This window comes from Falco cherrug, chromosome 4, assembly GCF_023634085.1.
Source record: "Falco cherrug isolate bFalChe1 chromosome 4, bFalChe1.pri, whole genome shotgun sequence".
In the NCBI taxonomy this organism is placed as follows: domain Eukaryota; kingdom Metazoa; phylum Chordata; class Aves; order Falconiformes; family Falconidae; genus Falco; species Falco cherrug.
The window spans coordinates 11134603-11415401 of record NC_073700.1 but is presented as its reverse complement, the minus strand read 5'-3'; the positions used below and the strand labels follow the sequence as shown (position 1 = coordinate 11415401).

Genomic DNA, 280799 nt, shown 5'->3' with positions numbered 1-280799 from the left:
CCATGACCTTCAGGACAGGATAAAATTTTGCATTTCTTACCCATCTGGACTTAGGAGAGATTAATTTCATGCCTTATATAACTTGCAGGTTTCATCTTTTAGAATGCATCTCTTCAACTGGAAATCAGCTGGGCTAGAAAGAATGTACATTATTTTAAAGCCCCTTCTATTGAGGAATCGCAGGGTTTGATTGGCTAGAAAAAAATTAATTCACTCATTTCTTTGTTTCTATTAGACAGAAAGAACTTTTCATGCAGCATCTCCCATTGGCCTGTACCTTTCATTGCCCTGTAACAAAGTTCAAATCTGTGTATGAAAATTTTATCCCATGGTCCTTCAACCAGAAATGTGGCTCTCAACATCTCCCCATTACAGAAGATTCCTGTCTGCCTTTTCACAGAACCGTTTAGATTGGAAAAGACCTTTAAGATCATTGACTCCAACCAATAACCTCGCACTGCCAAGCCCTCCACTAACCATGTCCCCAGGTGCCACACCTACACGTCTTTTAAATACCTGCAGGGGTGGTGACTCCACCACCTCCCTGGGCAGCCTGTTCCAGTGCTTGACAGCCCTTTTGGTGAAGGAATCTTTCCTAATAGCCAATCTAAACCTCCCCTGGCACAACTTGAGGCCATTTCCTCTCATCCTGTCACTTGTTACCTGGGAGAAGAGACAGACCCCACCTCACCCCAGCCTCCTTTCAGGCAGTTGCAGAGAGCGATAAGGTCCCCCCGGAGCCTCCTTCTTCTCCTGGCTGAACAACCCCAGTTCCCCCAGCAGCTCCTCATACAACTGGTGCTCCAGCCCCTTCCCCAGCTCCGTTGCCCATCTCTGGGCCTCTGGTGCTCCAGCACCTCAGTGTCTGCCTTGTTGTGTGGGGCCCAGAACTGAGTGCAGCATTCGAGGTGCAGCCTCCCCAGCGCCGAGTGCAGGGGGACGGTCGCTGCCCTAGTTCTGTTGGCCACACTGTTTCTGATACAAGCCAGAATGCTGTTGGCCCTCTTGGCCACCTGGGCACACTGCTGGCTCATATCCAGTCTACCACTGACCAACATCCCCAGGTCCTTTTCTGCCAGACACTCTTTCACAAGCCTGTAGCACTGTGCAGGGTTGTCGTGCCCCCAGTGCAGGACCTGGCACTCAGCCTTGCTCAACCTCATACCATTGGCCTCAGCCCATCGGCCCAGCCTGCCCAGACCCCTCTGCAGAGCCTCCTGTCCTCCAGCAGATCAACACTCCCCCCCAGCTTGGTGTTGTCTGCAAACTTACTGAGGGTGCACTCGATCCCCTCGTCCAGGTCATTGACAAAGATATTAAACAGGACTGGCCCCAGCACTGAGCCCTGGTGAACACCACTTGTGACAGGCATGCTGGCACGCTACTTGAGGTTCCTCAGGCAAGCTGGGAGGTTATCTCCCGAGTACAGACTGAAAGGGAAACTTCAGCTCTGTTGAAATCAATGAAGTTTGGCTGTTGGCCTTAGCAGAGCAGTTAAGTCTTTTTTAGGTTAACAACATAGTAAACAATTTATTTTAGAAATGTTGTCTGCTCAGGGTTACCTGAAGGTCATCCTTATGTCCATGCTTACCTGCCATTGACCATGAGCATTCTCTTGTGACCTCAAATGTTTCATGCATGCTACCACCTCCAGAGCCCATCCCTCTGGGTAGATAAATTGGTAAGGACATCTGACAAACAACTGTCAAACTGCCTGACAGACAGCATGGGGGTGGCAGGCAAAGGGGAGGTAAAGCATGACAGAGTTGTGGTCGTTCCCTGGAATACAGGTACGGATGCTACAGCTGAGCATGACTGCAGGGAGCTCCCCACGGGCTGATCTTTTTGGGGAGCTACGCTGAAGCGAAAGAATACCTAACAGTATACCTATACTATGCAGAGAAAGAGATTATAGTGATTTCCTGAAGTATCGCAGACCTGAGCACTGTGGGGCACCGCACTGGGATCTATTTGCAGGAAGCTCCTTGCAGGGCTGTGGACTGTATCTATATTATATTTGGCACAAGGGCTTCTGGTCCTGAATGGGATCCTTGGGCAGTGATGCACTATAACAATTAAATAATGATAGTAATAAAACTTGCCTACCCAGTAGTGTACATTTCATGCAAGGTGAGATGGCATCATAAGTAAAGCAGTTCTTCCACCTTGTGGTGAGCCAAACCGCTGCTGGAGGAGTTTGTACATCAAAAATCAGACTGCATGCAAACACTATTAAACAGAGCCAGCACACAAAGGGCTATTGCTAGCACAGGACCTCTCTTGCAGACCGATGCTACAAATATTCACTAGCCCTGTTTTGTAAGGTCTTGTTTGTGTCAATGTTTGTGTGCATGTGTACACTTATACACGTGTGTATAAACGAATAGTTTTGTAATGCCCTCTAGCGATCCCAGCCCACAGATGCTAGGAGACGTGGTGTAACAACAGCTGGTGTGTCTCTTTTATCTTCCTTGGTTAAAAAAGGCCTTTATTCAATGCAACGTGCAAGCTTTGACACCCTGATAAAATGTACCGGTGTGGGAACAGAGTGTGAGCACATCACAGACATGGAAAATGTGATCTCTTTAAAAAGTGATTGCAGCCAGTTTCTGCAAGCAATGCCATAGAACTAGAACCATTTGGCGGCAGTGAAAAACTAATCTGTGCTTCTCTCCTCATTTCTACTCTCTGTCTCTATTTTCCGCTTTTTACCTCCGGCTATTGAGGCAATCATATAGTCTTTGTTGTGTGCATCGGGGCACAATTCAACACAACTGGGTCCAGCATCTACAGTCAGTTGCCACAGAGTAAAGCCCAATTTCAAAAGCAGTAATTAAATGTCAACTTTGTACTAATGCAATAGAGGTATATTGAGATATATAATTTTGTAGTACATGTTTTACATTTAGACAACCTTTAGTCTTTATGGGTGGAATTCATCTCTTCTAACATCAGATGTGTAAAATACAGGTATCTGGTCTGAAGTGGTCACCTTAGTTCCCTCTATAATCGATACAGATAGATACTTCTGGAGGATAATTCGTGTAATCTGAAAACAGATGTGTAAGATAGGTAGAGTGAGTATTTCTCCAGGTGTCTCCTTCTGCCTTCATTGATCACAGAGTCTAGACAACTACCTAGACTAAAAGCAGATGAGCCATTTAGAGATAGGTAAATCCATATTAATCTTTCTAACATACCAGTGATCTGGCATAGTGATGTTATCAGCACCTCTCACAATAGTTTGCCTTATTTTAATAAATCCAGCAGATTCTGGCATTTCATCAGAGGCTGCTGCCACCCCTCCCCTGGATCACTGCTGGCGGTCCCTTGCCCAGACTTCCACAAAACCACGGCGAGGCCTTCGCTCTTTTCCACCTGTTGGCGCAGGTAAGCCAGGCACAGCACCTACATTAGTAAGTCAAAAAGATCTTATCAACAAACCTCTGCAAGATAGCTTGGCAGCTGGGAAGCCGTTGCTTTATCTCTAATTAGAAATGGGTGGGTTAAAATCACTTTTGATAAACCAGATGTTTTGAAATAAGCTGCTCTGGACAAGAGCTATGCACAAGAATAACTAAAACATTCTCAGACCCATTGGCAGATGTCTTCAGTAATTCCTAGAGATTTCTCTAATTACATATTATTGCTATTTATATTATTAGAATATTATTATATTATATAATTATATTATATTATATTATAATAATATATAATAATATTTAAAATTATTTAATTATTTAATTGTTATAAATAATAATTCTCTAATACAGTAATTCCATAAGATCTCTACTAGCTAAAACATGCACCCCCTGACGTAACTCCCAACCTCACCGCCGCGGCCCTGCCCCGGGGCCGGGCCTACCCCTCATTAAGATGGCTGCCAGGGCGAGCAAGACTACAACTCCCAGAAATCCGTGCGCCACTCCGCCATCTGATTGGTTTCCTAGACCCTCGGGGAGCCAATAAGCGTCGGGGTCCCCCCGCCCTTCTTGGGGGTGCGCGTTGCTCTGGCAGTAATGCATGACGGGAGTTGTAGGCTCCTTGCCCTGGGGGCAGCGGAGGGCGGCGGTAGCCGGGGCGGCCTACAGCGCCTGCGCGGCGGCGGTGGGGCCCGGCGGGCCCGGCGCGTGGCAGGAAGCGGAAGGGGGCGGCCGGGCTCTATCCCTGACGTGTCTCTCCGAGGCAGCTGCCGCCGCCGCTCGCTCTTGCCTCCCGTCCGGCGGCCGCCATGGGCAGTGAGTACCGGGGCGCCTCGGCCGGGCGGCGGCGGGCGGGAGGGGACGGGAGCGGCGTCTTCGCGGAGTGCGCGACGGCCAAGGTGCCGCGGCTCGGCCACCGGCTCCTTTTTCGCAGGCGCCTGGGGATGGGCCCTCCTCAGGGGCGGCGCGGCGGCCCGTTCCCCGCGTTCCCCTCCCCCGCGCTCCCCTCCCGGGCGGCGGGGAGCCCCTCTGAGGCGCCGGGGCCCCATGGCCCTGGGGGCTGCCCGCCGGCGGCGGCACTCCCGCCGTGGTCAGTCCTGCGCCCATTTCCCTTCTCTTGTACAGCAGCTCCCTCTGGGTTATCCGCCCCCCCATCTCGCGGTGAAGGACCCGTGTCCTGGTGATGGCAGATGTCCCTAGGGAAGGGACCTGGCGCTGCCATGCCCGGCGGCCGGGCCGCTCGCTTGGCGGGCACAGCCAGCCCCAGGCCCGGGTGTGCTTATGCCGTGAGGAGACAGGGAGCGACGGGTAGTCAGGCTGGCGATTGCTCACAACGCTTCCAATTGCCAGAGTAAACTATAAACAGTGATCTGAAGTCTGGAGGTAACCTGGGTGAATGGCAGTCTTCAGTCTGCTACTTCGAGAAAGAGCTGCTTGAAAAATCATCTTAGTCAATTGGAATAGTATTGTAGATGTAGGGGAGAATCGCGATTTGCTTCAAGTTTAAAACCACAATCCAGTGTAACTTCAGACAATTAATCGTTTGAAATGAAGTAAATAATTTTTATGGGCTGGTTTTAAAGTGTTACAAAACTGCCACTGAAGTTGCTGCCTTCTACAGAAAAGTGGAAAGCCACCAGTAGTTTCAGGTCTTCTGCATCGTCATACACTTTTTAGTTCAGATCAGCCCAAAATATAGGTGCAGTCTGAGATTCATCTTAAGAAGTTAAGCATTAACTCTGTTCAAAATCAGATCTCTGCTCGTAGGAGAACTTGTGACTTTGCAGATACCCTCTTCTTTTGTATGCTTAAAGACTCAGACTTTTCAGATCAAAGGCTATGTCCTTTTGACTAGGAGGAGATCATTGCGTGAGGTGTTTTGTAAAGTAACTTGAATTGTTGCTTATGACAGCATGAAGGAATTCTTAAGCTGTATGGCCTAAAAGTATTGTATTTCAGGTGGTGTATTTCTCAAATACCAGGTTAGGGGTGAAGCTATTATTAAATAAAAGTTCAAAGGTATTGGTAAACTCATGCAAAACAATGGCAAGGCGTTTTTTGCACTGTCAGTGTACTTAGTAAAATGGGAAAACTCTTGACTTTTTTCTTTTTGTTTCCAGTCCATGCTGTACTTACACAGAGATTCAGCTAGTATGGTATATTTAGAACAGATAAGAACTTTTTAAAAAATCAAAACAATGATATACGTTTGTCCTTAACTGAGACTTTTAATATGTAAAGTACATGTCCAAATTCAGTTTTACTTGAGCTTTTCCCAGTGTTTGTTGTATTTGTGTGTTCACTTTGTCTTTTTAACTAATTTCCATACAGTAAAATTTCTTGAAGTAATCAAGCCCTTCTGTGTTATCTTACCTGAAATCCAAAAGCCAGAACGGAAGGTAAGTTAATACAATTTTATTCACAGGTTTGTATTTGTGTAATATAAAATGTTTACAGCTTAGTTTGCATTTGTGGGATTAGGATTTTATTTTTTTTCCTCTTCGGAGAATGGCAGCTTTAGGCAAAATTGTTTTTAGTGCAGGGCTTGTCTAGCACACCCTGTATTGTGGGTATTGTGGATACGGTTGTACAAGAATATATTTGCTGGTAAATGCAGTTGTGCAGTTGTGGTTATGCCACAGCAGTGAAATGTTGAAAGCAGTATATACCAGAGTGTAAACTATAATAGTTTAAAATAGCAACTTGAAAATCTTTGCTTCTTCAGTTCTAATCTGAGGTTATTTGCTAAGATACGCCTCTCTCTTTTTTTTTTTTTTTTTTTTTTTCTCACCACAGGCTCTTTCTTAGAAAGATACAAGACTCATTTCTGTGAAAATACTAGAATTACTTTCCATTGACATAAGCTTGTCTATTTGGGTTAAAGTTTCAATAAAGCTTTGACGTTTTCCTTGGCCTTACATAGTATAAAAGGGATGAACAGTGAGTTATTTTCTTTAGGATGTCCTGTACTTTGTCCCTCATGAGAAAATCAAGTGTGCTTTAGCTACTATGAAAGTTTGCCTGATTGACTAGATCTGGTTATCTTGACAGCTTTATCATCTTTGGTTGCTGGTTTTTGGTTTTGTTTTTTTCCTTTAGATTCAGTTTAAGGAAAAGGTACTATGGACAGCTATCACACTCTTCATCTTCTTAGTATGCTGCCAGGTATGTTTCTTTCTCTTCTTTTTAAGGAAGAGCTAAAATGTTTAAAGGATATTATGAAGTCTCTAATCCATTTTTCCTCTGTTGGTTGGAAATGCAGATTCCCTTGTTCGGTATCATGTCATCAGACTCTGCAGATCCTTTCTACTGGATGAGAGTGATTTTGGCGTCAAATAGAGGTATGGCCAGTCTTTCAGGAGGGTGGGGTTTTTATAGCTTGAATCAAAACATCTTTGGACGTGTTCTTACGTTGCACTCCAACAACGAAAATATCTGAAGTAGAGGGGGATAAGTCATTTTATGTATTATGTAAAATCATAATCCAGGGTGGCATTGGGAAAGGCATAACTTTGTGGACAAAATGAGTTTATGGTTGGCTGTGTGCAATGTTATATGTACAAAAATCAAGGAGCATTTTGGAGTGAAAAGGATTAGGGAAGAATTACCTGTATTGCTGCTGTTGCTGTCTTTTGTATATATTTCAGGTGGTTTATGTTTCAAACCATATTACATGAGTGTTGTTTTCTGGGTGACATCTTTGAGTCTGTCTCACAGAAGACTAAAATTCATGATAATTTATTTATAAAGTTTATAAAATAGTTTATGTTTTTATATATATGTAGGGTTTATATATATAGTTTATATAGTATATATAGTTTAGATTATAAAAATAGTTTATAAAAAAAGCCTCTACATTTTCTTGTAGAGGGAGTGGTGACAGTTTCTTGAATTCACTTTGTCATTATATATCATTTGAGCTATTTATTAGTTTATATCATAATGAGATGTGCCCATATGCATGCATGCAGCTTGGTGTACTCCTGAAAAAAGTTTGGGTTTTCCTGTTTAAAATTACAGATAATTAAGTGACTCATTGTCAAAGGCAGAAAGCAAATTCCTATCTTGTCCTGGTTTCAGCTGGGATAGAGCTAAGTTTCTTCTTAGTAGCTGATACTAAATCCAAAACACAGCATTGTATGAGAATAATGTTGATAACATACTGATGTTCTAGTTGTTGCTAAGTAGCGCTTATCCTAAATAACGGACTTTTCAAGTTTCCCATGCTCTGCCAATGAGTGGCTGCCTAAAAAACCAAGAGGGAGCATAGCCAGGACAGCTGACCCGAACTAGCCAAAGGGATATTCCAAACCATAGAACGTCATGCTCAGTATATAAACTGGGGGGAGTTGGCTGGGGGCCACCCATGGCTGCTCGGGAACTGGCTGGACATTGGTCAGCAAGTGGTGAGCAATTGTGTTGTGCATCACTTGGTTGGTTTTTTTTTTTTCTTTTTGGGTTTTATTCCTTTCTCTCCCTCTCTCTTCTTTTCATTACAGTTATTGTTATTGTTGCTATTGTAATATTGTGTGTTGAGGTAAGAACAAATTAATAATTGAAATACAAATTTTACCTTTTTCCCCCATTCTCCTCCTCATCCCACTGGGGGTGGGGGGAGTGAGCGAGTGGCTGTGTGGTACTTAGTTGCCAGCTGCGGTTAAACCACAACACTTGTTTGATGCGGAGTAAATCTGTTCTGGATAACAACAGTCTTTTTCAGTGAATGTGTTTTTTAAAAGGTACTAAGGAATATCACATTACTCATCAGACTGACTTTTAACAAGCTTCTGCTATTTAAACCTTTTACATTTGTGGAGGTTTGGAGTTTTATATTTTCTCCATCATGGCATAAAGGGTGGAAAAAAGCAGTTTTGAAGTTCAGAGGTGCCTGGGTATGGTACACCCCATTATTTTCTTTTGTTGCTCTTCCTGTGTCCGTCAGGTACATTGATGGAGCTGGGGATTTCACCTATTGTCACTTCTGGGCTCATCATGCAGCTCTTGGCAGGTGCTAAGATAATTGAAGTTGGTGACACCCCAAAGGACAGAGCTCTCTTCAATGGAGCACAGAAATGTGAGTAACAGCTGATATTCAAGGCTGATGTTCTAGAGTATCTAAACTTAACAAACAGAAAGTGTAAACTTACTGTGTGATGAATGTTCAAGTCGGGTACATGGGTTTCTCTCATGCTGTGTGTTCATGTTGTGCCACAGGTTTCTGTCTTTAATCAGCCTTTTACTGTCTGCTTTCTGGCTTGTTAGCTGTTTAGCTTCAGAAAGGTTTGAAAAGGAAAAATATCTGTGATTGGCACTGCTGCTGTAATCTCACCAGTTAAATTAAGTAATACGTAGACTGTGGGGACTGAACTTTTCAACTGTGTTGGACAGTGTTAACCTAGAAAAGTTACTATTAGGGTGTTTGTTCTAGTTGTTTCTACCTTGCAGTATCAAGCATGGCTTGTTCTCAGCAATAAGAGATCTCTGTGCTCAGTTGATAAATGGCTTTTAGAAAAATTTGAGTGTTCTTTAGCTATTTGATGCTGTATTGCACTATTTACTGATCTGTTCACTGGGAAAACAATTCATAAATTGCTACAGTAATATCATAACACCCTCAGTTTTCAATATCTAAAGCAACCTTCAGTGAAGTGTCTGTGTGTATTTGTATTTTTAGTGCCAGATTTCAGACAAACACCTTACCTTTGAATTTAAACATCCTGTGACAATGTATTCCTTCCCAGTTTTCTCTACAAAGAGAAAGTGGTTTGTATTTCTCTAATTGCCCACTGACCTAGATGTCCAGAACAAATATGTACTTTTTTCTTCTTATTCTACAGTGTTTGGAATGATCATTACCATTGGACAGTCTATTGTCTATGTAATGACTGGGATGTATGGAGACCCATCTGAGATGGGTGCTGGTATCTGCTTGCTTATCACGATTCAGGTGATTTCTAGTCCTCTCTTGCTTTCCCTCTGAAAGAGTCAAAAAGTCCACCTTACGGACTGCCTGCCCAACATGCAGAGATTGAAGTGTGCCTGCTTCCTCATTCATATATATATATATACACACACACACACCTTCCTTCTCTTTTAATACAAGTTACTTTTTTAACAAAATTTAAGAAAGGATGGGACTAATGCTGTATTTCTTTCTTTACTGTAGCTATTTGTTGCTGGATTGATAGTTCTGCTCTTGGATGAACTCCTGCAGAAAGGATATGGTCTCGGTTCTGGCATCTCTCTCTTCATTGCTACCAATATCTGTGAGACTATTGTGTGGAAAGCATTCAGCCCCACTACAGTGAACACAGGACGAGGTAATATGGCATAGTCTGTTTTCGTTACAAAATTTTTGTACAAAAAAGGCAAAATCTATTTTTTGCAGTATGTCAACTTAAATGGCAAACGCTGCTGCTAGCATCTTGGCTGTGTAATTGCCATGTAGTGAATCTTGTTAATACAGCAAGTGCTCCTACACAAGGTGCAACTACAAAGACATTTCTCTTTAATTTTGTAGTGTCTTTCAAGATATTTCCTGAACTTGAATTTCTTACGGTGCCTCCATTAAAACTCAATAATGGTAGACTGCCATTGTATTATGGTTGCTTCCCAGCTTACTGACAAATATCATCTGTTTCTTTCTGCACCTTGCATTTTTTTTTACTCTTTGCCCCAAAGACCTTATTCTCCGAATGTTACAGAAGGTGATTTTGTTTGGTGCTGTATAATAGAAAACATAACTGAGGTTATCGTATTTTCTGTAATGCAAACAATAACTTGTGTGTCACTGTGAATGATACTAGAAAGCATGCTGCCTCTCATCCAATTTTTTTGTTTGTTTATTTGGTGGGGAGGAGGAAAGGGGTAAAGACCTTAGTGAATGTCAGTATTTCTGGAGACCAATAAAATTATCTCATTTGATCATTGGGTTATGATTTAGTTTCTAGGCCACTACAGGGAGATTTAAAAAACAAATTTTGGACATACTGTAGCTGATATGAAGGATGGCAGTAGGAAAAGTCTGACAGCATGCTCTAGATGCAAGAGACTTGGAGATATATCCCATTCTGAATCCTCTAGTTCAGAAATATACCTAATGGGACAAAGCACTGAAGTTGGGAGATAATCACAGCACACCTAACTTGGTTTTTCTTTTCCTTTCCAAGGCATGGAATTTGAGGGAGCCATCATTGCTCTGTTCCATCTTCTGGCTACTCGTACAGACAAAGTCAGAGCTCTTCGTGAGGCTTTTTACCGTCAGAATCTCCCCAACCTTATGAACCTGATTGCCACCATCTTTGTCTTCGCTATTGTAATTTATTTCCAGGTCAGTTGGAATAACGAGGCCTGTGAAACTGTTGATATGGAAGTAGATCTGTAATCTGCTTCCTTCTATGAGAAATTGTATTTTCACTTTCTAGTGCCTTCAGAAGACTCATTTTTGTACCTGCAACGTTTGAATGTTCATTTAACACTAGCTTCTCTTAATCTTACTGTAGCCACATAATAGACTTCAGACCAACTTTGGTCACTGAAAAAAACCCCACATATGAACATGCATGTGCAGTATTGTCTAACCCAAATGCTCTTGCTTTTTACTGGAAAATACTCTGAAGTCTTCAAGCCTGTATGTCTCTTACTGTTTGTTGCAGCAAACTGCTGATGAATATAGAAGGTTTTAATGTTTCTTTTCCGGGACACTATGTTCAGTCTTCTTGAAACTTTAGATTTCTTCTGATGTCTGTGGCTTTCCATGCCTTCTTATATGTGTGTGTTTAGACAGCCCTGCCGGCTTCCAGGCCATTTGCAGAAGTGTTCACATGGATAGCCTTATGGGTAGAGTATGTGTAGTTGCACAAAATGATTGCAGGGGTTTTTTTCTGTTGCTGTCAAGGAATTGCAGTTGCATTTATGACCTGTGGTATGGGTTCATGCCAGTTGTAATGGGGGACTTTCTTTTGAAAACTTTTCAGGGCTTCAGAGTGGATCTTCCTATCAAATCTGCTCGCTACCGTGGCCAGTACAACACCTACCCTATCAAGCTGTTCTATACCTCCAACATTCCCATTATTCTTCAGTCTGCCCTGGTGTCAAACTTGTATGTCATCTCCCAGATGCTTTCTGCTCGCTTCAGTGGCAACTTACTGGTTAGCCTGCTGGGCACTTGGTCTGTGAGTATTCCTTCTAATCTTGCATACAGCTTTATAAGACCACCATTAAAATGCATGGTTAAAGAGATGGTCTCTAAATATTAAGGCACACTTCTACAGGTGGTCATGTACACTGAAATTAGCCATTTGTTTAATGGTAGAGTATGAGACCAGCTGTCTTGAGTGTAGATGTTAGGTCTCCATTTAACTTTTACCTTGGACTGTTCTTTGCTGTCCTAGGTATTTTTGCTCTTCATTATTGTATTCGATTTCCACTTTAGAAACTGCTTGTCATAGTAAAGTTGAATCTCTGTGTGCTGCTGTACTGGTAATGATACACAGTGATATGAAGGTGATATAAATCCAGACATAGCCTAATGGCTAAGAAATAGTGAGGTCACCTAAGTTACTAAAGAAAAGGTGACTTCTTTCTTCTAGGACACGTCATCTGGAGGCCCTGCTCGTGCTTACCCAGTTGGTGGACTTTGTTATTATCTGTCACCTCCAGAGTCCTTTTCTTCAGTGTTAGAAGACCCTGTACATGCAGTTGTTTATATTGTATTTATGCTGGGCTCCTGTGCTTTCTTCTCCAAGACATGGATTGAAGTCTCTGGCTCCTCTGCCAAAGATGTAAGTTTTAAAATGACAAATTGTGTAAGCTTACGTGATGAGAACAAATGGGCTGTTGTAGGAATAAGACTGACTGTCTTCTGAAATAGCTATTTTGCTGGTAATCTTGGTAATATTTATTGTTTGTATTGACAGTGACTGTGTCTTTTTTTGTAAGTGGGGAGGATGGGGGCAGAATGGGGGTAACTTTTTCCCCGTTTTCTTTACTGCTTTTTCAAGAACAGCGGCAACAAAATTGCTTTCATTGGCATTAGGAAACTTTCAGCATTCCTGTGTAACATCTCATCAGTGCGAGGGCAGGCGAGGTAACAGGAAAGGTAGAAACTTTCTGTGCCAAGTAACAGATGCACTGTGTACAAGGCAGCTGCCACTTAACTTCCAGGTAAAGCTTGAATACCCATGCCTGGCATAGAGAATTCTTAACTTCTTTTGGGGGAAGATTAACTAGAGGTTGTTATTTTTAATTTGAGAGCACTGATAACAGAGAATATAGTGCAGCGCATTAATGTACCTGAGCCTAGCTTCTCAAAATTTCCATTTGCTACAGGATATTTGATATTCAGCAACTGTATCATTCTGAAATTGGAATTGGAAAACAAGATGGAAAATAGTTGTCATCGTGGTATGTTTGTATTGTGTGGTTTTGGGTAGGAAATCAAGCTTGGCAGCCATATGGAATAGCTTAATCCATTCTTTAACAAATATGTAATAGTTGCACAGTTACTGTAACAGCGTGAGCACTCTCTCATTTTGGACTTGAATTTAGCTGCTTGTCAGGCATGCAGGGAGGCACTCACAGCCATGTATAGCCAGATTTTTATTTCAGTATAAACCAATGTACAGCTTTTAACACTTTAATATACTTTCCTTATACTGAATAAAATTATTTTAATTTCACGTAAACAAGGCCATATAAAAATTGGTGAATCATTACTTAAATGTTCACTATATGGTGGAGGACTGGTAGCTTAATCATCTGAAAGTGTGTTTTCTCAGTACATTAGATTCAGTGACAAGCACCTTTAGAAGGTCCCTTGCTAGAGTTTGTTACCCTTCGTTTTTAGTGAAATGTTTGCAGGGCTATATATTGTAACCCTGTGCAATTGCAGAAACCCAGTTTAAGAATAATGTCCCAAGAAGGCATTCTTTTAAATGTACGGTTTTTAATATGGCCCCACAAGCTGTTTCCCACATTCATTTGGACTAACTGAAACGGTGTGGATGCTTTATAGGATTGTTTTGCTAACATCTACTAAACACTAATCAGGAGAAGGGTAGGTGGCAGAACAGGAACTGAATGGTGTGTATGAAAGCCTACCAATTTCCAGAGTTTCCTTGTCTAGGTAGGACTAGAATTATCCAAAAAGCTTTGTGTAATTGAGAGTGTGGAAAAGTGCCTGTGACTGCAACCTATCTGAAGTTAAAATACTGGATATTTTAAACTCAGATGAATAATATAAAAACCAAAACAATACCAAAAAACACCTAAACACACCACCATTTACTGAAATGTCTTGCTTCCGTTTTCCTTCCCGTAGTACTGAGTTCCATGGCCTTGGCAAATAATGCTAAACTTACTTGCTCCATTCCTTGATTGAATACAGGTTGCCAAACAATTGAAAGAACAACAAATGGTAATGCGAGGCCACAGAGAAACTTCGATGGTACATGAACTAAACAGGTGAGCTACACATTTCACAGGCTGTTTATGCAAGGTGTTATGGGGGAAAACACATGGCAAACTTCTCTTTGACTTCCATTTTCTAGATTCTAGAACAACATTCTTTCAGCTTCATAACGTGCGTGAGACGCAGAATATTGTCTCGTTAATGGAAGGGTGGTACAGTACAGCATATTCTCGCCTTACAGCTAAGAGAATATGCCTTAAGTTCTGGGGGTTGTATTTTCCTGTTCTTACTTCTTTTATAGGATAGCTAATAATGAGCATTTGAATTTACTTCACTACTTCAACCTGATGCACAAGTTGGTTTTTTTTACTGTAATTTTTAATGTGTTACGTCTTGAGTACTGTTTTCATGCAGACCTTGCTTCTAAAACAAGTAGTTACTTAAATCTACAAGGTGCAGAGGTAGGCAGGGGTCAGCCTCTAGGTTTTCTAACTGCAGAGTAGGACCTATTCATCCTTCATGTTACAGAAAAGTTATCTTAACTTTAGATTTCAGTCGTCTGCAAATGAGTTGAAGAGCTAGTAACCATAAGCTTAATCTGTGTGCTTGATGGTAGACTGCAATACCTTCTCTTCTTAGCTTAGCATTTTTTTTCCCCTCAAATTGGGTTCAGCTTTTTATTTCCTTACCTGGTATACTGGCACTATTGCACACTTCTTACCTTGTATTGTGGACCCAGGAGAGAAGGGAGTATTCTGCTATTGACTCTTTTCCTTTCATCTAGTTTCATTCTTGGTTTTTTACCTACCTGGTTAGATTATCTCTGTAGTGTTCTTTCTGTTCTTGGTGGGATTGGTTTTCTACAAAAAAATCTGCCTCTTAATTTAGACACTTCCCTTAGATCCCATATGCCACTAACCCTAGAATATTTGTTAGTATCCTGAGCAAACCTGGCACCTTTTCTATTCTCATTTTGTGTTTTACAGGTACATCCCGACAGCTGCTGCGTTTGGTGGTCTCTGTATTGGCGCCCTCTCTGTGTTGGCAGACTTCCTTGGGGCAATTGGGTCTGGAACTGGAATTTTGCTTGCTGTCACTATCATTTATCAGTACTTTGAAATTTTTGTAAAGGAACAGAGTGAAGTTGGCAGTATGGGAGCTCTTCTTTTCTAAACCTAGCTTCTCATGGACCCAGGAAAGAGGGGAGGAACATTCTCAAATATAGCCAGTCAGGTGAAAAGAAGTAAAATAAACTTGATAATGCCATTCTATAGGAACACATATTTTAATAATGTTTCCAAAGCGCATTCCCTTATGTTCAAACTTTTCTAGCGTACTGTTTGCATTTTATAAATTGATGAGGAAATATGTACAAAATATTTTTTTTTTAAGAAAGTTGTTTGTTAATTATGTATTAGGAGAATCAGCTTTCTGATTTGGATTTAGTTCAATGACTCTTGAAATTTTTTTGGAGCCCCTTTCAAATTTAGTATACCTGAAGCTTTTACAGGTTTTAATAAATGTTTGTTAAATGAATGTTTGGAAGGGATTTTTTTCCATTTAACTTGTTTTTGCAGCTCCTTTGCAATGGTGGTCAGAAAAATCTCTCCCTCTGATGCTCAAGTTCCATAATTACAGTTACAAGCACAAACAGTGTTTAATATGTTCAGGTTTGTGTTTGGGGTTGTTTTTTCAGTATGGCAGATTTGGAAGGCAGTTGTTTCTTTTTACTAAATGATATCTCTAACTCCAAATGTTTTGTCTTGTAATCACTGCGCTAGACCTTGTCAGATGTTGAATATTGGCTTGAGACTGTTGTCAAGTTTCTGTATAAGGTGGGAATGTGTTCTTTCCCACCACCCCTCCTCTATAAGCAGAAAACTCAGGTCAATCTAGATTCTGCCAGAGTCTGTGCCTAAGAGTTGCAACTTCAAAACTTGGTCATACTGGCAGCTTTGTAAAACATTCTAATTAGTTTTCATTGCCATTAGTGGTAGTTCTGATGCTAGCTGAAAGAAATGGACGTTATGGCTGCTTAGATGCAAATCTGCTTGTGCTCTTTGCTAAAGCTAAGTTTCATTGATATAATTAATTCTGGTCTTGTAGCAATCGGGATGTTATCTGACTACTCATACCTAGTGAATTTTGAGTCTCATTGCCACAAAGGAGTGTGAAAAGAATGTGTGCTACTTGTCTATTTCTATAGGCCTAGATATGAGACCCTTGTCAGATAACTCTTGTAAGTTGCTTATGTGGAAGCCTTTTCCATCCTATAATGTCATTGATTCGAATGGTGCATAGAAAAGTACCTTTTCAGAAGGCATTGGGACTCCTGTTTTTGAAGATCACGCCTTCAAATTGGAGAAGTTACATTATTGGCTTTAATGGACCAGAATAATACTTAATTTTCCATTTTAATTTAGGTTGTCAGTACTAATCAGGTGCCTAGGACCAAATGCAAATATCTGTCTACGAGTCTTGTAAATACACTTTTCCTCAATCAGTATTGGACGACATGGAAACCAGAATGAGGAGTTATAATATTGGAATGTTTCTCTACACTGCATCAACATGCCTTCTGTGCATTTTGGCATGTTCGGCTAACAGTATATGAATTTCTGTTTCTGCTTGGCGTGTCGGGACTCTTACATACCCAAGGAGCACGGATGACATCCAGAAGCCCTTGTTAATGCACTGAGCTCAAATACCAAATGTGTGAGAAATCTGCAAATTCGGGATGAGATACACCTATCAATCAAAGCGAAACTCCTGGGGTGAGGATCACGATTGGGAAAGGGACAAAAAGTATTAGGATAAAGTACCCGTGAAATGCTCGCTACCAACCATTCACTATTACTTCACACTGTGTTCAATAATTTTCCTGTCTTTTATAGAAAGTACTAGCATGCCACAGCACCATTTTGATGTGAAATAAGGGACGGTTAATAAGTGACTTTCAAAAGAGAGGGAAGGAGCGTGGTATGGTTCTTCTGCTTTGGGGATTTTGTTGTTGCTGGTTTTTTTTCCAGGAAGCCCAATACAAATTTTATTTTGAAATAAAAAGGACTCCACTTTTGGGCCCACAGCTCTGGCTGGGCTGGAGCTGTACTTGTATTTTTGGTCATATCTGTTTGAACCGGTTGCAGTTTAGACCATTAGCTCTTCAGTGTCTAAGCAGCACTTGTTCTATGCATCTGTACTTTTGTTGTCTAGTGGTGAAGTCTTTGTTATCAAGCAGCTATGTCCTCAAAGCAGGACCTGCTGGTCATACAGTGGACGTTCACAAAAAAGAAATAATACCTAAACAATCTGCTTTATAAAGAAATAAAGTACATCTTTGGAGCTAATGTTTGGCTTTTGGTGCTTTGAATACTGTTAAGGTTCTAACACTTGTTAAGTAATGTTGCCTGCCTACAAGACTCTGAGTGATCCCTCTCAGAACAGCTTGTTTAAGAGTGTCAGTGTAAAATAAAGACTAATTGTGTGTACTCCAAGGTCTTCTCTCAACAATAGGTTGCCAAAATAACAGAACCTTACCCATTCCTCTGGGCTTTCCTGTTCCAGAAGAATTGTAATTCAGAAGGCATTTCACAGGCAAATAGTGGGAGAGTGAGGTAATGATGCATCAGTTTTAACAAAAACTGTGTTTCCACATGAAATGCGTGCCAGTCTTTTTGTAGCATGACTTTAGTAACAGGAATTAATTGAAACAACACAACTCAAAGCTCATGATACTCCTAGTATTGTTTTGCCCTCTGAGTTTTTAAACTTAACTTGGAGTAAGGAAAAAAAACAAATTTCCTCCTGACTAGAAATACCCTAGTACTTAAAAGCAAATTTATGTAAAATACTGGTACTGGGTGCAAGAACTTTGTCCAAGATGCTGGTTGTGTATGAACAGCATTAGTCGTTCTAAACAGCAGTGTGATTTCTCCCTTGCTCTTTTACGTTCCCTCGGGAAACTTGCCTTAATAACTGTGGTTGCTGTAGGAATATTGTGTTGTTGCACGTATGATCAGAGAAGTAATTGAAGTCACTGTAGATGAGTTATCAGCAAGACAGCTAGGTGAAATACCAACACCGAGGCAAAGTCTGAGATCCTCTTTCTGCTGGTAGCATTTCAGTGCAAAATTATTCACACAGCCTCTTACACGCTCTCGATTTCACGTGAAAGCTTGTGCCACAGCACTGAAGTGCCGAGTGTTTGATTTTGTCCCCATCACCATTATTCATGAGGCCTTAAAAATCATCTGGTTTATTTCTAGTTCACTAATTCCTAGGGCCTATCTCCATATAATTTTGAGATGGTAAACAGAGAGACTTTTTTTTTTTTTTCTTAATTCCTTGAACGTTTTGTTTGTTGTTGGATATTTTTTGTTGTTGTTTAAAAACAAATTCCCTTTGGCTGCAACTGTAAAGGTTGTTGCCTTACTCCAAAACATTTCATGGCTCTGCTCCATCGATTTCTTCTGGGGATAACCCTGTCCCTGTACCGTAAACAGTCTGTGATTTGTGAAATAGATTTCTCAGCCAGCTTTCAGTAAAGGAGGAAGCCGAGTGGCCTAGTAACTGCTTTTCCTAATTATTCTCTCTTACAGCGAGCTTTAGGCAGCCTTCAATTTGATCACCACTTTGGGGAGTTGTGTGCAGGCTTTTGTAAGCTGCTGTTTGCTTACCGACGTCCTCAATCAGCCCTCGCTGCCTGGAATACTAAAGCTGCCTCCTGATGCCCAGCCGGGTGCTGAGCGGCCGTTCGAGCCCTGGTTATCACGAGCAGAGTGCTTTCAGGGAAGGTGTGCAGGAGAGGGACACCGATGACATTTCTGAAACTCTGTTTTGCTCGGTACGCAGCCTCCGGCAGCTCTCCCGCACGGACCCCCAGCCTCCGCCCGGCGAGGTCAGGGTTTGCACTGCGGCCAGGGCCGGCGGCGCTGCTGGCTCCCTCCCAGCGGCACCGGGAGACGTGCAGGTGTTCAAACAATGCCTGCTTGTTGTGGGGGGCCTGGCTCTGGGAAACGCAGCCCCCCCCCAGCTTCGCCAGCCCTTCCCGAGGATGGCTGCTGGCACACGGAGGGGAGCGCTCGCCCGCCGGGTGGCAATGTTACGCTGCGATTCGAGGCACCGGGTTCAAGGCAACTTGGGTCGGTGAAGTGCTGTTAAACCTGCTCCCAGTGCACGTTCTTCCCTTTGCTGCGGTGCTGGTGGCTGTCACAACGTCAAAACTCGGGAACAGAGTTAGCCAGTACTTATTGCACGGTATCGTATTGTATTCTTAGAACTGGCACCAGCACTGAGGCTGTTTGAAGCCGAAATGCTGAAAATGATCGCCTTCTGTTGGAGAGTTTATAATAATTAGAGTATTTTCTAGTATTCTTCAAGCACGCTAGGTGTCAAGGGGCAGTTGCTGTTACAGCCACTTAGTCGTCTGCGTATGGCTACAGGATTTAAGCCTAGACTGAGGCAGTTTATGGGACTGGAAGGAAGACCAAAAAAAAGAAGCATTTAAAAACAAAATCAACATCCTAAGCCGGGGACCTAATTAGTCAGCTAGACTTTAAGCTGCCGTTTTATAATATGTGACTGGATGGATCGGCTAAAATGGGAGCTCTTCTGTGGGCCAGGTTCTAGCAATCCTCTGGCTATTGCTAAGGTGATGCTAGCCAAGCTGGCAGCGCTTGGCAGAAAGGAAATACCCTGACAATTGGCACCTCCTTTGGCAGTTGTATCAGAGGGGCCAGAGACTGAATGAGCACAGACATGATACGCTTTGTCATCGCAGAGTGGGCTGTCAAGGTCAGAGATGGGATGTCTGCTCTGAGACATTTTTTTTGTTGGAGAACAGGAAGACTGGGCCAGTCAATTTTCCAGCAATACGAATACCTGAGAGCTTGAAACAGAGGGAACAAATAGAACAGTTAGGATATACATTTTTAAAAAGCTGTTTCAGACATTTTTTCGTATTGCTTTGGAGAAAATCTGGATACATGGCACATATAAAATCCCAGATTCCCCTTCTTATATGTTAAGTCTAAAGAGGATGATTCTAAAAATGGTGTGAGCAGTGTTGGGGGAATATTAGCTATCTGAAATCTGAGATGAGTATTATCCACTTTAATCTTCAGCACGTCTTTAGCCATTTGATGTTCTTACAGCTCTGATGTGTCTCTTCCGCCTGCCTGTGGTGTGAAGCTTTAGAAAAGAAGGCAGCTGCAGACATAAGGGAGAAGGAAACAGTAAGCAGAACGTTTTGCGTGATTAACTTCACTATGGAAGTGTGAATTTTCTATTTGTTTAAATAGCTTTATCTTTTGGCAATGCAAGACCAAGGAATTGTTGCTGCTGCTGGATTCCCAAGGGCTGCAGAACTATGCCTAATGCATCTAGAGCAAGGGCTTGCCTGCCGTGACCACAACTGTAGTCATTTACACAACGATGTGGGATTGCAGCGCTCAGCTGCAGCCAGTAACCGGTGGGTGTGTGGTGAGAGGCCAGAGCTCCATGAAGGAATTCTGGGAAGAAGCAACCAAGGCGGTGAGGACACGTATCCTTTTGAAGCCAGGATGTACTCAACGTGAGTGTATCTAAGAATGCTCTTGAGCTCCAGGATTTTGATGATTGCTGGCAACAAATCGTGAGCGTGCTGTGCTGATGGGGGTGGTGATTAAATATTGCAAAGGGGTAGCTGCCTACTACATCTCCCCAGTAAAAGGAAAGCCCAGAATACCTGGGTACTATAGAAACTGATGTTTTGTTTAACCTTGGTATCCCAGCCTGACCTGGTGTTCCCTTTTCACTATACAAAGTTTTCTTAATATTGTACAGATGCAGAAGCTTGTAAGATAGGGAAGCGTGTTTGCTAAAAGTGCTTAGAAAAGGAACTAATTATCTCAGACGTTTGAGGATAGAGCTTGAACTGGTGATCTTTGTCATAAGAAGAGCTTTTTTTTAACCTGGCCCATCTTGCTTTGAGTAACTCTTGAAAGCAGGAGAGATTTACAAGGGGGCGGGGGGCTTTAACCTTTTTAGGTAGGTAGAAAAGAGCTGCCTCTTATCTCAGCACCTCCTATTTCTTAAGCAGTACAGGCTAGTGGAAGCCAGCCAACATTTGGGATAAGGCTTATCTAATTTAATGATGGGACACAGTAACAGAAGCTGGGGGTCTAACACAACTTTCTGCAACTGAGGAACATTGCTGTCATTTTTATTTAGCTTTCAACATTTGTATCTCCCTTTTTGCAGTGGATAGCTGGAAGCTTCCATGGCGTCTCTCATGTGTGAAAAGAAAAGAGCTCTAGCTCTAGGGCAAATAAACTTGAAGGGTTGCCATTTTTCTGAAGTCTATTCTTTGCTATTACTTGTATTGCCGAAGTTGCTTGTTTTGCATGAGAGTGCCCATTTTGGTGGGTATTGGCTGTAATTATGAGAGAGATATTTGGCTCCAAAGGTTGTACAGTCTGAATAAAAAACATTTAAGAAAAAAAACAACCCACTCAAAACCCAAAGGAAATGCTGTAGAGAAGGACAGGACTTGTCCTTGGTCATACAGCTGATCACTGCAAGAGTCCTGACTCAAATACAATGTCTCTACCACACCATCTCTGTACATACCTCTTCTGTTGATGTTGCCTGTTCTTGAAGCACCAGAAAGAAATGCTGACTCTGTAGAGTTTGAAATACAGATTCAAATTGCCCTTGTGTATGTATATAAAGTAGGTGTCTTTAGAACATAACCGTGAGCAGCTAATTAATGAAGTGGTACACTTCATTCTGTCCTTAATCACCAAATCAGTGTGTCAGCAGTGAGCTCATGCCTGCAGGAAAAAGAGGGTCAGAGAATCAAGTGGTCCATGTGCCAGCAGGGTCGTGTTTTTCTTTGTTCTTTCAGAACTGTTGAGACATCACAGCCTTGATGTTATTTCATCCTTATAGAATATCTCTACTTGTCCAGAGTGTTTCCTTTATGCATAGTCCATTAAGCGATGATCAGAGCTTTGAGCGCCTGCAATTCATCGAGTTTAACGCTTCACGTTTACTATAAGAGAAGGCAAAACCATTTCTCTGTGTTTTTGGTTGTTAAAAGTAATTGCTATAAAGTCTGGATCATCTACCCAAGCAGTGCAACAGACTGATGCTACCAGGGTTCTAGAAGGCTTTGCTGGAGAAATAATGAAATTGCCTGAAAGCTGTTACATTGCTACGGCCCAGAGAGCTTTGTTATGAGCATAATGAAGTAGAAGCACCCTCTAGATATCAGGAGAAAGGATCGTTATTTATCCTGGGCTCAAGCCCACAACTCGGAAGACCTGAATAAAAGCCTCTGTCCTGCTTTCTTGCGTTCCATGGGTGTGTCTGTGGTGGGAGGTTCTTGCATGAAACAGGTATTGCTCGTGTAGGAGCTTCAGTCCTTCTGTGGATGTGACCCTTCCACCATCCACACCTCACATTTCCCACTGATAATGTGCTGCAGCAGAGGTAAACACGTTGAAGGGCACTCTGTGTCCATGAGAATGGGGCAGTAGAGGAGGAAGGGAGGGACTGAACAGGACAGAATTTAATTTCTTCCTGTGGTTGTAGTTTACCAGGGCATCCCTGATGTGAGCTGAGGTGCTGCTAGCATCCTCCAACATTTAAATGGGAGACTGGGGTGGAGGGGAGGTAAGAAGGGAAACCCTGTCATCTGCATGTGGCCCACTGATGGGTTTATCTCTTGGCTCCTGAGGAGCTCTGCTGTGCTCTGGTTCCTGCTCAGGTCGGGGGAGCAGGGGGCTGATGGACTTTCAGCACCTGGCTGGATATCTAGGAAATTTCCATCTCTGTCCGATGTTCCCTGATAGCTGGAGAGGGAACTTGTTTGCTGTTTCTACAGTAACAGGAAGATTCTGTTATGAGGGGATTTGGCATGAGGAAAGTGTGAACAAGGACAGGTTCTGTCCCTGCTGCAGGGTCACTGTGTTACCTTATGGCTGGGTACCAGTGACCCTTTCTCAGATTGGGATTTGTTAAATGCCTTAAAGTATTTGTATGGGGAAAGCCATTCACGGAAGAGCAGCGCAGTCTGTAACGATTCACTGCTATGTGTTTTGCACCTTTTTCCATTGAGTGTTTCTGTTACTAGTAACAGTCCTTATGTTACTTGCTACCTTGAACGGTGGATAGCGTCCTGCTGGCCTGGTGGGTTTCCTGTGTAAGCTGTCTCACAAACACATCCTGAAGAACCAACCAGATCAAAACCGCCTGTCTAAGCACAGCCCTGAAGCACGTACAGCAGGCTAAGCTAGACCATGCAGCCTACTGCCCTGTTTTCAGGAAGTATGTGGGCATTGTACAGCCTGTAAGAGCCAAGCACAAGCATTGTCAGTTAGAGACCTCAAAAAGTCTCCTCTTCTCCCTGCCCACTGGCATTCACACATGAGACTGGTGCTTTCCGGCACGTGCAGGCGCTCCAAGTCAGCATCCCCCAGCCTGGAACCTTCCCAGCAGGTACCTCTGTCATCTGGAAGGTTGCTGCTTTGTTCCATTACCCAGCAGAGCTATTACTGCAGCAACAGAGTGCAGATCTGACCAGGCGGCAGCTTTGCCTTTCTCTTGTAAATCCTCTGGCAGGAGCCTGATGTGATTCTTGCCAAACACCTCTCTAAATGGTAGGAAGACCCAAGAGGTTTCATAAGCAGCATGAATGCCCGGAGATGTGGGCAGCAGAGGTCAGAAATGGCCTTTCTTCACCCTGTGTCAGAGCTTTGTGCTCACATAGATGTCTGCTGGAAGGCACGAGAGGCTGATGCCCATGGCTCCCAAGTCAGGTGGGGCACAGGAATTTTGCAAGCTTGTCGAACGTGACCTTTTAAAGGGCTTGAGATGAGCTTCACGCAATTTGTTTTCATCTTACAACAGCAAGAGCGCTTGATTTTCTGTAACACTGTTTTGCTTTATTTCTATCTAAAAGACTTAGCGATTCCTGGATGTACATTTGTAATTTTCTCACTTTCCCCTATGTACATGTTCCATGGGTCTATAATTGCCACTTGATGACTGCTTACCTCCTGTCCCAGCCTGAGTGGGATGGGGTTACCCTGCTCTGATTCTGAATGAGGGAGTGTGGCTGGTGTTTCTGAAGACAAGTGATGATATGTGTGGATCCTCCTGGCAAGATCCTGCTTTCTGGATGGGACAAAGCAAATTCATCCTCTGAAGAAATCTATCTGGAAGGACAGGACCCTTTAGGAATATATAGTTATCAGTCTCTCTAATCTTAGGTGCCCATCACCTGTATCCAAGTTGTACAATATAGATGTCCAGAGGGGCCAGAGCCATTCAATAAAGCTGCTGCTATAGTTCTCTACATTAATACTGAGCTTGAGTGCATCACTCCTGCGGTCAGTGGTCTGGAAAACTACGTGCAGCTCTCAGACCAGAGAGAGCAGTCGGGATAATAAAGGAAGGCACAGGCTGAAGCAGCACTGGGATCCTGACAGTCACAACTTGGAACCCAGGAAAGATGTTTTTCTGGTGCTGGGGGATTGTCTTTGGCCTCTGTGGCAGCACTTGGCTTGCTAGTTCCCAGTATTTCCCTAAATATATTTTGGATTTCTGCAGCTCCTATTGTTTGTGATAAAGGGTTGGACAAAAGGTCCATTGATCAGGCAGTTCTTGTGATCCATCTCTGTCTGCCTCTCAAGGCAGCAAGTTTGTGATTGCAGTGACGCTGCAAAGCCACTGCACTACATCAGGCGGGCATAACTGCTGGGAGGAAAAGAGGTGCAAGAGCAGCGGGTCCAGACCTGGGGGTCCTTTTTCCTTTCTCCCCCCACGAATATGCGAATCGCTGTGTGAATACGGTGCAATGTGCGACAGACTCGGCCAACTCGCTCCACAACGAATTCAAATCCAATGGTAAACTTTGTTCCCTGCTAAACTAGAAGATGGAAGCGTCTGCCAGGTTTGAATGTGTGTGGCATTTGAGCCCTGTGTGGAAGATTATTACTGATAAAGATGCTGAATTTTATAATTATTTTTTTACAAAAGAGGGCAACTAAAGAGTGGAGAGGATCTTGTTTCTGGAAGAAAGCCCCTGAGTTTCTTAGGAAAAGTGAAATATCTCCCATAGTTGTTGTTTGAGCTAAACGTCTGCTTTTCTAACAATGAAAAATGATGTTTGGTACAATTAGATAACATATGGAAAACAGCCATATTGATTCAATTCTTCCTGTTTCTTTTTACTGTGTCGTATTCAAAATACAGCCCACGTTGGAAATGAAATCGCATTGCATGCAAAGATTCTTGCAGTGACAGAGTAATTAAGTACTTTTATCCCTAAAATAGTAGGCAATAGGATATTGAAAATAAAAAGCATCAACATTGCTAATGTGTGTACAGAAAAGGAGGTGTTATCTTGTGGCTCTGAAGTAGAACTTAGATTCAGGCATAATAACGCAGATACACAAGAAACTTCTGTTTCAAAGAACTAGGTGGCGAAAAAAAGTGTGAGATTTCAATAAAGATTCATTAGAATGTGGTTAAGAGTGTGATATTAAGGACTGACAGTAAAATTGGTCAGAATTAGTTGCCTACTGTTCTAACTTATTTTGAGTTATTTTACTTACGTATTTTATAGAAGGCCTTTTTTTCCAAGTAATGGAACACAGAAGTAACATCGTGACTTTAAAACTTAACATGTAAAAGGATGTTGTTGTATTTTCGTAATTATTTTTTTTTACATTGGGCCCTGCCTGTTTCTGACACCTCCTGTTCCCAGTCCTGCTGCTGGGGAAGACGGGCATGGAGGTCACTCGGCCAGATCCAGGGACTCAGCCCTGCACTTGCTGGTGCAGAAGCTCCTGTTGTGCTGGGTCCAGGAAGCTTTGGAAACTGGGGTGCGAGGAGTGCGCATGGGCAGGCAGGAGCCGCTGGAGCTGGGGGCGATGCCAGGGAAGAGCTGCTGCGGGGTGCAGCCCCCAGTCTGGTCACAGATGGGACTGGAGTGGGAATGGGAGCCCGTGCCTCCCTGTGATCTCTGTAGGCTTTGGATGTGTCCACTTAAGCTTGTCTCGTCAGCTCATCCGTTAAGTGTGGAAGTCATTAATTTCACCCAGATGGAAAAACTGTCTTATGCTCCTGCTCCAAAGGGAGCCTGCGCTGGCTTCCTCCGCGTGATGAACGCACGCGGTGGTGGCCCTACCTGCTGCCGCTCGCCGACCTTCTGGCTCCTTCATCTCGCCTCTGCGCTGCCCCGCTCCGCTGGACTCTGCTGTCATCTCTCGTTTGCAAACCCTCACATCAGCGCAGCGCGGGGCCCGCTGACGGCTCTTGCCGAGGCGCTCTCCTCGTTGATGTGCGCGGCGGGAAGATGAAGGAGCGCTCTGACAATGGGGACATTGTAGCCGGGTTTCTGCACCCTGGCTGGGGAAATGAGCCGGGCTCCCCGGAGCCCCGCATCCCCGCTACCTGGCCGTCTGTCAGCCAGATGACGCGGGTCCGATGCCGCAGGCGTGCGGATGGGGTGTGGGAGAGAGGCTTTGGTGGGAGTGAATTGTGACGGCTTTTGGCTAGGAAGGTAATTGAGGGGAACAAAGCTGTTTGAGCAAACAATGCAATAAAAGGGGGTGCAGGATTTGAGGTCCCCCATGCATGCTGATTTGGAAAGCGTGTGGCCGTGGAGGTCTCTCTAATACAAATTGAATACATCATTTAATTCATAACTTGAAGTAAAACCTCTGCCTGGGGTTTTGGTGGATTTGCTTCTATACTCAAGCTCTTTTTTAATTCTTTCTTTTCTTTTACTGGCATCGGCTTCCTGGGAAGAGTGTTGCCAGGGAGCCCGCTGCGTCCTCTGGGGGTTTGTTCTTTCTTTTGCCTTTCTTCTCTTCCTCTGCCTCTTTCCCTTCTCTGTTCTCTTGTAATGCACAGCCTTTTTCAAACACTCCATCTCTCTTCTGCTTTTCCTCTTGCTTTCTCTGGGATTGCATCTGCTATACAGAGGGTTTATTCCTCCTCTACAGTTGTACTTTCTCTTGCCTTTAGTTAGCAGATTTCTGCCTTTCCCTTTTTCTTCCCCATTCCCTACATTTTCTTTCTTATTGCTCACGCTTTCTTCTCCTGTTTTGGGGAATTTTATTTTTCATTCTTTCCTTCCTCTTACCTTGCTGGCTTGCCATCCTCCCTTGCAATGTCTGCTCCTTGCTTATCAACCCCTTTCCTTCACTTCTGCCACCTCCTTATCCCCCCTGGTGCTGTACCTCTGAAGTGAGATGGTCCAGCTCGGGGGACAGCAAGCCGCCAACAGATTTGTTGCGTTGCTCCATTGCAGACCTCCTCTGCTTGGGCTCCTCCTCAGCAGCAGCAGAGCACCAGGCTCTGCTCAGTGGCTCAGCGACTCACCAGCACCACAGGTGGGCAGTGGTCCCTCGTGGAGGCGTCACCAGAGGCTGGAGAAGTTGGGTGTTGATTTCTCTCGGGGGCAGATCTCCTGGAAGCCAGTGCAAGAGTGAAGAACAGAGTTGGGGTACATGAGGTATCCCTCCTTCATTCACTTAAATAGCATCATCCTGCTGAGCTCGCCCAGCCGAAGTGTAAGGGTTCGCCTGCTGTTACCCTGTGCGATACTGGGTGGTTGGATTGCAGGATTCGGATGATGCTCAAACAAGTTCATGCGGGTGGCCTCTCGACAGGCAACAGAGGTAAACTGGAGTACAGTGGCCAGGCCAGAGGTGCTGCCCAGCATGATGGGCAAATTGTGTGGGTTTGGCTCTGGGCTCTGGGAGCTGGGCTGGCAACTTCATGTGCTCTAAACGACCAGATTTGACGTGTTGGTCTTTGCACCACCCCTACAAACGGACAGAAGTGTTACCTGCTTGAGGCCATTGGATGTTACGGGTACCTTGCCAGTTTTCTCCTCGTGCTGGCAGAGCTGAGATGGTCTCTGCCAACCAGCCTGACGGTCCATTTTGGAAGAAGCAATGCTGAGCCTTGCCCACACTGGCGTGGTGAAAGCAGGGATGTGGATTTATTTTGCTAGGCTGTCTGCACCTTCTCCCATGACCCGGTCAGACCTCGTCACCCAAGAAACATTGGGATTAATCAACTCGGATGGGAAACTTGTGGCGGATGCAGGATGTTGCAGTGAGTGATTTAGCTGAGGGCAGCCTCCATTCCTTCATTCGTGTTGGACGTGGCCAATGCTCTCATACAGCAGTAAGGGTCCTACACTGCCCCAGGTGCCGTGGGGCAGCCGGGATCCAACACCACGGTGCTCACAGCCCCACGTGTCCTGCTGTCACTTGTCGTAGGTTTGAGCCTGACGAAACCCCATTCCTGACTGTTCAAGCTCAGTCCCAGTGGTTTGGGAATGTTCCCTACTTTCTATTTTGGGCTGTATATTTTTCCAGACTTTTCCAGGGTGTGTGGCGTTTCTCTACTCCGTTGGCCAGTCGTGTTCCCCCCCCCCCCCGAGATGGCTGCCTCTCAGCAGCAGAAGGAGCAGCTGAAGCACCACTAGGCTGGGCCACTGTAAAAATATTCTTTATCAAAAATGAGCATTGCAAAGAGCACTGTAATTCTTTTGACCACCCCCCTTCCCCTTTTTTTTTTTTTTCCTGTAGGAATATTTCTGCTATTTAATTAATTATTTTTTTTGTTTTAATATCTCTCTTTCCAGACTTTTTATTCTAGCCCCACTGCCTGCGATCCCTGCAGGGTGGGGGAGGAGGGCTGAGTGACAGGCTAATAACCTGCTCCGGCTCTCGCTCCAAGCCCAGTGGCAGGTGTCCCAGCGCCCCTATTGAATGCCACCATCCAAAAAAAAAGAAAAAAAAATTATCAACAATCTTCCTTCAACAATGATTTATTATTGCCATAATTTGCCTTGGTACAATGAGCTGCGGAGCGTATTTCTGCACCCAGCTGACAGGTATTTGATGGCTCCAGGTTCCTATTTTATTTAGTCCTGAGCCTAATATGATTTGGTTACCCTCGCCCCCTCCTCCCCATCCCTCTCCTCCCTCCCCACCCAACCTTTTCTCATTTTGTTTTGTTTTCTACGAGTGTGTGTTTCGCATAACCCTGGGCCGGCTGACAGCGCTTGTAAAAACCAGAAGTCGATCTTGCAGTGGCTTTTCACCATTAATCAAGCTGCCTGGAATTGGAAAGTAACACTGACAGGCTTTTATCTTGGAGAGAAGGAGGATGGCAGATGTATTTTATGGTGGATGAGCCTTCACGGCTTCTATTAGACTGGGACTTCAGCGGTACAAGGTGGTGGTTTGGGGGAGGAGGGGAGCGAGGGGGAGGAGAAGCCGGGGAGCAGCCTATAGATAAATAGATCCGTCAGTCAGGCGATGTGGAGGTCTCCAGGCGGCCAGCCATTGTAGGTGACAGAAAAGGCAATCAAAGACAAAACAAATCAAAAGGTACATCTTATCAGCAGCAGGCCAGCTGGACTTCCACCGCACTCGGAGGCCCCGCCGAGGGCAGGAGAAATTAATCGTGCTGTCGAGGCCAGAGAAATTGTCGCCGCTGAAGGTCCAAGTTCAGGCGAGCGGAGGTGGCCAACATTAAAGGAGAGGGAGAGCGGGGGGTGGGAGGAGAGGAGCGAGGAAGCGAGTGCTGCCGTCCCGCCACCTCGCTCCCTCCCTCCCCCCGGCCGCCGCGGGCTCCTGACAAGTGCATTCATCGTGCGATGATAGCTCGGCACCTATGATTGGTACCTTTAATAATATAGCCCTCGCTCAGCTGTCACCCTGAAAGAACAATTTTTCCTCCCGCTTGCCTCGATGCAAAGATACATCTGTAATGAGAAGGGTGACAGAAAGTAGGAGTGCGGGGAGCCAAGGAAAGTTTGGAAGAACATTAATCAAAAAGTGAAGCTGGAGGTGATGCCGGCGACTCGACGCGCCCGTGCCTCCGGCAGGGAGCCAGTGTCGGGTTTGAAGCTCCTGTCGTGTTCCCTGGCCTGCGGCACCTCGGAGCACCCCCAGCGGGGGGAGAGGGATCCTTTGCCCACCCTTGGAGAGGAGCAGCTTTGAAAGCCACCGTCCTCCTGCCCACCGGAGCTGGTTGTGATAAGAGGGGCTGGGGAGTAGCCCTGTGCGCAGGGAGTCCTTGGTGTAAACCAACACGACTCTGGTGTGCAATGGATTTACGCTGGACAGGGATCTCTTTTTGCCTCTGCTGCCTGGAGAAAGAAATATGTGATTGCAAGTCCTGTGAGTTTCCCTGCAGCGGGGACCTACTTGTGTCCTGCTCTGGGTAACTGGGACTCCATCCTTTGGATCCCAGCCAGACCCAACCCCATCCTTAGCATGGCTGTGCAGAAGCTGCTGTTTCCCCAAAGGAGTTTTGCCTTCCAGGGCATGGTGCCCTTGTCTCCAGGCTGGCCCCTGTCCCACCACGCTCTTATGGCTCCTCCTGCATGCAAGATGCTTGTGTGTGGCCCAAAGCCTCCCCAAAGCCCTGAGCTATGGACCGAGTTGCAGCGCTGTGCTGCCCGGAGCTGCTGCCCAGGGGTGCACCGACACCTTGCCCTGCATCACGGTGACGGATGTCAAGGAGCTCCTGTCACAGTCACCCAGCACTGCACGCACCCGTCCACCCCTCGAGCAATGGTGCCTGTGTGGGATCCACTGGGGAAGACTGTGGGGGGTGAGTTCCACCCCTGGCGTAAAAGAGAGGCCAGCAGCCCCGTGCCGGCAGGCTGGGGAGAGCAGCAGGCATGTACATCTGCGGGAGGCATGGAGGGGGCTCGTGTTTGTTGTATTTAAGGAACATGCCTATTTTAATTTAAGGGATAAGAGCGATGTCTTCAGACGCAGTTACCTCCTGTGGTTTTTAGTAGCTTTCCAGGCTGCTGGCTCTGCTCTGTTGGTGGTTGTCAGTCCCTCCCTGGGACAAAGCCCTTGGGCTTGAATTCTTCAGCATTAGCATTTGGCAGTCAGTTCTTTCATTCTGGGTATTCACTCTCTTGTACCTACAACCGATTTGCTAATCTGCATCTGTTTTTGTTTTTATCCTAATAAAAGTGGGCATTATATGCAGATCTGGATCAAACAGGTTTGTCTGTAAAAGCTGGGGGTGCTGCCTCTGCGATCCATCCTCTCAAATCCCAGAGGATCAGTATGAAAGCAGGGAGGGTTAGGCAGCATCTCCAAAAGAAGTACTTTGTTCTATATGGTTTCCAAAAATTGGGTGGTGATTACTCTCTGCCTTCTCCATGAACGCAGGTAATGCCTGCAGACAGTAGTTGGTGGGTGCGTGAACCATATGGCTGGCGTAAACGTTGGTAATAGGTGGTGGTGAAAACAGTCCTTGAGGAGCATTTCCCTCATCCATACAGAAAAGTTGAATCCAGAGTGGGTAAGCACAGCTCGTGCAGGGAAGCAGAGCTCTGGTCTCCGTGTGGACCTCCTTAGCAAGAACACACAGAAGAGGAAACAGGTCCTGGACGCTTGGCTTGGTCTGTCCATCAGGGAGCTTTGGAGAACGCTTAAAGGATCAACTCTTTACCTATCCTCTCTAAAGATGATACAGATTCAGTTTGCTGGTGCTAAAATGAGGAAATAGTGCCTTTGCCTGGTAACGTTTTCTGTAGGCTGGTGTCTGCATGGTCTGGAGCTGTAAGAACAGGGACCTCTAACTCAAATGCCTGAGGTGATTTTGAAAACCGAACAACCAAAGCCTGAGCTTCACTGAGACTTGGGCTCCTTCTAGATAAGGAGGTGGTTTGGGAGAACGTGATCCCAACACCTACATTCCTGAATTTCCACTAATGCTATCAACCTTAGCATGAGACCATCCGTTCATCTGAAGCTTGGGTTTTGCAGAGGTACTGCGCGTTTTTAATTCTCATGTGCCTGTGATCTCTGAAACTTAAGCGCCCAAAGTAATGGATGCTGGAAAAGTGTTACCTAAGAGAATGACTCATAGAAGATTGCAGTGCAAATCAGGGATAGAGTTGGGCCTTGAGATACCAGGACATGACTTCTGAATTCATTTCAGCCGTTACTTCTCTAGTGGAAGGATGTACGGTACGTGCAACACAGGCTTGGCTTCACGCTTTCAGAGCTTATCATGACTAGTCAGCTGTATCTCCAGAGTTACTGCATCTACAGGGGCTCGCGAGGTGGGAGATGCAGAACCGGCAGCAAACCTCTGCCAGGTGATTGCTTCAAAATCGATGGGACCCTGGGAAGCGGGTTCTTTTCCAGTGCAGACAGTTATCGTGCTGACGTTACTCTCTGGGCTTGGCCGGAACAAAAAGCTTTCGGAGCTAAAACCCCAGGTCTGTTAGGGAATCCTGCATCAGCGTCCTAAGTGCTGTTGGGGAAACGGTGCCCCATCTCCTTTATGAATGAGTCTCAAAACTACAGTCCTAGGGTACGTGATGATACCGATATGCAAAACACACAGTGCAACCTGCACGCTGAGAAGCTGTTATTTAACGTTGTATTGCAATACTTGGGCAGGTACAGAGTGTAGGAGGCACAGCCACAACCAATGGCCTCAGCTAAAAATGTGCAAAATGACATTACACGAAATCCATCCTCCTAGTCTAGATCCCCAGTAGCCTCACTGCAGTCAGTGCAGGTTTGCAAGAATGTAAGTGGAGCCAGAGCTCCATTCGTAATGGAAACCTGGTGAATTATAAAACAAAGCAGGTTTCAAAGTGCTTTCTTGACATGCGTTAATCTCTTGCTAACTCTAAAGTATTGCACCAAAGAACTAGACACTGCATGAAATCTAACCAGAGAGGTTGTTACCTTGGGCAAGATGCATTTAAATGAGAGATGAGGTCATATTTGCATCATATTTATAGTTATGGCAGAGCACAGATATGTTGCAGTATTTTGATTGCTTTTGCAGATGGGATCAAATTGTCCCTTAATCGCATTAAAGAAATCAGGTTACGATCTGGCTGCTGTAGCACCATTCCACTAAGATGATTATCAATAACTTGGTCCTGTCTGCAAACACCTTAATGAAATGGGGAAACTACTCAACATAGTTGAATTTGCAGTGTAGAAATGACTCAGTCTTTGGTCTCCTGCTCTTACCACTAGACAATACTCTTCTTCTGGCTCATAACTTCTTAAAGCACGCACTGAAGGTCACAGGATAGCAAGCCAACCCCCGCCCTTGCCATGCCATGGTGAGTGTTCTTCCTCTGCTCCTCGGCAGCAAGCAGAGTCCTTGAGCCCTGCCATATCTCCTGGACATTGGTAGGGCTGAGAGACCCTGGAGTGATCGCCTCTGCTCCTCTCTGGCTCTTGACGTGGCAGGAGCTGAACTGTGCACAGCATGTTACTATGACTGCTGCGTTCACAGTTACCCCGTGGGGTGTTCTTGATCCCACCCGTGCTCGCTCCGTGCTGGAGAGGAGCAGTAATTCCCTCTGAGACAACGGGAAATAATTTCACTATGGTTGATTTTTTTTTTTTTTTCCTGGCCTAATCTGAAACACGTCAGCTGGCCAGAGCTCTCGCCTACTTTCCCTCCCCAGCAAAGGTCAGCACAGACCCTTCCAAGCTTTCACTGGAAGTAGCTCAGCAGCACCTCCCACACCTCCTTGCAGTCTGCATGCCATGGTCAGTGGAGGTCAGAACCAGGAGCCTATTGCAAAAGTCAGCATGACACCAGATCATGGAAACCACAGGTTTGTTTTAAAAAGGTACTTCAACCTACAAAGTATTGTTTTTTTCCTTCCCCCAAAGAGTGCAGTGTATTTTCTGATCTCAGAAGGTCCATTTCAGGAGGTGGGATGGCCAGTCCCCAGGAATGTCCCCTGCTAAGAGCTGCATTTGACACCAATATACTGCCCATCTTCACTGTAAAGATTGGAAGCTTTCCAGGACAGAAATCACCCCTTGCTGTGGGGGCACACAGCATCCCGGGCAACAGAGCCATGGCCCCGTCTGGGACCTCCAGCCATAACCAGGAAACAAACCAAGGAAATAGCATGTGCTTGGCAGACATCCGTTCTGGACCAGGAACAAAGTTCCTAGGCAGTTTTAAAAATCTCTTCTCATATGCATCATCTTTGTTACAATGCTCTGGGACTCAATTCAGTTGCCCGAATGTAGGTCGTGAGGTGAGGCACGTGCCACCCAGCCTCCCCAGCATCTGCAGGGGGTTGGCAGCTACGAGATGTGGAGCAGCACCTGCCGTGGCACCGTACGCCAGCCTGGGGGCTCGTAATTACATGTTGTGGTTTCATGTGTGGTTGCTGTCGCCCTTGGGCGATGTCTTCACTTTTGTGAGCGAGTCTGGAGTGCTTTGTGATCTGGCGACGCTGGTCTCGCTGTTCTTGAGGGCAGCGGTGGGTTCAATCGGGCTCCCTGGGAAGCCACAGATTTCGTTGGAAGTAAGATGAGGTTTTGTTATCTGCACCACTGCTGTGCTTGGTACCTGCTAGGTACCACCACTGCCTGTGAGGAGGTACAATAGCTCAGGTCAGAAAGCAGCGAGCCAGGCGCCAAGGGGATGAATAACCGACCCAGAAAAGGACTGTTACAGCCACAGGCGTGCTGAGCGCCCTGTCAGGCAGAGCTTGGTGGGGCTGGAGTCCAGTGTCGTGGGGAACTGGCAGCTGCAAGGACAGTGCCCGGGTCTAGGGAACCAGGGAATGGTGGGGATGCTCCTTTCGTCCTTGCTGAGGGTTGCTTGGCAAAGGTCCTTAACCAGTAAGTGGCCTTTGCTGTGGTGGGCACGGGGCTGCCCCCTCCCCCTGCTGGCCCCAGCAGCCGCCCCGGGCTGGCCATGAGCAGCTCTGCCTCGCTCTGCGCCCCCATTATCCCGTTATCCCGGGGCGAGGGGCGCAGCCTCGCTGGCTCTCTGCGGTGCTGCCCGCGCTTGGCCTGGGAACGGAGGCACGGACGTGTTACCCCACCTGCCTCCAACGGCCCCTGCAGCTCCCGCTCTCCCACGGGAGACAGGATCCGTGCGGGGCGGTGGGATCGAGGCCGTGGTGAGCGGGCATCAAAATCTCAGGTTGTGCCTTTTCCTGCTTTTCGTTGTAGACTCGGGAATGAGAGTTTTCTTTCTTTGGGAAAGAAAGAAAAAGCATCAGCTGCAGGTGTTGAGGCAGGTGCGAGCTGCTCTTCGCTTCCTTGCCATCCCTGCACTCCTTCCTCTCCCTGGCTTCTGATCTGAAATGTATTCAAGTCTCTTCTCTTTCTCCTTGTTTGCCTGGTTTTACATCGGAAAACTGTCACGGTGCTGTCAGCCAGTGGAGAGGGGCAGCAGCAGAGCCAGGGGCTGGTGCCTGGTTTGGGATGGGGGCTGGGAATGGGGGCTGGGACCCAACAGCGTCTACAAGGTCAAGTGAGCAGTGTTAGGTCCTCTCCTCTTTGGAAATCTTTAATTGGCACCCCCAAAAAAAAAACAAGTGAAGGTTGTTTAAATTGTTGTTTGTAATAAAAATAAATTGGTTCTTAATTTTTATTGTTTAAAGGAAAATAAGTCTGCTCTTTCCCTGGCCTGCTCACTTTATCACCATCTTGCCATTAAATAAATTCTGCGGTTGCAACCTTGCCCACTTCCAGGGTATCAGTGCTGTCTCTGCCTGCTGTTAATGACTTGCTTGGACGTGCACAATTAAAATATGTACACTGATGCACAGGCTCCAAGGCTATAAATCAGCATAGGAGATACTGATGGTGAACTAGGAGTCCAAAGCGTATCTATACGCAGCTCCCACAACTGACACAGAGCTGGGCACTTGCATTTCTTCCTTTTAAAGGTACTGAAATGTTAGGCAGGAAAAGCTCCTGTTTGCTTCTGGGTGCTCTGAGGCTGGACAAGGATAGTGGAGTTTAAAATAAATTCCTGCTGGTAATGACTCTTGATTACCAGGGTATCTGCTGCCAAAACGAGCAAAAGGCATCATCATCTTCACTCCTCTGGAGTGTTTCCCACCCTGAGGAATGCTGAGGGATCTCATGCTCCAAGCGTGTGTGCAGGCATCAGCACAGAGGAAGGGTCTCCTGAACAAGCATTTTGTTGGCCTGGCTACGGCGCTGAGGATGCAGGGTGTAAAACAGCTCACTGGCATAACACCCACACGTCCTCTGGCTGCCCTGCATCCCTAATCCCAAGGTTCTAAGCTTGCCTCGTGCCTGCTGTCCCCCAGCAAGGCCCTTACCCTGCTGTAAGCTGCTGCGCACGACCCAGTGCTGCTCTTCATTGGTACCCCAGTTTCAAACAGTAAAGGCCAATGCAAGAAGGGAATCACAAATTTTTTCCGTTGAGAGCATCTGGACCAATTTTTGAGATGGAATGTTTTCAGGATGTGAGTAGCCTTGAGTTTTCCTGACATCGGTGGTCTCCTAGGTGGGTCCGTTTTCAGAATGTCTCCCGTTTTTCTCATAAAGGTTAATGGCGTTTCAGATGCTTTTGGCCACACGACAACTAAGATGCAGCAATTTCTGCCCTCAGGATGTATAAAGGGGGGGAAGTCACCTCTCGGGTACTACCACACCGCGGCATGGGCTGAGGAGGCACAGACACTGGATTTATCTGTATCCACTGTCTCAGAGCAGGATCCAAGTGTGGCACCGCTCCATGTCGAAAGAAAATCACAGCTTATAATATTCAACTGGTCACTATAACCCCCACCCAACCCAGGTTTAATATTAGAACTATTTTTCACGTTGAAACCGAAATAGTACAAAATATGGGCTTGCTGTAATTGTTGTTAGATTATGTGTCACCCTGATAAGATGTAACAAATATTTTCCTACACAGCAGGGCCCGTTTCCCTGCAAGTAATGGATGGAGAAACTTCTCATAGTGTGTAGGCAATCGGTCGTAAAAACTTCCCTTTATAAGATTAATGCATTAAGTGCAACCTTTGTGGAAAGTAGGAAGAAAAGAATTAAAATAACCGTTTGTTCTTTCACATTTAATATTAATAACCAAGCTTATTTGGTGGGAATGTTCCTTGCCGCATGTGCGTTCCCCTTTCGAGGGGCAGCTTTGTGCCGAATAGGTATTTCTACGTTTTTTTGAAGATCCTTCAGCAGCAGCTGTTGTGTGTGGTGCAGTGATTCTTTCAACAGAACTATTTTTATCGGTAATATGAAAGACTATTTTCATGGGCAAAGCTTTGACACCAATAAGTCTGCTGGACGTCACTTAATAGGCTAGATAAACATTTGCTCACCATTTAGCGTAGAAGGATTTTCCCTTTATATCACAGCTTTACGTCTTTCGTAGACACTTAATGGCCATTAGAGAGATGGCACCCTCGGGAGAGCTCTCCGGAACCAGCGCTCGGTCAGGGATGAGGCCGGGGCTTATTTGCTGCTGTACAAACATTAACGTGCAGGAGGGAAAAGGGGGGCCCTTGCCACGAGCTGGTTTGCACCGACTCGGGTCCTTCAGCAGCAGAACGGTGTTTAGGAGGCACACGTCAGCAGGCAACAACCACCCCTCCCCAGCACGCCCTGCACCCAGTTCGGCTGCTGCCCGTAGAAAGAAGCAAGAGCCCTTCCGGGGGATGGTTTGGTACCAGCTGCCGCAGAGCAGCATCTAACTTGGCAGATGTAAGGATGGTCGTACATGATGAAGTAATGATTTATTTTCTTTTTAAATTGCTCAAGGTTTGGGAAGAATGCCGATTTAGATTGATGGCTGCTGCTCCCCCCCACCCCTTCCCTGTGTATTTTGAGATCTTGTTTTCTTCCTGAAGTACACTTCTGTACCTGCAGTCAGTCTCAAGTGACAGGTCCCATCAGTCATGCAGTCAGCTATGAAACTGAGGTCGGACGCGACCGCTTATTGTCAGTGTGTGGCACGCAGTTCACTTCTTCCTAGGTCTCTGCTCGATAACTGAGGTCTGGTAGGCTATCCAGCTTGTTTTACAGAGGATTGCTAGTTTTACTCCTTGTCAGAACAGGTATTTCTTCCCAGTTTTACAGAGCCTGAGTTTTTATAAAGAACATTTTGTAAGCAAGGAATTGGTTTGCCAAAGGAGAAGCAAGAGCTTCCACCCTCTCCTGACAATGGTAGGCAGTGGGAACAGTGGTCTTAAATTTCATTTTTCCAGGACACACCACCCGTCGCTGCCCCAGTAGGTCTTTTGCTGCTGTGCAAACAGAACTGAATTTATCAGTAAAAAGCCGATGCCGTCAAACGTTGATTGGGACTTTGAACAGCTCTAGCATTAAGCATTATTTAGAGCTCATTGAAACTTCTTTATAAATCGATCAGTTAGGTATTTCAGAAAAACTCAAGGAAAAATGGTACTTATATTCTTGAATAACTACATTCATCACTGCCAAGAAGGACTTTCAAATTGCAATAGCAAAAAAAGGTACAATTTTGACCCTTCAGCAGCTTAATTCGCTGGGTCTCTTCCCATCATGCCATAGCACTACCACAGAACGCGGCAACCCACCCCAGTAAAAAGATACTTTAGAAGCACTGGGAAAATTAGTCTGATGGTGTAATTGCAATCTGTATTCATTTGGAATCAATGAGAGAGAGATTTTTAGGTTTGAAAGCAGGATTACTCCTTGGCCAGAAATATTCAGAGATAAACCAAAAATCATTCATTAAATATCTCTGTCGCTACTGTTTAGGTGCAGACACAGAAAAAGGAGTAGATAGATTATTTAAAGTATGAAAGCTAATTAGGGTTGGCTGACAGATTACTGAATTTTACTTTGAAGAATGGGGCAGGTTTTTACATGACTGAGATGGTAGAATGTGATCAAAACATCATTAAATCCGAACTATCCACCCTCTTTCCAGCTCTGCTTTTTTTTCCCCAGCAGTCTCTGCTGTCCAGTCCATGTTTTTTGGAGCCGAAAAATCATTAGCAATTTCCACTAACAGCACTTCAGCACAAGGAAGAGATGCCTCCGGAGCATATGGGAGTGGGGACAGTGGGTTTTAGCAGCTGGACTCCTTCCCCAACAACATGATGACTGAGCTTGCAGGTTAGTTTTAGGAGTCGGAATTCTACAGTTTTAACAAGGAAGCTCTGTTACATTTGATGCACAGCAATTAAGCCACGTAAATGTATTTTATACAAACATGCATGCTATGGCTTTGTGATCATTTCAGCCTCTCTAACTACCAGGAACTCTTAAAAGAAAACCTCTTAGGAAAGCAAAATGAGTAACAGAGGTGCTTTTTACTTTAAAAAAAACAAAAAAGCAATTGCCAGTGTCTGCCTAATGTAATGGCACTGAGATTCTCCCAGTGTGAGGAGCCAATGACTTGCTATGAAGGATTTGTAGAAGCTTTAGTAGCTTTATGTTTGGTACTTGTCAGAAAGCTTCTCATTTAGGAACATGGATTAAAATTTTTTATGAGCTCAAAGTATTAATTGAAAAGTTAACTTCCCCACTTTGCAGCTGCTAAAAAGGGTACCTAAAACTATGACAAGTTATTATTTCTTCCCTTCCCACCCTACCTTAAGAGCTACATTTATTTAGGTAAGTGTACGTAAAGTGCTTTACATCACTAATGGTTCTAACAAAGAATGTGAGGTTAGACACTTTATAGGGCTTCTACATTTCTTCCCTACTTCATCTGTTTACATGGTTATACAGATTTGTACTTCAGTGTCACAAGGATCTTAAATCTTTAAATCATTTATCCTTAGAGTGCTGTGAAGCAATGAAGTACCCATGCTTTACAAACCAAGGAAGCATGCTTTGTGAACAAGAGACCAAGGCCAAGCTCCTACAAAGTCTTTGCAGAGCAGGATTTCAGGTTTTGCTTGTAAGTTTCTCCTGATCCTGGGTGTTAAAGAAAGTAGGGACAGAACATGGTGAAAAAAAAAAAATCGCCAACCATGATGGAAAGCAGTTTTTATTTAATCTGCTTAAAGAAAACCCAAAGAAAGGTAAAGTTACTCTGGTCTGGGAGAATGGCTTCAAGTAGGACCAAGGTAATCACTATTACTTATTTCTGCTTTCTCCAAAGAAGTCTTCAGAAAAAGGCCTACAAAAACGTAAACACTTTCAAAAGGTCCCATTGCTATTACTTTCCTTTGCTGCAGGTCTATTTTTGTGTTTCAGATCCATTTTGCTGATAATGGGCTTTGTTAATTCCAACTTGTTTTGACTGTTTCTCTAGGCAGGTCAACACCCATGGCAAACACATGCAAGCTTCCAATGTTCTAGAAATATTTTATTATAAAGCACTTCAGACAAACTGATTTAAAAAAAAAGTTCTCATCTGTAAAAGGAAACTATTTTAGAACAACATTCATAAAGAAAATAGACTGTTCTTAAGCATCAACTTCAGTTAGAGCTCTTCTGTAATGAAATCTAAAGACAAAACTGATGGGTCAAGAGCTATTAGTTTTATGCATACTCATAAAAGGGAGCCTAAGATGTTACACAGACATCATGGAGCATCTTACTGTTGATAACGAAATAGGAACATTTGATAGTTAATTCTGGCCTGACAAAGCAGTCCAACATTTAAATATTTTTCAGTCCCAAAAGAGACATACCATTAACAATTCTCATTCAATAATTAAGCCAGCCCTGGGTAAGGGTTCAAGCCACTTCAAAGCATCTAACATGATAAGCTCTTTATTTCATGTACTTCTCCTGTTGATCAGCCAAGATTTTTGCTGAGGATTTGGCATCATAGAAAAGTTCATTTATTTCTTCAATATGCTCTTTCTCGATGCTGTCTTTCCCATTAATCTTGGCAAGCAGGTTAGCTGGGGTCAATAACTGCACAGCATACCTGTGATCAAACAGAGATGGATACATCATTACAATTCCGTGTGAACTGAATATATGTAGGCGTGGGAGATTTGTTAGGAAACACACAGCTCTACCAGCACGTAAAAAGTCTGCAAGACTCTCCAGCACATACATTCTTTAAAGGATGTAAGAGGAGGATTACCACTCTTTTTAACGTCAGCACCGCCAATAGACTGCGTTATTGCAAGTGAGACAAACCTCTCCCATACAAGTGTGAGTTATCCTACAGAGTTCTTAGACCCAATCACACTTAAGAGAAAACCCAACTCTGCTCAACTTACCTTAAGGTTGTCTTGGTACCAATTTCCCCTAAATGGTTTAGAGCTTCTTCACTAATATTAATTCCTTCTGTCTGAGCACGAAGTTTTATGATCTGTTGGGACGAATGAGTAAGTGAGGTACCAGCCCAAACAATTAGTATGCTAAACTACTTAACTTAGTAGCTGGAAACTGTCAGCTCAGAGATGAGACATACTATAAAACAAGATGGTGTGGAGAGTTGTCCTACTGTAACTTACCACTGAACTAGAATCTGTAGAACATTTAAGTCTTAGAATAAGCAAATACGATGTTGAAAAACAATTATCACAAAAGGCAAGTGAAGTAACATCTGGACTACTAACCCTTCATGATAACTGCATGGTTAGCAAAGTATCTCCTAAAGAGCAGAATAAAAGAACTTATACACCAAAACAGAGAAAAGTATGCAGGAAGTAAATGCCAGCTGGAGTCCTGTGGACAGCTACACCAGTTACTAAATTGTACAGTGAATCACTGCTGCTATACAGCAGAGCCCTCCAAAAAGCCCTACAGAAAGCTACGCCCCTTCCTTAGCAGCTCACAACACACTTTTTATTCAATTGACAAGAAGATGATAGTAAAATAAATCAAAAAGTTACTTTCTATGATTCACCTATTCCTACAAGAAGAAAAAAAATCACTAAGAAGAATCTAATCTTTCAGGAACAGTCTCAGGCTCGTACCAGTTTGAAGATCTTTACAAAGTTGGAGAGCAAGATATCACCAATAAGCCTGAGCATATAAAGCTGTAACAAAAGTGGCACAAGTCTCTCGGTAGTCCGTATTACCAGCTGAGTGATAAGGGGCAGACTGGATAATGATGTTGTGTTGTAGTGCTGAGATAACTCGAACTGCAAGCCTCATATAATACAGGTATTTTTCACTTTGGCAGCTTTGTAAACAAGATATCAAGAAGCACTCGTTTAAATTAAGGCCATAAAAATGCGCTAGGGGAGTCAGGGAACAGAGTGGGGGAAAAAAAAAAAAAAAGGGGCTTGAAATGGCAGGAAGTTACGCTAAGATATTAATACCGAATATTGGCAATACTGCTGCAAATTGCAATTTCAGATTGAAATTCAGATTTTTGTCTATCTTTTAGATCACCTAAACATCACCTTCCTTTCATTCAAATACTGCTACAAACAAGGTATCTTGAATGCCACATCTTTAACAATGCTTTTTTCAGTAATTTTTTATCAAGCAACTTAGCTACAACTTACTGAAGAATTGGGGCCCAAGCCATTAACCCAGCAAATACATACACAAGCAAGCTGCTATGAAATAGGAAAACAAGTGTTTATCAGGTAAAATACACTAGGAACCAGAAAATCCCAGTTACAACCTCTAACATCTAACAGCAGACACACATGCAAAAGTTTGATTACAACAATACCTGACTAGCATATGCATAAAAGTGAATTTTCTCCCTATTCTGGTCGCACTAAGGTAACTTGTGGGTCTTGCTCTCACAGCAGCGCTACACAATGGGACTTCTACTTTACCAACACAAAGAGAAATATTTTGAACTGGTTTATGAACAAACTTTCAGTAGATACACAGACAATTCTTTTGCTGATAAAACAAATCAATTGTGAAAGGCCAAGGCAGTCTCACACAGAAACATGAGCAGTGAAAACTTCTTTCTAGCACGAAAGAAAAAAGGGAGCAAAAATAGAGAAATAAATTTATGAATGTCTTATTTTTACACACATACACACGCACCCCCAAACTATATGTAGTTAGAAACCAAAGTTAAGTGTAGTAGTTCCTCCTCTTCTCCCAAGAGAAGTAATCCAAAAGTCTTAATTTAAAGAGAAGGTGAGATTATCCGATTATGGGAACATAAAGTTTGGACTCTATTTTTAGCTTTAGGAAATGCTACTGTAAACACTTGCTTTCCCTCACCCCTGTGGAGGGTGGAAATCACAGCGCTTACCCAGCTCTTCTGAAAGTCAACAGTTCAGAAACTAGCTCTTTAACAGTGTATTATCTGTGTGATAATACAGCACACTAAGCAGGTATTATATATAGCGACCTTAACAAAAAGCAACTCAGAGCTCATACCCCTACTACCCTAACTACACAAAATTCACATACAGTACAGGGAAGTGCAGACAGCAGTCTTTTAACATCTCCAGGCTAAGTAAAAGTCACACTTTAAAATTTGTTTTGTACACAGACATAAAATAATTGTATTATTAAATCATTGGGGTGCTTCTACTGTAATCTATACCATAATGCTTTAAAGTGCCCTCCCAGGCACACAAAAAATCATCCTGAGAATGGCTCACAGCAGCCACATATGAAAAGCTCCTCAAACCAAGTGAAATGAAGCTTTGCCTCTACGTTTATATTCGATAAATGCCTCGGCTTCACCTTGGCACTTATCCAGCAGCAGGAGACTATTATCTTGTGACAACGCTCTCTTCCATTGACACTATCTCTTAAATAATACAAAGAATTGACATGATAAACCGTAATGTCTTTGCATTGTGTCACTTCACAGCATTGAGACGCTAATGAGGGAGGATCTTTGACACAATGCATCATAATGGCACCCAAGCATTATAATCGATACACACAATACATTGGGATGGCCCCACAGGAAAAGTTCCAGGCATTCAGAAGCCTATCTCTGCAACACTTGCTGTGCTTACATTTCCAAACTTGACCAGGAGCATGAAAAACCTCTCCGCTTCAGGCGACAGACCTAGGGGGTTACAGCTACAGTACAGGGCACAGAGGCAAACCCACAGTGGATGAAGCTGCGTTCCTCAGTCCCTCTCTTCCATGAAGGAACAGCCTGACGTCTGGGACCAAAGGTCCCAAGATGTGACACTTCATCTCATAGCAACTGGAAAAGCACTACCTGCTGGAACCTGCAAACTCTACGGGAAGCACATCTGTGCAAGAGATAAGCTCATCTAACAATTCATTGCTATTTCATGCAAGTGAGATGTCACTTTCAGCTCTAGATATGCTTACCAATACAACTCAGAGGGTGGGAATCAGGGAAATTGCATGCACATTTTAACCAGCTTACTGTAAATGGTTACCAAAGCAGCATGCATTTAGGAAGTGGTTAGCTTTCTGGCACAAACCCTGGTTACCACAGACAGCTCTATAGTAACAGAATATGCAGAAACACAGTAGTCAACCCGATAGACTAGAACTCTGGGGACTTTTTACAAGTTCTCTTAAAATGCTGTGCATACCTGCTTCATTTCTTGGGGTGTATACAACATGGTTCGGATAATCATTACTCTGTCCAGCAGGTCCAGCGGTATTCCATGAGGAGACACTACATCCTCTGTGCCTCTAAAGAGAAACCAAACAGAAAAGAGATCGAATACTATTCTGAGTTCTGTACATTAATTTGATTAAAATCAATAGTAAGTGACTACCCATCTACTACTCTACAATTCTTGTGTCTTCCTGCAGAGACACACTCCCCAAACAGAGACAGGAAAAATTGTAGTCTGAAGTTCATACTGGACAGCTCAAAGGAAACAAATACTATTTCTGGAGCTTTTAATATGCCACTCAAAAACAGATAAGAGGTGGTGCCTGTCTGCATTGTATCTTCCAATCGTCTTAACTAATATTCCAAGGCAATTTCTACCAAGGAACAAATCATTCCTATTATGTTGTTTAGCAGTATCAGTAGATATTATATACACTACCATCCATTTGGAGAACATCCCCTCTTGCTGAGCAAGCCTTTACTCTGTTCAATCCTTCTCCCAGTCCCTCCAGTGAATACTGGAGTGGTTCACATTCCATGCTTGCAACTCAGCAAATTGAGAAGTGGAGGTCTGCGCATGAAGGACAGAGCAGGATCCCCCCAACCATTTTATTTGTTTGACATGTAACACCCAACAGCAAAGGCTGCAGACACATCTACTTTTGGCTTTCCAAGATGACCATGATTTGCTGTGAAATCAAGAGTGAAGATATCCAGATTTCATGAGATCTACAGAGACTGCAGGTAAAAGCAGTAAAGTGGTGGTAGAGCACTACATTTCTGAGTTTAGTACTAGTATTTAAACACTGCAGCTTTGGCCATGGCTCTCCTTGGCAAAAGAATCAAAATGCCCTGCAATCATCCGCTGTACTCTTGAGCAGATGGCATCCTCTCCTCTGAAATGATTCCTTCTCTATGAGGTTACAGAATCAACTATACTGTCTATACAATTAGTATTCCTGCCTCCCAACCCCTTTAAGGGCTGTCAGCAGGCAAATCAAAGCATCACTAACTACTTGAGAGAGCAGTATACAGTTAAGAGCTTGCTTTTAAGGACTTAATTTAGCAATATTGGATCCAACTGTTACATGGAAAACTTCCTTTCTTAAATCACAGTTTTCAGATAACAAGATCTGCAGTGAATCCATGCTGAAAGATCTCCGTTTGCTCTACTTTTACAAGACAAGCCTTTTTATGCCTTTGCAAAGAGAGCATTGCAATGTCCACCTTGAACATTTTTGAACGGCTTATCACCTTCACTTCCAAGCAATGCAAACAGAGAAAGATTAATACCAGATGAGCCACTAAGAGGGAAAGAAATGGCTGGTTACACAGCTGAATTAAATCAATTTGAAGAGTAGCAATCATTGCTAATGACAGCTTGTTTAGACATAATTAGACCTAGACCACAAATTAGCAGTAGAACTTAAGAAAGAATGTGAAAGAGGAGAGCATTTTTACTGAACATGCGAAGAATGCATTGTGTGGGTGCAAAATACTGTAGTGGAGGCACGAACTTGATTGGAGATTAAAAACAAGTTAGTTGGCAAGACTGAAGAGTAACAGAAAGCCAGACCAACACAGCAGGAAAGAATGAAGAGTAGGGAGAGGCTGAATTGTAACATGGTTTAATAGTAAGAACAGTAAATTTAAGTCTGATGCAACGAGGAGAGCAAACAGCAAAATAATCCAGAAGAAGCAGGAAACTATGACATTAGAGGTTTGTAGTTCTTGTGTTTTCAATGTCCCTAATGTGCAAGCATCAGATGTGTAGAGGCATCCAATGAAAAAGGTAATTGTTATAGATCACCCAGGAAGTAAGACAATGCAGAAGCTGTTACGAGAGGGGTGTGTCAGTGGAGGTAAAAGGAGTAATTCCATCCTGCTTTAACTCAGTCAGCTCGGCATTAAGTGCTTGTCCCCTCCGGAAGCTCACATGTAGTTCTTGAGCTCTGATGCAGTTTGCAACCCATGTGTGGGATTATCACAGATGTCAAGAGACAAAAGCCTTCAAAATTGTCATTCTACTGCTTCAGCTAATTCCAAGATTTATGGACCAATGACAACCAGAAAATTCAAGTTTAGACATCATACCTGATAACACAGTTTCCTCGATTGGAAGCAAAGATGACTATGGGTGAAATGGAAGATTCCAGTGCTCGGTGCAGGTATGTGAAACATTCAATATCCAGCATGTGCACCTCATCTACAAAGAGTACACCTGGGACTAGCTCTGCGATGCCTTGATCAATGTATTTATTTACCACTTTATTTATCTCTCCTCGAAGTTTGTCTGAGAACAAAAGGAAACTGTTAGTTGTTGTACTGCTAGTGAACTATAGGTCTGTATGAAAGGCTTAAGGCAAGTAAAACGGTCCTTTTATTTTTTCATGCTTTGGTATCTTACTGCCACAAGGAAAATCTGTGACACTAAAAATTCTCTGGCATTCAGTCCTGTAACAGGGAGACATCTGTGCAACAAAATATTTCTAAACTGAACTTCTCACACTTCACTGGGGTAGTCTGTCCCCTCACATGGCTTATGAAAACCTATTATTTTTGTGGCTTTGGGGAGTTTGGTGGTGATGGCAGTCAGTCAAACTTCAGCTTAAAACATGAAATAAAGTTTCCAAGTATGGCTGAAAAGAACATAACTGAAAAAATAAAATATTGCTACTGTATTTCAGCAAAGATGTTGTTTAACGAAAAAAAAAAATAGGGCTATATAAATTCCTGTGAACATATGGATCTCAAAGCTATTCAAGATGTTACATCAATAAATCTGACATTAGAATAAGCAACATGACCTCTGGAACAGATGAAATACTTCAAAAGACCGCCATTCAAGTTAGGTATTGAAACAGTCTTTGATCTAAATTTAGATAGTCACTTACTGAAACATTTCTTTCAAAGCAAAAAGGAGAACAGATCTTTCTGTAGATATTTTTTTCTCCAATGATCTGTAGGTAGGAAGAGTAGCACTGCACTTCTGAGCATCAAGTCAATAGACAGCTGCTACAGACGTGTCTAAACCAAACCAAAGTTAAGAGTCTTTGGAAGCCATTTTTCTGCCCCACAGAAATTCAATACGTTTGCCTCACATAAGAATGCACGTTAATAACGTTTTTTAGATTTTGTTGTTGCTTTGCAGTTTTGCTCTTTGTCAAAACTGTGAGCCTTGCACTCTCTTGCAGGTATGTTTTGAGAAGGGGGATGGCACTAGCATTCTGACCTCTCTCTCTCCAGAAAGACTGGTATATATTTTATCACTGTATGTGTGAACCAATACCATTGTATTCTTTCCAGCCGTTGCAATTCTAGCAGCTATATCACTACTTTTCAAAATCTGAGTACTTATGAATAAATACCACACAGGCATTCACAGAGATGCTGTGTTAGTAACCCCATTTTTAATCATTTTCTAACTGGCAAATATATAGGTTATGTTGATCTAAAACCACTGTGCAGGATTCATACCAGTAATTTCGGTTTTCTTAGGCTTCATCAATTGTCCCATCATAGAAAGGATGTCTTGTCCACCCTAGGAAAATAAAGTTACAGATCAGCTATGAGGTCTCATAGTCAACACATACCTAGAGAATTTTATAAATCAGAAATTGGTTAAAGAAGTTGTTTCTTGCAGTTAACTTGATACTTTATATCAGCAGTGGTGGATAATCTGTCAAAGGTTAGGTCACTTCACCGCAGCAGTATTCTAAACATAACTATTTAGATACCTCCTCACCCCTTCTTTAGCCTTGTCATTTGGAGAACATAAAAACCCCCAAGGAGATACCCTCTTTTAAAAACACTGGCACGGAGAAGGACTGAAATTGTCCAGGAACAGAGACTTGGATTGCCTGCATGCACGGTAGGTGTTCAACCTGTCAACACAGGAACAATTATTCTGACTTTTGAATAGCATGATTTTTATCAGATAAATGATTTTGTTGGAAAAAAGGATGTTTACTTTGAAATTGAGTAGTTAAGGGATCGTAGTATCATACTGTAGGGATGCCAGCCTTTAAACAAAGATATTGTTAGTGGCTTTTGTCTATGACATACATGGAATCCCCTCAATACCGAGTTTATGTTAAGATACAGTGAGGAGCAATTTGCCTATTTCCCATTTTTTTGCTGCAGTATGTTCAGAGCTCTATGAAAGTCACAAGAAGTTTAACAAGAGGTCATGAAACATTTCTGAAGCAAGCAGGGCCATCAACAGAATCCACAGCAGTCAAAACACTTTCACCTCTTATGATAGTGCTTGCAGGTTCCATTTCATGGCCACAAAACCATAAACACAGAACAGAATATATTAATCCGCATTCAGAACTTTCAATAAATAGAATGATGCAGATCTAGCTGCTGCTACTTCACATCTGTAGACAACTTTCCTTCTGCAGAGAAAGTAATAATCTCTTTTCCTGGTCAAGAGGAGCAGCCCACACTGCTCTTTTTCTGCAAGGGATGGAGCAAAGAAGAGAGCTAGGTCTAGACCATGTATATACTGTGAAGGTAACAGATCCCAAATATCCTTGTGGAAGCTCTGGCTATAAGGCTGTTCTCTGAAGTGTTAGGAAATGTACTCTGCCAAATATTCCATGACCAGATGCACGAATCCTAATCTAGCAACTGCTTCTTTAAACTGTACAGCAGGGCCATGGAGGCAGTCAACTGCAGCATGACCTCCCTGAAGAGAGGAGAGGTAGACCAGCCTTCAAGATGTAACACCTACTCCTTTTCCTATAGTGGAATCTTTGGGGGTGATCTAGGACAGCTCAGCTTGCCACGTCTCCTTAATTACTGCAGTAACCACCACATCTATGTCAAATGATTTTTCTGTAAAGACTTCATCTGTGGAGTCAGATACCTGAGGTCGAGCATTGGCCACATCCAAGTCATGCAGGGTGACATCCTGAATAATTTCCTTTTTCTTGTGCACATCACCCTTTGGCAAGGGAACATACTCTTCAGCTTCAAGGTCAAATTCCGTAGCATAGATATCACACCTGCCTTGCCTCTGAGGAAAAGCAGAGAAACCCAGGTATAGAATTAGTTTCAGTGCCAAAACCTTGAGTGACACCAACTTGATAAAGGGCTTAGTTCACAATTCCAGTCCTGACAAGCTTCAGCTGACAACTCAGACATCCCACTCCCTGCTTAGCAACAGGCATGGCATACCCTATCTACTGATCAAAGCTCAAAAACTCTGTTGAAAAACACCTGATATTTTCAGTAGTAAGAATATTCCACTCCTCTCTCCCCTTCTTTTAACCGTATGCAATTCTTGCTAAGGACAAATCCAGCAGATTAACTAAAGATTGCGAGAACTGTTCAAGACTGCTTTGTAGGTGGGTGATTTATTATATGATAGAAAATATTATGCTCATCCATTAAACAGCAAGTATCGCTATACACTACTTTCTAAATCAGATATGAAAAGAATGCTAACTAATGCAGTATTCCCTTCTACATGTATATATCTTGTGGAGAAAATACCAGAGCGATAAAAGAAAGATTAAATACACTGCACGTGTCAGCCTGAAAATGACTAAAGTTGCTTGGTTTTTCCCCCTTCCCTTAAAGATGTCTTGATCTTACAGAAAAGAAAACTCATCCAGACAGCATCAGTGATAGCTTCCTTGCCAGATGACCTTAATTGTGAGCCAGATCACCATGTTCTTTCAGTGCAAGAGAGAATTTTCTCTCAAGATAAGGAAAACACTGGGCTCTCTTTAAAACTTCCATGTAACCATTTCATGTCAGTTAAGGTTAATAAATCGGAGAGCCTTCTGACAAAAGCAGAGAAAGGTCTGCAAGAATACATGCACCTGCATAAAAGTGCAGAACTTTTACCTTGACGGCTCCACTGTTTGCTTCAATATAAATAACATCGCCAGTTTCCACTCGCTCCTTCTGCAAGCTTTCAAATATGCTTGGGTCCAGCTGGAGGCAAGCAAACATTATAGTGGTCAAAACAGTTCCATTTTGTTATGGTAATCAAGGAAAAGAAGTTTCATCTAAAGCTCACTCCCACCAGACAAAATTAAACTCCAACTCCCCCCAACAGTACCTCTAGGATTTTATAAAGCTGTAACACCTGGAGTAGTGATAGAGAATAAATTTGGAAGAAGATGCACCCAACTTTCTTACCAAAAATATCTGCTGTCTGAAATGACGGTAAGTGCCAGAAACGTTATGATACCAGTTACTAACGCAGGATACGCCTTTGTGTAATGTGACAACATATTTATACCTAGGAAGCAGCAATTCTCTTCCTTTCTAGCAAAAATTCTATAAAAAATCTGGCTATAGCATTGAATTATGCTACTTGATTTCTTGAGTCTTTATCCTCTGTGCAGCTATGTGAGGAAGAGTGGACGTGGAATATGCTAGATGCTTTTGTTTCTCTCAGTACATGTTTATCCACTTTTGCTCTGCGTTTTCTTATTTTCAGGGTGAACAAATGCAAGACGATACTTAACAACAGAGACAGTTTTTCTGCTCTCTTGTACTCTGACAGGGGAATTGAACAACATGGACAGAGACTTGTACAAGAAAACAAAGGGAAGGTGGGTCTGAGCTGGCAAACTACCAGCTCAATTTCCAGTTCTCTATCAAATATTCACTAGAGCGTATCTCCCCATGTAGAAAGACAAGATGTGACACAAAGAACCATTTATACTAAGGTAAGCAAGATTCCCCAAAACCATCCTCAAAAATTCAGTTGAGAGTCAGGAAAACAAAAATAAACAAGACCTTTCTCATATGTTTGTTACCATCAACATGAATTTATAGCCAGGGTCAGAGTGAGCGTATCACGGATGACACAGATCATAGTTCAGATTCCCAACTCAGCCCATTTTTCTGTGGTATTAGTAATGCTGCAAAATTGCACCAGGGTCTCTTCCTGCCTAAACTCGCCTTTAACTCGTTGAAGATACAAGTGTGTGCTGCCACAAAGAAAAGTAACAGGAGCCCCTGAGCAGCGGGGATATCTCTAATTTCAATTAGTAGGAAACAAGACTAATAGCTCAATATTCTACATAAAGCAGAGAAACATCAGGAGTAGGATAAAGATATCCAGCAAAAGAAAACAGCCTCCTGGCGTCTCCATCTACAGAGATGGGGACCAAGAGCTTGAAATGGAAATAAGAAGTGCAAAATATAGAAGATGCAGACCCAAAATACTTAAGAAGACTTTTGAGACTACCATACATACCTTCAGCTGTTTGGTTCCCTTTGCAGTTTTGAGTCCTATAATTACATGGCTGATGGTTTTGCCATAGCCCCCCATAGGGTTTTCAGTCTCACATGGAGTTAGTTCTGTAACTTCTCCTTCATAAACCTCCTTGGTCTCTTTAATCCTCAACCCTGCAAGAAATTGTTTAGAATAGCTTCAATATATGAATCAATGGCTGTATACACTCAGGAGCCTGCTGCATTACTGCCAACAGAATGTAACATAGTATGAGGCTACATTACATTTACTGGTAATTTTTTACCTTTAACAATGGAAAGATTAATTATTGTTCTTCAATATTAAATGAGAATATTCACCCTGTGTCATCAGGATGAAAGTTCAGCCCAAGTTTTGATCTGCAAAGCAGTTTAGTAAACTCTTAAGAAATTATTTTCTTCCAATCATTATTACTAGTTCTTGAAGCAAATATCAGTATCTTCTCTCTTTTCACCCCCCCAAGAGTGGATTTGTTTGATCTGTTCCCCTACACTGAAGTCAGAGAAACACAACATCTTCTGAAACAAGTGGCACTAATATAACAGAGTTTTACATTATTTTTGGACCATCAGAAAACTCCTGCAAAGCAAAGAAAAAGACAGGAGAAAAAAGTAGCTTCATAAAAAACTTTACGTTTTAGCAGCTGAGCTAAAAATAACATAAATTGATTAACAGGTACTGTGTTAGAACCTCGTAAGATTGAGAAAAGGTTAATATATCATTTTAAATATTTTTCACGTTAATAGCAAAAGGAGAGCTAGATAAAATTCAGCAAAAACTGCTATAATGCAAATTTAAAACTATTTCAAAATAGCTGACAATGACATCCTTCATTTTCAGACAGCCGAGCAATCATCATAGTATCTGGGTATCTCCTATTCTAGTCAGAACCATTGTAATTAACTAAAGTTACTTTAAATTGATGAATAATACAGGGCTGAAGAGTTTTACAGTTAAGACTGTTCCAAAGAAAAAACACTATCATCACCACCACCACTACAATTATGCATACCTTCTAACTACATAAAAGTTCAAAGAACCCACATCTGAAGAGACTCTATAAAGTATTTTATGAGACACACATGCCATACCAAAAATAATGAATGGGCTGTAACAAGATATAAGGAAGTCATCCTGCCCAGTCTGAGGCTATTAGGACTTTATAAAACTTTCCTTGTTCCATAACTTTTCATTTAGCTTTGAAATAGATCAGACACTTCACCAGTAACCTTGAGCCGCTGATAGGGGAATATAGAACTGACAAACACGAGTCTGTCTCCCCCTACTGGGCCCAAATTAAGACTAGGATCTGAAATGCGAGAAACAGGTTAACGGCGGATAGCATGGCAACTTCTTGGTAAAAAATGTTTCCTTTCTTTTATTTAGCACCAAATAAAAAGTTCTATGGAAAGTTAATTTCAGTAGTTTTTAAAATTTTTTTTCAGGTATGTCAAAACATCAGACAAAAAATTAATGAACCTTTGAGTTACAAAACTGACCTCATCACATAGGCTACACGTGCAAGGAATGTGAAGCAATATGGGGATCTGTAAAGTAAAACTGCTGGTGCTGAAAACTGGACATTCACAGGTTTCTTTTTCCTTTTTGTTCTGCTTTTAAACTTCCAGCACAATCTCTATTCTGCTCTGAAAAACTGGAAGCCCATGTGTGTTTGGGATATATTTTTCTATGCCGCTAAAGCCCGTCTTCCTGTTTCATTTAATCTGAAAAGAATTCATTTCACATGCTCAGACTGTTCCACAACACAAACCAAACATGAGTCAGCAAGGACAACCTAGAGATCTGCTTCAAAAGCATCCCTCTAATGTGCTCACATAGATATGTCTATAGAAATATTTACAGGCAAGCATGACCTGAACAAAAGTAATTGATGCTTTGAGATTGCTGCTGATTATCCTTTGTTTTCAAATGAATTTGCATGTATCAACTACAAATTTCATTCTCAAAAGAGTTCTTAAACTGAGGTATCTCCTACTTACAAATCAGATGAGAGTCCAAGAAGGCAATAGTGGGCGATTTCATTTTTTGGTTCAACAGAGTTAAATATGGAGTTAAATAGCACTTGTTTGATTTACCAGCAGATACCATTTGGAGACTCAGGGAACAGATACGCTATTTAAGTGGCGATTCCAGCAGTTATTTTTTTACTGCAACTGAGCTCTAACATTAGCTACTGTCATACTTGCCAGCTGCTAATAAGCTCTATACAGGAGTAATTTCTCTCAAGTGAATTTTTTTAACCTGTACAATTCCATTTTCTCATCTCCCACTCCATCCCCTTCTGTTTCTTTTTATAAACTCTCTACTACATCCCAAACAGCACTTGGACATGAGACTATGTCAAGTCTGTTATTAAAAGAATCTCAACAATAATACAAGTTCTGTAAACTCAGAAACACACGTTTCCTTATACAGTGATGGGTCCAAACCAGTCGGATTCTGCTGTTTCCAAGAAGAAGAAGAAGAAAGAAAAAAAAAAAAAAAAAAGGTTAAACATTCACGTTAATATCTCTGATTATTTTTATAAATTGAGGTGGCTAAACCCCCTGAAAGTAAAATGCAAAATATGAGCAACAGATGATGTACACAGAACCTCCTAGCAAGGAATCATATGAAAAACCAAAAAACCTAAATGAATACTTTAGGTATTGATTGAAATGTGAGCTGAAGCTTCTTTTGCACCCAGTCACAGCTGATACTGCGCTGTGCATACAAAATCATTTTTTAAGAAATGCACTCTTGTAAATTATTTGTTTACCAGGTAGGGAAGCTAAAACATACCTGAGATTTAAACACAATTAGAAAGTGTTCCATTAAGAGAAATTGTGGTTACCAGTCCTTTAAAATATTTCAGTTGGGTTTTTTTATGCTGATAAAAATATTCAATAAAGGCTGTGTTATGGAAATGTGACATGGAATTCAACAGAAAGGAATAAAACAAGTTCCATCTTTCATTAACATTAATATTTGTTTAGAAGTGTCTCTGTATTGACATTCAGGGAATGCAGGGAACTAACAATGTAGCTGGCTGTTAAACCTCAGAGAGTTAAAATACTGCTATCTCTAGAAATGACAACACAGATGGCATAAGTTTCATCCGTTGGTTCAGGTTTCCAAATCTCTGACAGGGAACTTCATCACATCAAGGAAATTTTGCAGACTATTGAGTCTCTGGCTTCCCTCCCCCAGGTCCTGCCAGTTTCATGGTAACTAGAAGACCAGGGACTACTTAGAGCTGCCTTCTTACAAAAGTCAATGGAATACTTTTGTTTCATTGCAAAACTGAGAGACTTCTTCCTCACTGCCATGAAATACTTAAATGAAGTCCAAAGGAAAACATGGTACAGAAACCAGGAAAATTAACTGTTAATACGTCAATACCAAAATCAGCTAGGCTATCTTTAGCCAATCCTCATACAAACAAGGGCCACTTCTAACTGCATTTATCAGTTGTCAGCAGCAATCACCTAAGAGATTTTAGATACTCATTGAGGTAATGCTGCAAACTTAACCAACTTCCATCAAGCTTGCAAAAGCACTCTAAAACTGAGGAAGACATTAAGTTAAGACATTATTTGTTTTGTTAGCAGGGAACTTTCTTTGTGCTCACTGTAATACTAAGTCAGGCTAACACTGCACTTGGGAGTCCCTGACTATGATTGTTCACTTAGTAGGGTGAAATCACTAAAATAAAAACAGGCAAGAGCATTTTTCCATCTACAAGTATTTCTGCTAACGTAAGAAACTAAAAATATTTTTTCTTTTAGCTTTATTCAGTCAGAGGCAAAACTAGATGAACCTAGAGGATGAGAGGAGAATCTGGGGAAGTAGAATAAACTGTAATACAGCAATTAAACTGTGGTTTATAAACAGAAAACCTGACTCCACTAACTGTGGAAGAGATTCACTAAATTAACATCAGTACTGAAAGAAAGAACATACCATTATCTGAAAAACCACCATGGCCACTGAAAAGTTTTTCCTTTTTAGATGACTGAGAAAACCCAAAATAAGTATCATGCAAACACTTAATTCTTCTGTTTTTCTAGAGCTTACCAATTGCACGTCGGAAGTTTTCCATTAGAACTTCTGTTTTCTTGATCTCAGTAGAATAGACCTCACTTCCAACCATAGGACAAAAGGGAACTTTACTTCCCAGTTCCTGAGCAATAGCTAAAGCCAAAGCAGTCTTTAAAAAAAACAAACACAAAACCAACATGTTAATTTTTGTGAGAATTAACAAAGGATTCTTTCTGCACAGATGTAACTTTCCTCATCATATTACCTTCCACATTATCAACTATCAATTTAAGATTAAAAATGTTCTACCTGACATGTATTTCTCCATACAACCCTCCTCCTCCCAAACAAGTTAGGTGCACATAAAGTGACTTTTTTCAAAGACTAATAAAACATCTCTAAGGAACAATACTGGGATTTTGAATTTGACATCGAATACAAATGCAAAAAAACTTAAATATCACTGGAAAAAATAAACAAAGCAAAAAATATTTGGGCTTTTAATATAAAATTAACTTCTAAGACTCTTCTGCAGAGACCATATTACCTATTTGTTTGGTAACCTACAACAGGTGACTTGACATTAACGGTGCCTGAACACACCACCGGATTTTTGCCATGTTGATGACATGGCAAAAATCAAAATATAAAGCAGGAAGCCATCAATACATTGATTTTAAAAAAATTCCAGTAATTAAAACATTGCATAACTATTACCCTAAGCCGTTTTTTATAACAAATTACATTAGATACAGGAATAATTTCTTTCGTATAAAAGAAAAATAATAATACCTTGCCAGTTCCAGGAGGTCCAGCCAACAGCACAGCTCTGCCAGCCATTTTCTTGCTTTTGATTAGTTCCACTATAACCCCACAAGCCTGTAAGTTAAGTAAGTCTTTATACCAGTAACACAAGTATTTCTCTAATATCTTCTCTTCCAATACTACTAAAAGTGTTTAGAAATATTAGGTTTTGTGAGTCCGCTAAAAATAAAGAGGATTTCAGTTTCATGCACGCAAAAAGGGAGGCAAGTTCAGAAAAACCTACTTCCTACAATCATTTTATCTCACACAGACACTAAAAAACAGAAAAAAAAATCACAGATGACGAAACTCAACCTAAGAGCACAGACTCCTTTCCCCCTCCGGGAGTTGCATGCATATATAATGGTTTCAAAATACGGCAGGAGATGCACCTTTGGCTTTCTGAAGGGCAGAGCAGCTAAAGCACCTGCCCAGGCCAAACGCCGGACTGAAACAGAAGCTTCAACCCCTACTTGCACCAACTCTCTTCACTTTTGGTAGGTTTCATTGCTTTTTATACCTCGATTTCTACGTCTAAAACGCGGGAGGCAGCCACCAGCCCTTGCCACCAGCTAATGCGGAAAAGTAGTGGCATAAGGAACAGCCTCGATCCCCATCGCTTCTCACGCAGCAGAGGAATACACGGAGGATCCGAGACGAAGACTTTCACCCACTATCGGGACTTCTAAGAACACCCAGCACAGACCAGGGCCCCTGAGACTGCCACCTCGAGCCGGGTGGGGGCTGCTGGGCCCCACGGGGGCCCTGGCCAGGCCCCGCCGCCCCCCTCGCTCACCTCCCGCGCATTCTCCTGCCCCACGAGCCCGGCCCCCGCCGGCTTAGCGGTGCCGCTCTCATCCAGCCCCAGCCCCTTGACATGGCTGTGGGCAGCAATGCGCTGCGTCTTCGAGGTGCTCTTCACCTCCTCGATCTTCATAGCGGAGCAGCACCGTACCCAAACGCCCACACTCGCCACACGCGGCCCGCGCGTTACCAAGGCTCCCGGCGCGCGGCCGCCCCCGCCCGCCCCGCCGCGCCATTGGTCCTTGTGGCGGCGCTCTCGGTATTCATTGGGCGCGGTGCATGCCCGTCACTGGCAGGGAGTGCATTTCTTTAGGGTCCGTCCACCCGTTTCCGTGTGCGGCGTCTTCAGCGGGTCCGGCTGGGTGCGAGCGCTGCGGCGGCATTGGGCCGGGCCGGGGGGAGGAGGAGGAGGAAGAGGAAGAGGCTCCGGCCGTGCCCGGCCTGAGCGGGCTCCCTGTGGGGAAGCAAACGCAGGCCCTCGGTGGGGGCGCGGGGAGCAGCTAGTTTTTGCTCGGCAGTTTCTTGGCCTCACGTCTACATGAACACCTTCTGCCTTCATTGGACCTGACTGGCGCTGGAGCCAGCGCCTCCCACCGCGGCGGGGCAGGGTGAGCCCCGAGTGTCCCCTGGCTCGGCTCGGTGGTGGGCGCTGCCCACGGACGGTGGGCCAGGGCCTTTCTGGAAAACTCTGCTGGGTTTAGCTTACAAAAGTAAGCTGAGGCTTTTCAAGGGCACCTTCTGAATCCTTGTCAAAGACCAAGTAAGGCCAATCTCTTACCTGCTTGGTGTTGATCACTAACTTATATCTTTCACTGTAACTGCAAAATAATTCTATCCCATGTGCCCAAAACCTTTATGTAAGCACCTGAGGCTTTGACATATGCTGTATGTATGTAGCGTGTATGTTTCTCCTGAGCTTTGACCTATGGAAATGAGGAAAAATCCTCCACCTCCTCAGCAGGTAGTTTCGTGGCCTCACAGCCTTTACCCAACACTTCCTCAGGCCTGTGGCACTACAGCTTTCAGGGTCCTACAGCCTCTAACTGTGGGGCAGCTGTAGTTCTGCTGCACCTTCTATGTAGTGCTTAAAATGGAGGTCACTCACACTAAAAGCTTAGGTGAGATCTGGGAACCTACAGTTCCACTGGCTTCTTGTTTGTAGATATTGGGATCTGTCCCCCCTAAAAGAGGGGACTCTCTTCCTATGGATATATAGTGTTTTCTGTGTTTGCTCATGAAACTATAGCTGTGTGCAATGTTCAATGCCAATGGATTAACATGGTATGATGCAGGGATGGTGCCATCTCTGCTTTCCCGTGTGCTGCCAGGGAGAATTGCAACGGCAGTCCTGTGGTGGTGCAGGCAAGGAGAGCGGCTTTTAGGAAGGCTGGGAGTTACGGTTCAATTTTCAGAAGCCCGGTGAACAATATATATGCTATTCATTCCCTTTTTGTCTGAGAGCTTCCATTAGTTTTGTCATAAATGTCATTCAGCAAAGAAAAGGCTTTGCTATTTGTTGCTTCCTTTTTCCGTTCATTATTCTGTCAGTTTACATAATTAGTTTAAAATTGTAATTATAATTGCACACATATGTAGTTCAACACCTTTGTAAGGGTGTGCTATTATACAACTGTTTAAGAATTTTTTAATCTAACGAATATGAGCTCTCCTTTAAATAATTAAAGTGTGTATACTGTTGGACTCTATACATCCTCTCAGGGTCATATTAGTCACAGAATACAAATGTCTAATGCGTACTGAAGTGCAGACTTTTTTCTTTGTAAAAGAGCAAATATACAACTCTGATTTCTCTAGTGCATTAAACTGCCGCAAGTGCTGTGGGTAAGTGGTCAGAGTTCAAATTTCTGCCAGTTCTGGCAGAATAATTAGTAAAGTCTTCTAAGAGCTCTGAAAGCAGTGATACTGTTAACAAGAGGTCCAGGCTAGGTATGGCTCTCCTTTTAAGAAGAGCTGGCAATAGGTGAAATACATGGTAATTTGTTAACTTAGACTGAAATCTGTCCGTGTTATCTTGTTTGATATCGCAGCTAGGCCTATTTTTGAGTTCATGGCATTTCAAAGACTATTTAATAATGTTTGCTTATTTCTTTTTGGTGAAATTCAATATATAGGAATGTAGATGGCAGGAACTGAGAATTGCTGTTAATCTTCATTATAACTAGGAGGAAGGATAGAAATATTCCATGTATGTGAAAATCAGATATGCTAATAAGTTTCTTTAACTTTAGAAATACAAATTCAATTATATAATTTTCCTGATGAAAGGTAGTAGGAAGCGTTGTTTGTCTACAACAATACGATGCCTCAAGTATTGGAGCAGAGCCAAAAACTTTAGTCTGCTGGTGACCGTTGCTGTTCAGTAAATAAAATCTACTGCCATGATGAAAGTAAAATTCTAGTATTGACCTGCAGAAAATATTATGAAAATTATTTGGGTTTGTATTTGCAGTGGGAGAGGATATTTCAATATAAAAAAGAACCAGTAAATAATTTTTGCTTGATAGATGTGAAGCTGGCTTCTCCCTCTTATTTGCTCAAGTTAGTATTAATTAACAGGGCTTACAATCATCCATAAGCTATGCATGGTTTGGCATAGCTCATTGTATTGATTGCTTTACTCGTTCCATATGTTCTTTGAGCATCATACTGAAATTGCAGTTAAAGAGTGAGAGAAGAGTACATTTGGGTGAAGGAAAATAAACAATAATCCTTTAGACCACACAGGATTAATTGTTTATTCCCCAGAAAGAGGAGAGTACAAGTGGAACTACTGGAAAGTTTAGAGCTTAAGCTCTTTTATAATTGATGTCTGATGTATTGTTGTGCATCAGTAGGAGGAAATACTGAACCTCAACTTTAACAAGTTTTTTGTGATTTTGAATATTTATCACATTGGAGGGGGAGGGTAAAATAATTTCATTGCAAAGCATGAGTCATCTTTCTCTTTTGTCCATGCCACCAGATAGAAGGCAAGTAGGTTGTTTGACCATTCTGCCCATCTCATGTTATGGATGCTTTGAGTATAATTTAATATTTCACTAGCCAGTTAACCAGAAAAAATAATACCTGTCACTAACAGTCTGAACTGTTATTCCCCAGGTTTAATCAACTCATTTTACCAACGTTTCTTTTGCCCCCCTGTTTGAGGTCTCCTATTTGGCACAGACGTCATGCGATACCTGATGTGGGAGCTGGAGACTTGAGAGCTGTTTTCCTAGACTAAATGTTTGAGGTTACAGGACGTGGCCTAGTTTCACATAAGCTTTCAAATTTCAATGGGACATGCTGAATCCTGAAACTGTCAAATAGTGTATTATTTTTGGAGTGAGAGAGAGAGTGTGTGTGTGTGTGTAAATGACCTTTACATTTTTACCCTATCCCAAAAGTCTGACTTCCTGCCCTTTCTCCCATGAGTCCATAAACTTTAGCAATTAAAGTGAACACTTTTTAAGGAAAAAAAAAAATCAGTATAGGAGAGAATGACTGGGAAGGAGAATGGTGTATTGTATTATATTAAGGGGAAAAAAAAGGAAAACTGCTAAATGCTATAAATGACTTGTTTCATGAGAGGTGTAGAAAAATCTGGAGAAGCTGGGATTCTTCCATTTTGCCATGTTTCCTTCTCCATCTTAGTAATATCAAGACCGCTGTGGGTGTGTGGGGGGGTCTTCAGGTATTTTTCCTGCAATTCTTTTGCAGAAAGATTTTTCTTACTCTTCATCAAAGCAATAGGAGTGATGAGTCTTAACAAATGACATCTCTCAATTTCCAAATCTGTAATTAATTCTAAAACTTTGTGAGCTGAGTGGACCTCTCTAAACACTGAATCAAAGTGCTTATGTCTATCAAATTTCTGCTTGATATTGATGATGTAAGTGTATTCATTTCACAGGCTTCAAGTGGTATGTTGCAAAATCATACCCACAGACTAAAATCCTGGAGACAGAAATATGTTCTGAGTGGTAACAATAAAACTGTAAACATTTTAGCACTTTTTTTTTTCTTTTCCCTCTCCTTCCTTCCCACTGCCTTCCCTGTCTAGAGGGTGGCAAGTCTTTTCTGTAGCTGAAGGAAGAAAACTAAGAACAAGACTACAGTTCTACCTGACTCCCTTTCTTCTTGCAAGTCACTCATGAGTATAGGGTTATAAAAGAAGTGCCACCATTTTTATCTGAGCAGTGGAATTAAACCCATTTTCTTACAGATTTTTATCATCCTTCCTTAAATCCCTATAGCAAAAGGAATTATCTTTCTTTCTTTTTTTTTTTTTTTGTCCCATGAGTTCTATCCAGTATCCCTCTCATTGTCTGAGCAAAATACAGCTCTTCATTTCATTAGTAATTTGGCAGCCAAGAAAAATGGGTCACACCTGAGCTCTTGCTGGAGCCTTACACTATGGGCCATTGAAATGGGCACCTCCTTTACCTCACTGCTGGTTTTCACAAGAGTTACAGAAACATTTAAATCTGTACTTTGTCAAAGCTTGTTGAAAGTGGCAGTTATTTTAGATGTTCTGGATAATGCCTCATCTGGTAAGGAATCAGACCTTTTTCCATCTCTTCCTTCTGAACTCTTCTAATAATTAATGCCAAAAAAAAAGAATCAAATGGTAGGTAATATGATACTGGGATACCTATGTGGATTGTAACTGTGTCGGGCCTTTTCCTATGGGAATAGATTTGCAACACTTTGTCAATATGCATTGATGTAACAGATTGAGACGTTCAGGACAATGAAGTGTATGTGAGCCTTATGATTTGACAGGAAACTATTCCAAGTCTGGGAACTTGGTCTGAAAAGTGACATTATGCTTAATTTGGGTCCCATGACAGAGCTGCCATCAAGCTGAACTATTCTGCTCAAGAAGCCGATTAACTGGGCTAGCTCAGTGCATCGGCAGTACTCCTTGTGAGTTCATTTATTTCCTTTAGGGAGATAGCTGTCTCTCAAATAGCACTGAGTGCTAAGAGTGACTGATACTGGGATTTTCCCTGTCATGGAGTCATTGATTCTGTCACCTTGACTTCTGTGTGTTTGGGAAGGAGGGGTAATTTGTACCTAGCTGTAAAGCTCTGCAAACTCTTCTATATCGAAAGTGGTGTTATATGAAGTAACTTTCTTTGTAAGAAAAAGCCTGGAGTGTGGAGTTAAAGCCTACAAACTAAATCCATGATGCTGACGACAACCTTAGGCAAGTCATCTTGCGCTTCTGGCTCATTCATTAGTTACTCAGATGTGAATACTAAATACTGTTAGCGATATATATTACTGCATAGGGAGAGCAAAACAGCTCTTCTCTCAAAGAAAAAAATCTGTAGAATGCAGTGCAAGTCTAGTCTACTTGGACACCTGTGGGGGAGGTCCATCACACAGTATTGTTTTCTTGGCTTGTAAACAGCTGTTATCATTTGAAGTGGTACTCAGGACTACTTAGTGGTTGCTATTGAAAATGCAGAGCGTGTGTGTTAAGCTTTATCGTGTAATACATTTGGCCCTGTGTGCCTCCTGGGTTATCAGTAAAGCTAAGTGACTTAAACCAGTGAAACGTGCTCCTGCCCTTACCCTCTCAAAGACTCTCAGGCCTCTCCAGTGGTCATCTACTTGTTTGTTGGTTGGGGTTTTTTTTTATTGTTGTTTTGCAGGAGAGATGTTCATCCCTGTTGATAATCACGATTATTCTTAATCCCTTAAAGGTATGATTTTTAGGAAGCATCCTACACAGCATAAAAATGCTTTTACAGAAAAATAAATTATAGGAACCCAGAAATTGTTGATTTAAGTGTAAGGAGAACAAATTATTCAAATCTTGACCTGCTTTTTCAAGTGAGTTTGCAATGCCCAAGCAACTTTGAAGTCAAATCTGAGGACCACGCTTCCAGCAGTGGCAGGGTGGGGTTATCCTTGCAGGTGTGCAGTGACAGTGGGCTGAGCTAAGGCAGCCCTGAGTGACTAATTAGTGTGGGTATGATGAGAGCAAAGCGCCGGTGCCCCGGGGCAGCTGCAATAACCCCTTCCCCAGGGGCCCTGCGCAGCCTCTCGGCTCCATCCTCCTGCAATTAGCCCTGGCCTTGATGAGCCCCAGACCCGCACCTGGGGAGGGGGCGCCCGCCAGGTGTGTGGCCGCCGCTGTGTGTTGCTTTAATTGCCTCCCCCTGATGAGGCGGCCTCGGAGCCGAGGCCCGGGAGGGAGCCGGGAGGTCTCGCCCCAGCAGGTGCGGCCGCTGAGCACGCGAGTAGCGGCGGGTTTGGCCAGGCTGTGACACCGCCGGGACACCGCTCAGCGTGTGCGTGCCGGCTGGGGCCCGGCCGGGCTCTCCCGCCGCCCGGGGCTGTGGCTGCGGAACGGCGGCGGCGGGCCCGCGTTGCCGCAGGGGCGCTGTTGGGACGGACCGGCCGGGTGCAGCACCGTCATGGCCGCCGGGCCCGCGGCGCCCCGCGTCCTCAACGTGAACGTGGGCGTGCTGGGCCACATCGACAGCGGGAAGACGGCGCTGGCGCGGGCGCTGAGCACCACCGGCTCCACCGCCGCCTTCGACCGGGCGCCTCAGAGCCGGGCGCGGGGCATCACGCTGGACCTGGGCTTCTCCTGCCTGCGCACCGCCCTGCCGCCGCAGCTGGGCCCGGGGCCCGGCGAGCTCCAGTTCACGCTGGTCGACTGCCCGGGACACGCCTCCCTCATCCGCACCATCATCGGCGGTAAGGGGGGGAGCGGGGGTGGCCGCCCCTGCCCGCCCCGGGGCCCCGGTGGCGGAGAGGCCTCTGGGGGCGCCCCGACCCTCGGCGAGCTCCCCGCTTCCCCCGGTGAGGCGAGCGGGGCTGCCGCTCGCCGGAGCGTCGCGGTGCCGGGGGCTTGGCCTGAGTTAGCCGGGGCCCCGGGGGGATGCGGCTGTCCGACGCGGGGGGGAGGCCTGTGCGGGCCTCCGGTGGCTCACGGGCCTCATGACTTGGTTACACTTCGTGATTGCCCCACAAATGAAACGCCAGTGCTCTTCGAAAAGCAGCCTAAACGTGAAGCCTTTGAGTGCTCTTTGGACAGTCAGGCCTGCTTGGTTTTCTTATGCATGGGGAAAAAATAATATTGTGTATGGAGGCCTTCTTTGTGGTATTTAAGGGCAATATTAATTTCTAGGTTCTCACTTGTTAAAGCTGTCAGAGCTTGATATTCCCTGTGGTTGAGAGCTGTAGCGTGCTTGCTGGACATGCTTGTGCCAAACTCGAGAGGGGAGTTCTAATGTGATAATCTTATGCTTAGAAATAATTTTGTGGATTTTAGTAACTTTCTGGTTCGGTTTATGTAGGTGATATCGGAAGGTCAATCTGGTTTGCATTAGAGCACGTGTTAAATTAGCTCACCTTGTTCTGTGAGAAATAACACCTCCCCCTTCCACCTCTTGTAAAAAGCCTGAAGAGGCTTGGCTTGGCTAAGGAGGTGAAGGGGCTGCAGCTGCAGGCTACTGAAAGTGGTCACAGGTTGATAAACTGCAACTACAGGGACCTCTGGAAGCTAAGTTAGTTCCTAGCATGTCCTCTGCTGGTGTCTCTAGTGTCAACTAGTTGGTGGCTTCACAGGGCAGGCAGTGTATTTCTAGTCAGCTGGACTGAGGTTCAGACCTAGTTACTTTCTATGATGTGTGAATTAACCCTCTTTTGAGCAGACACGTTATTTGTAAATGTTGTTAGCAGTAACTGCATTGCATTTTTTAAATTTCTTTTGTATTGGATAACAAAGGTTTACTTGTTTCTCGGTTCCACCAGCAGCGAAGTGCTCTGTACCACTAATGCGTGCTCTGCAGCTGCAGGGGAGGAGTGACTGTGCTGAATCCCAGAAACCTGTGGTCTTCCAGTCTTTTGTACTTTACAATTAGCTATCATTCTTAAGTAATCGGAAGCACCTGCTTGTCTTCTGAGGAGCAAAGATTACTTTGGCAAACTTTTCTTGGAGGTACTGAATAGTGACTTGTAGTTAGACATTCCTTTTTGCCAGAAACTACTTCTCTCTCATGAAGAGGACATGGGGAAACTTGGAAAAATAGCTTTTTTTATCATTTTAACATTTATCTGGGTTGATTATTTGATACATAGACTTATTGTGGCTTCCTGTTGGTTTTATGAAGAAGCATTTAGTCACAGCTGTTTCCAGTGGTTGAATAAGTTACTCAGATTTCCTTATTGATGGGCCATGCTGGGAGAAGATGACTGTGGACAAGTGGACTAGGCTAGAAGGCATGATAAGAGTTTTCTTCGCAGCAAAAAAGATTCTTTACAGGTAGCAATTCAGACACATAAGTATATCAAACTTGCTTAGATCCAGTTATACCAGATTATGTGTCTTGGTGAAAACACTTGGTTAGTGTGACTTTTACTGCAATTGTATGTATTAAGAAAGAACGGTAGAGAAAAGGCAGTGTGTTAATACTTAGCTTATACAGTTAGAAATCTCAGTTTTCTGCTTGATAGCATATGTGTATCTTTGTTTTCTTTTTACTATCAGGTTTAAAAGGTGAAACCTTGATGATAAAACCTGATCTGTGCCTGTGAGACTACTTAGGTGCTTACGGTTTTAGTATGGTTTGGTGAAACTCAAACTGAAGTATAGCATATCTTGTGTAACAGGATACATCCTTCAGTGTTTAAGTGTCAATATTTCAATATTGCCAACTTTTCTTGCTCTTCAGAAATGGAAAGCCAGGCCTTCCAGATAATGATACTTCAAAAACACAGATTGTTTTCATCTGCTTTCTAATCATGAGTATTCAAGGTTCACAATTTCAAGCATTTTCTTTGTAACCAGATATGCTACTACTTTTTTTCTTTTTGATGGAATCTGAGATTTCACTGTTAGTACACATTTTCTATATATAAGGTTTTAAAATAAAACATTAAGTGCAAAGTACTTTATCTTCCTGTGTTTATTCTGCACCTCGGATTTCTCATGCCTGTACAATACTGCTTTTCTGAAATTAAGTCCTGTGATAGCTATAGATCTGAGTTACCCTACAGAAAAGATAGAGGCGGGAGGGATGAGGGAAGGGGAGCTAGATGTGAGGAACCTAAGGGTGGAATGATAACAGAGGGCTCTGAAGAAGCAGCCTTCTCATATGTGTTAATCATGTGCATGCAGTGGAAGCTGTAGGTGTGAAAATATGTTATTGCATGTTCTTATTGTTTGAAGCTCACTTTTCATTGATAGTGGTGTAAACTAGTTGGCTCACCCCGAGTTGACCCCATCTTTCGGAAATGCTGTCTGCTGTGGCTAGGTAGTGCCAGCATTATTCAGTCAGGTCTCCCATGAGGGAGAAGGGGTTCCTTCTGAAGAGCTCCTTTATTGGCTTCACAGGGGAAGCCAGTAGTGGTGTGGTGTGTGGGTTTTTTTTTTTTTGGGGGTGTGTGTTTGTGTGTGGTTTTTATCTCAGTTCTTTTCTTCTAGGGTGCCATTTTCATCAGTGGTGTCCCAGGCTATCTTCCAGTCCAGTGCCTTCCTCTGTCATCTGTGTTCCCAGAGTGCTCTAAGGGTTAATTTCTTTGCCGTGCAAAGCTGATAAATCTGCTTACAGATGAAATTATACTATTTACCATTCTTTAACATATTTCTGTATCTAGCTAATTCTTGAAGTGTTTTTTTTCATGGCTGAATCTAGTGTTGCATTTTTGTCATGCTGTGCCAGGTAGTGCTTGACCTTGCAAATACTTCTCACAGTCACAGATGTTTATTTAGAGACAATACCTTAGGATTAAATGAATGCAGAATATTTGAGCAGTAACCAAATGGAATGGAAAATGCAAGTCGTATTTCATTCTGTGTGGCTACATTTTTCTTGCAAAGCTTGTCCTTGAAAACAAAACATATCAAATGTTAAATCAAAAGATACTTTTTCTTTTTAACCTGCATGCAGGGAATTGGAAATGTTGCAGACAGTTCCACCGAAGGCTGTCTTAAAAAGTTTTAGCTGGAAGGTGATAGTGAAGGTTGAAATGGAATAAATGATAGGCACTTAACTTACTACATCGTGGCTTTCACTTGTATTTAAACCACACTGGTTTATTCTTCAACAGCAGACTCTTGTGTGTCGGATGTAGCAGGAAGGTATTAAGTTATTGGGGACAGCAGTGTGACTTGGACTGTGTCATGTATTTTTTTTTTGAACAGCAAGAACAGAACTCTGTTTTACAATAATTTGAAGACTTTCCCTGTGCTCTAGCAGGATTTTGTCTATCATGTATCAAGCAATGCAACAAGTACTTTGTTTACAGCTGTTCATAGTTGATTTACTAAACAGAGAGAACAAGCCTGAATAACTGAATTTTGAGAGTCAGGTCTTTAGCTTGTCCCTGTGTTTAGCAGTAAGAAGCACTCGCATCAGCCTTATGTTTGCATTCTGCATGGAGGGAATGACTGCAAAATGCATTACTGTTATTTTTCATTGATACCGCTTGATTCTATTGCTATAGAGATTTCGAATGGTATTTTGTTAAAATTTCACACAGAGGTGGGGCAGTTTCTGTCACAGTCCTATGGGTTTGTTTTTAAGCTTCTGTTCCTTTGTTAAATTTCAGCTCTCTGGTCTTCCGCAAAGCTGATGCTAATGTCATCAAAGTAAAAGAAGAGTTGCTTTTACATTTGTTTGTTGCAGACCTATGCATTCAGTAGGGTCTGGAATGGTTTCTCAAATGAGTTCAGCAGTAAAGGGATGCCTGCAGAGAGGTTATATGAGTTAATCTTCCAGAAGAAATTCAATCTCCATATTTCATTTTAAGACCACTTTGCGTAGCAAAGTAGTTTAACCAGTAGCAGATTTTTTACTTGCTGATGGTTAATTTCATGCCCTACAAAGGGTCAGCACACTAATACAGAAGAACATGATTACCTCATCCTCTCTTCCCCCCGCACACGCAGTGAAGGGATACCGCAGTGTTTGTTTTAGGTGAGCTCTTGTCAGATGCCCTTTATCTGTTTGATTTTGAGATGGGTCCTCAAAAGAACTTCTAAAAAAGAAAGTTGTCTTTTTTTGGTTTTTGTTTTTTTTTTTTTTCCTTTGTGAAGTTCAAAGGACAGAGTAGCCTTATAGCGTTTTAATTGGAAAGCTACTGCTTGACCTTGGTTGTCTAAACCTGGGGGGGGGGGGCGGGGGCGGGAAATTCTGACAAACTTGTAGTTTTGTAATCCTTATGCCTGCCTGAACCTTTGACCCTTTTACTTTATAACTAGAACTTCATTGTCACCATTTGTCCCTGCAGTTCCTTTCAAAGAAAACAGCCTTCCAAGTGTCTGTTTCCACTTTGCTGCTGTGTTCTGTTAAGGAAGGGTATTAATTCATACCTGATACATTGGAGGGGCCAAGACTTTTGAACTTGCACAAGAGCTTGGGGAGGGGGAAATGAGCATAGCAAAAGCATGTCTTGCTGATGCAAATGAGTACAATGAAAACAGTCTTGGGAGATCAAGGGAAATGTGGTCTTGCTACCAGCATTCAAATTCAGTCAGATGCAGATTATTTGTAAGATTAACATAGCACAAAAACCCTCCTCTTTTATCACAGATTAGTTGTTTTGCCAAGTTTGTTGTAAGCTTTTAAGAGGATTTGTAAACTCAGGGTTACCTTTGCATTACTGTCATGAAAATACACTTCCATTGGTGTGAACTTCTGCTGGTTGACACCTTTGTGAAGATAAGACAATTCTTGTTTTTTCTGTTCCAGGTGAGTGAACAAGTAGAGTTTTATAGTTGTAGAGTGTATATATGGATGATTTAAATTTTTGTGGAGGCCGCTTGCTATTGAGTGCACATGTAGAAGGGAAACCTGTTCTTCTCTGGAGCAAATTCCTGTGTTGTTCAATGGACACCATGCTGATCAGAGAGAAGTCACTGGAGAGTCTTGAGGAGTTTGGCTGCCAACTTGAAGTGAGAATAACATAATAATGAACCTTGTTCTGGCGGAAAAATATTAAAATACAACTCATGTTATATAATTTATATTCATGATCCTTGATGTAGTGGTAGATCTTGTGGAAGTACTCATGGGCCAAGAGAGTTCAACTAACACTAATGTGAATGTTTTCCAAAGCCTATTAAACTTGGGTTCATGGTGCTTGTAAATTGCTGACATTGCTTTGTATTAAAAATGCAAATAAATAAACTTTATTTCTGTAAATGAAACCACTTTTCTCTTGAAACTGAAACTGTCTTTAATTCACTTTAAGTAATTTGGCTGGTGCCTGATACTTGTCTGACAAATTAAAGGAGTATTTTTATTGACATTTTAAAATGAAAGCCACTTTTTAAATTAAGGACCTATGCATAAAGATAAGGCAGCTGGTATAAAAATATTGCTGCTCTCTCCCCAACCCCCAAAGTGCAACTTTGTCTACTGGATATTAAGAGTGCACAAGAGGGCAGTGTTTGCCTGCGATGTGGGATCCTCATGATAAGTGCATAGGGTAACAGGTCAGCATGGATGGAGTGACCGTACTGTGAATCGAAAAAGAATTAAGTAGAAGATTTGGAATGCAACTGTGGCTTAATTTTCCCATTCCTAAAGAAAATATCCTCTGTGCTTTAAAGGAAGGTTAGTTGTATTTCATCTGCAGTTCAGATAGTGCTTTTTATTGCTTATGCGATAAAAAAAGTGTAGTGTTGTCTTATGTGTTACATGAGATGCATATAACACAGGTGAGATGAAACAACTGGTTTTCACTGAGGCTGCATGTGAGCAGTATGACTCTTTATCCACATAAAGGGCTGGGTTTTTTTATTTTACAGTTACGGAAAGTTTATCTAGTTTACCCTGTAAAGCAATTAGTGATGTGGGAACCATGGAATTTAGCGTACCCAGTTCCCTCCCCCCCCCCCCCCCCCCCATTTCCCTGAGTCATTTAATAACTAAGCAAAAGTAAGGTAGTTGTACTAAATCTGTTTTGAACCACTTCTGTGCAGTGTGGGGTTTGTTGTATGAGATTGAGTAGAATGAAATTTGTGTGTGTGTACACCAGGGTACTTTCAAATAGTGGTCTTCCTGTGTAATTTCTATCTTACTTGTATCATAACTATAATGATTCTAACTTCCTTTTTATTATGCATCACTTCTCATTTCTGTCTGTGTTAATGTTTTTTTAGTGATGTGACAGTAGGACTAGTGTAATTGGCTGTTATGATTTCTATTCTATGTCCTCTTCTGCTTTTTTGACTTGAAGCTGATTTCTCTATTAAACTTACAAAGGTTCAACCAGCTCCTAAACTAAACATCAACTCTTAAGTAATATTAGAGAGCAAAGCGGGAAGTCCTCCTCTCCTTTTATGGGTTGAAAAGTTTAAAAGGAGTGAGAGAGCCATCGTCTTGCGATCTCAGAAGTTATAGTGAATGATCACGTTCTCTTTTATTTCTTGTTAGAATCCTGTCAGAAGTGTACAGTTTCCTGTGTTCAGTTAAAAAAAAAACCAACCTTAATTTTGCATATCTTGTTCTGAAGATGTGATTTGTAATTGAATTCTCAATCTTAAATGTAGACTGTATACAGGAGTGGCTTTATTGAACCTTGTTTGAATGATAGGTTGTCTCTTGCTAGTATAGGACAGTTTTTCTATAAAGCTTTTGAGTGGTTGTGTGCATACTTGCTTGTATACAACAAAATTGTGCTAATTCACACTTCATTATTTGACACAAAAAACTTGACAGCTTCTCAGGAAAACATAATAACCGAGCACTGTAATGGTGCTAAGTCTGTTTGATCATTCTTCCTATTGATTTAAAAACAGAATTTCTTTGTTCCATCATTCTGTGTGCAAGCATTCATCAAATAACCACATGTCCTTTCATTTCAATTTGCTTCATGTTTCTCCTTCTTGAAATTTTGTAAGCTGTTTGGGAGAGTGGTCAAGCTTTATTAATCCATGTTAGATGTTTTTAAATATCAGCTAATGTAGTGAAGTCTTATAAATACCTGCATAAAACTAGAACAACTCACTGTAAAATATGTAGCAAGTTTATAGTTAAAATTACCCTTGTCAAAATAAATTTAAAGCACATTTTTCTAAGTAGATTTGTAACTGATGATGGATATGTTTGGCTTGTTAAATAGTCCAATTCAGCAATTCAGTGGTCTGCTAATCAACAAACTGGCTTAGTAAGGTTCTACTGTATTTGTTCTACAGCTTGACTTAGCAGTTGTCTTCAATTAGTGGATGCTAGATAGCAGTTAAATGATACATTGCTTATGTATAGAACACACTTTTAATAGCTAGCTTAGCTTGATGGAGCCGTGAACTTAGCTTCCTTAATGTTCCCTGGTTGTTTGTTTTGTTTTTGTTGGTTTTTTTTTTTGTTTCTACTAGAAGTGATTATATATGTTCTTGGATGACTGTTATAAAGTGCTGTGTATCAAAACTCCTAAAAAACCAAAGCACAGATGGGAAAATCTAGGTTATAATAGTAAAGCAGACATACGACATCTAGCTAAGCGAACAAACCAACCCCCCACATTGTCATTGTTGAAGCCCGTTAAGTGGAGTAAAATTATTTCTCCATGTGACAGCTAGTTGTTTTCTGTCTGGGAACCCTAAGGTTGGCCTGGCAAGCTGAAGAGCAAGGACAGATGTTCTGTGGTGGTAGTTTCCAGCTGGATTCTTGAATGCATTGTGTTCTGTGGGTCACAGCTCATAACAAAGTAAAATTGAGTGAGAGCTCCAGCAAAGAAAGACTTGAACAACTTGTTTGATAGCTGTGATTGCAAAGATACTGTGCATACTGTGAGAAAATATTCTCTGTGCTATCTGTAAAATTCAGATTAAATAGCCATTCTGAAGTGCTTCCTTTAAACTGTTTGCTTCCAAAAAGCATTGCAGGCTAAGTAAATACCAATAATTCTCATTTCCCATCTCCTTATCAGTTATTCTACCAAAATGTTCTTGCACAGCCTATCTAATCTCTTCAAGTGAACATGAAATGGTTAGTGTTGGCTTCCAATTTGAATGACAATCTCTGTTTCAAATTTAAGCTGATGAATTTCTACATTAGATTGTAATTATCAGCATTACCAGCACTAGGGGTGGTTGTGACCAGACAAACAAATATATTTATATATATATATATGTGTATCTCTATGTTGAATGTAGCAGCAGAATGAGTTGGTGAATAGTGGAAGAAAAGGAAATGGAATTGAGAGGATAGCTTAAACAAAAACAATAAATTGCATTCAGGAGCATTGTGGGGGTAAAAGATGATAAGGGGGACTAAAAATCAAGGTTTAACTTTTGAGATTTATGAAAGTTGACCTGGGTAGGAATTCAGGCCCCTTACCCCAAGTTCCATAGAAGAGATGACTCATTTGGCTTGCAGGTTTTCTTTAAAAATGTATTATTTTCTTATGCCATGGAAGGATCATGAGCATTGTCGTGTCCATGGCAGATCTGCTTTTTCTGCAGTGCCAGGAAAGTGAATTTAATCCAATCCCCTGTAGCACTTTTTTGTCTCCTGTGCCAAAGTTTTGCTTTGTTTTGTGTCTTATTTGGGTTGCAGTGTAAGGGCTTGGGTGCTCTTTTTAATTGTGGAACTTTGCCTTGATTTGTTCGGCAAAGATTCACCTATTTCCATTAAATTTATTGTAGAGCAGGTAACTATATTTTAGAGACATTTGCTGTATATGTAAAACTTGAAATGGTCTTTAAGAACCTGTTGAGTAAGGAAAAGCTATAGAAGTGTTAGAGAATTGTTGATAGAACTATCCAATTGTATTAACCACGATAGGCAATGGGAAATGTCTTTTTGTCATAGATATTTATTGATGCTTAAATTTACTTCTCTTATATTAAAGACTTCCCTTCCAGCAGTATGGCTTTGGAGAGGAAAGTTTCTGAAGCATGCAAAAACTGTGTTTTGGAGAAAGAAACAAAATTATTGTAGTTTTCTTTTTTTAGGATCAAGAAGAGGGGGAGGGAAAATGGTTTCCTTGTATTTGACTGTGCCGTTGGAGAGAAGACAAAGCTCAGTCTCTTGCTGACTAATGTCATCATCGAGGCATTTTTTTTCTCCCACAGAGCAATTTTGTCTCCACTGAGACCCCCACAGCCATTGGCAAGACCATGGCCTGAGATTAAATCTCATGCTTGGGTGAAATTCTAATGACTGTAATTGTTTCCTCTTTTTAAGTCTGTGGTCCCTTCATCAAAGAGTGGTGCGGAAATTATGCATTTATGTTGTAAAAGGGAGGTCGTGATTACCTGAACCTGTGGTTGACTTCAGGGGATTCTGTGTTGTGTTCTGGCAGTGGTTATCCATGCTGACATTCTAGTATGTGAAATGATTTAAAGTGTGGCTTGGAGTATATATGTAAAGTAATAGTGGCACGCCTCAGTCCTCTCTGGGGTTTGTGCTGCTCTCGTTCGCAGTCACCCACTGTCGGGTGATTGCTGCCTCTCGGTCAGCGGAGTGCTAGCAGCTCGTGTGTTTTGGTTGTCTGTTGGCATAGGAGAGAAGGCAGAGTAGTAGATGTGGATCTAGGTAGGCTTCTGTGAATGATCTGTTCCAAAGGTAAGCGCCTAACTTGGTGCAGCCATGCAATAGTGCTGGAGTTGTCTCCCCCAAATTGCAGAGGGCTTAGGACCTCTCTGCAAGTGTTAGTGTTAACCCTCACTCTCCAGTGTTTATTGAAGGTGTTTGGCATCTTGAAGGGATCGCACCAGTATGGTAGTGCTGGTGTGGAAGAACCAAGCATGAGTATGTCTGTGAATGTGGATATGAAGAAAATTGCACACAATTTTATAGAGGTAGTTTGCCTGATCCTGCAAAATGGGAATATATGCGTGCATCAGTGTTGCTGTGTGATGGGAAAATTCACAGAATAATTTTGTGTTATTTGACTTTATTGTGCAGTTCTGTATGTACACAATTTTGGAACTAACTTATTTGGAGGTTTGCTGCTTTGAAACAGCAGGACTGCTTTTGTGGGGTTTAATGTTTTCTTTGTTGTAATTTAAAGCCAAACAAATCAAATGTGAAGATAAATTTGTTTTTTAAACACAAGCCCCACTGTCCATTTCCTAACTTCTTTGGAGGTTTATGAAAAAAACACAGTTTTAGGAGTTTCTGCTCTAATTTATGAATTGTCCTTTAAAGATGTCAGAAGAACTGACCAAGAGGTGTTTAAGCAGAGAATAAGGAAAATTATTCAAATGGTACTTAATTCTAAGTGCTTAGGCTGCATTTAGAGAGTAAAGAAACCCTAAATAGTGTCATTCTTAAAAGCACTCAGCATCAGAATCTTTCCCTGCTCTCAGTGAGGCGATGTTGTACTTTTCAATACTCCAAACTGAATACCGAACAAAAAAAAGAAACCCCAAGTGTCAACAGTGCTATTCACTTAAGGACGCAGCCTTGGGCATATAACATGGTTACGTTGGCCACTGTCTGGCAATATTATAACTTAATATGATGATGTGCCTCACCTTAAACATTCCTAAAAGCCTGAAAAGCAAGTTTTTACACCAAAGTTATATGCATGTCTTTAATATAAATAAAATCCATAATAAAAAACCCTTGAAATAATTGTTCATAATATTTCTCCTTGTGTATGGTGTAATGACAATATTGCTGAACATCCAGCAGTCACAAGTCGGGTATTCCTAAGGAAGTTTAAGGAAATAGTTTTGTTCTTTCAGTTTGCTTGTGATAGATTTTGACTCTGTGGTGGGTACCAATGTGTACTTCTTTCCCTCAGTAGACTTTTCACCTAACAACTGAGATGATCCCATTATTTCAAGTGCTGTGATAAAGTTGTGGTGGCTGGTGATGTTTACCCATGTGTTTGTAATTGAGCTCTCAATTTACTCTCTCTGGTGTGTATTATGATATCCAGGAATGCTAGTTTTTTCTGTCCAAAATTGCTATTTAACTGGAATATCTTGTGGGGACAAGATTCGCTTGTCTGTGGTGCTGTGTAGTGCTTCTAGGGCACTATATATATTTTAAAAAAGTGTATTTAGTTAAATCAAACTGTATCAGCCTTTGCATGGAGAAAATACTCTTTTGAGGGAGGGAGGGAAGGCGTTTTGAACTGAAGTGAAATTCCTTAAAAAAACCACCCAAAACCAAAACCTCAAAAACCCAGTAGCTGAAAGTCTAGTCCTTAACAGAAAGTTCATCTCCATGTGTGTTTTCATTACTGAACTATATTCACTAACAAATTGTATGTGGGTGAGTGTTTGGGTGGTTTTTTCATTATGTGTCCCTAAATGTGTGTTCTTTTTTGTTTTGAAGCTTTATTTATGGTATGAAATAGTTGATTATTCTAGTAATAGCCAGGACTGCTTTTGTGGGGTTTAATGTTTTCTTTGCTGTAATTTAAAGCCAAACAAATCAAATGTGAAGATAAATCTGTTTTTTAAACACAAGCCCCACTGTCCATTTCTTTACCCACCCTGCACCAAGAAACCAGTGAGTCTTTAACTTACTTTGATAGTGTTCCGTTAGTAACATAGTCAAACTGATGTAGTGTTTGAAGGTTATTTTGGTTACTGTACTTGTTTCTTTTCCCTTTGAATTTTAAAGATGTTTATCTTTGTCCCATTAAGAAAATGGTAGACAGTAGCTAGGAAAACTGTAGACCACATATAAAGTGATGCCAGGTTTATGGATTTTTTGGTGTGTTCTTGCATATAATTGAGTCAATCCTAGGTAGAACCAGAATTGACTAATGTGAAATTTAAATTAGTGACAGTATCTTTTCAAAGCTTATGCATACTGTTTTAAACCTTTCTGCAGTAACTTAGGGGCTCATATAAGAACAGTCGGAACAAAATAGTTACAAGAATGTTTGAGGTTAAGCTGTCTAATATTTATTTTAGCAGCCTATGATACTTCAGCAGCATTTTCACTTTGTATAAGAGAGCTAACAACTTTATAGCATCTCAAATGCAACGGTATTTACTGTTTTTATTGGACACTGAAAATTTTTAGAATAACAGCATGAAATCGTGAAAATGCACGCATTTTGGGGAGGCTGTTATTCTGTTTGGAAGCTGTTATGCTTTCTGTTTGTCCCAGCCTGTGTAGGTTCCCCTTTATGCAGTTTGTTCTGAAGTGGAATAAATAAGTTCTGTGAATGAGAAATGTGTTTCTGCTAAGGGGATGCTGAAGTGGGGTCTGAGGTTCCCTAATAAAAGACAAAAAAAAAATTAATGTAGGGATTGGAAGCATAGTACGGTATAGGTGCAATAAAAGCAGCCGAGATCAGCTCAGCAGAAACAGTACATTTATGAGAACTTGTCATAAGAAGCAGAGTTCTGTGGTTAACAGTCATGATTGAAATACAGGATGCTCAGGCAGTAGCTTACTGGTGGCAAACATGACTTTCTAGTGGGTCAGCAAAATAGCCCATCAAGCTAGTTTTCCAATATTAAATATATTCTGGGAAATATGGTTTGCTGCTAAGTGGTAGAAATCATTGGAAAATATTTTAAATGCCTGAATTGTAATCTCTCTTTCTACTTCTGTTAGCTCTGGGCAACCAAAAAAATTGAGCTTTAATCACCAAGGCTGTATTCTTTCTTGGCGATTTCAGCATTTCATTAAGCAGTGATTAGTACTCTTCAATTATGCATTCATTTATCTTGGTGATGCATTTACAGTTAGAGATAGTGTTGGTTTATTGAATTTGGCTGATGCCTAGCAATTTCAGCAGATTTTTTTTCTTGCCATTTAAGAACATGCAAGAAAGCAGTAGAGAGGGGTTTTATAGCCTTGGCATTGTGTTTAATGATAATCTTAGATGTTTTTTTTTATTTTTGTGAAGAAAAGTGGAAAATACAAGGTGGGGGTTTTTTTCCCCGCTTAGAACTTTTAGAAATTCTGTTCTAAAGTCCATCTCCAGGCTTTGCCTTTGGCTGCTGGACATGGGTGGTTGGTGTTATGCCTCTTTCAGGTGCAAGGGAAGAAGCAGCGTAGCAGGCTGATCTCGAAGCTCGTAGTTGGAATGGATTTTTCTCCATGTTCCTAAGCTGGCAGTTCCACAAATGAATTAAATGATCTTTTTCCCTTTTCTTAAGGGGGGTGGGGGGAGAAGGAAAAGAGGAGGGACAGTGCTGTGGGAAATATGGTTGAAGAGCAGTTTCTTGATACTTAAATGTTGTCCTTTAGGAGTAGGAGGAAGGAGGAGAGAAAAGGATTTCAATACTGTTAAAAGGTGTCCTTGTTTGTTTTCTGTCATAACTGGGTAAGGATTAAATAGTGGTGGACTGTGAGTTGGAACGCTTTGAGGGAGGAGTGGTAGGGTTGCTGATAACCCACTTTTGCTTCACTTCTATTTGTTTCATGGGTTTTGTTTGTATGTCTTAAAATTATGCATTCCGTTTCCTTCTAGCTTTAACGGTATACAAGCTTGAGTTCTAGTTTATTAACAGAACTGAAATGAAACAGGCTTCTTTGCCTGCCCAGTGCTGCTGCAGAAGGAATAGACTATTGCTGCTATCTCTTGGTACTGAAAACTTCAAAGCTTTCATTTTGCTGGTGAAACCCTGCGTAAAACTTGTGTAATCTGAGATGTTGTGATTTAATTTTCCTTAGACAACAGAATCTAGCTCTTTGAGAGAGACAAATCTTCTCACTGTATGCTTAAATCTTATTTTTGTGAGTAAAAGAGAATGCTGTGTATGTTTAAAACATGGTGACTACAAATAAGAAATTTTTTTAAAAAAAATTGTTTTCCCCTTGTGGTCTCAAGTCTACCCCCTTTGTACCTTGCTCAACAGGGCACTCTAGAGGTAAAAATCATGTAAATGGATGCTAGTATTACTTTATCAAGGGAAGAAAAAAAAATTAAATACACATTTATGTGATTTTAATCTTTTTTTTTTACTTCCATGTAGACTAGTAATTAAAGACACTTTTGTTTTCTCTACCTACATTACTTACCCTTTTCCTCTTCATACACTTTATTTCAATGTTGTGTTTTTACAAAATGGAAAGATAATTTTTTTCCTCAAAAGCAGATTAGCTGTGACATTTCAAATACTTCCAATAAATTTTTTTTATTAATTGTACTTTAAGGAAATCTTCTAACAAAATTTGATTTAGGTCTATAGTAAATTGTCAGTAAGAATATACTTAATAAAGTTCCTTTGTATTTCTCTTCCGTTATTATTATATGGTTCTTCCTTTGTATTTCTCTTCCATTATTATATGGATCTTCAACAGCAATTGTGTCCATCATTTGATGTGAAGACTAAAGTGGCTAGGTAACAAATGAAGCATATTTACTCAAGTTTATTTCAAATGAAATTCTCATTCAGAGTTTTCTGTCCCTTGTTCTGTAATCCTAGTTCCTACTGTCAGAAAACTTAATTTAGCATCTTGTTCTCTCTGAGTCTAGAAGATGTAGATCAGAAAGAAGACCTAACAAAATGTGAAAGCTAATAGTTAAGAATATAAACCCACTCATACAAGGCAAAAGCATCTAAGAATGGGTTTCTGCGAAGAGGGAAGTGTGTAATGTTTAGATATTATTGATGTGCTTTTGATACTGTTTTGTATTCTTGCTTAGGAATTTCTTCTCTTAACTCACCTGAGAAATTGTATCACGGAGTTTAGATTAGCAAGCACAGATGATTTTGCTGGGCTTCTGAGCACTTCATTTCTAGAATCCCATCCAAGCTAGATGGTAATGGCTCAGTGCCTGTAGTTGCTGCTTTTTAAATTTTTGCTGCGACTAGTGGTCTCCAGAAATGTGCTGGTTATGTTGTTCCATTTTTAAACACTGAAATATAAATTTACGGCTATGGCATACTTTGTAGGATCATTACTGCTTTGTATCCGTGTTATTTGCTTATTTACCAAGGATTCTTAGTCTGTTTGTGTATTTCCATTGAATAACTTGAGCAGTGCCAGCATTCCGAAGAGCTGGTCACATGAGCTTGGCAGGGCAATGTGTATTCTGCACAGACTTTGTTTTCTGTAGGCTTTCTTCCCACTTCCTGGGGATGTTGTCAGCCTCTGTTTTAGCTTGAAAATTTAGATTTAGATTTGGGAGAGAAGTTGTTCTGAATTATCAAATGAAATATAGGAGGGTGAGTGTGGGATGTGGAGCTGGGAGACCTATTGTACTTTTTTCTTCTGACTCTTCTTGGTCACAGAAGCAGAGCTCTGGTCTCGATAAAAGTTTTGATCTTGAGTGTTTTATTTAACCGACAGATGGGACTGCTCACAAACTTACTTTACACAAACTGCCACTACTACTTGTAAAATGCCTGTACCTTTGAGTCAGAGCTTGTGTGGCTTTTTTAAGTTGTTTGTTCATCCTAGAGAAAAGGCTGGAGGACTTGTTGCGAATTATTCTGAGAGATCGATGATAATCTAAGCATGTTGTGTTTTATATAGTATTTCAGCTGTACTGTGAAATCACTGTGCAGGGTTGTGCAACACAACTTCACATTTTGAAATTCTTCAAAATACTTATAGAAAACCTTTTTCTTTAATTATGAGGGGGTTTAGAGGTAAAAGGACTGTTGTTGTATGTTGATGGCTTCTGTATGTACACCTTGCAAGATCTATGGTTTTCTAAGTATAAAACTTGAAGCAATAAAATAACCTGGCTGTCTCCAAGTTGGAAATGTTTTCATTATTCTAGGGAGCAAGTGGTCTAAATTTAGCCTGGGAGCTTTCTAAAGCTGGCACCTTGTTTTGCGTTTATCTGTGAAGTGCCATGCACGCTTGCAGCTTTGTAGAGGTAACGGTTCAGAGCCCGGTTGGTTCCATGTAGCTTCATAGGAATGAACTCTGTAAGGAAGCTTGCATGATCAAGGTCCAAACTAGTGCAAACTCAGACCAGGGCTGTATTTTGCTCCTTAGTTGGCTACAAAACTTCATCCACGTGAGTATCTCTTAAGTAATAAAGTAAATAATTTAGAGTGTTTTTAAATTTTTTTTTAAACTAATTCCAAATTTCACTGGAAGAGTATATCTTTTTGTGACACTACTGTCAAATTTTTTCTTAAAAACCATCTGTTTATAAATCTTGATGCCTTAGCTTTCTCACTTTCCCTCCTCTTAGTACTGTTGAAAACATTTATACAAGCATTGCTACTCTCTCTTATCTCTGCATGATTATAGATCATAAAATTTCAGCTCCTCTTAATACAGCATAAATTATAGTCTTGGCAAGAATTGTGTCTAGTTTTACTTAGTAATTAGACTCTGCACTCCTTTCCTAGTTTATAGTGAGCATCACCTTTTATTATATTGAGAATGTATTAATGCGAAACACAAATATCATACAACCTGCAGTATCTGGAGTGCTTTGTGGCGTTGGCAATTTAGATAGTATATCCAGCATGATAGTTTGTTTTGTCCTGAAGTAGTGGGATGTGAGATTTACATGACTATTGACCTCTTGGGACCACTCTGAAATAAGGTGTGTATCTTGTGCAATCCTAGTCAGCAAAACTTTAAATAAAAATAAATACGCTGTCAAAAGTCCTTCTGTTGGGCTGGCAGGAAGGATGAAATAGTACCATATGCTTGATAATGGCTTCCTCGGAAGCTGTCCTCTGGCACAATCTGATGTGACTTGGTGGAACGACAAGCTATGCAGAATGCTTGTTATTGTCACGATTTGATATTGTATTATTAGTCGAGGCCTGATGTCTGCTGTGGACTGAAGACTAGAGAACAGGGTACAAAATAAATCTTTCTGGAATTTGAGTGGTGAGTCAAATTTATCTTTTAAAACAAACAGAAGTTACAGCCTCTTTGAATGTTGAAGACTCTGTTAAAGCGAACTGAGAATAAACCAACAGACCACTGCTGTGAATTTGGTTTCAAGTTTTAAGGTTGCAGTGGTTTTTCCTCATAAAGACTTTCCTTGGTAGTGCAATATTAACTCTTAACACCTTAGCAAGAACAATTTATTGGCAATGCTAACTCTTCAGCTACTCACCTCTTAATCTGAAACTTGTAAATTAACAAAGCACCTAATATTCCATCATTGCAGCAAGGTAGGTTAAGTGCTGGCTAGACTGTCCAGAAAAATTTGTCTTCCGAAGTATTGCCGTTTACTTTGGCTCTGGTTATCTGTGACAATGCAGAGAATGAAAGTGTCCTATTTCCCAGAGTTGGCATCCTTAATTTAATTGTGTGTGACTGATTTGTTTTAGAGATTTCTTTCTTCCCATGTGCCGTACTGCTATAGCTGTATAGTCATGCAGGTGCTTCAAATAAAACTTGGCACAAAACCTGAGATTGCTTGCAGCATGTCTTTCTTGACAAGCTTTTTTTACGTGGATGTATTTTTTCATCCTTGATGCAACACTGCTGTTCTGTAAGGGTTCTAATTCTTGTTGGTATTTGGTAGATGGTAAAGGTTTGAAAGTTAGAGTGTTAGTGTTAGAATTCTTGTAGAACTGCATATCGTGAAGTTGAATTAATTTCCCACTTTGCGCGTGGATGGAATTGTATGCTGAAGTATATGATACAAGGAGCAATATAATTATTATTCTGTCTTTATTTTACCATTTGGTTACATGCTGCAGCAGGAATACCAGTGCAACAGTTTTCTGCACTACTGTCGCAGAAACCAAGAAACTCACATCAAAGTAGGGGTTCACCATGCTCCAAAGTACAGAAGACTCTGAAGGCTAAGTGTAGTATAGTCCTGATAATCTGAGGTAGCCACCTTTCTTTTCTAACTTCCCACTAGATATTGGTAGCTCTTTCAGTCGTTCTGGATTGAACTGCTTGGCAGAGAAGCAAAGCTGTGGTTGAATGCATGAGATACTAGTGTTGGAGATTTAAACTGAAATAGGCATGTTTATTGCTGTCGGTTCTAGCGGGTTTCTTCTTTGTTCCTTGTTTTCCCTCTTTCTTTGATTCTTAATTGTAGTGAGATTTGCTCTTCCTTGACTGACATAACTTTCAAACCTTATCCATAGCATTCTGTCAATGCAGGTTACTTAGCTCTACAGCCTTGATGTCATTCCATGGCTGGGCACCATGTTCATCTTTTGGGCAAGATGTTATGGCTCCTGGTCAACTCCGGGGTTCCCTTCGAGAAGAACTTCCTGACCCTTTGTACTTTGTACAGTATCTGCCTCGTGGGCGGACTGTGGAGCCATTGTCTGGAATGCGTGTCTAATGTGTTCCACTCGGACCCTCAGTTCATTCCATAATGTTAGCTTTAATTGGCTGTTTTTAAACTTTCATGTACAATTTGGTTGTACATGGTAAATTACCACCCTCTTTGCCTTTTCCTAAGAGCAAGAAGCTAGAAACTAGGCTGTGCTTTCCCTTGTTGCCTTTTACTATTGCCCTTCAGCTCTTTTAGAGGTAGCACTGGTGGGTAGTGTTTCTGTCAGAGGGCAGACCTTTTTTTATTAGTGGTTTTTTTCCTGTAATCTCCCAAAGGCTATACTTTTTAAACATTGCATTGTATTTTTTAACTGGCTTCTGCATTTGAAAATTTTTAAATAATTAATATTTGTTGTCCAAAGAAGTATCTTTAATAGCTGTTGCCTAGATCTTAGTGTGCCCCAGTGTGTGTCCCTTTTATCTTTTTTAGATATTCATATATTTTAATTTCCTTGTTTGTTCATATGAGAGCTTCGGGACAGAATCAGTCATATAACCAAGGTTTGTCTTTACTGCATAAGAATGCTTTTGTATGTGCTTCTGAAGTGTCAAAATTTATGGCATGAGCAGAATAATAGTCTCTGCTATTACACAGGTTTCATCCAGGCTTAAATACTTGATCGGAGCATCAGCAGAAGCTATTTTTGAGAAAGATGGGTAGTTTGGTTACATGAGGAAAAAAAAGTTGGCAGTACTGCATACAAAACAAATTTTGCAGTTCAAGCTCAAAACAGTGATGAGTCTCTTGTTCGTACTTGGTATGAATAAAGTAAAACAAAGCCTGCCTTTATCCTCCATAACAGGCTTATGAGCTCATGTTTCGGCTTTTCCTTTCCCCTCCCTTTCTGACATGGACTGTCTTTTTTTTTTTTTTTTTTTTTTTTCTTTCCTAAACAGTCAGTAACTCTCTGCAGTATTTTTAATCTCAACAAGACATCCAGTGGCTGATGATGCAAAAGCGTTGCATCAACAAAGAGGGGACGATAGTCAGAGCATTCCAGGTCTGACATTTTTGGCCAAGGAGCTGTGTATTGTGGCTACTGATTCCTCCCAGCACAGCATGCTTGCTTCAGGCAGGAGACTACATTTCATTGACTCCTGTTGTGTGCCTCCCTGCTCCTTATTTTAGGCTTCCCCAAGAAGTTATGACTGGGAGTCTCATAGTTTTAGATGAAAGAGCCTGTTGTCTTGTTGAATTATCTCCTTTCTGTCTATATCTAAAGCAAAGCTGGCAGGTAAAAAAAAAGATATGGTCAAACAAAAGCTCTGTTATAGTATCATCTTGGGCTGGATTAGAATAAAACTGAGAATGATCGAATGCGTTTTTATGTGTTTGTTTAGACTGCTTGTTTACCTCTAGTCCATTAGCACCTGGGAGTGGTACTGGACTCACTGCATTCAGCTTCAGAGGGGTTCCTGGGTGCTGGTGGGGTCTAACCCACAAAAATCTGTTCACTGAAATAAATAACAATAAGTATTTCCCCTTTTAGATTAAAAATTGTCCTTTCACAAATTGTGTATTATAGAATTTTAAAATAATATACATGTGTAATCATGGATATTGAGTAGTCATAAGCATATTGTACTCTTGGATTTTTTTTGAGATAAAATTGGGTTTAAAACCTAAACCACTTTAAATTTTTAATACTGTAATGCAACATTTTAAGCTAATGACTTTTTTTATGACCGAAGCGAATGCAACTTGTGAACCTTTTTGTTCACTAAAAGTATAGCAGATACCTTTAAAAATGGGTTTAAGAAGTTCCTCATGACAGCTAGACTTCTTGAATCCATATGAAAAATCTGCCTAGATCACATAATTTAGCCTTGCGGCACTGGTTTTGTTCTGCAAATAAACTATCAGAAATTGATTTATAAGCTAGTTGTTTCATAGATGTGCCTGTTTGTTATGTATGATTGTTGCTGTTGTAGTTTGTGTTCCTTCACAGCATAAAGCCTTCAGACATCTTTTCAGTTGTGTCTGTTAAACTGTTACAATCAGGTACTTCTAGTCATGAATTTTTCCCCAGTTTAATAAAGGCAACGTGGGGTAAAATTTGTTGATTTCTACCTGAATGCATCATTAACCATTACAAGAGGGGAAATTAGGGTATGGGCTTGGTGTCTTTTTTTTTTTTTTCTTTTGGTAAATCTTATTTTTGATGCAAAGGCAGTTCTGTCGCCAGCCAGTCCAGCATGCGTAGACTCTCCCCCCCATCATAAAACAATGAGCACATTCAGGCACAACTCGTGTTTTCAGTTATTAAAAAACGGAGCCGTCTGTCTCTGCCTGTGACTTTAATCTTTAAGCCTTTATTCCCTGTACCCCACCCCCTCTTTCTTTCCCCAACCTTTTGTTTGTGAAGTGCAGAGCTACAGGATATGTGGGCCTGGAGTTTCTGAATGTATTGTACATTCCCCTGGCAATTACAGATGTTTATAACCCTGACTGATGTTATTTCAGTATTGTGGAGGGTGAAGAGAAAATTAAAGAATGCTTTTTTTCTTTGCTCCTGGCAGTCTTTAATTTTTTTTTTTTTTGAGGGGAGGGAAGAAGAAGAAAAATGTAAACTCTTAATTTCTTTTAAAAAATGTTGTTCAGCATCCTCAGATGGAACCCATCTGAAAGGTGTGCATGAATCTTCCCATAGCCTACTGTAACTCTTCTGTTGGGACAGTGCATTGCATGCGGTATTGTAAAAAAACTTAATGGTACTGGATTTTAGTACAAAATAAGATCCTTGGTGTGAGGTCCATGACCTTTGGGTACTTTATTTCAAAGACAGAGACAAGGTATCTTAGGACTTGAAATGCTTTAAGAGTAGACTCACCTTAATTTGTTTCCAGCTTTACATGGAAACTGGGTTTTCCTTTTTTGTAGAAGAATGATTTAGAATCTGTTGGACTGGAGACTTACTTGTGGACTGGCGACTTGCAGAACTGTTCAAGAAAATTTCTATTTGTTAGTCTCATAGAAATATGCTCTTGATCTGTACAAGGTTTAAAATCAATTTCTTATTGGTTTCTTGAGCTATCTAAAGCTGCAGGTGTGCTATAAGATTAATGTCCTTGAATTGACAGAGAGGGGAAGAGAAGGTAGTAGCAAATCTCTGTAATCAAAGTGTTAATTTGTGTGTTTCTTGGAGACCCCTGTGCATTTCATGATCTTCAGGCTAGTTGGCCTAAAGCATTGCATTTAAGTAGAGAAAACTTTAATTAGAGTTGTGAATTTCAGGGTGGTTCAGCAGTATCTTTAAGGTAAAACTTTCATACATACACAGTTTTCTGACTGCATGCAAACTGCTGTTTGTAGCTGTGCAAGTTCAGAGTTGCATGTCTAAATGTATATTCAGACCTGTATAGCTACACCTAGTGTGATGATAGTCCTTTTTTGTGACTTTTGCATGAAACTTCTTGTTGGCTGATCTTTCAAAGATATAGCAGAAGAATGAGCAAGAATTCACAGTGAGATATTCTTTGGCTAGGCAGGACTTTAAGAAGTTAACACAAAAGATAGCAAAAACATCTTACTGTCATCTAATATGAAGCTGACTGAAATATGCTTGAAGAAATTCTAACAGACATTCTAAGATGTTTCTAATTCAGTAATTCTCTTAAGCACCCAGAGGGAGGCAACAGATGCTCTGTAGTGACAATTCTCCAGCCCTTTGGGAGGAAAAAAACCTGGCTGGTCATTAAGCATAGCTCATTCTCTTTATCCTGAGATAATCAAGTACTCAGGTTGTGTGTTGCTTGTGTAAGGATTTCTGAAATGTGCTATCTTTTTTTGTGTTACAAGGCCGGGCATGGATGTGATTGAATCCTAGATATGCTAGCATAATGATACCATCTTGTAAGTATTTTAAAAGAACTTGGAAAGATGAAGAGCTGAGTGTGAAATAGCACTGATACAGAATAGAATTTACAGAAACTCACTGACTGCTGTTCAGGTGTCTGGCCTTTCCCCTCTCCAAGTCCAGTACTGGGCCTGTATGTAATAGTATATTCAAATACATACAGAAATAAGAGCACATTGTTCAGGAAACATTTCGGTCAGCTGTGCTGTTCTTGGAAGATGTGTGGGTTAAATTTTCTGAAAAGTTAATACAGAAGTTCACTGCCTGAAGCACGAACTGGTTTGAAGGAAAATGTGTGCATGTAGGCACTGTTCGCCTGTTTATGTACTGCTCTCCCTGAAACACTATCAAGTGATTCCAGTCATCTTTAATGTACCACTTTTCTCTTTCCAGTACAAACCTGGTTTCGTATGACTGTTGTAACTCATAACAATAGGCATACAGGTATATCCTACTGTAGGCTGAAGCCTTAGGATCCTGTAGTATCAGGGAGGTAGCAGGAATTTCTGTGGCTGTAGGTACTGCAGAGGCTTTCATTCGCTATTTGTCTCCATGTGCCAGTGTTTATCATTAGCGAAATGTCAGGTGTAACTTTCCTGAAGCTGGGAATTGTCTGTTTCTGTCTGGTGTGAACTGAGTTTTTAGAGATGGAGCAGAAGACTTCAGATGTGTGGAAATCTGGCAGAACTGGGAATGGGCTTATGTCCTCATTCATGCAGGTTCAGTGCCTTCGTAATTCTTCCAGATGCTTGATTCTTTTTATACTGTTTAGCCACTGTTTTCTCCTTCTGATCTTGGAAATAGCTTCAAAGATGATGTCTGTACTCTTTGAGGGATGGAGTGGGCAGAATGGTCATACCTTGTAGTCATATTTTTTGCAACATATTTAGCATTATCATATGCAAATACGTTTACCTTTTTTTGGGCTTTGAAACCTGGTGGGAGATCTTGTAGAGAGCAAATGTAAAGCTGATATGAGTAAAGACTATAAAAAGGGTATTTTTTTTTTTACATGTAGTTTCCTCTAACCTGTTTGCTTTTCAATGTTTACTGTAAAGACTTTATGGACCTTCAGGAACCATTTATGGTCACTATGTGAGGCTCAAGTGAGATGTTACATTAATTCTTCAGAGCAGTGCAAAAACACACATGGCCTTGACACCAAAGCGCAATACCTGTGAATAAGAAGTCTGAAACTTGAACTAATCATTCATCAGGACATGGGAAAGTTTACTAGGACCTTGAGCGCACAATATCATCTGGGGAGGTCAAAGCGAGGTTCTACAAATATCCATCTTTTATTTTGCACCTTTATTTTTCCTGAAGCATGAACAACATAGAGTGTTGATTTACTGTACAACTTACTGCCACATTGTTTCGGAAACCGTGTTTTATGAACTCAACAACGCTAGATGGAAGGAACAGGGCACTTCATTGTGAACCTTGAAGTTTTTGAGTCTGACATGAACTAGTGGAATTATAGGTGCCATTTTCGTATGTCATTTGGGAGCCCAGAAATTTGACATGACTTTTTCTTGTGTAGATGTTCTATGGTCTGGGTGCCAAATTATGGAACCGAACCTCTTTGTGCTAGGGGTAATACAGGGATGTAGCACAAAAAGAAAGTTACAATGCAGATGGAAACCACTTGGTTTCTTCTGTGCATTGTTTTGCTTTCAAGTGTATGAAATAACAGTTTTTCCTACTGTATGCTGTGGATTGTATTCCAAGGATGATGGGCTTTATAATGCTGTTCAGCCTAAAATTTTAGGTAACTTTCACTCTAGTTTTTTGTAGCATCCTAAATATTTAACTTTCCAGCTTTACTGGTATTTGTATTTGCATATACACATATATGAATGACACTTTAAAAAGTTAATGTTTGCTAACTAATTCACAATTTATGCACTTTAGACTTCAAGCCAAGAAAGAGAATAATGCAGCTGAAATACCATGGTGTTGTGTAATTCAGCAAACGCTGACTTTTTTTGTAGCAGTCATCTGTGTCTACTTAGAATGATTGTTGCTTTTTCAAGATATGTAGGTATTTTTTAAACCCTACCACAATTAATGTTTTCAGACTTAAAATAAATGGAGGTCTCTTCTGGACTCTATTCAGTTTGTGCCTTGTCAATATAGAAATTCATATCTAGTAATAGGTGATATTGCAGAATAGGATTTTGCTACGTATGTAAGAAGGATGATATCTTCTCTCATGTGGTGCTTTACTTCCATTTTTATACATGCTACGTATTACGTAGCATTTCTTGTTACAAGGATTATTTACTTTACTATAGATAATGAGGGGAGAGTGGTTTTTTTTTTTTGGTGGTGATTTTCTGATTTTCTTCAGAAATATTTTGAAGAACAGGAATTGAAATGCCAGACCCTAGTAGTTACTCAGCTAATTTGGTACGTTTTCTTTGGCAACAGTCAAAGCGAATGTTTCAGAGGGTCAAAGCAAGAAAGTCAATGATGGAATGAAGTGTCCTTTGCTTTAAGCTTCATCCTAATGCCTTTTACACAGGGTGAAACCATAAATGTTTTATAAACAATGAAAATTCATCTAGCTGGATGTAGCTTTAAAAATCTTAATTGTGTAAATATCAAATCTGTATTTTCATTTGTCTGAAGCCAAATGGTGTCTGGCAGCACTGAGTTCAGGTTTGTTGGCATTTACCATTATATAATTGATTGTGCTCTTTTATTAGAGGTGTTCTATTTCTGTTCTCTTGCTCAGCTTTGTGTGCTTTTGTCATTGCATGCTGTTAACATGGATTTTTCTTAGTAAATGAAATTGTATGTGAAGAACTTAACTGCATTTGTCTTGTCTCCTTTTTTTGAAGGTGCTTATTCTTCCAGATTCCTTTTTCAGTTAGTGATTAGATCTAAATGTGGTATTTTATTTCAATATTACATCACATATATAGTCTAATAGTTTTATCTTTTTTGACTGCTTCTAAACATAAAACAACTTTGCTTTGAACAGCATAGAATGACTGTGTCTTTTTGTAATTTTCTAAACTAATAGTGCTAGTTTTGTGTAAATATGCGTGTACTTAATAAGTTTCTTCCAACACTTCCAAACAATACAGTGACATTTATTCAGCTTTAAGTTTCTCTGAAATCCCTCAGGCTGCTGTCTTGTAAACAACTTGGCCTGCAGCAGCATCCCGTCCCTAGAAATGGGAGGCTGGCTTTGCTCTTTCCTTCTTTCCCCTTGCAGCTCCTGGCCGTTTGGTCCTGCTGCCTCCCTTGTGCCAACTCTGGCTCTGCCTGGAGCCCCCTGCATCAGCTGGGACACCTCCCTGGTCCAGAGGAGAGCTGTCTGGTGGTGCTGTGTCGGACTGACTGCTCTGAGCTTCAGCTTTGCCGTTCGTTGGACCCTCTGTGAACTGCGGGAGACCTGAATAGGCATGGTGTGGGGGAAGCGTCACTGGGAGCAGGAGCTTCCCAGCTGGCAGGGCTGCAGCCTCCATCACTGGGGTGTGCCAGAGCGAGTACCTTTTCAGTATGCTCCCCTTCTAGGTGGCTGACTATCTACAAATAGCTATGTAGATCAATGCAATAAAGTGTGGGATTGGCCTGGCTTGGAACTACATGGGTGGAAATGTCTTTTTGACTTGCATGTCTTATCTTTACAACAGAAGTAAAGGAAAAAATCTATACTGTCATGCCTCTAAAAGTATGCTTACAGTGAAATGAAGCATACCTTTCCTTGTCTGTAGAAGCATGTATCCTTAGCTGTGGCTGTTACTCATGCTGCCCTTGCTTATGTGCAGGCTGAGGGAAGCTTACTTGGCTTCTGTTTGTGTTGGGGACGGGGGAAGAAAGGTGTAGAAATTATTCTTTTGCCTAAAAAACATTCATAGTAATCTCTTTTTGGTAGTGATTTCTATTCGGGTGTCTTTGGAGGAAGGATTCTGTTTTATTGTGTGTATTTTTTTACAAAACTATGTGTAACTAACGTGTGATTTACTAGTGAATTATTCAGATTGTAATGAGAGCTTCCCATACTTGCCTTGTTTTGGAATGGTCTCTCTTCTGTAGTGATGGAAACTGCACAGGTGTTCAGACATTTCTCAGGTTGGTGCTTTTGATTTTCCTCATCAAAAGAAGAGTAAAGACCTCAGAACACATCTCTGTAACCTTCGCCGCTGACAGTGCAGTGCAAGCCTGTACTGTTCCCCAAACAAGCAAATCGGGGAGTCACTGGGATATAATGAGAGATACCAAGACAACAGGACAATGCTAAATTTCTCTGTGTCACAGGGTCAAGTGTATCCTTTTTTTCCCTCATGTTTTCAGAGTGCCCCATCTGAGCTTCCAGGCTGCCTGTGCTTGCCCGCTGTGGGCTGAGCACCCTGCAGCTCCCCTCGCAGCGCTGCTCCTGGCACAGGGGTCCAACAGAGTTCACTGTGTTTCAGACTGTAACCAGAAGCATGCAGTGAGAAAACTTATTCAAACTGTTATTTGCTTCGTAGTTGGACAGGGGGGGAAAAGCGGGCTTTAAAATAATTGGCCTATATGCGTAGCTGTTCTGTCCGAAGCTTGCCTTCCCATAATAATAACCTGGGTCTCCAGTCTCCAGGTGTCTCTAGAAAATGCGTACGGGCAAGTCTTGTTCTACACTCTAATGGTTTGTGTTTTTTCTTTGAAATGTTTTCCCTCTATAGCATTGTCTCCTCATAAAATAGTTCAAGTTGGAAACGACCTCTGGAAATCATCTGGTTTTACCCCTTAAAGTGGGCCAGCCATTTCTGAAAGTGAACCCCTTTAAGCTAGATCAAGTGTCCCAAAAATCATTTAGGGCTTCGTGGATGACCCAGTGTACAACACTTCTCCGAAGAAGCTAAAAGCAACATGGGACTCCTTACATTCTGTAAAGTCTTACAAAGGATCTCTTGATGACCTTTTCTCTTAGTGTGTTGTAATGCTTTTTTTGCAAGAGTTTTCACTGTAAGGTTTGTCACTGTAAGGTTTGTTTGGGTGTTTTTTTTCTTGGTAAGAAAAAAAATTATAATAATCTCATTCCTGTGTGCAATATTGTAATAGCTAGATCAGCATGTAATAATAAATTATTGGAAGATATGTCTCAGTCTGTCTTAGCATGACCTTCATGGAGGCCTTAGCAGCTTTGTTCATGCTACTTCAGCATGGCCAATCAAGCTTATTTGACATAGTCGAATCATTATAGGCATTTCCTCCCTTTGAAGAGCACAGGCTTGTTTCTGATGCATAGTTAGAACGTATTCAAACAAGTAAGATCTTGGATGACTTGACAAAGGGGAGGGTAGAGGCCTTGATTGCCTTTATCCTCTTCAGGACAGTATTGCACACTTTCATCTGGGAGATGAATTATAAAGTGGGTTCTTTTGTGAGGTCTTTATTCCTTATTAGCAATTATCTCTTTGCATCGCTTACCGTTTGTAGTTGAGTTGAACTCAGGATTACTAATAAATAACTGTAAAAGACAGGTTATTTGACATAAGAAATGGGCTTAGAATTATGCCCTTGTGGTCATCCTGCTTTCTCTTTGTAGCTCTCAGTTTAGGAAGGACCTTAGTGGCTGTTTTTCATTTAAAGGGAATTTGTGCAACCAGCGGTTTCTTTACTGTTCAGAAATCAAATATAATGCATATAATTCTAAGCTTTACTATGCATTCAGAAAGAACTCTTCTGGGTTGCCAGGTGACCCTCGCTGTCAGAGATATTCCAGGTTATCCAGAGTTTGAAGCTGCACAGCTCCCTGTTTGGGCTTACAGCTGCTGAAATCTTTGGGAATTGGCATGCTTGGGAAATGGTGGTGGGATACTTGAACTCCATGAGTTCCTGTTCTTTTCAAAGTGTTTCCTAATGAAAGTTGTGGTATCAGTTTTGATCGATGATTTGCATTGCTTTACAGAGGGTTTCTTCATGTGTAATTCATGTGCTCCAGTTGTGTGTATGTCTCTTTCCCCCTTTGCACCTCCTATATCTGTTTAAATTTTGGAAGATTTCCTATCCTGTAAAACATCTTCTTTATTCATCACAATGCCTCCCCTAAAGTACCTAGCAAAATCCTGTGTGACTTGTAGCATCTCCCAAGGTGTTACTCTATATGAAAGCAGAGAATAATTTAGTTGTTTCTGAATAAAGATTCTTAACAAAACAAAAAAAATAGCAGAGGGGGCTGTGAAGGGGGAAGTTTCATACTCACTGCGTGATATAGACAATATTTCCTGAGACAGGAGATACTAACCTCAAAGAATTTAAAATAAAACATTGATTTTATTATTTTTTTTTTGAAAGGGGAATAGGAGAGGCAAAAATGGTAGAATAGTCAGTCTTTTTATCCTATGTGCAGATGAAATTGATTAAACCTTAAAAACTCGCCTCAGTCCACCCGGTTTATTAATTGAAGAATTTCCTCTTCCCCAGAATGGGAAGTGCACATTAAAACAGAGCTTTGCCCCTGAGTAGCAATGATACTTGAGAACGGTACATTTTCTACAATCCTATTTTCTCTTCTGCACTAGAGGAAATCCTAACATGGTAAAAAGCATATTTAAAAAAAAAAAAAAAGTATGTTTAAGGAAGTCCTCTTTCATTTCCTTGTAAAGCATGAAATCAAATTATAGCTTATGGCCCACAATTATTTTACTTTTACATTTCAAATTCCATTTTCTGCTTCCTTTCGGTGCCTGTGAACAGAAGTTGTGCTGTTTGTGCAAAGTCAGCTAAAATGATTACTGCAAACAGGACAGGACACAGTAGGTCAAAGAAAACAGGAGTCAGAATCTGTGCCTGCATTCTGTGCTCGTGTGGCATGCAAAACCTCCCTCATTCACACAGGGACTTGACTGCTTCTTGTCTTCCCTCTACTAGTCCACGTTTTACTGTATGGAGCCAAGTCAGCTTTATATTGAAGGGTTATGGGGAATCTAATGCAATACTAAATTTATGCTTGTCAAAATAGTACCTGTAAATGCTCTAATATTCTTGACCTACATTTGTTGAAAACAATTGAGATTCTGGGCGTTTATTGAAAATGCCTTTGGTGTTCTTACTCCTTTTCAGTAAGGGTGAAATTGCTAGCTGGTTTAGTGCCTGGAGTTTATAACCGAATGGTTCTGAAAGTGGGCACAGTGCACATAAAATAGTAATTAGCTTTTGGAACTGATAAAGTAATATGAGAGGCTGAAATGTTTTGGAGTTTTTTTCCCTAGACCTAATTATGCTCTCTTTAACTTTGTGTAAATGTGGTGCTTTGCTGTATGGCTCCATTTACACACAGCTCAGTCTGGGAGTTTGGGTGTACGATTTTCAAGCATGCAACAGGCTGTACAAACGGAAGGTGTTTTGAGTTCATGTACATGCAGAACTGCAACAACTTCTGTGATTGAGGTTGAAGGAGATTTGTTATTTAAGATGTAATGTTCTGTTCCAAAATAAACATGGCAGATGTAGTGCTTTACAGATTTTAAATTTAGCCTGTAGATTGGGTACTCACAGGGTGTTTCCTTGTGAATACTGGTATAACAGATCTGGTTTTATCAATTGCATGTTTTTGTGTAAGGATATGAGACAGTGGCATGTGAACATTGCAGAGTTCGTTTACTTCAGCTTCGGTGAGCAAAATCAAGTCTGTTTTAAGTACATAAACTGTGTGGAAATCAAAGATGGGTATGATGCTACTCAACACACTTACAAGGAATGACTCTAATGCAGGGGGTGAAGGTCTGCAGCCTGGTTGTCTAGAACTCTGGATAGGCCTTTCTTCCTGTTTTGGTAAAGGTTTGAAGATATAATAAACAACATAAATGCAGAAAATGCAATAAACTTTTTCCTGAAGTTTAAAAGTTTGGCAATACATACTTTTTTTTTAAATGCATACTATTCTTATGGGTAATCTTGTCTTTTTGGGTGTACTCAGCAGCTGGCGAGTTCTTTCAGGGTCAAGAGTGAGATCTAGTTCTGAATGATGTGATGCGGTGGTGTCATTTTGCTCTTGCCTTGGAGAAATGGAGCTGATGGCCAGTTTAGGGAAACCGAGTTGCTGCCTTCAGCGCTTTTGAAACTTGTCTTAATATATGATGTCTCTGATTCAACTAGTCCCATGAGCAAAAAGTAAAAATTTCTTTCCTGACATCTGCTCATAATCAGATACTCCCCAAAATTCAAAAGCAAGAGTGGGTTGGATGTGATTATTCAAAGCAGGGGCTAGACTTTTTCTTTTATTTTTCTTGATTTCTGTGAGTTCTGTGTTCCCTGTCACCTTTGTGGTACAAATGAGTGCTGCTGGTGCTGCTTGCAGTCTTTTCTCTGTGATGCGGTGCTGTTGGTTTAGTTGCATTTTCCCTGTATCTGGCTGTCATCCAGATTCTCTATGTTCGTGTGTTATCTTTCTTCTTTGTTTTTCTTCACTCAGACCATATACTTTACTTTGTGTTTTAGCTGTGGTTTAGCTGCTTATCTTGCAATATAATTCCCATCTTTCCCCACCCCCTTGTGTTTTCTGATGACAACTAGTTTGTTTCATTTGCTTTTTACAGGGCTATGGCTGAGCTGTATGTCATCACACAAAGGATACTCCAGCAGTTGATCTTTCATTTTGCAGACAAGTGAGAAATCACACATCAGGAGGACTCTTTTATCTTCCTGAATGTTCTTGAACACCTCTTTCATAGATGAAATGGCAAAGAAAAGGTTACACTGCCTGTTTTTTCTATAGGGAAAACTGTTTGAATACTTTAGTTTAACTTTATCATTGATTCTATATGACCTGCTTCAATGCAGATGAAGTATTTTTCTTGATTGTTGTACTTCCTTATATGCAGATGGATCCTTTGCATATGTGCCTGCTTCATTCAGATTAATTTCAAACCGTGTGCCTGCGTTGAGGGATTGAGGACACTCATCTCTTCCGTATCACTCTTCTTAACTGTGTAGGACTGTATCCTGTCCCCTTTTTTGAGCAAAAGCGAACAATGTGTTTCAGTTCTTCTGTGTTCCATTTCGCATGAGAGCCCATGGCAGGTATTCTGTGGTTGGATAGTGCAGGTTTATTGAGTGATATTGTCACCTTGTTTTGTTCTTGTTATTTTATTGACATCTTAGCTTGGTATGGCTGTAGTATTTTTATCCCTTAATTAAAAGGTCTTTCTAATGAGATTATGTATATAAGAATACTCTTACAATCCATCCTCATTTCACCTTTCCTAGTTAAATCTTGCTCTGCTGTAGAAAATTCTTTAGGAATGTTTTTCCTTTTGACTGAAATCCAGCATGGTAGCAAGTTGATTGCTCACAAGTGCCATTAAATAGTGAATATGAAATTAAACACATCGTGAGTCTGCTATTACTGTTTACATGCTATGAGGAAAAAGTGTACTGAATGAGATGTTCCATGTCCGGTGGTGGGTAGCATTACCGTTTTGTCACCTCATTACAAGTGAGCTGCCAACTTTCCTGATTAGAAATGTAACATTTGTGAATCTCTGTGCATTTTGTTTTGACTTCACTAGATGATTTCATTTTAGTATTTAATGAACTGTTATGCATAGATGAAGGGTAGCTAAGGAAATGGGTTCTAGAGTAAAAATGTAAAGCTGTCTAAGGAGAAGATTGAGGGATTGGGAAGAAGGTGAATTGTTAAAGATGGCTTATTGAACAGCTCAAAGAAGAGAGTTGAGGACCTAAATCTCAGCATTACATTTTTGCCTTGTTACCCAAGGGTCCTGTAAACTTGAGCAGTCATGTCTTGATAGGTGTGAGTGGACGTGTATACAACGTCCTCATGCCCTGGGGAGAATGCAGTTAAAATATTTCTGTCAGTGCTGTCCTGATCTTTTCCTTGGTTGCCCCACAGTTGAAGGGCAGCAGCTTCCCACCATGCTTGGGTGCCAGCTCTCCCCCTGCCGTGCTTTCAGTTCAGTCTTGCAACATCTCTTACACTGTGGCCAGTTAGTATGTTAAGGCTTTAGAGGAGGCGCAGTAGTTGTACTGAGGCACATATTTGCAAACTCGGGTATGCTGCTGTGCCTTGACTTGTAATATATTTTTGTTTGGAGTGTTGTGATTTTTTTTTTTTTTGGTGTTTCTGGAGTTTTTCCATGGACTGTTATTTTTCTTCTGTCCATCTTCCCTTTGTTATGAAATGCCCTGAGGTAGACATTTTTGATCTTCTAGCAACTAGGCTGATGATTTCTATGGCTTTTTTAAAGTCTTGCTATTGGATTCATAAATACAGCAATTACAAAGAAAATACTTGTAACAGATGTATTCAAAGCAGTTGATTTAGTGTTTCAAGATAAAGTGGCCCTTGTACTGAAACTGCATATAACTGTTTCAGTGCAGGTTTTGGCTCCTCTTGGAGGGGAGAGATATATTATGCATATTATCCACCACCCTTTTCAAAGCCAGATTTGGATCTGGTTGTTCTGAAGCATAAGGATTGCTGTATTCTAGTAGTCACACCAGTTAGCTAAAAAACTGCAGCATTTTTGTTCTACTAGATGCACTTTTTATAGTATTAGTAATCAATTTGACTTGATGGTTTGGTTCTAGTTATTAATTTCCATTCATTGTAAGGATGTTATCTGTGTAGTAAGAATTACTGTGTGGTATAGTTTAATAAAAAATACGGATGTCGTATTAAGTTTATAAAACTGCTGTATATACTCACAAAAGTGCGTGCATTCAGGTTGCTAGATGTTTTGTCTCACTTGAATTACTTTCGTGCTGTTTGTTCCCATTGCCTCCTGTCCTTTAGGTCTGCACTTCTGTATGGTGGTGTAAGTCTGAGCTTTTTTGTACAGCCTTGATGATGCTTGTGTTATTCAAGCAACTTCTAAATTAACATAATTCTTGAAACGATGAAAACAAAAAATACTTTTGAAAATGTAAAGTCTATCTTCAGCTTTTCATGGAGAGATACTTGATTGGTGGAAAATCTGCAGTAGCTTTAGGAAGGTCATAATTATCTAGCTGGCACTCTGAAGGGTTTAGCATTCATTATTACAAGATGAAAGCTTTGTTAGGTTTAAAATAGTCATTTGTAACCATTTTTTTTTCCTTGTTGTAGCTTCCACCCACTCATTCACCCATGCACTTCAACCTCAGAATGATTTCCTATCCTGAGTTCATGGGAATTATGAACAAGGGTAGCTGTTGTCATAGCCATTGTAAAAGCTTAAGAAAAAAAAAAAAAGTGGGAGGGAGGGAAGGTTGGAGAGGGCAAAGGAACAAGGAACAGTTGTATTGATTTCTTGTTCTTCTGGTCAAAAGCTTAAGGCAAGTATTAAAAGTACGTAAATTCGGAATGCTGCAATTTTGCATGATCTCTAGCTTCGATCGTCTTTCAAAATGGTTTTTGACTTACAACTTTCTGGTGCTTTAGCTTCAGATTTTGTTTGGGTTTTATGTTTAAATTTTGTCAGTGTTAAAGTCTTGCACTTTTTTTTTTTTGTATTTGGAGTATTTCAGTTACTAGGAATGAGACAGGAAAATTTTGAATGTAATTAGTGGAAGGCTGAACATTCATCAGAAGCTTCCTTGAAAACTAACCTAAATCCATGACATTCAGATTGCTTCAATCAAAGGATTAAGGGTTCATGACAACACCACTTTGAAAAATAAAATAAAAATAATCTATAAGCCTGATAGGTAACTTCAGCCTAAAATTTAGGAATTTTTTCGTGAAGAGATCTAAGAATCAGATCTGTTTATGGCTGTATGTGAAGTATTATATTCAAGTTACATAGATCTGAATTGGGAGCGAGTCATAATATATTGCAGAGTTTAAATCATCTCTTCCTCATATTGAGGGACTGTAGATATTTATTGAGACTTGGGATAAACCTGCCTCTAGTGGTGGTCATCTTGTTTTCACTTTTATGAAATTTTGAACTGTGAAATAAGAAATGGTGGGAAGCAGGTGGGGACTGAGGAATTGCAGATGTAGTTATGTGGCATGTAGTTGGCTCTTACAAGAGTTGCTCAGAGTGTGCAACTGCCTGTGGTGTTGTATGTTTCTTTGGCTGTGCTGTATTCTTGCTTAGCTTCTTAGATTGTCTTTTTGAATTGAGGCAAATATCATGCTTGTGTTGCTGCAAGGGTAATTTTTCTTTTTCTTTTTTTTTTTTTAAATGCAGTGGTAGTATCCTTAACTTCAACTATTAGTATGGAGGAATACGTAAACTATCACATGCTTCTGTAGTTTTTTTATGATCCCATGGTAGCATGTAATAGCTTAAGTTCCCAACGTCTTATTTTCAAACACAGCTGTGTTTGAAACTGATGCTTATTTTGTTCATATTCCTGGGCATTTGTACATATACTGACCATTTTTATGGAAACTGTTTGAGAAAATGATCCTTAATGTTTTTATGCTGCTGCAATATTGACTATGAATTCTCCTCCAGGTGCCCAGATTATTGATTTGATGATGCTTGTAATAGACGTGACAAAAGGGATGCAGACGCAGTCAGCAGAGTGCTTGGTAATTGGGCAAATTGCCTGCCAGAAGATGGTGGTAGTTCTGAACAAAATAGATCTCCTTCCAGAGGGGAAGAGACAAAGTGCCATTGAGAAGATGACTAAGAAAATGCAGAAGACCTTGGAAAATACAAAGTAAGTTAAAAGGAACATTAACAGCTAACTTGTAATAAAATGTTTAACAAAAACACTTCCCGTATTTCCCTTCCAACATGCCTCTAAACACATTGAGACACCTAGCAAAGATGATGAGAGCGGAAAGATTATCACAAACTCAAATGCAGTCTTGAATTTGCATCTGCAAATTTCACATGTAGACAAATACTTTCCTGTGATTAAGCTTTTCAGCTTAAAGGGCTGCTTGTGGTTCGGAGGATTGGATAAAACAAAGCCAGAATATCCAGGTGAAGACCTGTTGGGTGTTTGATTGGGTCTTCAGTCTATGAGCTTGCAACTTCTGTTGTGATCTGCAAGTCTTTTTCTTTCCAGAAGGAAGAGTGTGTTAGGGCTTTTCCTTAACTGAGGCTGAAAAATGTGATTTCCCCAACTAGGGAGAGCAGAATGGTTGGGATTTTATATAAAGTAATGTGACTCTGGCTGGGATGATGTTTGTCAGTCCTCTTTAGGTCAGTTAATTGAGGTACCTAATGAGCGAATGTGACAAAATTCGTGAGTGGAAATGTGGCTATTAGAAGTGGATAGATACAATAATACAATACAGACATGCTGTTTGTTTAGTGGTTACACAAACTGAAGCACAGCTTGCTTTGCCCAGAGAGATATGAGGATATAGCTGTTAGGTCACATTTTGGTTGGAAGAATCAAAAGAATAGAGCTTAGTGTACAGAAGAGAGAATTTCACCGGGACCAAAAAACCAGAGCTTGGTTGGATATGGCAGTTCCTGCTTACCTTATTTGAGAGGTAGTGTCCCTTTTCAACTATGCAACTCTCACAATAGTGACCACAAAGATGTTGGTGTCTTTCCAGCTCCTGTGTTGTTGGGTCCATTCATTGTGCTGGGAATGGTACAGAGAGGTAACCAAGACAGTTAAATTCTCTTGTGAACTTAGAATCCTACAACTTTCAGTTCTCTCTGGCAACTGTTGATTTAAGAGCAAGTAAATACAGGGTGGCTTGGTTTTCTCTGTAGGTTGCTTCCCTTTGTTTTAGGGCAGATGGAGAAAGGAGACCCCTGAAGTATATCAAAGCATTTTGGATCAACAGTTTTTTGGTAGCTGTGAGCTTGTTGATCAAATTCATAGGTAATCCCAATGGAGATAGCACTGAGATAGTAAAGTTAGGAGAACTTTAGACATAATTATCCAATGACTTATGATTTTATTTGGTTGTTTGAAAGGTTAATATGTAGAATGTGAATTGACTATTAATAGTAATGCCGCTTATTTTGTATCTTTCTCATCTATACCAAGAATTTAATGATTAAGTGTTTAGCTTAATACTGCTGTTTTATTTTGTCCTCCTTTTTAAATTTGTTTATTCTTCTTGAATGGTAGTAATTGTTGCTGCAGGTGGTACTTCATTCTTGGTTTAGTCCAAGATCATATTGGAATGTTTTTTTGGGGAAAAAAAGACCTTTCTAGTTGCATATTCGTAAAAGGGAGACAGATTTTTGTAAGGAAGATGGTGTTCAGAAATACTTATCTACACTGTTTGAATTAAATCTTCTCTTTATATCCTGGAGTACAGATGGGTATTTACAGCACGTCTTGAAAACTAGTAGACTTTGTCAAAACTGAAGGGGGAGTGAGTTTTTGAAACAGTTGTTGTGCTAACCGTGAGGTCCTTGCCCCGGCCCCCTTTTTAAAAGAGAGATGTGAATCTGCTGATCACGAGAGCTGTGATTCTACCTGGAGAGAAACGGTCTTGTCATAATGCTTTAATTGCTTATTTGAACTCTGAATCCTAGAAATGCTCTTACTGGATTTCTGTGGTGTTCTCATAACAAAAAATGAGTTTTTGCATATGCAGTCTGTGCTTTATGGTGCTTTGAAAGCATTGCTGACCTGGGCTTGATTGTATAGCGCTTGTCCTGCGGTATCTCAGGCATGTGTTACTTCTTAACAGCCACTTTCCCATTTGACTTTGAATTTCCAAATACATGGATTTTAACTGTTTTTGTATTTCTAAACTACTCTTATTAGCAGGGTGTATGCTGAGACCATTTGACAGCTGCGTCTGATCCCAAACACTCAGCAATGAGGTATTTTCTAGGACCAGTTTACTTCATTATTATTTCTCTACACACACAGGCATGCATGCACAATTCCATAGCAGTAAGCAAATCTGAAGTCTGTTGCAGCTGTAGAGTAGGTGTTGCCATTGATGCTGGGGAAATTATTGTAGTGTTGTCAGGAGATTTCATGGAAGGTGAAAAATATAAGCAGAGGAGAGTAACTGTCATATATTTGAATAGTTTGACACTTGTAAATTTAACCTAATCAAAACTTGCTTGTTCCATGGATTGATACCAAAAGTAAAAGCAAACTGTCCCTATGAATAGAATTTCTATTTTTTTCCTATTTTTTTTGCACATGCCAGCTTTTATCTTTGTCCAGCAGGGTCTAAGCTCTGCTGACAATAAATCATGTGATGGAGAAAGAGTTTTAGTAGGGCTGAATCACGTTTAGACATGCCTCCAAAGGCAGTATATGATTATTCCAGTTTGTTCTGGTATGTGGGAAAAGGAGTAAAGCACCTGGTTCAGCATAAATTTCTATTTAGTCCAATACAGTGCCCTAAAGTACTTGTATGATAGTAAGTTTCCATAATTTTAATGGCTAATAACAGAAATTCAGTGTACTTTATTACACCTTGTCCCTAGATGCCTCAGACTTATGTCATGTAAACAAAGAAAATACCTTATATGCTTGACTAAATGAGCTCCCTCTGTAGAACCCAACTTCCTTTTTTTTTTTTTTTTTTTTTTAAAGTAATATCAAGGCACTGTCTCTATCTTCCAGTTCACTCCTGTATTGAGATAAAGTCTCTAGGGGTTGGGTGTAAAAAGGATGACCATGATAATTACTTTTCGTCTGAATCTGTTGCATAAGACTCGAGTATCTATGAGAACTAATAACGTCGTTGTTATTGATACTATTCCATTGCCTTAATAGATCTATTTTACATGATTTGTCCTGACTTTTAAAAAAAATGCAGTACTAATTTGACTTTATAGTCTTAACTTCCCTTTCCAAAACATAGGCAAAACAAGCTGTCGGAGGATTCAAACACTAGGTTGCATTTTAGGGAGCAAAGGTGGAATCTGCTGAATGAATTTGTAAAACAAGCTGCTGGATACAAAGGACTTGAGTAAAATTTGTTGTCAGACAACACTAAACTGAGGTTAGCTGTGGAAGTACTTCTCTTCTCTGAACCTTTGCATGTTTGAGATTTGTGAGTTTCATGAACTTTGATTCAGTAGATTTAGATCTTTCTGCTGTCTGCAGATCTTGCTGTCTGCCTGTAGACTCAGGTAGATATCATGTGTCATCTTGCGTTTGGCTCCTGTTTTGAAGGTTATGACTCTACAGCTAGGATTATAATTGCTTTAATGAAAGCTGAAAATGGTGCTAGTCTCCAAGTAAAATGACTTGAATGCAAAGCCACTGCAGTAGAACTAGGTAACAGGCCCTTGCTTCTGAAATAAACCGAAGATCTTGCTTTTGTCTGCCACAGACTTGAATCAGAAGTAATATTAAACAGGACTGGAGATTTCGTAGTGAAGTCCTGCAGCACAGATGCTGATAATTCAAGAAAAAATTGTCAGGTTTTCACCATGGGTGAAAGAGCAGATAAATCTGAATTTGAGGGAGGCTTTTTTTTCCTTGCTTTCATTGTCAGATGGGCCTGGAACTACTTTACATTGACACATGGAGATCTGTGGTCTAATGGTGGGCATCTTTCTCTCTTTCAGGTTCTGTGGGTGTCCTGTTGTTGCTGTTGCAGCAAAGCCCGGTGGACCAGAAGCCCCAGAGTCTGAGAACCCGCTAGGTGTTTCTGAATTAATTGAGGTACCTGCTGAAGAACATAAAAGTTCCATCACATTTTATGTTATTCTTTAAGTCTTTTGGAGTACACTGTATTAGTATCTAGAGCTGAGGAACTCCTGCATTATGTCAGTTTTCTTTAGGGATTCCCTTCCAGTGAGTGGAGGACTTGAGGTTGCATGTCCCCAAAGTGGATCTCCTTTTTCAGCTATTAGGCTTCAGTGCCTTTGAACAGCTGTCTTAAGAAACAGCTATCACATGTGGTGAAATTGGTTTTAAATTTGTAAAGAATTACAAAGCATAATGAATTAAATAGCGTTAAAATTCTGCCAAATCCTTGGTAGGTGTTGTTTTATAGTTGTACCACAGTTAAGAAAACAGTAAAGGTATGTAGTCAGGCACTGAAAAGTTACATGTTGGGAATTGTCTCCTTCCTTTGTGTGTGTGTTATCCTCCAGTGTTTAAGTGCATGATTCTTTATTCTGAACAACCCTTACGTCATTCCTTGCACAGGATGGACAGCGCTCAAATAGTGAGCAGGTAGTCTGTAGTTTGTTTTGATTCTCATTGTTCTCTGGGTGGCCTCATGACTCCATTCAAGTGCCGCTGTGCATTCAAAGTAATTAATTTCCTCCTGGACTTTTCTTTGGCACACATCACTGTGGTCTTGAACACTTGGCAAACAGTTAATTTACTTCCAAAAGACCTACAGGAAGTGTAGAGGTGACTTTAATCTATATTCAGATTGGGAAGCTGAGGCACAAAGGGGCTAAGTCCACTGAGTTTACTAATTTTGGTTGCCAAATTTAAGGAAACTAGGAACTCTTTTGGGACATGCTTGTGTTCAGATCATAGTACGTGCTAATTCTGATAGCAATTGTGAGCGCTTGGCACTTCTGTTAAGATTTGGGGTTTCTGTTTGGACAGTCTGAGGCATGTAGCTGATGATTACCTGTGAAAAGTTTCATTTTTAAGAGAATAGTGATACATGGGAGTTCTGGCATAAGCAAGCGTAGAATTCATTCTCTAGAGGAGCACCACCTGCCTTCCTGATGAAACCATCTTTCTCTGTGATACTCTGCCTTGCTTACTGCATGCCTTGCACATCTGCAAAAGAGAAAAGAATGGCCTGGATTTACCCTGTGTCTTGAATGAGGTAGGGCCTGGAAAAACCCTATACATGATTGTATAACTAACATATCAGACCCATATGTACAAGAGAAAACTTTTAAGCAAACTGATGCTTCACAGGTATCCTTAGTTCCAGCAGTGTATTTGGGTGTGTGAGTTTGGGGTTTTTTTGGAGGCAGGGATAAATTCTCAGGTTTTCATAAGTTATACAGTAAGTTATATGGCATGAATCTCGTACTGTGAAGGGCCGGAGACTTAAAATAGCTGTTTGAGTGCAATTTATAGCTTCTAGTAGACTTGTCACCCTTTCTGTGAATAAGCTTTAGGGAAAAGTAGCATCTTTGCCCTGGAGGAGTGCCACTGTTATTTGCAGACAGCAGAAAGTAGCCATAAAAGAAAGGCATCATTCTTTGCAGACTTCTCAAGGTCTGATTTGGATGCTTTGGATGCTGCCAGGTTTAAAATATTTGTAGATTGCTGAAGTTAGGGTGCAGCACTGGTTGTCAAAAATCTAGGGATGTCTGGCCCAGTGCAGCCTGGCTTGTACAGAGGCAGGATGTTCTACGTAGCTGCTCTGTGCTGAATGTCGCACTGCCTCCCAGGTATGTGTGGCCTGCGATGGACATGCTGGTGTGATGTGGGTATGGCCTTAGAATAGACTTAGCAAGAGTGAGGCTGCCCACAGCAATGTCTAGAGAAGTGGAGGTGGGCAGGTCCTTAGTTCTGTCTTCATCTGGTTCTGGGTAGATGCACAGGGATGTTCCCCTGCGTTAAAAACCTTTGAAGAAAATACCCATGTTGCAGCTGTTTCTGTCAACTAAGACCTAATATTAGAAGAGCTGGCAAATGTTGAGTCCTGCCATTGGGCTTCAAGGTATTATCCTTTCTGTCCTTGATAAGTGACACTCTCTGTTGTTCTGCCATTACAACTTGGGCTTAATCTGCCGTTTCTGACCTTAAAGCAGGCATTAAAGGCAGTGCCAAGTTTATATGCTGATGTTATAACAGATGCAGAGATCAAAAGTGATTTGAGATGGGTGAACTGCTTCCTCTGAAATACTGTTGGGTACCTGACTGCATTTTTATAAATAAGGTCTTCTGTCTATGATGATAATACATTTTAAGAAACATCATATTTGTCAGCAAAACAGAAATCCTAAACTTGGATAATTTCCCTAGAAAATGGTACTCATGTAGCTATTTTTCTTAGTGGTTTGATCTTCCAAGAAGTGTTAACAGAAATCTGAAGGGGAAGTTGACTTTGAAAACTTAACATAGTATAGTAGTTTTTCAGGAAGGGAGGCAAGGATGGGCTTTATGGGACACTAATATCTGTGTACAAGTTCATTTTCACAAAATCCAAAAAAGCTGAAGTAGCAAAACGCACTGTAAAATTGTGCTTTTGAGAGAGGGAAAAGAAAAGGAAGGGGGGGGGCTTGCAGGATATTTTTTTCTCTTTGCTTTGCTGCAGTGTTTATATTGAGTTTGGCAGCAACTTTATCGCCAATGCAGTTTTGCTAACCAAGCTAAATGTGCAGCGCCAAATCTTTCTAAGGCAGAAAATCGAACTGTTCCTGCTAAGTGTGCGTCTCCTATGGTGCACACAGTTAATTTGACATTGGTACGTTCTGAGCTCATTGGGAGATGCCTGAAATCAGTAAAACTGCAAGCTTGTTCAATCAATCATCCGCTTGCCTGCCTTTTGCTGTATGGCTGTCATGACTTTTCACCCAGGCATGATGCAGCTTTTACCTGTCGTTTATTTTTTTTTTCTCCTCCCCCTCCCCAGGTCCTGAAGTCCCAGGCTTACCTGCCATCAAGAGACCCCTCAGGAAACTTCCTTATGGCAGTTGACCACTGTTTCTCTATCAAGGGTCAAGGCACAGTGATGACAGGGACTGTTCTTTCTGGCTCTGTTAGCCTTGGTGACAATGTGGAGATTCCTGCCCTGAAGGTGAGTCTCTCATTTTCACTCCCCCCAGTTTTCCTGATAGAAAGACACTCAACAAAGAAGGGAGTGTTCTCTTCCAATTGGAAATTATTCAATTATTTTCTTTTTTTGTGTGTTCTACTATAAGCCACCTTATAATAGGAAGAGACAGAGATTTTTAAATAAGGCAGCCAGTAAAGTTACCTGTTCAGTTTTAGTTGAAGAAGAGAGAAGACTGACCTGAATTAGCATGTTAGACTTTCAAATTCAGAAAAGCAAGGTGGGCATGTATCCAAGATGTGCCCAAGGACTGAGCAAGGTTTGAGTGACATGACATTAATTTGGGACATGCTGCAGTGAGAAGGCTTGCAAAAGAATCTGAGGAGGTAGGCTTCCTGAGATGTCTGGAACTGAAGGAAATAACAAGGAGAACACATTGAAATGCTTGATGCACATTCTCTTTGATTGCTAGGGCTTTAATTGATGCCAGCATGTTCTGGGAGAACTGCTGGGATGCAGTAGGTGGCTTGCTGCTGCTGGGCTTTTTGGAGAGCCTGTAGGAAGTCAAGAGGCCTTTTAGTGGCCTATGAGCTGCTTAACGGTTGTTGCTATTTTATTTCTTTAAAATATGTTCATCCTTTAAAAGAAAACAACGTGACTTTATGCTTGGAACAGGCAAAGCCTATATCACAAATGCTGATTTGAACTGCTCTGACTCTCCCTCTTTATTAATTGTCCAAAAAGAGTCAAGACTTGTGGAACGTTCTGCAGCTGCCACTTAAAATGGACACAGCTGGTTACATTCTGAAAGTAGGCAACTTTTGGCTGAAGGAACCTGGATGGGACCCTTTTGGTGCTGTCAGTGTTATCGTCAAATTGTATTACTATAAGGACCTTATTCTTCTGAGTGAACGTTCTGCTTTCTCACTTTTGCCTGTACTTTGTGGGCAAGTGAAGGATTAAGTGAGGTATTCTGGTTTCACCTGAATTATTTTGCTGATAGCTGTCAACTAACTTTTGGTCAGCCTCTTCTGCGATACCTGTGGCTATCTAGTTTATATTATACTGTCCTTTGAATAAAAGGGATCTGCACATGTACCGCATCGTGTCTGCTTTCCCAGTGGAGTTCCTCACTGCCTATATTCTCATTTGCAGCATGCAGCCCGTTCTGGGAGTCACACTTGTAGTTCCTGCAGGGAATATGCTTTGCTGGGATTGTAGCTCTGGTTTCAGCCTCTCCTGCTTTCCCCTTGCCAGTGTTCCTTCCCATTTCTGTTAGGTTCTGCTTGCTGTCCTGGGCCTGCCTACACAAGGAGTCCAAGGAGGGGCAAGTAGTTAGGAGTACAAGGCTAGTGAGTGCCGAGTGATGGCTCCTGCCCAGTGGGGCCCTGACATAGCTAGTTAGCTACTTTCTGTTTGGCATAGCACCGGCTAAACTTCCTGTAGCTTTGTGCACTGAGAGATGGGGGTGAGACAGATCAGAGTAATTATTTCTTGCAAAGAAAGAATGTGTAACTAGATTATATCTGGAAATGACTGTTCAGCTCTTCATGTATAGTCCAAGAACGTTGTGGAGAAATATGTTTAGGAATTAGTCTGCTCTTTGAGAATCTGTATAAGTATAAAGGGGAAAATGACAAAAGTACAGTGAATAAGTTGCATATTGCAAATGGTTTAAAAGGACAATAGGAAAGGTTGTGAGTGGGATTTTAAAAGATGCTTTATTCCCAAGTGACTGGGGGAGCAGTGAAGTGAAAGGCAAATTAGTAGATAAACAGGTGATTGACAAAGAGAAGCCAGTTTCCTTGGTCTCTATGGCATTAACAGCATCCCTCACAGTTTTAGATATTTTCAATTGCTGTTGATGATTTAATCCTTCTGCTGTCTTGTGTGAAGTAAAAGATGCGTCCGTTCTCTGAGTGGTAATAGTGGTGGGCAGAGTTTTGCATTTTGCTTTTTGCCACTGCAGCTTGTGAATATTCTTGTTTGTATTGTGCAGCTGTGGAAACCAAGGCACAGTAAAAGGAAGCAACTTTTGTAAATTTGAGTTGTGTGTTGTACTTACCCCTGCTAGCATCATGCAGAGTTGGGTTAGGATACCTATAGAAGGTCAAACCTTTCTCAGGCCTACAAGGTAATGGAGGAAGCACATTTCACAACACGTTGTGGTTTATGACTCTATCTGACCTTTTTTTGCCCTGACCCTGTGGTAACTGAGATTGACAGCTGGTGCCCACTGGGCATTTAGGGACATTACAAACCAGCTGCTTTTTAAATTTGAAGAACCCTCTCACCAAATGAAGTGGCATCACCTTCCAGTTCTACTAATGGACTTCGACATCTTTGACCGCTTGAACCTGCACAAAGGAGGGACACAGCAATTAAAAATAAACAGTGACATTCTCAAACGCCCATGCTTGCTCTGATTGAGGCTGAGAGCACCAGCAGTGCTTGGATTCCTTTATGCAGTTGCCTATGTAAATTGCCATCTGGGGTTGATTATGCATATAGCAAAAAGAAAAATTATATGTGTATGTTTGGCAAAAAAGCTTTGACACAGCAAACAGTTCACTATCCAATTGAGTTAGTAATATTTGCTCACTAGCACTTGAAATCCACCTTGAAGAGCATGAACCTAGGATTTCTGCAGCAAAAACATAGTGTTGGCAGAATTCTGAATGTCCTTTAAGATTATTTCAGTGGTCTTTCAATGTCTACAGTCTTCCAGTTTATAAACTGTAACAACTCGTGACATTTTTATTTCTGCTTTGTGGAAGTTCCTGGGGTTTGAATAGTAAGGATTTTTTAAAAATAAAATTAATTTTATTCTACTGATAGGATTGGTGGTAATCACTTCAAAATATTTGTCTAAGTATATTTTGTGTAGTGAATTTAGTTTAAGTGAGCATGAGTGTCAAATTCTGTGCTGCTATGTCTTTGTATAGCATACTTTAATTAAAAAAGGAATGATTTTTTTTCAGTATGGGAAAGTATCTTTGCCTGCCTTATCCAGGTGAAGAAAAAAAAGCCTTAGTAGCTTAAGAACAGCAGCTACTTAGAGGGCAAAAAACCCAGGCAAGAACCAGGACTTTTGTTCTTACCATTGGTTGTCTTAAAACAACAAAAAAAAATCCTTATGTGAAGAGTAATGTAGATTGTTGTATGGTGTCTTCCTTCTGGCCAGTGTTAGTGATTCTAACTTTGGATTGCACAGCTGCGAGCACATTAGAAATACTGGAAGATTGGGTAAAGCAGATGGTAACACACCGATATTCCTTTAAAGATACTTTAGGGCACAGAAAATGTTCCAGGTTGGTTAATAAAAATTACTCTTTCTGTCTTAAGAGTTGTGAAAGATCATAGAAGAGGTCAAGTCTGAATTGAGTAAGGAGGCAGAGATAGATGTGCATGGTTAAAGGATATAAATCTGGTCATCATTAAAGTATCGACTCAGCGTTGCCTTAACTGTGATCAAGTGCTGCAAGTGTACAGCAGCCACAAAGTGTCTATGTGGCAGCCAGGTACAAGGACCACTGTTGGGTGGGTTTTTTTCAGAACTTGTAAAAAGTAGAAACTTTTCTTCTTGCTTTATAGTCAAGTTCCTATTTGTTCTGTTTGGTGTGGTTACTGACAGATGTTAGAGCAAGTTGATGCAAGCTGAATGGCTGGTGGTGGGTAGTAGCTTTACTGGAGCCTGTATAAAAGTACAGTATGCTGCCAGTTTGTACTGCTTTTTGTCAGAAGTTCATGAGCACCTTAAATGCTGAGTAGCTGTGTTATTGTTAAATGGTTATGTTGATATTTTTATGTAGGGATCATGTGGGAATTTTTGCTGTGTGGGGAAGCTGAATAGTGGATCTGGTGTAATATAGTACAAAGTTATTTCTTGTGTAATAAATCGTGTGCACACCCGACCATTGGACTGACCTGGGGAGATGCTTCTTTAGACACTGTCAGATTTCTTTGTCTGCTAGGTGTGGTTGAGCTGTAATCATTAAAGAAGAGGAACAGTCATACCAGCTCCAACCTTCACCATCCCTCAGGTTTGCAGTAGACAATTGCCACTATTAGTGTTGAGCATTTCAATCTCAAGTTGCAGGCGTATTTATGAAACGCTTCTCTTGCAGTGGGAGAGTAGTCATCCAGGTGTTCCAGTACTCTGATATACTTTCAAGAGGACACCAGAGACATCAAATATGAAAAATATAAGAAACTTGCTTCTGTTTATCTATTCAGTTCTCGTAGTAAATGAGACTGTCAGTTTAAACCAGCAGTGGTTTCTGGCTTGGCAAGGGCCTATTTGCTGTCAAATTATGTTGACTTCATGAACTTTTAAGAAGCATCATTTTGTAAGTGTGACACCAAGGAGCTTCATGGCTTCATATACTTCCACCTTAGGAAAAGAGATAGATTATTGGTTTTCTTAAGCTGCTTTGTTGGCTAGATAACCTTGGTCTGTTTTTTGACAAACATTCTGTAGTTTTTATGGCTCATCCAACAAAAAAGGTCTCCAATGTCTGATAGAATAACCCAAATAGGAGTTGCAAGACTTTTTCCTTCAAACCACTGTAACTGTTCAAATCATAACAGACATATCTGCTTTTGCCCACGAGTACTTCAGCCTATCTGATGTCCCAAGACCTCTGAGCAGTGAGCTTTAGTATGTAAATGTATTAAGAACTTATTTCAGTGTATTTAAGGACTACTTGCACAGTTGCACGGCTAAGTCTTGCCAGAGAACATTTAAATCTCGGAAAAAGTTGGATCAAACCCCACTGAATTGGATCACAAAGACACTTATATGTGGACTTCCATGGTGAAATCTTTAATTTTCACCACTATCGTTTTGAGTTATTTGGACCTCATAATATACCCCTTCCAAATTTCAGGATATCTTGATTGTTTTTGCACTGCAAATAGATAGAACCCTTGCAAAATTTTGTGAGAGTATGTCTGAATACTGTTTATTCCATGTGTTTTTTCCAATGCTCCTTGAATTTTTCTTGCCCAGTGTAGATATAAACAGCTATATAACAGTATGTATGTCTTTGTGGCTTATCCAACAATGAGGCATGTAACAGTAGATATAAAATGCTATGGTTCCTCTGCTGGGGATGAAGTCTGGTTGGCCTTGAACATCTTCGTTTCATTGAAATGCTTTGAAGAAGGGCGGTTCAGAAAACTGGGTTAGGGGAAGAATCAATTAAATGTTACTGATTAAAATCGAGAAAAGGCAGTTCATAACACATATTAAAATATGTGGGTGATAAAGTACAAGAATCTTAAATCCTCAATCAATAAATCAAACATATACACTTAATTTTATACACGCGGTTTAATTCAGTACAAGTATTAAAGTGTTTCTGTAATTGTCTGCCACTTCTAAAGCACAGTTGTGTTTTTTGGAGATTTTCTCCTTTCCTAGAAAACAAGTGTGAATCCTACTGGTTTTGCATCTGCTGTGGCATTTACTTAAAAGCAAAACATGCAGGATTTGGCTTATACTGGAAAGTACTCCGCTTTCAACATTTGGGATATTATCAGTTGTTTTGGAAGAATTAAACTCCTCAGCACAGTTCTTTGTGGTTAAGTAAAGGATTAAAGACCTGATCCAGTGCCTGTGGAATGAAATTTAGATCTGGCAGTAAAAACTTCTCAAATCTTTTTGGGCTTGATCTCTTGAGAGAATAAGAGTAGCAGATGCTGAGCTCTTTCTAAAGATAATTTCCCTCATTTTCAATGTATGGGTTTGTAACTTTACTGTGTGGTTTTTTGATTTGCTTTTTATTTTTGTTTTAGTACACATTTAAAAAAAAAACAACAAACCAACACTGTGTCTTCAAAAAAACACCAGCAAACAAACAAAAAAAACCCCAAAACCCCCATCACAGAACCCAAGACCCCAAAGAACAGAATCTATTTTAATTTTTTATTTTAAAAAATATATTTCTAGTTAACTTTAGACTTTTAAAAGGTTCAGGAATAAAAATGGTCAGGAGGAGATTTGTATGTTGCAATTCTTTCACTACCTGTTACTGAAGTACAGTGGTTTAGTTCTTATCACTTGCAGTTTTTTTATTAAGTATCATGTAGATACAGTAATAAGAGGGAGCAAGATAAAGTACTTTGTGTGTTAAGGTTTGTTTTCTTGAGGACCAGGGATAATACGTAATAGAAAGGGAGCTCGTTATATATCATAGGGATTTTAAATTTTTTATACTAGGTCAGAGCAGAAGGGAAGGAAGCCAGGGGAGAGCAGCCAACCTGAGCAGTGCTAATCTAAACCATACACTGTATTTTTGGAACTTGTGTGTCTAATGTGATCTCTGTAGGCAGAAAAGTGGCCTAGTCAGTGCTGGCCAGTTAACTCTTCAAATACTAAAATTAATCTGCAGCTTTTTTTGGAGGTCTAGATGTACCCTGTGGTCCCTTCCAGCTAGAAACAGTTGGGATACAGATTGCCTTCTAATGGATGAGAAAATTTGTCCAAAATATCCAAGTTTCTTCCTTCGGTGGATCTGAAAAGGAAGAGATTTGTGTGTAACTTCTACATGGCCTCCATCCACTTAAACTATCTTTAAATGACTTTGGGCATCCAGGCTCCACATAGAAGTGCAGCACTGCTGGAAACTGTGCTGTTCGCCAAGGTAGACTTTAACTTCTGCAGGATTTGCGTGGTACTGATTGCTTGTTCAGGGTTATCTGCAGTGTTGACTGGTTGTAGTTAATGCACGAGATAATTCAAAGTGTGTATTTGTGCTATTGACATGCAGGTAATTATGCCTTAATAGTTAACGAGTGCAGAGTTGTTATTGCCTAAGAACTGGTGTGTTGTTCAATGGGGATACAAGATGAGAAATAAATACAGGATTGTCTTGACTCTGAGTAGATGAATACTGTGTGAGGTAAAAATCACAATTTTGTTTGATACAATGACTGGTTTTTCTTAGATAAATCAAACTATGTTTTTTCTGTCCAGATTTCAGCAAAAAATAATTTGTCTCATGAGAACTGTTAGAAAAGCTGAAGAAAGTTGTTACAGAAATACAAGGTGGGAAGGAAGCTGAGGTGAAGAACAGGGAACCAGTGGACTAACAAGAAACTTATACAGGTAGAATTGTTCTGAGGTTGGTTTTGGAGCTGAAGTGTAATAGTTTCATTAGTGACTGTGTGCACTCTTCTACGTATATGTAGGCATAGTCACCATTAGCATGCCACGTTGGTGTGCTCTCGTGAGTAGTGTAGACTGCTGGACGATGTGACTTCCACGTGTAGTCTGTGGTGCTCAGTATTCTGTAGGTCTTTTGGAATTACCAACGTACTGGGTTGCTGGATCTGATGGAAAAGCTTGGTGTCCCAGTACAAAAGTGCTACAGCTGGACACATGGAATGTGTTCTTGTATGTTACATTTGTGAGCCATTTGGCTTCAGTAGGGCAATGTAGTTAAGGATAAATATGTAGGTTTGCAACTCCAAAGCAAAGTTGAAAAGGAAATCAAACATCTAATAGCTATTAAGATGATACCTGATATTCAGATTTCTCTATTGCTTTAACTTCCCTCATCTGCTTATTCTACTTTTTCCTGCCTATTTCCATCTTTAGCTTCTTTTCTAGTCTCAACATTTGCTCTTCAAAGTGACTCATCTTTTCCACTTATGTCACAGGCTGCAAAAACTTTTCTCCCTCCTTTCTCTCAGCTGTTGCAATCTTGAGTAACAATGTGCTTGTGTGTACTTCCCTTCCCCTCGAGTACATCTTGGCTTGAAACCTCTGCTGCTTGAAACCACCATCAGTCAAGGTCAGATGAGAAACCTTGAGGTGGCATTTTTAAAGTTGTTACCATAGGCTGAAGCTAGAGTGGGTCTGATGGGAGAAAGAGCAAGACCTGATAAACATTGAGTGGTGTTATCCTCTCAAGGGCAGTTTCTGAAGATGAGTAAGTCAGTTCTGATACCTCCTCCACAGAATATGCCAGCTATTGTTTTCCTAAGGCTACGTGTCTTGCATTTATAGTTTGAAGAGGAGCACAGGAGCCATCTAAAGTGGGTGCTCTAAGCAATAGTCCTGTAAGCTGTGTACAAGAGGAGAAAAATCTGAAGACGACTTGAGCCATGACTGGGATGCAACTGAACAAAAACATGGATGTTGTCCTGGGGCTTAGTAGGGTAACATATTTCCTGTCAAGCAGTTGCTGCAGTGATTAAGTGTTGTGTTTTTGGGTTTGTGTACCCTAAGGTTCAAGAGTAGTTTGAAACGTAAGTTAATGGACATTGCTATAGTAATCACAAACTTTCATCCAGATGCCTTTTTGTTTAAATTTTATGGTAACTTTTTAAAGCAAAGGATGGCTGGTTTGTGTTTGCATAACTTGTTTGCTTAAGCATTGCTGCTGCCAGACCATTAACTTTATTTTTATTTCTTTTAATTTATCAGGTAAAATTGTTCTCAATTCAATTGAAAACAGACCCACATGCACGTACACATACCGTTTGAGCAGGAATCTTAGTGGAATGCTTGAATAGTAATTGGAAAGGTAGCCTCCTATATGGTAAACATAGCTTTTGCATTGCATTCCTGCTGTGAATGTAACTCTAGTACGAGTAGTCTTAGTTAGGGTAGTGAGCAACTATCATGTTTTAAATATTGAAGTTCAAGTGCTGGAGGCTTTGGCAAAATTTCAGTAACCGGGGTGAAGGAAGGGAATGTCACATTTTGTTCTTCCTTGGTCATCCATATACAGTAAAATTCCTCTTTTGATCAGGCTTTTAAGAAGCAGAACAATTCAGAAAGTGCTATGTTAACTAAGCCATGGTTTGCATATTACAAAGTTCTGCTCAGATCTGGGCACTGGCAAAAAAAGCATGTGAATATTGAAAATGTTATGTAACCAAGACTGTTAAAGATAAACTTCTAAACTTGACCAAAAGACAGAAGAAAATGGACTAGTACATAATGCCCAGGAATCCATAATTAGTCTGTTACCACAGTACTTTCTTGAAGTATTACTAAGACACCATAGCAAGTCCTCTGGATTTCATGTCTTGTAGTGTTTGTTCCTGAGATGGCCCCATTTATAAAACTCTAAATTTTATTTTTTTACCACTATGAAAATTACGAGAATTGACTTTGCTCTTAAAACATTGAGGTGATGAGCTGCACAAATCTGCTGTTGTATGCCTGTGACAATAACGTGTTGTGGAAACTGTATGTAAGATACATCACTAGAGTATTCCCATAACTTTGTATTATAATAGCTGATGCAGTTTGAAATGAAAGAAAAAGTAATACTAGAGAGAGCCAATATTTACAATATCAGCTGGAATAATATAATTATGTAAGCTGCCCAGATAGCACTGTGATGAACATGATACGAATGCCTAGGTACAGATTTTCATTTGCAACTGTCTGAAATGAAAACTACAAACTCCCAGGCTCTTCATGGTTCTAAAGATTAGCTTGAAAGCGTATGCTGTAAAATGCAGTTGGCTTCTCTTTCTTTCTCCTCTAATGAATAAATAATTGAGAATAAACGTTTCACACTTCGGAAATCACAAGGAAAGGTGAAGTAGCCTTTTAAACAGTCGCTGTAGCTAATACATCTTTAAGTACTTAAATTGTAGACTTAAATTCAGGCCTTTGTGCAAGTTAGATTTAGTAGTTGACCTGTCTTCTGGCTAGGCAACCTATTTTTAAGATATATTCTGTGTATAGGGTGTGTAATAGATTCTGCAAAAGAATGGTGTAGATGGCCGCGCTCCTTGTTCAGTTTAGGTGGCAGAGATCATCCATGAGAACAGATTAACTCATTGGAAGCAATGACCCTGTTAAATGTACAGACTTCTTTTTTTTTTTTCTCCTTCAACAGAGAAGAGAGGTACTGAAAAAGATTCAGAAGTCTGTCGTTTCAGGTTTTTGTGAGGTTTCAGAACCTCTTGAAGTTTTTCTGCTCTTTCTCAGTATTAGTCTAAACCACTTCAGTTTTAATTTCAGTTACTATGTTGTAGTTGCTTTTTCTTAATATTGTATTTATTATATAATGCGTTCCAATAAATTTTTATGCTAACCATCCCTGGAAAAGCTTTTTGTCTGATGTGCCGTACCTAGTACATAAGACTGCAACAAGTTCAGTGGTGGCTTAGAGAAAAAAATGTGTGCTATTATAAATCAGTTCAGTTTTGAAATATGGGTATTATTCATGTGGTATTTTCTTTGCCTAGTTGAAGACACTGATCCTCCTTGTGGAGATTAGTTGACAGTAATTGGAAGTCTTCAGGGAATGAGGAATATGCAGGTATACCACAAACACTCAAAACAAAACCACAGGAGAGAGGATTGTAAGGGGAAACTTGCAAGTATGTATGTTTGGTAAAGGATTGAAATAAATGCCCATTAAGACTGAAATAAATGCCCAGTTTGCCCTTGAGTCAATGCAAAGCAACACCAGTTAGTTTAGTCTGAATGCAAAGAAACATACAAATCTTTGCAAAAATAAAACAAAACACAGAGTCCCACTCTGGACTATTTTGTGTTGAGTTTTAGGAGGGAATTGAAATCAGGTGGTGATTGGATAAGAATGTTCTGTATGACACGTTTCTATTTCACATGTTCCTTTTCTGCAGTTCATGTGATGCTCTTGTTTGGGGATGTCCTGGTTTTGTCTGGGATAGAGTTAATCTTCCTAGTAGCTGGTACAGTGCTGTTTTGGATTTAATATAAGAATAATGTTGATAACATACTGCTGGTTTTAGTTGTTGCTAAGTAGTGCTTACTAAGTCAAGGACTTTTCAGTTTCCCATACTCTCGCCAACAAAGAGGTGCATGAGAAGCTGGGAGGGAGTGTAGCCAGGACAGCTGACCTGAACTAGCCAAAGGGATATTTCATACTATAGAACATCATCTTCACTATATAAACTGGGGGGAGTTGGCTGAGGGCCACCAATTGCTGCTCAGGAACTGGCTGGGTCAGCAAGTGGTGAGCAGTTGTGTTGTGCATCACTTGGTTTTCATGGTTTGTTTCTGCCCCCCCCCCCTTTAGGTTTTATTCCTCTCTCTCTTTTCATTATGATTTTATTTTATTCTGATTATTAAAATGTTCTTGTTTCAACCCACGAGTTTTACCTTCCCCCTGCCAAGTCTCCTCCCCATCCCACGGGGGGTGGTGGGGCGGGAGCAAGCGAGTGCCTGTGTGGTACTTAGTTGCTGGCTGGGGTTAAACCAAGACAGGGGAGAAACAGTTGTTTGTACAAAATGTATTAATGTGGCAAGGACCCTCAAATTAATGCTTCATTCCAGTCATGTCAAAGGCTACTTGATTGCCTGGGCTTTAGAGGAGGTTATTAAGTATCTTTGCCCCAGGGTAGGACTTTAATCTCTTATGGGTGGAGGTGGAGGAAGTTCTACAGTGTGGTGATACAGAGTGGGGTCCTAACTTGTTCTGAGCCCTCCCATGAGCCTGAGATGCTACATAAGATTGAAGTTCAACATAATTTATTCCGATGTGTTAATATTTCTCAGGCATGCGGTCCCCTAACTAGTGGGAAAATGGTGGAAACCTCCAGGCTGTACAAACTGTTGTGTGTCTGCTTTTCCTTCTGGCAGCACATGCTAGCAGATTAGTCACAGGTTCTAAGATACATTTGTAATCACACACTTTTTTTTTTGTAGTACAAAAGATTCAGAATTGCTTCGAGTCTTTCCTTTTGCTTGTGTCCTTCCATTGTTTTCGTCTTCACTTTCACTACCCACCTGTTCTATCTGTTCAGGTGGTTGAACTTCCATTTTCAAATCCAGTTTCCAGATGTGTGATATGTGCAGACAGCACATAAGTGGTTGTCTTTCCTGAGATCACAGGCTCTGTCAGTGGCTTTTTAGAGGCTTTCCTTTAGAGAGACTCTTAAATATTTTTAAATCGGGGGGGGGGGGGGGGGGCGGGAATCTTTGCAAACTTTGTTTACTATTAGGAATAGAGCTAATAGAGGTGGTAAGAGTAACAAGAACATGTTTAGGGAAGAAAATTGTGGCTTCAGTAGCCTCTGCCTTTTTCAAACATGTCTATGCTGAACTGATTTGGTGGTTTACCAGAAGCATTGAGGATATTTTCTTTCTTTTTTTTTTTTTTTTTTCTTTTTTGTAAAGGGGTGATTTTGGCAGGAACCCAAGCAGTGTTTTTTTAAAAATTACACTAATTTTCTACTAAATACATGCAAATGAGACCGCAAAGGTAGGCATTCTGTTTGCTTTATAAAAAATTGGGGTGTAGGTGCTTTTTTTTGTGGTTTTTTTAACATATGCTTCCTTTTCTAATTTTGATTAGAAAAAGCAAATGTGTGGTAAATTTCTGGTTTGCTTTTTTATTTTTTTAGTAAGGGTGATTCTAACCCTTGTCTGTGAAGGTTGCATGAAGTTAATATTGGCAAGATGATTTGAAGATTAATAAATGGGAAGAGAGATGGACAAAAAAATTTTACGTCAACTTTTCTGTTTCCCTCTTCCCATTTAACATCTAGGCATAGTTTTGTGGTTATGGTGTGACTCACAAGAAAGACTTAGGCCATCTGACATGTACATTACAAACAGTTGTAAAAACATGCCATTAGGTATCCACAATGTGTAGTGGGCCGAGTTAGTTATTTTGAATCCATAATGTTAAAGTTTTCTGGCACAGCGAGTGTAATTCCACAAATCAAACAATGTATTATTGCTTTTTGTTATGTTATCCCTGATGGACAAGGTCCCTTCTGATCAGCTCAGAAATGAAGTTTTAAATCCTGCCTTTCATTTGTTCAGTGTCATCTAGCAATGCTGACACCAGCCAGGGCTTTTTAGATGGACTTTGACAGAGAGAATACATAGATAGGATAAAAAATTTTGTAGTTATACACAGTGCTTTACAGTATGCATGCTGGTTTTCTTGCTGTTTTTCTGTATATGGAGAATCGTATTTGCAGAAGTCAGATTTGTGTTTAAATGTGATTATATTTTGGAGTTTTCCTTAACGTATCTCTAAATATTAAATTGTGTGGTGATAATTTTCTCCAATGTGAACTCTTACGTAAGTATAGTTTGAAACTATTGGACCTATACCTATATTTATTTGAGCATGACCATGTAGAAATGAGTCTTGTATCTTCCTAATGTTTCATATACTGTTAAAATTTCTTGGGAATCTTTGTTCAGAATTTGTATGCATGTGTTTTGTTTTCGGTTTTTGAAAGTAATGGCTGTTGTAATTAATTCCTTAGCTTCAGCCTCAGCTCTGAAGGAGACATTATAAACATCAAATAGCTTTAAAAGAAGCTTTTTGGAAACTGCAGTATCTGTAGTGTGTGTGTGTAGTATGTAAGAGGGATTTCGTATTTTCATTCAAAGAAGAGTTGTCGGTTTCTTTTTTTTTTTTCCTACAAAGCCATGAAGATGAGCTTTTTTCACACGGTTGTGATAGTGAGTTTTAGGGTCTGGTTCAGATTCTGTTTAATTTTAACTTTAACATAGTAAATACTTCATTGTGTGCTTAAATTTCCTTGCAAAAAGCAATTGATTCCATCTATTGTTTTTTACCTGTGTTTGTAAGTCAAATATTAAGACTTTGGTAGGTGGATATAGGAGCTATGAATGGGATGTTAAAAAAGTCTTCCCCATACGTAGCAATTTTAACAAGTGGGATCTGATTCGAGGCACTGACCTTATCTCCTACACTGATAATAAGAGGAAAGTATTTTTCGGAGTGCACAGAGATGTCACAGGAAGTCTTGGAAGTTGAGTGTGTTGGGTTTTTTCTGTGTGTGTATGTGGTGTTCAATTTTTCTAATACAGGTACAAAAAGATAGTCATAAAGGCGAACAGATAGATTGTCAGAGATGCTGATTATTCCAGTTACCACTCAAATAACTTGGAGCCGTGAGAGCTCACTGTTCCTGTAAATCAGGCTGCTTTTATTTAATGATGGATTTAGTTGTTTAACTGTAAAAAATGGCCATGAAGTACTGTAACTGTTGCGGGTTTTTTTAATTTTTGAGTCCAAGACTTTCCCCTGCTGTATTTAAAGAGCATATTGGATGCATTTTTCTTGTACAAGTTTTTGTGTGGAAATACTATCTAGTTTGAGTTTGTAGCACTCTGATCAGAATTCTGCAATAATGAAAAATAAATCAGAGCTGGAACAGGTAAATATTGGGGGTTTTGAAACTTCAGAGTAATCTTTTTACTGTGTTTTTGTTCATAAATACAACAAGCTTTAGTTTCTGTGAAGCAGACGTCTCAGTGAAAATGGGAGAAGCTGAAATCTGTGCAGGCAGGTGTTGAGCAAATGTCTCCAACAAGCTTTCACAAGGGTTGTGTTCTAGATCTTCCATTTATTTTATTAGTCTTCTCAGAATCTCACTTCTCAGATTTGGACTTTGCTGGGTGATTCTGTGACAGGAACATCCAGATGTATACCTGTTGCTTAAATCTGATTCCAGCCAGTCTTCCAAGTAATATTTGTTTATCCCTTGTGCATCCCAGGCTCCCTCAGGTGCCTTCTCCTCAGCACTGGTGTGTTGCTGCTTCAAGATAATTTTAACTGACAATGTTACTAGACCACACACTTGGGGTATTTAGCTATACCTTTTGAACCACACTTACAAAAATGTAGAGGACTTAAGTGTTCCAAAAGCGTGAACGTTTTCAGCCTCATCAATTATTTTTAATATTAAAAGTCAGCAGATGGAGCCAAAGGCTTGTAGAAAAATTAGTTGTGCAGAATATGTACTAAACCACAAAGCCCACTAAGTTTAATAATGTTTCTATTGAAATTTGTAACAGCAAAGCTATTTATTTGCTGCTAAACCTCATACTAGCATCCCTTTTTAATTCCCTTGCCTCTGGGCAGAGTAAGAGCTCACCCCTTGATGTACGGGGGAGCCTAACAAGACTAAAACGAGAGAAATTTCAGTGGGAACTTGATTTTCTTTGTAGATTTAAATCTGTGGAAGGTTTTTTGCAGCATTGTTCACCATTTTATCAGAAAAAATGGTGTTATATTTTGTCAATATTTTTATTTCTCCTACGAGCACGGTAATTGGAATCCACTATTGAGGGTTAGATTGGAATTCATTACAACCTCATTTTCATTATTGCACAGTTGGTAAGGTACTGGGGTTTCATGTTTTTCTTCTGAAGCAACTGAAATAAGCCTTTGCCTTGGATAACATGTCAGACTTGATAGCCTAATAGGCTAACCCTATGCTTTTGTTTAATATTAACATCCTTTGGGGATTTTAAATAATATCTTTAGAAAAATAAGGGGGTGGAATGTTTTCTAAACAGTGTGCAATTTATCCCATTTTAATAAACTAGAAAATCCAAAGGCAATAAGTGGTACCTACTTTTTGCAGGAAAAGGGAGGAAAAAAATGTCATAGTTAAAGGATGAGATCCAAAGGGGATGCAGGAAGTGATGATGATGACTGAACAGAGACTATTCCAGTGGCACAGTATTGTTTTGCCTTTTAGTAAAGACAGAAAAATGAAAATGTCAGATGACTAATGGCAGCTGTTTTGTCTAAGTATTAAACTTCACTTTAAAAATTCTTTCTCCTCTAAATCTAATCTTTGAAGGATTATGAAATGTGCATATGTTGAACATAGAGTAAGTGGTATATAAATGTGTGCTTAAGTATTGCATGTATATTTTTTCCTCATTTTTGTTTTACTGATTCTTGAAGCTATGTCTTTTTAGTTAGGAGCAATTATCTACTTAGATTGACTCTGGAAACTTGGCTTACTGGCCAAGTTAAAAGCTTTTCTTATTTTTCTGTTTATCTTTGGCTTCATCTGTGTTTAAATTATTTTTTCCCCCACTCCTCCTGTTGAAAGACAGTGATAAAACTTCATGCAGTTGTACCAGCTTGCTGACTTAATTTCCTCTAATCAACATTGGCTGTAGTAGCAAGAGTTTCTAACATTGATGTTTTTCTTTTCAATGATATGATCATTTCTTAGTTTTGGATTCACTCTGGACTGTAGGGTCTTCTAGTTAGACACTTTTCTCCCTAAATAAAGGTACCCAGTCAATTCCAATAAAATATTTTCTTCTCAAGCCTTTTGAATTGTGCCAAAAACTTGTAAAATACAGGACTGGAGGGTGCAACCCGAATTATATCTTAGTCTAGTTTCCTAAAATTGCAAGTAACCAAATCTTGCAGTCTCACTGTGATGAGTAACTTTTATATTTACTGGATAATAATATTAATGCATCTTGTCCCATGTTATGATTTTATATTCTCTTTTTTTTTCTGAGTGCTTTTTCTTATATTTAAGAGACTTCTGGATATACAGTCCATGTTCAGCATTGATTTGCACTGTATCCTCTGTGCAGCCTTGCCCTTAAAGATGAGAGCAAACGCTGTTTTGGTTTTTGAGGGAAGAATGTTTTGACTAATGAAGAACAGTTGGTAGATGTGGTGGCTGATGCAGTGGGGTCTCCTTAGAAAAGACACTGTACAAAAAGCAGTGGTAACTTCTGGTGTTACAGTGGTGCACACTTTCAATTGCAAGTTGCTGCCTTTGTCTCCCCTTAAAATGTTCTTCTGCTACTAGGTTTCTCTCCTAGATTTTGGTAATGAGCAAACCTAACTGACTTTTTAAAATTGGTACTTTTTTTCAGATGGCTACCTCCATAGTGTGTGTGTGATGTCCTTGGGCATTTTGTAATCATTTTAAATTGAGAAGGTGCATACAACTACAACACACATAACAGCAAGAGAAAAAGTTGTGATGCAGTTTTGCACTATTGAGGAAGTACATAATGTCCCAAAATTTTGTGGGAATGGGGGCTGAGAGCTAGTGACTATAGTGGGAAATCTCCAAATGAGGAAACCTGGTCATGAAATGCTTTTAAAAAATCTGATGGAATTTTTAATACTACACTGACAAAAAAAATCTTAAATAGTGTAGTGAATAAGGAAAAAAATTAGCATTGGTGGATAGGCTAGATAAGCTTCCTTTTGGACTAGATTCAGCCATCTCAAAGAATTTTTTGTGGCCTGCACACTTTGGATTACATGTAATTTCAACTTTAATTTAAAATGGAAAAGTTCTAGTTTTTGAGACTGAGGGAGTGACAGTTGCAGTTTTCCAGTCCTGATTGCAGACATAGCAGAGACATATGAAATCTTCCAGTCTTGGTATGTTAACTTTTAGGTCTAATTGTGGTACTTGAAAATGTCACTGGCCATTTCAGTGAAGGTCATCTCAGCAGGTGTGACTGGCCATGCAACAGCGATCAGACCCAAAGGATAGGAAGTGGAAGATTCTGCAAGGAAAGAAACCTAGCAGAAGAAGAGATATACATATATAGAGAAAAAAAAAACCCAAAAAGCTGGTTTTGATGTGCCACAGTACTGTATAAAGTATTAAAAAATTGCTGTGTGAAATACCTTTATGTGCCAACATTAACAACTCACTCTTCTTCCATAGGCTTCAGGTTACCCTCCTTACTTTTACCAAGCTTCTGTCATTGGTGATCTGCTGTCATGTATTTTTGCATGATGGCTCTATTGCCGTCTTGTCTGTTACCCATGCATGTTGCAACCTCAGTGAGCTTATTTTTAGGGTCCCTTCATGGACCACATTTAGCTTCCTTTTAAAAGACCCATAATTGATTAAAATTATTGATAAATTGACAGTTCTTTTCCATCTCTTCCTCCTGACTGATGACCATCTCCTTGTCATTGATATATAAACTCCCAGAAGTGGATATTCCTCAATTTTTTTAAAAAAAATATTCTGACAGAGTGAATCCTTAAAGAAATTAAGAAATAAAAGCACCAACAAAAGCAAAATGGCATTTTGTTCATTTTATCCTGAATATTTTGGTAAACATCATGTTAGCCAAGAGAATCCTGTTGAGCATTCACTGTGCCTCGGTGGTACTTGCACATCTGTGTGTGATGGGCTTGTTCCCTTCCCTGAGTAGCAGTAGGTTTCCCTTGTTTCTGTTACAGGTGTCTGTGATACTAGGTACTGGAAAATGAGGCAGCATGTTTTAAATAAATTAATTTGTGCACGTAACTCAGAATTGTTGATAGTTGTAATTTCTTTTGGTCTTGATGAAGGTTGAACAAATCGTGTCACTAGAACTGCCACTAAAAGGTGTGCGTGTGTGTAAAATGTAGAAATGTTTATTCACTTGATGACAGATGATATAGGTTTAGGCAAATAGAAAGTGTGTTTAGAAGATAATAGTTTGGAGTTCTGTCGTTTGAATGCAGCTCCTGACTGTCATTGTCAGAATATACTCGGTATGCTTGCAGCGTGTATTGGGAATTATTTCTTTTATAACCAAACCTAGGGGTTTTTTTCAAATTGGACAGCTCTTTCATAGCAAGCTAACAAATCCTTGAGAGGCAAAGAAGTCACAACTCTACATCTATTGTAAATGCTTGTTGTATCAGAGGTGAGGGACCCTTTTCATGAGTTAATCAAAAAGACCTATGCAAACAAGCAAGAGGATTTTTTTTTTCTTCAGTCAGTCACTACAGTTACAGAGCCTGACATTGTTAGGTGAACCTTCGTGATCTCATAGGCTACTGCATACTCTTGTGCGCCAGACCCCTCTTAATAAAAATGTGGGGCACTGGATACACAAATTCATAGCAGCTGTCACAGCTGGGCTGTGGTGAAATTTGGTCAAGACCCTTTGAACTTTTTATTTCACACTAATCCCATTTAGTGTGATCAATATATGGACCTCCAGCTCCTAGGTCTGTTAATTAGGTGTCAAGTGTAGGGTTGGCCGGTGTCAGGCTGTAAAATACAAACACAGAAAGGACTATCAGTAGGGAAGTGAAGTGTTTATTGTCTGAATGTATAAGAGCCATCGGTTCTGAAAAGTTACCTTCCTAGTCTGAGATGTCCTCAGGCATCTTGAGAGTCTTTTGTTTCTCTCAGGAAGGTAAATGAATAGTTAAATAAGCATTTTAACCAAAAAAATGGTGTGGCTGGGGGCTGCAGAATAATGTAAGAGATCCATTTCTACTAATAATGTGATGTTGGAATAGCTCTTTGCTTACCTTCCCCCACCCACCGCCCCCCTTAATAAAAATGCTTAATGATTGCTCCGGTAACTATTTGCATGGCGTTGTTTAAGACGGGAGCCCTTTCTTTTTTTGTGTATGTACATCTAAAATGAAGCTTCTCGTAAGACTTTACCAATATTTGTTTTAACTTGTGCCTTGTAGCATTTAGGGAATAGGCAGGATAACTTTAAAAAAAAAAAAAAAAAAAGACTCCTGAGATTCTCCAAGATGGGGAAATGAAGATTTAACTCCCCCATCTTTAGTTCTCTATTATTCAGGGAAGGGTAATGTAGAATGATATTTCAGCTTTCATACATTTTTTTGGTTCCTTTATTTCAGCTTTCCAGTGACAGAAAGGACTGGGGAGTCGTGAGGAGTTTGTTTCATCTCCTTTGAAGAAAACCTTAAATTTATAATCCCAGATCAGACCTTTCCTATAACTCATGCAACTCATCCTGTTAACTGTTTTAATATATGGCACCGCTATTTCATTAAACAACATCCAGGAATAATTAGTTCAGCAACGATGCCTTGGAACAAAAGCTCTTGATTTCGTTTAACTTTATAAGTTGGTCTCTTTTGATCTGCAAGAACACATCTGGGGCCTTTAAGAAAGCAGAAAGAAAAAATATTAAATGTTTAGTAAGGCTGTTGTTGAAGGTTTTAGAACACAGTAACCCTTTGGTACCAGGGTGTAGCTCAGAGGCAAAAAAGTGTGAATTTCTTACTTCATAAGATATCACATGGCACGTCTATATGGTAAATGCTGGTTTTTGCTAGCTGGTGATCACTACAATTTGGCTTTATTTCCAGTTTTGTAAGATGCAGCCTCTTCATTCTTTCCTCAACTTTTCCCCTCTGTTTCTTTCCCCTTCTGCCCTCTTTCTTCCCCCAGCTGCATATGAATGGATTAATCAGAATCATTATTGATAAACCTGACTTTTTTTTACCATATATCTGTGCATTAGAACTTGGTTTTGCTGTATCAAACTTTGCACCATACTGCTTTGTTCCTTTAATAGCTTAGTATTATTTGCCAAGGCGGTAGGGATAAATCCATTTATTCTTTAGACTTAACTGCTTAGATATTCAAAATATCATACAATGCAGAGGATATAAATTTACTTGTCTGATCTTAATCACTGTACTGACCTGTATTAGAAATTGCTTGCTAGTTGAACTCTTTAAATTAAAATTTGCCACTAAAAAGAAAAATCCTACCTCAAGGAAAAGCTATAAAGATTTTGTGTACCAATTGGGTTTTATTATGTAAACTTAAAATAAAAATGTGAAAAATACTTGTCTGATAGTAATTAATTCCTTTATTCCTTTTTCTTTTCTTCTTCTCATAGCAGAGGTAGCCTTTGTTTTGACTGTACTTATTGCAAGGAATTCACTAGGAGTAGTACCATATCATTTGATTTGTATTGATGTGCATACTTGTGTGTGTGTGTGTTTGTTGCATTGCACTGGAGTGCTCTTGTGTTTATATTCTAAGCATTTCCTAGAAAAAGTACAAATCATCACAATTAATGTTAAAGTTTGCCACAACTAATGAAGCCTACCAGATCTGTCAGTAATTATTTATCACCTTTGTTTCATTTTGTGTAAATGATGGCTTCTATTAACGAGCTTGTTTTAGAGACAGGACAGGAGAATTTTGTTCATGAGAAAGAAACAAGTGAAAGAACTTAGTCTTAATTTTCCCCTTGACCTGTCAAAATAAAAGTGAAAAGAGCTGAAAATATTATTTTTCATTACAGGTTTTATTTTTAAATGCAGCTTTATGTTCATTCTGTGTTTGTTTTCCTTAGTGAGCCTTTAACTCCAAGGTTGTGACCCAATAATGACCTCCTCTTTCCACTCTCAATTGCTTTTGACCTACTCCATTAAGTAAAAAGAAATAACCCAACAGAAGGGTAACAAGATCGCTGCTACCACACCAAGGAAACAGGCAGGCTTTGGGATGCTCTTCTTTAATCTCTCTATCCACAGAGCCTTCATTTTAATTTGCAAAATTGAACCCAGATCGAGAGCAGTAAAGCCTGAATACGGTAAATATTCATGCCTCAGTGATCTAGAGTAGCTCCATTACATTTCAGAGATTGGGAGAATTACCTTTTGGATTATGTATATTCATGGGCTGATTTTTATTTGAGATATAATATTACTCACATTGGGCTACATGTCGCACATTCTACCAAAACCAGTCTTCTCACAAAGCTCCAAATGTTCCTTACACGTAAAAGTTTTACTTCTTTATCCTATAGTTTCCTCCCTTTTATGCTTTTCAAAGACTGGTAGTAAACAAATTTCCTTTAAAGAAGAAGGAAAAAATCCCAGTAGAAGTTTTTCTATAAAACCTTCAACCCTGTGTTTACTGTGATACATTCTTTTGCATGTGACTTTGAAGTCTTCAGATAAAAGTATTATTATTGTTCTAAACCTAAATCTATTTGGAAAAAAAAGAATTCGGTTCATTCTGTCGGAAGAAGAAAATTCCAGACAGCCTTTCTTTAACCTCTCATTTTGCATTGGTTTTGATTTCTTCCTGGATTTTTTTGCTTTGAAAAATGTTTTATTGAGATAATTTTTTATAAGTTGCAGAAATTTTAGCTGTTATGTAAATGTTAAGCTTACTCTGCCATAGTTTTACTATGGGTCTGACATTCTTTGCCTAGATACTTGCTGGTTAAACTCATTGGCATTATGTTATGCTTTTAAAAATGCATATTTTGTCATCTGTAGCGATAGATGTCACAAGCAGTACCACTTAATTTAAGGCTACTCAACAACTTTAAGATTCCTTGTTTGGTTACAAAAAGCCTGAAAGATTTTAGTCAGTTGGAGATGAAGGTATATCTAGTAGGTGTCTGGCTTCTGCTACCTTCCACACAGCCTGGAGCGCGGGGACCTCTTCCCTACCCACGGCCCCCAGTGTTCAATGTGTACAGCTGTCACGCTCCTTCAGCCAGAAGACTAAAAGGGGATGCGATCCTAAAAGGGGATGATATGGTCCTCGAATCGGGAAGAGGCAATGCAGAGAGGAAATAAAGGTGCAGTAGGGCTTGGTGCTCTTGGTGTTCCCCCTGTGAATCACAGGTAGAGGAGATGTAAGGGGTGGAACCCGAAGAGCATATTAAGAATATGTAATTACTGGGGAAATACTGTGAGAGCAAATCATGCTTGACCAGCCTGATTGCCTTAAAATACTAAACGTTGGGTTTTTCTTGAGAATTTGGGTTGTGACAAATACACAGTTGATGTTCCTATCTGCAATGAGGCATAATGCCATGTTACCACAAGAGTGACAAGATGACTGAAGTTTACTAAATAAATAACTCCAGTAAGGTGGCATACATGCAATACTGTGTGAATTTGATGGTTTACAGTAAATAAGGACTTCAGGGAGGTTCAGGCATGAGAAGAAAATAAATAGAGGATAGTTTTCTTATTCAGTGAGCTTTGTCCAGCCTGTGCATGGAATGGATGAGGTTCTGTTGGAAAAAATCTGAGGTTACATACTTAAAGGGTACATGAGAATGTATTGGCACAGAAGGTGCAAAATCTTAATCTTAACACTTGCTAATTTTTGATTTGTGATTGTGTGCATGAACATAGCATACAAGTAGTTAATTATGGCATTAAAGCAGAGCAGTGTGAGAGTAAGATGACTGACCTGCTTGTTTATTTACTGGGTGCATAACCATATTTTCGATGTGTGAAAGGAAATAAGCTAAAGGGATTTTAGTATCCTCTTTTGTATTGTGTTATTCCAGTGTTGCAGTGCAAGCTTTTCAGGCTGTGGCATTATTTTGGTCAGGAGGAGGAGTATTTTAAATAAAATCCGATAGCATGTGTGTGGCATTACATAGGCACCATAGTGGTCATATGGTGAATACCCTTGTAAACTTTTTTAAAAAAAAAAAAAAAAGTTAAAAGAATTATTCTGTGTGAAATAGTTTTTCCTCCACATGCTGTATTCCTTTCCTGTCTGGAGACAAGTGAGGCCATGGACAAATAATAGATTCTAGGAATATTCAGGATCTTTCAGAAAATTGTTACTAAGCCATATGATCTTGGCGGCACCTGCAAACTTGGAATTCTTTCTGACTGTGAGGTTTCTGCTCAGCTGGTTGTTGCTAGTTGGTCCTAGCTGCCACTGTGGTGTTGCCTCAGAAAGGACGGCTTTCAACAACCTGAGCAGTGGGGAAAAGTTTGCATGGTGTGACAGCTGTGCAACCATGTACTACTGACTGCTCCTGGTTTATCTCCATTTTTTGCTGTTCTAAAATCCTGGTGAAAGTTTGGAGCGAATGTTTCTCAGCATTCACTGAGATATGACATGAACTGCAAAAGTACTGCAGAGGATTAAGAAAATACTCCATATCTTAATTTTTAAAATAATTTTTAAAATCAATTATTTCCACAGAGGATGTGGATGGGGGAGGGCAGAGGCCCTGACTCATGATTCCTGAACGCTTGTTATTGCTCTCTTGTTCCTTCGCAGCCTAGGTGTCCTTTTGACACTTTCAAGCAGGGCTGGGTTGCCTTCACTAAATGCATTGCTGCTTACTCATCTATAGGGCTCAGCTTTACCTGTGAATGGTCATCCCTCATAAAGCAAAGAATTATGCGTTCTTTGTGTTTAGAAGAGAATTTATGTAAGGATTGCTTACATGTAAGAGCAGTCTTATGTCTGAATTAGAGCTTTGCCTAGTTTCAGTATACATGCTTAGACAAGTGTTGGCTGAAAACTAAAACTTGTGGTACCCTTTCAGACAAGTGGGCTGCATTTTTTTGACAGTGTAGCTTGATATCATCTGACCACCAAGAAATGATACCGGGAGCAAGAAGATGAGATGTCTTATTTATTTGAATTTGTAATAGAGCAATAGAGAGGAAGGCAGTCCTTACTTTCAAAAGCAGCCGATACGGGACACATTTTGGTTGTGCAGCTTGGCTGTAGTTTGCTGCTCCTCTTCAGCTATAAGGAGGCACTTCTGCTGGATGATATTAAGGTGCTGTTTCTTGTATTTGGCACTTTGCTGCAATGTATGGTCAATTTATGCCTCTCGAGGATTATTTTTCTTGTTTGGGTGCTGATTCAGTTGGGCTTGCTCTTGGTGTATTTCTAAACCTCAGGGCTGAAACTGTGCTTTCTTCATTTATCGGTTCCTCTTCCTTTTTGGATATAAGTTTAAAGATGCAGCTGTTAGCAGCTGGGCTTTGAGATGTGATCTCTATTTTGAACTGGTTGGAGTCTGCATTTCAAGTGGGATGTCTTTTTCAAATACGTATGTAATACTCTTTATAAATACGGCATTTATAATCCGTATTTTCTCTCATAGATTAATCAGACTAATTTTAACTTTGCAGTTTCTCATCAGTATTACAGGGAAGTATGGTTGCTGTATCTTCTAAATCAGGAAGATGCACTCAGTACTGGGAGGCAGCAGTATGGCTAGGTTCTTATCTGAAGAAGCTATGAGCAATGGCATATGGTTGATAACTTAATGGAAGCTGGATAAATAAAGGAAAAGAAGCTCTGACATATCGGGGGAAAGTCATTAGTGGACTTTTTCTGTATCCTGTTTTCTATTAGTCTGTACTAAACTGCTTTGAAAATCTTAGTGGGCTTTTCCTTTGGTTTTCAAAAAATGGGTTCTCATATTGAATACATTTGTTTATCTCAAGGGCTGAATTGTTTGGGTGCTTTTGATTTCTGTTTTGCATTTTTTTAATCTGCATTTAAACACATAAACTTATTCTTTCTCACCCTTTTTATAGACCTTTACATAATGCTTTAGGAACATTAATGTGATTATACAAATAAAATTTAGAGTGAAGCAAATCCCTTTGCAAATGATGTAAGATTTCAACACATGGCTCTTGATTTATATGGTGAGATATAATCAATTCCCTTGTGCCATTATTCAAAAACAAAATATGAATGAATTTCTTAGCAAAGTTTGTAGCAACTTTTATAACAGTATCCAAGTTTTCCTTGTTTACCTACATTGTTTGCATGGAGTAAATTCTGTCTCTTTAAAGTCACACTCAGTATTGTTCACTTTCTTTCTGTGTCTGAGTGCCTTATTCACTAAGAAAGAGTAAAATATCTGTTTAGTGGACTGCTAAAATGGGCCTTGCACTATTTTTGTGGACAGGATGAGATAGAAGTTGTTTTACCGTCAGCATTTTGAGGACAAAAATTGGATACTTGAAATAAATGGAAAGAAATGTCAAAGGTATTGGTCATAGCTGGTCTCGGTTACAAATTCCTATTGCCCAGGACAGAATGTTCTGAAGTGTTTCACGTCGTTCTGTTGGTAGGTGGTGCAGAGTGATCCAGCCCCCACTCCCTACTTGAAACTTCTATTGCTGTAAAGCTAAAGAAAATATGCAAAAGTTTAGAACTGTGCTGTAACTTGTGGGGCTCAGTAAGAGAAACAAAACCAATACTAAGGGCTGGTTGCATCCTTTTCAGTGCTTCCAGGTGTTTGCATTTTAAAGGCCGGGCAAAACAAAGATGAATTTTAGTTACGTACTTCAGCCTCTTGAAGAAAAACCCTACATTCGAAGTATTTTAAAACCACGGATGAATGTCTCTGTCAGTCGGGGTCAAAGTGAAATGGAATGAAATACTGTACTGATGTTCATGGTCTGGTCGGAAAACAGGAAGTTGGTGATTTAAAGCTTCTCTGGCTCTTGTTATTTGATCCAGTGGGTGCAGATCAGCTCACTGATTCACTTCTCTGCTGGTTCCACGGCTGACCTTTCGAAGGAGATGCAATTCCAACTCAGTTCTTGTGTGATCTAATCCACACCCCGCACCTCCAGTCACCTAAGCACAGTCTAGCATTATTCTGGTCAGACGCTAATTCCTACACATGCTACACTTTTGGAACAGTGTTTATGGTCAGTTAAGAATCTGTGCTGCATACTCCCTTTACAGTTGATCTGGTACTGAGAATGTAGGGGAAAAAAAAGAATGGGCTTGAATGTTATGCCCATTTATTTTTCTTCTGATATGTCTATGGGAAATTTAGGTACAAGAACAGATACCATGAATGTAAGGGCAGAAACTGTTTACATCTAGAATAAATACAGATGGGCTGATTAAGTTATTTACAAGGTACCGTATGGGTCAGCATGAAGTGCTGATTTTTAGTAGGTTGAGAAATCCACTATCTTTCCCTTCATATGCCTGAGGACAAGCAGACCTGTCTGGAAGCTAGTCCCATCTACAAAGAAATCAGGTGATTCTTAAAGCTCTGGGTGAGCACAGCCAGGGTGGTGGGGGCTTGCCTCCTGTGAGAGAGTTGGGGCAGCACAGATAATCTGCTTTGGTTGAGGGGAAAAAGCTTTACTTTACATGATTCTGCAAATTTTCAGTGGTTTTCCTAATAAGGATATTGTCTTAAAGGGAATATCGGGACCCAAAACTTTTCTTAACTTGCATTGGAAACTGTGAGGATGGTCAGTAAATATATTAATGGGAGCCATCCTGTTAAAGCCTCCTGCAACACTGGAAAATACTCCTGTATTGATACTCTAGAGTTTCCCCTACATGTAGGAATTAGGGCAAGCTTTTTGTCATGGAAAATGACGCTTTACAATTGTATTCTCTTTTTAGTGTAGTTTAACATTGAGAAATGTGAAGAACACAGCTAGTAGTCCCATACAAGCTCTGTCTGGGCACGTTTGAGAACTGCAAATATCATTGAAAAAGTTTAATCATGTGAGTGAATATTTTAAAAGTATTTGTTAATTCTCCTTCTGATAGTTACTTGTGGGATGCATGTCAGATACATCAGGCATAATTTAAGAGGGGAGAGTACCCATAGCATTTTCAAGGAATGCTTCGTAGATGCCTCATTAAAAGCTAAGATGCATTCTGAGTATATGCACTCAAGAACAGGTTTTTTCAAACAAAATTTTTGTTCTTTAATGTTATCTGAATTCTGCAAAAAATACTTCAGATTAATATATGTAGACTGGTTTAGGACTGGCAAATGTTTTCTGTAATGATTTCACTGAACTGTTTAGGTGGGTAGTTTCTAAAAAGGTACCATTATAAACAGGAATATTAATAATAACATAAAGAAAAAAAATATCTTTGTATCGTGGCTCTGCTTAAGGTAGAAAAACTGCATAGGTCTCTTGTGCATCTTCCAGTTCCATTTTGTGTTGAGGAGTGGCGGTGCTGGAAGATTTCTCAATTCTTGGCAGTTTATTCACCCTGTCCATGGTTGTAGAAGATGAAAGATCTACTGCCATTATGATCACATATGAGATCACAGTGTCTTTCAAAATGGTGTGGGCTAGTGTTTATGGCAATTTCAGTCTTGTAGTGCTTATTTATTTCTTTGAAACACAAATGTTTAGAAAAACTTTTTTAAGTCCTTAAACATGACTTGTATCACCAGTGTTGCAGCTATCGCAGTGATTGAAACTGGAGAGGGAGGGGGTCGGTCGTAGTGAGTGAAAGCAGGGTTTGATTCAAGCCCCCGTACTTCTAGGTTTCAAAGTACAACGTCAGAAGTGAATAGAGAGGTAGAGGTAAATGCTAAATTGTTTATCTCCAGTTCATCTAGGCAGGTAGTGCTGTCTAGGAGGTTTGGCTAAAGGAATAATGAACATATGTTTAAGTATACAAGTGCTTGAAACTGCAATTCTAGTGAATATTTAGAATGGCCTTTTAAGTCTGTTCTGGCATTAGTTAAGATCATACCAAACTGTTTTGGTCCAGGCTTTTTAGTGAGGGGGGTTTCTCTTACGTGAGCACACCTCTTCATCTCCATTCTCATAATATTCTGTGGATTCTCCCAAGAATCCACAGGCGTTGATGTGGCATTCAGTTTGAACAATGTTGCAATTATAACTCACTATCATCTGAAAAAGGGCATTTCTTTTGGTTTTGGTTAGCAGCCAGAGATCCAGGGAACCTAAACAAATTTGTAGTGGTGAAGCTTACCGCTATTGTTATGATTTCAAGAAGGGATACAGGATTTTTGTTGTTTTCCAGGAGCTGTGCAGCTGCTAGATTTTTTCCCTTTTCTTTTAGTCAGCTTTCTGTATATTGCCTGTGACCATTTTTTGCTGACTTACTTGGAGAGCTCTTTATATTCCAGTTACTGAAGATTTTAGGTCAGCCACTAGACTTTTCATCTACTCTATTTTGATCAAAGTTTGAGCAATTTGTTCCTCTCTGAATTTTTCTTCCTTTTTTTTTTCTCTACAGTCTTCTCTTAGTATGGTTTAGTTTGGTGGTGTTGGGAATAGGCGTACAAAGATTCGTCTGAAGCTAAGTACTATTTATGCCTTTCACATAGGGCACCAGGCTTTGTAGAAAAGGTGAAAAACATAGTTTTGTTTCCACTTAAGCATTGCATCCAAGATGCAGGACAAAAAGCTAACATTTTCAGTATCATCCTGTGAGTAAATGACTCTGTGATTAAAATTACTAAGTTAAACTTCTCTAGACTGTTTAGAGTAGTCTAACCTAAATGATGTTCTCTAAGACATGTCACGTACTGAGGATAAAGCCCAGATCTGCTGAATCCAATCCTTTGATTTGGGATTCTCTTCATCAGTGCTTGTGTATTTTGGTTTCTTTCAGGAGTTAGAAGATAAATGGGGTTGGCCAGGATTAGAAGATGGGCTACTAAGGGATGTGCAGTGGTTGGAGATAGATTTGAGAACAGTTCCAGCTGCATAAGACAGATAGTAATGGCTTGAATGCTGAGAATCGTACAGTAGCATTTGACATGAACCTTTATAATAGCTGCAGAACTGGTACTAAGAAAAGGGAGAGAGAAGAAGAAATTATACTGAGAGTCCGGATCTATTCTAGCAATGTTGTTCTGTACGCATTCACAGTATAATCTATTGTATATTGATAAAAACATAAATGATCTCTGGGACAGAGCATTCCTGTGCAGCGTTCACTTCTTGGATCTGAATTTTGAGGTTTCAGCCCTTCAAAAATGTTATGTTAAGGACTCTTGTCCAAGTACTTAATATTTATTTAGGAGATAAATATTTTTTTATTGCTACAAATATTATTACAGTATTAAAAGCTATCTAATGTGGGGACTTCAAGCAGGATGGTTACCTAGCCAGACATCAGCATTAGTATGAATGCAACAGGTGGCAACATAAACTTATCAGACAAAACACTTGGTTATGTGCAAACTGGGGGTGGATGGGGAATATTTATTAAAGGATGGTTTGCAGAACTGAAAGAAAAGCTAAAATGAAGCCTCATAAAACTGGTTTAGTCTGATCAAGCTAAACCTAGACTTGATCTTTAAAAGCTAATTTCATTCCTCTCTTCTTGAGAACTCCTTGAAATAAGTAATGGAACAGCAAGCTCATTAAGGTCAAGCTTTTATAGCATCTGGGAAGAGCTAAATAAATCTTAAGTGGTGGCCAGTGTTGCACTTTTCCTCTGATAATCCCAACAGGTGGAACCCCACGTTTCAGTGACTGTAATACCAGACATATCTATGAACATTCAAATCTTTGCAAGAAAGCTTTGAGGACTTTATTTTAATCTATGAACGTCAGACTAGGAGATGGTAGATTTTTGTATTGCTAATGATTTTGCAATGATAGTTTAAAAGATTTTGTTGCGCTTGGTGTTGTACAAATACGTTATAAGGAAAGATTTTTTTTTTTTGTTCTAAAAATTCTACGGTTGAATTCAGCCAAGTTAAAGTGTATTAGATTATTTTCATAGAAGAGGTGGGAAAACAGTCACACAGGTGCATGGATTGGTATTGTAGTGCTATGCTTTTGGTGGCGCAGGTGCTTAGGGGGAGTAAGCTATTCCATGGGTGCGGGTATAATGGGGTTGATTTTCAAATGGAATGTAAGTATTGCAGCACAGATGATGCAAATATCAACATAATTGTGACCATGACAATCTTGCAGTCTCATAAACAGAAGTAGAGTAAGTGAAGAGGCTCAAACCTGTGGTAATTTTAAATGATGGGGTATGTTATCAGGCTGTTCGCTTTCTTCTTTTGAATTGTGGACTCTGCTAGAAGGTCAGTCATCTTACAAGAAAGCAGGCTGGGATATGTGGCTTTGTGCTTGTGGTGCACTCATGTGCAACTAATTGCTGCTTTTCTTCTTTTTCATCAATAGGTGACAAAGAAAGTCAAGTCCATGCAGATGTTCCATACTCCTGTGACTTATGCTATGCAGGGTGACAGAGTAGGTATCTGTGTAACACAGTTTGATCCCAAACTGCTAGAACGAGGCCTAATTTGCACGCCAGAATCACTTCACACTATCCATGCTGCAATAATTTCCCTGAAGAAAATCCAGTATTTTCGAGGAGCTCTTCAAACCAAGGCCAAGTTCCATATCACAGTTGGTCATGAAACTGTTATGGGAAGAGTGATGTTTTTCAGTCCAGCTCCTGCTGACTTCAACAAAGAAATTCAAGAAAAAGTTTTTGATTTTGAAAAGGATTATCTTTATCAAGAGGAATATTTGTCCAAGGACTCAAATTCTTCAGAGGAAAACAAAGAAAACGATCAGTCAGAAGTTCAGCTCCCAAGACAACAGTGGGCTTTACTGGAGTTTGAAAAACCAGTCACTTGTCCTAAACTGTGCCTTGTGATCGGCTCCAAGCTGGATACAGATATTCATGCAAATACCTGCAGGCTGGCATTCCATGGGGTGCTGCTCCAAGGCATGGAAGACAAGAACTACATGGAGACTTTCCTTCCGAAGCTGAAAGTGTACAAACTGAAGCACAAAGAAGGACAAGTGGAAAGGGTAAGCTGACTCTAATGCTGTACGTGGGAAGGGGAAGTACTTGCCCCTGTGTAAGTACATATATTGGTGGGCTACAGAATGTTCACTGTTACGTTCCAGAGTCTTTATGTGCTTTTTAAAATGTTTGTATACCTATATTACATTTTGCCCGCTTGCAGGCGGTCAGAAATTGCTGCTTAAGTGACTAGTTTGTTCAGTTCAATGAAGTGTTGAGTAATTTGATGCTGCTTTTTCACTGATTCTTTTGCTGCCTGGCCACACTGTTCTTCCTGCAAACTTGCTTTGCTTGTGTACTTTCCTAAGTGGCTCATCACTTTGCTTCACAGTTGACAAAACTTCCAGCTTACCATTGACATATTTTACACAGTTATTCTGCAGTCTATTCAAGATGTATAGACAGTGTAAACCAAATAGAAAGTAGCATTAGATTAAATAATACCAAAATGCCATTAATTCTTGTATGCATTTTCACATTTTGTTAAATAAGAACCTTGGTTAGTAACATTTAATTTAGTAGGCAAAAAGATGCGATAACATGTTGGGGATCCAGCTTGTGACATGGAGGACTGGAGTGTTGATGAATGCACGCTGTGTGTTGCACAGGTGTTAATCTGCTGTAGTGTATATACTTGACCCACCTCATTGTGGCAGAAAAGCCTTCTTGGAAGAGTTAGCATCTACAGGAAAAATTAATTGGGACTATTTACTGTCCCTTCATTGTGGATAGAAACACTGTCTATAGTGGTTGGTATTATTACATTGCTGTCCTAATTATGATCAAGCTTTTATAGCATCTGGGAAGAGCCAAATAAATTACATTAAATTACATTGCTTACCCCTAAATAAACAGTGATTATGTAAAACTTTAGCAAATGCTTACTTGATGTATTAGTGTGGTAGGTATTTTATTAACTTTTGGGTAGATGACTATTAATTTTTATTTTCCTAATCCAAAACCTGATTGTTTTAACAAAATATTTAGCATTTGCTGTTCTTTTCAAAATTCTATAAAGCTGTGTTGAGTTCTGCATAACATCTCTCTGTACTTTACTATAGACAAGTAAACCCTTAGCATACCTTATCATGTTTGCAATTTATAATGTAGACTTCTTGAATACTTTTTTGTTTGCTTGCTTTACTAATTTAATAGTAAAAAAATAAACAAAGATCCCTGTCAGGCCATGATTTTGAATTAGTGAGGATCTTTTCTAAGTACCTCGCTACCTTAATTGATCAAGCAGGCAATTGGTATTTCCTTCTTTTCTCTGAAGTTTCTATATTGCTGTTCTAGCTTTGGGGGGGGAAAAAAAAAGTTTCTCTTTTGAATTTCCCCTGCTGACTTTGGAGGCTATTCTTTTTAAAGGAACTGCAGACCTGTAGTGTTGTATTGGGTTTTTGGATGCTGATTTTGTCACTAGGAAGGTAGGTAGGTAGGAAAAAGGAGGGTATCTGTAGCTTTCCAGAAGCTTTGTTTCCATTAATATGGGTTATATGGAACACCCAAAATCAGCAGTCACTCTTCAGAATTTTGGTAGCAGGTGTGTGGTTTCCTTTGTTTGAAATGGCCGGCTGCCTTCCTCTTTGGCTGATGGTTATGTTGAACGACGGGTCCAAAGTATTCTGTCGTGTAAGCTGCAAAGAAGCTCTAGACCAAATGTGTGTGTCTGGATAACAATTCTTGTGATGCTCTAGAGCCGTCTGAACTCATGGAACGTTTGCCTTTACTTTTGCTAAAAGTTTACTTGTTTGTGCATGGCCCATGTTTCTAATAGGCAGTGAGACCTGGCTTTCCGACTCCCTTTTGTTTCCCTGTGGCTGTAGGAATAGGAATGAGAACAGAAGTCTGTGTGGCCCATGGAGACAGATGCTGCTTGTGTTTTGTTTAACTAAAATAAACCGGTCTCAGATTCTTTCTTTATTTTTGCTTCCAATACATGGCAGTAGTCTATGGGAGTTGAAAACTTGCAGAGTACCTACTGTGTGAGCTGCCTGACTTGGCTAACAGAGCTTGCCATTAGTCTCGGGTTTGCATTTTTAGTTGTTTTTATTTAGTGTTATTTGCAAATCCTTTGCCAGTTTATGTATTCTGCTATTAATTTTACTGCATACATAATGGAATAACATTAATCGAATTACACATATTTTATTTTCTGGTCCAGAAAATAACCCAATGAATGTAGGTTATTTAGTATTTGACCAACAGAGTAATTTATTAGGCTGATATATTAGTGAGCTGTTTTGATGGCTTCCTGTGCCTTTTAAAGTATAGAGCTGGTGGGTGTAGGGGGGGTGTGGAAGGTATTTTTGATCTGTCTTTGTCTGTCACATAGTGTGCCCTATATATGGGCCTTGATCACTGTTTGTACAAACACTAATTGGCCCTGTAAATGAACCGTTGCCATTGAATAGTGAGGCTGCGGATTAGGTTTGCTCTCTGATTTTGCCGCCTGTGGTACGGTAGATACTCGGGGTTAGCATTTTCCCTGGTGTGTGCCAGAAGGCTTGTGGAGCAAACGTCCTAAGAAACACTTGTGGTATAAAGTCACAGGGGCGTTCAGGGACTTGGGAGAGTTGGTGGGAAGAGGGTTGTGCCAGTTATAAAGGGCCGGCTGGAGAAGTACTTAGAGCACTCGTTGAGGTAGCTACTGGTAAGTCTGTGCTTTTGCAGAGACGAGAGCAGTGGGAACAATTGGGTGGTACAGTGACTTATTTTAGTACACAAAGTCGCTAGCTAATAGAAAATCCGAATCGGCTGGTCCCACCCTGCTGCTGATAGATGGCTGGAGATTAGGATCGCTGAATTTAGGGTGTCTATTCTTGGCACCGATACAGGAAAGTTTCTTTCTCTGTTGAGCAAGGAAGCTCTCCCCTCCTCACCTTCCCTGGGGAGGCGTAAAAAATAATAATTAAAAAATACACGTTACCTTCATGAGAAGTGAACTTTTCCTCCAAAGAATACTGCTGGGGAAAATTGGCTTCATAGCTTCCTGAAAAGCTGGGAGAGAGGGAGGCAGGGGCACATAACATTCGCCTTGCCGGGTTCAGCACAGGGTGGAAACATGCTTCCATAACTGAGTCGTAGTGGAATTCAGTAGTGCCCGTTTGTAAATCGTTGCTGCTAATCTGATGTGGGCTCTCCCAAGCCCCCCTGCTTGCTGCTAGAATTAAAATAAATTCCCTGCAGTTTAACTACTAGTTTACCCCAGAGAAATCAGGCATTTATGGTTTGGCTTTTTGTTCCTATTCTGATTAATTTCAGAGCTCTGATGGAATAGTAAGAATTGTAAATTCATTAAGTTTCAGCATCACAGTACTTTTGTGCCCCTTGTGCATGGCACCCTCCTGGATTTTAAGGTTTATTTTTTTAATAAAAGTAGTACAGTTGTTCTCAAAGACTTTTTTGGCTTTTTAAGAGCAAATGTGACATTTTTGCTGTTTCACATAGAAATGAAATTCATGAACTGGGTAAACACTGTATTTTAAAAAGGTAAACAATTGGATTTAAGCTTGAAAACAGTCTTGAATTAGTACATTTTAGTGAAAACGCACACCTAAGCTTCCTGGTTTTTCTTATCTGCTCAAATGATGGTAAATGTTCTATAAAAATTCAAGTACCCTTGCACTTCTTTTTGTACTGCTTGCTGTTTCCTTTTGACATCTTACCTCTTTAATGTTAAAACTGAACGGAGCACTGGGAGAGAAAGACTCAAAGCCTGACTACTGTTCTTCACCGGAATTTTTGAATTTACCTGTCTGCAGCATATCCTTGAGCTCCCCCCCCCCTTCCCCCCCAGCTTGCTTATTTATCTGCTGATTTTTCTTTTAATTGCTTTTTTTAGATCTGTGTTACTGCAGTATCTGTAAAATTTGGCCTTAAAACATATATTATCTGCCTTTTTGGTTAAGTTTGTGTTTTCTGAGAGCTGCATAGTGCAGGAAACATTGCTTCTAACCAGGCTGGGATTGCATCTTGCATATGAAAAAGTTGCACGACTCAAACTGCAGTTAACGATTTTTATCTGATGTTTTTTAACTGTTGTAGAGGTGTGTGAATGCTTTTCTTTAGCTTTAGACCAGTTTTTTGGGGGGTAGAGTAAGTCTTTAGCAGTTAGTTTTAAGGAAAACAACTCTGCCGTTCTCTCGGAACTAAGCGGGCACTGACAAAGGTTTGTATTTGCTTAACTTGATGATTTTTAAATTACGTGAAATACTAGTCCAGTTTTCTCTTGCAGAGAGGACTTGAGAGAAGGGACAAGTTCAGTGGAAGGAAGTTAGCATCCTTCTGGCATGGTTATGTTGAGGCAGAGACTGTTGCCTTCTGGACACTTCATTTTTGCAAAACCTTGGCTGCCTGACAAATGTACTGTTGGTAGGAAAAAGGGCTTAGGCTGGCAACAAGTGGCTTGTACTGATAAAAGGGTAAAAGCATGGCTGAGAGTGCTATTGTGAACACCAGTGTTGCTTTAAGGAGTGCGATGTGGGAATCTCCGTGAAAAAAGGGCAAATGAGATGCTGTGAAGCAAGGTTGTCCCTCTGAGTGGGCATGCGGTGGGGTGTGCATGCTGAACTGTAGCTGGTCAGCAGTCCCTGGAGTTAGAGATGAGCAAATTACGAAGATAAACAGCAACTGTTGTCCTTGGTCTTGTGCTTCTGGAGACAGGCTGCTCACCAGTCAGCTCTTCACAGTTCTGTGCGCAAAAAGACTTGATTAATCCAAACACCACCTCTGAAATACCTTCCTCAGAGTTTTACCTCGGCACAGCATTGCACGTTAATTCTAGTCTGACTCATGAAGCGGTTACTCAGTTCCTGGGATAAATCCGTTATATTTGTCACGTTATTTGCTCTTTGGGTTCCATGGACATACAGGTTGAGTGCAGAGTTTCAACTGAAAGGTGAACTGTAGGAGTGCATCATGTTTTCCTGCATGACTCAGATATTCTGCCTGTTTTGAAAGTGTTTGCACAAGCAGGATTTATCTTAGGATGGTTGCCACAGGGTCTTATTGTCAAGGATGCTCGTAAATCAGTAGCTCTATGGCAGAAACAAAAGGAGAAGGAAAACTCTCTGCCTTGCCTGAATAGCACAGGCTGCACCTTCTGCACTTTCAAACTTGTGTGGTGAAAAATATATGCATGTTTCAGCCGCAATTGTTTCCCATTTTAAGCATAGCAGGGTGTTTTTCCTATGAGAATGGGCTTGTCCTTCCTAAAGATGCTTTTGCTGTGTTCTTCTGACATTAAGAATTAATTCTCTCTATGTATTTCAGTTTTTTATGTCTTTTTCTCATTTTTTGCCTTGCTCTTAGGCTCTACTTACTTGATGGTAATCACGTTGCACTTGTTTCTTCAGCAGTTTCCTTTCATGTGTCACAGCCATGGGATGTCCTAGTTTTATATATAGTCGCTCTGTTTCCAAGTTTTGTGGGTTGCTGGATAGTGAGTTTTCTTATTGAACTTGTTCCCATGGGGACTGAGGCTATCATGTAGCTAGCATGCTTAGTTTCTGGAGGATGGAAGAATCACTTACTGCTTAATAAAACATGTTACTAATTGTTTGAATATTGGTGTGATCTAAGTGTCCCCAAGGAGAAAAGTATTGTTGTAGAAGGAAGATGTGAAAGCAGGAGAAAAAGCTTATCTTTCAGCATCTTTTGAAAGTGTTGGGTTTTTTCTCTTCTTACGGTAGGGATAACAAGAGTTGTGTCAGAGCAAGTATGTAATCTGAGTCAAATGGCAGGTCTTTGTCACCACTGCTTTCTGGTCTTTCAGAAGAAGGGTGAGATACAAGATAAGAAGGTGGAGATCAGGACTAGTAAGCAACTGCAGGAAGTTTGAGAAAACTGTATTTAAACTTGTTGATGACCCAGACTATCCTTTAGAGAGCTAGGCATTTTGAAAAGCAGCGGTTGTGAAAATGGCAAATTTTTTTAGCAGTTATCAGCCATATTTTGTCTTAATTCCTTATGGCTTTTTATGAGTAAAAACACCAACGTTTCGTTTAGAGTACACGCCAAGTTTACGGTAGCTCAGCCACACGCTTAACCAGACTGAAGGAGGAGGGTATGAAGAAGGAAAAATGAACTCAACCATGAGTGAATAGGAACATCCATCCATGTGGTTTACTTAGAGGATGAGACCAGACTTCTGGGGAGGTTGTCTTTCCTAGGGGAGGTGGGAAGTTAGTACAGGAGTGCCAGGGTATTCCTGTCTGGAAAGATTCCTGAATAGTGGGTCGTGTGTGAGCAACACTGGCACATTTTTCCTTTCCAGATATCTTACCAGTAATACCGGAATTTGTTTCAGAGAGTTGTGGCTGTGCACTGTATTTAACATATTTGCCACAGAAGTACCATTCCTTGAATTTTCCTTTGTTGCATGGTTGCAGTACTGCTGGGAATAAAGAGGAGTAAATTTTACCTGCTCAGAGCTAGTTAGATTCTTCCATCTAACTTATTTCTAGATAAAGGATATTTCATTGGCTTACTAGGGCTAACTAACATTTCATCTGCTGTTTTCTTATAGTGGCACTGTAGTGCCAGCAGGGTAGCAAGTAAGACACAGCGTCAGCCAGGCAATGATGCTTTCTGGGTGACTGATACGGTGTGCAGACTAATATGGGCACAAAGTGAGTAACAAGGCCAAACTGTATAGTGCAAACTGATAGAGTGCTGCCTGCAGGCACAGGCAGTGACCTGGGCTGTCTGCAGAACCTTCTGTGACTCTAGCTGGGAGAAGTGGTGGATGTCACTCCATCTACTGTAAACATGCAGACGCCACAATTAATATTTTTCCTGCTTTGAAGTCTGAACATGAGTTTGTTTGGTTCTGCTTGGCTGCTGATGGTATGCTAAATACAGTAATAATACGGAGATGAAGGCAATCAGGTGAATAAAAGTGCACAGCTCATTCACTAGTTAAAATGCACTGTAAAATAGGAATATAAAAGATGCATTTATTTATTGGGTCTTGTTTAGTTTTTTAGTAAAAGGGTTTGAGAAGCTTAGTGGGGGACAGGGAAGGGAGGGCTATATGCTCATTAGGCATAAATGCCATTTCTGCTCAACAGTGCTGAGAGAAGAATGGTGATGTTTACTGACTGACACAACATATGGATTAGCACGCTAGAATAAATTTGTCATAAAAGTGTACCAGCTAAGTCACAGAATCTGCTTGCTTACTCATATGAAAAGACTGGTATTTTGCTCACTCACCAACAAAAGAATGGCTTGCTTCATGTGACTGAGTAGTAGAATTTTGCAAGGTTTGTGTAACACCTATGGTTATTATTTACATTATTAAATTTAAAATGCAGACATGCTTTTGGGTCATGCAAGTGTATGGACAGCTGGTCTTGATTTTTCTGAGGTTGTGTAAGAGTCACCTGTGGGGGAATCGGTTTGTCAGCAAGGCAACCAATACACCATTTTATTTATTGGATACAAAAATAAATTAAGAATGTTACTTAGGTTGCAAAATCAAGCACTTGAAAGTTAGGAAATACCAGATTTACAGTTGCCTATGCAACATTAATTCTGTTCCCCTGTGCCTCTACCCTGTGCACTTAATAAGACAGGGCTCCTGTGAAATTTTTTTGGATGTGGTCATGTAAAAGCTATATCATGGGGCATATCAAAGAGGGACAGGAATAATGTTGTATGGACATCTGGCATTTCTTAACTTCTTAAGTGCCCAATTCTGCAACTTGAATAACTTACGTTATATATAAATGTAATTTCCTAGGCATTTTTAAAGTAAAAAGGTAAAGTAAAACTAAACCTGCGTATTATTGAACTGTAACTATCCCTCTACTGTACACCTTTGCTAGGGTTTGAGTTACAATATTCAGCAGCGTAGCACAGAGTTGTACTGCTTGCTGCCACAAACCTTGTTAACCAAATGGCTGAAGGAAACTTATCCACGAGAGGTGGTGGGCTCTTGGGCTTTGGGCAGAGGATCCACACACTGGAGTTGGAGATCATTAGGGGATGGACAGACCTGGGGTGTTTGTGTGTCCAAGTGGCGTCTTTAGAAGGGGATGCGAGTCAATGTCCAGAGTTAGCTCTCCACTCCCCTGGCATTAGTAGCTTCAGGTAGCCCTTTGCAGGCCTGTCCTTGTTGCCTGCCTAATTTCCAGTGAGGATTTTGTAAGCCGCTGTTCTGTGTTCCTCTCTGCCCTCCCCAAGCAATTTGTGGGCAGTTTCCTCTAGAAACTAATTAACTTATCGTCACTATACTGCTACCTGCCAGATCTACGCACTGTTTCAAATGAAACTAGCCAGGTCTCGCTGGTGTCTCCTTTTGGATGTTTAAAATCTCACAACCTGAGATAGCCACAGTTAAAATACTTTAAAATAGTTGGAGACAGTGCCTAAGTGCTCTTAAGGGATGGAGATACCACCAGAGTCCTTCTGGCTGCTCAGGACTGCAGCCTGGGAGGAACCTTCTCCAGCTTGGCAATCTTCTCTGCATCCTTCTTGCAATGCCAGGTCATGACTTCTGCACCTACAGATCTTTTACTCTGCAGAACAGCCTCTTTCTTGGTTTGTGCTTGGATAGTAAGCATTACAGGGTTTGTAATCATTATAGCATTATCAGCCAGCCCTGGCTGGTCTGGAGATGGAGGTCCTGAGCAGTCTAGTGTGTAGTAACAGTCTGTAGCCGCCTCTTTTCCCACTGTTGCATTTTCTGAATAAAGAGAACACAGCATAGATTAGTGTAAAGATGAATAAAATCATGATATCAACCATTTTGTTCTCACTTGGTGGGACGAATGTGTTCTTAACTAGGCTGTGTCAGGAATTCAGTGCCTGTGGTTTTTTTGGGGGGTTCAGCCCTTCCGAACTTTAAATAGAGATGAAAGAAGATTGCACTATAAAGGTGCATAATGAAGTTAGTGCCCTGTTTGTACTCTGTGTGTGCCTGGAGAATGCTAATTGGTATGTATAGAGCTTTTAAAATCTAAACTGGTCTGGTTATGCAGTTCTTATTGTCCGACTCTTCCTTTTCCACTACTGTTCTGGTTTTAACCAGTCTATAGTGAAGGCAGAATGCTCAACAAAGAGAAGGGCGTTCATGGCTACTTGTTTGATATTCTTAAATAAATAAAAGTTGTCCCCTTACTGAGAAAGGAAGGGCAGAGAAAGGAAGAAGCTTCTTGGATACAAGAAACAGGTTGGGGAGAGTTGGGGCAAACATCTGAAAACTAAAGTTAGCGGATACACAGAGATGTCTGGTGGCTTCTTGCTCTATTTAAAACAGCAATAACGAGACATGGAGTACTGAAGGAGATGGATTTCTCATCTCTGTTCCTTCCTTCTGGATGGATGTTCCGAGGCAGAAGTTTAGTTTGATCACTTGGAGGATGGTGAGAAAGAAGGTCTTTAGAGCCCAGCACACAACCAAAAGCTTCTAGTGCTGGAGGGAATTACAGAAAGAAAAACCTTTAATGCTTTTATGCTGATGTAAGCTATCGAGGAAATGGTGTGGCTGACCAAATCATTCTTCCTTCGTACCAAGTTGTTCACCTTGCCGTCAGTAACAACTATAAGCTAGAACAGTCTGGAGAATCAAAAAAGCTGCAAACCCAATTGTCAGTGAAATCCCCTCGCTTACTTTCTCCTTCACCCTTTTTGTGCTCTCATGTACTGTCCTTTTCTCAATGCATGAAGCCATTAAAGCTTTAAAAAAGAACAGGAATTTGCAGCCTCCAGAATATTCACATTTCTGACACAGAAATGGAAGGTGCTTGAAACTGTTTTCTAGAAGTAAATGAGCTGTCACTGGTCATGATGAAGATGTCTCCAGTGTACTTTTTCTAAAGTACAAAAAAGTAATGAAAATACTTTGTATTTTCAGTGTTGATTACAGGTTCTTTTTGTTCTTTTTAATCTCCTGTTTTCTGCTCTGGTTTCAGTGGGCCATTTATCAGTTTGCGGAGAGTAATGCTCAGACCTGGTTTTATGCTTTAAAAAAAAATGTTTTATTTCTATTTAAAACAGTATAATTTTAGATTAAATCAGGATAAGTTATTCTTTCAGTGTCTCTTTCCAGTGTTTAATAGTCAGAGCTCTTACTTTCTCTGTCTCAAAACTTTTATTTCCCGTCTCATTCTGGCACCACTTTGTTTGCTCCTGTATGTTTCTGTTCTGCTAGGCTATCCCCCTCCTTATTTTTTTTTCCTACAGATATATTAAAACACAGAGTTACTTGCTCTCGAAATGTGTGTGATTGATTGATTGAGAGGGTGTTCAGATGACAGTAATTTCTGAGTTATCTTAAAAATGAGGGTGGCTTAACAGGCTGGACAGTATAGCTTGGTACCCCTGCTCAATGGGAAATCACAGAGATATTTTTCCTTGGAATTATACTATGGTTTACAGTGAATGCCAACACATGTAACACAAACTGGTTTTGCAAACAATATACGGTAGTGTAAGTACTGCTTAGATAGGTGGTGCGAGGTCGTTAGTTTGTTCTGTGAATTTCTTGGTATTAGCAGAAGTGTTACATGCTGGAGATGCACATACTTCACCTATGGTTATAAAGTGCTGTTTGCTTTTTTCCTGCAAACACAAAAGCCAAGTGGGAAGGGATATTTCATAAACTCAGTGCTATTGTGTCCTCTGGTCTAAGCCGTAAAACAAGAGTAACAGAGACATTCCCTTTGAACTTGAAATCCCTTTCTAAGCTGCTGATCTAACCCAAGTGAGAGGGGGAGACTATACCAGCCAGAAAATTTTTCTCTTCTGGGTATTTTTCCCTCCCCGCCCTTTTTTTTTTAAAGTCCTTAAGTGAGTTTGATGCTGCACCTCTGCCCATAAATTTAAAAAAATATTATCGTAATGTAGGTCAGTGAACTGAAACGCCACTGTACACCATGGGGGATTAAAGTCAGAGAGGCAGCCCTCTCCCACTCCTACTAGGTCATATGACAATATAAACAAGAAATGCAAGGAGCCTTCAGCTTTTTCTTGCCCTAATCCTTTGTTTATGCAGCACTTAAACTGACTTTTGGGGTCGTCTCTGTCTGGCATTAAAGCCCTAAAGCTTTTTGAAGTTTCCCTGAAGTTAATAAAATTAGTCTGCCCTCATTGCTAGGCCCCTTGCTGCTGCTTCAGAGCAGACTGCGTATCCCTTACTGTCTTTGCGGCATTTGGCTTTTTAAGTTAATAATATTTTATAACAAAAAAAAAAAGCGCTTGAGAGAAAAGCAGAAAGATCTCCCAAAAGACTTTTCAGCTAATAGGCAAAGTGATTGCCATTGTAGATGTTCTGAGAACTCAAAGGGGATTAACTCAAAATCCAGCGATTGGAGGTAAATTGCTGGTAAAGTAATTGGAAGTGTTGAGTTTCAGTTGGAGAGAACAACATGCATTTCTATGCCTTTTTACAAAGCAAGACTAAACCAAAAATTTAATTTTTCTTTTATTTTTCTAACATGGTTTTAAAGTTGAGAAAATGAGGTTTCCTTCGTAGCAATTTTCTCTCCTTCACCCTTTTATTTTACTGCAAAGACTGATCAGTTCTCTTAGTTCTTGTTACATCAGGCATTCGCTTGTTACTTGGTCGTCTTCAGGGTTGAATTGATGATAGGCTAACTGGGGGGGATGGAGGACACAGGATGGGATGTATAGTATTTAGTGTATGATACTGAGACTTTGGGTCATAAAAGTTTTATTCATAACAGCCATTCAGGGAAGTCATTGATCACTTATTATCTCAGCACCGTTAAAGCAGTTGTTTTTCTAATGGCCTATAGAGACGCCCAAGGAATAATGGTGATAGGGACAGAACACACTGATCAACTATAGGAGGGATTCTTATAACAAGTTGTCCTTTAGAGTGAAAGGAAGAGTGCAGCTGGAGCCCTCTGTTACTTTCCTAAGTTGTGTAGAAGAGCAAGACCCTAAAAAGCACATTTACTTAGAAAAGATGAGGGATTTTAAAATCAAAAGGTATTGAGTATGGCATACCTAAATACTAATAGTTTTTGTTGCTCTTAGAATCATCCATTTGTAGGTTGTTGTTACCGGTTTACTTGAAGGTACGTGCTTGTAACACTTGTTCATAAAAATCATTCTGTGTTTTTTCTGACAGTCTTCTGGGGAGGCTCTAAACTGAACCCTGCTAGCCTAGTATGATTACTCACCCTGTAATTCCATTTTTAATTAAGTTAAAGATAACTTTGAAGTGCTCTTGGAAAAATAAAATATGTTTGTGTTGTCTTTAAAGTTGTCTTCCTGTGCTATTTTGGGGGGATAACTACAAAAATAACAGATATATGGAAGATCCTCACTGGAGTCTAAGATACCATCTGTATTTCAAACACAGGAGTAAGAAGCATGTAGCCAGCGGTGGAGGAGAGGGGTGTTTGGTTTTGACATTCTTGTTTTAGGAATAAAAGATTTATAGGAAGAAGTAATATTTTCATTTCACCAGCTAATGCAACTGTAAAAATGAAGAAGGTTTTGAGAATGAACAGATTCTTTTTCTGCTGGTCTTCTATTTCAGACCTGAGGAACGGCAAGTGTGCCTGAAAGCTTATCTTCCCCTCTCTACCACCACCCATTATCAGTGGCTCTAGTAAAAGACATTATTCAGTTTGAAATTCAAGCTAGAGGTTACCAAGCAGTGATACCACCGTTAGTAGTTCACAAGCTATTTTGAGGCAGGGCTTGGTGAGGGGGTGGGAGAGGACAGACACACCAAAAAAACCCCCAGAACTCTGACCTTTTGGGAAAAGATGCCTGATGTTCAGGCAGCAAATGTTGTTGGGACATCAGAATACTTCTGCCTACAGCCTCGACTCTGCACCCAGCCGGGAGTGGAGCTGCCTGTGCTGTTGTCATCTCCCTGTGAAAGAAGGAAGAAGGGCTGTAGAAGGGTGAGATGCTGCCGGTGCTCTCTAATACCGCACAGCACTTTCAAGGCAGTTTATAGCTGAGCAAGTAAACCCCATTCAAAATAAAACAAAATTTAAATTTGTGGTGCTGGGTTTACTGCCATACTGAGATTGGCATTAAAATAGAGGCATGCGTGTGTAACAACATACCAAACAAAATGCTGGGGATTTGAGTCTGTGTATGCAATAGTGTTTATGGAGGAGGCTTCAGGGAAGGAGGATAGCTTAATAGAACAGAAATACTTTGAGTTATCATTTAAACTGAATAAAGGGGCATATTCAAAATTGGTTGTAAGTGTTTACCACTCTAAGTCACTTTGGTCTTTGAAACCCTTAGGTTTACTTAAAAATTGCTTCTAAGATACCAAGAGCAGCCACAACTTTTGCCACACACACCCCCACCCTTTAAAAAATTTAAGTAATATCCCTTATTTCTTCTGATAAATAAATGTTCTTGCTGTGGCTGCAAAGTAGAGTAACTCCAGGTGTTAGGTATATGAGGATATTCACACCTACAGGATTAGGCTCGCTTGACTGCACCTTATACTTTGTAATGCCTAAGGGAGGGTTGTTTATCTTGCCTTACCTGCTAACCTTGCTGCCTCTTGTTCCTGATAGCATAATTAAGAATTCAACTTGGAATGGTTCTTCCCACTGGGTTACAAACCTTGAAATTAAAATTGGATACAATGGTCATAAGGCTTTTAGTTTAACAAATCAATGTGTATGTGAAGGTAAGTATTTAAAAGGTTCTATTTAGAAATTCTGAGCAATTCTGTCATTTCTTTGGAAGTGTAGCTGTTGGAGTGCAGGTCTGGGGCTAAGAGACAGAATGTGATAATGTACTTAGCTGTAGGATAAGTAAAGGACTAAACTTTGCGAGCATAGGTACTTAAGTGACTTTCATGGAAAGGCTTTAAAGCAGAAACCAGATTTTAATTAACTGATCTTTACAGCATGTTCTAATGCAGGTTATGTTCTTCCTGTCTTATAAGAAAGGAGGTGAAAGCAGAAGTATGTTAATTCACAAAGTCTTCTATGGCTTTAGACACAAATTGTCTTAAACTCAGCAGTTTAGATGAGTTATGTAGAGTTTTGTTCATTTGGGGGTAAATGCTTTTCCAAGGACAGGGTGATAGGTCACCAAACTTTGTGTATCTCATAGGTACAATTTTTCTTGTCACTTTAGATTGTAGACTTATGAAGCCCTATTTCTTTTGCAGGTGATGGATGATTACAGTGTGATTGGTCGTTCGTTGTTTAAAAAGGAAACCAACATCCAGATTTTTGTGGGTCTAAAAGTCAAACTATCTACAGGAGAAGATGGAATAATAGATGGTGGTTTTGGACAAAGTGGCAAATTTAAAATCAGAATTCCAGGTAGGTGCATATCAGCTAACAAATACGAACCAATGTCAACTGTAGAGAATCCTTCCATACTGCCAGTCTGAATGTTACCAGTAGTCTCCTGAAGTTTTGAAATCTGCTCATAACCAGTTGGACCACTGGTTATTTGGTGGATTGTACCTCTTCTAATTAAATGATGGTGGCTTACATTGTGATACTGAATGACCTGAAGCCACATCTCCTGTGTCAATAAACTCAGGTCTCAAAAGGATTTCTTGTTAAGTGTCAGTAATGTATGAATCGTGCTCTGCTCAGAAAGATTTGTGGAAATCTCTCTTTTCTTAATATACATATGATTTGCACCAGAGCCCTTCTGAACAAATAAAGGAAAGAAAATCTGCAATCATTTTTACCTGTAGCTACTTATTAAATTTAGTATAGTGGATGCAAGTTCCTTAAATTGGCTCTGTTCTACATGTTATTACCTAGCTTGCCTTCAAGCAAAAACTGCTTGATAAATGAGTTTTTTTGAGATCTTGAGGGTTTTTTATTGCTTGTGTCTCCTGGTTTTATGATACTATATATTACTGTATATTTCATCCTTAGTGAATTACAGCAAGGATTTATGCCTCCTTAGGTTAGAGCATGGGGAATGATGGGTGCTAGAATTTATAAGTGTCACTGCTGGGTTTTTTTCCTCCTCCTTTTAAGATAGGAAAGTTGTTCTTAGCCCTTTCAAAAGGCAATAATAGATCCTGCATTTAACTCAGATTTTGGGATAAGATTTTAGTGATACTAGGAGTACTTTTGTATTTCTGTAGTGTCTTCAGCCCATTTGTCATGAGTTAATCCTCCGCCCTTTTTAGGGAGATGAGTGAGATTACTTCTGTTGTACAAGTGAAGAAAGCATGATGTTCTATGACAGCAAACAATCACATAGTGACTGATCTACAGAGAAAACTGAAGTTTGAGTTCTTGCTGAGGATGGACTGTTTTCCATTTAACTTAAGGCTTGATGCAACTGCACTAATTTTGACCCTCAGCAAATTTCCTTTCTTCTTCCTGTCACAAGATAAGAATTCCTGACTAGACAAAAAACCTTCTGTATTCTGTCCTAGCAGTAATTCCAGTTTTGTCACCAAATGCTAGATTTTGCAGATAGGTCTGAGAGCAACACAGGGCATACATGGAGAAAGAAGTCGCACCAGATAAATGTATGTTTTGCATTTTCTAGTATAAAAAAGAATTTGTGTTCACTGAGATAGGTACTTTTAGGTAAGTGGTGAAATGATGTGTAAATAACCTTAGTGCTGAGAAGAGTTTAAGTTGAAAATCAAGGTAGCTTGCTTAAAAATGTAGTGTTAGTAGCTTTTCTCTCCCAGAGGCAAAAATGTGAAAGAACAACAGGAGGATGGCATCTACATTTCCATTCCTACGTTTTGGGTGGAGGGAATGATTCTTCATTGGACAGGGAAAAGCCTGATAAGGAGTCTTTTTTTACCATTGTGGATGCAGGCAGGAGCTATAATTGCAAAGCAACAGTCACATTAAGAAAATCATACACAGATTCAGAAAATTGCTTTTTGCTCTGTATATGGAGTTAGCGGGAAGAAATGATACCTTTCACCAAGGTGTTCATTTCTAATCTTGGTTACACTCTTCTGATGTTTAACAGCAGACCATGGAACAGAGGGCCCTTTATAGTTTGTTCTTTCAATGAGAAGAATACGTAGCAGAATACTAGAATGTAATATCTCTAAGGCAGGCAGAATAATACAACTCAGTTTGCTTTGCTTTAGACTGGGTCAAACTCGGGTACCCTTGTTGTCTCAAAAGAGGAGGCAATAAGCTAAACTAGCTCAAGATAAGTGTCAAACTGTGTAGCTAGCAGGGGAATGAACCTCAGAATTTGGAAGGACCTAAAATGCTGCATCTCCGAGAGTTGCAGAGATTTGTGTGTAGGGGGAGGGCTATTGCTGTGATGCTGTTTAAGTCAACTGCAGTTCACATTCCTTTGTTGGATCAGTGTTGCTTTTTTAATGTGTCTGCATCCTGTTTGTGGGGTTTTGCTTTTTTAAAAAAAAAAAAAAAGATACAACCAATCATACTATTTTCTCCCTTCCCCCCATTCTTCAGCCTCCTCCTCTCATATAGTCTCTCTTACAAATTTCTTTTGTGAAGAGCTCTTTTTAATTTTTCTGAAGTTATTTCCCTACGATTCCTTCACAAATCTAGCAGGGAGTGGGAGGAAAGGGAAGGAAACATACAAGTCGAAAGCTGCCTTGGACTGCCCCAGCCTGGCAGTCAGTCTGTCCTCTGGTATCTAAAACCAACCTTAACCTCTGGAATTGAACAGCTTGTTTGGATAGTTAACCTGATGGTAGCTGGGGCTGGTTTTTGAAAGAAACCTCTATGCAGCAATAAAAACCAGGTAGATGTATCAGAGGCTTGTATCCTGACCACTTCAAGTGATAGCAGACCATGGCACGGTGCAGAGTGTTACATGGTCCCGCTGGTGCCAGCAGCTTCCAGCACCGTGCAAGCAAGTGTTGGGCTCCCCAAGTGTTGTTCCATAGTCGCTTGGAAATGGCTTGTGTTTGCCTATAGATCACAGCCAGGGAACATTGTCTTACGTTGTCTGTGGGCTGAAACTTGGCAAACCTCACAACTGGGAATGGTAGAACGTGGATCTGTTTCTTATTCTGGCACTGCTTGTGTGCAGCACTAAGTCAGATACTTCTCTGCTCTTCTGCTCTGTGAAATGAGGATAATTACTATCCATTCTGGAAAAAAATAATATCTCTGATTTAGATTTATTCCAGGCTTGGAGCATTAATATTTCTTGAAAAGGCTTAATTATCTTTCTTTAGAGTACAAAAAACACATCTAGAGTACAGCATGTGATTGGAAGTTACTCAGTCACTGAAAGATGTCAGCAGTTTGGAAGAAATTCAGGGAAGAGCAGCAAGAATGCTGGAGAGGCTGAAGGGATTGATTTATGAGGGAAAGAAGATGAAAAGAAATGCATGAAACTTGGCTAAATGATGTCTGAGTGGGAGATATGATTATCTGCAAGTATTTGAAGAACATAATGGAGAAGAATCCCTTAGGGTGGTCCAAGGAGGTAGAAATAAAGCTAATAACATGAAATAAAGCAAAGCGTACTTTGGCTATTGAGAGATGTTATTTAGCAGAGGTTTCTTGCGCTGCCAGATCATCTTTGCAGAGGAAGATGATGTAGATCCATTTTGAGAATACTCATGTTTAGTTTGCCTGGATGTTTGCTAGTGCCTGTCAGGGTAAAACAGGCAGGCAGCAGGGTGATGGAAATAGAACGACAATATATTTTTCATCTCATTTCTCATTTTGTGTTCAGGCAGGCTTTTATTGCTTCAATGACAAAGTATCGCCTACTTTCTAGACTGTTTGCAGCAGCATCTACTTTAAAAAAATGTCTTCACTGGCAGATCTGCTATTATGTAGGCCTGGGTTGTGGAGCTATTTGTGTTTTAACTGAGAAAAAAGTTTCAAGGCATGTTAATTGACGGGATGATGTTTCCAGACTGGTCGTATGATCAAATACATAAAAAGGAGGACATAATGTCTAAACTCACAAGAGAGTTTTGCTTAGTTTAACAGGCTGCTTAAAAAACAAACAGGATTTGAAAGGCGATTTAAACTACACTGCTTTGTAAGTTATGCTAGTGTGTGTGTCTGAGGGAGAGAGCTACTGATGAAGTGCTTCTTGCTGAGGTGGGTGATGTGTGGCAGCTGTTTTAGTTGTAAATGGGAACACTGCATTGTATAGTTAAAGGTGAGTGAGTGAAAAGTATTGTTCACCTTTGAAATGATGAACAAGTTTGGGGAGGCAGGAACTCTTATGTTTAAGTGTCTTATTCTAAAGAAGACAAGAGCTAACAATGATAGTCTTTGGAGTTGCACCTAGGAATGTCATGCCAGTTGATAAGAAATTCAGAGGCAAGTTCAGTGAATAGTTTGAATAACTTAGTGCTAATTGTGGATTTTGTTTAACTGTCTCTCACCCAAGAATTGACCTTGTAAAACTCTGCCTGGTTTGCAAAATCATGTTCTGTTGATGTGTCTCATGACATCTTTTAAAAGATTGACTCTAGATATGCTCATTTCATTGGTTTTGACATGTTGCATTTATCTTGTGCTTGATTATTGTAAAATGTAGTAACTTTTAAAATCTAATTGGAGCATATGTGATCTCTCAGGCATAGTTCACTTGCTGTCGCTTTACTGTCTTGTTGCTAGTGAAGTGTTCATCCTTTCTGAGGCACTGTGGTGTGTTTGACTGCAATTCTTTTCTTCTTCTTCTGACTCAGTCCAGCAGAAATTGCTGTGTGTGAATGAAAAGCTAGCTTATTTCTTAATGTGAAAGCTGTGCATATCTAAACACTCATAACAGCTGAACTCATTTCTGAATTGAGCAAACTTAAATGTAATAAAAGGCATGCTTTCCATAAGAAGAGATATAAGTTAGAATATTAGAATACAAGCTTCTTTTTACTTTGCTGTTCTTTTTACCTGTGCAGGATAGCGGTGGTTTTAAGCTTCTTGCAACAGGTGAAGGCAAACTTATTTCTGACCTTGTCTTTTGCTGCCAGTAACTTTTTGCCTTGCATTTATAAAGGTTTATTGCGTATGAGAGCAAGTCTGTTTTCACTGTTTCCACTGCTTGTCGTGGTAGAGGGGTTGAATAAAAAAAACTCTGTTCTGAAGAATAGCACAGATAACGGTCCCTAATTCAGGGAATGCCTCTGGGATCCTACAGTGTTGGTGTAAGATGACATAAGGTGGTAAGAATTAACCGATGTGCCTTATTCTTGAGAATCCCTCCTGTTCTTATGTCTGAAATTAAGGGTGGAAATACTGAATATGTTTTTCCCTTAGTGTATTGTGGAGATGGTGTGTCTTTGGTGGTTTTATATTTTGCCATATACTTTTTTTATTGGATGGGATCCCACGCTGGCTTGCACAGTGGTTAATGGCATAGTGGGAAAGCTTTGATGTTAAGAGCTGTAGGTGGATAGCACTGCTCTGCATAATTTCAATTCCAGTTAAAAATTACGGGTTTCAAAGTAGGATTCAAATCAGTTTATTTTTTAGCACTCTAAGGATGTTGAATCAAGGTTAAATAGTATGAGGGAAATGAGTTTTGCAAAGATGGAAAAATGCAACAGTAAAATTATGTGTGTACCACGTTGTTTTCTGTAACTTCCCTCTTCAGAAATACCTTAATTGTGTTATTTTCTAATTTTTTTTATTATTGTTATTATTCAAAAGGTGTCACTTCTTTCAGGTAGCTCTCAACACACCAGTGTAGCTGGTATTTGTGGAATATTAGTTACAGCGTTTTTTAAACAACTGTAGGAGACAAGCTTTAAATAGTTGATATTAGACAAATGTCGTACTCCCAGCTTTGTAATTTGGAGGGCGGTCCTTACTGACATCAGGAATGGGGCAGGGTAAACCTTTTCATTGCACTGAGAATAATTAAACGTCCTGTCACTAAGCAGTGTACTTTTTTTTTGTGGGAGATCTTGACATTTGGAATTCTCGCTTGTGTTGTGTTAAAATAGGATAATCTTCTTCTCTTAGGCCAAATGAAATTTAGGCACATTTAATGTCCATGTTTGCCCAGCCTGGCTCCTCTTTTAATAAAAGAGAATAAAAAATTGTTGGCTCCAAGGGTCTGGTGGGTTGCCATCCCTGTCAATATCAGGTGAGGCTGAGCAGGATTTCAGTCAAGAGGAAAAACAAAAGCCCAAGGGCGAAGAAATCTGTGTAGCTGTGTTTTATTTAAAAGCTGGAGATTAGCTCTGCTTGTTCTTTCACAGTCTCTCTTTCCCTACCCTCTAAAACAAACAAAACCTAAAACCCTTAAGGGGCACTTCAAGCATAAATCTCCTTCTCTCCTTTTTGTGAAAGCTGCCAATGTAGTATGGACAGAGGCTGGGAGAGGATTGTTGCCAGGGAAGCATCACTTCCCTGTACGATCCCCTCTTGAGCGGATTAAACTCTAGTGATGTGAAAGTCCTGGTGACCACATAGGAACCAGGAGTTTGTACTGCATTTATACAAAAAGGTTGGCCTGATGGAATCAAGTGGTGACATCCTGTAAGCCCATATTGACCTTTGGAGCTGAATATCCAGATTTATTGACCTTAGAGTGTTCTTTTTGTGGAATCGAAGTCAAGATTTGTGTGTGTTACTTCTGAATGAAAACAGAAGTCAAGGAAGTGTTAACTTATTAACTGGCTGTCAGCCTCATTCACGTTAGTATCAGTAGATCCTGGTCTTGCCTGTAATGACAGAATTGCAGGACTAAGTCTCTAAACTCAGAGCTTTGAAGGGTGATGTGTTGGTTGTAAGATTGGTTTCAGAGGCAGACGGTCATTGCATGCTAGAGTAGATGCTGTGCCCAGGAGAGGTTAAGATGACTCTTTGAATTTCAAGTTGCTGTTAGAGTGTTGGTTCAGCAGGTTGCTGTTCTGGGATCAAGCAGACAAGGATTATGGAATTAGCAGGCATCAGGAGATGTAGCAGTGTTTGAGTGCTTCTGTGGAAGAAAAAGGTCCAGGTCCTGTGTAAGCCCTTTTGTTGGGTACGGTGTGGGCTACACAGTGGTCTTTCGGGTAATTGAAAAGAATGAGGTAGAGCCTTCCGCCACCCACCCCTTTTTCCCTTTTTATTTCTGTGCAAGAAGAGCTGCAGTAAAGTGTCATTAACTCAATGGAAGGACTGTTGGTGATTCTACACCATATGATGTAATCTCAGTTTCTCTTCCCTACTCATCATGTACACTGATGACCATCGCACTCCCCTCGAAGCTACGGCTATGGGTGGTCTTCAGGAAGAAGTCCTGTTGCTCTCTGATCGACGATTCAATGGTGGTAAAGAGCACTGTGTACTAAACCCTTTTCCCTACCCTGAATATCAAGGCACTTTATACTTGCACGAGTGTAAGCTTAGCCTCAAAGTAAACCCAGCTTTAACTCTGGGCTTTGCTGGCTTTTGTGTTCCTGCTTAGGTTATTATTTCTGTTACTTCTACTCTGCAGAGCATGTTTTTGTAAGCTTTTTGTTTGTATTTTGAAAGCAGTAAAGATGTAGGTGCTGCCTCAGTCTAAAGACAATTACTTTGAAAAGACGGGAGTCTTAAAGTGACAAAGTTAAGCATTTAAAACTTAAAAATATTTAAAAAAATATCTTAATTAGCTCTCCATTGTGAGATGTGTTCTGATACAATGGCCATTTGCATGACTGCATTCTCCCTGCTGACACATACAAGGGAAACATTCCAGGGTTTGGGTGATGCTTCATGACTGACCTGTTGTGCCATGCTATTTTTTCTTCTCATTGAGTAATCAACTCCTTTATTTTTTGCGCTTCATGGGAGTCCTGCTGTCAATATGAAAGCAATTATTTGTGCAATTTAAGGAAAAAAAATCCTATTAAGAGAAATAATTCTAGCAGATGGGATTTGTTTGACCATAGCATGGGAATCTTTACTTCTACAGAACCCCTACTATGTGGGAAAGGGGGAAAAAAAAAAACCCAACCCAAACCAAAAACCCTCACCTGGGGATTGTATACATTTTCTTCTTTTAATATTAGCTTCCAACCTCCGTTGAGCCCCCTTTCACTTTGACTAGTTTCTGCCTATCTTTCTTAGTCTCTGAAGTCTTCTGCAGTAACATCTTATTCTGCCCTCAGATATTTCTGCCAGCAGTTTCAGGCTGCTGTAGGGGTGTGCATGGTAGAGGGGATTTGTTTCTGAGCTGTGGATGCTCTAGTGTTGTTATATCGTGAGCTCTTGAAAGGAAGGGCTGAAGGGAAAATCCAATCTAACTCTTTGCTCGAGATTGCTCTCTGCACAGAGATGGAGGCTGCAAGAATTTAGCTGCCAAAACACGGTCTTTTCCGAATGCATGCTGTTTCCTTTTTTGCTTCAAAGAACAATTGCTGTACTAGTATCCTAAAGTTAAGTTTCAAATCCCTGTTGGAAAATAGAAAGATGCTATAGTTAGAATTTATTTATCTTAATTTGAGGATAAAATGTGGATCTGATAGTGTAGGGAGAGCTTGGGAGATGACTGTGGGTTTTTACAAGTATTTTGAAACTGAACAGTTGTTATTTCAGTTGCCAGTGACATTGGTAGTCAGCTGTCCAAAGTACTCACAATGGTAAGCCCCCAAAAGAATGATTTTTCTTTTATTTAAAAAAGAAAAAATTATCTGTAGAGATTGTTTCTTTTCTTAGATAAACTCAGGTCATGTATGTAAGATTCTCCTAAGCCGCAAGAGCTAGATACATAAATTAAACAAACCGAGATTTGCACTCAGTTGCATGTTTTTAGGATCTGGGATTTCAAAAGAAGTGCACTTATCTTGAGATTTGTGGTAAAACTGAGAGCTGGTAGAGCTGCTGTGTATTATAACCTTACTTCTGTGTAGGGTCTCTTGTGGTCATAAGTCTTTGCAGTTAATCCAGGCTTTGTTATTTTGGGGGAATGTAGTTATTGTGGAAAGTTGCATTCCCTAGGAGAAAAAAACATCTTGTGTATTTAGGGCTGCTACTTTGCTGAATTGTGAATAATTACAGCAGCTACTTGGACCCTATTGTGCAGCCCACATCACTGGCAGGACATGTCTGTAACTGATGTAGCTGAGCAGGCTGCTGTGTTCTGGGATGGTATCTGTGATCGTTGCCACTAACCTATCTGGTGATCTCTTCAGAATTGTCCAGTACCTTTGGGCTTCATACTGCTGTTGTATAAACCACACCTGTCAGGCTGTCCTGAGCCTTGCCGAACGTGCTTAGGAAATCCTCTGTTAAATTGGGTTACCTTTTTGAAGGGAAAAGGGGGTAAAAAAGAACCATGTCCAGTAGATGGTAAAATTAAATATTGAAGATGAGGAAATGAACAAGTTTTATTTCCCCTTTAAAATTAATCCTGCCCTATTTTGCATATGTGGCAGTTGCAAAGTTCCATAAACAACCAACTGCAGAATAGAACAGTAAAATTTTTGCTGCATTGTCATTTCAGGTATTTATCACTCTAAGTGGAGATGCCTTGCTGTAGTCACTACAGCCTGTTCCTTACAGACCAATTTCTGCATTTAATTTTGACTTCACTGGGTCTATGCTGTTAAAATTGTAAACAGTTTGGATTAGAATATGGCATGGAATGACATGATCGCTCTTACTTTCATCACATGCTACAGAATTTTAGCATACTACACATCCTGCACACAAGAGCAGGATGCATGTGCTACCTTCTGTTTGGCTTTTTGTTGTCCTTTTTAGGTGTTTCATTTTGCAAATTCAATACACTCTTGCTGTAATTTCAAGTGTGAAAACATTTTTTTCTTTCTTGAAAAAGAATATAGCTAACAGTGTTTTTTATTATGTGTCTATACAGTTTGGCTGAGCAACCTCAGAGCACTGGAAAAAAGTAAATCCTGTAATACCTTATATCTCCTAGAGCAAACGGGAATATCCTTTTTTTTTTTTTTTTTTAATTATTTCATTCTCATCCAGTTCAGCATAAGAAGCCTGATACTTTCCTCTACAGGCTTAGGATGCTTCAGTGTGTGCCTTGAAAGATGCTGAAAGCCCACGTACAGCTTCTTCTGAAGAGTAACAAAATATATGTATGTCTGGTAAAAATTTATATCCGTTCACTGCTGCTCAGTTAAATGTTGTCCTTCTGGGAAAGAAAGGCCCTTTTTCTTGCTAAGGGCTTACAGCTAAATGTGAGGGATTCAGAGGATCCCTGGGGATTCAGTTATGGGACTGAACTGCCAAGACATGGTACTTTTTAAAGTGATCATTGAGTGCTCCAGAAAATGTGCCGGGGACTTGCACGTTTTAGAATTGCTGCTTTAAATGTTTAAGGTGGAATTTTATTTTGAAGAGTTACTTGTTATGGTGAGACAACCCAAGTACTATGTGCGCAGGTGGAGTGTGGGATTTCAGGGCAAACCTTTCACGAGGAACTGGCTCTGTCCTGCTTCCAGCGGGCAGCTTTCTCCCAAGAGCCTTCCTGCTTCTGTAGAGCATGGAAGCGGAAGCCATGAAATCTAGCTTGTGTTCCCAGGTCTGTAGTTTATACAAGACCAAAGAAGGAATTATTTCCTTCACCTTTATTTCTACTTTTTTGTGTACAAAATTGGATGTTACCATCCTCGGGTGTTACAGTCCTCACTCAAGGCTCTGCAGTGTTTGGGTGAAAAAATATTTACGTTCCAAGCCTTTACGTAATTTAACTTTGATCTTACTAAGTGTCTCCAGAAGGGTAGCTCATGCATTCACATTGCCCTCTTGCAATGAAATTTCTTTCCCTTTCTGTAAACTGTTTGTACTTATTTACTTGATTTTGATCATTCATCCCATGGGCCTTTCACCTTCCCTTTCCACCAGTGTTTGTTCTGGTATCTTTTTGAAGTCTGAGTAAAAGCATACACCATGGGGGCTTCCTGGAGGCATGGAGCTTTGTGGTTTGCAAATTGTAGGCTATTTGAAGTATTGTCTCACAACAGTGGCCAGTGCTTAGTGGCTGGGAACTGTTGTGTGACAAGGACATTAACCTTGAGCGGCTTATCCATGTTTTGAGTTTGGGGAAAAAAAAAATAGTTGTTCTTAATAGTGTGCATTGATTTCAAGGAAGTGTGTGTAAACCGGTCTTTGGTTTGTGTTTTCACAAAGGGATCTCAGTGTTAAATGAAGAATAGGAAATAACTGGAGCTTCAATAGACCTGTTTTTTTGGTTGGTGGTTGGTTTTTTTTTTTTTCGGGGGGGGGGGGGGCGCGCGGGAATGCTGTAACATGATTTTGTATATTATTACACATAAACAACAAAGGCATTTCTTGCCTGCAACTACAGTATTATTGCATTAAGAAAAGCTGCAGAAAATACTTTGAAAGCACTTAATACCTGTAATAAAAATTATAGGTAGAGAAAACCATCATCCTGCTTAGAAAAGTCTGGTATCTGAGGTTGTAACTTCAGTCACAAGAATTTCATCTTGTCTACTTTCATGCTGTGGGCTTTGTCATAATAGTTTTTTTTTTTAAACCTCTGGGTGCTTAATTCCCCCCACCCCTTTCCCCCTTATCCCCCCCCCCCCCCCCCCCCCCAACTATTCCAGATTAGGAAATGGAGACAATTTGGTAATTCAGGGAACCTGTTACAGTTACAATTTACCAGTTACAACTGATGAGCTACCTGGTTTCATTTTTCCCATGTCTTCTAATCTCCTCCTACTCTCTCTTCCTTACCCAGTCCTCTCTCTGGCCATTTACCTTTTCTTCCTCTTGCAGCCCCTTCCTCTGCCAAGCAGCCTTGCCCACACGATCTTGAGCAGCCTTAGCTGCTTTTTATTTTTTATAAAGTAAATATATTAGCTACAGAACCCTGAACCAAGAAAATGGACCGGTGCCATCCCTTCAATTACTTCATTGTTTCATCCTAAACTGTCTCTTTGTATATAAATGCAGAATATTGGTTTGTATGGTACAGCCTTTTGCTGTGCACCTGAGGATTTTTAATTCGGTATGTGGTTTTCCTGCCAGGTACATATTTACTTCTGAATGCATTTTTTTTACCTTCTCAGTTTTCTGTCTGTGAAAGAACAACGTTTCCTGTTTCTAATTTGAACAGTTAATGTATGGATGCGTTGGGCAAGGGGCAGTTTGCCTGCCTGTTCCTAAAGTATCGGCTCATCAGGATTGGTATTATAATATGAATACAACATGAAGAATATGCATTTGCTTTCTTTATGATTGCAATGAATTATCTTTTCAAGCTAGCACAATGGTAACATGGGCTGTGCCAAGCAGCATGTGCCAGGTAACACTGCAGGCACGAGAGAAAGAAGATGTTTTCAAGGACTGAAATTGTGGTAAAGAATGCAAGTTTCTGTTGACAGGAGCAGGCTGTATATCATGAACTGAGGATTTTCTTTTCATGGCTCATTACAATCGACTGTTCTCACAAGTACCTCCTCAGAAGATGTATGAAGATTATAGTCCCTCTGGAGTTCATGTGGAAATTGATGCCGGGTTCCCCAATACCTGACTTTTTTCCCTACTTTTTCTTCATATTTTCCTTGTTATGCTCTTCAGTAGTTTGAGGACATAATGCAATTGGTTTTAGTTAGTGATTTATTTTTCTGTCTTGAAATTGTGCACATTCAGAGCAGGAGTTACTTATTCAGTAAATTATCAGCATTTTAGTTTTTACTTTAAGTGAAACTTAAGCTTATGTTTAGTGACCCAGTCTCTGTCTTGAGTTGCTCTTCGATTTAAAAGAAGTTGAATATTTTAAGAACCCTTTTCCATTGACTAAGCTGGGTGAAGGCTAAACAGAAATGAAAGGTTTTGGAGAAAATCCTAAAATATGTATAACTTCTAATATTTGCCAATTTATGAAAATCAAATTAGTTTCTCACACCTGTGAAAATAGAATAACTTGAGTATTTGTCTGGTTGATCACTGCATTTCACTAGTGTTTACTCTTAAATATGTGATTAAGTTTCAGAGTATGCTGGAGCAAAAGGAGGAGTAATTCTCATGTAGAACTTGTTTCTAATAAGCAGAGGGGGGAAAAATCCCAGTTTTATTTGGCATTTGGAAAAAATTAAAGGTAGATTAACAACAGATTTTAAACGTCTTTATTAAAGCTCAAACTCTTACAGAAAAATACTGATACTTGTAAGGAGACTGTGCTATAGAGTTTTGCAAATGAGTTTGAATAACCTTACTTTCTCTAATTTTCACAAAGAAAGGCTGGATTTGCAATATACACAAATGGTTGCTTTGGGGATGGTTAAGGAGAGAGAGAAATCCTTTAAACATGGGGGAAGGGTCTCTGTTACTCGAATCTAAAGTTTCCTGGTTTTGCTTGTTGATGGCTGGGAATCTCCCATTAAAGACCTGTTGATTCTGTCTGTACTTGAAGCTTTTACTCCTAGATGTGGTTTTGATTTCAGGACACACATACATATGGATTACACACATAATAAGTGGAAGCATGTTATGGATTCCCTGCTACTTTCATTGAACCAGGTAGTTAGAATTGGTTTGGGATGGAAAAGGAGGAAAAAACCAGCTGTAAGCAAATTGATGGAGGGTATTTCAGTCCACCCCTGCCGATTATTTCTAATTGAAGCTGTCTGAGCCAGTCTTAATACAATTTAGTTATCGCCAGCCAGAAGGATTTTATTTATGGAATGGGGCCTGTTGGAACTTCCTCCGACCCCAGAGAAGCTGTGAACAGGAGAGAGCTGATCAAGCAGGCATGCCTGGCTAGCGTATGCATTTCTTTAATAAGGCAGGGATTGATGTCTTTTGCAGTTCAGGGGTTAGGTAAACAGCAGTCCCTCGGTTCAAGGCTCTCCATGTTCAGTTGTTTGTTTATATGGATCTCAGAAGGTTAGGTTAGCCTTCTTGACATCCCAGAGGAGCTTTCCTGACCATGGTATAACCTCATGTGCTCCAGAGCTGCTCAGGAGGTGTCGCATCCCTTTTTAGGAAAGGTGCTGGCAGAGTGGAGTATCTGCAGCTCGTACCTAGTCTCGAAGAACGGTGAATGTAATCAGAGTGGTTGGAGCACTGTGTCTGTCTTCAGTTACTCATAATTTGCATGTGTAGTGTATGTAAACTACTGTGCCTCCATTCTGGGCCTTGATATTTGCACACAAAAATGACTAGAACATAATTTAGGCTCTTGCTGAATTGCAGTTTTGAAAAAATCAGTGACATACATGACTGATTTCACCAGAACTTTGAGGTTAAGACTTACAAATCTGTGCTTCTATTGACTTGGTAGTGGTAGTCCATTAAACTGAACAGGATAAACCCTGAATGAATAAGTAGCCATGTTAATAATTTTTATTTAAAAATTAGCGATGGTTATGTGTTTGAGCAGTACTGTGAGTTACAGCGTGCATTTCATGAGGTTCATTTCCATGGCTATCATATCCCAGTCTTCCTTCTCCACAGAGACTGGTGATGGTTGCATGAGAAGTGACAAAAGAATGGTGCAAATTCATCTGCATCTTGTTGCAGTGTAGTGGTGATGAGTGGAGTTCTGGAATTTGAGGATGACTTTGCTTAGGGTTAGAAGTGTGTTTTAGCATGCATGTGTCTGGCTGCTTTTAAAATGTGACATGTTATGAAGTTGGCTTAAATCCCAGATTTTGTTGAATCGGTTTTCGCTGATTTGGTGTCTGACAATTCATATTTCATTTTTCTGCAGCATCTCCAGTCTGTAGCCGTGCAGACCCAAACAGATGTTAATAAACTAGCCACACACCTACATCACGGCTTGTGAAAAACCTTGCATACAGAAGGGGGAAACTGAGGCACAAATGTGGGCTGTGAATTACCACTGGACATTTTTAAGGGAAATCTGTACTGACCCTTCCTGTCTTGTAACCTGCAGCATCATGCTGCTTGACCTGCAGTGTTGTAGTTTTCTTGGGATAGGTTTGTGCCAACCCTAGAGCTTTTCAGGAAACCTGAACTTTCTTTGGTGGTCTTAAATAGGGTGCTATTAAAGTATCCTGTCTTGTAAAAACCCATATGGGTGGTATTCCAGCTGAAAGGTGAGGTGTTCAGAGGGCGAGGGGGAGGCCACTTCCATGCTGGCTGAGGTTTCAGAGTGCCAAAATATGAACATCTTGTCGCTTTTAAATAATGTGTGGGGTCTGACTTAACTGTTGGGTTTCGTATTTAATCAGTATTAGTATGATAACAGGAATGTGACAACTGAAGCGAACACAAAGAGATTATCTTCTTAACCAAATGCATCCATTAGCTAGGAAATATAGATTTCTATTAAATGAAGCAGACAGATGGGCTATTGGAGGTGACTGAGAACAGGAGGGGGAGAGGGCTAAGAGGTGAAAGTTGAGGTTTAGAAAATCTCTATAAAAATAAAAACAAACCATCGATCTTGATGGTTGGCGTTTTACCCTCCCGTTGCACTTTAGGGATGGTGCTCCGATTCCTATCGAGAACATTATGCTGAAACTTAATCTAACAGAGCACTTACTCCTGCCAAACTCTGGCTCAGCAACTGCTCTGCTCCCCGAGAAAGAAGTGGCCAACAAGGCTTCGAATGCAGGACGGTGTTGTGCCATCTTCAGGAAAACTGTTGCTTTGAGATCCCAGGGGAAGGCAGATTGGATCTTGTCTCTCTAGTCTTTTTTTTCCTTTTTGGTAGAGAAGTGCTGTTGGGGAAACAAAATCATGTTACAGCAGTTCAGAGCAGTTGTAAAGTAAATTATTCATCTCTGTGTGTATGTATATGAATCCCCGTCTAAGAACTGTTGTAACCATGTTTATAGCCAATGTTTGAAACCAAGGTTATAATAGTATAAATAATTTTAGATAATGCAGATAAGAAAATAACAATTTAAAAAAAATTTACAAGATGGACAATTCACTAAGATAGATGGAGTAACATAATACATTAAAGAAATATCTGTAACAGCGCAAACATGACACTGGTGACAGGGAACATCTGTCTTGCCAGCCATCCCTGGGCTGGCCACAGCCTCATGTTGCTGCCACCAGCCTGGGGAGCCACATGTGCTCCATTGCAGGAGTGAGTGCCGAACCCTCAGCATTAATAGGGGGTGGCTCTGTTCCGCCGCAAGGGCGGGGTAGTTTTATTCGGGGGGTTTGTGTTGATATGAATTCTAAGTATGTTTTCCTTGAAGAAATTAAAGGAGCCACGTGGGATGGTGCTGCCTAGAAAGAGTGGAATGACTGAACAAATCGGAGTTCATTTTTCTGAAAGTTGTACCTAATAATGGGACCTGATAATTGTGGAAACAGTTTCGCATGTGAGCAGTAAGAGTCTGGTTGGCTGCAAACAGTTTTTCACTAGTTACTGGCATCGTCCATCCCGTTTTGATTTTGCTGGATGTGATTATTTCTCCCCCTGGATTTTGAAGAAGGTGCCAAGCTTCCTTTGGCCAAACTTTGTGTGGAGTTTTTCCATTTGGTGATGGTGGATAGATAAGAAAGGGGGGAAGAAAGGTGTGGCAGGAGGAAGAAGCAGCATCCCTCCTCTGTCTGCTGTTTCCAGGCTTCACATGGAATTTCATAAATGAATGTTATGTTTTTACTTAAATTCACTGTCTTTGCACTACTTCAGCTTGATTTTCCTCTTAAACCTGAAGTATTAACAAAAATGGGACAGCTGGAAGTCCAAAGTGGACTTTTCTTGTCCCTTTACACTTGGCTCACTGTCCATCTCTGTGAGCCAGTGCCAAACTGACTGGATCATCTGAGGGAGCACAAAGACCTCTAGATCCAAGATGCTTTTAGAAATGCGAACTTTAAAACCAGATTGGTTTTGTATTTCCCCGTGGTGTCCCTTATATACTGATTTTTAGGGTGTTTTTTCCCTTCCCCAACAGGTCATTGCTAACAGGGAGGAGAACAGATCTTGGAGAAAATGGGTGGAGGCAGGTGATGGGTTAGAGACAGCCGCCTGCCACGGGGCCGAGGGAAGGCTGCAGCAGGGCCCTGCTCCCCAGCAGCGGCAGAGACGGGAGGTGTGTGTGCTCCGATGGCTTCGTGAGGGGGTGCAGGAGGTGTGGAGCCGTTTTTCAGGCTGCCCTGTCATTCCTGCTTGGGAACCTGACACATGGGCCCACTTTCTTGTGTGTGGTGTTTTGTAGGAGGGAGGAAGGTGACTGAGTGGCTAGCCCCTTGACAGGGCAGTTTTAAAACATTCGTAAAACTTTTATTGGGCTGCCACCCTTACAGATAAATATTTTCTGAGTTTATGGGCCTATTTTAAAGATTGAAGCTTAATAGCAGCTTTGTAGCCCTATCCGTCCCCAAAATAGCCTTTTGGCAAACCCTACCTCTGGACGCTGCCATGCTTTTCTAAGTTTTTGGAGTTTCTTCATCACTAAATTATTAGCCTTTTGCCTCCTTCCAGCTTTGTATGACTAAATGGGACCAACTGTTAAACGAGGCTTTCCCCTTCCCCCAGCCTTGCTGAGAGCTGAAAGCTGATCCAGTGTACCGTATTTGGTCATCATGAAAGGAGAAAGATTGCAGTATTTAAATTTATTTCCTTTATTGTGTTTTAGAACTGCTTTATTTGTGTCTCAATTATCAATCTTTTCTTAATGCTGCTTGTGATTTTCAGATGGTACAGGCTGGTGACATTTCAGATGTGTACTGGCATTTTTCAGGCACTTTCTCAACACGCTTCCACAAATATAAAAGCTTTACAGCGCGTCTCTGCATTAAGTGGGGAAACCAGTGGGCTTGCAGCCAAGGCTATACAAAGGAATGCTGTATGTAGTGCTTGGAGGAAGATGGAGCTGCAGTTTGAACATCCATGCCATTTGATTTTGCTGTGGTGTATCCAAAGAGGTTTCATGAATTTCAGCATGGGCTTTTGCTCAACGCTAACCCAAGATGTGTGCATTTTGGCTGCTCTTGGGAGAGCTGTGTATGATCCCTGTGTAGTTCAAGTCCTGAAAAATGAATGGTTTTGGTACCTGGAATGTTGCTTCATGTTACTGGCTCTTTGTATTACCCCATACAGTTGTTGGTTGATCTTCCCACTTTTCTTAGCAGGTACAGTTGTAATAGCTAGAAATGTACTGTTCCTTTTTTTCATTTGCTCAGCTGTGTATTACGACACTAATTTTAATCACTCATTTCCTGAACAGCAAACTTCTGTCATATGGGATTGTATATGGTGTCCTTTGTCTTATCCCAGGTTTTTCAGGAGGGGTGGGGGGGGGCGTGAGGCTTTTTCTGTGCAGTGCACAGAGTGCAGGAACCCCTTTTCCAGTATGGGTGAGTGCTGGTCCCTCAGGCATATTCAGAAAAGTACATGGAGTAGGAAGTTACTTGAAGGTTGATTCAGAGGTTCTTGGGAAAGACTAGACTAGTGATAATGATACAATAGGAGCTTCAGGACAACAGAAGAGACTAGAATAAACTTTAATTCCCTTAACAGGGTTGCTTGGTCCTAACAGATTTTAAAAACAACCAACCCCACTTGCTTTATTTTGGGTGAGGCTGACAAATCTTATATAGTTAGGGAACTCCCTTTTCCAGACCAGTATTCAGTAATACATTTGCTGGCTTGGGTTCCCCCTGCTGCCCCCCGCTCCCCCCCCCCCCCCCCCCCAAAAATAGAAATATCTATTTTGATACAAAACAATACCCTGAGACTTTTGTTTCTGTATTTCCATTACTTCTGTTATTTATGTTGGCACATCTTGGGACTTGTCCTAAAAATGGAGCTGATGAAATAATCACAGCTTTCTGGACATCTAGAGCCTCAGTCCTCAGAACCATCTAATTTATTGCTTAGATGAGGAAACTATTTACTTCTGCAGGACTGTTTTTCTGCAAATGTGACAGTGATAATTAAAGAAAAAACATAGGAGTGGGTGAAAGTAATGTATTCAATGTAAGAATGAATTCAAACAGCTTGGATGCTTAAATAACTCGCCACAATCTGCCTGTCTCGGGACAAGGCAAAGATGTTCAGGCATGGTGTTCTGCAGGAGACTGGTGACCTCCAGCAGTGTATGCGTTACATGCAGAGGTCTTGTCTGGCATGATTCTGGGCAGAGCTGGGCAGCTTGCATTTTTCTACATTCATATGTGAATTTTATTGCTGTATGAGTATAATGGATAGTAACTGTTTCAAGTCCTTTTCCCTGGCACTTTGTAGTAGTAGTAGTACTCCTGATAATGCCTGCATGTTTCAGAAGCAGATGGAGTTTATTCTTTTACCCTAGTGAAGGAAGGTATTACATATGTTCCGAAGGCATGGAGCAGAGATCTAGAGATTAAATAAGTTGCCAGCAGGTTTATGGCAGTGCTGTGACTGTGAAGTTTTAGCTTACCACTAGTGTAAGAGCATCTCCTGGACCTTTTGTAGTACGCTTGATTTTAGGTTAGTTATCAGGTTAGACAGCAGTCTGTTGTCATTGATTGTTGATGATGATTTTTTTTTTTTTTTAAATCGCTTGTCATAGTGGTGTGTTTTGATCCATTGTTTTCATTCTCAGCTGGGGATTAATCTTCAGAAGAAAACTGGTGGTTACCTAATTCATGAGACTTGTAAAACAGTCTGGTAAGATAACTAAAAATGTACTTTCAGGAACTATCCCATCTTAGACTGAGATGTTGCCTGGACGGTCTAATGATTTTCCTTAATTTCTAACATCTTATTGTTGTAAGGACACAAAAAGATGAGTTTTTTAGCAAATACATCTTAAGGTTTTGGTTTTTTACTCTATCTGGTACCTTCTGATCATGTCATGACAGGACTTTTCCCATTTCAAACCACTTGATGCACGTTGGTGTTCCTGCCACAGCAAGATACTGTACTAAGCAAGATGTTCTGTAGCCTATGTCTTTTCATTTGTTAATAGGTTGATACATAACGTGTATAACTCACGCTTGTTGTTTGATATCCTGATAGGAAGTTTGCATGCCACCCTGCTCTTGGTACTCTGTCACATAGTCACAGGTACTTGGTTTCTGAGCTGCCCCCTAACAGGAGTAGGGCTTGCTCCAGCCATAGGAGGGGCCGTTGTAAAGGCTCCTGGGTGTGTGGGGGCAAAGTGTAAGGCTTGGGGGGGCTGCTCTCTTGGATCTGGCTTCTTCACTTGATTCTTGTTATGCTACAAGAGGGGGGCGTGGTGGTGGTTGGTTTTGGGTGGGTTTTTTTTTTGGTTAAAGGCCTGGAAGATTGTTTCTAACTTCTAGCGCAATGGAAGTATGCCTTGTCATATGCTATTTTATATTAAACCTTTTTTCAATTACGTTTTAAAGAAAAAGGAAAACGTAGCGGCAGGATTTTGTCCTCCTTTTTGATGAAGGACAATTGTGAGCAATTTTGGAGAAAAAATACTGTAACAGTGAATGTACATATACCAGAGGTTCTTGTAGATTCTTTCCCAAAATAACAGACCAGCGGTAGAAAATTTCTCCCTGTCTACATAATAGAAGAAATGGATACAGATAGCAATTAATTACTTTCTCAATATACTGCAGGCCAAAAAATATCCATAATGAGGGTGTAGGTACAGAAATTGGCAGCAGACATTATTCTTAGTTTTATAGAAAATATAAAAAATTTAGCTGTGTTTTCCACCAACAACCTTGGAAGGTTGGAACCAGCAAGCCTAGGCAAGCTGAGAGACGCTTCTGGTTCTTATTTGACTTTTGAACTCTATATCTACCTTTTCCTTTTTGTGGTTTAAATTTCACATCCATCAAAAATTAACACTGCTTAAGGATGTAATTTACTTAAATCAGAATTGTGGTTCTGATGGGAATATATGAACTGCAAACAGGGATTCATGCTCTGGAAGCAGAAATAGTGAAACAAGGAACAAATACAGCTTTGGGGGAAAAAATACAGTTCTCAAGTTTTGTTGTAAAATAATTAGCCTTCTGTGGTAGGCACAGAGACCATAGAAAAAGCACAGGAGCTGCTCAGTTGCCTGTGATTTGACTTAAAGTTTATGACCTTGAGTAACGTGCCTGCTCAACCGCACTTAACAAAAGCATATTTGATGAAATGTTAAACTCATGAATTAGATCTCCACGAAAAGCCTTTGTTAAAATTTGTAAAATCAGAAATAAATCAAGATCTTCAGACCTCAGTGAAGCTGTTTAAACATGAAATTAAAAGGAACAGGCTGTTTAATCAGCAATGACACTTTGTAAACTTAATAAGATGGAGCTTTTCTTCGTATTAAAAAAGGGCTGTGTATTTCAAGGTATTGTATAAAGAATTGTAGCATTATGAAACCCGTTTTGTAAGTGGGGAAGCTGAGACAGAGATGAAATAATGCTGTGAACTGATAGAAGCCAAACAAGCAAAGCTGCCTAGGCCTGGTTTCTTAATTTCCAATCCAAATGTCTATCCGTTAGGGCTATAATAACTTGAGAGCAAGTTGTATTACAGTTTTGGGGCTTCTGTAAGGCAGTACTTGTTCCTCCGTTTTCCTTAGTATGAGCAGCAGTTATTGGTTCAATTGTATTCTGATTTCAATCATTGGATGTCTAGAGTTACTCCCAGTTGACACTTACAAAACTGGTAGAATCCAGTTTATTTATGAGATAATAAATGTGTTGTCCCCGCTACATGCAGCGGCAAGCACGTGTATGCCTTGCATAGAGCTGTCAGCCCAGGGGCCTGCATGGCATCTGAGAGCCTATTCTTCTCTCTTTCATTGCCTGGTGAGTTGGTTTTGTCTGCTTTAGTAATACATTGGAATTATTGTTATTATTTTGTTGGTTGGGGGGGGGGTATGTAGTTGGGTACTACTATGTTGAAACAAAAATAGGAAGCGTTTCCTTTGACTGTTGCACTAGATGTTATGATCAATGTATAACGATGAAAGTACAATTTTTGTTTTCTTGGAGGGCTTTTACCCTTATTTTTCACTTTTTAGGGGTTCAGTTCTGATGCTAAAGCAGTGCTTTTGAAAACTGGAAATTTCTATGGAAAGTTGGATAGGTTTTTAGGTCACAAGAAAGTTAGAAATGCACAGTGGCTCTGAATGTTAACTTTTCACTTTGTCCCTGGAACTTTTGAAGAGAGACTTGCATTTTTTTGGCATTGGTCTAGTAGTCTGGTCTTCATAGACTTGCCGTCTGTAGTGTCTTTGTGCTAGTGTTCCCCCCGGGGCACCATCTTATGTTTTAATTTGCAGTTTCAGTTGCTGATGTATGGGCTCTTCTGTTAAATAACTTTTATTTTCTATGCCATTATGTCTACACACATTACTTGATTTGTGTTGCATACAAAATGTTTTCCCCCTTGTATTTGGAACTGGTTTGTAACAGAGTTGCTGTTGCATAATTCTGACTGAAAGTTACAACTTTTATCAACACAAAGTGCTTGTTCTATTTGAAAAATTTGTGTTTTCCACTCATCACAAACTATTTATCCATTATGTGAGCTGGTTTTTATTATTTAAATAAAACTATTTCATACATGCTGCACATTAGCAATTGTTAAAGATTTGCTGGTATGTAGAGCACTTACTGCTATGAACACAAGTGAAGAGCTTCTGTAAACAATTGATTCAAGATTTCAAAATAACACAAGTGCTGAGGAAACTATTGCACTCAACTATACTGTCACATTTCCGTGGATTAATGAGTTGCTTTTCATTATATCAGTGACTGTCTGAATGCTCAAACCCCATCACAAATGTGCTATAAATTCATAACCTTAGATCTCCTTTTAAATCCCAGTGAAGATGTTCTGTCGTGCATATGATGTGCTGAGGAGGACGTTCACAGTTACTGAAGCTTAGCTGATAGGCACTAACCTGCTTCTGTCTCTGAGCTGTAAAATGACAAATTGTTGAAAAATGTATCCTTTGTGCCAAGATGAGCCATTTCTGCCTGCAGTTGTAGAGTGCTTTAGGGCAATTCAAGAAAATATTCAGATGTTGGCTGGAGAATACATTTAATTCTTCTGAGTTGTGAGTATTCATTCTATCAGTGTGTGCCTATACTTTTCTCACTGGTACTCATAAACTTACTGTGCTGAGAGGTTCCCAGCCTCCTCATGCTTTGTAGTCTTCCCGCCTCTCTTACTTAACCTCTCCTTCACTTATATTTTTAGCTTGCTGTGTCTGTGATGAAAAACACTGTAAATGTGAAGATAATCCAGTGGCTATCGAATCCTTTGCTTAGGATTCCTGCTGTGGCAGGCATGTCAGTGTCATTAATCTGGTCAAGCTTGCAGGTTTGGCTATTGTACTTTGTGAAGCGTGTTGAATCTGTTCTATTTAAATAGGTAGTATTACAATTAAGAAATTTTTTTTCATTAATCTGCCCTTTTGAAATTACATCCAAAAATTCTGGAAGCTTAACTGAATTTTGAAACGCAGGCTGGCCATGTTTGGCTTGGGAAGGCTGAACACTCATGCAGTGCACGTCACTCCAGTGTATACTGGATGTTTTGGTGTTTAAAAACATGCAGTGTGTTCTGCCTGCAAAACAATACGCATAAACACTCACATACTTTGTATATTGGGGCTGCACATCTCAGCTTGTGTGGTATGATGTACACACTCATGTGCACGCCCACACACTAAACCTTTGCAGGTCAAAAAGTGAGGATAAACTTTTGAACTCAGCTGGTTCCAAATTAAGTACATGTGCAGGGACCACCAAAGCTGGGGTTACCGTATTCCAGAAAAGTGCCGGACACTGACACCCACATATTGTACTGCAGGAGACTTCTTGTTCTTCCCTTAGAGACAGTGTGTTTTCAAGGCATCATCCTTCAGGCCTCTTTGCCCTTTCCTTGTCACCAGAAAGGACAGGCAGCAGTTTGGTGACTTCTCCCTTCGTTATGGAAATGGGACTGATACAGTAATCAGGATGCTACATATGGAGCTTTTTAAATTACTGCTCTTCAGTCTTTTGTTAGTCTTCATTATTCCTGAAGACTTTTTTCAAGTCATAAAAATGACATTTTTAATATGCAGAATTAAAAAAAGGCAATATGAAGAATACATTTTTGTCAATAAGCTTTTACCTTTTAAACCAGTTATCTTAGTTTCTGCTCTAGGTATTTTAATTGAAGATTAACTACTGTTAAAGAGTATACAAATTTAGGTAGTATATATTGGGAGTAGTAAAATAGGATGGAACAAAAGGTGGGAATAGAGTGGCCTGTCCATTATAATTTTAGATTGCAGAGCACAAACTAAACTTCATTAGAAGTCAGTACAGCCGACCAAGAGGTTCTTCGAAAGTTAAAACTATTTTTTTTGAATTTTTTAAATTTTTTTTGTTCCGATGAAATTCACTAGAAGTATACTTTGGAGTTGCAAGTTGAGCAGGTCTCCTCTGAGTGTTTGTTTTACTTATGCTCTCTTTCTTTAATAAAAAATTGTTAGGTCAAAGGTGGTGCATGTAATTATGAAACAAAATCCTAAAAGTAATTGCTGTATACTTCTGACTTAACTGCAGAAATTATCTTGGTGAACTTGCTCAGTATCTTTTTGCCCAATACAGGAAATGAGACTGGTTCATTCCTGCCTGCAAAGTGATAGAGCAGAATTTGGGTACTGCATGGGCTGTCTTAAGTGTGTGCATTTAAGACATGGAGGCTGATCTTGTTTGAGAGGGAGGGAGCTGAAGATGCTGTTTCGTTCTGACCACCCACTCATGTCTCTTGGGCACAGACTACCTGGTTTCCTTCCAAAGAGTTAGGCTCTTACCTTCCCCGTAGTATCCCATATTTCTTCTGAAGGATAAATGGATAGCTGTCCTGAGGAAAATCTTGTTAAGAGTTGTTTAAACCTATTTGGAAGGGAGTGCCTGTGGTAGATTTTTGTAAAGACTAGGTAGATATTTTTTTTCTCTCCTTGGGAGACTTTTTTTTAGAGTTTGAATTTTAGAGCTTGAATTTTAGCAGCGTAAGTATCAACATGAACCTACTCTAGATCCATAGCCTTGATGAACTGCATGTAAAACACACACTTTCATGAGTTCCCTCATCATCAGTATGCAGGATGAGGGAATGCTGCTGCTTCCACTTTGATCCACGAAGGCTGAAATAGCTTAACGAAGCTGGGGTGGTGGTGTTGGCATATTAACCTCCCTGAGGTGTGCTTCCTCGTGCATTACCTGAGATAGCTCTGCTCTGTGCTGTTGTCCGCAGGGCATGTAGATCTTTAAATGGAGAGTGTGACTGAATATTGTGGTGCATTGCAGACTTTCCCCTCCTCTGATATCTGCTGGTAAGGAAGGAACCTGGATAAGATAGGACCTCAGGCTTGACTTAACATGGGGTATAATAGTCTCTATGTCGCTAGCTTTGCACAGAGAAAATGGTTATCGGCTAGGGCTGTGCCCTTTGTCCATGATGCTTTCCTAGTCCTGCCCTTTTTTTGGTGGTGGTTTGGTTTTTTTTTATATATATATTGTTCTTGTTTCCCCCCCGCTTGTAAGAAGGGAGGGTTTGAACCACAGATTTGCCATGATTCTGCTGCAAAATCAGTAACAGCTGTTGGAATTGTAAATGGCTTCTTGGTTGCCGTCACAGAACCTGCAGTTGATCAGCTCTGCCCTGAGCAATAAGTGGAGACATCAGGACCACTGAGGCTAACCAGAGAGTAAGAGTGGAGGGAATTAAAACCCTGAGGCAGGGGTCTAAACAGAGAACACAGGCACAGATGGGTACTGGAAGGGACACTGTTTCCTTTTATTGGATGTCTTTCTAGGTGCGGTGAAGTGCAAAGTTGACTGCAGCAGTGTCATAATGGATGCTAAGAGGAAGATGTAGAAGAGGCTTCAGAGAACATAATTTGAGTGTGAATTTGTCTAATCTTTTATTCTCCCCTCTTTAGAAATCCAGTATTCTAGCAAAACTGTGGGCAAAAGATACTCCATGCTTTCATAGGGTCACTCACAAGTCATTTATGTTGATAGGCTAAACTAAGTTTCTGTGTTGTCTTTGAGTAAGTCAGGATATCATAAACATCGATACGTTAGTACAAGGCAAATGTTTAACAATTATTTGTCAATAAAAATAAATCTTGAGATGTGAGAACTCCTGCTCCTGAAATGGACTGTACTAGAACCCAAACTTAATGAAATCAACTGTTGTCACACAAGATGTTGCCTTTGTGGTTTTGGTAGTGGGGCTAATTAATTTTTAACTTGTTTGTGTGTTTTGGCTGGTCATATTACATCTTCTGTAATCTGATTTTCCTCTTCTTCAGTGCTGCCTTTTACACTCCCTAGAAACACCAAATTTATTTGCGAGGTCTGGAATTTTTGCAATGCAAGTCAAAGTAAATTGGTGCGTTGGAAATGTGCAGTGACTCTTCAACCAGTCACCAGTCTGGAGAGCTGGGTTGGCTGCCGTAACACCCTGAAATACTAGTTGCAAACCTTTTCCCTCTCACTGCTGGATTTGGACCCAGACCCTCAAACAGATTGGCATAGGCAGTGGGAATCTTGTAAGTTAGGTTGCTGTAATTCATTCTTTTCCAGCAACCACCTGGCATCAGGACATTTCTTAATTTCTGCATTTGAGCCTTGTGCACTGCCTGCATCTTATTTCTAAACAATATCAGCACCTGGACATTTCAGAAAGACGAAGAGAATCTGTTTGGGGGATGGCTCAGGAAAGCTAATCTCTTTCTGCCTTAAATATGATCTGCTTAATGTGGACTTGGGCAGAGGCTGTACCTGTGTTTTTTGATATTTTACTTGACTGGATTTTAGAACAGTCTGTGCCCCAGGAAGAGTGTAATGAGGAAGGAAACCCAGCCCTTGGGTGCTTGCCTAGAAAAATGGAAGTATCGCTGTGGCATGGATAGAGGTATTAAGTTATTAATATATGTTAGGTCTGTGTCACACTGTCTCTGCAACTTGTTCAGTCTCATTTAAAGTCTGATTTAGTGTGCCTGCCCCTTTATAAACGTATCACTGTGACTGTATTTGTGAATGTTGCTGTTTACGTGGAGCCCAAGTACGGTAAATGAATTACTAGAAAACACTAACTTTGGATTCAAAGGTTTATTTCTGGTCTTTGTGATTACTGAGAAAAAACATTAAAAGACTGAAGTGAAAGTTGTGAAGGGGAATGTAAATAAGTTATGCCTTTAAAAATAATGCTTATATTAATTTTAAGTGGTTTTATTTGGAGGGTAGGCTGCTGACTTTTCAAAATTAATGTTATTGAAGTAGCTTACAGGAAGAGTCCCATTCTGCAGATATCCCCCACTTTCCCAATTTCCAAAATCACTGGCTAATTTATTTCTATAAGAACATTTTAAAATAATGGTGGTTAATACAAAGAGAATCAGTTAAGGCTCAGTAGTGTTCAACCAGCATGTTCTGAACGAGGGAAAGCATAGTGTCTTAATTAAAAGAAATGCAGGAAACTTAGTTATTGCAAAGTGTTTTTTCACTGCTAGAGGATTTGTGGGTGACTAAGAAATGTATAGACTTGAGGTTTTTATTTTTTAAATAAAAAACAGATACATGTCTTCATCCTTTGCTGGCTTGTTGACTCAATTTACTTGGATGGAATTTTTCAACATTTAAAACAAATTAAAATTCATGAATCATTTCTGCTTAAAGGCACAAGCTTTCCTAGATGCAACAGTTAAGATTTCTAACTGGATACATACATAAATACTGTTTTGGCTATGTAAATTTTGTACTTGCTCCCTTAAAGGAGATGAAAGTTTTAATAGGTGGGGTACAGTAGGTGTTAGCTGTTAGAAGATAATTATTGTGCTTGAATAACTGTCTAGCGTTGCTTTGTGTCTCTACTGTTTCCTGCAAAAGCAGTGATTAAGTTTTTAGGATAGATGTGAAGACAACATGATACTGTGGCAGACGGTGATGACATGGTTTGTAAAGATGGTTTGTGCCGCCTTTGACAAAGTCTGCAATTTCTTGCTATACTTGTTGAGAGAGATTTTTCAGTTGTGCTGTAGAGATCCATATATGCTCTTAAACCCTTAGGTTTTGATGCTTCTGTGCTTGTTTGGTGTGACCCTGTTCAGTGGTGGGAGGTGTCATTTCACCCGGGGTGCATGTGTATTAGATTAAGATCAGCATTGTGTTACTCTATGGTAAGTGCAGTGATGTGAATTTAAAAAAAAAAGTTTTAATTATTGTGACCAGTTGATTGCTGGTAGAGCTAAGCAAGCTTTTTCACAAGCATTTTGTAAATGTGGCAGGCTCTATCATGAGGTTTTAATTTGAGCTTTTCTGGAATTTCCTTAAAAATGTGACTCGGGGAAGGTAGGTGAGCAGTCAGTGGATGTTGACAAAAAATAACGGTCATTCCAGATGAAAATGTACATTCTTGTTCAAATACGTTATTTCAAGGATATTTCAACTGATTTCATGTAGTTCAGGATTTGTTTAGGAGGCTCGTTTCTCCACTGCTGTAATACCCGTGCACCCAGTTACTGCAGTGCAGCTCTAGGCACTGTGTTGGTGTTCGCAGACGTGGTGCCAGCAGTGGCTTGCTGCTTTCTTCTCTGGACTTTCTTTGCAGAGGAAAAAGGGGAGCAAGGTGAGGTGTTTGTAGCTATACATGTGCACATGCATATGTATTACTGAGGACTGAAGAAGTTGCATTGGAATGTAAAGTTAAGTTAAAAAAAAAAAAAAAACAAACGTAAAATAGTAGACAAATTGGGAAGCAAAGCAGTAATAAGCTCTTTTGGATGTTCCTTGCTAAGACTAATTTGTACCATAATGGACTTTCACTGGAAGCTCTGTTCATTTTTTGCAGAAGGGATTTTTAAGAACACCGCAATCGTTGAGTGAGTTTTGTTACGTGGGCCAGGTATTTAGTGTTTGAAGCTTAACCAGACTGAGCATCCTGTAACTATAGCTGGAAAACATGCGGTGCCTGCAAAAACAAACCCATCCAGTCTCATCCCCTCAGGTAGCCTCTTCCGTACTTTGTTACGTGGCCCTTGCTTTTCTTGCGCAGCCTGCCTCCCGTTCGACTGAGATCCACCTGGGAGTGGCATTTCAGTTTGGCAACTTTACCCAGGAACATGTGCCCCGTTACGGGCTTCACCCATTTCGGTGTGTGCTGTTGGTCTTGGCAGACTGTGAAAGACATTGGGAGGGAAATACACTGTGGAACTGTGAACCTGAAGAGCCATTTTAGGGAAGAAGTGTATGAATAATAGGGGAGGAAGAACTGACAAACATTTGAATTTGTCTTGGTAAAACAAAATTATACAAATTTCCAGCATCCTTTTTTGTAGAAAACTATAGAAAAGGAATTTATAGGTTCTTAAGACTGAACACTTCATAACAACCCAACACTCGCGTACTATTTATTCTCCTCCGCTTCCCACAACATGTTATTTTGCTTGTAATAATTAGTTTGAACTTTCATCTATTTCTGTGGATCAAGTAATTTTCATACAACTTCAGGATTTTTTTATACGCTTTAAATCTTTCTTCTAAATAAAGTTTTTTTCATAACAAAAAAAGCCATGAATACATTATAATTTCAATTTTCATGGTGTGTGAAAGATTTCTGCACTAGGTCTTTATTGTTTTTGAAGAATTCATCACCCTAGTTAAGAAGCTTAATATAAATTAAAGAAGGTATTAAGGAACATTAAGACATCAAAATGTGGAGCGTTCTTTTCCTTTCGATTGCTCCAAATGCAAACAAGTTGAATAAAATGCAATCAAAGGGCCTGTTTGGAGAACATTGAGTGGCTTTACAGCTGTGCTGTAGAGAACCTCTGGTAAGAGCATAATTCAAATAAAAAGGCCTTTCTTTCCTCCTCCTAATTCTCTTTGTTGTGGTGACAACAGAGTACAAGCCTGATAAAAATTTAATCACCTTATCTTTTTAAAGCAAATTGCATATTTGTTTACACACAATATACATAACATAAAAAAGAAAAAGCTGCTATCCAATCCCCCTCCCCTTCTAATCACATTAAAGGCCTTTGCCTAGAAGTTGAAAAAAAATTTTTTAAAAATGTTTTATTCTTTATTCTGAATTCCCATTGTTCAGGATTGCTTTATAAAGGCAGCCCAGGGGAAGATGAATATCGCCAAACTTAAACTCTGGACCAGTGCTGAGCAGCCGATGCCTGGGATACATCAGCAGAGTTGGTCCAGCTTAACTGGCTTCTGTGGTGCCTACTCCACATCAAGAGTTGCAGGCAAGATGGGAGGATTACAGACAGGCCTGCGGATCTAGCACTTTGATTTGAAGCTGCTTTGTAATGAATTGCCTTTGATTCTGTGTCAGATCTGCTAACCTGAACTTTTTCCGCATTGTATGCATTTCTGAAAGGCTGCTGTAGGAGAGACAGTCTGTTGGTACTGTTGTTGTTGTTGCCTTTTCACTAGGCTGATGAAATTTTAGTCCCTTGTGTTGAATTCAAAACATGTTTTCAGTTGTTTCCACTCACCTTAGTGCATAGATCATGAACATCGTTGGTTTTGTTTATTTACTATTTTATAGGTACTGGGGTGCTGAAAAAGCACAATCAAAAGTATCTTCTGGCCCACTGCTGAGTAGCTCCAGGCTGAGACCTCCCTCACTGGATATGAATTTAGTCTTAACTAGATATTCTACGGATTTTAAAGCTCCTATGCTTTGTGGTTCCTTGATCTATCTTTACATACCTGACTGTACTTTTTGGAACATTTTTATGGTTTTGTTCCTCTTAAGGATTTAACCAGCAAGGACCACCTCAACAATAAAATTTGTGAAAATCTGTCCTGTGCAACAGTTGTCATAGACTCTGCCAAATTTTACTCATTGTGTTGATATCTGCATGTTTGTTTTTTCTCTCCCTTCCTGGGAGAGTGCTTCTTAGAGGTCCAGTGACAATAACTGATTTTAAGGCACTGTTCTGTCTTTGACTGTCTTGAATGGGCTTGGATATTTCACGCTGACCTGCCTGTAACTTTCCTATTGTTGAATTGTAACAAGAGCCTGTCTACACCTCCAGGCTTCCAACTACGTTAAATATATTTGTGTTAATAATTTGATGTCCTTTTGTGTTAATAATTTGATGTCCTTATTAGTTGCGTTATTTTTTCACAGTTGCTCCCATTGTGCACTGAGCATTTTCCATGAGCTCAGTTTTTGCCTCATGGAGCTTGAAGAATGTGCAGACTGAAAGCACAGAATCAGTACGAGAGTTGCCTTTCCTGGTAGGTATGCTGGGAGAAAGAGTACAGCGCTTGGGCAGGATCTCGATGGCTGCATGGACCTTGACTGGCCACCAAGTGAAAACAGAGTTTAGCAATAACTGCAGGTGTGATATATCGGCTGGCATAAATTGCAACCTTGTTAATGTACTGAAAGCACTTGTATAGCCCAATCAGAAATTAATTTGAAAAGTCTTTCTTTTAGGCTAACGGAACAGTGTTGGATTTGAGGCCAAAAAAATTATCTTAGTGGCTGTCTTGTAGCTTTGCAAGTTGATCCATTGTAATTGTACACACTTAAGTTGTGTAGCCTGAACCCTATAGTGATGATGGTGCACTGAAGCCTCCCATGTAACCCGTATTAAAGCTAGTCTCTGGCATACACAGACAAAAAATTGTGTAGAGCATATAAGTCATAGTTATGTTCCAACAAGTGTGAAGTTGTCTTCTTTTTATGAGAGTTGCCATAGGAGGGCTTAGCCAACAAATGGTTGTGGCACACAACATAACGGCAAGTAAAATACATGTTGATCTATAAGACAAAGTCAGGTTTGGTACTCTCAACTGAAGTATGGCCAACTAGCCAAGAAATGAAAGTCTCAAGATGTTACTTCATTTTAGAGCTGAAAGGTATGTTTGGTTGAGGGGGCATTTTGGAAAACCCACTGTGGGAACAGCAGATATTCTTCTGAAGTGTTGTGTGGGCTTGTGCAGACTTAAATAATGTGTAGACTTAATTAAATAATGAGATGATTGCAGAGCAGTGGTATGATACAGGGTGGGTATTTGTCAAGCGCAGAAATCTGTCCTGCTGCATGGCTTCAGATGACAATGGTCCATCTGTATCTGGTGTTTGATTATTACATTTTACTTTTGCCAAAAAAAAAAAAAGGTTAATATGTGGTTATGTTATGTAAATTTGGGAAATAGGTTAATATAACCTGATCGTCTTGCTGGAAGTTGAGAAGCGTAAAGCTGTGAATGAATGGCTGACTCCCAGTGCAATGTGGTATGCTGGGTGTCCTTGGTGTAGATGACAAGTTTATGACTAAGAAGAGGGAAGGGGCTGCCTGCGAGACACGTATAGGGAGGTATGGCATTGATAACCATTCAGCAGCCAATAGATATGGCGTGGTGCTCGAGTCTGTGCTCCGTTTAGCAATATGAAAAATATCAGACTGAAAATCAAGACGCTGACTTCATGCAGAGGGTATGGCAGACTAATTAAAGAAAAAAAATGTGTACCAATTGAGCCTATAAAACTCTTCCTGACCTTGAGAAAACTCCCAGAGAGCTGTGGGAAACTCCAATCTGTCCCCTCTGAACTTTTTTGTGTTGTTGTTTAAATATAGTAACTGCTTTTTTAATTAAAAAGAAAAATTAGATGGCATTTCAAATTGTGTCCATGGTGCCTTGGGGACCTATTACAGTACAAATTACCCTATACTATTTAGTGAGGTCTTGTTTACTATTGTGTGAAGCAAGGGTTACCAGTGTAAGGACGTAGGACAAGAAGGGCCCTTCTTTGAAAGTCTGGCTCTGCACATGAAAGTGACGCCAGCAATTGGAAGCAATTTGTGGAATTGTTTGATTATATTAATTATGGCACCAGCAAACAGTGCTTGGGAAACAGTTTTGTTTTCTTGCATTCTTTCTTGATTGCTTGCAGCAAAAGCCAAGATACAAAATGTGCCTTTAAGGACTGCCGGAGAGTGCAGTTCAAGCCATTGTGTAGAATTGGCACTGAGCTTGAAAGGGTTGTGTCCAGCTTGATGTGAGAGTTTTCCAAATACAGCTTTGGCCTGAACTTCACCTAGGTCAGCCTCTTGAATTAAAACAGCTTCTGTCTTCCTCATCAAGGAAGATTAGCTCTTTCCCTGCTAAGTAGGAACCCATAATGAAATCCATGTTGTTTCCAGTAGTACCACCTCTTACAATAACGTCTTTCAGTCCAAAAGCCTGTGTAAACTTAACAAATTGATACACAAGACTCAATTCAGCTCACCACTGAACTGCAGCCTTCTCTGATGTGGTACGGGGCAGCTGTTCCCCAAATTATGGGAAAATGTTGTAGTAGTTAAGGATTTCCTAACAGTCTACCAAGCTGAGACAGCGGGAATAGCTCTGTTGGTGCAGGCTGGCTGTCAGAACGCGGGGCAGCCTACTTCTGCTCAAAGTGGCTGTAAGATGGTTGGTTTTTTCTTGTCTCTGTCATCAGACAATGAATTATGGATTTTTTGCATAGATCCACTGCCACACTGAGGCATTAGTGTAATTCTCATTTAGAAGGAAGGAAGGAATCTACTTTCTGGCCTCCTTGGAGGTCTGTTGTTCTCCCTGGCCAACTTCACCTTGTAGGCCTATTAATATTCACAGGCCAGGCAAGGTGATAGTAACAGATCTTGTACCAGCCAGAAGAGAAAAATGAATCTAGTCTGGAGCTTGAAACTCTAGCAGAATATTTGAGAGAGCTAACAAGGGATGTGGGGAAAGGTGGTGTGAATTCAAAATGGAATTACTGGAGAATTGTGAAGGGATTTACATAAGTAAAATTCATTGCCTGATCTGTGAAAGTAATTGAAGCTCAAATCCTGAGCTCCTGAGGGTAGCAAGGGAAGGAGTATCCCTTGTTTCTTGAGCGAGTCTCTGATCAACTATTACATTGAAATTGTCCAGGTAATCATATTATGCTTGTTATCATGGTGATGAATAGCTAGGAGCAGAGTAGATAGGCTCCTGTAGGAGCACTGTACTTAAATCTTTTGGCTAGAAAGGTTCATAGGTTGACGTACTGACCCTGATGTCAGGTAGAGAATTCCTGCCTGATCCCAGGCTCTGGGTAGCTCAGGACACTGTTTTCGTCCCTGCTCTTTGTGAAACACAGTATATTAATGACAGGCCGATGGATGCCAAGTTAGATAGGGCTAGCAGTCTCAAGATGACCGGTCATCCAGCGTACTAGATGTGGTGTGGCATATCTAATGTTCCTATTACCGTGTTTATGGGCAGAGTAACGTAGTACTCTTGTTCTTGGAAGGCTTACAACAACATTGCTTTTCCTGATCAGCTCAGGGTTCGTTTTTTTTTCTGGGACACTGAAGGAGAAAAATGACCACCTTAGCTTGAATAAAATCAAAAGGTAGAATTCTGGATATCTTTAGCAGAGGAGAGAAACAGAGTTGCTACCTTATAGCTTAACATAAAGCATTCAAGGAACATGATTTTATGTTTTCCATTATTCTTGTCCTTTCTGTCTGACTGTAGAGAAAACTGTAACAGGAGGAGCCGGGCAAAGCGATCCTCTGACTTCAGGGTGCTTCTGCTCCAGAATGTTACTTCAGGGATAATTGCACACACTTTTCATGTTTTTAGAGCCCGGATTACTGATAGCTCTTTTATAGACTGCTGACATGGTTTGGGACTAGGTGGAGAACAAATGCGTGCTTGCCTAGTGTATTGTGGGACTCTGAGAACCAAGACTTGTACCATTGGTATTTCTCTTAATTTTGCTGGAAACTAGTGATAGATTTGTTCTTCTTGTTTTAAAGTTGATTAGAATCTGAAACAGATAAGAGTGCTGTATTTGAACCTCGTACCCCTCTTTAAACATAGATAAATGTGGGGGGGGTTAAGTCTTGGCTGAATATACATAGCTGTTGCAAGAAAAAAAATTAATTAGTTTATAATTATGTTGTGCTGAAGTACTGGATTCTGGCGTCCTGTGGTACTGGCAAAAAGTTTGTATTTCATTTCAATAGTCTGTCGTTGCCAAAATAAGGGGGAGAGACTGGACTTTGTCCACTCTCAGGTGCAGCCCTTCTGCATCAGGCTGTGGCGTGGATGTCTCCATCTGGGGCTCTAATTATTTCTGATTTTCAGGTCAACTGGCTTTTGCACGCTGTTAACAGAAGAGTTGATGCAGGCACACACTCCTTAACTGTGTAATTAGGGTTCAGGCTCTGAGGGTTCAGTTTAAGGAAATCCTGAAATTGTGAAAACCAGCTGTTATGAATAATCCATTGTGAGTGAGGATTATCCCCAACCCTTTGCCTCTTTCAAGTTTTGCGCTTCCCGCGCGCCCCCCCCCGCCCCCAGGAAGAAAGAAGAATGTCTGTTTGTCATATTAAAAGGTTACTTTTGACTTGGATAGAAATTATTTCCAACATCCAGTGTGCTATGTTATTCTTTGATGTTTAGTCAATTTTTAGTATTTCAATGTTGACGGGAAACAAGAAACTGCAGGTAGTTAAGTCTCGTACCTGTAATGTCTGAAGGAAGTGAATAGGATATTTTGTTTACAGGTGGGAAAAATGAAGTTCCATTTTCCACCGAAACTCTGCTCACAAATTCCTGAATGGAATGGCAGGTTTGGAGATAGTATCAGCAGGTCAAGAATAGTCTAGGATTTCTTAATAGTGAGTGCAAAAGGGAGTATTTTCTATTCCCGTGGTAGCTACTGGTGTAGCCTCAATGTGCTTTTTCCTAAAGTGTTGGTAAGTATCCCAAGCTGGTGCTTTCCCAGCAAACCATGGCAAGTACCGTTGCAGGCAGCTGGTGTGATCCGTTTGCTGATTTTTCCATTGGTAGGATGAACTTTTAATTGTGACCTGAAAGCAAAGTTCTTATGAGTCAGGAAACTTGAAATCTTTTCATATATTTTTTCCCCATTACAATTTTTAATGCTGTAAGAAAACTCTAATCATCCATGCAGATACCTTAATGTTTATTGGGGCTAACTGGGATAATTAGCAGTAGGCTTTTCTTACAAGTGTGTGTGTGAGAAGAGAGTTGTTGAAGTTCAGCAAAATAAATTATTCTCCTTGGCTGTGCTGGAGAGCATGCCCTGTACCTGTATTATTACACCTGTTTTCAATGATGTGTGTATCAGTTGCTTAAAAATTACTCCTGTTTCTGGCTGGGCTACAAGATACTGTATTATCTTCTCATCTGCAATGTGTCTGGCATTCAGTCTTTAAAATCTTCTGTTCAAACACAAAGTTTAATTAGCTTTGAAAGAGACGGGGCTGTTCCTAAATATTGAGGGGATCTGTGGAAATAGAAGAAATACGGAGGTGGGAAATCTGAAAAATAAAGTTGGAATAGGAAAGAGGTATAAAACCCCAGAAAGTCAGAATAGCAAGTGGAATTGGGAGTCAAGGAGGGAGGAGCTGGACTTGAGGAAAAAGAGCAGAAACCTTTGGAGACCTTTTGAAGGAGCAGAAGATTAAGAAGAAGAAAAAAAAAAGGAAAAAGACAACAAAGATGACAGAAGATGTTGATAAAGAGGAATGGTAATATTAAGTGAAGGAGGAAGCGAAGTGGGGAAGTTACGTAAAAGGTAAAAAAGAAAAGTAGGATCTAAGCTTACAGGTATCAGTTGAAAGAAAAATGTATATGGGGAAAAAAGCACAGTGGTGCTCCTTCACCCTGCGTTGGATTAACCAAAGGAATTAGGAGAGCAGATGCTGCGTCAGCTTTCATCCGCCCTCCAGATGAAGTAGTAGTAGTAAAAGCAAAGTGAAAGTAAACCAGGCTGGTTATGGACACGTATATGGACACGCTGTAGGTGTGTGCTGAGGGGCGCTCCCCAGCAGCCTGGTGTGCGGGCTGTTCCCCCAGCGTGGTGCAGGGACCGCGGGGTGGGCACGGGGTCCTGGTCCTGAGGCTTTGCTGGGTCCCTGTTATGCTGAGGCCTGATTAAGCTAAGGAGAAAATGAAGCATTACAGACACCCTAAAACTTGTGTAGCTGTTAGTATTTTCATTGAGGGGAAGGGGAGGGGGAGCAAAATTGATTTCCTGTGTTTATACACAAGAACGGGTCCAGAATTTTGCAATGCAAAATTCCCATATGAAATTACTGAAAGCTGAGTGTTTCTATGCAAATTTCTTGCATGACTAGTTGTAAAACTCAAGGCTGCAATGCATTTAACTATGTAAGATACTGCAGTTCACTAAGCTAGCTTTTATTTATTAAAACTGTATAAAACACGGCATTTGTCCTTTATTTTATGCATGTGAAACTATTCTTAGACTTGGAAAGTATTTTTCCTGATGAAGTATCACTTTTCATTTGAATTTGAAAATTTGCTTTTTTGCATTTATAGATGGCTCAACTTGGACTAAATCCTTGAGGCCATACTGAGACAAAGGATATAGTGTTAAGTGTGTGTATTCTTATTTGTTAATTATTAACAGTAGTTGAAACCAAAAGAATCAAGTGGATTGAACTCTTTTACAACTAGATTTTCATATCTAACCTGAGTTAGTTGATGCTACGAGTACATTTTATGTAAGACCTGTCTGGGTACTTGTTACAGACGTGGTTATGATGGGTGGGAATGAATTTGCTAGGCTTTTCAAATATCTTATGCGCCTCTGAGGACTGCCCATTAATAATATTAATACATAGGTATTTTCCACTGTTGTATGCAAGGCATTTCTTAGAACTTTGAAGCTAAAGTTTGGTTTTTTTTAAACACATGGTCCTTTTCAATTTAATCCATTAGCAACTTGGCAAAATAAAGTAATTGTCCAACAGAGGGGGGGAAAAAAATCTATTAACATTTGCTACAAATCCAAGTAGTACAGGCAGCACTTAATTAATGGAACAGATTTTTCACTGTGTTCAAGCTCGCATAGCTATTGTTCAGGAGAGATTAGACCCTTAATGTAAGTAAGTTAAACTAGACCTCCATCTAAAAATATCCGTCATTTCAGCTATTAAAGCTCTGATGTCTTCTTCGGTGACAGATATATTTCCCTTCATTTCCTTGGTTTTGTAAAATGTAAAGTATGCATTGTGTGTAACGCGAGAAATCCACGGAGGTAGATGAAACCCCGATTGCGCCTCCCCGCCTGTCTCTCCCTGCCTGCTCCTTTGTGCTGCTCCCTATCACGGAGCCTCTTCAGCCCTTAGACCTCCTGGCACCAGAGCAGAAGAACAGAAAATGCCATTTGTTAGGGTACGATGCCAGCCACCTAATCTGTTTGCAGAATGTGGGCCGTGGGATCTGATTAGGTAATTTAGATACCTTGTGAATTTAATCATACCTGAGCTGCCTTTGGCTGTCAGCCCGTCACTTCACTGGTAGGAACTACCACGTTCTTCCATTTCTTCCATGAACTTCTTATCCGCAATACCTTTTTTGAGTCCACATGGGTGTTAATGGTTGCAGGTGAGGTCTGTCCTCTCCATGTGTGGAAGATAGTGATAGGGTGGAGGAGATGAGATTGCTCAGTTCTAAATAAGTTTTCCCCAGGACAGTTCCACGTGCAGCATCTCCTTTTTATTTGAAAACGAAATTTTGCAAACATGAGACTCTTGGTTTAAACACCTAAGCTGATAGACCAGGTTTCAGATGTGTTGGGCCATCCAGGTGCTCACTGGTGCCTCTGGCAGTTTTTGAAGCTCCGTTTATCCAAAGTGGTTATTCCATCTTCACAGCTGGGAGCTCCCCACTTGCAGGCAGTGTTGCTGGGGGCAGAGGGGCTGACCCCCCCGAGGGCACTCTCCGCCTGGCTGCAGGCAAGGGCTTGCAGTAGCAGCCTTGGTGCCTCGCTGCAGATACCTGCCAGGGAAAATTTTGGCTGCAATTTTAATGCCACATCTCCTCCCTTCCTCTCTCCTTTCCGCCAATTAGCATTTTTTTGGAAATTAGAGTCTTGCGAAGCCTACTAACATAAATAGAAGTGTTTTAGGATTTGTTTGCTTTAATTAATTTAGAGTGTGTCTTTCTGAAAGGATTTAGTTAAACATCTTTCTTTAACAGTAATGTGCCAGTAACAGCAACATTAGTAATAGTGATAAGACCCAGAAAGGGAAACCGACTAGAAAGCAAAATGAAATGTTTCTTTGTCTGAAAAATAAATGGTCTTCCCAGGAAAGTGGAGGAAACCCTGTTCAGGGACACTTCCAATTAGGTTGGTCAAAACAGCAGAAAACACATAAAGTGAAATAAATCCTGCAAAGGTGGAGAGCAGGACTGTGAGGTCACTCTTTTTGCTGTTTTTATTTTGGGTTTGGTTTGGTGGTTTTTTTAACTATTGCAATTTTTTTTCAGCAGAACCCAAGATATTCTTGGAGCTTTCCAAATAAGAAATAAGTTCCTTTTCATGTAATGATAAATTATTTTTCCTGATGCAGATGAAGTAATTGTAAGGCTAATGATATTAATGGAATTTCTATGAAAGCATCCAATTAAAAATTGAAACAGCTGCATCAAACATGACTAGACAATGTAATAAAACCATGTAATAAATATGTGGTCTGGCCGTGCCATATTACCTAGTTTGATTAATTGAACCTTACACGTGCAAAGACAGTCATTATCAGACTTCTGAACCATCAAGGAAAAACATTCTCAATTATTTTCACAATTAAATAATCATTGCTTTTTCTGTATTCTGCCATCTGAAAAGAGAAGATGGCTGCTGTCTTGACTGTGAAATAAAAGATCTTGCACAACTGTATGAAGCAGATTCTGCTTAATGCTGGACTTCTGCAGCCGTAGTGTAGACTGCAACTTATTTAGTTATGTACAACATGAGTTGCTTTTCTCCTCTTTTGTGCTCTTGCATTTTTTCAAAAAAAAGCAAGACCCCTCTGTTTCGCAAGCAGTCCCCAAGGCTGCGCTGCAGGGCATTGGGGCTGTTGTACAGCCTCTGGCTATGAAATGGCAAAATCGACAGTTTCCTGGTTTTGCTTCAACACTTCCCTCATTTCGTCCCCCTCGCCATGCAGGGGGGATGCTGCTTGAAACAATTTGGTACCTGACACAGCAAGATGAGAAGGTGGGCTCTGGTGCTGTGTCCCCCTGCAATCAGCTGTAAGTGCCTCTAGATGCGTCTGTGCTGGAGCAAATCACCTGTGCTTGTAGACCTCCTGTCTCCAGTAAATCATAAGCATCTCAATCTTTTTGTCAGGCTGTGATATGAGAATCCACATCTGAATTTCAATATGAGGGGAGAGAAGCTGATTAAGTGTTTGAGATAAGGTTATGTGACACCACAGGTTAAAAATACCTGAACTGAATTTGGCCACGTGCCTGAGAACCACATTACAGTGTATTCGGGTGGCACTGAATAAGCTTCCAAGAGGTTTGCTGTCCTTTGCTTTAAGAAAGCAATTCTTCAGGAGTGGTCTTTTAGGAACTGCATCTCTCTTGTTTTACAGTGTTTCTATGGACTTTGCTATCTTGCATTTCTTATCTGAAATGTCACCAATGTGTCAAGTTAAAAGAAAATATTAAAGTGTTATAAGCCCTAGCCATTTAGGAAGAAAAGGACAAATATTTTTGTTCAGCACAAATATCTGGAGAAAGACTTAGGTTCAGTCCCCAGAATCCTGCACAGGTTAATTGTAGTTCTCCTAAAAAATGACAGTTGAAACCCTTAACAAATAGTGTGTTTTAGCCAAAAAAAACCCCCAACAACACTAACAAACAAAAAAACCCTAAACCCCACAAACCAGTGTAATTTGTTGAAACCTAAGCAGTGTGCTTCTGGCAGGTCTGGTAAATTAGGATAAAGACATTCAAGAACGTTCTGAATCTTAGGGCTCTATATAATTTTAGTATTTTACTAGTTGTTTTTCATTCGTGAATTATATTTTTATAAATACTCGTAATAATGAGAAGAAACTTTGGGAGATGTATGTAAATAATAGGAGAGGTCCGCTGGTAGAAAGCGAGTAAAAAGGCTTAGACCAGGCAAGTTGGTCTAGCTTGTTTAAATTTTTGCCTGTATTTAAAAGCTGTAGAAGAAAACAGTCAAGATACTGCATTGAATTTGGAGTATCACTGTGTGAACTATATTTGAAGGCTTCTCTTATTTTTCACGTGAGTTACCATATTCCAGAAGTGTGATGCAGAAAGGTGACTTTCCTAATGCATCTGATTTACTTTCTTATTTTCTTTGGTTGCTTTGAGAAGTAAGCTTGTCTGGTTTTTCCGTTTATACTGGAGTGTGATGTTGAGCGTGTTTGTCACGTGTGTTCTTGGGGTTTTTTTTACAGATGGACTGAAGCCAGATACCAAGATGCTTCTTACTGTTGCCTCCAAGAAGAAATCCAAGGCAGGGAAGGGGGATACAATCAAAGAGGACGAAAGCAGCAAGAATGATTCAGCCCAACCTGTTACCATCTCTCTTCTCTTTAAAAGATATGTCTTTGACACACAGAAGAAAATGATTCAATCCTGAGAAAGCAAGAGAAGGCTTCTTGATTGCACCTGAAAGAGGGGACTCTGAGATGAGTTCAAGTGAAATGTGTTTCTTGTCTGAATGTATTAGACCTGTTCCTCACAAACAGAGCCTGGAAGCTCCTGGTGACTATATGCTCCCTTCCAAAATCTCTGCCGTCTGGTTTTGTTCTGTTAGAATCTGCTTATGTTGTCATCTTTGTGATGTGAATCTTTATGGTCTCTTGGAGAATGTCACCTGCCAGACGAGCACATTTGGGTGTGTGTTCTAATTGTGGTGGTTTTTTTGAGAATTGTTTTGAAGTTTCTCTTGATTTAAAAGTTTGCTACCAATATTAATCTAAATCTAGTAAAGATGTGCGTTTCACATGACCCACAAAGTGGAGGTGTTTAGTCTAGGTTTACTCCCCCTAGCAAAGTGGGAGACAGAAAGTACACGATACAATAGGTGAAACCTAAAATGGATATTTCACATTCCTTCAGCTGCAACTATGTAAGATGCTATCTGAGAGATGGTATGGATGTTTTTTATGAATACGATTTATATAGAGATGTTTTTCATATTAAACATAATGGTCTGTGTAACTGAGAGTCTTAATTGTTCTGTTTGCTGTTCCAAAGGTTCAGAACTTATCTTCAGTGGCATTTTATATAGCTTTTCTGAATTTCCTGCCCGTGCTGTGGTGAATCCTATCCAGAATTGGGGGGGGGGTGGGGGTTGGTAACAAAAATGTCTTTTGTGTGTGCGAAAGGAAAAAGTTGCCTCTGGAAATAGGCAAGGGCTTTATTTCATTAAAATAATGATAGAAGATTGCAGTGTAAGCCTTGTAAAATGAGTATCTCCAAGATGCTTTAGAAACCATTAGTTGTTTAATAGGGATTTCATGGCTGCTTTAGTTCTTCCTCTCAATTTCATGTCCTAGGCTCATAAAAAGGAGAGCAGTTGGTAATATCCCTTTGTTATTTACAAAGCATAGGACACCTTAACATGAAAGCTAACAATAATTCTACAGGTGCAAGAGCTGCGGTCTGGAACAGAAATTGGACTCGGGCTTGTCAGCACGGAAAATGTTAGTTCCTGCCTTTTGAACAAAAAAAAAAGTACTTCTGCTTGTTGGTGTAAGCAGCCTGTGACCCATTCACTGAAGCCAGCCATAGAAGATGACCGTATGTATAATGTAAGTGCATTGGTTGCACATGGAAGCAAATAACTGTAATAGACTGCTACACTCATTAATCATATAACACTCAAAGTGTTATTATTCAAACATTTATTAATGGATGTGAGTGCATCGTGCTAACATGATACTGGAAGGTTTTTTCAGTCTTTTTCTTTTCCTTTTAACTTTCAGGTAACCAAAGTGGATACAAATGGCAAAAATATCAGCTATTGAGAGGATATTTACAGCTGGACACTGGTGAGACAGGGCAAATTTGGTTTCTAAACTGGGTTGATGGTACCCCTTTAAATCAGAACAGAATTAGCACTTTGTGGAATAATCCCAAACAGTTTCTGCTGAGTGAGTCCCAGCAAAGCTTTAGCACATCCCTTAAGATTATGGGGTATGCTTTCAGTGTGATCCCAGAGGAATTAGGCAGGCAACTTCAGCTATGGCTTAATGTGACTTGGGCTGCCAGCCTGGCTGGAAAATGTATCCTTCTATAATGAAAAAAATGCATTTTGCACCCCTGTCACCTCTTCTTCCCCATTTCTCTCCTTTTCCCAGACACCCCCAAAGGCAGTCTTTAGAAAGAATATTTATTGTTATCTTTCTTTTAATCCTTTATCAAATCCTGTTTTGTACTCTTCACTGTTACCTCCGCTTAAGATACTGCAGTGACAAAAGCTAGAGTAACAGATGACATAGAAGGAATGCCGTTATTACCATTCCAGGTTAGTCTAAGAGTTACTGGTATAAAAAACATTCTCATTAAAAAATCAAAAGTGAATTATTAAGGATCTTACATTTTTATCTGTATAGTTCTAATGTTCTGGCTAAATTTTAAATGGGTCACTAAATTCTGCCAACTCTGCTTGGAGTTTTGGAAGGAAAAGGGCAGTCATCAGGAAAGCTCCTGCTATAGGATATTGTTGGCTGCTCCACAGTTGTTAGCCTTGCACTTACAGGTTTTTGTCTTTCTCATTTCTAAGGCATTTTTGAACAGTTCTGGAAAGGAGGCTGTCAGTGTAAACAGTGGTATGAATTTTCTACGAAGCACTGTCTGATTAATGTTTTCCCCTCTACGCTGTGGATTTGCCCATAGCAGGATCAGTGAGCCAGTTGTTACGGAACTTGATCCATTTGAAAACTCCTTAGTCCTGAATGTTTAGTTTTGCAGCCCTCTCTGTGGTTGAAAGGCCTTCTAGTACTGAGGATCCCATGATTTATTTGCTGTAGGGTACTGCAAGGGGGGCAGCAGCAACATCTTCCAGAGCTGGACCTCCATCCCTTTCTCATCCAGTCTTCTGCAATATACTTATTTTAAAATCTTTCCGCTATCTTCTGTCTTGTTTCCAGACTGGTGTACTAACACAGTATCTTTCTTCCATCCTCCCAGTCCAAGACCTAACCTTCTCAGTGCTCCTGTTTCCGATCTTTGCTCATTGTTTTTCTTTGTTCTGGCTCTGCTCTTGCCTCTGGAGAAGGAGATGTAAATCTGGGTGCTGGCAGGGCTCCTGCAGCAGGGATTGGGAGCCACACATGCTGGGGAAGTTTCTTGCCCAGTAGCTTACACCAGCTCCCGTGCCTGGTGGGTAACTGGCTGTGTTTAGGTGCTTGGGCTAGGACTTGAGCAAAGTTTTGCAACAGCTGCTACTGACCCAGTGGGAGCAGGCTGTGCAGAGGCATGCATGCCGTGCCTCGCGAGTCCCTTTACCCACAACCGTACCCTGTTCTTGTGCTTTGTAATCCTCTATGAAAAGCCCCTTTCCCAAAGCTCTGTCCTTTCGTTTTGCTCCCCTAGCAGAGGTTTGTGTAGGACAGGCAGCTGGAGAGGTATCTGTTGAAGTCTGGGGTTTGGGTTTGTGTTCTTCCCCATTTTTAATTCCAAAAGAAGAACCTAAGCGTGCCCCAGAACTTTGATTATAATGTGCTATTACTGCAGATCTCTGGCTGCTGTCCTGAGGCTGTTGGATACACATTCGAAAAAGGGTGAAATGGTGGAACAAAATGATTATGGGAAAATCAAAGCTTTTAAAGACATTTGTAGGATGAACAGATGTTCAAACATTCTTTTATTTGGTTTCCAGACAGACGTAGAGACTTCCCTTTCATCCTCATAATCAGTGCATTATGCTGTAATTTGTAAAAATGGCATTAAAAAAATATTAACAGGGTCATATTGTGATCTATTGACTCTGTGTCATTAAGCCGTGAAGTTAAGAACGGCAACTGGGAACAGGGGTTAAATGTTGCAGAATGTACTGTACTAGCATATATTTTCAGCATGTATTATAATGAATCCAAAATGGAATAAAGATGTAAGGAGTGTTTTTTAATACTGCTAAGGTTGTCAGCGTTGCAAAACTAGAAATTATATGGCTGTGCAGATGTGCAGTGAGTAATACATTTTTTGGGTTGTGGGGAGAGTAGCAGTGAGAAAAGCTTTGTTTTTACAAGCCTGTTTTCTGCTTTTCCTTGGAATTTATTTTGGGACTGCAGTCTGGCTTGTGAACCTGCCAGAGGTCTTGAGCTGTGAGGGTCAAAGCATGCAATCGTGGTAGCAAGGATTCAGTAGGTGGCATCCTTTACTTGGAATCAAAACTAAATCTCCCCCACCTAAAAATTGGGTGCGCGCTGGCATTGATAATGCAGATTTTGAATCAAGCTTGCAACCCATCTCTCAAAGAACAGTTTCTGTTAAAAACTACAGTGCGTTTAATGACTGGGGCGAAGCCATTCATTCCAATCTGTTGACCAAGCCCTGAAGTACCAAGCGTCCTTTCTGGGTGTGCTTGTGGCTCGGTTGAAAATAGCTCTTTTCCTCCAATCCTGCCAGTTGTATTAATCGGTGGCAAGTACCTGATTATGAAAAAATGAGCCATCCACTCTGGCAGAGTTCTTGGTGTCTGTGAGACACCTCTTTCTGGGCAGCAGGCACTTGACTTGCTTGGTTGAGCTCTGCAGTTGAATAGCCACAGGGTGGCAGAGCAAAAGGGAGAGCCCAGCGCGGTGATGCAGCCATGTTCCACCCCAGGACTGGCCACGACTCACTGCTGGGAGAGCAGCTCCGCGTTCACATCTCTTGAAAGCTCAGGGATCTTGTGAAATGAGAGGTGAGAGGCAGCAGAGGAATGCTACCTTATTAGCAGTTTCAAAAACTCTCTGTGTTTTCCGTTTAGTTTAATATCCACAGTGAGCTGGAAAGCTCCTTGTTTACGAACACATGAGTTTATCCTCAGTAAGTTCGTTTAATAAATAGAATAATTCTGAGAGAGCCTAGAACAGGGAGTTAACCTGCCAAGCCTGGGAGAAGGGGAAGAACTATATGACCACACTCTGTGGTGAGGTGGGTCTTGCTAGATGATGGACATCCAGAAGGAATTCAAGGGTTTGGGGAGGTTGTGTTTAAGAAAGATATTGGAGAAAGGTGAGTAGTCATCTGGGATTCCCCCCAAATTCTTCTGCTGTTCTGTGCAAAAATAGGTTAAAACCTTCATTTGATACAGTTGTAGCTCCACCGTAGACAAGATGTAAGAGGAAGAAGAGTACGGCTGATCTGCTTGCTTTCCTGTTGCCAATGCCAGAATATGGAGTCTTTCCCACATCTGCTGCTGTGCATTTGGCACTGGTTTTAGTTCCAGTTGTTAGTGGACTTACTAGGATAGAATGGGCTTTCCATTACTCTGTAAGTGTTACAGTTCTTTATTTGTATGTCTGAGTGTTTTTTCAAGATGTAGTCAGTCTGCAAGACTCATGTCGTCTTTTCTCCCCGCAAGGTGACTGTTGCTTGTCAAAGGTGAAAGCTGTAAGGGTCTTCTCTGTCTCAGTCACGTATTTCTGATATGTATTTGTATGCTTTTCTTCATAAATGACAGGAGAGGGAATCCCATCTAATTCTTTCCTTTTTGGAGCTCACATTCAGGATCAGCTGTGAAAGGAACTCACCAGACAGAAAAAACCTGCAAGATTTTTTTTTTGAATCTCAGCCCTGCACTGCCCTACAAGGCTCATTCTTAAAAACATGACCATCTTTTTGAGTACTGAGCAGTCCTGCCTGCTCTAGTTCACATTTCTTAACCAAAAGGTTAATTTGAGGTCTCCATCAAGAGTTGCTAAACTTAACAACCCTGGTGGTGACTGAGATGCCTGCTAGCACCATTGTGTTGGCATTTTGGCTAAGCTGATCTGATTACTTATGATCCTTTAGGAATCTAGGCTGTTCATTAGGTCTAGAAGGTTCTGTTTAGATCAATTTCTTCTCCTTTGATTGGAAGTCATACAGTCTTTTTGTGTTTTGGTTGATCATTCTTAGATTTCTCAAGGGTCTCATTCATGTCAATCAGAGACTCCATCCTTCTTGGACCGCAAAATTGCTTTTATTAGGCTATATATGGCCCCCATTCGGAAGTGTAGGAACCAGGTTTTTTATATTGTTTTCTGTGAAAACTGGTAAGTTTAGTGCCTATAACTTCAGTCTGACAGTTAGGAGTAATCCATGCCCTCATGGTGAATTCGTTCCCAAAACAGCATTCCATAAGCAAAAGCTGAAACTTAGACCCCACAGTGGTTTTGCCTAAATTTCTTCCTTTCTGCTGAAGCAAGCAATCCATCATCTAGTTTTCTGTGTTAAGCTTCACTTTAACCGAAGCTGAGTTGAACTCTCCACCCTCTGTGAGAATAATGTTTTATTGCCTGGAAAATTCAAGGTCTTTCAGAAGCTCTTTTAAATGCTGTCCACTTACTGAAAGGTTATCTACATTGGTGCCCACCTGCATTAACGGTTATGTGATTTCTTTTCTGCAAAATGTGAGTCATACCGTCTGTGGGACATTAGAAACGGAAACATGGTATCTAGAGATAATCATTAGAAGAAAGAAAAGCTGCTTGTTGTGCAGAAATTGGAGGAATTGGAAATAACCAAAATTACTCCCCCCAAAAAATTAGACATCTAAACTGGTTTTGTTGCCTCACATGCATTCCATAACTTCCTAGCCTTTCATATTACTGCAGAGCATATGAAGTACCATTTTTATATTGTAGCCCAGGAACGATTTCTGTCTTGCCAACGATACCCTTTCTGGTAATTGACTTCTTGGTTGTCAGCACAGACCAAGCTAACGATTGTAGAGAATTGAGTGAATATTCCAAAATCTTTCCTGAGTTGCAGCTGCCAATTCTAAGCTTAATATTGTGTAATTCTTTGCCTATGTGCATCAATTTGTGTTTATGTATTTTGAATCACGTTTTCCTCTGTTAGGTGCTTACTTGGCTTTGTCTGATTCTTTTGGAATTCCTTAGCATGTAGAGTGACTTCTTTGGAGTGAAAGAATCTGAGAGTTGGTCCTGTCTGCGCATTTAAGCCCTTGGGCTGAGGTGCTAAGAAAGGAAGGAGAGAGGGTGCTTGAGTGACCTGTAATGTATGCCTGGGTCAGGACACTTGCCTTCAAAAGTGATTCTTGTTTAGGGATTACACATGCATCAAAAGCATAATACAGCTCATACAGGAGGGTAAGCAAGCATGCTTTTATTTTCTTTAACTGATTTTTTTTTCATACCTTGAGATTTAGACATAGAGATGATGATATAGTTTAAATTTAAAAGTGAGGCAATAATTGAATTCCATCCAGTGTTGCTCAGTGCATCAAACCCTCTGTTTCTTAAGTCTCATCCTCGGGTGCTTCCTGACAAAGATTACTGTAGAGTATTATACCTATGAAAAAAATCTTTGAAATGTTGGTACTAATCAGGAAGTCTCACTGGGAAGCTTTTTTCCCTTCTTATTGAAGAAGGATGAGGGGTGTCACTGTGGGCTGACGTCCTGGGTGAATGTGCCCTATTGCAGCTGAAGGGGAAGGTGGGGTGGCAGTGTTCTGGCTTAAGGGCAGAAAGATGCGTAGGTTAAGTGGCACAGAGCGTGAGATGTGCTTTCTCATGTACATATTTCTTGTTCCTCCTTAGATGAACTAAGGTAAGTTTCAGTTGTTAATCAGTGTAGAAGGGAAAGAGGAAGGGATGATGTTGCATCAGCTTGCCTATTTAAAAATGTTGTTGGGGAGCTCTGGCAAGAGAAGCATTTTGTTTGGAGAGAAATCCAAAACACTGTATTCCCGAGGTGGTTTGTTTTTAACTCAGAAGATTGATCTGTGCTTACAGCCCCACTGAGTAAGTGGACAATCTGGTCTCCATCCAGTTCAGAGTTGTAAATCTCATTTTGCTGTGTGGCAAAGCATGGCATGACTGGGCAGTTTCAGGGAGACATCCAGGTTTAGAACAGTAGAAAAGCAAAGAGGTTTGCCAGTTTGGGATGAAAATAGAGCTGTTGGGAGCACACAGCTGGATGAGAGGCATCGGTTTAGGCTGAAATGTATTTATAGAAGCCTAGAACTGCTGCAATAACAATATCCAAGCACACATTTATTTAGTAATTTAATTCTGTTGTTAGAACAGGTATATATAAATGTTTAAGCATCACAGGTTTTTAAGATAACAATTTCTTTTAAGTTAAAATTATTGCAAGATCAGTATTGAGAAAAGCTCTCTGCATCAGTTCCAAGTACTGACATTATTTGTCAATTTTTCCCCTTGGTGTATATTATGTATTTAAAAAACATAGCGTACAGTTCACTCTCAGTGATGTGTGTGTTGCAGTAAACCCATGCCCAATTGATGAGTACAGTATTGAATGAGTTTAGTGAGTTGTCTGTCCACTGTCATGTGTGGGATGTTGCAGGGCTGGAGCTGGGTCTTCAGGCTGTAGCTCCTGCTGCTTGTCTTCCCACATTTCACTTGCCTACCACGTGAAGGCTGCTTCTGAGTCTGCTGTTACTAGCCTTGAGGGTAGTTAGTCCAAACTCCTCAGAACATTTCCTTTCTTTCCTGGGACAAAAGTAAGAGAAATTCTGAAATAACTTAATCTTTCACTGAGGCAATGCAGACAGAATTTGTCTACTTGTTCCTTGGTCCTTTTTTACTTGGTCTAGCTTCCAAAAGGAGATGGTAAAATGAATTGTCTGTTGTGTCCCACGCACCCTAACAAAGGAGGCTTGCCTAGGAAACGTTACTTGTCTCCCACTACTAGAATGGGCAAAGTGAACTCATGGTAACTTTGTCTGGAATTATTTGCTTAAAATACTAACATTCATATGATCTATGAAAGAGCAACAAAGACCACCTTCAATTTGTAGGTAAGGCTTGCTAATTTGCAACATTAGTTTTGCTGGTTAGTGCCCCACACACACACCTTAATTAGAAATTTTAATTAGAGCATGCTGTGTATTAAGATGTTAAAGCTTTGACTGGCAGTTTGGAATTGCAGAAGGATCAGCTGTCTCTGTAGGGCTGTAGCACACAGGGATTAGCTCGCACCCTTCTGCCTGCAGGTATATTTTGCTGCTTGAGTCAAATCATCAGAAAATTTCTTGAAGATAGCATTCACCTTCCAGACCAGACCTTGTCTGTTCCAAGGGACCTGAGTTTAGAGATCTACAGATTCACTGATCATACATAAGGTGAACAGACAAAATTTCAAAACGGAATGACGAGTAGGTGAAGTGTTGAACTATTTCACCATGGTGTTGGGTCAGCCTTGCCCCTCTGCTTGCTCCAGTTGTGATGCTGCCAGTGCAGGGAGGATTCCCTGTCCCTATCTTTGGAGATCAGTTACTATGTTGGCACTGCAGCAGCTCCAGTTTTCAGTCCTGGCAAGTGATGTAGAAGAGAGCTGCCTGAAGAGTTTTCACCATTTTTGATCTGCTGATGTCAGCATAGCATGTTGCTGGGTGTGAGGGAGCCTTGTGGGCTGATGTATTTTGAGTTGCTCAAGCTCCCTTACCTCATTTTTCTTCCCTCCTTCTTTCAAGCAGATTTGTGGGAAGATAGGGATAGATTCTAAAACATTAACATTTAATGTTTCCAGCGTCACACTCTTGGAAAGTATGAAAACTTCTGCCATGGACAATTATGGAATAACCTACTTCCAAGGGAACTGTTTCCCCAGAGTCCTCACACTTGGTGGGTATCTTGTGTCCTTTGAGTCTGAAGATTTGTATTTTTGTTCTGTCTAGTTTAAGTGTGGGTTTTTCTGTTACCCAGACAAATACCTGATCATTTAAAAAATTGCTGAAACGCGTTTTCCAAGATATCTTGTGGCACTCTAACCCACAAGCTAATTATGAAACTGCAGTTTTAATTTGCTCTTTTCAGTTGATTTTGTGTTCTGCTGGAACAGAAGTCATGATTTCCCTTCCTTCTTGCTGTCAGTTTGTTTACCTTTATCAGATACCATCTGTCTTCGGAAGTGCAAGTCTTCACAACCTCTGTTGGTATGGAAAATTATTCACGCTTCTAATAGTTTTAGTAAATCAATACAATCTTCAAAATAAAGATTGATCAGTGGCATTTTAATAATTTCAGCAATATCCATCCCTTTTCTTAAGCATCTATCCCCCAGAGTCTTGCTATGCAGGGTCTGTGTTCTATTGAGCTGTTCACAGTGATGCCCAAATCTTTTATCTTGGATTCCTTTATTAAGGTATCTGTGTAGTTCAATTTATACGTTCTTTGTGGTTACCTTTCACTTGTCAATACTCAATTTCAGCCTGCCTTTGGTGGTACTTAAGTTCTTCCTCCTCCTCTTCCTGCCAGCTAAATTAACTTCGGGCTATTTGCAGATCTCACCCAGTTATAGTTCTACTTTTTCTGGAAGGTCATTAAAGTTAAGTAACGCTGAGGTTATTCTCTCTTTGTCTTTTTTGCAGAAGGTCTTCGGTAAGCCAGTGGTTTATGAATGTGTGTAGATAATTCCAGTATAGTGAAGATGACCAGTTGTCCTTTGATTTTTTGAGTGAGTCACGTTTATCAAGGTGATTAAGCAGCCTGGTTTTGATTGTTGCTTCATGGTTTTACCTGGCATTGAAGTAAGCTCAAACTGGTCTGTAATACCCAGGAGAATTTTTGACTTCTGTTTTAAAGAAAGTGGTAACAGTGGTAATTGATGTCAGTTAAGGCATGTTTTTGTGAATGTGTGAATCATTTAATAATGTTATCGTTAATGCAGCAAAGCATTTTAACAGCTGTTTTGTGCCGATTGTCCACTTACTTAGTGGACAATCAATAAAGTAAGTAAGGTCACCTTGGCTACTTAAAAAAAAAAAAAGATGAAGAAAAAGAATCTTAAGGTTGTTCAGAAGCACGTTGCTGTTTTGGGGTCTTTTTTCTGGACAGTAGTAGAATAACCTGAATCAACAGTTAATTTTTAATGAATGTTATCGAGCTGCTTCCCTTTTTGCTGAACAGTTCTATTCCAAAATTGGTCACAAAATTGGCTTGGGCATCAACAGTTCTTGTGTTCTTCACCTGATCATGGAAGCAGCTTCTGTTTTAAGTTAATAAAAGTGACTTTTTCGTAATTCATCTGAACTTTAAGGTAGCACTGTCAGAAAGCACTGGGGAGTGAATTTTTGCTGGACTTCTGCAGATACCATGCATCTTGAGCTGGGCAACCCTTGAGGAGTGGTTGAGCAAACCCAGCATTCCCATTCTGCACTTGGCTACTCCTGGCTTCTGCCTGTTGCAGTAACTTCCAAGTGCAGCATTTTAGAACCTTAAAAAAGGAGCATCAGGAGAGGCTTTGCAACAAGCTGGAAATGAGCAGTGATGTAGAAAATATGCCATGATTGAAAAAGGCTGATTTAATTAAATGTTTATGGACGCTCTGGTGTAAACAGCCTGTGGCTCCTGGCTTGCAAATGAGGTGCCTTTCTCTTTGTAGCTAATGTAGCTGTTTGTGCTTGCAGTACCAGGGCTTCTGTCCCTCAGCTCAAAGTATGAAATCCAGGGAAGTGACTGTGCACTACATGAGGTAATAGAATCTCTTTGCTTAACCACAGGTGTGCAGCCTTTCTCGGAGAGAGCAGCAGCGGCCCAGGTTACAGTGCAGCAGTGCTGCATCCATTCCAGCCTGCGGCGTTTCTGTGTTGAGGAGCAGCTCTGTTACATGCCTGATCTGGAGGACAATACGGTAGCGTCTCTTCCTGAGATTGCGCTAGATCAGATGGAAAGTAGGGTCTATTAAGCTTCCAGTCTGACATTTCCATTTTTTCCTTGGAATCCTGTGGCTTGCTTTGTCATGTGAACTTTGCAGTGATGTTCAGAAGAGAAGCAGTTGTTCTCAAAATTTCTCAGTGATTCTTGGAGCAACTGTGTCCAATTTAGGATCAATATAAAGATATTAAGAAAGCAAACCCTCTTTTGTCCTATCCGTTAGCAAGGTCTCTTCTGAATCTGTTGTTGATAAGCAGCTCTTTGTGCCTCTTCAGTAAGGAGTTGTTGTCAGAGGTATATAGAATGGCAGGAGCTATTTATTGCTTCTTGAAGGGAATCCTAAGGTCTCCTTGTCCCTCTCCCTAACCAAAAGGACGACCAGCTTATATGTATGTTGTTCTTTCCAGGTGTCCAGCTAACGTGTTTTTAGAGATTTTTGTTACTAGCTGTCACAGTAATATAATTAGGGTTGTTTTGGAGGAAGAGGGAACAGGTTCTTTCTTCCTGGTATCTTACTTGAATCTTTCGTGTTGCAGTGTGAGTCTCTTGATATTTTTTTTTATCCGTATCCACTGAGGTACAGAGAACAGACTATTCCTTTTCTCTTTACAGCGCTCTTTTGTGTACTTGAAGACTGATCACAGCCATACGCGGTGGTCTTTTCTCTGGTGTAAATGTTCTTAGTTTGTCCAGTCCCCCCACTGGGCGGCTGTTTCCTAGGTCTGGAGTTGTTTCTGTCTTCCTGAGTTTCTCCAAATGGTCAATGTCTTTCCTTAAGTGCATTTCTCAACTAGGCAGTTCTCTAGCTAAGGCCTTGTGACTACTGACTGAATAAAGCAGGATTTTAACTTTGGTTGTGTCTCAGGCCATCTTCCTGTTTATGCTTCCCCATCTGCGGGTTTTGCAGAATCAGGAGTTTATTGCCTTAAGTTTAATGTGTGAGCTCAGTATCATGATGTCTCTCTGTAGCTCTGTTATATGGGCTTTCATTTTCCATTCTGTACTTACACATTTCTATGTCCCTTCTTAAACAGCTTCCTATTTTTTTCAGACTTCCCTGATTTGCTGGGATCACTTAAATTCCAGTCCTTTCCTCCAGCATACTCATTCCCACCTGTTCTATCCAGTCATCAAGATTATTAGTGAAAATATTGAATAGAATTAGCTCAAGGACAGACCTCTGTGAACGATGCTTAATATCCTCCCAAACAGTGTACCATTGATAACTATTCCCTTAATGTTCCCCAGTGTTGCGCTCAGCCTGTAATGAGTTTCTCCAGGTGGTTTTTCCCTAGCTTATGCAAATGCCTTGTGGAAAACAGTCAAAAGTTCTTTTTCCTGACCTGTATTCTAGGTGACTTTTTCAGAGTTTTTCATTCTGCTTTCATTTGGCTTCAGCTGCAAAATGACCCGTGTAGAGCCTGCTGTCCACAAAGCATGTGTTTATTTTTGGTTTTTACTAGAATCCATTCTTCAGAGAGAAGTCAGGGGTTTTTTGCTTTAGGTTTTTTTTTTTATGTGTGAGAAGATGCTCAGGAATGTGGACTGCCTTGATGCAAAGTATGCTGTACAGAGGTGATATGCAGGTTTTCCTGGTTCTATAGGTGTGTTTTAATCTTGACCTGCAAGACCCAGTCTTCACAGCCGTGACTTTCTCATTAAAGTATGCAGTAGTCACAGTCCTGAATGGGAGCAGTTGTCAGACACTCAGGTGCCAAGCATCTGAACTCAGGCTGGATCATTTTCAGTGCTGCAGCCTTTCTCTCTCATGACTCACATCTAAATCAAAACATGTATGTCTTTTGGAGCTAAGCAGTAGCAAATTTTGCAGCTGAATTGAACAACAGTCTGGTGACAAGGATGAATCTTAAGAGTCTGAGGAGTCATTCAGGCTCACTGTCATGTATGAGGTAAGCGGAGACTTGAATTGCAGGTGGCTGTTCTGGTCCATTTCAGTAACACAATGCTTTCAGGTGTGATTAAAATGTTTTTATTGATACTTAAAAATCAAATAAAACATTTGCTGATAATTCCTTCTCCTTTCTTGGCCTTTTAATAAGCATATAATAAATTCAACAGCTAATGTCGGAGGAGCTATTGGATTTAAGCCAGTCTGAACATGTAGATATTAGGATGCCTTCTGCACTTTTGTGTGTAACAAATGGGTCTCGGTTATTATAATGTGATGCACAACGTCACCTCTGTGCAGAGTGTTAGGCAAACAATCCCCAGCAGAAAATGTTTGCTATTGCCTAAGCCATAGGAAATGCTCTCTTACTCCATCAGATTTGCTGCACTTGCTCATCTGTCCCCTGCCCCCCCCCCCCCAGCTCAAAAGAAGAGGGAAATATATCTTTGCAACCACACAAGCAGGAATTAGCCCAACTGTATTTTACAGGTAAGCTAACAAATAAGAGGAGAATCTGAGCGGCCCCCAAGGACCTGAATTTGTTTGGTACTGGGCCGTTCTATCTGCAGCTGGCATCGGCAGAAACCTGAGTGCTCCATTAAAAGTCGACAACCTCTGTTTGGTGGGGCACGGGGCAAACAGAGCCAGCCTGTTCTGCAGACAGACTGACGGCCTTTATCTCCCTCTACTCAGCTCATGATGGGAAATGATGAGACTCTGAAACAAAAAGCTCAAAAGTAGGACTCAGTACTCTTACCCTGCAGCTGTTGTGCCAAGGAGGAGTAGCAGCACAGGGTTGCCTTTCAGGGGCCATGTGGGAAACACACTGAGTGCAACACATTAAGTGAGAGTTGGGGCTCTTCTGGGGGTGCTGCTAGTACTAGGGGACTAATACATGGTGCTGATATGGATGCCAGATAATGGCCAGGGGTCTATGCATCTGAAAATCTTCCTTCTGAAATCTCCGGGATTGCATGGGTAAGTTACCACTCTCAAAGACTAGGGGGGGACAATAATCTATTATAATGTCCACCCTTTCAACTATTCCCATGGATTAACACCTTAAGCAACAGCTTAATACCCTTTTGCCCACCCCAAGGAGACTAAAACCTGCGCTGTCCTGTAGCATTATCTTGCAGTGAACATGATTGCTCAATTAATGCCTTGATGCTCCGGCTGCTCACAAAGCAGAAGGTAAGGGTATATGTGTCTTTGCACCCGTGATGGAACAGTATTGCACTGCACCTCAGACGTGGGCTTGTGGATGATTCACATGAAAATACATGATTTGGATGGGTTTGTCTTTTTAAAAGACAACACTTTAGCCAAGGGACAGTGTGCCACACAGGAAGTACGCTGGGCTTTGATGGTATCATAGTCTGAAGGGAAATGCGTGATGCTACCCTGAATGCAAGGGAAGTGGTCTTTCCACTCTGAGTTTGTGGATATTTTAATGATAAATTCATCAGTTCTCCTATGCTGAAGAATATACCTTTACCCCATCCTTGCTGCTCCTCTGCGCCTTTGTTCCACCTGCAGTTTTCATCGATAGAGCTCTTCAGTACAGCCAGCAAGTTGCTGTTTCTCACAGGCTTAAAGGCCATGTTTTGCTTCTAAATACTGTTGTTTTGTTGCTTGCTGTTTTCTTCTAGAGTCTGGGTATGTGAGCTATTCAATAATAACACTGGAGTTTTGGGGTTGCTGGGGCTTTGTGCACAATGCTGCTGTCCTTTTACTTGTTGTTGCAATCAGACAGTGTTATAAAGTGTGGAAAGGGAGAGTTCCCCTAACCAGCTGTCTTTTGTTCATCTTAATCTCTAGTCAATGTGGTGACCTTTCGATAACAATCAAGATAGCAGTTTGTGCTCTAAAAGCTTGAACCTAGAAATGAGCACTGCAAATATCCTTTCGCTCTTAGCTTTCCACACTGTGTTGGGTACATAGGTTGAACCGTTATTCTAATTACCTTTTGAAGGTAAAGGTGGTATCTCATTAATGGGATTTTCAGAAGCAGTAGCCCTAAACGTACTCTTATAACAACCAAAGTGAGTGTTATGGCTAACTTCAGTGGGATGGACGTGCCTGCAACATGCAGCTGAGGGCCCAAACCAAGATGCTACACTGCGTGGCTGCATGAGTGGTCTCCGTGATCTCCAGCAGGATTAGGGCATTTTCGCCTGAATTACAGGAATGTAACCTCTCATTTGTAGCACGCACTCTGATGCCTGTACAATAGCCTCTAAACCTCTCCTCATACGCAGTAAGATCTGGCATCCCTACAGCAGAGGAAAAAGGAAGGGAAAACATGTGGGAAAGGTAGCACGTGAGCACGGACAGCTGAATGCATTTGGATATTGTATTTTGGTTACAACAGTGTGTGAAACCTAAGGATAACCCACTGTAAAAATGGGGCAAGTGTGACTCCACAAAAAAACACTTCTGGCTTAGAGCTTGTTGCCCATGTTTTATGTCAACTTGACCATGTTGTGCTGTATCAAAGAATAATCCAAAGCAATTGCCTGTTGAATGAAGCAGTACAAGACCTTGCTAGAAGGGATGTGTGGATGTGCTTTGCCAGTATGTATCACTTCTTACAGAAGTCTTAAAGATTTCAGAGTCTTCCTTGGGCACTCTGGCTAGCCTGAGATAGCAGTGGATGCTTGAGGTCTTGCGTTTTCGTAGGTGTGAAGGTTTGCGATGAAGAGGGTGGTAGGAATGGGGGGCAGCAAATCTATACAGGCACTTTTGGTTGATTTGTGATTAGCTTTTAAACCCCTCTCCCTGCACCATGTATAGGTCCAAGCCTACTGCTTGGCTTTGTGGCTTCTGAGACTTCAGAGGAGCTGGAGTGTGGAAGATGCCCAATGATTTGAACGTCAGCAAGGATTTAGCTGTCCTGCAGTCCCCTTAACAAGTCTCTGTGGCATGCATGTTTAATATTGTCTGCCAGGTAAGCGGATCATCAGTCTTTTTGGTCTTAGTTTCAGCTACTTTGTGTCTGTTGTCTTCACGCTTCAGAAAAATTGCACTGGGTGGTCTCATGGTCTCCGGAGTGCCTGTCTCTAAGCGTTTTCGTAGATACCTCTCATTTGGACTGTTCTCTACCTCCTGGTTTGTGACCAATTCTTTTTCTCCCTTCCCTGTTTTTTCTGATGTTCTTCTTGTCAAGAGGTTTTGTTTCTTACAGCACCAAAAGCAGAGTTACGAGCGGAAGCAATGCAAAACTCTCATATGTCCCCATCTCTCTTCAATCTGTTTATCTTCCGCAGAGGCCTGATAGTGAATGACATTCATATAAACAGTGGGTAAAAGACCTGATGTGCACAGTTCAAACATCCTGTCATGATCTGGGCACATGTACTTGATAGAAAAATAAACACCTACCATGCATAAACATCTGATGTGTTTTCCTGGTTAAAACTTTGTGTCCCTGTGCTGTTTTTTTAGGACCTACAGTTCATTCTTCTCTGTTCCCATCATCCATAAGGTATAACCTGGTCGTAATTTTGCTTCGAGCTGCTGGCTGTGACTTTATTCCTGCTGTAGACAAGTTTACCTGACTGCAAGTTTACGTGATATAACAAACAGTACTTCAGGAAAATACTTCAATGCTTTTCTCTTTCCAGGAATGACCCTTTAAACCACCTTACACATTTTCATTTAACCTTGTCTATCCCCCTCAGTATGCCTGAGGGAAAGGACAGTGTTCAATCTAGAAAGCCGTGTAGGTAGGACCAGACTATTATTTTAAATTTTGGAATCTCTATTCTTGCAAATATTTCAGGACTTAACTGGATAAAGCCCTGAGCAACCTGGTCTGGACTAACTGCTTTCAGCAGAGGTTGGTGCTAGACGGTGTCCCAATATCTTTTCAAATCTGAGTGATCCTATGAATCGGTGTTAGATTGTGTGCAGCCATAGTTGAGATCAGGTGCGTTCATGCTGAAATTCCTGTAGCTTAAAGGAAAAGCAGCAGCAGCTGTCAGCTTGTTCCCTGGAAGCTCTTCAGCTTTGGAGTTGGTCTCATTCTGCCAGAGAGCAGCTGAAGTGTGACGACCTTCACAACACATCACACTTCTTTTTAGGGTGTTTGGAAGCTGATTCCCTGTGATGAGAATCCAACTATGCAACTCTCGGGCTCTGAAAAAGGACAAACAAGAACTTTTCATTGCCAGCTTCTGTGTGGTAGCCTCTTGCTGAAAATCAGACGTTTTCAGGAACTGAGGGCAGACTAACAGATAAGTTGCTGAAAAAGTTGTATCCAGAAGGTGCTGTGAAACTCTTTCAGAGGCACCATTTGGAGTTATTGTGGTTGGGTTCCAGGTTCTGTCTGTGTTCAGTGCTGGACTGTCCTGAACATCTCTGGTGCTGCCCTGGCTGTGGTGACCAGTGGATTCTCTGTGCTGCGTCTGTGAAGATAAAACTGATCTGGCATGCGTGGCTGGGAAGTTACTGTCCACATGCAGTGTTTTCACTGTGTTCATCTTATCTTAGTGGAGGGACATGAGAGCACATTCCAGAGGAGTACTCCATTTTCATGAGAAGAGGGTACACGCTCCCCTGTATTACCCAAGGGACAGACCTTGTGGCAAAGACCTTCAAAGTTTGTGCTTTGTCCTACATCTGGGCAAGCAGATGACAAACCCAGTTTAGGGGCTGCTGAGGTTAGAGGGGATCAGGCTTTGAGGCTGAAGGTCCTCAGTGACACCACTGTAGCGTGTAGAAAGGCTTCGTAAAATCTCTGGTAGAGACTTACATGTGCAGTTGATGGTTTTGTCTGCAAGAAGAAATTTGTTTTTACTACGAAGCTGCATTGTGCGTGCTGTTCATCCCTAGCTGTCTCTTTGCCCTCCTGCTATCCTCAGCTCTTTTCAGAAACCTTAGATTTATCACTCTTGGATCGTCTGTCTTGTTCTGGCTTTTAAAAATAAAAGCTTTTCAAAGGCCCTTTGGAACAGGCTGTGTTATTTTTGGCTCGGGCTTTTAGTAACACTCATTGCAGAATTAAAACTTCTAATTGGAAAGCAAAAGAAATGCAAGGGAAGGAAAACACATTGCTGCAAAACTAAGGTGGAAATTTTAATTGCCCCAGAGGCATGGAGTTCACATCCATTGCAGAGTTTGTTCTGCCCCAGAAGATCACTGTAGAAAAGGATCACTGCTTTCCATAAGTAATCTAGAACCTTTACATTTTAAAACCTCAAACAAGCGTCTCTGCCAAGATACTTGGATGCTGCCTCGGTTGATGCAGATGTCCTAGTAAGAATTATTTAAAATTTACACACGTGATGTGGGGAGGTTGAGATACCAGAAGAAAGAGGTAGTTAAAGGATGGCAAGGGAAAAGTTGTAATGAACAAATAGATGCAATGGAAATATAAATGCAGATGACCTCTGTGACCTTGGATTTTTCAAGTGGTTCATTTTCTGTATGCAAACTTCTTGAAAATTGCTTTGACATCACCTGCCAGCAGGCCCTGTGCTGTAGGGGAAGGAGGTACGTAATTGCAGAAATTCATATGGGCTCCTTCTTGGTTTGAGTGGGTGCTGCTTGATGCTGCTCTCTTTCCTTTTCTGTGAGCGCGTGCTTGGCCCTGGTCAAACCCTCAGATCTTTCCATAGTACCTTTCACCGGGATGGGGGTGGCATTTTTCTGCTTGTTGGTGTTTGTGTGTGTTTGTGTCCGCCAGAACCCTTGTGAGGTCCCAGTTATGCTCTCTACAAAGCTGTTTTGAGAAAAGGGGGAAAAGAAACAGAGAAAAGGAGATGATTGACAGTAGCCCTTTAGATTTCTGTTGTTAATGCACCAGTAATAAGATAAGGCTTATCTTTAAATGTTCATGGAATCGAGACTTTGATGGAAACAGGCTTTTGGGTTAATATATTTTTGGTAGATAAAACAGAATGAAATGGAAAGACCAGGGGAACATACAGTATATGGAGAAAGACATATTTTTCTTTTAAATCTCTCTCCTCGCATGCTATCTGCGCGAGTGTTTGACGTGCATATATAAATGGTGTGTTTGTAAACACACACTCGGTGCATGTCTTTTGGGGGAGACGTGGGGGCCTGAAAGGGGTGCTGCTTGTGTAAGAGGCAGCTGAATGAGATGAAAACTGCTGCTGCCTGCCAGTTGAGATGGAAAATCTCACCACCTCTCTCCCTGCTTCTGTTCAAGTGCAGCTATTGTCATGTGGGTAAATGTGAGCAGGTAAGAGGTTGCAAAGTAGCACAGATTTTTTTGCCACCGCCGTCGCCTCCTCTGTCATGGAAAAGGAGATGCATGCCAGCCCCTTGGAGGAGTCTGGGCAGCAAAGTTCTGTTGATTGAGCCACACAGGGGGAGTTTGGGATGTTGCAGTCATTAATGCATTTCAGCTCAAGCCTGTTGTATGATCTGTTTTGCGTATTTGCACATTTGGATGAAATTATCTTGCAACCGTGCGTAGTACAGTGTCTGGAAAGGCCATGCCAAAGGGGTGCAATCTGCTTGCAGCAAAGAGCTGCAGCATCTGTGACTTGGATCACAGACCATTTGGTGGTTGTTTTTCAGTGTGTGCGTAAATCACAATTGTTGATTTTTGTCTACCTGGCTTCCTCCCTCTAGCTCTTCAATAAGGAGTCATTTTTCCTTTCTTTTCTCTCCCTGCCCATGACCTCCTATGCTGTAGCCCCAGCCATCTGAGCTGTGCAGGCAGGTATGACAGGGAGGCAGAGGAAGGAGGATGAAGCCCTGTCGTGCTGCGGTGCTAATCTAGGGAAGAAAGCGGAGGGGAAACCATCGCTAATATGCAGTACAGCTCTGTGGTAACATGCAGAGTTCACCTGAGCTTCCAGGTGGGGAAGCAAGTTTGCCATTGTAGGTTTAGGGGAAGACTGAAGAGAAAGGCAGGTGTGTTTCATGGTGGTGTGTAGAGTAGGGATGAGGGGGGAGGTCTCTAGAAAGGCAAAGAGAATTGAGCTCTGGATGGGTGTGCATGGGTACGTGCTCATCCTGGTGAATACGATACAGGGAACTGCACGAAGGGCTACAGTGGCAGAGGCAATAGCTGCTCTTCCTATCTCCCAAACAATGTTCTGAGACACTATAATCGGTAGCTTCTGTCATAAAGAGGAAAAGCAAACGGAAAGCCAGGCATTAATCAGGCCCAAATCCACATAGACTGAAGGTGGATGGGATCTGGTCCTGTACATACAGAAATGCAACCTCTTTGCAAGTGTCCAGGCTGTTTTGTCTGTAACCTGCCTGGACTCAAAATGATCTCTCCTCAGGATGCCCCCCAGCATCTTACCAGATCTTACAAAACATTACTGTAAATTGCTGCTCAAGCATTGTGTTTAACTGCTGGTGAATGCTGCCTGGCAGGTGAATGGCACAGCTGGGAGGGGAAGATTCCGGGGTCTTTGAAGGCAGACAAAAGGATTAATGGGCCTAAAAACCCTGTAATTTGGATCAACCTGGGAGAGCAAGAGACACAAATTTTCATGTGACTTCACCAAATCGTTAGTGTGGCTATGCCAAATTAGGGCTTTTCTTTTGTTGTAATAAGGTCTCTGCAGCTTGGTTTAGGGGTTTGCTTGTTTTTCAGAAGTTACAGTGTCAGCTCTGAAAATGAGACTCATGGGGCAAAAGCTTTGGCTCTTTTCAAAATTGGCGGCAGAAATCTGACTTAATGCCATTAGGACTGGCATCAAAGCCACACAGATAATTTTTCATGGAACAGACTACAAATGTAGTAGAGTACAAATTTCTCGTGTATTTATCATTTATGTTTATTCCAGCCTTTTACTGAGTGTTGGGTTCTTGGCTCTGACTTCCTGAGCTCGCTTATCCCTGGTTGTGGTCACGCTGGTGGTGGTTGTTGTGCTCTTAGCTGGGTGAGTGGATGAGCTCCTGTGAGCACCTCACAGGTGCCAATATTTGTGCCACCCCAAAATTAGCAAGCTCTGCCATTAGGAGCTAAATGTGTTTTAGAAACCTGCAGGTACGCCGGTTAGAATGTGTTTGTGTAACTCGTGGACCTCTATATTTAATTAACGTAAAACAAGTGTCTTGAATCTAAGAAGCTATCTAGTTGCAATTAGTTCTTGTTTGCTAATTAATTACCAATGGATGATTAAAGACTTGTTTACTGAGGTTTAGCAGCTATCAAGACACACATCTAGTACTCAAGGGAATTTACTATGCAGTCACTGAATTGTTGAATTAAATTCTTATTGGAGACCTTTAAACTGTGACCAAAGAAAGCTGCTCTGCATCCAGAGTTTCTTCTAACAGCTTTCCCATGTCCTCCTGGATCTGCTGCCATGGGTAGCATTGTTCCTAAGGGGGGGGGGGGGGGTAGTTACATGGATCCTCCCAGCTCTCTGGGGCAAGTAATTTGTTTCCTTCTCCAGATTAATGTTAAAGAAAACCAGGATCTTGTGTCTTGGTTGTGTTGGTAGAGTAGTTCTGCTCACGTACACTGCCAAATGCTGTCTGTCTAGCTTGACAGTCGTGTTCCATCTTTGTCTCTTTGCTGATGCACATCACACATCTTACTCCAAACAGACTGCCACGAGTGGAGTCTTTTTCTACTGAGATTTGTTTGCAAACTCTCTTTTGCTTCTGCATGTAGGTTTTTGGTTTTGCTTTTTTTTTTTTCTTTTTGACAGTTTGCTGGGTGGTTTTGTTGAATTGTTTTAAGTCTGTGGGTTTGTTTGCAGATTTGATCCCTGTGTTTATGGTCTCTTTGGTCATCAAACCCCAAGTTTCTGCTCACCACTTGATGAATGAGAACAAGATTTGTGGTGGTAATTAGTGGCTTTTTCGGGTAATCATCTTGAAGAGCCTTGAGAAACTGGTACTTTTTCTGCCTTCTGAAAACTAAACACTTGAGGTGTCTGGAGATGTGCAGCTAACACTACTCGCTGCTTTTGACAGCTCTGCCCTGCACATTGTGGGTAAAAAAACAGATGGGAAAGTCAAACAGCAATGTTCACACACAGAAGCTCTTGAGTTTACCAGTAGAGAGTTGTTTCCTACAGACTGGCATGAGCAAAAAGCCGTTCATGCAGGTGTTGGTGAATAATAAGGGACAGAAGCATCATTTATGACAGCATCAGTTTAGAGGTTGAAGGTATGGTTTAAAAGATGTCTTGCAGGATCTTTCAGCCTCTCTGTCAAGGGCTTCTCTTCATTTGGGTTTTTAGCCTGTAGGTCACGAAGGGAGATGGAAGACCAGAGAGGGTGCTGGGAGTTGCTACATGGAGAGAAGCCTGGTAGGATTTCATGGAACAATTTCACCCATTCTTTGATTATTTTTGTTCTTATGCTTTCCTTATTTATAAGCCTGAGGTTTGGTTTGCTTTTCTACCAGCTCTCTCACTAGGCAGAGCTGGCAGGGGAAAAAAAAAAAAAAGAAGAATGAGCAACTGTGGCAGAAAAGTGATTAAAAAGAATAATTAGCATTTGCCCCTGATAAATGAGCAAAGCCATTAATTAGACTGATTTACTCCTGGCTTTTTTTTTCCTTCTCCCTTTCCTCTCTTCTATTTTTTTTTCCCTTCTCTTTATCAAATAGCAGCGCCGTGACTGCCCCTTTGGTACGTTTTCATCAGCTTTTCACCAGTTGTCAGAGCTAACACCCTCCTTTCCTGGAGCCCAAGCAGCCTCTTGTAGCTAATGGATATGGAATGCAGCCAGAGCTGATAGCTGCTAGATCTCCACTGGCTTACAGGTGTTTCCATCATTACTGGCATATTATCTGCCACTGGGTCCCCTTCCTCCTCCTCCTCCTCCTCCTCTTCTTCTCTTTTCTCCCTGTTTTTGCCCTTCTTTCCAGTGTTCTAGCAGTAATTACAGTTTGGAAAAAAAAATGCTGGCAGATTTTTAAGAATTTTATTTAATGCAACACGATGTCCCGGTGATCAAATCAATTTCTTTTTTTGGCACGGTGACAAGCAAAGATGCTGCTGCTGTCGCCTGTTTGAATGTAATTACTAGGATGAAAGGGAGAATTTTAATTAAGACAATTTCCCCCCCACACCTTCTTCCCTCCCCTTTATTCAAATCATGAGCTGGGGGCTGTGGTTTTTTAGGGTTTTTTTTATATATGCTTTTTTATTAAGAAATATTAGTAATCATCAGGCTCTTGCATATTATATCATGAGTATGTTCTCCCCCCTGCTCCCGCCCTGCTGAGAGCTGGCTGAATGCATAGGTCTGTGCAGAATGGGAAAATGATATGTACGTGGTCTCAAATGAGGGCTTGGTGCTTTACAAGCAAATACAAGCATAAAAGTCCATGTTTCAAATCTAAATGGTGCAAATGTGATCGCTGGCATATATATGGTGCTTGGAGCCTTTTGTGATTATTATATGCATTCCTGTAATGCCCAGAGGCCAAATTCTTCATGCGATTTAGGGCATTGGAGGCAGAGACAGGCCCAGCTGACTGCCTAGGAGCCAAACACCACAGAAACATTGCAAAATCTGGATTTAACCTTCCCTCTTCAGACCCACCTCTAATTTAAGGAAGCGTTTGAATTGTGTGCTGGGAAACAGGTAAGAGAAGGTGCTTCTGAGGTAGGACAAGGAAGAAAGTTGCTGGCAAAGGGGAAACCTGTGCAGAAATGGGAGAAAATTATGCTGGGGCTCGTTGGAAGGTGCTGGTAGGAAGCTGAGAAGTAAATGGCAGCTGCTATCATGGAGCTTGGAAAAAAAGGGAATGAGGGCTCATCTGGAATGAGCAAATACAAGTGGATGTTTCTTATGAACCTCTGGCATGGGAGGTGCATTGGCAATGGGTTTTGAAAGTAAAGATCAGGGATTAGGGCTTTGTGGGGAGGATATGGGGTGTTGAGCTAAATATTTTTGGGGTAGTTAACCAAATCCTCTAGTCAACCCATCCAGGTGAGTCTTCTGATTTTTATCTCCGGGTAGTTGCCTGCTGGGGATTATTTTAAGTGGCTGTTGTCTTGGATGGACACATTACCCTGCAGTTCTGTCATCTCTGTGCTCCTGAATCCCACCACCATTTGCAGCAGTTACACAGAGATCAAGTTGTCTGGGACCGTACCACAATACCAGGGCAGAAGCTAGGGAAGGAGCACGGAGAGGGATTTTTCTCATCCGTTGCAGGGAGGGCAGGGGACACCTTCCCAGTCCTGCTGAGATTTGCCTGTATCTGGTTTTACCCCCCAGCTTGCATCACAAAGCCCGTGCTTCCAGGCATGGGCAGAGCATCCTTTGCAGTCTGGCAGGCAGGTCCGTTAATGATCCAGGTTGCTGGTGCAGGGTAATTCAAACTGCCTCTTCCCCCCGGGGCAGGCAATGCACTGCCTCCAAAATATGCTTTTTAACCTGCAGTCCTGGGACCAGGACAGAGCCATTACTTGGGACTGAAATTAGGTCTTCAAAGGGTTGGTGTTGGAGGGGGCTACAGAAGAGGAAATTCGTTTCCCAGCTGTGTTTTTGAAGCATGTCTCATGTCAGCGGAAGGTAATTTAGTCCAATCTGGGTGCTTGGTTTCCCAGAACAACTGCAAGTCTATGTGCAAGTACCTTAGCTGGGAAGTCTGCGGCAGGTTTCCTGAGCAGGACTGGTCCCCAGGCTCCCTGCCCTTCACCCTGCCTTCCTGGGGATCACTTCAGGCATGGCTTGAAGACTGCTGGACAAATAGGAAAACCTGCAGAGCAAGGTAGAAGCCTGCCAAAAAATGAAGGAAGCAAGCTCTGTTTGAGTCTCTTCGCTTGTTAGTGATATTCAGAGGGGTGACACCTCTGCCTCCCGTGCTGGCTGCCACGGAGCAGCGGAGCTCAGGCATTTGGGCAAAGCTCATTGAAACAGCCTAAACAAGGGAACTGGTAGAACTTGAACCTTGGCTGAATAGCTGCCCTGGTCCTCTGCAAAACAAACCATTCCTGTTTATAAAAACCATGTCCTTACACCTGTGCTTTCAAGTCCAAAGTGGAAAATTGCCTCCTTTAGTCATTCCCAAGTGAGTCGAGGGAAAGGTGTGCTGTGGTGGGGCGTGAGTACCAAGGTTACCGTGTAAAAAAGGAGGTCAGGGTGGGGTCTGGGTGAGAAACAAAACCAAAGACAAGATGCTGGGACAGAGAGGGGATAATCATTGTGCTTTGAAAGGCCTTGGGCTCTGCTGGATCTGTCCTGAGCCTGACTGAGCCATTCACAGGCTGGCATCCACCACCACAACGGCCAATTGTGTTGAAAGACTTTTGGATGCCAGCCCTCCAGAGTTTGGCAGAGCTTGGATGCCCTGGGTTAATGAGCAAGGATCGGTATGCATGCCCCAACCACGCACAAATAGATGCAGTAATCTGAATTACTCGTGTGCAATCCAGGTCCCTGGCTTGCTCAATCCCGGAGTGGAAATTGCGCCTGAGGTTAATGCACTGCAAAGAATGTACGGGAAATGTTTTGCATTTTAAACAAATAAAAATCAGTGCATATTTTTTTAACGCTTGCTGACCAGCTCTTCACATCCTGTTAAGCTAAATATTTGCACGGCAGTAGTGCAAAGAGGGCTGAGCAAGGAACCCCTGTGTTTCGTTTGGGTGGCTGTATATTGCGATCAGCTGCTCTTTCCTCTTCTGTCTGTTTTTCTTAGCAGGGTCAGGACGAGTTTCACAGTCCGAATGGTTCACTGCAATTCTCTACAGGATATCCTCATTTTACTTTAATGGGGAGGAAATTAATGAAACATACAGGCCCTGGGGCTTCAAATACTATACATTAATATTATCCCAACGTATTGTGGTATGTATGCTCTCTCAGACTAAACTTTACACTGGACAGAGGAAGTTGTGATCAGATTCAGGTGCCTGTGAAATTTAAGTGCTAGGGGGGGAGAGGGGGGAAAAAAAGTAAAGGAAAAGAGAAGCTTGGAGCAGTTTCCTTCCGTTTCAGCCCCTGATCAGTGTGAGAACAGGGATGTTCAAATGGGATCAGGTCAATACAAACCAAACAAACTATCCCAGCTCTTAGGACAGGACTATTTAGCTTCGCTGTATTTGTGTATCTGGGAGGTTCATTCTTTTGATTTGTTGGTTACCTCCTCTGGAGAGCGAATTCTTCCCATCTGTGGGTAGACCAATAGTAATCTAAGACAGTGGTGGTCTTTGCAGAAGATGGGCTGCAAAACGATTGCAAATCTTCCCACCTCCCTTTCTTCCAAATAAAAAACACCACAACTGCTTTCCAATGCCTGTAAGCAGGGAGACAGTAAAATGGGAGAGTATCAAAGCAATAAAAGAAAATTAAATTCAGCTTCGGTTTTCTTCGGTAGTAGCAGGCAACAGTGAGAAGACAGGGCTGAGCATTCATCCGTTACCCCTTGTGCAAACCACCTTACAAGACAACGATTTTCAAGCAGCAATGCATGCAAGCTCCAGCACGACCCAAGACCTAAGGGCTGAAGGTGCCTTACCCTGGGAGTGGATCTGTAGACTATAAAGCCTTTCAAGAAGACCAAAAAGCTTTGGCCATGGATTGAAAGCAGTTTAGACCCAGGACGCTCAGCTGCTGTCCCAGTGTTGCTCTTTGCCACTTAAATACAGCCCCTCTCATGGTAGCTGTTCCTGTGGTCGGGAGCGGGTCATGAGCACCGGGCTGTGTCAGGCCCACTACTCGGAAAGCTGCTGACAAAATGAATTCTGGTTTTCCTTCAGGGATTTTTGTTTCGTTTTCTTTCGCTTTGTGGTGCAATTTCCTCATATTACAGCAACTGGCACTGTCCTTGCATCAAAAGGAGCAGAATCCTTCACAATTTTAGTGGAAGAATGTGGAGGGGGGGACCTTGTTTGGAGAAATTGGCTGCATCGAGGCAAAATAAGTTAAAAGGTCATCACGGTTTTGGGGTCTCAGGGGATAAACAAGGCATTTTTTCTTTTTGTTAGAAATGCACTAAAATGCCAGAAATTTCTATGGGCTGAAGAAGGAAGCAACCCCCTCCCATCCCCAAACTCCGCATTCCCAGCTCTGTCCATTTGATTTTAAATGTTGCTGAACTGCTTGCATGGTGGAGGAAACCACAACTTGAATATTACCACATTTTGCAAACTGAAGGCTCTGCCTTGGGATACGGGGACAATTTATTAGTGGAAATATCTTTAATTAATTTGTGCACAAGTTCGTGTTTTTCTTTAATTCTTCTCCCCAGGCACTTGACCCATAGTAATGAAATCCGAGAGCCCTTTTCAGAAAATGACTTTCTCAGCATTTTTGTTCCTTTTAAAGTTAAGTGTATCGCATAATGACCATGAAATGTTATCCTCTATTAGGAACACACTTTTCACTGAGAGTCTTCAAATAGACTTTATTACCAAGGACTCTGTGGTAAGCTGCCATCCGCTGCCTTACAGTCAGACAGGCCTGGCTTTGAACTCTGCGTGCCAGTATCTTCGAGGACAAGTGCTCTGCTTTGGCAGCTCGGTCAGGACTGGCCACCACTGGAAGGAGGTGAGTCCTGGGTTTGGTGCCAGGCTCAGGAGAAAACGCAGCTTTGACCATGAGCGGCCAAAAGCTGGCTGATGGACACCTGTACCCATGACTCCAGAAGGGACGTCATGAACCAGCTCTACTGGTGTTGGGGAGTCTCATGCCCTGATCCCTCGGCAGGTCTAGCTGCCTCCAAATGCTGCAGGCAGGAATACAGACCGCTAGGTCTGGGTGGGGACCACTGCCAGGCTGGCCCTTGCTGGCCCAATCCATGCCAGTGTCATATTGGGGTGGCAGTGTCTCAAAGGTCGTTTCTTCTCCAGGCTGTCCCTAGGGAAATTGTTCAAGCTTAGAAAATCAGGACGTGCCTCTAGAGTTGCTTTGGTGTCTTAAATGCACTTTGCCTCTCCCTGCAAACGGTCCTTAAGGACAGAACACTTTCCTTTTACACAAAGATGGGTCAACAGTCCCCTGTGGTTTGGCATGTGGGAACGTTAGCACTGACACAACAGACACACTGGTGATTGAGGGCTTGTCTGGAGGTAATGCTGCCAAAGCAGAATGGAATTTTTCAGGTTTTTTTGCAACAGAGAAAGATGGATGGGGGGTGCTTAACAACAACAGGCGATGAACAGTTCTGATTTATAACCCATCTGAAATATGTTATCTCCCCACCCCACCTCCTGCCCCTTAACTGGCACTCTCAAAACCTGGCACCTTCTGACGCAACGTTCAGGGTGCTGATTCAGAATGGACTCGGAGGACATGGTGTCGTTGTGGACTAGCTCAGCCTGATGCTTCTTAGAAAACCTCATTCGAGTAACTAATGGGGCTTTTGCACCCACCCTGAACGTATGCCAGGGAATTCACCACACTGTAACATTACCATATTGCCCTGGAACGGGCAGTCTTGGCCAGAGCTGGAGAGTCCTCTGCACCCCTCCAGCTCCAGGTCAGAATCCTTTGGGGGGGGGGGGGCAGTAACACAGGGCACTGGCTGCTCCCTTCTGTCTCTGATGCTCAGTCCAAGTAGCTCCAAACCCCAGGGGTTGGGGTCGGCTCCCTGGAACCAATTCGCATCATGCCTAAGTGATTTGTCTTATCACAAAGATATTATTAGTGTTCAGAAACCCCCCAGCAGCAGCAGGAAGGACTGTTTCACAAAGGGCCTGTCCCTATTGTTTTGAGGTCATCCATCTCCCTGTCCTGGTCCCGTTTTCACTCTAATTTGTTTAGACCACAGAATGGGCGCGTGAACAACTCGTTTTGTTTTTGTTTTTGACGAGTGACCACAAGAACATTGGCTGCATGTGCTTTTCGTTTGGTTGCAGTTTAACAGCTGTTCCCTTTGAAATAACCCCATTTCTGCTGGCTTTATTTCTTAGTTGCTCTTACCCAACTTTTCTGACCAGTAAAGCTTCTCCCTCCTCCCCACCCACCTGGCCCTGTTCCCTGCCCTCCCCACCACTACCCTAGGAACCCTTTTGGTTATTTCAACCTCCGTGATTAAACTGGCCCCCAATTGTTATCAAGAAGATTCAGGAAGGAGGATGAAAAAAGGAAACATAATCTTATCTGAGAATAGAAAATATGATAAGGACCCCCTATCTGGAGGCTGCAGTGTCCCTCGTGGTGGGGCTGCAGCAGTTCCTTTGAAAATAATCACCGACACCATCTCTGCTAAATCACCTTTCACACAGCTCAGGCCTTTGATACAAAGGCCCCTGGCAAAATTAGAGCAGGATTGTGCAGACCCCAGAGCAAACACATTAAATGCTCAAGAGATCAGAATTAGGGGGCACCCAGCTGTAATTGCATGGGAGGAACTTCTGTATATTGCGGGTGTGTGTGTATGTATGTATGCACATTTTTGTCTCTCTCTGGTTGCTACCAGATGATGACTGCAAGTTATAAAGTGTGACAATGAGGTGCTACTTAAATGGCCTTTTGTACCTTTTAATTATTTGCATAGGAGAGGAATTAATGCTGGACTAAATGCATTGTCTAATGATTCTGAGTATTCAGCTCTTTCCAAAAGCCTCAGATAAAGCATGAACAGGGCAGTCCTGTGCTGGTTACATGTAAACAGCAAGACCAAGCAAGTCTTTCTTGCTTTACTTTCCTTTTATTATTTTTTTCTTTTCCCTGCCTGTTTTGCTGTCAGAAGCCTCAGGGTTAAACTTTTCTTAATTTATTTCAGCTGACGTGAATTTTGTAGTCTTGTATGCTAATAGACCCTGTTGGGCCCATTGCAGAAAAAACCCTTAGTGTGTTGCCTCTGAGAATGTGGAGACTTTTGCATGACTATACCTGACCTGAAACAGCCCTGGTGCAGTGAGAGGAGGCTGCTAGGGCTGGGAAAGTGAAATATCCTGCAGCGACAGGACAGGGCTGCATTGAGTAAATGCGTAGAATCGTAGGAAATAAAAATACATGGGCCATAGGTACTGTTATTTAAGAAGGAAAACAAAATCTCCCCTGCAAGCGTTCTGAGGTTCTAAGCAATGTCTAGAGATTTCACATATTCTGTATTTGGGTCCTCAGCCAGGGGGTGCCTTTCAGAGGGTGGCATAAAATAGCCCTTTCTAGGCAACGAGGTTATCTTAAAAATGTTTTCAATCAGTAACCTAGAAATGGAGGTTCCCTGAATCTTAGCTCACTTCTGAAAATTGTACATTGCTAATTGACTCTATACATTTCTGATGACCATGGCTTATATCTTATAGGAACTGATGCAGATTAAAGTGGAAAAATCTTAGAACACCCTCATCGTGCAGGTGTTATCAGCCAGATTACCCATTTTTGAGATACTTCAAGGCAAAACTTAAAAATATGCTTAGAAAAACCCAAAAAAACCTACACAAACCTCCAACAGCCCAGCAAACTCCGCTCTTGTGGAGGTTCGGAAGTTCTGCTCAGGGCATAGGAAGTGCTGAAATTGTCACATCTTGTGTAATAGTTTAACTACAGAATCCAAGCTGAATTTGGCAAAGCTCAAACTAACTTAGTTCCTTTGCAGAATAATCATCTGGAATTAAATTCCTTTTTCTCATAAAAGAAAAATTACTTTTTTATATATATCTTTGTGGTGGTACACTGCAACACAGGGGAAAGGCATTACAGTGTTGCCACATGGTATCTCAAGACAAGGTGTCAACTCTAGTGTTGTATCAATATTCTAAGGTAAAAAGTTTGTAAAGGACCAAAAATTTAAGTGCTGGCCTGGAAGCAAATTACACTGGTGGGAAATGGGCACGAGAAGTGATAGATAAGCTCAGAAATTCTTGTCTTTCTGCTGATCTAGCTTTCAGGGGCTGGCATTTGTGAATGCAGCCCATTGAATAGGAGCGCTTGTAGCGTGTTGGTCTGTAACAGATATGTGGTCCATGTGGGATAAGGCTGTGGATGACTGGCAGAACCTTCTGTCCAATTTTTTCCAGATACGCAAAATAGCCCCTTTAGGTCTTTTCCTCCTATTCTTCCCCCTTGACAGTGAGAATTATGGATGGAGGTGCCAGCCTCAACTTTAAATTTCCTGTTGCATGTTGATTTGCAGGATATTTGTGCAAGTGAAAACCACGTTGATTTGTGGAGCATTCAGAGGGCTGAACAGTGAAGCTGAACATAAATCCATTTTACCTCTCATAGATGGGTAGAATCCTTTCAGTCACTTCTGTAGCTGGCTATGAAATGCATCTAAACGAAATCCTCAGATTTCCTTGATCCTTGTGGGAAGCTTAAACCTGAGATGTCCCACAAGGGGCTAAAGTAAAAACCTGGGTTCATTAAAATAGCTATGTTTTACAAGGTCTTTATAATTAGACATGATTGCTGACCCAAAGGCACTACACTCCAGTTCACTTGCAGGAGGATGAAGTGAGGCACGAGCCAGCCGAGGCAAGCTGGGGTTTCATCTGCAAAACTGCTTGTTGGCATGGGTCTGGAGGCATTCCCACCCCCTTGGTGCTGACCAGGCAGTTTTCTAAGGCTGTGCAGTGAAACATCTCGGGGAACTGATCCGGCTGCAGGAGAAAAAGAGAAATCCTGCTTTTGTGTCCCTTGCTATAGTGGATGGGTTCCCCCGTCAGGCTGATGTCACGCACCGCTGCAGCAGCACACGGAGGGGACTGCACACTGCAGGGCAGGGGCAGTGGAAGGGATTCCCTGAAGCTGGTATTGCTGCTGAATTTGTAATGTGAAACTGTAACCCCAGCAAAGGAGGACAGAACAAGTGTGTGAACAGTTTAGAGAAACAAAGGGGGGTTGTGGTGTGTGCATGGAATCCCCACCCCACCACCCCAAAAAAACCAACAAAACAAACAAAAACCCAACAACCAGGAAAAGCTGCTTTGTAGAAGAGAGTACTTCAAAAAACAAACAAACAAAAAGATGCCTCCCAAACCCCTCAGACTAAGTTCTTTTTCATAAGAAACAGCTCAGGAGCAGCATTGTTCTGCCTGACCCCCCAGTGGAGAAGGGGGGCTGTTTCAGGAAGCTTGCAATGCAGAATGGGGAGAGGGGAAAGAAAACAAGCAAAATCAACAAGTGCATAGTCAGTGAGATATAAAAGTCCTCCCTCGTGTGGGTTTTAGCAGGAGGAGGAGATGCTAGTGCCCAGGAAGGGAGGAAATCTTTCCCATAGTGTCTGACCCCGGCATCCCCTTCGTGCCGCCAGAAGGACAGCGTGTAGGACTGGCATGCTGCTCCTGCGCTGGCCCTTTTTATGGCTGCACCTTTTAAAGAGGGGTTCCCAGGCATTGCTCAATCTGTAACCTTTGTGCGCTTCCTGCGAAGCGCTCTCTTAAATTATTTTTTATCAAAAAGGCCCAGAAATTTGATAGGGGAGATGAGAAGATGGGCATGATCAGGGAGGATAATAAAGAAGAACTGTCACTTCCCTGGCTGTAGCTTTGTTGGCCCTCCTGCTTTCTGAGATAAAGACACAGCGGCTGGTCTGGGTTCTATATCAAAAGGCCGATTTGGCTGCTTGATTATATATGAAATATAGATTTAAAGCTTAACTTATGTTCCCAAAAGCGAATCAATCGCAGGGTAAAGCCTGACACATTTGTTATGATCACTAAAGAGCTTTGCTGGTCTTGATGCTCATAGTGGCTCGAGGGGCTTTAAAAAGCTGTTTGGATCCAGTTTACTGAAATCTTACCTGTTCAGAATTTATTTATATATTTATTAAGAACAGCTCAGGGTGGGAATATTTTTCTCTCTGCTGTCCTTTTACCCCTGAGTTTCAGGAACCACCACCAGAGGAGTGAAATCTTCTTTTGCCAGGCAGAAAGGAAGAGAGACAGAAAAACTTCCAGAGCCACCATGCAGAAAGGCTGTGATCTAGCCAAGTACTTCTGAAGTACTTCTGAAGATGACTTTGCTCACTCCTAGGCTAAATGCTTTGCTGGATATGCTGGTTTAGGCTTTGTTCCTGGAAAACAATATATTAGACCTAGAGAAAAGCTGCCCTAACATGACTGAATGATATCTAGTACCCGTGCAAGCTCTCATAGAACAACCTGGGGCATCTCCGTGGGTACCGGAGGAAGGAGACACCTTCCAGGGGCTGTGGATCTTTGCCATATTCACCTCCCTCGCAGCACTGACAGTGCACAGCCAGAAGGTCAGTGCAACGCTGTGAGCGTGCCAGGAAGCAGCGGTTCGAGCCATCCTGCCTTGGCTGACGGGCCTCTGGGGCTTGTCTTTTCACAAATGACACACACATGCATGCACAAATAAAACCCTGGCAATCTCTTTCTGCAAGAGCGTCGCTGCTTCCAGGGGGAAGGAGTGCAAAGTAATTTGATGCCTTCATTATCTTCATAACACGAACCAATTTGTCAGCAAACTACTGTGCGGCCTGATTCCTGATTGCAGAGAAAACCAGGCTGGGAGAGAGGACTATTATTTGCAACTAGTTTAAGCATTGTTCTTTTTCAGAGGAATATAAATACACTGTGTAAAGCTGGCTCATTAGACACTTAGCCATTTGTATTTATGGTTTAATTAAATAACTGCATGGGAGGACTTTGTTTTCTAATCACAATAACGGTAACGGGTTTGCCCTCTTTATGGCAGTTTCTTTCTGATGAAGGCTTTGTAGGAATGAGCGCATTTAATCTGTCAGCTCCCATCCCTTGATGGAAAGAAGAAAGTGAAATATTTAAACCCCTGTTGTACAGATGGGGGGACTGATGGGTGATGCGTTTCAATAACCAGCCCCAGGTTACCCTGGTTACTGACTTCTTCTGAGAACACTTATTTTTCTGCCTGAAAAGCAGGGCTAGGAAGTTAGGGTGAGTTGCTGATTGCTCTTTGCTTCTAAAGAGCTCCCCATGGAGCTTTGAAAGAGCCACTTTCACCTCACTTCTTGTTTTGTTACAAATTCCAGGCTTAATCTGACTTTCTAGTCACCCTATATCTGTTTTTCCTTGCAGATATGAGAGAATTTTGCTTGCTCCAGCTCTGGTTTTAGCCTAGAGCAGGTAGGATGTGATACGCTGGGTATGATTGCTCTGAACGAGCCCCTGTGCAGTGTCCTGCGCCGCTTCCCTGTCCCGGGCGCTAACCCCTGAGCGCTGGATTCTAGCTCAGGCTGTGCAGGATGGGGCAAGAACTACTTGCTAGGCTGGGTGTAACGCAGATGCGAGGTGGGCTACAAACCACCAGAAAAGCTGCAGCCAAGTTCGGTAACCTTTTGCCTGTCTTTGAAGATGGCCCCTACTCTGGTATTACTTTCTGTTCTGGTATTGTCTTCAGGTGTACCAAACCCTGTAGGTTTCTTGCCACGCCATGTTTCCCGTAAGAACAATTCTGCAGGAGATTTGCTTTGACTTTTTGATGGGGGAAAGGCTGAGTTATGGCTCTGGAGTAGAGGCCAGGTGAACGTAATACTGTTTTTAGATAATGGTAGGTTTTCTGTGCCTGCCCGCTCCTCTTCTTGCATTAGCTCGCCTCTCTGATCTCAAGCTGGAGATCAAGAGGACAGAAGGGTTATGAGATCTTCTGATCGGGTATACATTTTCAGGCAGTGCTTTGACTTTAAGGCTGAATTTTCTCTCTGAAAAGTCAGGGGAAATCTAAAGGAGCTGCCTGTTGCTTAGAGAATAAAGAGGAAGAGTGCTTTGACGTTATATTTTGTTATTCCTAGTCCCTATGGTAGCTGATGTTTCTATTTATTATTTTTTTTACTCTCTTCAGTGTTTAGTGTGGTCCCTTAAATTGCTTAAGCTTCTTTTTATTCTCTTTGACTCAGTTAAATCAGATTCCCTCGTACCCTGAAATATAAAATACATGGAGGTTTTCTCTAAAGCATAGTTTATGCAAATAATTCCCTCTCTGCATTCCTGTGCTGGAGTCAAGCACTGCATATCTGATTGGGCTCTTAATGACTTTTGGGAATCATTTAAATATCTAGCTGACTAGCCCAGTTAATAATCAAAGCTGCAGCTCCTTGAAGCAGGAGTGACTCACGGAAGAAGAAGAAGAATGCTTCTGGTTATTTCTCAGCCTGGCTCCTGCCCCTTCACCGATGTGCAGACTCTGAAGGGCACGGCATTATCAGATGTTCCCAGGCAATGTGCATCCTTTCTGTCTTGCTCCCAGTCACACGTTCAGGTGGTGCAAACTGCCAGCTCGGTTTCTGAACATCTGTTGCCTGTGCATCCCGTTACAGGAAGATTGCTGGAGCTTGCAGATTAAGCAGTTCAGGGGCAAATTTAGCGTTTGAATTGCAGATTTTTTCTGGGGGGGAAACCCTTAGATGTTGCAGTGGGGATAGTGCTTGGGAGACAGCTGTCTTTACTCCTGTGTGCTTAAGTGTGCCTCGATGCTGTTAGTACTGTGAATGAATCGGAAAACAGTGAACATTAGGAATCCCGAAGGCAAATCCAAATCAAATTCAGGGTGTCCTTTCCCAAATCAGTGTTACTCTAGTCTGATATTTGTCCCAATTTTTAAGGTGTTTTTGGACCATCTCGCCTAATGTCTCCTCAAGTTTCATTTAATTTCTAGAATGAGCTCTTTTTAAAAATTTTCTTTTCTGGAGTGTCATGGGTTATTGTCACATGCTGTTACTGCCAATTGCACTGCAGCTGAACAAAAGTCTGCTTTGATAATGGAAATATAATAATTACTGTGTGTTCCCCCCTTCTCTTGCACCCCGGGATTGCTCTCCTGAGCACTGCCATGATGTCAGGACTACCTTTGGCATCTCCATGTTCTGTTTTGTGTCCTCAATGGCAGTATGCACTGAGACGTGCTGCCTCTCTGATTTATGAATAGAGATGTATTCCACGGGAGAGAATGAACGCCCAGGGGAGGAGAGCGGGGCTTTGATCTCGCTGTGCTTTTGAAATATGACTGTAAAATCAGAATTAGATGGTAATCTCTTTGGGGCAGGGACATCTTTGCCCTGTACAGTGCCTAGCATGCTTTGGCTGCCATGTTATCCACAACAGAGGTTGAGTAACGAGCGATGCTCACCAACTGTGTCTATTGACCCTGCAGAGTTGAGGGGCTGTTCTCTTCTCATCCTATAATTAATGGTATGTTTTGATTCCTTTCCCCTACTGCTCATCTCCATAGTAACTGGACTTTGCTGGGCTCTCCGATTGTACGTGTGGTGGGATGGATCCTGCCTGGCCGTGGTCTGGGGTTTCCCAGCTGGTCGGGTCTGCCCCTTGGCTCTGCACAGCCCCGTGTCCTGCTGCACCAGCAGTGTCGGCTGCCGTGGCTGCTCTGTGGGACTTGCTAGCCATGGTTGGCCTTGAGCACCCTCTGTGGCCTCAGGAAGCCTTAAAATGGCAAAGATAGCAAGGCAAAGCATGGGCTGTGTTTGCATCGGAGTCCAGCAGGCTGCTGGCCCAGCCTTTTGGTTCTTCTCCTCACGGAGAGCTCCATTCCCAGGCATGCTGCTGCCTCCGGTGTGCTGTAAAGGAACATTATTGCAGAAAGGGATCCAAGCATCTCTCGTTTTAGGTGTATTTTTATAAAGAAGAAAAATCTGAGAGCCACTTTGTCGCTCCTTGCAACAAAGCCTCGGTTCTTAAAAGGGGTCTGTGGCTTTGCTTGGCAAATACCTGAGCAATGTGGGGTGGAAGCATCAGTCTTCTCTTCTGGAAAGCTGACCCTGACAAGAATCCCAGGGAGAGCCCTGCAGCAGGATCACCACACAAGGGAGATGCTGGGACCAGTCACAGATTTTTTCCCTTTGCCAATGTGAGCGCAGAGGTGCCATTCATCCGGGGCCGGTACACTTTTCTTTCTCTTGGTTTGAAGTTTTGGGGAAGGTGTACAAAGACTGGGGAATTTAGTCACTGGACTGAGTTGTGCTAAGCCCACAAGATGATCCTCTAAAATTTCCTTTCCTTCGCTGTCTCCCTCTTTTTTTTTTTTTTTTCTTTTCTCTTTTTCTTCTTCTTCAAACACCACCCCACCACCCCCCTTCAGATGTGAAATGTAGTTAATTTTTTTGCCTGTTATTGCCTGCCCTAAATCAAAGGTTTTCAGTGGGGGAGGCACAGCTGAAGATGTTCTGTCTGCATCCCTCCAGAACTGCTCTTTTCTTGGCTCTAAAGGCAACACAATGCATGATGATTTCACCAAGCTTTTTCTGTCACTGCAACTAAAAAACCTGGTTTAATTCACAGTCATCGCATCTGAGTGGAAAACTTGCCTTATCATTGTAGGGCAAGAGGAAGGAAAGGACACTTAAGGTGTGATTGCTGTGATTCCTAGATGAGTCGTGGTGCCTCGTACTGAAAGTGCTGTCCACGTTCTCCTAAACTGTGTATGTGGCTCTGTTCTTTAAGGTGAAAGACAGAGTTTCTGTCTGTTCCGCACCTGGTGGTTCAGGTTTGAGGATAGTAGCTTGCATAGTCTTGACAGTTGGAGTGGTACAGCTTTGGGATAGAGGGCTGCCCCGCTCTGGGATGCCTTGTTGCAGTGGGGAGGCTGTTTACCCTAACAGTACCCATTTTTTGAAGAGAGGGAACAGGATGGGCTCTCAGAGTATTTGAACTGAGCTGGCTGTGAAATACAGTCCTTGCAGAAACTCTTTCAGAGGACTGTTTTCCCATCTGTCATGATAAGATGCAGGAGCACTTTTTAAACAATCATGCATTCTCTAAGAGTAGATCAGGGTTTTGGAGAGAGGCAGAAGAGATGCCTTTTTTTTTTTTTTTTTTTTTTTTTCTTTTGAGACCTACCAAACTATGAGTTTAAGCTGAGGTTCGCTTAGGTGATGTTTCCAGCTCAGTTCCCTGTAGGTACTTTGCTCTAAAATGGGACGTGTTGAGTCTCATTTCATATGGGCTACTGAGCTGTATCCTAAAATACTCACGTAATTGTCTCGGTTGTCCAGCTACAAAGATTCATTAGCAGAGACAGAAGCTTCTTGTCTCCCCAGCCAGGAAGAAAAAGGCAAAGGACTTGTGAAAGGGAGGGGGGAGAGCTCAAGAGGAGACTTTGCTGGCAGATGACTACGGTGAATCTTACAGCCCCATTTAGCACATCTGTCTCTCCAGAGTAGCTGATGGCATATGCGAAATGCAGCAAGTCCTTGGGTTATTGTGTAACTTGGGGGATGCCTGCAGCCGCTGTTCATAATTAATCATTTAAGCAACAGTAAAATCAAGTGACTTTACTGACAGTATCCAAACTGCTGACCTCAATGCATTTTAAAAGTTCGCTGGATACTGAACCTCGAATGACCCATGGATGGATCTGGAATAATAATTTTCATAATCCTCAAGTCATTATCTTAAGAGGGAACGTATTGTTCTTCTAATTAAGTCCGTCCACACGCTGTGCATCTTCCCATGCAAATGCACTGCGCATAAACTAATTAAAAGAAATATACAGCCACAAGGACTTAAACTGTCTTTTATGCAATCTCTTTAAATTACAAGGAGTCTCCCTCCTCCTCCCTCTCTCTCTCTCTCTCTCACACACACACACACTAACAAGGGATTCGGCACCATATTCAGCAGGGAAAACCACTGAGCAGTTTTGGATCAGAATCTGGAATTCCCCAGAATTTATTAGAAAGCCTTTGGTTTATGACATTTTTCTGAGGGCCCTGGATGTGTAGAAGACCCTAATTAAGTGAGAATTATGATTGTTTAATAGGAGACAGTCCCTGCCCTGAAGAGCTTACAGTCTAAACAGACAAGACAGCCAAAAGCTGTAAGAGCCTTGTTTTGCAGTTTAACAGCTCAGCCATTGAAGAGTTGAATGTCTTTTTCAAGGTCATACATACAGAGCTGGAAATTGGAGGCAGACCTGCTCCAGCACTGTAAGTACCCGAGTCTTCTCCCTCCAGCAGTAGACCAAAAGATGTAATATGTAGAAACCTATCTGAGGCAACAGCACCAAAGGGCAGTTTCCCAGTGAAATTCACTGGTATTTAGTTAGCTGGAAAATGGCTGAGAGACTGCTTGGCTGTTTTTAGTAGTTGCTTTATGTTCTCAGGTGTGGTGGTAGAGGCTGTGCCACTGGATAGCAGTGTGTCAGAGGCTTGTGACCATCTTAAAACATTTCCTGCTGTGTCTCCCCATTTAAGCCTCAGCAACACTGTGCAGATACAGCAGAAGCCCCCCCGTGCCAGCAGTGTGTGTGTGTGTTCATGCTGTCTGCGTGCCTCGTGTTGGATCATGATTTTGATGAACCCTAGACTGGCCTCCATTTGTGCTTGACTGTGGCAAGAACGTGAACAAAGGCAAGCTGAAGGGTACTGTCAGGGTCAGCCTTTTTGCTGTGATTTCCATCGGGACTGTTGCTGACATTGCCTTTGGCTTCTGCTTTGCAGAAGAGGAGTGGAAGCTCTGGATGTGTCCTGCTTGCTGTTTTCATTCCTCTTGTAGGATGTGTGTCTGGTGCCTGCAAGTCTGCCAGAGCACTCTGGTGTTACTGCTTGCTCTCCTCCAAAAGAAATCAAAAGCAACTGAAGTATTTTGTCTAATACAGCACCATAGTCTCCATGAATACAGGAAGAGGTGTCCGTACACACTAATGTGCTAGATTTGGGGGTGTCTTAAGTAGGTATGCCAGCAAGGTAACTTGGATTTTTGCCTTCCTCAGACTTTCCCCCAGCAGCCAAGAAAGGTGTTTGCAGGATTATGAGATGCTCCAGATTAAATCTGGGGCATCTGAGTTGGAGCAATAATCCTGAGAACTGAATCTGAGTTTAATGATGGGACATCTTGGTGTTTTCACTGGCCTGAATGGTCTTCAGTAGGCTTGGTGGCATTTGCAAATCTCACGTGCATGACTGTGGACTTGCTGTGCTTAAGGATTGTGAGTGACAGGTCATAGCAAACAAGACAGTCAGCGAAGGAATAGTTTGTGGGTCGTCTGACCTGAGTGAAGTACCCAGACAAGGAAGCTGGTGTTTACACTGAGGTGAACTGGGACAATGCAGTCATATCCACCTGTGAGAGTGGACACAAAAGCAGGACACCTGAACCAGGTGCTAGGTGAAGATGGGCTGTGTAGCTCACAGCCCTGCCGGGATGGAACAGGAGCCTTTCTGAGTTCTGGCACATACACTGCTTGGTGCCTATACAGCTTCCGAACAAGTGATGTCTGTGATTACTGAGGCAATGGAGGTGCAAATTTCAGGAACAGCCCATCAGTGTGTCTGAATGCCCTCCACAGCAGGACTCGTTCAGGGGCCAATGGCAACTGAGCCCTCAACAGCCTGGGCATGGTTGGATAGGAATTTGCACATAAATTTTGAGAAAGCACAGGAATTTCCTTGCTCTCTTTTGTAGCAATTGTTTATAAGTGCAAAGTGGAAGATGAAATTTCCTTAGGCCAGTCTTGGTTATTGTCTCACTCTTTGCACGTGACAGGTTTCCTGGGAGCATCCCTGCCAATGCAGCAGTCGTTGAAAAAGGCAGCTGGAAAAGGAGAGTGAAGAAGAGCCTGGCTCTGCGGCTGGGAGGTCCCTGCAGCACAGGATCAGAACCAGAGCGAACAGGCAGTTCTCCTCTTATCTGATGTAGCCTGGAAAGCAGACAGATAGGACTGCAGCAATCAGTATGATGGGAATGTGGTGGGTGGACTCTACCAAGAGAAAAGAAACCCTCCCCTCTATGGATGAACCTTCATCTCTCCGTTTCCCCCCTCTCTAGTCATCATTCTGGTAAGAGGGAGGATCTCTTACCCATCCAGTGATGAGATGAAAGAGTGCCCCCCATTTGACACTTCATGAGTTGGCTGAACCCTACAAAATGATCTTCATAAAATCCTGATTCCAAAGCATCAAAGCCTTTTTCTGACTGGTAAAAACCCTAAAAATTCCTGGAAGAACTGCCAAAGGGCGATGGGGCTGATTCTGTCAACTGCCTTTGGTTAGAGCTGGGTTTGGTTATTTATGGGGGCCGGGGGAGGCAAGAACTTTCCAGATGGGCGGCTGAACCGAATACAACAATGATAAAAATCAGTGCAGTTACATGAAGGGAAAAGAACGCCTGCGCTGAAGGGCTGCTTGAGGAACACACTTCCCTGTGCTGAAACATCCCTCGGCATGGTGCTGCTTGTGGCATCCCACCCCGCAATGTTTCATCCCCATGCACTGCACAGATACCTCCTCTGTGTCTGCAGAAACGTGCCATTTTCTGGGGGTATCCTGCCTGGATTTAATGGTACCTACCTAATAAGACTCTATGCTGATTGAGGAATAAGTGAGGAGTAAATACCTTATCAGACTAAAAACATGGTCAGGAGAGTAATCGCCCAAACGCAATCAGAAGTCATCCCACCCCAATGACATTATAGCAGGGCTGGTCTCTCAGCCCATGCAAGAAGCCAACAACTGATTAGCAGCATGACTTTTGTCTGCCCAGAAAAGCTGCAGTGTTCTGATGTCCCAGGTCATGCTGGGGCTCCAAAGCAGCAGATGTGTGTCTCATGAAATTGTGGCCCGGACACTCAGAATCAGTGTGTGAGGGACTGAAGTTGGGGCACAGAGTATCAAACAGGTTGCACAGAAGCCCTTGGATGAAAAGTGAGGTGTAAAGATGAACATCTCCTGTGTGAAAAGTCTGAAGAAATTTGCTGTTGCAGTGTGATGGTGTAAAGGAACTGAGTGAGCAGAGGGACAATCTTCAAAATCATCTGGGTTCTTAAGTCATCCTGAAGTATGAATTCTGATCATTTAGAGCCCTGTTGGTGTGCGTGGCACTGCACAGTTAAAAGTCAGAGTGAAAAACTCTGTCCCTTTTCCAAAGGCATTGCATGCAAAGTCTAGGCAGAGAAAGCATAAGAAAGGCAGAAGATAAGGGATTGGGACTGATCATTAGATCTTTGTATGCATCCAAGAACAGAGGAGGACAATTCAGTAATTTAAGAATGAAGCTTGCTCGACATCTGCTTTGCAAGGAAGCATGCTGAGTATCTGGTGCAAGTGGGAAGGTGTCTAGGAGTCAGGACTAAGTGGGAGAAGTGAAATACCTGGTGAGAAAGGAAATTTGCTGGAAAGGCTTGGAGTTGGTGACTGCAAACTGCCTTTGGCTGAGTGCACCCTTGGGTTTCCTGTGTTAGTGAAGGTTTGGATGCCTGCATGGGTTGTTAACAGCAGTACAATTAGCCAGTCCAATATCATCATCTTCCTAGTGTTGATCTTTATTCTTAGAGGCATCTTTTGGTGGAAAACCTCCAGTACTGTCATGGAAAGGACATGCAAGGGGTATACAAAGAAACCGTCCCTTGGGCAATTCTTTTTTCCCACCCACTGAGTCCTGTGGTACTTTTTTCAGCCTGGTGTTCACACTCCTTGGCCCCACCTGCTGATCAATACGTGTTTACACTGTTGAAAAGGTGGTGAGGCTCAACCTACTGAGGCTGCTGTTCATCACAACGCAGGGAATTCCAGCTCGCTAGGTACGTTAATGAAACTGGGGGAATCAGTCTGCCTGATCCACCAGACAGAGCCTTGTTCAGCTGGGTTTCTTTGTTTAGGGCAGGTGTGTGGTCCCACCGTCACGTTGCCTTTCACCAGCCTCCTGTCTTGTGGGAGCCCAGCCCTGTCACCTGCTAGCGAAGGTGCTTGCTCTTGTCTCTGCTCCTGACCCACGGATGGACCCTGCTTGCAGCACTTCAGCAATTTGGCAAGAGAAGGCCAGGATGAGGTGAGTGATTTGTTTGCTAGTGAGATGGCAGGACCCTTGTTTCTTGTCAAAGGCACGCGAGGTAAGAGATGCCATCGACGTTTCAAGGTGTTCTTATTGTAGGCCCTCGTCTGAAATGACACTGTTCATCCACACTTTCTCTCCAGCTTCTTGATGAAAACAGAGAATTTTCTCCTGCTGTCTCCAGTCTCTGGAAAGCCCCTAGACAAAAGAATTTTTCAGACACACCATTTCCTTTTGTGAATCAAACTCTAACCCCTTAATGTTCAGCAAATAATTTGTTCCAAAGCGACTGTGTTGTATGTGATCGTAATTACATTTGGTTTTTAATAATCACAAACACTCCTGTTTTCTAAGAACCAGCAAAACTGATTTCCAAATCATTTAGTTTGAATGGCATGTTTTGTGTTTGTGTAGCATCTTCTCCCCCATATGCGCTTCTAAAGAAAAACAAACAATGTGTTAAAAAAAAAAAAAGCAAGTGTGGGGGGGAAAAAAACCTTGGAGAACTTTAAAAGACTCTAAACCTGAAAAGGGAGGGGTGGGATCAGCTAATTTGTCCCTCTTTTGTATGGTTTATTAAGCCTTTTGTTCTGGAACGCATGGGTTCAGTGGGAAAGCGGTTTTTGATATATAATGTATTTACTTTTGCTAATTAATTAAAGCAGTATTCATATGAAAATGCCGACTGATAATGGCTTTCACAGCAACAACTGTGTTTTTTAAAGTAGCAACTTTTAATTACAAATTGACTGGCAGAAATATATAAACCCAAATATTGTTCCGCTGATTTCCTTTTAACTGTGTTACTCTTGCTTGATTTATCGGATTAGGGCTTTTCACACATAGTGCGTACAAGATATTGTTTTTAATGAGAAATTAAAAGATTACCAACAATACCCATAAACCATTAAAAACACAAACTCTAGATGAATGGTAATTAGACAGAATGATTTGAGGCTGATAAATTGGAAGCAATTAATGTATTTGTTTGGGATTCTGAAGATAGCTCTGGGTGTTGCAATTCAGCACCAAATCTGAACCCTTCAGTGCTTTCTGGATGTGGAGATACCTGCACTGCTTCGAGTGTCAAGGGGCACCAGTAGAGCACCAGTGGAGATGATGCTGACGGGGCTCCCCTGGGCTTTGAGAAGTTACGCGAAGGGGTTCTGTGAGGAGGGTGAAAGGGCAGGGCTTCCTCGGATCAAACCCTTTCTGTGTTTCACTGTTACCGGTGATGTAAGGGAAAACTCAAGGAGGTAAGAGGGGGGGAAAAGTGCTGAGGAGAAGTGAAGGTTTCTCATCTGTGCTGTGGTTTATCAAGATTGCATTTTCTACTCGACCTGAGCAGTCCTGAGTCAGTAGGCCTGTGTGAGACACTCTCTTTTGGGAGATGAGGAGGTTGCATTCATTAATGGTGACTTGTAACCCCAGCAAGAGCATCCTGTTTCTATTCTTTCTCTTATTCTTGGCAAAGCAAATGTTTTGGGATTCTATTTCAGCAAAAGGAAGTACTCTCGGGTGGCGATGCCTTTTGATATTGTTCCTTGTACTTAGGTCTAGAACAGAGCTCATCATGATTTCCCATCTCAGGAGAATTTCTTAGGACAAGAAAAGTAGCCAAAATCAAGTAATTGCCTAAATCAGGATAGTGATGTCTTTTCTCAAAAATCTTAAAACAAAATAGCCTTCTCCACCCCAAAACATAAAGCCCCAGGCAACATATGATCTGAACAATTGAAGCATCTCACTTTGATTTTTATTATTTTTATTTTCAAGTTTTGTCCAGGTGTAAATTAAACAGAACGTTGAAACAGATAGTCATGGCAAACACACACATGAAACCTTTTCCCCATTTCCCCCCAAATCAGGAATACCCATTAGAATCCGCCCTTTCTTACACACAATGTTTTCCTTCTGATAACTTGGCATTCCTGATGGGGGATGGGGAATTTTTCGTGGAAAAAAAACCCCAAAACTTGACATGGAATTCTGCAAGTGGAACTCCCCTCTCCGCCATTGGCTTATCTCTGTATTCCAATCCCTGTTTTGGATATATTTGTTCCATGAGGCTTTTCAGTTTTTATCCACTGTAGAAAGAAATGCATTATTTAACAAGGCAAGAGCACAGTGTACGCCCTTCACGTCTAACCATCAGCTGCTAGTGCCTTGTGCAGGGAGCCAGGTTTTCAAAGGAGCTCATATTCCTGAAAGCACTTAGCTGAGTGGGTGCTGGTGGGTGCTCAGTTCTTTTGAAAACCTGGTTGTCACGTTCCTAGTGGAAACTGTTGGATGGAACCGGATTTTTTTGAGGCTTTGCTCTGAAAAAGTATGTCTTCTATGGAAACTCTGTGGCTCATCAAATATATGGCCCAATTCTTTCACTTGTTGACTGTCTTCTACCCACACATAAGTCTTGCTGCTACTCTGAAGCTTACGTTTGCAGGAGCAGGAGCCTTGTCTTCTGTCCCTGTGGCTCCATCCCTGTGCAGCACGCTGTGACTCTCATGGGTGATTCATTACGGCTATCCTCTGTCCTACTGGAGTCGTGGCTGGCTTGCTTCCAGGGGTGAACTGGACAAGATACTGCTTCACCCCATGGGCTTACTCTGGGGAACGCATACTGGGTTGTTGCTGCTGCTGTGAAGTAGCTTCTTGGGCATTTAATGAAGTATTTTTTGTTCCTTGTACACCAATTCAGCCATCAAATTAATAAATAAGGTTCTTGGAGGAGCCACCTGGGACCTATTGCAAATGCTGGATGCCAGTAAAATCCAGTTGCATGTAGCAAAAGGGAAAAGACCAATAAGGAAACAATAACAGAAAAGCTCTATTAAAAAGGCATATGGATACAATGTTGCTGGCCCAGTTAATGAACCTGTTATATTCAGTAGTGCAATAAAATCCAAAGTAATGGCAAATGAAACTTAATGCCTTGTAAAAGAGTTCAGCTCCTTTCTTCATAGCGACTCTTTTTGAAATAAAGGCCTGGTCCAGCAGGAGGGGTGTGTGTGCTGCACAGCTCAGATAGTGTCTTAGGAAACATCTGATTAGCTGTGGACAGTGTTCAGGTTGTTTGAAGTGTTCCGGCTTTTTTGGCCAGCCCAGCCTTCTGCAGGAGGCTGTGGAAGAGGGCGGCACATGGAGAAGTTGACCTTGACCCTGTGTGTGTGGGATCCCCTGTGTTCTGCTCTGCCCTGCAGGCTCAGGGATTGCTTCACACTAGTGCAGCCAGGAAGCTGCTGAGGTGATGTTACTTTTTTCCTTTATTCTCAAATCCCTGTGTTTTGCCATCGTACTGGCTAGAGCAGCGGGCTCAAAAGCCCTGCAAAAGAGAGGCAGAGGAGTCCTCCTAAGCCTGCCTCTGTGTGCATTCTGTCTGAGGTTTGGTCCAGACTTTTCCCTGACTTTTTACAGCATGTGATTCCTGCCTGCTTAAAGCAAACCCCATTGGTTTGGGGACAATAGACCCATGATTTTGCTCCCTATTACAGGTTCTGGATAGTAACAGTTTCTTTAAGTTGTAGAGCTAAATCCCGATTGTCTTTACTCAGCTCTCAAGTCAAACTTCCTTTATGCGAGCAAAAAAATACGTGGGAGCAGGGGATTTGCAGCACCAGCGTTTTCTGGTGAAGATAGTGGATATTTTTTGGTGGTTTAGTGCCTGGTCTTTGGGAATTAAATAACTGCTTGAGAATTTTAGCTTCATTTCAAAGGCATGTTTCTAGCCCTTCAGTTTCTGTGACCCCCTCCCCCCCCGCACCTTGTAATTTGAAAGTGTGACTTGGATATGCCTGAAAGACTGGGGATCCACAAGGCAGGGAAAAAGAACCCAAAGCTGATTGTTATTAAAAACAAACACCACCACCCCCTCCCCAAACTGATGGTATTTGAATTCCTGGGTTTGCATTGCTGATTTTGGGCCAAGGGAACTGAAGGCAGGTAGAAGCCTGACTTGCATTAGATCAGAAGCAGGAACCTGGCAGTTTGCTTGAAAATGGCCTGAGCCTGTTAAGCCTGGTGAGCCAGCGCCTGCAAAACGGGTGAGCGGGGACACAGTGAGTGCCACAGAGGGAAATACCAGCCCTTAGAGAAAATCCTTCCTGCTCCCACCCATAAAACCTCATTTTTCTGGAGAGAAGAATCAGTCCCGCAAAGGGTGATATCCCCACCTCCTCCTTTACTAATCAGGTTCTCTTTTAATTTGCAGTGCTTAGTTTCCCCACATGAATTGACTATAGTTGGTAGATAAAGCTGTGAACGGCCCTTTTAAGTTAAAATGATGCTTCTAGCTGCACATTGCTCAGTTAAAAATGTGCAGGGTCCTTCTTTCTTGACATGTGCTAGCAGAAGTCATGGGGTGCACCCTGAGAAGCAGCCCCTGCTTTCTTTATTGTTGTTCTTTCCTTCCTCTGGTGGCACGAGTCAGGGGCACTGCCGCTCCGAACCGACAGTGTCTCCATTTTGGCAGTCTGTCCATTTCATTGTTTGAGCTGTGGCATGCTATAAGGTTTATCTTGATCCTCTGTAGTTGACAATAAAGGGGCAAATTTCTGAAATTCTAGTGGGATTTCTAAAGATACTTCCTTCCCCCTTTCCCCTTCGAAAGGAAGCAACCTCCTGCAAACTCACCAGCCCGCTTCTTTTCTTACAGGGTCAGGGCTGGCACCCTTTATTAGCTTCCTGCATAACCATGGGTTTGACTTGGCTTCTCTTAAGGTTCTTGCTGAAATTGGTCCAACACTTTATCCTCGCATCCGCCCACGCACATGAATTCCTCAGTGTCATAAGTTGGTTCAGATCCATGTAAGTCATGGCATCTCTTCTGTCTTTGCCCCTTCATCCACCCCTGTGAAAAATGTGTGGAGTTGTATATATTTGCATTTGCCTCCATTTACAAGGTGGGGAGCCTTAGTGATGTGGAACTAAGAGATGAGGGCAGCAAAGACACAGTCTGTGGAAGGTTATTAGGGCTTTTGAATAATGAAATGCAAGACTATCCCTTAAAGCTGGATGTGAAGCCTGCTGAGTTCAATGGAGAGCTTTTCGTTGATTTTTGTGAACTCTGGATCAGTCCCTTCAAAAGCAGCAAGGACTACGGTCCTAGTCAGATGATATGATTGTGGTGATAGGGCTTAGCATCTACGCAGGACCCTAAATAAGACCTCAGGTCTTTCAGAAGTGCTCACCATGAAAGGAACAGGTCCTATACTTGGTATTACACCAGAGGCCAGTAGGTGTTTTGTGCTTTGGAAACTCAGCTCCTTTGATTAAATGAGAACACCATGTATTTTCAAATCTGGTTGCTGTTGTAGTTGTTGAATGCTTGAAAGTCTCTCTCTGAACACATTTTTAGACTGCCTCCCCTTCCGTTTCAAAACTGAATTTTGCAAGGTGTTATGTTCCTTCAGCTTTTAGGGCTACAGGCGTACATACACAAGGACCTTAGGAGGATCACTGTCGGGAAATTTAAAAACAAAAGAAAACAAAAAAGATTTGGATCTTTTTTTAAAAGAGTTAGATCAAGGACGTGAACATTCGAGATCATTTTCGAAATGGCAGGCCAGCCAGCAATTTCACAACTAGATCTTGATTTGAACTCTGAAACTCCAGCAAAACTGGGGTATGTGATCCCAAGACTGGGGTTGTCTAAACACGGAAATCACTCAGAACTCAAGTCAGCAAAAATGTAGGTAAAGGCACTAAATAAATGCAGCGGTCACGGGTAGCTAATCTTCCCACCCAGGAGCTCTGGTGTTCTCGGTACACAACCATTATCATCTAAAATACTGCCTGTCCCATTGCAGCCTGGATTTGGTCTCCTTGCCTGTGGATTAGACATAAGGAATATAAAACAAAATACGTGCACAAAACCCTTGTGTTTCCTTTGCAAAATCAGGCTGTGCACATAACTAATTCTTTTCATGTTAATCTACACTTACAACCCGATAACAAGCTAGAGCTTTCTTCTAACCAGGCTTGATTAAATTTGGAAGATTTCTTCCCAACAGGAGAACCCTTTCTGCTTTCATGCAGTAAACATGATTTTGTGCTTTCTGTATTTCCCTTTTTTATTTTTATTTCAGGAATTCTTTTTTTCCTCCTTCTTCTTATTATTATGAATAAGCTAGTTTTAAATCAATTTCAACAGCTGGAATTAATTTTCCTGTTACTGACTCTTCACTTGGGCCTGTCACAGAGCGGGAGGCTTTCTATTAGCATAAACATAACTGAAAGCTCTGGAATTTGCATTAATGTACTTTTAACAAGTTGACAGTCTTTTGGCACACGCTCCTGAGATCTGAGAAGCAAGGGGAAAAAAAGACTGTATTATACCTTACACTGGCCGGATTGTAAGAAGCTGTCAGGTAAAACCTCAGGTTTCTTTTCCTACTACAAAAATATGGGACAAAATATCCACTCATGAGCAGGTGCATATATCTGACAATTTTGCAAAGTCCTTACTGCTTGCCTCCTAGTCTCTGAAAGAGCATGCTCACAACTTGGGAGCAAGCTGTTGTATTGTTATTTAATGGTTGTAGAACTTGCACAAGGGCTAGAGGTGCAAAATATTTTACAAAGGTTTTAAGGGGTCTTAGGAAACGTATATTTTAGTGACGGGCCTATGGGTGCTTTGAAAAGTGATCCAGACTCTAAGTAAGTCAGAAGGTGTGTCAAGTAAAGAGCTGGCCCTGCAAGCTCCTTGCTACCACCAGGTAGGAATTCAACAGGGCTCGGCCTGGCAGTTTTGCCAGCAGATGACAAATCGTAAGCGAAGACCCAAAGTCCGAGACGATGGTTTTATACATCTCTGTTGAAGCCAAATAATTAAAGTAAGGGTCTTTCCATTTGCTTCCAGCTCCAAAGTGGCAAGTGAATTGTGGCTGAACCTGGCCTTCGCTAGCCACAGGATCAGAACCCAATTTGTAGATAAACAGAACCTGATGTTCCCACCAAATGGCACGGCCGTAGCAGCAAGGCCTTAAGGGAGGATGGCTATTAGGAAAGCCGGTGTCGGTGACATTTGGCTGAAGTCTGCTGGCTTTGCGGTGAGTGTGTAGAGAAGTAGCTGGGCAACTGCTGGATCAGTGTGGGCAACCAACGAGCTGGTCTGTGTGCCGCTGTCTGCGTGCAGGGATGTCTGCATGAATGGGTTCTGCCATGGCTGGAAGCGAAGAGTTAACTGAGCCCCCACACTGCAGGCATGGGCCTTATGGATGGCAAGGCTATCAAGGCAGGTAGCTCATGATCCCTCATGAACATGTAGATGTTCCTCCTGCATACCAGTGGGCTGATATGTCTATTTAAAGAATGCAGTATGTTTTCACTAATTATTTAGGATAAAGGTGTATTTGCAAAAAATGTACAAGCCAACATCAAATTTGTATGTATACTTATATGTGTTTCCAGCTATACTAGAAAAGTAGGCAGGAGAAAAATACTTGGGCTGCAGATCAGACTCACATCAGTTGCCATGGGAATAAAAGGAATACTGAGAATTGAGGGAATCCTTTAAACTACAAGATTTTTTAAATTGAGTTCTTATTTGACTGTTTATTTAGGCCCTACATTAAGACAAAAATATGTGTTTAGCCAGCTCCTCCTGCTGGATCCAGAGCAACTATTAAAGCTTATTTCCACAGCGAGATTGCTGATCCTGGCCCCAGAACAGAGAAGACGGAGGCCTGGGAGAAGGGCTGTGCTTAGTGGCACTCGGCTCGCCCTGCGGCCAGGGGCTCGCGCAGCCCCCTCGCAGCTTGGCACGGACAGGCGGGCTTTATGCTTACATGGTAAAGCTGCTGCCAGTGGTTTTGGCGAGGATGCGGTATTCGTCTGCTCCAGGCATTGTTCCTGGCTTTGCCTCTTGATTTTGGAAAGACCAAAATGGTACCCCTTCGGTCTGGAAACTATGACTTGATCTGGCCGGCACGGGAGTGATCTGACGCTGCTTACAGGCAGTTGTATGGGAATAGTCTCACTGCTGGGAAGAGTCACTGAAAGGTCTGCTAGCTAATTAGCAGGGGGATTGTAAACAGCTAAAACCTGACTGAATTCCTCTGTCAACTCAGGACAGGATCCCCCTGCCACTCCTTTTTCTGCCTCTTCACTTTTTGACCGCAATCGGTTCTTCTGAAGATAATTTTTCCTCTCATGGCTGTTTCAGTCATTACTATGAAAACTTACTGTGGCTGTTGTTCGTTGCCTATAGGAAAAGGAGCAACTCAGTGCTGTGGAAGGGCAGTATCTCCTCAGTCCCTTTCAAATCCTTTGTAGTTTGTCCCTTTCCCAGGAAAAGTCCCCAGGGATGCTGGCTGAGAGCAGAGGCAGCCTGTCCAGCGCTGTTTGGCTCAGATGCTGCTGTCCTGTCTTGCTTTGACTGATGGAAGGCACTTGAGGTAAATCTGCCTAGCTGTGACTGAATCACGTAATTTTTCCTGAGCTAATCTGCCTGTGTACTTGTGGCTGTGTGGAGCTCACTGCAGGTTCCTTGTCCAACCAACAGCCCATGCCAGACTGGATGGGATAGAGATACTTTGGTGAAGTCTTGAGTAGCAGTCACTAAAGTGGTGGAGTGGAGAACCGGATGCTCCTTCATTCAAACCTCCAGACCCTATGATCATGAAGCCAAGAAGCCTTCTGAAAGATTTATCTCCTTCTTAAGGCACTTCAAAGAGCCCCCAGAAGAAACCAGTTGTGTTGACATAGGCAGTGCATCAGGGCCACAAATGCATGAGCATGTCACCCATCTGACATCTGTGTGTCGTCTTTTGATAAAAGAGAAACATTTCTCCTCTTTCACAAAAAGACATTTTCCATACCTGCCAACCCAACCCCTTACAATTGCATGAGCCCAGAAATAATCCCAGATGCAGGAGCGGTGAAAGGATAGCATAACATTGGAAGCAGAGGTCAGCATCTGTGCTTGTGGTGAGGGAAGCTATCCAAAGCCAAAGGCCAAATGCCTACACCAGCACTGACTTCACCAGCATCAACGGAGGGCATTGCGTGAGTCAATGCTGACAGCATCAGGCCCTGGTCAGGGTTCGTGTGTGTGAGCAGCGGGCAGAGGAGCTGTGGGCTGGGAGAGCTTTGCAATGATGGGAAGAGTGTGGGAGGGGAAAAGAGAAGGGTAGTTTGGTTTAGAGATACTGTCCGCAGCGCTGATTCACTGGGCTAATCGGATCTCCGTGGCATTTTTCCTCCGGTATCTGCTCTGGGCGTCTGTCACTGTTTTTGAGAATTTATCTTTCTCATCAGAGCTTGGGGCTTTTTGTTGGTTTTTTTCCTTTCTTCATTCAATGCCTGTGAAAGGAAAACATTTGAAAACAAAATGTCCTTTTTTTTTTTTTTTTCCAGAGCTCTGTTCAGTAGGCCTGAGCTGTGATGAAGTTCCTTGTCATGTGAATTGCCAAGGAATGTGGGTGCCCTGTGGGCAGTGGCCAGCCAGGACTACCTACAGCCTCTGCTGCATCCTTCCATTTTTTGGTAGGAGTTCTCAGTTGCCCCCAGTCTCAAAACAGTACTTCAGGGCCACACAGCAAAGGCTGCTGTATAGCCATTTTTGGCCGAAGCATGCCCTGTGGCATGGACCTTGTGGGTGAGGGTCTGGGACCTTTCCTTAAGTCACCGTGTTTCAGGCAAGCATGAGGACTAGCAGACTGCGATTGAAACTGGCAGCTCTGATGGGCGACGATGGAAAAGAGTACAGCCTGGCCTGGAGAGGAGTACAGCCTTGCCTGGTGGGTCCTTGTCCACATCCTCCCATGGAAACAGCCTAATGAAAAATAGTTGACGAGCTTTTATTATAGCTCAGGTTCTGGTGCTGTTAACCGAGGGGTTTGAGAAACTGTTGTGGAGCTCCACCCTGTCCTGTCAGTCTGGCCCGCATGGATTGAGGTGAAGCCATGAGCTAAGTGGAGCTCGTGATCACCGGTGTGCCAAACCTCCAAACTCTGCAGCGTGGAAAAAGGGGTTCAAGTATTAGTTATTATCTGGCAGCTGCAACCTCCCCTCCAACTCCTGTTGTATCAGTTAAGCTGAGCACAGCAAGAGAAGGGGGGCTGTTTGGGGAACATCTGATAAAAGAACTTTAGCTGTGCAAAGCTCAATTGGTGAGACTTCTCCGTAAACATCATCTGTTGTTAATTCAGCCTTGCATGCTTACAGACAGACATTTGTGTTGATTATGTGTGTTTTCTGGAGGAGAGATTTTTTAAATATGGAAATGAATGGAGCTATTTGCACAACTGGTTAGCATCCATTTCATATTATTACTGAATATATGTATTATGGAAGTGTCTAGAGACCTTAGGTTGTAGTAGAGCTTCACTGAACAAGGAGCAGACTATGCCTAGGGGAGATACGCCTTACTACAAGTAGTTGGAGACAGTCCCAACCGGGGCAGGCAGCTAGGCAGAGGGAGGGCAGGCACAAGGGGTGAGGTGACCTGCTCAGGGCCAGGCTGCAGGTCTTCTGGCTCTGCCCAGTCCTGAAACACTCACTGCTGGGCTCCCAAGCTTGTCTTGGGCAAGTGACAAACAAGGATAGCCATGTAAGCAAGTGATGGTATTGCTGTAACTCTCTCTGCACTGTTTTTACTGTCCTTCTCGTGATATGTCTGGCCTTAGACCCCGAGCTTTTGAGGGGAGAAGTGCTGGTTTTCTTGAGAATAAAGCATGATGCTAGTTTTATACTTTTTCTGTATTCGAAGTGCCAAGGACAATAAAAAAATGTTCTTCTCACTTAAATAACATCAAAATTCAAAAAGTGGTCTCAAAAACATGTATATTAGTTTATAGATCTGTATAAATCCATATGTTTGCGTGCCTAAACTTGAGGACTTGGAATAAGGCAATGAAAGGGAGATCAAATACAATTGTAAGTGGAGATACAGGCTGTTCTGAGCTGCTTTAGGATACTTTGGTTGAGTATTTAGATGTGAGTGAGAATCTGAATCCTCCTTTGCTGGAGCTGAGGTTTTGTGCATTTGAATTTCTACAGTCTTGAATGTGGAACGTCAGGAGATCAGCTGAAGGTTATGGCCATTGTAACCGTATCCCAGATGGGGCTGATGTGGGACAAACCCCAGCTTGTTTCTTGCAGACAGGTTCCAACATAGAGAGTTAAGTTACTAATTCTAGACACCAAAAACGTAGAAATGCCAGTTGACAGGTGTGTCCCACTATTGTGGAGTGATACTTGTGATGTCTCTGTTCTTGCTGGGTAACACCATAACCCAAAAAGGGCTCACGCTAGTTTCCAGAGGCTGTTCTTGGAGTGAAGTGTAAATTTTCTTTGCATGCTTTGTCCTGTCTAAGCTGTTGCTACCATCCTCCTTACTCACTGGTGCCTTTGGCCTGATCTTTTATGTGCCAGAATCAAGTATCTCTGTATGTATTCTTTCTGTCCCTTAGTCAAGGATTTCCAACAGCATTCAGGGTCGGCCAGACTCTGCTCCTATTGCAACCAAAATGTGTTTTTTCCACTGACTTCATTGGGCACTGTTAGGGCAGGGCTTGGTGCTGTTGGAAATCCCGTATACCAGCTGACTGAGCAGGCAGGGAAGGGGCTTAAAGGATCTAGCGTGTTTCATGGCAGAAGCAGCTTTTTGGAGAAGCGGTATACATTTCTCACAGTTTTTCTGTGATGTAGTAGGTTACCTTGCTTGGGAGTGTTGTGGCAGGCATAGGACACATAGTCCTATGTGCAGCTGTGTAAATCCCTTCCAGTGCAACTGGAAGCAGTTGAGGAGTCAGTGGGAATATATAGAAGCATTTGTTCCTGAAAGGAGCTTACATGTTTCCTTCTGCCTGGTCTATAGTATTCCTCTGACTGACTTTTTTTTAAAACTTTCAGACTATTTCAATTCCTCTCTTAACACTGCAATATCCCTTTTCTTGAATACACATTCCCACAAGTCTCAAAGCTGCACCAGCCCTACAGGGACCAAAACAATTGTCGCCACGCACAGGACATGTGCCAAGCCTGTGTTCTTCTGGAACTGGCAGTAGGCCACAGCCAAGAGCCCTCTCCCATCTCAGGGTGAGCACCTGCCACTGATGCAGCTGTCACGCTGGCTGCAGGACCCCAAGCTGAGCTTTGTGCGCTATGGGGAGGCTATACAGAGGGACACCAGGTTAACATGACCTCAAGGAAACCTGTCCTCAGCCTCCACTTCATTAACGTCACCCAAACCTTCAGAACCTGCCTGTGATACCAGGATGGCCACTTGTTATGGCTATCACAACGGTAAAATTGTCACAAGTAAAGCCATCCCATTGTCCAGAAGTAGAAGACAATAACGTGGGCACAGAGGGCCCATCCTCCACACCCCCCTTCCCCTCGCGACTCCTCCACGCTCAGGAAGTGGCAAGGCTGTAGTGTGTGGCCAAAAACAAGGCAGAAAAACTCTAGTGCAAAAGGGACTTAGAGCTGATTGGTAAGCCAGGCATGGGCACTGAACATCTCTCAAGAGATAAGTCTCTGACGCTTGATTCTTTTCAGTCCTTTTGGAGACCGTGATAAGGAGGCGGCAGTTGCTTTGTCAGGGTTGCTCACACTCTTTTGTGCAGCGTGTTCAGTCACTGAACTTGCTCAGATAAGACAAACATCTAAACTCCATTTCCGGAGACACGTACCGGTCTTTGCACTCAGGCAATGGTTATACCAGGGGTGGGCTACCAGAGACAGGACTGATGTTGAACGCCTGTAAGAAGGATGCTTCATTGTAGCTGGTGGTTCTGGGTCTCCTTTGCTTCCCCAGAGCTCCAAAACTGGAGTCCAGATTTTCCAAATGGTCCAAAGATCTGGATTATTTGGCAAAGGTGGCCACAAGCATCCCAGCAGCAGAGGGGCAAGTGCTTCTGAAAAACTCATCAGAATTTTGGGTGCTTTGGGCTGAAAAAAGCTAGGCTCTCCCAAAGTCCAGTTGCATCCAGACCGGTGTGTATCCCATTCGCAGGGTGACTCCTCAGCCATCATAAGAAAACTTGTACTTAGTGACTGCTCCAGTCACTGCTGAAAGACAGCCACAGGGGAACAGAAACGTGATTGATTAAAGTGAACAATGTCTGGACATGATTGTTTAGGACAGGCGGTGCAGGAAAATAATGTAGGCAACGTGAAATCTGCAAAGAATTTCCTAAGGTGTCAGGACGTGATAAATGCCCGAGGTAGAAATCAGTCCGGGTGCTACTTAGCACCCCTGCTGTAAGAAGTGCTGGAGCAGCTCTTGTAACTGCAGTTGGCTAGAGTTTCTTTCTGAAATCTCATGCAAAGAAAGAGCTCTGCTTTGGGGAGCAGTCCTGCTAGGAGGAAGAAAGAAGCACTCTCCATTCAGGTGCACTCATTTTTTCAGCTTCTGTGCTTTCTGTAGAGGGCTCCCAAATAACTGCTTTTACCTGTGAACTCTGAGAAGTCTTTGCCTGAGTTGGCATGGGCAGATATGCATCAAATGGCCAGAGCTGTCCCTGCTTCAGCAGGAGAAGCAGGCTCGGAGCGGTCATGCTGTCTGGGTAGCAAGGGTTACGGGGCGCTGTGTCTGTGGGTGTTATATTTTCTATGTTGAGACTCAATGTGAAAAGGCTGAGATACAGTTTGTGTTAGACCTGTGGGTTTCAGGGGCATTGTAATATATCTGAATACATTTTACTTGTGTTTCTGGCATCTCCCAGTCTGGCAAGAAGCAATCAAGTACCTTCTGGTCACCTAGGGAAGTAAATCCATCTAACAAACCTTCACAACCCAGAGAAGACTCAGTTCCTTGGCAAGGGGATGATTCCTCAAGTTGAACAGTGACAGCCTGAAAAATGCCTGTCTTGTTCTCCTGCCCTGGGATGTTTCAGCATGTCCTTGCTGCCTGCTACCCACCATGAGCAACATTCTGAGGTCCCTTACCCCATAAAAGCTTCATTTGCTGATTCATGGTATTAGCCTACAGCCCTGTGCTCAGCCTAATGGTAGGCTGATTCCAGGTAGCCTTGGAGGAGATGAGAAAATATGTCAATATTGGAAGGGAGGGACTGCATGAAGAAAGTGGCTTTGACTTTTTTGGGTGCAACTTCTAGCGGTTTTGTTTTTCAGAATGAAGATAACGGAGTTAAACTTGGTTACACAGTGGTGTCCATCCCTGCCTCCTAACTCAGGACTAGCCCCTTGCAACCTCCTGAGGCCTTGGCTTGGTAGAACTGAGCGTACAGCCCAAGGATCAAAAAGAGCCATGTACCGCTTCTGAGGAGATCCCTCGTGAAACTGTCACCTCACACAGAGTCAGTTTATGCACCAGGATAGCAGTAGCAGACTGGTGTTGGCTTGCCCTAAACTGTGTGCCTAATTTTGCTGATGTTCTACCCTGAAAATGGATGTACTTTAGATGCCTCCTAGGAGTCCTGGAGGGAGAGGGACTGCTGAAACATTAGGAATTAACTTCATTATTCTGTCTGAACCTCCTCTGAGATCTCTATGTGAAGGCATTTAACAGAAAAATCTTCTTTTCCCTCCTCAAGCAGATTTCAGCTAAAAGCCACCAAGAGAGCTGGGGACCTTCAGCACTCAAAGGATTTGGTCCCTGTTGAAAGCACTGTCACCACTATGTCCCTGGGGATGTTCTTCCTTGTGACCCTGCACAGTGCTCAGCTTAATCTTCTTGTAAGCAGCAGTTGCATCACTTGGGCATCTCAACCCCTTTTATAAACCGAGACACCAGTTATAAGATGCCATTAAATTTTTAAAACGCTGCAATGGAAAGGCCTTATTATTAGGCTATCTAGGATGCAGCTCTGTCAGTGCAGGGTTCTTCAGTTAACTGGGATCCAAGTCATTACTATGGCAGGGGTTTTTTTTGTTAATTGCTACTACCAAGGCAATGATTTAAGGCATTTAGGAATTTCAGTGATGTTTCTGTTCACTGTCAGTTTCCCAGGGTCAAATATTGGGCCTAAGGCACGTTGGTGGTGTCCTCCTGCTGTGAACAGTGACAGAAAATCCTGTCCTGAGAGCTGCTGTTTCTGGGAGGAATGGATGTACACAGACCTCCTCTCTTTTTTTTCATGCTGCACTGGTTTCTCTTTTACAGGTCACTCAGAAGTGCTGTGTAATGGTGTGGATATCCCAGCTTCTCCCAGGCTGTTTTCACCAGGGGCTGGGAGCAGTTTTGGCAAGCAGTGACCTAGTCATGGTGCCAGGGACCAAGTGAATTCATGACCTCGTGCTTCACCGTTTTTCCCCTGTGTTCTGCTGATGTGCTGTAGAAACTGGAATTACACGTTCTGCCTGCAGGCAAAGCAGAGCCCCAGTGCCCTGTGGCAGCATTTCCCAGATGGAAATGCTTCTCCTGCTTTATCTGCCTACACCCATCTGTGTCTGAGGTAGGATGTACCTGCTGCGCACCTATTCCCCCCAGGTGCCAGTCCATCCTGGTACCCTCTGCTCCCCCCAGGCTTTTATGTCCTTCTTGCTCATCCCCTCCCCAGACCAGCTGCCTGCCCTGATAGAAAGGCAGCCTGTGCCCTTCTTGTGGAAGGCAGCTGCCTGCGTCAGGGAACTCCAGGAGCTGCCCAAGTCCCCAGCAGTGAAACTTTGTTGTTTCAAAGTCACGTTGACCTGAGTGCTGCAGCAAACGTGTGTGGCGTCTGCTGCCGTTGTTTCGCATGAGGGAGCTGCAGTCAAATATTAAAAAGGCAGCAAGAGCATTAAATTATCCGGCAATGGAACATTGTCATTCCTCCATAAAACTATTTTGACCTGCAGTTTTCTATGGAGTCCATTGCTCTTAAATGTGCAGTGAGAAAGGAAATTAAAAATTAATCTTTATTTCCATCTCAGAAGAAAACCTTAATTCTCTGCATTGAAATTATACTCGTAATCCAGGGTAATAAATTATAGTTTTTAATTGCGGCTAGTCACAGCCAATCAAGTGGGAACGTCTCTCTTTCTCTCACTTGCTTTAACTTTACTATACAGAAGAACTCGTGGACTGCTGGAAAAAATTCACATACATTGACTGAGGCTCTTAAAGTTGTGTGGAGTAAGCCCAGGATGTAATTACAGCAGTCAGGCTCTGCTCTTGCCTGGCACCCTTGAGCCAATGACCTGAAAGAACCTTCTGGGCATGAACTGCACCGTAGGCACGGGCACAGGAAAATGGGTAAATTCTGCCATTTCCACATGGAGAAGGTGTGGCGTAGCATCTTGTTCGAAGTTATGCAGTGAGTCAGTGTTGAACGAGGAACAAAATCTTGATCCTGGTTCACCTTTTGACTATCAGACAACACCCTGCTGAGCAGGGAATAGGAACAAGGCTGCCCTGCTCTGGCCCACTGACCAACTCGGCTGGCCTTCGAGCATCTGGGCTCTGATGTCATACCTCTTCTGACAAAAAGGACAGCTGGTTAAAGCAGATACTTGTTTATGCTTGGTGTCTGATGCAAGTAACCTCTGTGTTCTTTCGCATTACAGCATATTGCAGACAAATGAAATGTTTCTTGGGATTTGACATTGCTGTATTGCATATGACAAAAGCTACCTTGGAAATGGGCTTACTAAGGCATGGCATGCTTTAGCACCACCAAGGAGGTGTCTCTGTTCCCAAATAACCGATGCTCTGCATGTGCCAGCTCTTCCTGTTGCTATCCCACAATTTTTATCTGAGTACTTGCACGCTTGCCATACCACTAGACCATCCTGGCTGGCTGTCATCTCACCACTTGCATAGTGGCACTTAGCCAGGGGTTGTTGTCTCCAAGCCCAGCCCAAAAGGTATTCAAATACCTGTGCAGTGCAGGTACCTGACCTGCTTATGTAGCACATTTCTGCAAGCAACATAGCCTTGGCTTTTTTTTTTTTACCCATCATATCCCAGACAATGTGATAGACCTGTGCGAACCAGGAGGGTTTAAAAAGTGTCTTAGCACTTCCAAGCTCAGCTAGGAAACAGGAGAGCCAACAGGAATGCGGTCCTCAGTTGGAGGGAGAAAGAGTGGTGGCTGGAGGCCACGATTTTGGGAACAGCTCCTAGCTTTTTTCCTATTTTTTTCCGAATTGTGCCAGTATGTGGAAGAGTTGGGCAAGAGAAAAAGGATGGGGAAGTGGCTAAAATATCAGACACAGCTATGGGAAAGAGATGAGGTCCACCTGACATAAGCCTTAAGTGGTTTTTATCAATATAATCACAGTGGAGGTGTTTGTTACTAATCAGGATTAGCCTGGCATGTCTGTAGTCATTGATTTGAAAAAGACTGTAAAATCTCTGCGGTCAGGGTCTTCAGTCTGTGAACATTCCTCCTCATAGGCTCAGTACCGTTAGTTGCAGCGAGAACAGTGCAGTGAAATCCTTCCCCTAGGATGCATAAAGAAGTACATATGAAAGAATCTACCAAAGTTTTTTTGCCCAAGACCTCTGGTGTTCTTGATGAGTAGCCCCTAGATTCCAGAGGGGAGGTTTTAAGAGGTCTTACTCTGCATTTGTTAACACTGGCTGTTTCCAGAGAGCCTCAGGTGGACAAAAGGAAGCACTGGCATCAGCAAAACATCCCTTTGCCATTATGACGGTTTCATGCCCTCAGAAATTCTCCTGCCCACCCCACGTCAGTGTCTGTGAGCTGCTGTGCTCATCAGCCAGGGCTGCTGGCTGTGGAGGATCTCTGAACTGGCAGGTCAGGGGGCCCCGAGTGTGCCCTGCAAAGGGCCCCTGTGCAAGCCCTTTACCATCTGTCCTGACTCAGATGATCAGCAGCTCCACATTAGCAGGACACACGCGTGCTATGGCAGTTGGGTGAAAAGGCTCATTTACCCATGTGAAATTTCACAAGGGAACAGGAGTGGTCTGGGTGGGAATGGCAGTCCTGCGTGCCGTGGGGAGCACTCCTTCATGGGCTCTGCTGTCTCTGCCCTAGGGCAAGCTTGGAAGTGAATTAGATGGTTACAAGGAGATAAATTTTGACATCTTGGAGTTCTTCTGCCATCTCTGGATGCCTCTGCTCTTTCAAGCATTTTGTTACACAGAGCGCTCGCAGAAATGTGTGCATCAGCAAGGTCTGCTTCTGTCTGAAGTCCTGGCGATGTCGATGAGCAGCTTGCACTGACCTGTTCTGGCCATGTCTTTGCTGCTACCAGCGTGCAAGTTTTAGCTAAATTAAAGGTAACTGATGTATGCTCGCATATGGTAAGCAAACCTCTGATTTGTTTCATCTGAGCTGCTTTTAAGTGTGAATTCTGTCCCTTTCCTAGGCAGGATTCACCACACCGTAATAAATTGAATGGCTTGGAGGCTTTTCCTGGTGGTATAGTTGAATTTTGCAGTTAACAACCTTTCTTCCTTTCTGATTCTACCAACTGGATTTACCTCTAAGTAATTCTCCTTTCCTGGAGCATTTAAACATGAGTCAAAGCTGCATAGCATTTCCACTCTTTCGCTGTTTTCCCTCCTAAATCAGTTCCTTACGGTTCTTGGTCATTTTTTATTCTGTCATTATTTCCCACTTTCTCTCTTCATTTCCTACAAATAATGCAGCAGTAAAACAATAGTTGGGCCTCTTCTCCTAGTTGTTGGAACTGCAGGACAGCATACTCAGATTGCTGCTGAGGTAAGTGACAAATACAGTTTCTTATGGCTCGTGGAAGTGATCCTTACATTTCAAATTAGACAACTTTGTGATGCAGAAGGCAGAGACTGCCAGTTACATACTCACCCAAAACCTTTGCTTCCCAACAGGGGCAATCTGGGATAATACCCGGTGGACTATAACTTCTATGTGCATAGAGACAAGGCCACTTCTGGAAATTAAATGGTTTATCTAAAGTTATCGTACTGCTGACTGCTCTTTAAAAGAGGTACTTCAGGGCTGGGGAAATAACTGCCATTCTATTTGTCAAATCCAAAGGAAGAATGATCCTGAAATTTATTATCCTGTATGCATAATTTTTGTATTTAGCAACATATTGAAACGAGGATTTATAAACTAAACAAACATGTTTCCGGAAGATGATGGCAGCTGTATGCCTTTAGCAGTGGTGGCAGCATAGTGAATATATCTCATTAGAAAATCTTTTCTTTTATAGGACAATAAAATTAGTGAATGAAAGCAAAAAGAGAGGTATAATGGATCTGGATTTTAACAAGCGTATGAATCAGTATCTCATGAGATCTTGCCTGAAAAAAATGTAATTGTATTTGACTGAGCAAGGACATGCAGAGAATGAGGGAAAGAGAACAGGGGAAAAGAATAGGAGGGACAATCTTGTGACCATGGTTGGAGATTGGACTAAGATGGGGTGGCCTGGTTTTCAGGGCCCCAGCCAGTGGGTTTAATTCCTTGCTCTTCACAAGAGGCACATGACTTCTTTTCTGTGGATCTTGGTTTGCCATCGTTACATGAAGACTGGTACTATCGCCATTCTTGCTTGTGAGAATGATGGCATTTAAAATCAAGAGATTCCACAAACCATGGGAGTGGAGACCATTTAACGATGTTGTATTTTTCCACCCTGCCATATAGGCAATTGTAAGAAATTATCCGTTTCTCATCATTTCATGCTTCATGCACAAAGGGGGCAGACTCTGATTCCTATTAGAACAGTAGCATTGCATACACGTTTTCCATCGGTGCAGTTATTGAGGCAAGCTGCAGAAACAAGAAAAATAAGGCAAAAGGTCTTTGTGGCTGTGGGACAACCCCTTCCCCACAAGTAACTGTTATACATCTGTTACAGGCAACTGATTTTTTTTTTTTTTCCTTTGATTTGACTAGGATTGTGTGGGAAGAGGACAAAGATTTATCTGGTGTCTGGAAATTTCCTGTAGTGACAGCAGGAGAGAAAAAAATGTGTTTTGCTTTTCCTCCATCCTGGAAATATGTAAAAAGAGCTCTTCAATGGGGCTATGCAGTGATCGCTCAGGCTCGCGGCCATGTCATTTACTGTTTGCATGGCTTCCCGCTGATTGGGAAGGAGGGGATTGCCTCCTGTGTCCCCCTGCAGCCTGGGGACACTGCTGTTCCTGAGCCCAGGAGCATTTGCTTTTGCCCACTCCCCCAAACACGTGCCAGCCAGAGAGATTGTCTCTAATGTAGGCTGAGCAGCTCTTCCTCACGCGCTCTTCTGTATCAAACACTTCCCACCTTGAAAACTTCCTTGGTTAACTGCTCATTTCAAAATCATTATTAATGTATTTGCACAGGGATTTTGGAATTTAATTAGCCTCTTTTGAACTGCTCTTAGTGTGTTTGTCTAGAGAAACAGAAAATCCCTCCATGACTTGTTTGCTTTCTTCATTCGTTGGTTTTCACTGGAAGGGAAAGATACCGATGGGTTTTGCAGGGTTGCATCCTCCTGACGCGACTGGTGCTGCATCTGAGGATAAGCCTGCGAAGGAAGATGCTGCTTCTGCGGTGCATCAAGGCCTCTCCTGCCCAGGGGCGGCTGCGTGAGCGTTGGCACAGGCTGAACTGCTGAGCACAGTGGGACATGGTCAACTGGTGCTAAGGATCTGTGCAATGCCCAAGCACGTGGCTCACTCTTACTCCTGCCCCAGACACGTTTGCACTGTGGCAGCTGTGCTGGCTGAACTGCACTCCCATTTCCCTCTTCATTAGTTTCCCTTGGGAAATTCAAATCCCTGACTGTGACTTGAATGTATCCCGCTTCCAGCATCTAGAGGCCAACTGGCACAACGGTTTTTTCATCTCACTTCTTGAAAGTGCGTGTTCAGGGCAGCGGTTCCGCTACGCCTCACCCAGAGCGTGTTGCAGGCTGTGCGGGTACATGCATGCAGATCTGCAGGCACTCAGTTTTCATTTAAAGGCTGTTTTAAGTTGGGTTTGGGCTTTTTTTTCTTTTGTTGACCCTGCTTTGAAAAAACAAGGCTGGACAGAGCAGGACAGGGTTTCTGGTGTTCCCTGCTGCTGTTAGGAGCACACACACATGTGCTCTCTTTCTCTCTCACAAACCACAGTGGTTATGACCACTGCCTCTGGTACTGTTGTATTGGTCCCAAATTGAGGAAGGATGACTAACTTAATCACTTGATAGTTTTGATTTCTAAAATTAAACAGCCTGCCATATGTGCAACACTGTTACTATATTTATGCCAGCAGTTAGCAGACAGCATCAGCCGAGTTAGAGGGGCTTCGCAGCTGCAGCTTGTGCCTGTGCTGCTGTTGTGTGTACACAGATGTTTCTTCGCCTTTTTCCTAAATGCAGCTCTGTAGACATTTCTCTTGTAAAAACAAAGGCACTTGTGCGCATAGAGCTTTCTGGACAAACTCTCAGCCATTGCTTTGTAAACATGTCCTGATGCTCCTTGGTGTGTCTCGGCTCCAAAGAACGGGTGGAAGGGTTGAGGGACTGGATCAAATCCAGGAGACGGTGCAGCAAGCCAGAATTGAAGGCTCAAGCCCTAGTGCTAAAGCAGCTGCTCTCTGAAATACCAGGGAGAGAGAGTGAGCTGCAGAACGGGGCATCCCTGGGGAAAGGGTGGGTGCTCCCCACAAGGAGTCACCTCGAGAGCAGAGGGGTGCATGTGGCCCCAGGGACACGGGCAGCCTGAGCCCTTCAGGGGATAAAGGACGAGATGCCTTTCTTCCACTGTTCGCATTGTAGGAGCTCAGTTAGCACCATGCACATTTATTTGGATTCTAGGAAAGAGGAAATAAGAATAAGCAGTGGATGAAAGCCAAGGTGAAATGTACTGAAGTGGAAGGAGTGGAGCCTCATTCTTTGGAGGAGGACAGACTGAGGGATGAGATGTTAGTGATTACTTTGGTTCAGCAACATTCCTCTGTGATCTTAGACATGTTACTTAACTTTGTTTTCTAGCAGGAAATCTGGCTTGCCTTGCAGAAGGATTTAAGAGAGGGAATGAATATTTAGCGCTAACTAAGAATGTTTGGGTGAAACTGAAATATTTTGACATATTAGATCTGATTTTACCAACTGACTTGGTGACTTATATGTGCTTTTGTTTGGTGTTGAGCAAGTGTTGCTGCAAAGCATTAGCAGCAGTGTGTTTTGGTAGGGTTGCATGTGCTTAAGTAAGTGGCAGGAGAGGGTTTGTTTTTCATTTGCTTAGGCTTTTTATTTAAAACAATTGGAATCCTTGGGGATTTCTTTCTTGTGGAACAGAGCTAGATGGGTCTGGCAAGTGCCCGTAATGGAAGCAGAGAGTATCTCTGTCCCTTAGGACAATGTCAAATAGAGAAACCCATTATCAATTAGGTCAGAAAAAAACCCAAATTATAGACAAGTTTCTGTGTCTGCTGCACACTGTCCTCTAAGGATGTGTGAATGATTCTGGGGTACAGGGACACCTCAGAGCACCCAGGGGTAACCCATGCACTTCATAACCCCATGCACTAACCTGTCACTTGTCCCTGCAACTTTTGGAGATCACCTTCCATACCTGAACATCTTTCCAGCGCCTATAAGCTGTCTATAGCTAGTTCTTGTTTGACTCTTAGGTTGCATGATACTTGCATGCACGGACCAGTTTTTATTCTGGAATTTCGCCACGATGTGCAAATTCTTTCATTGACATATAGGGGCAAAATGAAACACTGAGAAGTTGCTTGTTCAAAATCTTCCCTCCACCGTTTTTTGGGGGGATGGTAGTGGTTTTTTCAATTCACTTCCTTCTGCTCCTTGTTTATTGGGAGCTAAGGAGGAGGCCTGTTGCTCTTACTGTTGTTTATTAAGCTTGCTTCCTTTAGGAAGATTTTTCAAGCCCACTGTGGCCAAGGCAGGGAAATGCCTTCCTATGCTCCACCTCTGCTCAGAGGGCAGGAGTCTGGCATACAAAAACACAAACCCTGGGAATACTCCTTTCTTAAAGAGAGACAGAACAGATTCACAGCACTTGAAGTTTTCTTCTGAAACCAGGGATTGGCATTTCCATGCATTCACAGAACTGCTTTTGTACCTTAAAACAGTATCTGCCTTTGCAGGCAAAAGGAGACTTTATGATTACTGTTCTGCCTGTGGATAGTTCTGGGTAAATTACTGACAGTTCTCAGGTGTCTGGACAGCATGGAGCATTGGGAAAGGAGGAGGGATGCTTCTGTGCCAAAAGGCAGCATGAGCAGCAGGCAGGTGAGCTGGCTTCTCTCTCTGACTTGTCACCTTGGGTAGCTCAGCCTCCCTGCTCAGTTTTGTATTCAAACAGTACTGTTTACCAATTTTATTAGTAATGATACATAATAAATTATTAATATTTATTTGGAAAATACTTGAATTATTTGTAGAGAGCTGTTCTGGGATGCAAGGGTGACTATAGGGTTGGTTTTGGTTGGTGGTTTTTTTGTTTTGTTTTTTTTCCTTTTTTTTTTTCCATTTGGTTAACTTACTTTGAGCAAATACTTGGACTCATATTTTAAATGGTAAAACTGCAGCATCAAGGAGCGTGCTATTTATACCAGCAGGGCATCTGGCCCTCTCCTTTTTGCTGCACTCTCTTTGCCTCCCATCTGAATGGTGATACGGGATGTGTATTGATCCTAGCTTTTAGGACTTGTTCTGTTTATGAACCCAGGTGGCAGTGGAAAGGTATGAACACCGTTTGAAAAGGGAAGATCTATTTTAGAATGACAAAGAGAATAAATTAATGCAGCCTCCCCTCTCTAATGGTCTGATGGGCTGCCGCTACTGGAAGGGATGCCCTGGTGCTGTCTACCTGAGTGATGCTTTAAAGTCTCCAGCACCAGGGGATTTTCTTGAGCACAGTATCGATTTTTCTTACTACATTAAGCTCTTAGTTTCGCTAACGGTTTTCTTTGAAATCATTAATATTGCAGCATGCAGTGTGAGGGGTGAGATAGCTCTGCTGCTGTTGTGTGGGTACCGTCTGTGATCACTTCCTTCTTCCCTTCCTCTGTTGAAGCCCCATCCAGCTGATGCACCTGGAGGAGAGCGGGGAGAAAAGGAAGTAAAGTTGCAAGCCAGGATGGCCTCTGACATAGGTGAGGAAGACCAATTTTTCACGAAATTTGGAGGCAGTGGTTTAACCTTTCCTTAATGATGTGAGTCTGGGGTGGGAGAGTCAGAGCACAGCTTAGGGCTGTGGTTGGGGTCCTCTGGGTGGGTATGTGGTTGCATAGAATGGGTGAGGGGAGGCTGTAACAGCTCAGTGGGGGCTGAGAGCTGTCACCAGCATGTTTATTCCTGCTTGAACAAGGAATTTGTTCTACTAGCATTTGACTGAGGTTTAGACCAGGTGCCAGGTTTGTTACTGTTAGAGAGATTAACACAGCTGAATCGGTAAATCCAGATGGTTATGGTGATTTCAAACCTATCCAGCTCTCTGTTGCAGACACAGCTATGCTGTTTGAAGCAGCTCATTCCCTCCATCCCCTGTCTCTTTCCTCTGTGTCATTCTTCCTTCTCCGTGCCCTGCTTCCTAGCCCAGCTTCCTGCTTCCAGGGCTGTCCCTCTCCCCAGGGGGGTGGGAGGGATACTGCAGCATAAGTGGATACTGCAGAACTGTCATCCTCTGCCAAAGACTGCAGAGACAGCCACCGGGATGCCCAGGCAGGATGGGGATTATCCGCAGTGGGTATGGTCTCCTTTTGCAGGTATGCTGCGGAGGGAGGGTGTTAGTACCAGCTCTTTTGCTCTGGAGGAAAGAAGGGGAGGAGGGGGGTGGACTGCCTCTTCGCTGCTTCTGTTGGCTGTTTCTTGACCCCTGTGCAGCATCACTGCTGTCTCTAAACAACTTTATCTCAGGAGCTCAAAGGGTTTTAGAAACTCTTGTGTGCCAGTCTTCCTGCTACTTCCCAGGGGAAGGATATGGGTGTTCTCCATTCTCCATGGACAAACTGAGGTCTCTCATGTGCCAGGGCAACCATCTAGCAGTGCACATCTGACCTTCACATGGTTACACTTAACCCTAGGTGTTATTTAGTGTAATGGGCCATAACCCCCCCTCCAACAGGACTGCCCCCTTTGCCAAACCATCTAAAAGCCAGTTTACACAGGACTTCAAGTTTCTAGGTGTTTCCCACTGGCCGGGGCAGGACCCAGCCCCATGCTGTTCCTGCTCATCCACGGCTGCAGGAAATCCAGAGGCTGCTGAAGACATTCCCTCTCGGGCTGCGTGCAGCGCCGCTCTCCCCTTAGCTGCATGGCAGTTAATAATGTTGATAAAGTCCCCTATGCTTTACTACAAGGGATGAAGCAATGATATAGGACAAAAATAATCTTTCCTGTCCAGAAATAAGTCGCTGCTTTCCCAGGCTGTGATTAGTCATTCTTGGATCAGTCTGGCTCCCTGGTCCTCAGGTTCTGCATGCACGAGCCTAACAACCTGGGTCCTCCAGGTCTAATAGTATTGTCTCATTTCAGGACAGGGCAAGGAGCTTTTTGCCTTTAGCAATCCTGACTTCACTGCTGTGGTGAGTTCCTGGGAGATGTGGAGGTCTGTCTCTCTCTTGTTACAGAGAGAGGAGATACGATCTGGTCACAGAAACGATGAGTGCCAAAGGTCTGATGGCTTCTGTCATCTGGCCCTCGCAGTTCTTTTAATGTCAGTCCTTCATGGGAAGGAGGGCTGGAAAGGACCTGCAGAAATTGTTCCCTTCCACTGCCCCAAGATGGAGTCAACTCAAAGATTTGTTTTGGTGCAGCACAGCACAGTATGGGCTCTGCTGCTGTGTCCAGGTCTGCTCCCGACCCCGTTGGACCACCGTCTGCAATGGGAAGCTCAGGTAGGAAGCTGCAGTGCCGCCTGCTCTCTGCACTGCACAGTTGTTTTGAAGAATGCTACCAAGCCACTGCCTAGTTTATTTGCAGTGGCAGTTAAAGGCAACCCATCCCTTTGCTCTGGAGACATCATGTTTAGTCTTCTGTGTTGTCATCCTTCACCTAAAACAGTAATTCACGTGCACAAATTGTGTACGTAAAGCTGGAGCATTAGTAACAACTCTGTGCTTTGATTTAGTTTTTAATATTTTATTCTCTATCGTGTCTCCATCCAGACAGCTCAAATAAGGGGCAGTCGCTCTCATCACTAGAAAGTTTCCGCGGGTTTGCTGACAGCACACGTGCTTGAGGAAGTGCCGAGCCTCCTACCTTAGCAAACAGCAGAGAAATTTTTTCTTTTCTACGATCTTCCCCCTCCCCCAGTTCACTAGTGTGTCAAAACCTTGAGTTTTGTGTAAAGTTGTTAAATAAGCTTCTAGGCAAAATAAAAGATCAAAAGGGGTCTAATTAGCTGCAGTCTGCTTAGGAATTGTGGATGTTCACCTAGTTTTCTAAATTGACACTTTTAACATTAGAACTCAAAGCAAAAACCGATGTAATTATTCCCTTTTTTTGAAGCTTAGGTTTAATGTCTTTATTGAAAATTGGGTACTTCTGTGGCATCTCAAGATGCTTTATTCTATCAAATCTGGAGCAAGTCATTTTTCATTTTGGATTGTAATGTGGTATAAATGATAAGGGCCTGATTCAGAAAGCTTTCCCCCCTGCCACTGGCAGCCTGATGAGAAAGCTTCATAGTCACATCACAATAACCCTGAAGATAATCTACGGTTTGAGTCTTTGTGACTCAAAAAAGCTGCTGGCTTTTAATACAGGGGTAAGACTGAGGTTTTGAGCTCTTAGTTAGGATGCCTGAACCTAGCTTGTCATCACAGGATTTTTAGTTCTTTTTATATCTTTTACTAGACATAGGGTGTTGAGGCAAAAGTGTGTTTCTCCTAGAACGTTTCTGTGCTGCAGTCGTGTCTCTGGGAGTACTTTGGGTCTAATTGACATCTCAGAGAAGGTAACATGTAATTGAATGGAGAATGTCTGGTGGTTAAAGCAAAGGAGGAATGAGAGATAGATGAGGTTTGCTGCAAACTTTTCACTTTTTTTCTCATATGACCTGATGGTGTGTCTCACTTTCCACTCTAATCATTTGAACATTGCATGTATGATTCACTTCCACGTGTTAAAACTCACCAAATTTGACTTCAATAACCTAGAGTAGCACAGACAGATGAGGGGAGGGTCATCACGATGTCATGTGTTGGAGCTGGACAGGTTACAAATCTTATTTATACTGTGGCAGGACACACAGGCTCCATTTAGAACCAGAGGCTGATGGTGCTGGCATTTTACTAATGCATACAAGTCCTGGTGCCTGCCCTGAAGACCTTACCACCCATAAAGACAAATAGCAAATATAGGATTTGCGTGAGGGTGATTGCTGAAAAGGGTCAGTCCCTTAGTGAACTTTAAACTTTTTTTGAATGTTTATCTAAAAGTTCGTGCAAACGGAGGTGGGTTTCTTTGATCTGAGATTCTCGTGAGAACTGTCTTTTGTGATTTCAACTGCTCCCTGGCTTGTGTCAGAAATGCTGTGAGTGGCGTCTCCCCGGGGATTTGGCATAGCCCAGGTTTTAGCTGGGCTGGAAGGGAAGCAGGGCAAGATTTATGCATCGGAACAGGGCTTGTGGTAAAGAAATTTTTATTGGCATCTCTTATGTTGTCCTAATTTGAAAGCTTCGATTCCTGATGATCATGCTGGGCATAGGTTCAAGGTTTCATTTGCACTTGGCTCAGCTGAGATGCTGGAGGAAACTTCTGTGATGGGAGGCAGATCCTTTTCCTTCAAAAACATAATTTCTCAGTAGATGGTAGGATCGGATTAGAGCTTCCTTTAAGAATCCAGTAGGGATTTGCTTGAATTTTTCTAACTCTGCTTCTCTGATGCGGTGTGATGATTAAAGGAGAGCTTTTCAGGTGTGAGAGTGATCTGGCTACTTGCTTCTGCGGGTTTTTCAGTAATTAGAGCTCACTGAATGAAAAGCTTGGTGCATCCATACACTACCAATTCCTAAGAGAATGCGTGTTCGTTCTTTATTACTCCTAAATTATGTTATTGACTGACTATTAACAGACATTACTTTCCAACCCTGAGACAGCTGCTTTCTGGAAGAGGTTCAGTTATTCTTTGTGCCTTTTCCCATTTGCTACTTAGCAAGATGCTCAGTGGCTTCAGTGGTAAGAGACAGAGCCCAAAAGCAGCTCTGAGAGCCGCTGCAGTTTGATGCAATTTAGTGGCTGACATAACATAAGGCTACTTTTGTTAAGGAGCTAATGAAGGGGAGTGTCGGTCCCTCTGTCCCACCCAGAGCAAAAGGATAAGGATGTTCTCTCTGGCTGTATGTTGGGTCGAGGACTCGACCTCCAGTGAACAGACAAACATTGTGGAGCTGCTCTGTGCTGTCAGACTTGGTGCTGGGAGGGTTTATGTCATACAGAGCATCACTCCTGGGAAGCTGAGCTTGGACAGCACGGAGCAGCTTGCATCTGGATCTCATACTGCCATAACCGTCATTAAATAACACTTTAAAGTTTTAGAGTTCAATGTTCTTGTTTAAGTATTGAATAAAGGTTTTCTTTTAAGGGAATCTAGCTTAATCATCTGGTTGCATGGCTGACTTGAGTAGGAGCACTGAAATTCTGCAAAATTCCAAAATGCACCAGAGAATGAAAATCCTTACGCTTTCATAAACTATAGAAGACAAAGTAATTGGACTGATAGGTTTGTGATCTGTTACTGAGGGACATGAATGTGTGCACGGTAGAGGTAGGAAACCAGCACTTCCACCAGAACACGCAGCTGCTGTCTTAGGTGAAGTGAATACACTCTTTGTTTTTTGTTTCACCTTTCCTAGGTTGCTTAACCAACCTGCCTACTCCACGGGCTTCATTTAGAATTATGTGATTTTCCCCTTTTTTCTCACTCCTCGGGAACATGCAAGTCTTGTAAATTCCAGTTTATTTTTTAATCCTTTAGAAAGGCACCTAAGTTGGCCAATACACTGTGCAGCTGCCCCTCGAATCCCCTGTATTGCCTCCAGACAGTGTCTGTGCGTTAGTGCCAATCAGAAAATTCCCAGAGCGTATATCACCAGTGAGGTAATAGAAATTTGTATCTGAAAATGGGGTTATAACTACACATTAAAAAGTTGGATTAGACAGGTTATTATATGTATTATTACTAGGTTTTGACTACCTACAAACTAGGACACTAATCATGTAATTATGTTACTTGTGATTACCTAAAAATGCTTCCTCTTCAAATGGCCATTGCAAATTGGATCTTTCCTCTGCTGAAGTGACCTGTCTGTCAGCTGCTCACTGTGATTCATTAAATATGTTGCAACTGAGTTATAATCATCACTAGTTTTATAGAATGCATCCAAACCCAAGGATGACCTTTTTAATTTTCACTGAAACAGAAAGTCATAGGTGTTGGTATGTCTCCCTCACCTGCAGAAGTCTTGGTCCTAAAGCTCACTTCGGGTAGTTTTGGTTCTTGAGAGTTTCTTAGGAGCTTTCAAGGCTAAGAAAGCCTCCTGAGAGCAACATACCAGCATACAAAACCCAAGATATTTGTAAAATAATACTAATTTCTATAATTTCTTGGGGTTTATAAACTCGATTTCAGATTACTTTCTTTTGAACGTTTTGTTTTCAAAAGCATTCATCAGAGCACTGGGTTTTCATTTCCTTTCAACTGACAAATTTTGGAATCAGACAAGATACAACTCTGCTGCTGGACAAGGCTTAGAGGTAGAGAGAATGTCTTTTATTGGACAAACTAGTATGGCTGGAGATCTTAAGCAAACTTTGAGGCATATGAGCCCTTCAAGTCTGAAACAGAAGCTTCCAATGTTAAGCACATGCTGAATAAACAGCTGCTTGGGGTTTAGTTACATACCTGTCAATTAGACCATCTCAGCAGAGGTGAAGATAGTACGAGTATCTCTAGGTCGTAACAGTGACTACAAAATAGTGCTAGATTATTTGTAAGCACCATCTGGGACCCAGATAAAAGGTGGCAGAATTTTATGAGGAAGAGTCTGTGTCTTAGGTGTGGGAAAAATGTTTCTTTCGAAGGATCTAGCAGCAACATATGAAAGTTCCTATTTTATGCTTAGGAGTGTGTGTCCTCCAGAAATGACTTAAATATGCTTCAAATTTTCTTCTCATTTAATCTTTGCAGGAAGCTCAGAAAATGGCTTTTACGTTTACAGCCTTTTCTGCTCTGACACAGGCAGAGTAGTCTTCAACATGGAAGCTGAAACCCTGTCCATGCAGAAGGTCACATATGACTGACAATGCTGAGCCAGTGAGATCTGCTGTTCTGGTTTTGTCAATGATTACCCTGGCCTGACAAAGGTTCTGCCATGACTATTGTGGTAACTTCTCAGAGCTGATTGGGAGCTATTAAAGAGTGATAAAAATCAGATATTTCTGACCATGGTGATCAAAGGAGGAATTCAGTGATCCTACAATAGGTGCTTGGAGTTCCCCGGGCATTGCCATCAGTATTGTTTAATGACCCAAGTGCTACGGCTGTGTTGGGTAAATAGCAGCTTTGGCAGGCATATAGAAAAGAAGGTCTTAGGAGACAGGGGTTTCAGAGCCACAGCATAACTCACTTGCAAACTGCCCGCTTTCCCTGAATGCTGGCCGCTGTCATATTGTGACCGTCAGCCAGGAGGTTGACCCCACTTCCAGAATCCCGATTTATTCAGAAACCTGCGTATTTCCTCTCTCAGGTTTCAAACACATTGCTTGTGGTCTAAAGGCAACAGTTCCACCAGCTGAGCTGTTGAAGGTTTCTTTCTGGCTGAGGTTATGTACATATGTTAAAAGCTGGTGTCAGGTGGACTTTGCCTAGTAAGATTCTGAAATGTTCCTCCTTTAAGAACAAGGGTAATTTAATGCTCCTGCCCTGCCTATAGGAATAGTCTGGTTTGGGAGCACAAATCCTCCACTCTGCCGTGCTGAAAGACTTTAGCAACTTGTGCTAAGAAGTTGAGAGACTTGGTGCATGGCAAGTGTTATGCTGAGAGCTCAGTGAGGGTAGCCACCAAGTCCCCCGGCAACCCAGAGTGTTTTTTCCCCGTGTTATCTTTCACACAAAACTTGTGGGCATCCTCACACTGCTCAGTGTGTGGAGCAGTGGCTGGGGGGACGCTGGATTGCTGCATCTCGGGCTTCTCATACCTGAATCCCCCAAATTGCCTGAACCCACCACACATTGGACCTCTGTGAATGTCCTTCTTGTTCCTGCTGACCAACAACCAGCCATTTCTCAGGCATGGAGTACGTGTGTGTGTGTGTGTGTAGAGTAGTAGTAAGTCATTTCTTTGGGGCTGTTATTTAAGTCTTCAAACCATGGAAGGAAACCAGGAGCCTGTTTAGATGTCAGTAAAGGTCACTGGCTATTTTTATAGATTACATTAAAGAAAACCAAAACTGCACAAAAAGAATATTCAGATTTTGAAGTCAGATCTTTGCAAAACATTTTTGCTGCCAAACTATAGCAGATTGCTACAGAGCATGTGCAAACTGCTTTCTCAGGGGATCATAGTGTGGCCAAAAGTGTGTTACTCTCCCTGTTAAAAGTTATTCCCTGGCACCATCGTGACCTTCCTGCCAAAATTTAATGAGTGCTCCAAAGTATAGCATTGAGATTGTTCAACCAAATGCTTGCAAAGAGATACCAGTTTTAGGCGGGAGGTGGTGGGTGGGCTCTGTGTTTGTTTTTTTTTTTAACTTGGGTAAACAATTTTTCTGTAGCGGATGAATTGCATCGGCTGAAATTTTCAGCCCAAATTCCAGCTGGGGCAGACAACCAACATGGGTAACTTTAATTCAAAAGATTAAAGTCTGGCAAAATTCTAAGCAATCAGAGTCTTATAATAGTGAGTTTTATACAACGTGGTCAGCCTATCAAAGGGAAATAATTTTTTTCTGTCTGTTTTGGTTTTGATGTCATTCCATCAAACATTTAATTGGGAGACACAGCATTAGCTTGAAACTCATTTTGAAGCAATGAACATTAGTCAGACATAAATGGGCTGGGGGCAAACTACACGAGTGCCAAGTGGTAGGAGAGATTTTAACAAGGGGCTTTGCAAACCACTTCCCTGAATGAATAAAATCAAAGTGAAGTGGAAAACAGACCTCAGCCTGGGCTCTGATGGAAGGAAGCAGGGCTTGTACGAGAGATAGGAGGCACCTAAATGTTAGTCTTGAGCAAGATATGCGACTGCTTAGAAAAAGCAGGTTAGGTTGGGAAAGCTCTTAGGCAGCAGGCCTGGCATTGCAGGGATCTGGGCAGAGAAGTGGTGGACTTTGACAATGCGGTGCGGCTGAGCGGTGGCTTGATCCAAAAGCCTGCCAGCCTTTCTCTTGGGGACAGCCAGGGTAAATACGCTGGTGGTTTAGAGGCAATTTATGAGGTTAAATTGGAGGTTATGTGGTTAAATTGGCCCCCATGCAAATGTGGGTCAAAATGCTAATATGCCTGTATACAAAAACTGTGCAGGCAGCAAGCTGCTTGGAAAAGTCATACGTGCAGTGACCAGACCTCAGACACCGTAACGTAAGGAACGACCTTTGCTAATTATCAGCTCTTGCCACTGCAGAGTATTATAGTTGAGGGACTGCAGGCCAGAAAGGCAGGTGGGACTTACTCAAGGTCTTATCTCAACTCGGAGCACAGCTGAAGGTTCATTTCCAGGTCCATAGTCTCACCGCTGGAGCAGGCTGCCCAGAATTACTGGGAATACGTTTGTTTTTAATCTTTGCAATGTTCTCCTTGCTGTGTTGCCTGGAATTTATCTCCAAAATATTTTGCAGGGGAAATGTGATTATAGAGCTAGAGCTTTGGGCTATGCATGCTTCTTTTCAGGCTCCCAATGTCTTTGGAAGGGGTAAGTGTTACTAACTTGCCTCCTTTGTTTTTTGACAAGGAGAGTAATTTTTTGTAAAAAAACCATTTTTATCCCTTACACTGAGTTCACAACAGCTTTAGCTTAACTCAGCCCACATTGCAGGAACTTCGGGAGGTGTTTTACATTTGTTAAAATAGATTTGGGTCTTTTATTGCTTTTATGACTCTATCACTACCTGGGGTCAGAGCCTTGCCGTGACTGGCATGTGCAGTGGGCAGAGAAGTCCTGCCCACAGTGGCATAAATGAGAGAAAGTTGCTCAAGCCTGGGATGAGGTCTGCTGAGCAAACAGCGTGGCCAGCCCTTCTGCAGGGGGGCTGAGTCTTCAGTTCCTGTCCAGCTCCTCACACAAAACCCTGTGCTTCCTCTCCTGTATCTCCGGAGCCTCGTCAGACCCTTCCTCTTCCCAGCGTATTGAATTGCAGCTGTCTCAAACCAAATGGCAGCAAATTGCCGCTCCTGAGCCTGCCCTTGTTTTTTCCCAAGCAGAAGGAAAAGGATGAAAGTTCCCAGTTTTGTGTGGTCACTGGCCAACTGTCCCAGCAAGCTCATATCTGCCCTGTTGAGAGACGTCTGTGCCCGTCTCAGCAGGTGGAGAGCATGAATGCGGCCGAGGAGCGCCGGTGTCAGGCAGGCATCACGCCTGCCTTTACCAGGCTGATGGGAACAGACAGGGACAAAGGTAAAGCTTGTGGCATGAAAAGGCTGCTTGTTGCAGCGTTTCATGGCCAGTGAGCATGACCACCCTTCAGGGCTAATTACCAAAGGAGAGAGAAGTATGTTCTTGTCAGCAGACCTACAGGGTTACTATTTAATGAAGCAGATATGCAGGTAGCTTGTTCAGTGGCATGAGAAGTGACTGACTTGTGTCCACAAGGATGTAGGTGTGCGTGGCGGGGTGCTTCAGGTGCCTTTCGACCCCCGGGCTTCTCTCTTAAGTGTAGTTGGGCACAGCTCTCCTTTTAGCAGTGGTGATCCGCAGCCTGCTTTCCTCTTCTCCGCTTTTTTCTCTCTAGCTTCTTAGCTCTCCTTTTCCCTTTTCTCTCTACCATTTTCCCCCTTTCCTTACCCCAGCAACTCTTGTTTATTCCATCCTGTCCTTTCATAGCGTTCCACCTTATTTTTCCTCCCCTTTTTCAATTACTGATGCTAAATGGCATTGAGCAGCGGTGTCATCACTATTTCATCAGGCCTGCCCCAGTTCCCTGCTAGTGGTTTGTAGAGCATGTGTGAGCTGGGAACAGCCAGTATCCTCCGTGTGCTTGCATCAGGGTCCCCTGCCGATCACAGTTGCTCCGCACATCTGACAAGTGTTACTTGTCCTTTTCTTGGGACTGCCCACGGAGGTGTGCAGGGGGTTGGTGAGCTGTGCCAAACCCTGGTGGTGTGCTGGCAGGGTTACAGCGAGTGTGAAGATGCCTCCATGCTATAGGAATCCCTTTGTATTGCTGTGTAGTCATATGCCCAAAAGTTAGTTGTGTGTTAATCCAGTGCCTGTGGTGGTCTCTGTGGGAGAGATGGGACAAAACACAAGGGAATTAATCAAATGGTAATTCTTTTTTTCCCAAACCAGTGGGTATGGGCAGACCCGATGGCTCTTTCTGACTCCTAAACTTGTATTCTGATTTCATACAATTTATTCCATCCAGTATCACCTTTCAGACGTGTCCTGAATTCTAGGCTGGGGTATTGCTAAGAAGGAGCAGCATCCTATGGTATGACTCCTCTCAACATTTGTTACGGGAACTACTCATTTACTTCACTGCAACCTATGCTTTGACCTGACAGCAGAGCTATGTTTTACAGGGGATCTTTCTAACACGAAAGTTGATCAATATATGTATATTAGACAGTTATGGATCTCCTCTAACAATGTCCCTTGTGTGTTTACCAGAAATGATAAATTGATTGTAAAAATGTCACCTGCGCTGATGGTCCTCCCATGGTATTGGGAAGAACATGCCAACTGAAAATTTAGCATGACAGCAGAGATTTTGAAGCACAACAGCCTAGGTGTGTATGGGGAGCACAGACTGAAGAAGGGAGGATGTTTCAGGTCAGAAACGAAACGTGTTGGCAGAAACTTTGGGAGAAGACACATTATGTCTGTGTGACTCAGGCCTGCTATTCCCTACCTGTGGGGTTGACCCTTGGATTCTTTTTGTAGGAGGTGCTCCAAGCGAGAGTCAAAGCTGTGCTCCCACACAGATGCTCTGGGTCCCAGCCTCTTGCTCTGTGTCTCTACAGAAAAGACAGGGTGTTGAAAAGCAGCCCTTGCTGGCTCCAGGACCTGTCACCTGTCCACTTGTAGTGACTCTAGGAAATGCACTTGTTTATAGTTGTGCTGCTTCACACACTCTATTTCTACCAACAGGATCCAGGCCAGCTCTGTGACTCTGCAGGCCTGTGCTGTCCCCTGGGAAGGGTCCTGCTGCTACACTGGCCACTGGTGACCTCGCAGGGGACATGGAACCGCTGGATGTCACAGCACCACAGGGAGCAGAGAAGGGTGCAACAGTATCACGAGCCAAGGTGGAAGGAGCAGAAAAAGTAGCAGCAACAGAGGAGGTGGCAAGCCCAGAGGGAGCGGATCTGGGTAGAAAGGTGGTCACTCCTGAAGGAGCAGCAGCAATAGTGGTGGAAGCATCAGAAAACCTAGAGGCGGAAAGCGTTACTGAAGCATTTGCCCGAGCAGCAGAAAGGATTGCAATATCAGAAGTAGCAAAAGTGTTGCAGTCAGCAATAACTGAGGTAGATGCCCCAGAAGCCTCGGGTTCCCGCTGGGGTGAAGGGCTGTGGGTGCGTGCTCCCCTTGGCTGGGCTCACAGGTACCCGCTGTCACGGGAGGCTGCAGCTCTGGCACCGAAGCTAAACCTGGCCTTTCAGCCTTGCCCTCTGACCGCCTCAGGTGCATGGGACCATAGTTCTGCTTAGCATCGAGCAATGGGGAGAGATCCTTATTGTGCAAAAATTGAAAGCCATCAAAAAAAAGAACCAAAAAGCCCCAAAAACCCCTCCCTGAAATTCCTGCTGAGAGTTTGTGCTCTTTTCCCATCTGGTTTCCCTCTGTCTTTCAGATGAGCTTTTTTTCATGATAGCGGGCACTTTATCACGCCTGGTATAGTTAAGGTTACAAAGCACTCTCCATTACAGCCCCGCTAGCCACATGCTCATCCTGTTCCAAAACATTCATATTTGGGGATCAAAAAAGGTCCATGCGTGGTGTTTACTCAGAGAAGAATTTTTATTTGACGTTTGAGCAATTATGCCTTGTGTTGTTCGTGAGTTTGCTGAGGGTGATAAACGCACTTTTCCCATTTGAAAAACCTGTCTTTTAACGTTGATGATGTGGTGACAGATTTTCGGCAGGGCTGGGAGTTGGGTTTACCAGGGCTCCATGCCCACCCCGAGCACCAGATTTTCAGATGTGTTCAGCACCCAGCAGCTCCCTGTTGGGTGTGAGGCTTTTGGACATGTTTGTTCCCATGTGTGGAGCCCATTTGAAAAGCTGCCTGCCTGCAGCACCACTAAGCATCCACTTTCTGCTCACAGGAAAATCTGGATGTCATCTCCCCAGGCTCGGATTTCATTTTGGTTTGCAGGGTCAGCTTGCTGCTATCACCATTTCCTGGGTTCCAGAGCTGTCCTGAACACACGGAATTTCTGTAGGATATGTTCCTTTAACTTATTTCACAGTTTGAGCAAGTAGTTTCACTCAGAAAGGGCTCTTCAATGCATGTTTGAGTTTTGGTGTGTTCTTATGCCTAGTGGAGATCAGCTGGATTTAGGCACATGCCAAAACAATTCTCCAAATCAGCCTGTGAATAGGGACCTTTACTTTTAAATATCAGCAGCTTACTTCCTAGTGACTTTTCCAGTGCTCATTTATTTATTCTCTTGACTTTTCAGCTCAAAGAGAAGAGAAGCACGTGGCTAAAGCCAAGGAATACCACTCCACAGGAGGAGGAGTAGGACTGGATGAAAGAGGGAGAGGTGAAATGAAATGAAGGAGAGGTGATGTTCTGGGTCATACCTAACAGGGGGTTGGTACCCTGACACTGTGACCATTCCTGGAATGCAATAGGGCTGCCAATTACATCTCTCTTGTCACTGCCTATACTACTGAAAATAAAGATGTGCCATATTCCACACACAGTAGTGTTCAGGGTCTTCCTTTGTCTCCTGGTTTTGTGAAATAGTGGCTCTGCACCTTTTCCTCAAAGATGAGGAAGAGCCAAATGTGCTGTTCATGTTGGAAAACATGCTGCTGGCATGAAATTATATAAAAAAGAAATAGTGTAAATATGGGGTCAAGTTTTTGTGCCTGTAGGCTAAGAGATGGTCTATGGGAGCACAGGTAATGTGAATTAATTTCACATCCTAACAAAGCAGGTGCATTTACGAATCTATCCAGCTTGCTCCGTCTCTGAAGCATTTCTCGCCTAGATGGGAATAGTAGGTATCATCTGGGTTTTTGGGGTGGGTTGGTTGGGTTTTTTTCTTCTCCTAATTCTGCTTATTCATCTGGAGCAGGGAATAGGAAAGGTCTCTCCATCCAGACTGGTAATGGTGAAATGCAGGACAGAAGAAGCCTAGAAGAAATTCAAGAAATGGGAAACAACATCTTCAGAACAGTGGTGGACTTGTCAGCATGAATGACATTCCCCAGGCAATGGAGATTGATCATTAGAACAGTCTTCTGCTTTTTGAGAGGAAAAGAACACCAGGTTTGTCGTAAGAACTTCTCAGCCTGTGAGGTATAGGTAAGTCTGTGTTGTGTGGGAAGAGCTGGGTGATGGGGCAGTCACCCTAAGAGGTAAATGGTGATAAAGTGTTACAGAGAGTATGGGATTAGAACAAAGCCAGTCTTGGTGTGTGTCTCCCAGGTTTTCCTATGAAGGATGTTCACAACCTAGAAGCACCTGATGCCTTCAGTAAATGTCTGCTTCATGAAATCCTTATAAATACTTCATGGTTTGCTGCTCCAGGCTTGTGTTTAGCAGTCTGGGGAGATGGGGCCAAATCCGTTGTTGGATAAAAAATTTCTGAACCAAATGCAGGAGGGAGCCTGAGTGCCTGTGTGTGATTTGTTGCTACACCCCAGATGGGGTGTCTAGGCAGTGCCACCGAGTACTCTGGGTGAAACAGAAACAGCTCCCTGACCACAGATGGTCATGAGCAAAGCCGTAGCACTTTTGGAAAGAGTAAATATTGCAGCCCTAGATTCTACCTCAAAATCCATAGGCGTATTGACAACCCGTTTCTGAACTCCTGTGTAGTTGCAGCTGGATGTGATATTCTCCATACACCTTACGTCCAGCTTCCAGTGGCGTTTCTGTGGGAAACACGACATTTGTTCTGGTGCACCCCAGAAGTGGCAGCACATCACTAACAGATAAGGCATCGTATGGAGCTCTTCTCTGCATGAGATGGGGTCTGTTGGGATAGATCCCTGCTATAATGTAAGGGGGGGGGGTGTTTGGGGATCTGCCGCTACCCTGCACCAAGCTGTCTGGCAGCGAAGGTCTCTCTCCATCTCCCTCTCAGGAAACGTGTCCTTGTACCACGGCAAAGGCGAGGGGTTTCAGTGCCAGGCTTGGGGCTTTGCACCTCTGCAGCGCACCCGGTGCACCTCCTCTGGCTTCTCTCTCCATGTAGTGACAGGCAGGGGAGGGGAGAGGAGGGGAGAACAGCAGCGTCTGATTAAAACTCAGCCCCCCTGGCCCTAGATCTGAGGAGACAGAGCCCGCCCTCCCTTCCCTTACCATAATTTTATTTTATTACAAAAAGAGCCCATATTAAAAAAGCTCATGATTATGTTTTCTGTTCACCAAGACTTTTCCTGTATTCGACCTTTGGATAACCTCCAAGGCTTGCAAACATTTGAAAGGAGTAAAGGAGCTCGTTTTATTGCAGGGCCTCAGCATACATTCTTTCCAGCCTATCTTTAACATCAGTTGACAAGAATTATATAATTGCAGTCTGTGATCCCTTTAAGGCTAAAATGTATTCATTTTCCCTCAAAGAACACTTCAGGTTTCAGAGTTAAATGTATATGGGGGGGGGGGGGGTTTCCCATCTGGGTTATTCTGTAAAAAGCCGTTTTCTCTTAAACTGGCAAGTCTCATTCTACCAAGTCGCATGGATTTATTTTTTACTGCGGTTTTAAGCTCACATGTTAACAAGTAGAAGAAATAGCCTCCAAATCCCAACCTGTGTTTCCCATTCCATTGGAAAATTAGTGGGTTACAGAGAACACGCAGGGGGAATTATACTCCTTAGGTGGAATCAAATAAAATTTCAACATACTGATTTAATCAAATTAGTGTCTAATGCTAATTGATAGGCAGTCTGGAGATGGACAGGTAGCTGGATTGGATTTGATCTTGCATTTCAGAGGCATGACGTAATCTGCTGGGTCAGGAAGGAATTTCTGGTTTCCTATCAGAATGGCATCTGCCACCATGTTTTAGGAAGCTGTGGATATCGGATACTTGGATAGGAGCTGGGGAACGATGCCAGAAAAGAAGTCTGAAGATACTACCTGGAATTTAAGAAATGAATTAGCTGTTGCCACGATGACATTCTGTTTGCATATGTTCCTTGCCATTCAGGTTTTCACTGGTGTTTGTGCTCCTGGAGAGTGAAAAAAGCACATAAACATGTGAGTATTCCTGGAAGCTTTTTGTGACAGCTGTGTCTGTGTGTCGGGGCCAGTGGTGCCCGGATCCTCTGCTTGGAGGGAACAGGAGTGATGCCACCACAGTGCTCGGAGCCCGTCCACGGTGCTCCTCGAGAACGGAGCGAGAAGTTCAAATAAACGGCAAAACCCCTCAACCCTCCAAGTATTTCTGGACAATGACAAATGGAGGGAGCAGCAACCTGGTCATGGGGTATTTGCATGCAAGAAGAGAAGTGAAATTCATCTAGTAAATTGGCTATTAGGAGTGATATAGCTGGTTGAAGCTGGAGAGGAGACTGGGCTCAATGGGCCAATTGTCTGCCCTGGTGCAGCAAAGGGGGCTGTTTGGGGTTGAAATCAAGAGGTTTAGAGAGTTGCTGTATTCAAAATAAGTAGTCCATTTTGCCATGGACTTACCCCAGACCTCAGTTTTCTTGCCTGAAAAGAGGACGACAGCGGCAGCCAGCGTGCCTGCCTTCCTGCTCTTTTATCTAGCACTTGAGGAAGTGCAAACTTTTATTCCGAATAATGTTTGCCAGTAAAAATGGATCCCTTCTTCAAATATTTAGTTAATCTAACACTGATTGCCCCCACTCCCTAAGGGGAGGAGGGGGCAGGGGCAGCATTCCTGGTTTTATAGAGGGGCAGGTTTGAAAGGGCTGTAAATGCATGTCACGGGGGTTGGATACAATAACCTAAGAGAGAGGAGCCAGTAACAGAATCCTTTTAATGAACTACAAACCCGCAGTTTATAAACTTGGACACAGATTATGCTCCTGCCTAGTGTATAAAAATAACCACATTTGGATGCCTTTGTGGCCAGAGGATCTTATAACCTGTTAAGTTTTCGCTGCCTGTTTTTCTAACGCAGGCAGGACCTGTGTAATACCCTGCGTTGCAGTGAAAGGGAAAATCTCCAGTCTGTTAAGCTGTTCCCTGCCTTTGGTAGCCTCTCTGTATCAGGATTCACATTCTTGTTTCCGTTTCAAACAGGAGACTAGTTTACAAGGCAAGTTCCTCCTTGGAGATCACAAGAGGCTTTCTTTCCCCTTTCTTTTTCTGAGAGGAAGGATTAGGTCACCAGTAATACCGTTTGCTTTTTATTTTTTTCCTCTCCTTTGGCTAATCTGCTCTCCAAGATGTCCATGTTACAAGAGAAAGAAAAGGCTTTAAGTGAGCGTGGGATTTTTTTCCCCTCACCTCAGCACTCCAGCCGAGAAGGGTGATTTACAGAAATCGCCGCATGGAAAAGCCTTAAAACAGAATTTGAGATGCTTATAAGACAAAGCAGAAAGATAGCAGAGCGGCAGGTGCCATCTCCTTACCTTGCAGGGTCGTGTTCTGCCTGCTCTTAAGGAGTTTGGTAGGTGGCGATTACAAATATGTCTACAGCGTATCTGGGTGCATTGTACACGCAGTTACAGCTTTGTGTAACGAGCTTGTGTAGTCCCTCACCTGCAATCATGAAGCTTATCATTATTCAAAGGCCTTTATTTTCTATCATTTCTCTGCGATTTATGTGGTGCAAGCATTCATGGTACCACATGTTAAGATGTCCTCTGTGAGTCTGGCACCCTTCCTGGTAGCAGCATGCAGCGTGCTGTACATCGCTTGGCTTCACCCGAGGCGAAGACGCACTCTCATACTGATTCTTCGATGCGGAAAGTTTTGGGACTCTCTAAACAAAAGGATTTTGGTCAGAGCATACCGGGCACGAACAGATTATTGCTTTAGTGGAAGCTGTATTATTCTTGCTCAAATACCAAGTACTGGTACCGGTTTGTGGTAAGGCATAAAGATTTTGCAGCAGAAAATATGAATCTGCATCGGGTAGTTTGTACCTAGCACGGGTACAGCTTGTTCGTACTGGTCACGTTACATTTACCAAACGATGTTTAAAGGGCCAGGTCTGCCTTGATTTAAATCAGCACGACTCTGCTGAACTGCGTGCCAGTCTCCGCCAGCCAAAGTTCTGGCTCTCAAATGTTTTCAGCTATTTTTTTTCAGTCCTTTCTTTCCAAGGACTTTGAAAAATGCAATTAAATGGACAATAATACTCAGCAGTTACACATAAAAAGCTGTTTATCTAAGGATATCAAAGTACTTGACAAAGGTGTGTGAATCTCACAGTGCCCTTTTTTTGCAGGGTGGGATGCTGGCATGCAGAGACAGCGAGCGGTTTATCTGAGTAACAGAGTCGGTAGCAGAGGTAGTAATTAAAACTTCGGTCTCATGACACCCAACTCTGTACTGTAACCACTAGACAAACTGCCTCCCGGAACCGTATCTCATCTCTATCTCCCTACATATGCACAATAAAGCCTTTGTAGTATATGCTGTACACTTGCTATTGATAGTTGTATCAGCTGAAAGATAATGCTTGCTCTTCTAACTGGCTGCGAGTGTGCTCCATACAACCTCAATTATCTGAACATAATGGGGGAGAGGGGAGAATTTTGGATAATCGAGGTTTCAAATAATTGAAGGAGTTTTCAGTGTAATTAATAGACATGGTGGGGACATGGCGTGTTTTGGAGAGCAGGTTTAGATAACTGGTGTCGAACTGTGCAGTCAGTTAATAACCAACGTGCTGCTGTTTGGGATATGTTTTTGGTTTTCTATTTTCTGAAAGGAGGTGTGTCTCTTCCTTGCTTTGTTTCAGAGGAGAAAAAAAAAAAAAAGGACAAATGCTTTTCAGACGTGTTGCTGGTGTCCCTTTAAGGTTGGTGAAGACCAACAGCTGTCCTGTTGGTTAATGGAAAGCCACTTACAGACATGGGCAGTTTAAAAATACCGATCAATAGGCACTACGCAGCCCAGCCAGCGGTGGGGTGTGGGCTATGTGGGTGGCTCTGAATGTCTGCAGAGAAGTAGGACCAGAGACCATCTGAAAAATAATTTCCCCTGCATATGCCGTAAACTCTAGGATTTCAAGTATGACCCAGCTGTTAATGAGCTCCATACAAGCAAACAAATGTCCGGTTACTGTAGAGACGCATTCATTTATGAAGATAAAACATGATCTGCAGGACCTGCTCACATAGTGTCTTTACACTGAAAGCTGACCTCCCTGTGACGGAAATCTTTAGTAGTATGACTTCGTAATAAATTTCACCATGCCATCTAGGCAAGCCTCACATCCCTGCCTACTTTCTCTACAAGCAACAGAGTAAAAAGACAGGATAAATTTTGCAAAGCGTAGCACAAAGTGTTACTGACCCTGTTCAGTTTTCATCGCACCGTACGCTCTCACCACAACTTGCTTTTTAAGACCAGCTCAGTCCTCTGCCTCACACCAGACACAAATTAAGAGCAGCCTTTCCTCTTGAAGCTGTTATGAACTAACAGATGGGTGCAGGTAAGGCTGAAAGATCTTCAGGAGGGGGTTTAATCTTGGTTTTTATGAAATCCAGTGTGATTTCATCCAGAGGTAGAGGAGGGCTATTCGGCATTGACCAGCCTCACAGTTCATCCAGAAGCATTCATCTATTCTGAGACCATGGTAGGTATGTGCCCACTATAGCAGAAACACACACACGCATTCAGATTAGTATAAAAAACACAGTTGGGTTTATTTTTCTCAGCTATTACCTGAGTGACAGGATAGCTTGACATCTGGGAGCTGATGTCTGACTTCTTTTCCGAAAAGATCAGTTCAATCTTAGCTGTTTTAAATTATAACCTTAACTTTTTCCCTGTAAGTTTGTAGTACCCGGTCTCATCAGCTACTTCAATCGCCTGAAAAATAAATGTATTTTCTTGTGCGCTTCAGTGCTTACTGCAATAGGCACTCTTGTGCAGAAAGAACGTGCATATTTATCTTTAATACAGTCTGGATGTATATACGCACACACACATATATAATTCTATCTCTATTTAGGCATCAATCTGTGTATGTGTGTTTATGAGGGCTTCAGTGGAAACAGGACTGACCCCAACATTTTACGCGTTATTAGGAGGAGCAACAATTCACCCTTTAAAATGACTATATTTGGAGATCTGAGTCTAAACTCACGCTGGTTTAACTTAATTTTGTGGCTTTTCTCCAGATTTTCATAACCAGTGGAAGTGAGGACAGGACCGAAAGGAACATTTGTGCTCCTTGAAGGTGAGCGTTTGTGCAGACACACTTGTGTGCTGGCTGCCCTGAGGGGCCAGGTGAGCACGAAGCATTCAGCCCAGCGTGAGCAACGGCTGCACCAAACCGTGGGGCTCTTACAGTCCAATTTTTATGCGTTTTCTCTTGCTGAGCTCTTCCCCCACCCCCCCCCACCCCCCCCCCCCCATTTTGGTCATCGCAAGTCCCATCTATTTTATGTTATTTATTTATTTGTTTTTAAAATATCCGATCAGCTGCTTTTGTGGGAATCTTGTGCTCCCTCTTCTTTTCCTAGATTGTCTCAAGCCCTTTTCGGGATCGCTCTGTAGCGCATAAAGTAGCAAGAGATAAAGCATAAAGGGCCCGTGATAAAGCCGGGAGTTTTGTTTAACAGTTCAGATAGTGAAAGTTTACAAGAGCAGTGCTGGGAAAGCTATGCTGTGAATAGAGCTATTATTGTCATTATCACATTGTTTAGACTGGTGGGCCAAAACACAGGCATTTCGTGTTTGTTTAACAGTTTCACCGAGCTGTATATTTGTATTGTCCTTTGGGCCGCGTTGTCAGAGGGCTGCGACTGACATACGAAGAAGTACCGGCGATGCCGGGGGGGGATTTGACAGCGCAAGGAGCCCTTCGCCGCCGCACGGGAGGGACGAGGCGGCAGGGGGGGTTCGGCGCTCCCGAGCCGGCGGGCGGCTGCCGGGGGCCGGTGCCGATAGGGGGCAGCAGCCTCCTGCCGCTGGGGGTGCCGGGGCGCGCAGCGCGGGCAGGGCGCGCAGGGCGAGCAGCGCGCTCCGGGCGAGCAGCGCTCCCTCCGCGGGCAGAGCAGCAGCAGCAGCGGGCGGCCAGCGCTCTGCCGCGGACCCGCTCCCAGGCTTTACTGCTCAGACCCCTTTCCCCTCCTCCGAAAGAATCGAAGCCCCGCTTATCCATTGTCTTTATGCTAAGAGACCGCTGCAGTAAGGAGTTTTTTGGTGTGGGTTGTTTTGGGGTTTGGTGTTTTTGGTTGGTTTTTTTTCCTTTGTGTGTGTACAATTGCAGATGTGTAGTGGGGAGGCTTCTGGCATAGTCTCCTAGGTAACTTCCCCTTATTTTCGAAAGAACCACCCGTACACCTAGAAACAATATTGTATTACTTGCACAAAAATACCCTCTGAAGAACATCTGAGTCAACGTGGATATAGAGCATATAAGTTCCTGTAAAAAAGTAGCTTTTTATTTGTGTATGGGCACATATGAAACCCAAGATGATATATCGTATTATGCTTAGATCTTTGTTTCAAGATATAGCTATGGGTAGATTACACAATGGATTGTCTTGTAGTTGTTATTTCCGCAGTTCTTACTCCCCTATTTTCAGTCTGTGTACATTCAGTACTTAAAGTCCACAATTATCACTTTTCCCAACTGTCTCTTTGCCTGTTAACAAGATCCTTTAAAAAAAAAAAAAAAAGACCAAAACAAAACACCTTTTAGATCCCATGTGAATTTGTTACTCCAGTGTCCGTAGAATCGGTGCCCAGCCCTGAACTTTACAGGCAAGTACAAGGGCAAGCTGCTTGCCCCGGCAAGCTGGCAGTCAAACCCGGGGCTCACCAAGCACACTGAGGCGAGCAGCAGAAAGCACAGAGCAAATGGTTACAAACGAGCGCTGCTCCTCGGTTCCACAATTTTCTGTTCGTCTTAAATGCACTTTATTGCACCTTTTCTGCAGTTTGTTCTGAGGACGGCCACACTAATAATCCTTATCCGACACAGAGGAATCTCCCTCCTGGCTCTCAGCTTGAAGCTGCGGCTGGCATTCTGCTGCTCTGATTTGTTGACTTTGATATTTTTTAATTATTATTCCATATTAGCTCTCGCTCAGGTTGCTGGTGCAGCTTACCTCCAACCACAATCTGAGACTGCATAACAGTTGCTATAATCTAGCTTCAGCGTTTTCCATCGCTGTAGTTTCAGGGCTCATGATTTCAGCAGAATGTATGGCTTGTCATTGCAGCAGGGGCTCTCAAACTGCGCGACAGCCGTGAATTCAAAGTGAAGAATCCACGAGAGCGGCTGTGTGCATGTGTGGCGCTGGGGCTGTTAGATACAGGCAGATTCTTTAATATGCCAAAAACATTTTTTATTGTTGGTGCTCTGGAAGTTTTTTGTACTATTTTTCAATGACAGCTTGAGCTATTCCCCAAACTGAAAGTAGTTGCTTTTCCTATATTTTGATAGCAGCTTCTAATAAATGGAAGCTTTTCCTGGCGTTTAGAAAATCAGCGTAGTGAATACAGGCTGAGTAGCAAGCACAATTATTTTTGAAGTTGTTCCGTGTTGTGAAGTATCAATGTTTTATATGTTAAAAAGCGTACATGCAATTCCTTGCAACTATTACGCTCACTTTAAACAATGAAGTCTTTGCTCGGCAATGGTCCTGTGTTTGTTAAGGAGTAAGCGTAGCGCTGGCCCCAGTCAATAAATGAAGCTTGCTTGTGGCAGGACTGATGAAGCCATTGTATGAGGGGAGTCCGTGTAAGTATTTGATGATTTTTCTTGGGGTTTTATTTGCTTTTTTTCAGGCAAAATAGTGTTACTTGGAGCAAGTAATTAATCTCTTTTATCCTTCTGGTGGGGAGTGGGGGGGAGTCTAGCTGCACAAACAACACTGAAAACTTAACACTGAACCTTGATCTTACAGGATTAGTTCCCATCAACTTCACTGACTCCATTCACAGGAGTAAAGGCCACAGGAGAAATCCCCCACAGGAAAACATATTCTTTGCCCTGGAAACCTTGTTATCTTATATGATCCAGGTATAAACAGTTGGTTCATTCCTGATGCACAAAGGGCAAACTCCTGCCTTCGTTACTCTGGCAGGGTTTTGCCAGGGCAAACTTACTCCTGGCTTACACTGTCTGTAACCTCACCGGGAGCATAAGTCAGCCCTTTAGCTCTAATGGGAGCCTGTTTGATCTAGTCCTTTATTGCCAACTGGTATCAGGAAGGGAGCTGGGTGCAGGAACATGACTACCACTGAGCTGCTATTTG

General features: G+C 41.8%; 3 protein-coding genes and 1 long non-coding RNA gene across 9 annotated transcripts; 3 read left to right on the top strand and 1 right to left on the bottom strand.

The window, feature by feature from the left end:
- The first annotated feature begins 4115 nt into the window (after positions 1-4115).
- On the top strand, positions 4116-17180 carry SEC61A1 (SEC61 translocon subunit alpha 1). Its single transcript, XM_055708821.1, has 12 exons — positions 4116-4238; positions 5754-5821; positions 6522-6587; positions 6685-6763; positions 8365-8496; positions 9260-9369; positions 9589-9742; positions 10592-10752; positions 11399-11596; positions 12014-12205; positions 13810-13886; positions 14820-17180. Exons 1-12 carry the CDS (start codon positions 4232-4234, stop codon positions 15004-15006), a joined length of 1431 nt encoding a protein of 476 aa, XP_055564796.1. The 5' UTR covers positions 4116-4231; the 3' UTR covers positions 15007-17180.
- A 22759-nt stretch (positions 17181-39939) lies between these two features.
- Positions 39940-57205, bottom strand: RUVBL1 (RuvB like AAA ATPase 1). Its single transcript, XM_005432517.2, has 11 exons — positions 56979-57205; positions 56171-56257; positions 55415-55547; positions 51320-51471; positions 49954-50043; positions 48968-49117; positions 47572-47635; positions 46189-46387; positions 44066-44168; positions 40832-40923; positions 39940-40530 (listed from the first exon to the last, which is right to left on the bottom strand). The coding sequence occupies exons 1-11, from the start codon at positions 57117-57119 to the stop codon at positions 40371-40373; spliced, it is 1371 nt and encodes a 456-aa protein (XP_005432574.1). The 5' UTR covers positions 57120-57205; the 3' UTR covers positions 39940-40370.
- A 6172-nt stretch (positions 57206-63377) lies between these two features.
- EEFSEC (eukaryotic elongation factor, selenocysteine-tRNA specific) lies at positions 63378-192143 on the top strand. 3 transcript variants are annotated; one of them, XM_055709033.1, is made up of 7 exons: positions 63381-63808; positions 98372-98579; positions 102380-102476; positions 105373-105537; positions 135729-136367; positions 150494-150650; positions 191375-192143. In XM_055709033.1, the coding sequence occupies exons 1-7, from the start codon at positions 63418-63420 to the stop codon at positions 191557-191559; spliced, it is 1842 nt and encodes a 613-aa protein (XP_055565008.1). In that variant the 5' UTR covers positions 63381-63417; the 3' UTR covers positions 191560-192143. The 3 variants fall into 3 exon arrangements, with proteins under 3 accessions (XP_055565010.1, XP_055565008.1, XP_055565009.1); XM_055709034.1 differs by having other exon boundaries at positions 63382-63703; XM_055709035.1 differs by lacking the exon at positions 150494-150650 and having other exon boundaries at positions 63378-63808; positions 191375-191517.
- Positions 192144-231998: 39855 nt separating this feature from the next.
- LOC114015897 (uncharacterized) lies at positions 231999-271131 on the top strand. Of its 4 annotated transcripts, none has more exons than XR_008732219.1 (4): positions 231999-234002; positions 234081-234250; positions 269353-269729; positions 270888-271131. It is a non-coding gene; the product is annotated as an uncharacterized LOC114015897 (long non-coding RNA). The 4 variants fall into 4 exon arrangements; XR_008732218.1 differs by lacking the exons at positions 231999-234002; positions 234081-234250 and adding exons at positions 256913-257329; positions 258117-258195; XR_003560076.2 differs by lacking the exons at positions 231999-234002; positions 234081-234250 and adding an exon at positions 258038-258195.
- The last annotated feature ends 9668 nt before the right edge of the window (positions 271132-280799 follow it).

Coding starts and splice junctions, on each gene's coding strand:
- EEFSEC (XM_055709033.1), top strand. CDS start 63,418: ATGGCCGCCGGGCCCGCGGCGCCCCGCGTCCTCAACGTGAACGTGGGC. Junction 102,477..105,372: donor GTGTTTCTGAATTAATTGAG/GTACCTGCTGAA, acceptor CCCCCTCCCCAG/GTCCTGAAGTCCCAGGCTTA. Junction 150,651..191,374: donor ATTTAAAATCAGAATTCCAG/GTAGGTGCATAT, acceptor TTTTTTTTACAG/ATGGACTGAAGCCAGATACC.
- RUVBL1 (XM_005432517.2), bottom strand. CDS start 57,119: ATGAAGATCGAGGAGGTGAAGAGCACCTCGAAGACGCAGCGCATTGCT. Junction 44,169..46,188: donor CGAGGAAACTGTGTTATCAG/GTATGATGTCTA, acceptor GTTTCTCTTTAG/AGGCACAGAGGATGTAGTGT. Junction 40,924..44,065: donor CACCCCAAGAAATGAAGCAG/GTATGCACAGCA, acceptor TCGTCCCAACAG/ATCATAAAACTTCGTGCTCA.
- SEC61A1 (XM_055708821.1), top strand. Junction 6,764..8,364: donor GATTTTGGCGTCAAATAGAG/GTATGGCCAGTC, acceptor TGTGTCCGTCAG/GTACATTGATGGAGCTGGGG. Junction 8,497..9,259: donor CTTCAATGGAGCACAGAAAT/GTGAGTAACAGC, acceptor CTTATTCTACAG/TGTTTGGAATGATCATTACC.